The sequence below is a fragment of the Nyctibius grandis genome, chromosome 3, assembly GCF_013368605.1.
Source record: "Nyctibius grandis isolate bNycGra1 chromosome 3, bNycGra1.pri, whole genome shotgun sequence".
Lineage (NCBI taxonomy): Eukaryota > Metazoa > Chordata > Aves > Nyctibiiformes > Nyctibiidae > Nyctibius > Nyctibius grandis.
In genome coordinates, this window is record NC_090660.1 from 53,186,423 (window position 1) to 53,474,780 (window position 288,358).

The 288,358-nt window shown below is 39.5% G+C and overlaps 2 protein-coding genes and 1 long non-coding RNA gene across 5 annotated transcripts; 2 read left to right on the forward strand and 1 right to left on the reverse strand.

Moving 5' to 3' along the window:
* The first annotated feature begins 3,870 nt into the window (after positions 1 to 3,870).
* On the forward strand, positions 3,871 to 13,870 carry MPPE1 (metallophosphoesterase 1). The gene is made up of 9 exons (XM_068395778.1): positions 3,871 to 4,145; positions 5,084 to 5,192; positions 5,514 to 5,617; positions 6,211 to 6,291; positions 8,154 to 8,262; positions 9,140 to 9,211; positions 9,323 to 9,445; positions 10,246 to 10,386; positions 11,806 to 13,870. The coding sequence occupies exons 1-9, from the start codon at positions 3,871 to 3,873 to the stop codon at positions 11,986 to 11,988; spliced, it is 1,197 nt and encodes a 398-aa protein (XP_068251879.1). The 3' UTR covers positions 11,989 to 13,870.
* GNAL (G protein subunit alpha L) lies at positions 11,356 to 210,074 on the reverse strand. 3 transcript variants are annotated; one of them, XM_068395775.1, is made up of 12 exons: positions 209,536 to 210,074; positions 140,182 to 140,254; positions 139,275 to 139,329; positions 138,971 to 139,090; positions 74,653 to 74,750; positions 27,579 to 27,633; positions 24,790 to 24,863; positions 23,855 to 23,913; positions 23,498 to 23,618; positions 22,089 to 22,219; positions 19,935 to 20,002; positions 11,356 to 15,582 (listed from the first exon to the last, which is right to left on the reverse strand). In XM_068395775.1, the coding sequence occupies exons 1-12, from the start codon at positions 209,978 to 209,980 to the stop codon at positions 15,436 to 15,438; spliced, it is 1,446 nt and encodes a 481-aa protein (XP_068251876.1). In that variant the 5' UTR covers positions 209,981 to 210,074; the 3' UTR covers positions 11,356 to 15,435. The 3 variants fall into 3 exon arrangements, with proteins under 3 accessions (XP_068251876.1, XP_068251877.1, XP_068251878.1); XM_068395776.1 differs by lacking the exon at positions 209,536 to 210,074 and adding an exon at positions 140,578 to 141,257; XM_068395777.1 differs by lacking the exons at positions 74,653 to 74,750; positions 138,971 to 139,090; positions 139,275 to 139,329; positions 140,182 to 140,254; positions 209,536 to 210,074 and adding an exon at positions 47,165 to 47,240.
* Positions 141,152 to 144,847, forward strand: LOC137660777 (uncharacterized). The gene is made up of 4 exons (XR_011047777.1): positions 141,152 to 141,219; positions 142,509 to 142,604; positions 143,875 to 143,961; positions 144,794 to 144,847. It is a non-coding gene; the product is annotated as an uncharacterized lncRNA (long non-coding RNA).
* Positions 210,075 to 288,358: the final 78,284 nt, after the last annotated feature.

The window sequence follows — 288,358 nt, forward strand, 5'->3', positions numbered from 1 at the left end:
CATTGTGTCGGGTTTCCCTTGTTTCATTCTTGGCTCGCTTGTAAATTAAAGCTGGATGGTGGTCTGAGCAGAGACGGAAAAGGGAAAGAGAAGAGGAGTGATGCAAGTTTGTGTTACCAGTAAACTTGATGGATGAAAATAGGAAGAATATCATTTATGATGGAAGTATTTTAAGTGCAAAAATGTGTCTAATATTTGTTAATAAGCAAAATAAACATGAATGCTAGAGAAGGAAAGCATCAAACTTTTTTTTTTGAGCGCTAGTCACCTCAGTATTTTTTTTCCTCAGTTTTGTGGTATAAAGTTATACTTCTAGCATGTTTAAACTTTGGTGACATTATTAAATGAATCAGTAATTGTTCTCATCCACAGGCTGATTTTTAGGTGTTGTGCAGAATGGTTCTTAAAACATGTAGGTGAGGAAAAGTTCAAGGTTATTTCTCCCCTGTCTAAAGAATGTGTACGTTGACTGAATACAAAATTGTCGTGACTAGCAGAATTTTGCTATTTGCCAGCTATTGAAGATCAGTGTTTTCCATTATAGAGTATGTTCTCTGCCTGAACAATTGAAAATAATTAATGAGGTGAAACTCATTAATTGAACTCACCTTTATGATGAGCTTTTAAAACTTTTAAAAATCAGTTGTGCTTCGGGCCACTCCCGTATATTTGGAACAAGAAACAGTGAGAAATCTTTCAGTCTTTTCTTGTAACAGATCCTCAGGCTCTAGTAAGAAACCAGATTCTAGTCTAATCTTAATAATCAGCCACGCAAGGAGGAGTAGTAGCAACGTATTATATAGTGACATGCTGAACCACAGCTCCACCTTGCAGTGTGTGTGCAATCCGACGGCATTATTTTTGACCTTGCCATCACGTGTGAGAGGATGTGGGTCTCTGGTCCTTGGGTACCCGTATGTGAGGTTGGGATTACTACAGCATGTGCTTGCTTTCCGCTTCAACTGCTTTCACTTTAGCTTGCAGCGATGTGCAGCCGCGGTCCTGAGCGAACAGTTCAGCTGGGATGTGAGCAGCATGGGCTGGCAGGTGGCGGAGCGAGGTAGGCAAGGACTTCTGTCAGCCAGTAGTAGGAATTGTCTTTCAGCTCATTCTGCATCACTGACTTTCCGTGGTGGTTTGTTGTTTGTTTTTTTTTTTTTTTTTAATCTTTTCTTATTTTTTTTTCACTATCAGGAAAGCTGGAAGTGTAGGGTGCAGATGGGAGACCTCTGGCATCTTCCACATCTGCAGTGCATCTCCTGAAATAGTAACAGCTAGCAGCAGAAACGCCGGGACAGGGAATGTGTGTAGAAATGACCGGCTCTGTGGTTTCCATTGTGTCAGTTGCTGCTTGTGACTTTTGAAAATGGCAGTTTTGTCTTGAAGATATTTTTCTTTTCTACTAATTTGCAGGTTTGTTTTTTGTTTTTTTTTTTTTTTTTTTGATTTTCACTGATCTGTAACACTGGCTTTTTGCTGCAGCTGTTTGGACAACTTCCAAAGAAATTTGTTGTGTGAAAAATAATGTAACGAAAAGCTTCTAGAGAATGCATAGATATTGATAGCAAAATGACAGGTTTTATTTGTTTTAAGCTTTGTGTAGGTTGTGAATAGTAAGAGTCATAGGGTTTTTTGGTTTTATAGAGTGGGTTTTTTTTTGACGTGCCTAGGGCAAGTTAAACAACTTATTGGCATTTTCTGGTCAAATTAGTACTATTTTTGTTGGAAGCAGAAACTACCAAAGTCTACTTCCAAATTCTGAGGTAGGTGCAGTTTGTGCAGGATAAAGCCATGTGAATTTGTGTGCTTAGTTAAGAATTTACTTGTCTTTCGTCTTTGGTGCTCTGTCTGTTGAACAGACATTTCTGCTTTAATCTTGCGTTGTTGTGAGATGTACAAACAAGATCTTGTTGTTTTTTACTGCTGGTTAAAGTGCAGATGAGATTAATAATAACCAAGTTAATCAGCCTTTATGTGTAGTTCCTCCGTATTATGAAATTGTGACGTCTGGCCAGTGGCTTTCTCCTGCTAAACTAAGTTTAGATAGAACTGAATTGCATGCAATTAAATATTAGTCATGCTAACGTTAAATAATGCGTATTAGAAATGTTACATGATGCAGACTAATGGTTCTTTGTCTTGAATAACTCCTTTGTAGTGGTGATATGGGAAGCTCGTGTTTGAAAATAAGTGGCTTAGGAGCCACTCTTATCAAATAGAGGTTTTGATTGGAAAAATAAGATAATAATCCCATGTCAGTTTTTGATTTCCATGAGCCATCAATCAAATGGGCTACCGCATGGGGCAGTAAAGCAATTTAAGTTTTTTTCTGTGTTCTGCATGTAACCAAGACCAGGATTTTAGAAAAGATCCACTAATTCTGTGTGATTCTGTAATTTTGTCCTAGCATTCCTAATATTTAGGGTCTAAATATAAAAAAGTACTAGTATTCACAGTTCTAATCAGATTTAGTCAGTGCAAATGAATGTTGGCTGCTAATCACTGTCTGAGTAGTGTGTTCTGTAATTGCTGATGTCCTGGATCGTAGTCCTATGTTAAAATTTTTCTATTGTAGAAACCAAAATTGCAATCCTGTTCTTGGATGGGGGGACAAGAGTTTTCTTTGTGGATTCCTTTGGAAGTTTGTTCATGAACATGTGAAGTAACCTCTTTGTAGCTCTCCTGGAGTCCCTTTTACTGTGACCATGCTACACTGTTTACCTTTAAAAAGTAGGTCCTTAGTACTCTTCAGACTGAAACCCTGAAAGCTTGCATGTGGAACCTGAGTGATTTTACTTCAAAATAAGGCTAGTATCCCTGTCCTCTCAGGTGGGATACTTGTTTGTCGTGGGCACGTACACTGGAAAAGTGTTTCTGCCAAGGACTGTAGAAGTAACAGAACTGTGAAAGTGTAGGTAGTTCTGCCTTACACCAGGAATAATCAGTTTCTGTTAAATGCCTGTAAACAAATGAAACAATCAATGAGCCCTGTTACAATTGTGGCTTGTCAGAGTGAAGACATTTGTTTTGCATGAGCCTTTAAAATGGCATAAAATAAAATCGTAGTTTCAAAAGGAGGGAGTGTCATGTTTGGGTGACAAACTATCCAAGGTGGAAGAAATCAGTCAATACAGTAAGCGTACCAGCTTAAGTTTATTTTCCCACATTTCTCTGCAGCTGTAGCAGTTTCTGTTTCCGAGGCTTAGATGTTTCTCAGTTTCCCCTTGTTAGAAACGAAGCAGCATTAGCTAACTGGTCATGTATCTGTGCCTGTGTTCCTGGAAAGCTCTGGTAAACTTGTTTTGGGATAGTAAATTGCTTTTGGTTCTTGGAGATTATTACAATGAGCCATGTTAAAGGTGGTAATAGCACTGATTTGGTGTAGTCATGTTATGTGACTTGTGCCAGAAAGCGGTTGCATGTGGCATTGCAGCGGCCAGGATGATATGGATCCTGATGGAATTCTCTTCTATTCCTCTTATTTTTTTTTTTGCCGCTGTTCAAGCTGAGCTCCGTCTTTACGTATCTTTGAAAACACTGTTAGTAAGGGTCACTGATAGTTTTTAAAAAAAAAAAAAAAAAAGTAGCATGCAGCAAGATCCCGGCTGGCTTTAAACTAGTTGAAGGAAAAGACCTTTTTAGGTCAATTACATATTTCCATATCTTTCAGAGTGACAAGAAATTAACACTGTAGGCCTTACATGGTAGCTTTTCACAGGGAATGCTGGCTTAATGAATATTTTATTTTGTATTTTCTCTGCAGGGATTTTGTACTGATATGAAGCCCAACGTGGTCCTTTGACTAGCCCCCACCGCTTTCACCTGAGAGAGAACTGAGCCCTTGGGAAAGAGACTTATGCTGGTACTGCAATGCTGAGTTCTAGCTCAACCACTGTGAAGAGTCTTCTTTTGAAGAAGAGGCTCTGTTTCCTGCTGAAGCTTGTGTGCTTTGCCAGCTCAGTGTTAATATTTTGTGAATTTTTAATTTATTATGTAGTAATTTTTCAATGTCAATGGCCAGAAGTGAAAGGTGGAGCTCACATGGATAAAAAAGAGACTTCAACTTCAGTCCTAAAGGCCATAATTTTAGCTGATACTCACCTACTTGGTGAAATCAAAGGACATTGGCTGGATAAGCTAAGAAGGTAATAACTAATTTTTTGAATAATCTCTATCCTGGTTTTAGAGTTTTTAGTAGTAGCTAACGGGACAAATGTTTAAAACCAATGTTGTGGTACTTGTAAGAAGCGGTCATGCTGTCTCTGACTTGCCTATCTGGATGTGTGCTGGATAATAAACCAGTTTTGAAAGGTCAATGAATGGGACTTACAGAGGCAGTGCAGCCTTGACTGTTCGGGTAGTACGTGGGGGCAGATGCCCGAGCATTTTTGATGGGTCAGATAGTCTTCTCCAGTGCGTAACTATTTTATAGAATGCCTTAAAAATGAGCCAGGTAACTCGGACATCCCAATAGTTAATATCCTTAACTGCAGAGATAAGGAAGCTGGTAGAAGTTTGTCTCTGTAGCAGAAGAATTGGCAGCAAAATCACATTTAAAATCAAAGACAATCCAATCCTATGCCTACAAAGCCATGTTGTTTCTGTTAGTCCAAAAAAAAAAGCAGAATGCTGAAAGTACGTACTAATTCTAACGTGATACAAACATTATAAACTTTTGCTGCAGAAACAATAGCGTAGTAAAACGTGCAATAATTCACTGTTCTAATTAATTGCGGTTTAGTGGAATTGTCATGAATAAAAATAAGGAAACTGATATTACTTCTTGCATGAGTTGGTCATGATTGTATTGTGGTGGAATTATCTACCAGGTAAGATGCACCTACTGTACTTAAACCTGATTTTCTAAGTATTTAATTTGAATTTAATTTGAATTTGAATGGATTGAATTTAAAGTTGAATTGAATTTGAATTAAATTTAAATTTAATTTCAGTTTGCATTTCATATTAGCATATTTCAGTGTGTAGGAGCCATCTTCCTGTTCCTGCCAGACTGTGTTTGTGTATTCAGAGTTGAGGATCCAGAAGTTAGGCAGTGATGACTGGGTATGTATTGTCCTTTCAGGGAATGGCAAATGGAGAGATCTTTCCAAACTGCCTTATGGTTACTGCAGCCAGATATTGTTTTTATTCTGGGAGATGTCTTTGATGAAGGAAAATGGAGCTCACCTCAGGTATGACATCAACAGGTCTCTTACTTAAACAAAAATGAGGATTTCTTGAAGGAAATGGATGGCAGAAGCAAGCAGACTAGGTATGCAAGGCTTTATTTAGTATTACTATAGTTGTCCTACTGGTAGAATTTCTAGTGTTTTAGATATGAGTTGAAATGTGATTCTCCTTCATTTTTCATAGTATCTTGGCACTTTCCTCCTTCATCTAAAACTTATAAAATGTAAACATCTCACTGAGTGTGTGCTTCTGTATTACATACTAGTGGTCCCCTTCGATACTGTTGAACAGCATTAATTTCTCCATTTATTATTTTCATGCAGGCGTGGGCAGATGATGTCAGGAGATTTCGGAAAATGTTTAAATATCCAGTTTCTACCGAGCTAGTGGTTATCGTTGGAAATCATGACATTGGATTTCATTATGAGTAAGTCTTGCCAGTGAAAGGAACGTGCAAGTGCCAAGAATGAAATGTCAGCATGCCTACAGTAACTGGTTTGGTGTCTGAGTGACCTCTTGTGTGGTTATACAGAAAGTTTTTGATCATAACCAAATTAGAAGGGATTGTAATTTAGAGCAAGATTTTACAAGGTATCCAGCTGTGCACAGTGCACCCTAAGAATACATTTTAGAACAGTTTTCAGGCTACTTCTATGCTTCTCTGAGAACATGTGAAGTTGTTCAGAGCTGGCCTTTCTGCATTGGCAGAGAAGTCTTGAAGCTGCTTTTCCTTATGTTGAGCCTCTTGTCTGAGCATATTCCCTTTCCCATTCTCTCAGCTAGAGGAGCATAAGTGTCCTCACTCTGCTGTACCCCCGTAGGATGGCTATGCTTAACTGATGTGACTGGGACAGAGTACACTACAGGTGTCAGAGCCTCCCCGTGGGTTTGCTGAATGAATATGTGATCTAGATAACAGAGCAGCACTGCATGAATGGTTTAGAAGCTGTAAAGCAACTGTGTCAGATGATTTACAATGCCAGTTTCTTACCTCTGTTGCATTTTTGCTCTGTGACACAGAATGACTACTTACAAGGTAAATCGATTTGAAAAGGTTTTCAACTTTACTTCAGGAAAGCTAATAACTCGAAAAGGAATAAAGTGAGTATATTTAATCTTTTTCAATGTTTAGAGTAGCGATTACTGAGCTAGCAGATCAGAGTGATGAAAACTGAGAACTGAAGTGCAATTTCTAATGAAATAGCGCGGGAATGCATAACTTAGAGCTTTTTTTTTTTACTTTGTATCTAGCTTATGATATGTTAAACACAAAACACTTTGTACAAACCTGTAGTTTGATATGGAGTGGAAGCCATACTTGGAGCTAGGTAAATTGTAACGATTTCGTTTTACATGGAAAAGTACTGTGGCGTCAGAATCAAATTCTCTGGTTTGCCTTTTTACTTCCTTGCAGCTGGTAATGACCCATGGCTGTAAACATAACAGGAGACTAGGATTCAGTGAAGAAACACAAACCAACCCCCTCTGTGCTTACAAGTTAAGAGTTTAATTAATAACTCCTTTAGGATGCAGAATTTAACTCTTGTTTGAGGAATTTGGGAACGTAGCAGTTGCTTGTCTAGTTTTTCCACAGGGTGGAGTAGTAACGCACACGCTGGTTTTGGCTTAGGGTAGACCTTGTTACAGAGCTTGTTCTCCTAGTTGTGTGTCTGTACCTGCAGCTCTCCACCGTGTGCCCTTTTTGATACTTTTAGCTACCATGCAGGAACCCCATGAGGGAAAGCAATAGTGGGTCTGTGGAAGGGCATTTAAACCTTGGATACACGAAGGGAAGACCCGTTGCCGCTCTGCGTTTGGCATGTATGCCATCAGGTTATAATCACTCATACAAATGTAAAATTCAAAACCTACAGGTTTACACTGGTTCCCTTAATTAAGGAAACATTAAAAAGACTCTGAACAGATCTAGAAATGGTGTGTCTTTTTTAGGAAGATCTGTCAGCTTCACGACTGCTCAGTATAATGCTATTGTTTATCATGCAGATGTAGGGTCCTCTAGATATGTACTTCAGCTGTTTTAAAAAATAGTTATTAAGGAATATCTCCATGTCCCCTTTGATAAAACAGCACGGCAGAATTCTTGCATGCGGTTGCAGATTGTATGTCTAGTATCATATTCATTAACTGAAACGAGCTGCATTATTAATGAAACGTTCCCGGATAAACTATTTTATAACAAATCTATGGTATGAAAGCAGCTTAATTTGATAAAAGAGAATTAATTTTTTTGTTTGTTTTGACCATTATCATTTAAGTGGAGGGATTCAGCTCATTTATACCTGTAAAACATGCTGAATTGAACTGGGAATATATCTTGAGTCCTGAATTGGTGACCAAACAGGTATGAAACTTGTGGCAGAAGTTCAAAGTTGATTTGAAATCTACAAGGAAATCTTTTTCTATTACAAATAAAATCCTGTTTTCTGTGTGAGAGACCGCAAAGTATGAAACCAAGTTTGTTCAGGGCAGCCAGCCAAATGCAGTGCTGTTTTGCTTTTCAGTTCTGAAGAAATCTAATGTCTTAAAATTATGTCTCTCGGGTCTAAAATGTGTGCGGGGAGAGAAGCAAGTTCTACTTTCCCTCAGAATTCAGCTTAGTGGGCTTCTAACATTCCACTAGAATACCACTTAAATATCTGTTACAATACAAAAAAATCTTGAAGTATAAACATGAAGCATAGAGCATATTGTGCAAATGAATTAACAACTGATTGTAAAGCAGCCTACCAGGTAGAGAAATGGCTACAGTATGGCTACTCGGAAGAGGATTTATAGCACGTGATTTCAGAAGCTGTTATGTTTTGCTGTTTTTTTGAGCTGTGCCCAACTTTGGAACACTTGCATTTTATAAAATAAAGTTTCTCACACATGTGCATGAATAGCAAATGCTTTCCTGTCCTCCCCGCTCCCCTTCTCTTTGCCCGCTCCTTGCTATTTTCCAGCTTTGTCATAGTGAACAGCGTAGCCATGGAGGGTGATGGCTGTGCTGTCTGCCGTACCTCAGAGGCAAAGCTTGTGGTGCTTTCTCACAAACTGAATTGCTCCCAGCAGGTAAGAGTGTATTAAAGATCTGATGATAAGTCAGGATATAGCTAAGACTCTCCTAAAAAAAAAAAATCTGCTTCTAATTTGTATTGCAACTTGTTAGCAAATTGTTTTTCTTCTCATTTGCCTCTTACCATTTTTACTTATTAACTGTGTTGCTCTGTGTTAATGGTGTTAACTTCCTTGTCAGTGCTGCCAACAGAGGGTGTAATTTCCTTTGTTCCAAGGAATGGTGGGAGTTGTTCTGTAGCCCTCCCTTTGACTTACGATACATAATAATCCCTGCATTTCTATTTATGCATATTGTTCTGTTTGATACCCTTCAAGCTAGTCTGTTCTTTCACTTTTCTGATTCTACTAGAGTCCTCTCTTGATAGCCTAGTAATGTTTTAATTTTAATATTTTTTCATCAAATCCGATTGCTTCTTGTATTTAATTCCTCTTCCCTTTTTCATAGGCTGACTAGATGCACAGTAGACAGCGTGATTGACTGGGTTGGCAGTCAATCAGGAAACCAGCTCCCAGTGGAAAAATTGCTAGACTCTAACTGCTCTCTCTCTCAGGCTGCCCTAAATCTCTTCTGCCTTGTTTGTGCAGCAAGATTCTGCTGTTGCTTTCTGCATTCAGAAAGTGCAACCAGATGTACAGCATATAAGGAAAGGGGAATTAAAGCATTTCCCCTTCCATCCTCAGTAGAGGCTCTTAAAAGTTTATAGAGAGGACAGTATTTAAACACTGTACTCTGAGCTGATACTGCCTTCGCAAAAAACAAAACAACCCCAAACCCTCAACTCCTCAAAACGTAGCTATTGTTTAATTACCTTCCCCACCCCTCTGGCACACATAGGTGAAGACAGTATGTATGGATTGATTTTATTCACAGAAACCAAATCATTCCAACAAAAGGTGCAGTGATGTGGAAAAGCTTCCAGCTTCAGAACCCATCCTTTTACAGGTGTGTCAGAGGTGGGGTGAGGCAACATGTTGACATGTTTTTAGCATATTTGTTACTGTTCCAGAAGGGCTGGGTCGTTAACAGCTGGTCCTTGCTTTGAATGTCTCCCAGCATTACCCTCTCTATCGCAAAAGCGATGCTGACTGCAGTGGAGAAGATTCTGCTCCTCCAGAGGAGAAGAACATCCCGTTTAAAGAGAAGTATGATGTATTGTCTCAAGAAGCATCACAAAAGGTTTGATATATTAGGAACCTGAGTAGCAGTGGGTGGGTGGGTGGGGGAGAAGAGTGTAGAAAAAGAAAGATACATAGATTAAAGCATTTTGGAAAGGATGTTAGCTGAGACAGACAGACCACAGCTGCTCCCCCTTTAATGAGGCCTTTGAGGGGCTGCTTGTTAGAGCTGCTCCCCTGGGGATCGTCACGATCATGGCCTTGATTCCGCTGGGCTTCCCAGGTACAGGCCATTAAGTCCTGGTGTTTGTAAATCTGCTGCAGTGCTGTTACCTCCCGGTTAAGCATTTTGTACTTTATGTACAGTGTAGGTTATTGACAAACCTAGGAGAAAGCCACTATTTTCCAACACTTTGAAAGCACTGCCTTTGCTGAATTAGTAACTACAGGAAAATATTCCCAGAAAAATCTAACGGGCAGTATTTGTTTCCTTCTGCATAAATGTCTTCGCTCAAGATTGGCAGTACAAGGTTCTCCCATAGACAAGAAAACAGCATTGCTTTACTAAACCCAGGGTTTTCCTGTTTGTGATGTCAACAGTGTGCTATTGCCTTTGTTTTTTCTCATCTGTATGGCCAAAAAAAAAAAAAAATTCCAGTTTTTGGGATGAGAGCCAAATGGTTATGATTAATATTACAGTATCAACATGTCTTACTGGAAAACAGAAGTTTACACAAAACACTTTGAGAGAATATTAGAATTCCCATAATTTCCTTCTGTCAGAAGAAAAAAAAAGGGTCGTAAACTCAATTTCATTTTAGTTATGACTTAATTTTTGTGCTTTCCCATTTTGTATTCTAGCTGATATGGTGGTTTCATCCCCGTTTGATTCTCAGTGGGCACACACATAGTGCTTGTGAAGTGCTGCACATGGGGAAAATTCCAGAAATCAGCATCCCGTCGTTCAGCTGGAGGAATAGAAACAATCCTAGTTTCATCATGGTAAGTTTTAATTTTTTTTTATTTTTGTCAGATAACTTTCATAAATAAATCAACATGGCAGTCAGCTATATTTTAAAACTGATTCTACCTGTAAAAACAAAAAAAAAATAAAAAAATTGCCTACCCACCCAACCCACTCAGTACACTGCATCCACTTGATAAAGTACATCTGTGGGAGCCACATGTTCTGTGTGGTACAAAGCAATGCTCTTAAAGGTCTAATTAGTATCTGGGTACAAGCAGCTAATATATTTTCTTATAAAGGGGGTGCATTGTAAACTATTGACTTGTGAAAAGAATCAGTATTGTGCACTGAACAGCAGAAAGATTAATTTGGCTTGGTTGATTTACCAACTATGAAAACAAGACCGTATCCACCCCAAACTCTTCTGTGTGGTGAGCAGAGTTTTCAAACTTGTGCATTAACGGCTTCACACAGTGAAAACGTTTGTCATGTGCCAATAGTCTGCCACCTCCTCATTTCCACTTCACGTTTTATACAGCGTGTTGGTTATGATCTGGCAGGCAGTTCCAGTGCTCACTATATCCTTAGAGGTAAATCAGTTGGTTCCCCAGTTCAATAATAAAACAGAACTCCTAGAAACTTGGAGTAAGAAGCAAAAGCTACAATCTGTTTACGAGTAGTCTGTGACTCAGGGGACAAAGCTTTCATGTATTTTTACTGCTGTTGAGTTTAGGCTGCTTAATACACGGATAACCCCAAACTTTTAAATTCGTTTTATGCAACTGTTAATATTTCTTGTTGAAAGTAGTTCTGTTTATTCCATATTCCTGAGAGTAGCTGCCTTCAAACTACATATGCTTTCTGCACATGCCAGACAGTGCATCTTCCCTGCAAAACAAGAGGTTGGCTAATTAAAGTTGCATCACCTTCACGACTTTTAACTCAGCCTCGGTCTGTTGTAAACTTTAATTTGAACTGCAAGTCAAGCCAAACCCAATGAAGTCCTTTGTTGTTCAGAATTTGGATTAGCCAACGTCTTTTTTGCAGCATGTACTGGGTGGGAGGAGGGCTTGTGGGGAGGAGGAAGGGGCACGTTCACAAAACCTGACGTCAGCCTGGGAAGGCTCCTTCCAGGGGCATTTACAGCAGCTATAGTTAGGCTTCTCTTGAAGGCAGATCAGACGAGGAGCCCAGCTCTCTAGTTACACTACATGGACTATAGGGAAGATTGGCCTCTGGGCTAGTGTTGGCCCAGAGTATATTCCAGTTAGTGCCCAGCACCGCAAGGTACGGACTCTTCAGCCCCCTGGAGAAGGCACTGGTAGTGGGAAACTGGCCCCAACCCCTGCCACCTGACAAAGAATTTAGAAATTGGAGATCTGAGAGTCGTGGTGTTTACTCCTGATTCAGAACTCACTGTAACAGCAAAGTGACAGTCTGCACTTCTTTTCCAGGGCAGCATCACACCAACTGACTTCTCCCTCCGAAAATGCTTCCTTCCGTACGAGAGCAGAGTCTTTACTATATACTGTGCAGCAGGTGCTCTGCTTGTAATCCTGATACTAGCTCATTTTCAGCTTCTCACTCCACCATTTTATTTTGCTCAGCGTTTAATCAGTAAGCATAAAGCAGTATGAAGAGCCAGACATCTGCATTCAGTCACTGAAATACCAAAGCTGAGAACAGTCAAACATCAGACTATATTCATGCCAGCAAATGACCTAATTGGGTTGCTAGTCTGAAGGCAGGTTGCATTTACACATACCATAGAAGTCCTATACAGCTGATATGACTACTACAGGATAATTAACTGAAATGAACGTTTCATGCTGTACAAAAATACTGTATTCTACAATCAAATGAGTCCTTTTCCTGCTATAATTTTTGTATCAAATATGTATATTAAAAGTGTAACTGTACATTATGTAAATCCTATAGCCTCATCCCTTATCTGCACTAGTGGCTTACCCTGGTGGAGGCTCAGTCCTGCAAACTGGAAAGGTTTCTCTGTTTTATTGCTGCATGGCCCTTCTGATGTCATACTTCTGTTTGTGAGGGTCAGGCAGAAACTAGATACAACAGCACTGAGAGATGTGGATTTCCATAACCTTTTTAGGATGTCGTATGTAGGGGGCTGTGGTTTGGTTTGGGACAAGACATCTTCCAGTTCCTGACAGATTAAATCGTTAGCTGACTACAGTTTGTAGTTATCGTCTACCAGACAACAACAGGAAGAAGCTTGTGGATCCAGTTTGCTGATACACACTTGAAACCTGCTTTAAAAAAAAACAAACTAGGGTGACACCTCAAGCTGCTATTTTTAAAAAAATGTGCTATGATGAACTTAAAAAAAAAAAGAGGGCCCTATTGCATCCCAGAGATCTGTGTGGTGAGGGGCCCTCCAGTTGCCGATCTTCTGCAAGAAGGAAGGTCAAATACAGCTGCAGTAATGTTATCCTACACCTTGGCCCTCAGTCTATGGATGGACAGGGATAGGAATGGGCGTTATTTTGGATTCCTGCAGGGCTGCTGAGTTCTGTTAACTTGTTGCAGAGTCACATTTTGAACTGCACCAGCTCTTCCATGGGAAGGTGGAGCCCACCAGCTGCCTGGGTGGCAGCATGGACAATGTAAAATCTGAGCTCAGTGTCTTTGCATGCTGTGTATGAGGGAAGAGGTGACAAACCTACAGCTTCTTCCCACCCGCTCCAGAAAAACAAGAGGGACTATTTCACACCAGGACCACTTTTCCTGCTGACATTCCTGCAGAGGCTGGGAGCTCTAACCTGAACTCCTGGGCTGGGGGTTGTTTTAAACTAAAGACTATCTACCTTTTGTTATTCACACTATTACTTTCTTTGGCATGGGAAGCGAGAGAATCTTTGCATTTGGGACTTTTATTATGAGCTTATTCCACCCAGCCCTTCACTTTCTGGGAAATACCTGATGACTAAATTGACCATACAGGTATCAAAGCATATACGTTTCTGAGAAGGGGAAACGTTAATATTACAGTATCTAAAATGGGATTGTTTATCATCAAATAGAAATGAGTTCTGAATTCGGCTGTAGTCTGAATTTAAAAAGATGACTGATTGGGGTTGTATAACTAATAATGATGCTTATAGTAAAAAGTTAATCAAACCTCCTGATTTATATGCCAAGGTGGGGGATGTGTTAGCTCTTAATCTCTCCCTAAATTTAAAATGGAATTGGGGAATGGTCCGAAGTGTGGTAAAACACTCTATAAAGTCATGTAGTCTAACACTTCTCTAGGTTTCTGTTATTGCAGCTGTAATTTTAGACATTTGTACAGGTTATCTTGGACACAGGAAAAGTATATAGTCACAGACATAGAACACCTATGTATAAAATATAAAGCAGTGTTATAGTTACTAAAAAGGACATGCCTTATTGCTACAGCAATTCTTGCTTTTTATATATTGTACTGTACCACAACTTGTTTTGAGAATGTCATTTGCATAAATTATTCAAGTTTGAGAAATATTCACACATTTTGATTCTACAATATTTAAAATAAAACAATTTTCTAATGTGTCTCTTTATTAAAAGAGAAATAAAAATGTCATCTTGTAATTCTCTTAGGCCAGACACAAGGGTTTATACACCTTTTTTGTTTTTTCTTTTTTCTTCTTTCTCGCTATTTACTTGCACAATGAAAGCCGCTGTTGGTACAAAGATTGAAGAGCTCTATATAATGGTGCTTTACACATTCACAATCGGTCTGTGCAATTGTGAAGTTCTATGAATGACCAAAGAATTACCAAACATATTTTCTAAATATAAAGGAAAAAAAAAAATAATCCTTGGTTCCCATTTAAAACAACACCAGGTTGCAATTTGGACACTTCAATGAATTCCAATGTTTTAAAGCTGAGACTTCAAAAGAGAAAGGCGTGTTTGCTGCAACATCCGGTGACTGTAATACCTTACTTGGAAAGGTAAGTGGTTAATTTGCATAATTTATAATTTTTATACTAAAGAGCATTTTCATATAAACCAGAAAAAAAAACCCCTAAACTCTACAGATAAAGTTCTTACCTCCAGTCACTGCTGCAGGTAAGGTTGACATCAAGCTGTACAGCGCAATCAAAAACATACTTACATCTTAGCTCATTTTACAGGTACAGCCATAATCAAGGCACAAAGATCTTCTACAAGTATTTTTCTTCAATAAAGTTGTACAAAATAATATTACATTTTACAGTCTGTACAATATAATAAACCAGCAGTAAAACAAAAAAATATATATAGGGAGAGGATGGTTGTCCAAGAATGATCGGAACTCAAGGGATCATTTGTGGACAGCACAAATAACGTTAAGTGAGGGTGGTAAATTTTCTGCCTAGATGCAACAGGCTGAAAAGTAGCTGTAATTCAAATGCCTGAGGTGTGCAGAGACGCTGCGCTCCAAAACCCCAGAAAAATTGCTTTGTCTTCACTGTTCCTCTCATTCTCTACTCTACTTCCTGTGCCAGTAACGGCTTAAAAGAGGAGGTCACTTTATCAGTTGACCTGCAACTCAGAAATGCTAAAAATTGTGACAGTAATAAATATTGTGGTGCTGCTACATTGTGTGTCTACTTCCTCAACAGTATTTAATAACCTGATACAAAGTGCATTAATCTTTTTTTTTTTTTTTTCCACCCATCAAGTACTCTTCAATGTCATGTTAAAAAGGAAACCCACACAGAGGGATAGGTATGACTTTAGTGTCATCCAGCTGACATACCAGTTGGAACTGACGTTAACCTGCTGGAAAAAATTTAGCAGGTCACATTCAGTTAAAAAAACAAAACCTAAGGGAACAGAGGTAGCCGAAGGGCTTAGTGGAATGACGAAGAAGTGGCATGTCAAAATAAAGCACAAAAATAGTCCCGAAAAGCATGAAGGAAAACCAACCCAAACTTACTTCAAATCAGCTTTAAGGTTAAATAATTAAAGTAAACAAAGTGAAGAGACTGACATTTCTATAGTATATTCTTCCACCCTGTGTGGGGTAGTAGCAAGAGAAAGAGTAAGGAGCAAAGAATTTAAAACCACAGGTTCCACGGTGATCCCCCTCACAAGAGTTCATACTGGCGGAGATGCATCCTTTGAATGATGTCCCGACAGTCGTTGAACACTCTGCGGATATTTTCTGTGTCCACTGCACATGTAAAGTGTGGGTAGCAATAATGCCTGCCGTCTCCACTTGCCGTGCTTATCCTCTGTGGAAAAAAAGTGAGGGGGAAAAAAAAAAAAAGGGTCACGTGCTGTGCCACGAGAAGTTTCACATCTCGGCGGTCTATAGACTTAGGGAGCACCAAGAAACCTGTGGAGTTCTGTACATAGTGGTTAAAATAAATAACTAAAAAGAAGGAAGGTCTGTGGTCTGGTCCAATATGAATCACAAATTTGAAATGATTAAAATAAGTCACGGATACTATTACAGGGTCAGTATATTAGTACGTTGTACGAGTTGCTGACGCTACCGTCATTTGCACCAGCTATTATCATTTGCGCATCACTGTGCAGCTCATCTGTGCTGCTGACAGCACTGCAGTCTGCCACGCATCTGTCCCAGGAGTTTTTTTCTTTTTTGGTGCCATCATGTGGCAAATTTTTGAACTCTTTTTTTTTTAAAATCAGCAACACGAAACTGAAACCCTCCCAGCTGTGAAGGTAGCAGTGGCACAGAATAGCACCCTACTGCTTCTGCTTCTTAGAGCTGAAGGCCCCTGAAGTTACCTTTTCCTAGTGCACCTGTTAAGCCGGCTGAAGACTTGGTATCATTATTGAGACCAGAACATGGTGGGATTATCACCAGTGTGGACGGGTTCCCACAGAATAATAAAACATACACAAACCCAGTAAACATCAGACCATGCAGAATTAAATTTTCACAAGGCTACCGCACAACTTTTTACGTTGCTAACTTAAGCACAAGCGTCGCTTCACCCATGGTTATCTTGTTAAAATTCCCCAGGATCTTAAAAAAACATTTAAAAAACCCTTAATTTTATTCTGTATTACTATAGGACTGATAAATATAAATCCATTCCAGATCATTATCTTGAAGAATATATATGGAATGTCATGAAAGTCAGTTCTTGGGATAATTTTAGAAATCTTTTCCGAATTTGATGTCTATATGTGCCGCCTCCAGCTGCTATTGCCACCTTGCCCCCATCCCTTCCCATGCACTTCCTTCGAGCAGCACGGCCTCAGCACGCTGTTCGCAAGTGCATTAACATCTCTCTACAGTCTGCACACAGCAGTACGTACTGTAAAGGTGTGAGAGGGGGATCAGACTCCCACTCTGATGTGCTCTTTCTAGGACTAAATGTCATACGCTGGCAGTGAGAGACAACGTACAAACGCTGTCAGTGCCACCCAGATGCAGGCAGCAGGGAGCACACCACCCAACCGACCCAATGTTCAACCTTTTTCTTCTGTTTCGGTAAAATAAGCATTCTTTCACTAACTGTTCACTTGTGTTTATCGTGCACTGATTCCACTGATGCCTATGGTAGTAAGCTGGCCACAATGTTCTGGTGACCCCTGGTTTCATATAAAGCATGTCGAAGGATGTATTTTCAAAACGTTAGGGTTTTTTTTTTGGTCCCCTGACAGCTCTGTAGTTCTCTCATTTTAAGATAAATGCAATATTTTCACCCCTGCTCAAAACTCATTTTGAATAGCAGTGTGTTACTTAGCACCAGTTCAGAGGGGGAAAAAAATATCCCCTGGGACAGCAACGAAAGAACATTTACTTTCCTATAACACAAGTGTGAGTATTAGTACCCCGCGTCCCTATACTGCAAGGGGCAGGACGACAGTTTTCAGCGAGGAGCTGAACGCACGATTCAAGGGAGCCCGGTGTGTGTGTTTGAACAGCAGCTCTTCCTTCTTTAAAAACCAGCACGAACCAGAGAGGCCGTGCCGCTGTTTTAACAGGGGTTATCTATACACTGGGGATGTATTAAAACAAAACATCAGCAGCTGGAGAGCCCTGTGTACAAAACACCAAAATGGGGCTGGAGAGCAGCCTCAACAAGGAGCACATGAGCACGCTGCCTCTGTGAAGAGCTTGGGGGAACAAAGGATGTGCCTGAGCCGAAGGAAGGAGAATTTCCTACGAGACGCATGTTGCCAGCCCTCACCCACCACTCCCCCCATTAAAAACCAGTGGTGCCAAGGAGCCAGGCCCCCTGCCCAAGCCTCCAGAGGCCCCCGGCCCCTGCATCCATCCTCAAATCAGGACCCCATGTATTTTGCTTTCCTAATACTCATACAGTACCGTGTAGCAATAGTTGTTGGAAATGTGCCTATATTTAACCTCCTTCTAAAATTCTTTGAATTACATGCTTTAAATTTGCCAGTACCAGTGCCTGCAGCCAGGTAGAGTTTTAAGGGCTGCAGCGCCATGGTAGTGATTTTCACACATATCCATGCCTTATGCAAACCTGCTACCTGGATAAAAATCGCAATAAAGCTTATAAATGAATAAAAACAAATTTACCTGAATTGTGTCTGAAAACGTAACAGAGCGGGACAAGGAAAAGGTCATAAATGAAGAGACTTGGAAAGAAACGTGTAAAGTGGAGCCAAGAAGGCTGCAGGTAGAAAATACACACCTTTTCTTCCTTGTACCTGGCTAAGGACACCAGACCCCTCCCCAGTCTGTACGCTGAGCTTATCTCCCCTGTCCCCTTTGTCCCCCGACTCTCCGAAACCTCAGCCTTTGGCGCCTGACCCCATGAAACTGGAAGTTGCTGTTTCTGCTTGGCCTTCGCCCACCTCGCCCTCCCTGCTGGGCCCATGTGTGGCCTCCATTACTCGGGGCACACGCAGGCTGTTCAGACCAGTAATGGGAGCAGAAACACTTCACTTGCAAGGCTTTAATTTCAAATAGCCCAGGAGTTTAGAGCAACCGCTCAAATGACAATGTCCCTCTGTTTCTTTACGCTGAGAAACCAAGCACAAACCCAGGAGAGAGACAGACGAACATTGCTTATGGAGGAGATGCTCTCTGCCAGGCCTGCGGCAGCCTGCGGGGAAAGGGGGGGAAAGCTGTTCTGCCCCGTTTCGGTCCCACACCCGAGCCCGGGGACTGCCCAGTGGCTGGCAGGTGCTGGCCTTGGGCCCAAATGCTTCTCTTGCCCCAGTGCCCGTGGGCTGCAGAGGGATGCCGCAGCTGCATGGTGGTTTTATACGTGGTTGCAATGCCTACGCCCCCTCCCCTCCCTACCCACTTCGTAGGCGGCCTCTTTGCATACGCCAGTGAGTCACGGCAGGTAAGGACCTCGCCCTTGATGTGTTTTTTTTTAAATAAAGAAAATAGATAAAGGTGGGGAGTTTCACCCTAGTTTCCCTATAGTTTGGTTCTCTTGGACCTTCCTTCCAAACTGGATGCCATCACCTGCTTCGCACCCTTTCAGCATTATTGCAAGAGAGATTTGGCTTTAAGTGGGCTTTTTTTTTTTGGTAACACTTATGTTAATACAGTGCAACCTGCCGTTTTCCCTCACAAGCCGGAAGGTTAAGGTGGTGAAGGGAAATCCCCAAAGTGTGAACACAGTTAATTGCTTCTTTCTTTCTTGTTGCATCAACAGCTGTAAATCCTAACAATACTTGTAAATGCATAATTACTTTAAAATTCTTAATTCTAATGATTAAATTTGTTCTCTCAAACACCCCCATACAGTTTCTACCAGTAGGGCAAGATGCAGAAAGCGCTTAGCTTTGGTTCTGGTCTCCGTTACTGCTTTGCACTGTGGGAACAACTTGATATGAATGAAGCCATAAGTGATATTGGATTAACCCCCCTGTTTCTGATAGCAGCGCTGGGCTGTGATCGTGTGCCTGATAACTGCCTGTATCTGCGAAATGTAGACAACACCTCTTCAGCTCCAGCTTTGGATGAAACCTTGATTGCAAGAATAACTACGACCATAGAAGGAAACTTTCTTATCATTTCTCAGGAGGGCCATGACACCAGTCTTAGGGTGAGGCAAACCTCCTAACTGGCACAACAGAAATCTTATTTAAGGATAAAATCTGCTTTTTTGTTCATCCCCTCTTGCCAGCTAATCAGTGCCAAAGCCCTTGGAAGAATGCAAGGCTAAAAAAAAAAAAGCCTATTTCCTTAAACATGGACTGGACTGATACACAAACATTCAAGGCAACAGCCAGTAGCATCTTACAGGTAGACAACCACAGAAAACCTAGCTAATTGTCAATGGAAATAGTGCCTGGCATTGCCCCCCTGCACAGAGAGTGAGGGCTGCCGGCACCCACATTGAACCTGGAATCAAGCAGGCACACAACCATTTTCAACTCTAGCACTTACTTGCTGTGTGATACTCTGCAGGGCAGATGACATATATAAAATGGGCATAAAAGTGTACAAGCAGTGGGGCAGGTTCTGCAAGATGGGCGACCGAAGAGAATTAGAGAACTGCCAGATGTTCTCCTCTCCTTCTATCTTCTGCAAAAACCCATCAGTTTTCCCTAAATAAGCTATGCCATCTGCAGTATTTCCTATGATAGAATCACACATAAGATCAAAATTACTCACTAAAAACTCATCCCGGATGAAGAACTTGGCTCTTGTGACTTTGGGGTCTTCTCCTGCATCTGGTGTTGCTGTTCAATTAAAAATAAATGACATCAGAAACATGAAAAGCAAACAATCATCTACTTTTCACAATAAAAGATTTAACAAGGAGGAAGTAGTCCTTTGATACAGAAATTAAAATATTAAATATTCACAGGAGATTCCCGATAGGTAATTCTAAAATAGAAAGGTACTGCAAAATCTGAAATAAACTTCTATGCCTTTAACATCTTTTAAAGACCTGAAAATTGCTGAAATCATTGCAACAATGTCATTGGTCATATCATCAAGAGGCTTACTCACACACACAAGTTTGTTCACATAGATATAAAACAAGTGGGAGTTAGGGTTTAACTTTTATCAGAAAATATGACTAGAAAAAGCAGCTGAGCTGTTCAGTTTCTGCAGCAGAACAGCATCTCTTGAATAAAGGTTCTGCAGGCAGGAATTTGAGTTTAAAAATGGTTAGTCCAAGATTACACTCGAAAAAAATAGTCAAAAGGTCTTGTAATATATATATATATTTTATTTCCAGGCCCCAAGTCAGCAGAATACTTAAATATGCTGCCCATCAAGGGGCCTTAGATTAAATTCTTGTTGAGCGGGAGACTCATTGGTCAGTACTAACTGTTTGTTGGCAGATGAAGTCATCTCTATCCAGGCCATGTAACAACTATATTTACTGTAAGTGTAAAAAACAATATAGTGAAGAGAGAACCTATTCATTTCCCTTCAGTGTGATTTCTCCTCATCTAAAATACCAAATCAGATGCTTATAAACATAATATGGTAAAGGACAGAATTTATGAGAAAAGAGAAACACCGTTTTTACTCTTATTTATAGCTCTAGGGGTAAACACAAAGCAGCAGCCCAATCAGCAGCATCTTAAGAGTTCAGTGCTGCTGTCCTTAAATAACATCAGCTGAAATTAAAGAATAAATGAACAACTACAGGTTAAAAATAGAGAGCTGCTTCATGCGTGAATATTCTGGATCACTCTGGATATCTGCTGTGAAATCCCGCTGAGAAACACCAAAAGCTACTTTATTCTGATAACTGGCTTACTATGGAAAAATGTTGAAAATTTACCCACACTTTGTATATATGTGGTGTATCGTTGGGAGAGGGAAATTTGGGTGATGGGGCCAGAAGATTTTTTCTGAAAGCCCTTAGCGTTGTAACACTGGTGCCAGGTTAACTCAGTTTTTAGGACAGTTTATCTATCCTCTCCACTTGAAACTCAGCATCACACTCCTGAAATTCCAGGCCTGAATGAAAGCTGAAAATAGCTTACTACCATCTTCACTTTTATAAGCTGGCCTGTTGTTGATGTTAGTGGAGAACAAAAGCCTTTTCCGACAGGCAGCTGCAAGCACTACACCAAGGGCATCACTTGGGTAATGATCACATCACTAGTGGTCAGAAAGTGCAAGTTTTACCACTTTTGCTAGACACAGAGCTGAGATATTTGGAAGCCGCCTGCCTGGCACATAAAAGTGCCACAATACCAGAGTTTACTTATGCAATATGTCATTGAGGTGCAGGAATCATTGTACTTCTTGAAATTATAAGAAACCGAACCCATAGTAATCGCTCCATCGTCACAGCTCTCTCTGTATTTATTGATGTGGTTTTCCTCCATTAAAGTTCTCTTGCTGGTCTGCTGGGCTTCCCATCAGTATTTGCAAAGGCTGAAGTTTACAGAGTTGGAGGACGCAGAATGGCCGCAAAATAAGCCTAACGAATCCTTAACAAAGTTCAGCACCGCAGGAGGCCCGTACAGAAGCATCTGGCAGGGGAGAGAGATGCCCGGCAGCTTTGCTTTCCTGGGACTGTGGGTTGCTCCAAAGTAGGGAAGGCAGGTGCTCTGGAGCCAGTTTCTGCGCAGTCCCCCTGCACACCCCCAGCAGCCAGAGCCCCTTCAGACCCTGCCCACGCTGGGGGACCTCCGAGCTACGTGCTGCCGGCACACTCCTTACCTGACCAACAGCTCGCGTTAAGGAACAGTGTGTGCTTGTGAATTTGTGTGTGTGTGACAGAGACAGAGACAAAGAGAGGAACTATGGGCTGGGCTATGCCAGCAGGTCCCAGCCCTGCGTGGTGAAAAACCTTACCATCCTCAGGTACAGTATAATGCGCATATTCAGGAAAGTAATCTTCGATTTTTGATTTCCCTGCCAAGACTTTTTCAGCCAGCATGTCCTGTTTATTCAAGAACAAAATGATAGAAATGGTCCGTAACCACCTGTCAAAACCAAACCAAATGTTTGTGTTATCTCTGACACATTAATCAAGGAAAACATATCACTTCAACAGAAAATTTACTGGCTATCCCTGCAAGGACAGAGAGTGAAGTAGTGTGGAACACGCTTCAACAGAAAAAAAAGATGACCTAAATTATTGTTTCGATTGGGTTGCACCTGTGCTGGTGGGTATATTTATAGCATCTGTAAATGCATTTATAAAAGCTGCAGTAAGCATTGCTGAAGGGAGCAGTCTTCAAATATTGTTTTCTAAATTATCCTTTAATATTAAGTTGGGAAAATGACGACATTTCCTAAAAGCACCGCAGTCCAAAACCAGACATTACTCTCTACTTTGTTTGGTTTTGCTGAATCAAAAGAAAAAGGCTGGGAAGCTGCCTTCCCTCAGACTGCTCTGCCTTAACTATTGTTCACCCACACAGATACCCCATCTTTTAGGGTGGCCTGTATGACACCTGACAAATCAAAAGAAAATAATCCCTCTTCTTCCCCAATTAGTACCTAGCCATCACTGTGATGATGTGCCTTTGGGACTTGCACTTAGCATTTTTCCTCACTCTACTTTCAATCAGCTCTCAGTGCAAAGCATCCTAATAGGTATGTGCTGGAAACTTTTAATTACCTTGTTTTGTGTATTGTTTTTACTTATTCTCTATTAGGAACATACTCAGATTGCTATTTGGTTACATATCTACAATTTACATGCACTGTAGCAAAATGGCAATTTAATGGCAGTTACAATTAGATCAGATCTCTGGTATCATCCCACAAGGCAGAGAAACTGTGTGCTCTCAAAGACGGGTCTCACAAGAGCGGCTGCCCCCGTGGGTATCGAGCACAGCACCAGCCAGTGAATCGAATGCAACGCCAACAGCTAACTGCTCCTGCTGCTGCATTTGAGGAGGAGACAAAATGTCAGTTGGAGGATGCTCTCAGCCTCCACCAAGCAGCACAGTGATGCCAGGAAGGGGTCTCCCCTGCTTGCCTCGTGGCAGCTGGCACAGGGAGCTTGCCCTTTCCAAGCTGTCCCCACGCCCTGCGTTGTTTTGGCAGGAGCAGTGAAACACCGTGTGTCCTGTCCCTGTGCCATGGCCCCTGCTGGGGAGGGGTACGAACCGCAGGGGCACCCCGCGACCTGGCCCTGCCCGGACATTTTCTGAATAAGCAATCTGAGCATATAGTGAGGGGAGTCTTATTTTGTAAGAAGCTGAACTGCAGCTAAATTGGGGAGGCTGGGTGGGAAATGAGGTGTGTTTTACCTATTATTCCAGATACTTTTGAAAAGGTCCAGGGATTCCCGTAGTCTGTTTGTGTTGTTGTCTTCCCTTATTACCATGTTGTAGCTGCTGCAAGCCACAACAAAGATTATAGCCGTGACATCTGGGCAGAGGACACAAAAGAAAGAAAGGAGAGAGAAAAGTACATCTCCGTTATCCCAGCACACACTCCTTGGGGTAGCACTGCCATTACTCCCCAAAATGCCAAAAATACCCAAAGAAAACATCTGTAAAACTGGACTCCTGTCTTAGTGACACACTATGTGTGAATATGAATACTAAGCTGCTCATACCTCAGAGAATAAATTCAAAATAAAAATGTGGAATATTTTTACTTACCATTAAAGCACTGGATCCATTTTCTTCTCTCATCTCTCTGGCCACCTACATCAAACATGCTGTTAAAAAGCCATAGGATGTTATATCATTTATGTGCACTAGGAAAGTCCTATGAAGCATGCAGCACGAGGGTTCAGTTTAAAAATCTAACAGCCCCAAGGACAGCGGCGGTAAAATACTGCCCAAAGAGGAGAGAGATCTGCTGATGCTGTGCTGTTTGTCAGAGAGCTGCACAGCTCCACCTGCCCTGCTCTGCCAGGAGAAGGCTACTGAACCCATAAAATGAGAAATCTACTCTTTTCCAGGGCAAGCATTGGCTTTTCCAGCCCACAGAAGTGCATGTAGCATGTAAGGTTGGACCTACTGTACTATAAACAAGGACAGGTTTCAGCATATTTTGAAGGGTGGTGGGGAGAGTGTGTCTCTCTAAGGAGGAGGACACAGGGGCAGCTCTGCCCTGTCAGTGCTGCCACCTTTCTGGGCAAGAAACAGTGAGTGGAGGCTGCCTGACGGCTGGTGTTTTACCGAGACACATCGTAAAACTTTGACAAACACAGAGCTTGAAGCCCTCCAGAAGAAGGAAGACATTTAACTCTCCTCCTCCCACTGTACAAAGTCTGACTTGTGGCAGGATTCCCACTGAGTTCTGTGAGATCTTACCCCCAAAAGTATTTTATGAGTTTACAGTGCTATACCAATGAACCAGTTAGTAAAAACAAGGACAGACAACCCCACAATAGAGCATCACTAATACACATAACTAGTATCAGCTCTTTTTACAAAGTATGAGGCAATTTTACTAGGACCTAAGGAAAGAGAGCTAAAAAAACACTCCCACCCAAAACCTACTATACCAAGCATACATGAGCACAGACATCTGAACTAAGTTGTTAAAAATTAGTATGATATTCATAAATTATTACTAATAGACTTACTGGAAATTTACTTTATCTACTTGAAATCTTGTTTCAAAAATCCCTGATGTCAACACTCTGCATCTTAATAGGTCCTGGAAATGAGAACACAGAGGCTGATTAGCAAGGTTTTTTTTTCTAACCTCATTTTGGTTTTAAAAGCATGGAACATTATTTTCCATGAAGAGTCTTAAATGTTCCATTTAATTAAAGTTCAATCAGACTTGTTGGTAAACCTGTATTTGTCCATACTGACACAGTGGATATACACAAACATCATTTCTGCACGTGGCTTGTGCACACTTGGAAACTAGGAAACCTTACATATGTTCTCCTTCGTGCACACTGAAACCTGTTATTGATGGTCACACAATTTCGTATGTGATGTTGATAATGGATTCTGAAGTTACATAAAACTTAGAAAAATATGTATTCGTGTTGTAAAGTCAAGTATTCAAATGTTAGAAAACTCCAGATTTACAGTTGCCCGGCAACCTTAATTCTGCCCTCTTTTGTACTGATTGAGACAGGAATCTTATAGAAATAATAGCTTGTGACTGAGTAATTAAAGCTCTGTTACAGAGCACAGGGGAACAGAATTTAGGTTGTACGTAAATCTGGCATTTCTTTCTTAATTTTCGAACTAGCAATACTTCACAACTTAAATAACATTCTTTTAATAATTAAAAAATTAATAATTTCCTAGATTCTCAAAGGCAGTAGGCAGAAGCAATTTATGATGCATACCTCAGGCAACTAGCTCACTGTGTGCCCTCGTCATCACCAGCAGCGTTTTTAACCTTGACTATCCAGCACTGCTGCTTGGGCAGTGGGTGCAGAACAAAATCGGAGGCTGGAGAAAGCTGCTGGATGCCTGGTGGGATGAATCCCCCTGAGCAGCCACCTCTCAGCACGGCTGCCTGCCCGGGGAGTGCTCCCTTCTTGGGGCAAGGGATGGGCTGCTCGGTCTAGCTTGCCACACAGCGGCTGCGAAAGCAGGGAGGGAAGGAGGCAGTCGGCAGTGCAGAGTCCAAGCACAGCTTGCCTTTTTCCTCTACCATCTACCGCTTCAAGTACTCTGGTAGCTGACAAACCTCGGCTGCTTTGATAGCCACATGAACTCAGCTGAAGGCCACTTATTTCATTATTTTAGTTATTTTATATGTTACTGTCATTTGCTGTCACTTGCTGACAGTCATTATTTTGGGATGGTGCAAAAAAAAAAGTAAAGCAAGCAAGGGAGAAGAGGAAAGTAGTGATTTTTACCAGTTAATTCAGCAGGACAACTGACACAGCATAACAGGATGAATACCCAAAAGCAAAAGAGAATCCCTCCTTTAGAGCAAAAGTTTTCTGCCTGCCAAGTACCAAAGGCCTCTTCTGATCTTTGGAGGCACAGGGCATTTCTTCCCAAAGGAAATATCAGGAAAAACTTCTAGATGATGAATGACTGCTCCAGGCAGGGAAAGGCCTCCCAGGAACAAAAAGGTCAACACTAACATAAATAATGAAAGCAAAAATGAGGCTTTGCTTCATTGACTTCTCTCTCCAGCTGAGTAGTATCGATGCTAAAATCAGACCATGAGGTCTAGACGGAGTAAATCCCAGTGCTACTGCTTTGGTCTGAAAATACCTTTAGGGCTTTAATAATTGATCCTATATTGGGTCGACTATACAAGTTTCACCTTATAATACAATGCACAGTACTTTTTGCTGCCTTCTATTTCTGGATACGGTCAGAGTAACTGGACAGGCTTCTGGTTAACAGATCTGAACTAGGTCTGAAGGAACAGGCTCTGCTCCGCATACTTTCCTGTGTGATCTCTGGCAAGTCACTTCATTTCTCTGAATTTCAGTTCCTGATTGCACAAGGAGATTTGGCAATTGTATTTTTTTAAGGGCATCCACCCATTATGCACCTTGCATGGCTAGACTGAGTTATCTAGTGCAGGGATTCTCTTCTTCCACTTGTATTTGCAGGTTATGATGTGGCCCATGATCTTGGTTGAGACTACTAGATGACAGTGGGATACCAGCACTGAAAAATCAAAATCTCAGAATAAGTTTGCTGAAGAGACAACCTGCCCAAGGAAACCACAGAGCCTGAGCTGAGGGAAGGCAGCCAAAGCTGTGCACCATGGTGAAGCCCTTTCTTACTTCAAGGCTGCACCACTTCAGCCTTAACTTTCCTGATGTGTTGTTATTAGAGCACCCTATCAAGATGTATCATGACATCTGGGGAAAAAGTGTACCATCCTGCAAATAAGGCTTAAATAGAAACTATCCTGCCAACAGGCTGGAAAGAAGGTGTCTGCATGCCCACACAGAAGTCCATGAAGTCTGTTGCTGCCACTGGTGCTCTCTGACAAATTTGGACGTTAGATCCACTGCAGGCTTCTACCTCCAAAGGACCTGTCTGATGGACATGGGAAGCCTCCCTCCAGGTTTCCATCACCTCCACCATTGAAATAAAACACTGCTTCTATTTAGCGAAGGCTGGTGAGGGAAACTGTAGGCTTTTACGTTTATGTTTTCTGTCCCCTTCGCTTTGTTGGCGGGACACAGAATGGAAAGCAAGAAGAAATAACAGACATATTACAGGAATCACTGACCTACGTACAATAAAAGACAAGCTTGCACCACCAAAAAGCCTCTTCTTCTTTAATATCTATTACTTAAACTGCTAGACTGTATTTTGATATTAGGCGGTATGCCCTATTTCAGCTGCTGATGGGACTGAAATAAATTACATAAAGAATTCGTAAGAATGGGCATCTTGGTTCAGACCCTACCCCATTAGTTACACTAACCTGATCTGTGGGCGTGTAGTCATCCATGCTGACGCTGTCAATTCTTTCTAAAAAGCTAGAAGAAAAATAAACACGAATTAGATATGTGAAATACCATCTAGTATAACACTTCACTACCTCTTCTGGTTTAGACTCCCGCTGCAAAGTAAAACACAAGTCCAAGGGTAAAGGTACAAGCCTGATGATTTACTTACATTGATTGAGGTCACTCTCTCACTTTCACCCATTTCTTTGATTTTGTGTGAGCCCAGCTGGCTCATTTTCCCCAGACTGTCCGTATGACTTAGAAGCTTTCTTGAATGTCTGCATTGTTATTTGGTATTTGGCAGTGAATATTACACCGTCTGACTCATCCTGCTACAATATTATCAAGATTTCTCTATCAACCAGCAAGTTTTCCCCAATTTTACTTGGGTGTGCATGTGGAACCTACTTAATTGCAGTGGGAAAAAACAGTGAACTCTTGACTTGCAATGTGACTCACTGTTAACACAGGGGTCACACACACTGACCAGTTGAAAAAATACCCCCCAAAAAGCCTGTTTGTAATTCTCATAGCACTTTCCCACGGATACGAACTGAAAGGAAAAGAAAATACGCTATGTATATATTTACTTACACTATTTTTCCTTTTTGAACCTCCATTGTTATAACAGGGAAACAAAATGCATTATCTACAGTTAGAATATCCAGCTTTTCTTTCTGGATGATGAAGGCGTGATGGCTAAGTGTATTGTTGAAAAAAGCACAGTTTAGCCCAACACGATGGGTGCCTGGTAACAAAAATATCCTTAACAAACTCTAAAGAAAAAACACCTTTTTTACAAAGCCTCCTCCCCCGCCAAAAGCCACCATAAACTTACATAAAGATATAAAAACACATCGTTATAGTCAGCTACAGTCACCATGAGAAAGCAGCTGTATTCAGTCTAAACCTTTTAGTCAGATTGATTTTCATCACCTTGAGAATATTGATTAAGCAAAGTTTCACTTCAGTTACCCCCGCAGTTAACGCAGACACTGGAGCAGAGTGATGTATTTTTAACTGGCGCACCTATCATTAACACAACTCTCATCTCACGCTTGCGGCACACGAGATGAAAAAAGAAGGCAAAAAAAGCCCAAACCAAAAGTGCCTCCAAGCTGAGTCTCTTCCTAAACGAGGAGTAATATTCCTTAAGATGGCTGTTCAGGCAGCACTCCCGTATTTCCAAGTCTGTTTCAAAGTTTTCTGTCCAGGTTCTTTACAGTTTGATCCAACAGGACCTGTAACAGCCACTTTTCATCAGGGTAAATAAAAGGTTAGCAGAGGGGTAAATCCAGGTCTCTGAGCGCAGTAAGGTGGCAACACCAGCAGGTTAAATGAGCCTGAAGAAAATGGGCAGGAGCCTGAGGGAGAGCTGGCAAATGGCTGTGGGCAGCACAATCGCTTGCACAGCTCAGGACAGATAAATGCAACAGAAGTCAGGGGAGAAAACGTTCCCCAACTACAGCTGACACAGAAAAGGGCTCTGGTTAAGAGTGTGGACAGAAACAAGTGGTTGCGCACACATATGACTCCATCACAAACCTCACAAGTCAGTGTGAATCAGTGTTTTTCTTGTAGAAGTGTTCCTTCTGGGGTTGATATATAAATCAAAGACGATACACCTTTACTCCCCAAAACCAAGGGCACCTTGGCAGAATTTATCCGACATGATTAAACATGGTATTTAGTACCAATTCACATCTCTCTCACCTATACAACAAGCACTTCAGGAAGGTTATTGGTTGTTTGCATTTGCATTTTCCAAACAGGCAAATTATGGTAAGGAAGAGAGGTGTGAGTAACACAGAGTTACACTACAAATAACCCACGGGTTGGGAATGAGGTTAAGTCTCCTAATTAGATGTCCTGTGTATCAGTCCAAGTCATCTTCCATTTAGAAATCGTCAGCCTCCTGCCGGTAAAAGGATCCATTTCAAATACCCTTAGCTGCAACACCGCAGCTAAGAGAGAGTCAGCTCTGACAAATATCATGTGCTTAAAAAATATCACTTGACATAGCAGCCGTAATGTTTTATGCCTGTAAGGTTGCTGGCCACATGCGATCTGTATTAAAATAAATGCAATGATTTATAAGGTTTTACCTGCCACCCTACTGTATCAAGCTGCAATGATATCACTAGCATCCAATAAATCAATGCAACTACTATTAGGATTTGGCTAAACTTTGTAGCTGTATAGAAAATTAACCTTTTGAGTGTGTGATGGACAGGCTTCCTAAGATTTCTTTTGCAACTACCTTAAACGTGCACTGAGATTTCTAGACACTGAAACACAAAAAGCTATACTCTTACTTTTTGGAAAGAAAATCATTTCTTGAATATCCTTCATATAAGCTTCTTGCTAATTAGCACAGTATCAAAAAATAGCTCTGACGGGCAAATGTACATAGTAGGTACAAGTAATGGATTCTAGATGAGGTAAGGAGTCAGCACTGCCTCATTACTAAATACGCTAACTTCGTTCTCATAACTGTATTAAAATGGGAAAACTGGAATCACTTTTCTAAACTGCTTTCTAAAGAACATTAATTTCTACTAATCCTAAATGCCTCTAATAATTATGTTCTGGCATAATATGCATTCTTTTATACACATACATATATATACACACCAGCAAATTATAAATCTACATGACTAAAATTTCATTTTAAAGTGCTTGAAGTGTGAAGACACCTCCCAACTATGGCAACGCTCATGTCTCCACTCAAAGAATCAGTGTGAGGAAAACACAATAGCAGAAAAATGAACAAAAACGGACACCAATATCACTGGTTCTCTCTTTTTAGAGCCTGTTTTTTTCAGCTCAGGGATAAAATTATTTTCACAGAATTGTGCCTTTTTACAGTACTGACAGGTCTTCTATTTATGCAGCTTCTATAGAAACTCATACTCAGGATTTATGTTAATTCTGCAGTAACTGCTTTGCATGCATGTGCAATGAACTTTAAATTCATGCATTCAACTCAACTGTGAATAAAACTATAGCATATGATATAATATTTATATTTCCACTTCACAATTGTGGTTTTATTTATAAAAGATTCAGCCTGATAATTAGTACGACATTTAGGTTTTTAATTTTACAGCAGTGTTTTACATTTCCTTACATGGAACAGCACAAACTACTTTTTTTTTTTTTTTTTAATAAATTAGGCAAGATATTGGGAAGAAGATCTTCAGTGCTCTGTTTGGAAATGCAGTGGTTTGGTTTTCCAACAAATTAAAGCAAAGAAAAATGGACTGATAAAGTTAAAAAAACCAATCACGAGCTACTGACATTGTTATATCTATTATTAAGCTGATCTGTAGTTTTATAAATGTATCTTCAGTGAGTTTCCTAGGAAACTCAGCTGACACTTAGTTTGGCAGGCAATCTCTAAATTTTATATTATGCAAGCTGTGAACACAAAAGTACAGGTTTTAGATGTGCCTGCCTGTAGATGTGGGAACTATTGATAAGCATTATTCTCTTTAAAAACCATGGCAATCTGAGCAGTCGTAGCAGCTATATAAGAATTTCTGAAAAAAGGATTCATAAATGCACAAATAAAGAGGAGGTAATCCTACTGGAAAATCCTTTTCTCACTGGGTAAATCACTACGTGGCTCTGTATAGATATTCTGACTCCACAAACAAAATCATAATTAAAAGAAAAATCATGTCTTGCGAATATGATAGACACAAAACAAAACCTGTGCTACCTTTGTAAGTGTATTTTGACATCCAAAGAATTGGAAAGGTGAAGTGCTAAACTGAAGATTAATACAATGAACTACACGTTTTAATAAATCTTCATCTACTTCAACCATTTTTTTATGCTCTCACCCCAACATTTTGAAGGCCTTGTATAAAAAATTTGCTATGGAAAACAACAAATCAAACCCAAGTCAAAATGCTTGACTCTTTAAGTAACGTGGCAAATCGTTAAGGCTGTAGCTTTAAGTTCTCAGAGTGAAGAACCTCAAATTTATCCTCAAGTAAGTTGTTCGGGTCAGCAAATCTTTACGTTTCTGATAGACCATTAAGAGCTTTTCAAACTCCTCAGCCAGGCTCAAAAACCAGCAGAAGAACCATAATCTACTATATGAAACCATCCAGGACCAGGACTTTGAATTCCATCTTCTTTGGACTGCAATAAGTCACAGGTGAGGCAGACATTTCACAATGAGAACACCTACCCCAGGTCTCTAGGGAGCTGAAATGGAAAAAGTACCGTGGTTTTTTTTTTTTTTTTTGCCTGTTACAGTTATCAGGGACAACATCAAGATTTGAACTTTTTTTTTTCCTTCTTTCTTTCCATAAAATATCTTCTTTTTTTTTTTTTTTTTTTTTTTTTTAAATCAGCTAAGGGATTACAATCCTGTTAATTCTTCCTGCAATATGTGAAAGAGGAAACTATGGATTTCTGTTTTTTTAGAATACCTTAGGCTCCACGGTTGGGCTTCAAGCAACCTCACATTATCCTGATATATTTCCTGGTAACTGAGAAAGACATAATGAAAACAGCCGCCAATAATATTCTAAACTCTAAAGGATTAATTTTCTGAAGTCATTTGCTGAAAATATCAGCAGAAATCCCCCAGAAGACGTTGGTAAAATGTAATGGCTAGGGATTTTCCTGTCAAATTTAAATAGTCACTATATTTTAAATACAGCTTCCATGTTGTAGTGGAGTATTTCCCTTCTCTCCCTCCATACCACTCTGCAGTCACTCCCATGAGAAGTGCAATAAGAAGGCACGATGAGGCAGAGGGAAGAGAGGGACTGAAACCTTTTTTGTACCCACTGTGGCTCACCTACGCTGTTGACGCTGTTTTGAATAACCAATTGCTGCAGAAGCTGTTATGGAAGAAAATACCCAGTGCAAACATTGAAGATGCTACTGAAATTGTTATTTCTTTCAAGAGGGTTAGAAATCTGGTCTCCCCAGTTCAAAAAAGACAAGGAACTAAAGGAACTACTGGAGAGAGTCCAGCGGAGGGCTACAAAGATGATCAGAGGACTGGAGCATCTCTCTTATGAGGAGAGGCTGAGGGAGCTGGGTCTGTTTAGCCTGGAGAAGAGAAGACAGAGCGGGGATCTCATCAATACTTACAAATACCTTAGGGGCGGGTGTCAAGAGGATGGAGCCAGACTCTTCTCAGTGGGGCCCAGCAACAGGACAAGGGGCAACGGGCACAAACTGAAACATGTGAAGTTCCATCTAAATATGAGGAAACTTCTTTACTTTGAGGGTGGCAGAGCACTGGAACAGGCTGCCCAGGGAGGTTGTGGAGTCTCCTTCTCTGGAGATATTCAAAACCCACATGGACGCGACCCTGTGCAATGTGCTCTAGGGGAACCTGCTTTGGCAGGGGGGTTGGTCTAGATGATCTCCAGAGGTCCCTTCCAACCCCACCCATGCTGTGATCTTTATTGATATGGCTTGTCACACTTTTCTGGCACCTCCCAGGTTGCCCAGGACTCCCCTTTCGCTCCCAGCGGTTCAAAAGCATCTGTTTCAGGACCAACCGTCTCTCCGGCCGCTGGCGCGGGTGTGACACGCGTGGGAGCAGAGCGAGGTGACAGCAGGGAGGGGGAAGCTGCTGCTCCCCCCGCGGGGGCAGGGGGAGGCAAGCGAGGGCCGGCAGGGGGCAGCCGTCTGCCCGGCCAGCCTCCCGCTTCCCGCCCCGCCCGCTCCCGTCACGGCAACCGCGACGGGAACGCGCTCGGGGGCTGAACTCACCTGGATCTCGCAGAAGGTTTTGTTAAAATACAGGTGACACCTGAATTTAATAAAGATCTCCAGAATTCACCTTGCTCATCCTTTTTTTTCTCTTGTCAAAACCGTATTTGCCCCAGGCCCGCCTGCCCCCCCGCAGGCCTCACACCGCCTCGCCCGGGGCTGCCAAAGGGCTGCTCGGAGATTAATAAAAAAACCGGTGGGATTTGCGCAGAAAAACGCACCTTCACCCATCCGCAACTCACTGCTCGCCAGCAAGGGAACGGCTGTGTCAGGAGCTGAAAGGTTAAACGGGAGGCTAAGAGGGAGAGCAAAGTACAGTCATGCCTGAAACCCGGCGGCTTGTTAGCAGGCCAGCCAAGTTGGAGGATTTGTGCTTTAAAGCATTCGGCCAGCCCTCTGCTCGGGGTGATGCGGCAGAGGTGGGTCACCCACGAGCCCGCTGGGGACCACGGGCAACCGATACGCGGCCAGGATGGGGCATCCTGGGCTGTACGACTTTTAGCGAAACTGTGTGTTTCCCCATGGCAGCACTGGCTGCTCTGAGCTTGCTTCAGAGGGAGAGGAGCAACAAGACTGCGGAATGTCTCCGGCCACTGACTGTGATCTCTCCTAGACACGCAAGCGATGGCACTTCATTGTCCCAGTGTCCGTACTGCCTGCCAGTGGCACAGGCAGCTCGGTGGGGAAGCGTACAACCCATCCCGCTTTGTTGTCCCAGCCATGGCTGCTGCCAGCCGTGGCCCCAGCCACCACGAAGTCATCAAGAGCGAAGCCATCACGAGACGCTTTATTAGTACCAGCAAACTACCCTCCCCGGTAATCCCACGAAGCAGGAAAACTCTAGTTTAAACCCCATTCACAGACAACGACTTTGGCCGAGACATTAAAAGCAAAGATGGACGATGACGGTTGCAGCCGAGGGCTTGTCTACCATTCACCAGGTACCCTTCCAGTAAGGAGCCAGACAGCTGGCAGCAATCATGAGTGCATTTGGCAAGGATAAAGAAAGATGGCTAAAATCTGTAGAAGAGATTTCCTAGTTTATGGCTTGGTTAAGAGAGTTTCCTAGCAGACATCCATTTTAACATCACTTTCTCCACTGCTAGGTTGTTTTTTCTCAGTATGTATTGCAGAATATCTCTAAGCTTCACAGGCTTTGGCACGTGTCCAGCTATTAACCTAAATAAATGCACAAAAAGTTCAACTGCATTAAACATTTCAGATATATGATTAGTACCCCTCCTTCTGCTTAATAACAGCAATCTCTTTTTTTTAAATTGAAAATACATGAACTAAACTAAAAAATTAATAAACAGTATGACTTCCACAACTACTTGCCCCCATTGGTTCCCTACATTTGTTAAGAAGCAGTGTGAATTTTGGGAAACGCATTTCTTCCTTCTAAATTTAGCAAACTAACCACTTTTTGGCTTAGCAGATGTTTTTGCTTTCCAAGCAAGAGGCCTATGGGGATCATCATTAACCCTCTTCTTAACATAAACATTGACTAAAACTTAAATCTGGAAAACTGTCATTCACACAGAAAGATTAACAGGCTCCAGCAGAAACGACACTCCTCATCTGCAACTTCTGCTACATGGGATCTCAGAGGAGAGGGAAGAAGACAGGCAAAGAGAGAAAGAAGAGGAAAGGTTATTTACTTGTTTATTTTAAAAGGGACAATATTTTTCTATTGCTTGTGATCAGAGGTTTTATTCCCAGGGGTGCAAGTGTCTGAGCTGCTGCAAAACATGGACTAAGAATGAAGCACTGATAAAATCTGAGGCTTAGACCAGCACATGCAGACCCTGCTTCTGACCACATTCATGCCAGCCTGAATCCACTGACTTCAGTGAACTTTCTTCTTTCTCATGAGAAAACAGTCCTAGGCCGATAATCATTATATGCAGATCGATACACCCATGGAGCATTTATATAAGACACAGATTTGAGTTCTGCAATGTCAAGGCTACATTGAGCACATTCTGCAATTATAAATGCAATTTTGAACAGAGGACCAAAAGATAATAACCTGAAAACAGAAAGCTCATATGGCATTATCCAGAGAGATCTGGATCCTGACTGCTTTGTGAGCCGATGTATGGCACACTAGGATCTCTTTATCCACTGTCTGAATGAAACAACTGTTTAACATCTTCCAGCAACTACATAGACCAGCACTGGAAGGGAAGCAGAGAATACCCGAAACATCAGATGAGTTACATGGGCAGAACGCAACCGTCCCGTCAGGACCTGGAGAACGTGCCTTTAGACAGAATGATAGATCAAAACCTTGGTTTTATGTCCCACTAACTAAAGTGCATAGAAGATTTCACCTCTAACTCTTCCAAGTAAATTCTTCAGAAAGAACTTGGACTTGTATGTTCAGGAAAGCCAACCTACTGGCAAAAGCCTTGATAATATTTGGAGCTGTCAAATGTATCAGGTTTACAAGCACCAGCTACATACCCCAAGGTTGCCAGGGGATGTCAGAAGTCAACAAAACGTATTTTCACAGGGCATTGCAAACACAGCTTTCTCTGTTGCCTGAAAGTTTATTGTGCTGTGATATGGAAAAATTATTTCAGTGCAACTTACACATTCTGGTCGAGGGTTTTGTTTTCAAAAATTGTTGCACTGTGGATATCCTCTTAGTGTACACAAAACCACCAAATGCTGTGAGCCCTGAAGAACGCCAAATCAAAGTTAGAAACAGCACCAGTTGTTGGAAATTAAAGATAACCTACTCTGGTGGAAGAGGTTTGGAATAGTAAGTCTGCCATAGTGATTGCCAGAATGGAAAAACCAGTTTGACTGGAGTTTTCTATAGGAGGTTGATAAAAGAGAAAGCAGAAAATCCCCAAACAGGAGAAGCAAAGGTAACAAAACACAGACTTAAAAGGAAGTCACGAGAAGTTTGTGTTTACCTGTGGCACTAGTCCAAGCTCAGTGCAAGAGACCTTGCTGCCAAGAGATTTCACATCTAAAAGTCAAACCAGGTAATTCAAAAAAGAGGATGCTAGTAACCCCCAGAAAACCTAGATGAAGAAAAATGAACTGTTCAGGGTGGCCAGTGCACCTGGCCAGGAAACGTACACATGCATGCTTATTACTGTTTTCACAGAATCACACAGAATCACAGAATCAACCAGGTTGGAAGAGACCTCTGGGATCATCGAGCCAAACCATTGCCCTGACACCACCATGTCAACTAGACCATGGCACTAAGTACCATGTCCCGTCTTTTCTTAAACACATCCAGAGATGGTGACTCCACCACCTCCCTGGGCAGCCCATTCCAATGTCTAATAACCCTTTCTGAAAAGAAATTCTTCCTAATGTCCAACCTGAACCTCCCCTGGCGAAGCTTGAGGTGTGTCCTCTTGTCCTATTGCTAGTTGCCCGGGAGAAGAGGCCAACTCCCACTTCACTACAACCTCCCTTCAGGTAGTTGTAGACTGCAATAAGATCACCTCTGAGCCTCCTCTTCTCCAGGCCAAACAACCCCAGCTCCCTCAGCTGTTCCTCATAGGTCAGACCCTCCAGACCCATCACCAGCTTGGTCGCCCTCCTCTGGACTCGCTCCAGCACCTCAACATTTTTCTTGAAGTGCGGGGCCCAGAACTGGACACAGTATTCAAGGTGTGGCCTCACCAGTGCCGAGTACAGAGGGACGATCACTTCCCTAGACCGGCTGGCTACACTATTCCTAATAGAGGCCAGGATGCCATTGGCTTTCTTGGCCACCTGGGCACACATTTTTTCTGACATATAAATGAAAGGAACTGTGTTAAAATGCTGAGCAAAATGTGAGCCTATCTGTTTGCTTTCACCTACCACGTGTTTGTCAGGTGTTGATATGACCCAGAGAATTGACATGGCTGGAGTCCGGGTGAGTGTTGGGGATAAACAGGAGGACTGGCACTAGTTCCAAGGCTTAACATTTGGATCACAGGAACAGCTCTCATGAGGATGTCTTAGAGGCTTCAAGACATATCCAGGGTCTGGAGTTCCTATAGATATCCACCATTTGAGGAATATGAGTGCTCCTAACACACGTCCTACCAGAGAAGAAACTTTCTAGGGTTGCATGTAAGATGTGAAGTACATCATCAGTGCAAACCAAGGAAACTGAAAAATTTGCTCTATGGAAAAGTCAAGAAGGTGACCAGCTTCCTACACAGTGGGAAAAGAAAAAGTGTTAATGCAGACCTGGCAGAGCACCTGATAAAATTTCTTTTTCCTTATTGCAGTTTATGAGGTGTGATGGCAGATCATTTCTCTTCTGCACTCCTTAATCCTTGCCCCAGCTCTAATGTTGCACTCTCATACCTTTACCTTGGGTGCTGGACACAAACTGTATGAGAAGCCCTTTGATGTGCAGGGCTGCTGCGTGGTTCACCAGCATATTCTCAGCGTTACTGGAATAGGATACTACTTTCTCAATGTTCAAGGCAAGAAAACTTACACAACAGGGCAAAAATTAATGGCTCAGGAGTTAAAGGACAGAAGGATGATGAAGACTGACATCCTTCCAGTGGTTCCAGAGCATTTTACCCTAAAACACCCAACAGAATCACTTCACCCATCGTTCAGAGGTAGACTTGGTGCCTTTCCTTTAGCAGAATGAAGAGACATGGTAACCTTTCACCTTCGATGTGAAGGACACAAAGCCTGCTCTTCCCAGATTTGTTCATGACATGCACCAGAATTCATTAGGGCTTCCCTACTTGTGATCTAGAGCAAATGGGTTATCCTTATTCCCATGCACAACACACTTTGGAGCTGTACATGAAAAACAGTATCAGATAAGTATCTGTATCTGATCAGCTGCCTTAGAAATTACCAGGTGAAAATAAGAACATCATCAGAGGTCTAGCAGTGCAGATACAAATGCTAGACATAACCATTAGACTCATAAGAAAATTCTTATATCTTTACAATTGATGCTGCTGAAATGTTTTCATTACATCACCATTATCCTGCCCATTTTAGAACAGGATATATTTAACCACTGAATGTATTCAAGCAATTGGACGTAACACCTACAGCTCGTCTGAGTGATTACCTCGGGTAGCTGGAGGAAGGCATGGAGCTGAAGCAAGAAGATGAATTGTTACTATAAAAATGGAAGGAAAAAGGATACAGTGACCATGTCCAACTTACTAATAATTGGCCTAATTCCATGTAATAGTTACAAGCTATTTAAACAAAACAAGGGCTATAAAACTTAGTGTTCAATACTAGTCCTACAACCCTGCTACCTGTACATTTGACAGTAAGTCATGTTAAACTAATGTTTACTATTAATATGGCTTTTTGCATAAAGCATTCCTAACTCTGCACTCCCTGTACCTTCCTTTCCATTTCCATCAACTTTCCTCTATCTTTTCAGTGTACAGTGCATTTGTACTATTAAAACAACAATACAATGAGTTGGGTTTGAGGAATGAGGAAAATAATTATGCAACAACCTGATTATGTCCTGCTTCAAGTTACTTTAAAGATTACATTACGCTTCTGTTTATAATCTCTCTACCCTGTACCCAACAGGCAGTTGTCATTTTGGAGGTCTGGTTTACAAAAAGCTGGGTAGCCAAGGGGTCTTGGTTTGTGGATAACAGAGAATTTGGCACCATGGGCTCCGTGCTGAGATGCTCGCTTCCAGTGCCAGCACACCACCTACGGCCCGAGGCAGGAAAGCTAGGGAAGGAAGGGGCTGAGCAGCATCGGGCATGCTGCACTGGTGCTGCAATACAGCAGCAGCGCCTGACCCAGACTGAGGACCCGTGTGGAGCCACCTGGAAGCCTGGCAGTTGCAGCTCCTTGCAGGATCCTGGCCAACATCACCACCCCCTGGGGTATCACGGTGTTACTGTGAGAACAACTTTGGCCTTTACAGCTGAAAAGTCACCCTGCCACTTCACATAATCACAGAATCACAGAATGGTTAAGGGTTGGAAGGGACCTCTGGAGATCATCTAGTCCAACTCCCTGCCAAAGCAGGTTCCCCTAGAGCATGCTGCACAGGGTTATGTCCAGGTGGGTTTTGAATATCTCCAGAGAAGGAGACTCCACAACCTCCCTGGGCAGCCTGTTCCAGTGCTCTGTCACTCTCAGAGTAAAGAAATTTTTCCTCATATTCAGATGGAACTTCCCATGTTTCAGTTTGTGCCTGTTGCCCCTTGTCCTGTTGCTGGGCCCCACTGAGAAGAGTCTGGCTCCATCCTCTTGACACTCGCCCCTAAGGTATTTGTAAGTATTGATGAGATCCCCGCTCTGTCTTCTCTTCTCCAGGCTAAACAGACCCTTTGAACAGATGCTTTGTACCATGTACACATCTGCAAGGAAGCGCAGAAGCTTGATAAAAGCTTACTTTATCGAAAAAATCCACTGAGGCCAATTTTGAATCCTGGACAACTTCTAAAGCTCCTAAAAACAAGCACCGAGAAGGAAGTTGAACTTCCCAATCTGTCTTCTCCACCCCTACAGTTAGTGGAAAAAAAAAGTGGAAGATTTATGCAATAGCAGCTGGAGAAGGCTGAAAAGGTATATACAAATAAGGCATAAATATCAGAAACCCAAAGCCAGTTGTCGGTTCAGATTTCAGAATGTTGTCTTTTCTCTCTTTTTTTTTTTCTTTTAAAGAGAAGATTAAAACTACCGTTTCCAACTTGCATGTAATCTGTGGAAATGAAAAGCAGGAATCATTCGTTCTCTAAACAGGGAGCCATCACTCACATGTTTACGTAACGACGTACAGCGAGCAATATATTGGCACGTCATCCTGTGGTCAGGCTGTGAACGCGGGTACAAGTTTTGTATTTTCAGGGAGAAAAGTAGCCACATTTTTATCCTTTTGCTTCTTCTCTCCCACTTCAAACCTGAGGGCTTCGAGAACAACAAATTCCTTACCAGATTATTTTCCCCATCAACCTGTGTGTGTCTGTGACATTGCAGCTCAGATGCTGGGAAATGCTCTGAGATGGAGTGTGCCCAGCACCTGTCCTGAGGGCGAGAACCACTTTTGTGATGGCCTCTAAGGATCTGACCTTTTTTTTTTCCCAGGAAAGTCCATATTAAACCAAATTCTAATATAAAAGGTCTTCATACTATCGCTTGGGAGAGTGAATGCCCTCAGGAGGTACTGCCAGAAGGATCTAAAGTAGGGCGTGAAGAAGAATAAGGACCTTTCACTTTAGCCTGTGGGATATTGGCTCTGCAGTGGGATGAAACTCTCAATCACACAGAGCTGGACATTTTTCAAACAATACATCTGGGAAGCTTCACTAAGTGATACCAGACCTAAACTGCAAAGTTACAGGCAAAACCCCAGCTCTGTGCAAAGGAGTATCCTATAGAATTACTGTCTCTGCCCAGTACGTCAAAAAATGAATTTTTAAATTAACGGTATAGTATTTTAAAAAACTCCCCTACAAAAAAACCCCTTCCCCTACAAAAAAAAAACCCCTAAAAAAACCTTTGTCCAAAATGCCGTTCAATAATAAGGTGCACTGTAGTTTAGTGCAAATAGAGTGAAGATTAATTAGGGACTAGACATTTTATTAAAGTAATCATAAAACCAGAATCAAACCACAAAGTTCTGTTGTTTGGTTTTCTACTTCCAATTAAATGGGATTTCTGATCCCAAATATCAGAGCGCAGGTATGGCAGCCAAATCTGTGGGCATTTATTTTAACCAAATAAACACACAGATAATTGTTAATCTTATAATCGCTTCACATTGTTAGTAACCTTCTTAATTAGATTACAAATAATCCAGTCCTAACACCAGCACTATAACTACTGATCTCTTGCCCTTAACAAATGTCCGTCTTGCAACAGGGTATCACACATCAGATTTCAAAGCACCCGAAGTTCACATTTCCTTCAGAAAAATACTTATTTTGCTTTGTGGAGGGGCACGTTGACACAAATTTTAAGTAAATCAAAAAAGTACACCTTTACAACATAACTGCGATGACATTTTGAAAGCAAAAGCCATTCATTGATTAGGCAGGTGCTGATACTTCTCTCATTTTACAAGATGCTCTTTTGAGATTGTCTCAGTGCTACTCATATTCAAAAAGCAAAAAATAATACTCACACTTAAAGGAACCATTTCTGACTGTGGTTTTTAAATTTCAGTATTTTATCAAGTATTTCTAATACCTTCAGCACAAACCCTTGAAAGCCCTACAACAAACGGAAAACAAACCAAGAAGTGTAAGTAATAAACAACTGCACATCTTTAAGACATACATCTTCATTTACCGGTTATGTGTGGGACCTGGGGCTGCTCTGACCTAAATTCAGACCAAGCACTGCAACGCGCTTCTGAGCAGATTCGGTGTCAAAACATTACGTGGACAAAAGCCAAATCACGAAGTGAGGAAACGGGGATGTTTCCAACTGTTTTTATGCCTTTTGCTTGTGTATCTTCCCATCTCAGCACTGAGAAACTGTACGATGGGCTCCACCATGACACTTTGGGGTAGCCCCGGGCTACCTCTGCCCTTCCAGACAAGACACGGATGTTACGTAGACTGGCAGCCCACGCCAGTAGGAAAGAAATGATGTCCAGAATTAATCTGAAGCATACTAAAGGTGCATTGAAAAACTGCTGACCTATTCTTCAAAACTGACACCATTTTCAAGGTGAGTAATTTTCTCATAGAAGCTACAGGTAAGAAGGAATTTTAATAACTGCAGAACAAATGTAGATAAAATAAACACAAACAAACGGCAAGATATTCTGACTATGGGGCACCTTTATACTTTCCTGCACTATTTTTTTCTTTTGTCAGAATGATTAAATATTTCAGATATACAGAGGGACTAAGAAATTCAGTGCAAGAAAAGCTTTGATTCTACTGACACTCACCCACAAGCATAGTTTTAAGGATATAAGTAATCCTATTGAACACAACAAGACTTTGGAATTCAATGGGACTGCTTATTCGCTTAAAAGATCAGTAATGTGTGCAAAATTTTGGATGTCTGGAGCCTGAATGAAGGTTTTTTCCTTAAAGCAAATGAAGATCCCACTCTTTGCTTGTTGCAGCCCAACTTCAAACATCGTAGTCAGAGAATTATGGTCCAGCAACATGTGACATTGCACAGCATGTTGCAGGTACAGAGGTGGCTTTTTATTCTGGGGAATGATCACACCTGTATCATTCTCCACAGGTGTAATTATCTTGCTATTAAGAGTAACCTGTAAAGAGATTTTTCTAAAATCCAGCAGCTTTAGATACAGATCATTAGCACTCTCTGATATCTTCCAAGTAGCACGCTTGACAGAGGATATAATAAATGTAATAAATAACACTTTACATAACGGCGGTTTTGCCAGCACCTGGCCTATGGGGACTGTCAGCGTACAGTGTGACACCAGCACCGACAGCCTCCTCTGCAACCTCCGTCAAGCCACCAGGAATAAGCCAGGCTCCAGCTTTACCTCCTAGAGTGGCACGTTACATCTAAAATACTTCTCAGTACAATGTGGATGAATTTAAACAATCCTACAAGGACACTGGAACAAAGCCACAACCCAGCTCACTTTCTAGGAAGTGCCTGCTACCTCTCCAGTAACTGCCATGGGCAATATCATCTGCCACACCAACGCCAGGGGCTGGTCTGTAAGCTGAGGGGGCCCTGGGCCACACACTGCTTTATAAAGCAAGACCTGCACACCAATTTGTGCAAACAATTTGGAAAATGAGTACTATGCCATGGACATAATTTGCTCTCATTAATGCTAACTTATCCTCTGAGAAGAACAGCCACCCAAGTGCTACAACGTACCTTAAATTACGCATGCAGAATTTGTTTTCCAACGTAATTGATCTTCTTCAGCAGTTCACCTTAAAATATTTTCTGTTCTGGCAAGGAATACAACACCATGCAACACCCATGTGATGCTTAATTACAGCAGGAGAATAAAAAAAGGACCAGAAAAGTGAATTAAGCTATAGGAACTCACTCCTTTACACCCCTGCCCCACATGTATTCTTTTAAAAAGTGTTTTTAAGATAAAATCTGTTTGTATTGAGGATGTGAATGACTACAGGCTTTAAACATAACAGAAGAGAGAGGTACCTGGAAATAGAACACAGGAGAACAGCACTGGTGACCCAACTAGACTTCTCTGCATTTACCGCTTCAAACACACCTACACTATTTATCACCAGAAGTCTGGTAACAAGATGGCTAGAATTAAAATTTAGTATAGATACCATATAGACACCGAATGTCAAGGACATGCCTATGTCAGCATAACACTGCAAACAGAATTCAATACTACAAGGGATTGGAAATAAAGTTTTACAAAAGAGCCAGTGCATTGTGGCATCATAATTTCTATTAAAATGACCAATGTTATAAAACAAAACATGACCTACAATTGTTAAGGTAAGGAATGGAATGCAAGATATAATGAGAAACCAACGGATTAATATTAATAAAAATAATATGGTAAAACTATACCTAACGGAGAAAATTAATTATGACATGAACTGAAATACAGCTGGAACATTTTGGAGGACACAAAATGCATTTCACATAAACCTGCAACCAACCATTTTTAGGCTGTGCATACATTAATTGCTCTACTCTTTCTCTACAATTGTCAATAAAACCATTTACCTAGATTAGCACCAAACCATCTTTAAGATGGCAAGATGTATTTTTTTCTAATGTTCGTCAGAACATACAGTCAAGTGATCAGGACTGCCCCAGCTAGCCACACAGCATGTTTAGAGTTATATGTATACACACACATCTGGATCAGTGTTGAAGAGCTTCATTCCCTTATTTACATCATCCACTGAGCATCTGAAGGAACACCTCTGAACCCAGCAGTACAAGGAAAATTCTGGAAGGAGCAATTTAGATAGGAATATATCAAAATTGAAGCCATGAAAGAAGGAAAGGTTTGCTTATTTATAGTACAAAGAAATTCCATCTGGTAAGGCTGTGGGGTTTTTCTTGTAGAAATTAAACAGGAAATTATCTCTCCTCCTCCCCCCCCTTATAAAGCAAGTCATTTTCATTTATGATGCCAAAAGCTTGATATTTGTAGATTTGGCTGCCATCAGTCGTTAATCAGCCTCATAGCGTTTATAGGTAGAAGGATCTCTTCTGACAGATACAGAAAACAGATTCAGAACCAAAGCCAAAAATTATATAAAGACAGACATATAGATACACATTTTAGCACCCTGGAGTACATTTCCAAAAATGAACTAGTCAAATGGATATCTTCCTAAAAAAGCTGATTGCATAAGCATAATTACACTAAACACAAGTACCTGCACTATCTCCCTGCACATTATAAATAGCTCAAAGTTATATTACACAGTCTTATTCTAAAAAGCTATTGTTCTAAGTTCATGCCTTCTCTCACAATCCCTTCAAAAAAGGCCCCTAGCCCTCACCACTACCCCAAGTACTATTTTCCTGATGTTGTTAACTTCTTAGAACCTGAATACATTATTTCCCCCTTGCAACCCACATTGATTATCGAAAGAAAAGACTATTCCAGCAGTTAATAAAGTTGCTTAACCATATTATTCTCTCTAGATTACAATGATATAGTACCACTTTTTAAGCAATTCTGATATTTCTCTATTAATTGCCAGGATTCCTCTGCTTGCTTATACTTCTAATTTTGTACCTCAACAACTTTTTGTCATCTTGGAACACCAACTAAGAGAGGTGCATATTTCAGGATGCAATTTATTGTAAGTGCTGGGGCAAGATCTTCTTCAGAAACCTTAAAATGAGACTGTTGAGCAGGATATTGAGTTGACCCAAGGATCCAGAAGACCCTCCTGCCCAGTAGTAGCCAAGGGCAGCACTACCTGCAAGACACACACAGAGCCAAAATGCTGGGTTTTTTCCCCCTCCTGTCTTGCTTTTTGACGTAAAATCCCATTTACTGGATTTGTGCAAAAAGGGCTGAATTTCATTTTATCAACAAGTAGAAAGTGAGCATAAAAAGAATAAAAAGGAGATCAATTGGCAATGCCAAGCATTAACATATAACGCTGCTTATCAGTGCTAAGGCACCACTCAGGCAATCTAAACGCCATTGTAGATACCACAATATATACATATTTTTCATTAAGTTGTTATATCCATCAGAGTTATGCAGCTGCCTGACACAAATTCTAATTATTCTGTCATTAAAGGGTTAAAACCAGGAGGCAGACCTAACCCCAAGGAGGAAGCTCTTGTGTCAGCAAGAGCAGTTTTGCTGTATAATACAGGCATGACAATGCTGTGGGAGGGGACCCTTTGCACAACATTTTGCTGACAGCAAAGGCTTTGGTTAGAAATTGAGGGTATAGGTGAGCTACAGTTTGTACTGATGTTGATGACAATCCAGATAATATCACCTCCTTGGCTCCACTTCTGCATGTTGGTTATGACACTGTATGCACAGTATGCAATTCTTCCTGTACGTGGTATATAATGATAAATGTAATCTATTAAAAGTAAACCAGCTGATATTACTTAAAGCTACTGAAATAACAGACTACATACTTCTGAGAAAATGCAAACGAGAAACAAGCAAACAAAAGACAATCCATAACAGGAGAAAAACACTTGTATGCTTTACTTGATATACAGTACACAAAATAAGCATCTTTGTGCTTCCTGTTATGGCAAAGTTTATTACGTATTTAATCCCATAGGGAACGACTTAATTTTTGCTCCACCCATGTTTTAGATACTTGAATAATGAAGTAAATATGCAGCTATGAGCTGACTCTACTCACAGTGAAATTAATGCAGCAACCTCACCTCCTGCCCTAGAAGGCAAAGCACACTTTGCAATTTACCTTTAAAGTTCAGCAAGGTGTGCGGAAGCTGCATCACATTTGCAGAATAAGTAAGAGGGGCTTTCCCAATGCGCTAAGAAGTAGAAGATATTATTAAAATCTAGTATCATTATTTCAAATGATAACAGTTGAGAATAATGCTGCAAGATGTATCAGGCAGCTAGAAATGAAGAATGAGAATGAGATAAACATCAAATATCAAAGAAAGGATAGTTCGGATAAGGAAGAGGAAATGCTGAACTAGAACTTATGAAACCTACATTACAGAACAAAAAAAGACACCCACAGGATAGGCACGTAACTATGGATAAGAGAAAATTATAACTGAGACATTATCCTCATGGTGATCCACAGGCATACAGAGAATTGCCACAGACATCTACTGAAATTTAAATTAGCCAGCTCAATTATGGATAGCAGTATATCTGCTATGTCAAGGCTTCAGCGCCCAAGCCCAGTATTTTAGAAACCTGGCTGTATTTAAGCTTTTTCTGTCTGCACGGGTGCCCAGACTGGTTAGGTTAATGGCAAGCTGGCTGTGTCCAGACGGGCTGCCATCGCAGCTGTAGTCAGGGTCAAAAGACTCAAAGAGCCTGAAAAGGAGCTAGCAAAAAGAAAGAATCCAGAAAAAACTTCTGAAAGACATACATCAGAGAAAAGTTAAGACTCACGTATAGCAGCTTCTTTACAAGAGACTGTGGAACAAGAAAGTTACAGCTGTTACGAGCTGATTACAAATACTATGGCTTTGAAAAGGTTTTGCAACTATATATAAGAAGCAAGTTTTCATCTACTTGTATTTAATTCACTATGTAATTAAAACAGTCCTATAAGCCAAAGTTAATTTAAGCAGTCATACGTTAACCCAGCAAAATTTTCAAGAAATCTTCTTCCTTTTTCAATTATACTGCCATATGTTAATATGTTAGCTTTTTATAATTTTTTTATTTACATACATAACTGACCTGCTGAAAGATTAAATTTCATGATTTCCCCGTAAAGAAGCATCTGTTCCAAGTTTCTCTGTAGACAGCAGATTCCCAGCAACTATTATTCTTTTTAACCTGCGATTTTTTTGCATCACTAAGAGCTCAATGCAATTATTTCCTAAGCGTGCCATCTCTGCTCTACGCTTCATTCAGCAAAAGCTGTTTTATAGATGCCTCAGCGGTGAGCTGAGCTGTAGAAGCTGTAGTTTGCGAGCTGGATGTGACGTACTGCTTGGCTTCCTGATGCCTTGCAGGCACACCATTTTATTTATTTTGCATATTACTGATAACACTGAGGTGCGTGTTTGAAAGGCCCAGTGAGTGGGAGGTTCCCCAGCCTCCCTGCCTGCCTTGGTTTCCTCACAGGGCTGGGACAGGAAACAAGGTGGCTGCAACACACGCAACTCCCCAGCCCTTCGTAAGCCGCGTCGGCGCTGCAGAGGCTGCTCAGTTCGGTCACAAACATGTAGGTGATCACTAACTTCTGTTTAAGCACGGCAGATTTGCCGAGAATAAACAGCGAGTTATTTATTACAGAAAACAGACATTGTTTGCTAGCATCGGTGAAATCACAATTAGATCTTGCTCTCCAAATTCAGTTTTTCTGAGGCCTAAAAACACCACAAAATTTCTAGCTGAAGGCAAACTTCTTTCCTGTGATTTGTAGTTACTTCCAATCAAAATGTTTTCAGCTTATTTATTTTCTAAAGTTACAACAGATGCTGGTAGGAGCCGTTCTAGCAAAACCAGACATGAGAACGTGTTGCAGTTTGCATTTTAAAGTATTTTTTTCCCCACGGTATTTGAGATGGGAAAGATGACAGGTATTGGAACAAGGAGGTGGTCTATCTGTGCAAGGGAATGGTGTGACAAAGAGCAAGCAGCTGATACTTAGGTCTTTATTCAGAGTTATTTATGGCCATATCTTCTTGTCGTATCTTACGGTAAGGCAGCATAGGACACTTGAATTCTCAACTCAAGCAGCAACTGCAGATTCAGCTGGACATTCCCGTGATTTGGCTATAGGCATTTGAAAATATTTATTTATTACCAACAGAAGAGCTGTTGCATTTTTCCTTCTATATAAAGTGAAAATTTCTATAAATCATATCAAATATATTTGCTACCTTTTCATAAGAGAATGTTGAACACAGAAAGGGATTCTGGCACAAAAGATCAAAATACTTTCTTTAAAAAAAAGAAAGGCTAATGTCTGAATAGTTTACAAACACTCGGCTCAGAGTCCACGTCTTTAGCTTTATTGAATGAGTTAAGATATGCATGGAACAGGCTGCCCAGAGAGGTTGTGGAGTCTCCTTCTCTGGAGACATTCAAAACCCGCCTGGACGCGTTCCTGTGTGATATGGTCTAGGCAATCCTGCTCCGGCAGGGGGATTGGACTAGATGATCTTTCGAGGTCCCTTCCAATCCCTAACATTCTGTGATTCTGTGAACAATCTTTAACAATTTACTGCTTCTACTCTTTTTTCTTAGCTTTTCCCACACCCAACATTATATTCTATGTTTTTTTTTTTCCTGGCTGCAACTTGTCTGAAATACATCGGCTGAACAAAAGTGTATAGCCAGTAGGTTAACAGCTCCTTTTTGACATCAAAGTCTGTTAAACCTACAATTTCAGGAAGAGTCACAGTCCTTCCCTGCACCTATGCAGGACTTGTGCCATGTTTGACATGCTTGAGAGCTCACCCATATTGGTGTTCTTTCCAAACCCTGGTGCTGGCTTGAGCAACTTTTCCCCCAGCTCAGGGGAAAAACCCTGTCAGGAGCGGCGGGGAGGTAACAAGAGGGACTCACTGCTCTCAAGAGTCCGTTTGTGCCAGTGCTGACACAACTTACATTGATGTTTGCACTTGTCTTTAGGTGCCTGTTGTGTGTTAATCTCATCTAACCCTTTTTTGCATAGGCTGCTGTTGTAGGGAAATCATATTATTCAGCTTTCTCAGGCTGACATCCTTTTTCCCAAGTCACTTTTTCACAGCTATTTGCATTTACTGTAAGAGCAGCAAATACTCTCCCATTCCCCAGGCTCCCAAAAGAGAAACTCCAACAAATTCAAACCCTATAGTTCATTAAACTACATGCACTTGCAGGATCGACAGAGGATGCGTCACCTGGACAGATGGTTTTCAGGAACAAGGGAAGCAGCTTTTTTTTTTTTTTTTAAACTATCAATTGAAATGAAAATTTTCGACACCTTTTTTAACCTTCATAAAGGTTGTGTCTCAACTGCTTGAGTAATGATAAACTGACGCTGTTGACTGTGATTTTAAGTAATAGTCTTGAAATTACTGAGTTAGAATATATTTGTGCCTTCAAAAGCATGTGGACACATGGAAACCAAAGCAAACGTAAGTAAAAGTTAATCTTTGAAAGGTTCAGTGAGTATTTACTCAGGTTACTGTATAGTTTCTGGACAGATACAAAAAATGCAAAAAAATCCACAAAATAATAAAAATACTAATTATGAATGGAAACCTCATAGTCAAATATGTCAATCCAATTACTGTGTAAGAGTAAAGTATTCGCTCATATTGCTCTTCTGCTTGCTGAAAAGCAACATCTCACATGCTGTTAAAGCAGTGCTTTCACAGCAAGGACATCCCCGACGCAGTGGCTCTGAAGACAGCTGCACCTGCTTTTGCCATGCTCATGTATCTTCAGACAACAATTACACTTGATAAAAGACACAGACAAAAAAAATAAAGATTTCTAAATAAAATGCCTAATGGTAAGGACTGCATCAAGCGACACAACGGGACACCAGGAAACACTGAATTCTTATTACGCGCCCATGTTTGCAAAATAGGAAAATCTCCTAAGAAACGCAGTTGGTAAGTCGGTGCATTTTGTTTCTCACGCGAGGATTTGATTCGGGTTTTTTAGGTACCTGCAGCTTGTTTTTTGACAGCACCCTTGTTTTGTTTACAGCGCATTGCTGGGATACTCCCTTTGATTCAGCCTGACACACGTGACGCTCCGCCAGCTTCTGTTCTGCCGTGCTGCTGCTGCTGCTGCACTAAAAATAGCTTCCGCTTGCTTTGGCTCCACATCTAATTTATGGAAACTCACAGAAAAGAAGGCCCCTGTTAGTGGGTGAGCGACGTACGATTTTGCAGCTTGTGCTGTTAATCTCCCTCAGCCTCTTGAAATGCATCATTGAAAATTTAAAATTTAAGCCTGCAGTTAGGGGGAAAGAAGATAACGCTTAATAAGCTTCATTTATTTTTAAGGTGGTTTAATAGTAACTTAACTGAAAATGTAAAACAGTCAGACTAGGCTATGTAAAAATGCCTACAATTTAGAACAGAAATTTATAAAGGGCTATTAGTGCCCACACTTGTTTAGGGAAAGTGCCGTAAGGATCTTCTTAATTATTTTACAAATTACAGTAAAATTAATAACCTCCTGTTTGCTATAACAGCTTTCAGATGTTCTATATAAACCTCATTGTGCTGTAAAAGTAATCGTATAAATATGTCCTTCAAGAAATGCTGATTTTACACACTTTGCCACAAAATCTGCCTCTGTGTGAAACAGTATTTTGCATGCATACCTCAACACAAATCCGACAGATATATTTCTCTGAAAAAATCGAAGTCTATGTTAAAATTCAAATGCCAAAGCAAGTTCAAGTAAGTGATTATTTTTCTTTCTACAAAAGAAGGGGCTTTAATTTTCTAAAGTGGAATTTTTCAGATATTCATTTGTAGCACCACATCTAGGAGTGTCACTGGCTGCGCTGGAGCTAGTTTTAAGTGAAAACTGAATCCGAAACACGGATAGTGTAAGTCTGGCATCTGTATTAATGCAATATTTTTTTAATGGCATAAATCTGCGAAGGCAGGAATGCTGAAGTAATGAATACAATTTCCAAAACTGAAAACAAATGCCTGTTTTTCTTTAAAAGTTTTTAGGGGAAGTAATGGAAGACGATAAGGTAATTGGGATTCAGATTTTATTTCAGATGCAAACTTTTAAGTTAAGGAAAACTTCAGGTGGCAATCAGCAGCTTCAGTGGAGAGAGATTCCAAGGCTTTAATCTTGTAAAAAACAGCAAATAAACTGACTGGCTTTGTCCAGAAAGACTCCCTGCGTAAATTTAGCAGTCTGTTTGCAAGCAATCAATTTAAGGATTGGTATCTAGACTGTTATCCAAGTAGGGACATTACTTAGCAACTACCACGGCTAAAAAGGAATTTTCATAAGTCTCGAGAGAGGTTATGATTTATTGACCAAAAAACTCCAACAAAATCCCGAAACCAGTTTAGGCTGGCTACAGTTAGCTGTTAGCTGCTTATGAGTTACATGACTAAGTAACGGTCACAGTGAGCCTATATCAACCTATTTACGCAAAAAATACTGTGTTGTGTTACTGTTAAAAGGTCTTTAGCTGAACAATTATTAACTTCAATATGTCTTTTAGGCAAACCCTTATTTTACATCCCGCCATGGAGGAAAATAAAGGGCAAACAAAACCCTGTCGCACGCATACGCGTTCAGAAGAAGGGTATAGTCTAAGAGAAGAATGAAAAATAGCAGCTCCGCAGCAGAGGTTTTGTATGCAACTGTGTGTGATGGAGAGGGAGAGGAAGGGAGCGAGGAAACGGTATGATTTAATACTCGCAGGAGTGTCATTTTCCTTTCTACCGTAACTGTTCAATTTTTCTGTTTTCAAGGAGTTCAAATCAGAGCTTTAAAAGCCTGTTTTTGTATCTAGGGCATATAAACATGAAATTCTGTTTACATTCTTAATTATAAACATGTATTGAAAATCCCAGGTCTATCTCCAACCCCAAATCAGTTCGATAGCATTCAAATCAATGTTTATGGTCTGGCACTTGTTGCCTTCGCAGCCTTAGCTCTGCACCTCCATGCTGCTGATACAAGTGGGAAGCATGAAGTCCCTCAGCCTTGCACCGTAATTGCTAGAAAGCAAAAGAGAGATGGGGTGTAGATCTAAGGTTTTAAGCTTAGGAGAGGAGAGAGAGCAGAGGCAGCCATCCCTTTAAACATCTCACACCCTGCTCTGTTCATCTGTCCTATCAGCGCTAGGATAACAGCATGTGAACGCAAAGCTCGACCCTGCCTTAATATAATTTGGAATGTTGCATAAGTGCTTGATAAACAAAGCAGGCAGCTAGAAATGAGATAACCTAGCCATGTGTATATTCAGCTGACTGCTTATTTAGATACCCAGCTCATATGCTGTGACTGTGATAAAGGGAAAGAAAACGGCCGTAAATACCAGCCTCTAAAGGCATTCTTGGTTCTTTTAGGACATCTCAGTTTTTAACACCATGTGCAGGATAAACATGTTAACATTTTAAATATGGCCAGATTACACTTTTTATTTCCTTTTTCCTCCCCTGCTTCGGCAGAGTAAAATAGTTGGCAACACAGGAAGCGTTTCAAAACCATTTTCCTACCTATCCATAGCTACACAGGGTAGGTCACATCTTTAACATGCACCTTTAAAAACGTACTACAAACTAAATGCTACTTCTCAGCATTGCAAAGTTAATTCCAGACAATAATTAGGATGAAGTAGCCAGATGCATTATCTAAATGTCCCAAAATACATGTACAATGTCATGAAAGGTCCGAGAAAAAACCCTCAGACACAACCTCTAATGTATACCTTTCCTGGCCAGGTGAGAAACATTTAAAACAATGTTAATTGCATCTGTTGTCTTATTGCTGAATGAAAAGAAAAGCATGAGGCTGTGAAAATAAAGGCCATGAAAATAAAAGCATGAAAGCAAACTGAGCCAGCTTCACATTGGTAAACAATTATCAAACATAGTATGCTTCTAGTCAATTAAAAACATACTTCTAAAAAAGTTTACAAATAGCTTAAAACAAAGGCATGCTGCTCCAGAAGAGCAGCTAGAAAAGCCAGGGAAAGAAAAGAAAGAATGCATGGGAAGTGCTGATAAAAAACCCCAAACAAAATGAAACAAACCAAGAACCCCAAATGTGAGTTTAAACATAAGCTACACTTCTAGAAACATTATCTTAGCTGTACTAAAAATATACATCAAAATGCCCACTACTGCTATCTGAAGCTCCCTTCTGTTGGGCCCTCTTCCTTTAGAGCAAACAAAGTCATAGTAATAGCTAGCTTTCCTCCCACTTCCCCTGTGAACAAGATCCGCTGGTGGATACAAGCGGTCAACTGCTGCCACCAGTTCTACAAACTTCCACATTTCTCTAATCCTATTCATTGTCTTGCCTTATTATATTTCTAAGTGGTTTAACAGCACATGCCAGTATTTTTCATAACTCCTTAGAGGGGCGGCTGTTACTTCTCGCCCACCACCATCTCAGGTCAGACAGCAGGCATCGTCCAAAACTTACACATTTCTCACAAAGTCCAAAAGAAAAAGAGAATCCTGATCTTTTATATTCAATACGATTGGATTTGTACTTTCTCAAATATTACAACTCTTTTAGAACCACAAACAACTTTTGGCTGCCCTATATTAAAAAAGGGAAGCACATTCTCCCCAAAAATCTAGATTTTTATACATGTGTCCCTAACTGATGGAAGGAAATCGCTTGCCATGAGATTTATCTTGCAGCTACAAAACACACCCTGTGGCCATCTGGTCATCTGCTACAGAGTTTGGGTTGACAAAGCAAAGGGATACAGAGACATGTTCAACCACCTTCCTTCTGGGCCAGAGAAAGGCTTTATCAACCACAATTCTACACCTCAGTTTATCTCAGGCTCAAGTGTGGGGAGAAACAGAGACCAAATCTATCTATGCATGCAATTTTAAAAGCTTGCCATAGGTCATCTAATCACCTGCATCAGGATGGGTGAGGAAGGAGTTTTTGAAGTGATCTGAAGGTTCCTCAACAGAGAGAATGTTATTTTTTACTGTAACTTTGGGATTGTGTGGCAGAGTCCAGTTCTGTCAGAGGACCAGGCACCCCTCCTCAGAACTAAAAGGTCTGGTGGCAGCTATGAATATCACCTCGAAATGTGGTTGAGAGACTGGCTGCAACAGCAGATGCGCCAGGCACGCCTGAGGACTCCCATTTTTATGTGAGGTGCAGGGACACCTGAAGACCCCTCCCAAGTTCACATGTTGTAAGCAGCAAAATAAAAGCAAGTCAATGCAGCATGCACGGTGTAGCGTACCACGCAGTAAGATTAAAAATAAGATGCACCACATTTGTGAATTACAGTGATGTTGGCTGCTGCAACTCTGTGCAACGTGCCATCAGTATTTTCCGTAAAGAGCTACTGTGTAATTCAAATACAATACCATTTGTGCTATGTTTTTTGGCCCTCAGAATTTATTCTAGTAGAGCTACCTTTGAATTTCCAGAAACATGTCTTTTCAGAAGGACTGGCCGCCACACATGCACAGATCAGCCAGTACATGGGCAATGCCTCCTAATATCAGCTGGAAAATCCACAGTAAAAATAGCAAGTACGGTCAAAAATCTGGTGACAACTCTGGGAACTGCTCAAACACGAACCTTAAATACTGACATGATTTACGCTGGGACTACTCACTGCGTGACAAAGAAAACAGTATAAGCCTCACCAGTGGAAAACAAGTTTATGTTAAGAGCTGTTATCATTATTTATTGCTTTCCTTCCCAGTTCTATCACATCACAAATAAAATATGCATATCTTTTTCTCGCAGTTTTCAACTACCAACCGAAGCAACTGGAAGAAAATACTTATAAGATGATGAAATATTATACGTCAGTGAACCCCTACGTTGTTTGTGTTCTTACACCATAATGGATTCCCCTATAAAAATCAAAGAGATTTTTAAAAGGTCAGCTCAAGCAACGGACCTAATTAAAAAAAAATAAAGAAGACTGAGCCAGCTTAAAGAAAGGCTATTTCTGAACTACAAAACAAAGAAAATAATTTGTTCTTTAATGATAGGCTTTTCAATTCTTACGAAAAGTGCCTTTTCTTTCTGAAAGTCCTCTCCTCTAACTGCAAGGAGATTTTGCTGCATCTGTACTGGCTGCACGAAGAGATATTTCAAGGGGGCTGCTCCACTGCTAAGAATACAAGAAGTCCCCACCACAGCTTGTGGGTGGGCAAGATTACTGAATATGTTTCTCCAAGGCCTTGTCTGCACTAGAATGAGCCTTTCTGGAAAACCCTCTCAGGAAGAGCTCTTGTATCAGTGCAGCCGTATCGATTACGGGTGTGACTCTCCTCATGCTCCTCTTCCAATAAAACCTTAAAGAAAAAGCCAAGCCTTTCTGTAAGGCACAGTACATCCAGGTCAATTGCTCAGCATGCCTAAAATGGACAGATGGCAAATGAAATTGTAATATAATTTCACCAGCAGGAAACCAAATAGCATATATAAACTTAGCCATCAGTCCTACAGAAGGACACTCCGTTCAAACACTGCCTACCTGCACTGTATTTATTAAAAGATGCCTTCCTGTATCTATTCCAAATGCAATAACCATGGATTATATAGTGTTATCCATTTTAGGGACAGATTATTGTATCTAACAATTCAGAGCCCTGAATTTCTCCCTAGGCTGCTGGATCACTGGAAATCCACGGCAAATAGCCCCTGCACGAACTCCTTCTAGGAGATAAGGTGGTTATACTGGTCTGCTGCCTTCACCGATGCTTCTGAAATGCAGCCTGAACTAGCTACTGGGTAACCTTTTGAAGACAATATTCTTCAGCGAGTTAAACACACCTGTGTGCTTTCTTATCATCTAGCTTGGCTCCTCTCAAGCATTGTCCCTGGAAGATGCTCTTTCTATTAAGAGCAGCAAAGACTCCTAACTTTGGTTCTCTGTGTTATGTTTGTTTTACATAGTCTAAAGCAAACAACCCTCAAAGTCATTACTGGAAAATATCTACATAAATATCTACATTGTCCCTGACAGTGCTACAAGCATTAACATTAGTCATAGACTTACCACGTTTAAAAGCTCTTTGGTGTACGTATTTCACAATGAACAACTCAGATTTTGTCTACACTTGGCACACAGTAAAAACACATTGACTACCGAACACAGTTTTACTGTTAGTATAGATAGGGAAAATGGTACTTAATGACGTTTGAATTGGTCACAGTTTACACAGTGGTTCTTACGCACATTAAAGACAAAACTGTTCGCTAACCGTTTTTCAGCATGATGTATTTTCCCACTGTGGACTCAGAGTTGAGCTTGTTAGGGAAAAAAAATGTTCCTCAATAATTTTCTCATTTTTTCCTTCCTGTTTTAGGGGATCTTGCAACAACCTGTGCATCACAGATTAGGTCAGCTAGTTATGCTGCTTATGTTCTTTATTCTAATGTAAATATTTTTCTAAAAACTTGAAAACATCTGCAATATTAAACAAAATAAAAAAATTAAATTATCAAGTGGAACTAAAAGATTTTGGCCATACTAATTTTACTTTCACTAAATCTGATTATTAGGATTCATATCCCAGTTCTTACAAACTTATAATTTGGTCTCATCTAAAGTTGTAGTAAAACAGAGCAGAGTTCATTTGATGTGCTGTACGAAGAGAATCGAGAAGGACCAGACCTGTATCTGTACCACACCAAACACTTTCCAGGAAGTAATGAAGCTGTACTGATAGTTTCTAGACAGAATAATGATGTTTTTGGCAAAGAGCGGCTCTAACAATTATTTCAGAGCAATCAGAAAGACAAACCAATACCTATGACAGCCTTGTACTGAAAAAGCCTGTGACTCCTCCACAATAACCATTAATATCAAACACAGTAACAGCTTTTACAAGGTCTTAAGGAAGGCACTACCCTTTTCATTTCACAGATAAGTAAACTGAAATACATGGATAAAGTTCCCCAAGGCCAAACCAGGTAATGCATTCTCGAGTAAAGCTACATCTCGAGGCTCTACATCTCGAAGCTCTTTTTCCTGATCTAGTTTGCCCTTTTGCTTCCCCTGTGTAAATAAGGAAGACAAAAGTCATAAGAAACTGAAATAATGCATAACAGACACCAAAAATCAGCAAGATACATGATTACAGCCTGCTGCGAGCAGCTCACAAATTGAGGAGAATTCAAACAATAGCACATGTTCTGTGATTTGGACATTGAGAATTCCCTTGACTCCTATTCCTGTGAGCAAGCTATTGAGAAACACTGACATTTGGGCAATAAAAAAAACACACTAAAAGAACACTGATTTCCCAATACAACTGTCACTGTAAACTGATTCCCTCCCTCCATCTCCATTACTGATTTGTCACAGCTTCTTTAACCAGTACTGACAACAGGCCATTCACATCACTGTGCATTGTATTGCACGGTTTCAGATTGATCCTTAGAAAGGCATCTAACTGTATCTCAAACTACCAACAAGGAAAATACAAAGCAATATGCCATGATTTCTGAGAGAGAGCAAGGGCGGGGGGGAAAACGGAAAGAAGAGGAGGAATGCTTTCAATTTAGTTCTATTCTTCAAATATAACAGAGTATTACAAATAGAATAGCCAAAAGATCCCCAAACCTGTATAGCTTTACTAAACGGGCTTACCAACAAGCCCACTCTAAAAACGACAACCAAAGAAGATTAGTGAAAAAACAGCTTCCATACTGTTTTATCTTACCATAAGCAGACAACTTACACCACCAGAACAAAAATCAGCCTTGAGCTTTGTGAACAGAATAAAATGCAACATGAGCACAGCCATTCTAAGAAACTAAAGCCGATTTACCTCTAATTCAATCTTGCACAAGAACAGAGTCATGCAGTGACCTGGAAGGATTTTTGTTTTTGAAATGGAGAAACACTGCTGTTTGTGATATTCTGGGAATATGCACAAAACTGGATCATCATACTTTGTTTCAAAGTCTGCAGAACATCTCCAGCATTATCCAACTACAGTATGAAGCTGCAGATTTGGCTCTATACCACATCTCAGCATACTCCTCTGAAAGCCATCACCCCCAAATAATCTGTGAAATATTTCTGAGTTGGAGACTAAACAGTGCCTCAGGGAGGGAACGATATAGGGGAAGTGACATAGGGGACTGGAAGACAAGGTGAGGGACTAAGAGGCAGAGCCCCATATAGGGCAGCAGGTAAGCAGGAGGAAGGAAGGAAAGCAGCTTATTTTCAGAGCTCCCCTTACCCTCTCAAGTCGGTAGCAGATCTAGAAGTCATGACTCTAGGGAGAAATATTCTGTATTACCTGCACGTGTGTAACACACGCACTTTTGCTCACACAACTGTATATATGGAAAAATATGGAATTTTCAATGCAGAAAATTGCAACTGGTAAGTCACTTCTAGCTCAGAGCACCAGTCAAGGTATGCAGATGAGTGAGTCACAGATCTGCATGGGTACCTCCAACTGTATTACATTTAACCCAGAGGAGAGATGATTTGAGAAAGGTCTTAAGTTTGAACACGTGATCAGCTCCAGGGAAGGCATGCAACACCCAACCCGGGGCCACATCATGGAACAACAAAAGACAATGAAACAGCCGTGAACGAAGGGAAGCATCTCTTCTGCATGGCCAGTCGCCCCTGTCGTGCTTCACATAGTCTGCTGTCACATTCCCTGTCGCTCAAAATCCACTCTTGATGGAGCCTATTTGTTGCTGTTACTAAGTGTGTTGAAGGTTAATGCAATTCCGTATATTTTCTTTCCTTCACACTCCTTATTGACCTCCAGCACACAACAAACAGAAGATTAATTTCAATGCCCTCTTCTACTTTCACTCTGAGAAACAATTAGGATTTGATTATTTCATCTCTTAGCAAGAGAGAAATAAATAAGGAGTCCTCACATTCCTCAGAAATGAGCTCAAGTGCTTCATCCAGCTGGACACTTTAGGATTTAAGAATTTCAGCTGAGGCCATATAATCAGAGAAGAAATGCTCCTTTCAATTGAAAAGGTAGTTTCTTACAGACAAAGAGTGTTTCACAATTATATAAACATTTAAAAGGATTATGGTTCTAGGAATTTTGTTTCCTGAAACCAGGTTCTACTTGTTACTGTATTTCTGCAAGGTTGTCATCATTTGAGAAGGAGATAAGTTACCTACCTACTTTTAAACTATATAAAAGCAGATATGCATATAAAACTTAATATTTGATTTGTCAATAGATTGAATATTTATGCACACTGTGCAACATTTGGGAATTTCCAGCGTACTTCAGTGGGAGTTTCTGATGGATTCTTTTCACTTGAAACTCATGAAGCAAGAATGGATTTAGTGAAAAATGAAAACATCTATTCTGAAAGAAATGCCCATTTCTCCCATTTTCTCCTGTTGGTATGCTTTGTCTGATTACATCAAATAAGTGCATACCTTTACAAGTGAGGTGGAAGCATATATAAAGACCTTGGGGTCTTCTCTGCCACTATGTTATGAACAGTCTTTTGGAAACAATTTAAAGTGTAGGTCGAGAGTGCCAAATGCATTGTACTGAATCCTTGCAGGGATATGGTAAGGGTTTGCAAATGCCCACAACACTCACAAGGTTTTCCATCTGCCATTATTTCCCTATCAGATTTATGGCTGACTCTTAGATGAAAGCAGAACCATTTCAAAATGCATGGAGTACTGATTGTACTGCTGAAGTTGGTCTAAAATAAAAAGAAGTCCTTTCCCTTCCTTCCTCCCATTTTTTTCCCCTAAACTCAATTTTGTGGTTCCTCTGGAAACAGTGCCTTCTCTGTCATGCAAATCCAGATCTAGCACTCACCAAGCAAATCACTACATATGATGCTCTCTTCCTTCATCACAAGGTACAAAGAAGGAGCTGCATGCCCAGATAGAATGGAATTGTCACAATAAGAATTATGTGGAAAGCAGACTCCTTTCAAGATATTTTTTACAGGCAAATGAAAAGAGCCCCCAGCTGTGTTATGAACAATAGAAAAATATAATTGCATTACACAATACAAATATTAAGGTAATTTCAAACTTGGGTCAGATGGGTCTGGTAATGGTCTGTTCCCTAACAGGATGCAGTAACAAAATCATATATAAGAACTTCTTCAATGTATAAATGCAAAGCATTTTCATTGAAAAATGCTACAGTGCTCTCTAGTCTTTACAGATACATGGTAATTTCTGAATGAACAGCCTTGCATTCTGCCTATGCAGATTACATAAAGCAGAAAAGTATGAGATTATTTAAAGAAAAGTCAAAGGAGGCTTGGGAATTGTAGATAGAACAAGCCAACTTTGCATATCCAAGTAGATGGGTGAACCTTACTGCGACTGACCAAGCTGACACATTACCTATCTACCTCAAGAGCCCAGAGGCCCATATCATAGCAAATGGTTAATTTGTCAAGAATAAAGCAATGAACAAACAAAACAGGGTAAAACAAAGAAACGGATCTGCAAATACTATCAGTAAGTGGAGGGAAGAAAGGGAAATATGTCAGCCAACAAGAAGAGATACAGTCGTAATTTAGATCAAGACCACAAGTCAGTCATAGGTCTGCACACTGGAACAGAGGAAAAAGGACAATGCAAATAAAATCCAAACACGCTGTATTCTGCTCAGAAGACTTCCAGCCAGTGTTGCAACAACTGTTGCACATGTATAAGGTGAAAAAGCTCCAGAAAATAAGCAGCATTTATGTTGAAATCCCTCCAAAACAGTGTGATAGCAAGATATGCCTCCGTCTCCACTTTACGAGATAAAACTGGTAGAAGATCAGCAATTCTCAACTTGCCAAGAGTTGGAGAAAGCGAGTGAGTCCTCTGAAGAAGTCACGATCTCTTTGACAAGTTTTCAGGGACTTCTGTGGAGGTACAGGGAAATACTGAGTGTTGTGTCTACAGAGCACTGTTCTTCCTCATCTTTTCTGAGGTGGGCTTATCCACTGTTTTCAGGCAAAAAGGACAAACACACCTGTTAAAAGAGAAACTCTCCCCAGTGCTCTGAGTTCCACAGAAAAAGACAACTACAATCAATCTTATTAGAGGCAGAATGAAACTAGGACCTTTCACTTGAAAAGCCTCTTCTATTTTTCCTCCAGAAAAAGTGTATTGTGCTCCTAGCCTGCTTGTGCAGAAGATACCCAACTTCTGGAACAACAAAGCTAGATGAGATGAAGAAACTAGTCTTGCTTGTGGAGAAAGACACTTGTCTTAAGCTCATCACACAGGCTGAAGGGTTCAGAAGATTAAATATTTTGGAACTGTCCTTCAATTACTTCCTCCCTAAAGAAATTCACAGAATGTCTACAGAATATTATTTTTTGCTGAAATTTTTTTATTTGTTGTTAAAGGCATTTCTTTCTATATTTCAGTTTTTGTGGTCTTCTCCTTTAGATTAATGGTAACGTCACAATAACGATACTAAGCTAGTTTACTGGAACTGCCTTTTAACCAGGATTGCTAATTGCTCGGAATGTAGCCGTGTATTTACTCACGTTTCTGAACATTCACTTGCGCTGTGCTCTTCATACAGTGTGGAAATGGAAGATTTCCCTAGCAAAGTTTCTCTTTGATTTGTTTACAGAATATTATGCGGTGGTGCTTTTTTCCCCCCTATATCCATTCTGCTAATTTCCATCAGGACATAGGTTAAACCCTCAATATTGCACGCTCTTATACATTTAACATTATGCCTTCATTAAACAGACATAAGAGACTACTAGCAAGGTTATGTGTTGGTCCAGTGCCTCAAGACTCTGCATTCCTGCCTAAAAATACTTACTGCTTTATTATTTTTGCCTTATTTGTAAACCCTGTATTTATTATCTTCTCCCACCTACAATCTTCTCTTTTTTCTTCTTTTCATCCTCTACATATTGTATATTATGATGAGCTCCCTGCCAGAGGTACAGAATGGTGTATTTATAAATAAGTTAACCGATTTCAATGAACAAGCTTTAACAGAGGTCTCACCTTTGCCATTTTTACATAACGTAATTTGTTAATTATTACTTTTGAAGTACTATCAGGTCAAAAACCTCAACTTTTGCCTGTGTTGGTTGGCACTGACAGGAAGCGATGTGCACTCTGCACCACAATCCCCTCTGAAGAACATCTCACCTTGACGTGAGACCCTACAAACATGAGCTTCCTATGAACTACAGAGGAAAGAGGTGAGTAACCAGTGCACAACACAAGTTAAAGCAAAAAAAAACCCTAACAAAACAGAAAGACTTCCACCTAGTTCTTCATAGAAAATGAAACTGGAGGAAAACTAGTGACTACATTTGACCTCTCTTTTTTTTAAACAATAGTAACAATGCTGATATAATGAACTATAGAGTTGACTGTGATTACTTCACACCCAGGCTTGCCAGTTCTGTAGAATGTAGCAAAATGCTTGTTCACTGGCGCCTGCCTCTTTAGAGAAAAGCTTTTCAAAGCAGACTCCAGTACATTTGTGGAGAAAATCCAGTATATGGCAAACTTGCCCAAAAAGAAGTTTCTAAGACCCTGACAATGTCAGGTAATAGGCCATCAAACTCAACAAAGACAAAAGTCATTCTGGATAAAGAAGTTGCTTTACCAGCAGAGCTTACTTCTACATTCCCTAAACAGAATAAATCCTAGTGGCAACACTGCTCTTTAACACTTAACAAACTATTTTTAAACGATTGCTATAGTAGTGTTGGCAACTGCAGGTCTGACATAGTTGTGCGAGTAAGTAAGTTGAGGCCAAGAAATTACCCTCATGCTGATCATTAAACTTCCTCACAAAGTGACTGGAAAGAAACTTAACAATAATTATCCAAAATCTGTACCACTGGGCTTTCAGGATGCTAATGTCCAGAACGCAGATCTTCCCAACCCCAAACACATTCTTCTAAACCAGAAGAAAGGTATGGAAGCTTTCTTTTATAGAGACAAAAAAAGGGAAGGAGACAAAACCAGGGAGCCAAAAACTGTATCAGCAGGCTTAGGTAAGAAAAATGTACTTAAATGATATTTGGATATTCAATCCAATTCCTGTGCTGTGATAAAGTATCTGAAAAACAAAATACACCCCCTACCTCACCCGCAATGTTCATGAAAGGAAACTAAAACTGAAAACTATTCTCAGAAAAGCCATACAACTGATTACAAGATTCACCTTCTCCTGCATTAGTAGTTAAGTAGGACAGCCGCTTAAGACCCCCTCCCTTTTTTGATTACCAATAGAGAAATTGTCAGGGGAGTAGTACAATAAGGGAAAAACTGATTTTTGAACCAATTCTAGAACAAATGAACTTTGGGAAATTTTATTCTGGAAGACAATTATTTGGTGTCTCCGTTACACAGGAAGTCTACTGATACATTTTACACATATTTTCTTTTCCACTGCTTAATTTAGTCAAATTAAACTTTGTGTAAAAACTCACCATTATAACAAACACTTCTAATTAAATCAGAAAGAATACTTCTACAATAGACACAACTGCAACAGTTTCTCTAAAGTCAAATAAACTTTTAAAAACTCTGGCAGCATCATTGTTGTCTTGTATTAAAATGAACAAAATTAGCTTAACTTAATTACGAGAAGTAAAGAGACACCCTTAAACTGCTTAGTCTCCCAGTCTGATTTACCCTAAAATTGGGATTACAACCAAACTGACAAATACCATCACTCTATTTTGGTTTAGTCTGAGGTTTAAAATTTCTTTTTCAAGCACAGGAGCTTAGCCTTTACATTTTTCCAACACAGTAAAAACCATATTTTATTTTCTTATTTCTTAACTTCTACATTCCACCATCTTTCTTTTTTCAAATCTGTTGGTGCAGCATTAATTTAGAAAAACACCGCCACCCAAACCCTGGCTTCTTGTAGATCCTAACGTAAACAAGGCTGTGTACATCTATTAGCGCAGAGGAGCCCACGTATGCAGAGTCTGGCCAGTGAGTAGTTCCTTAAGGAAGAAATACTACTCTTGGCCTTTCATTATCCTGTGGTGTGAAAGTGTCTACTTGAAAAAAGAAAAGCTGACCATCTCTGAGTGAAAAAATGCATGTGGCATTTAAGGAAAGTAAAACCCCAAGTGTAAGTAATTTGACAGTCTCCCATATAACCTGCCATTACATTTCCAGTGCTCTTATTTCTTTTTTAAGCATGCAACTTACAGTTATTATACAGTTGTATTATATTAAATTTATTAGGTAAACAAGTGTTTCACAGTGGGTTAGGTTTAAGGCAACAGAATATGAAAAACACTTTTCTCTAGAGCACAGTAAAAAAAAATCCCACAAAAAAACATTAAAATGCATTTGTATTATGTAATGATAAGCTTATTAATAGGCTAATATATTCTTTAACCAACTAATCTCTTCCACCGAGAACACGCACACACTCAACAATGAATTGTAAATGAACAGACTGAATTAAATTCTGTATCAAATGACATGAGCTGGAGAAGTGAAGTAAATGTTAGCGACTCTTAACGTTCCCTGCCATATAATGAAGCTGGCTTTGGTCATAGTTTACTCTTTCTCCCACGCATACACTGGAAGAGTCCTAAAGCAAGAACAGCACATAAATAACACCAGAACTGACAGAATGACCTACAACTTCCTTCTGAAATCTACTCATAAATCCTGCATGCAGATTCTAGATAACTAACATCTGCAGTTTTATTTAATTTGAAGAAGTTTTGAGATGCTGACACGGAGCAACGATTTACAATCAGGACTTCTGGAGTTAAGCTGTATCAGCACGATTACCATAAGCGATGCTTAATTTTACTCTTTGACTTGATAGTAGGGAATACAGTTTTCAACGTTCTCTTTATTGGCAGTTACCTGTGCTCTAGATAGACATCAACTTTCACGGCAACTTTCAAGGCCTGCTTTTTAACTTTGCTATTTTACACTAATATATTCTAAAAAGACCTGATATTATTTGTAATACACAAAATTCAAACAAAATGTCCTTCAACGAAGTCGAAGCCCTATGGAGAAGCTTCCCTTCTCCCTACACAATATCCTGGATTCTGGCCATTTTCACCAGTCGCACTGGCCCACTGTGCCAGTTCACGGACTCAGCCCTGTACCAGCACCTATTCCCTTCTGTCCTCACTGCTGTGATAGAAAATAAACACAACCTTTCCTCTTTAATAATAAACACAACAGAATGCTCTTTCTTTGTCTTAAAGGATATTAATGCTTTAAGAGCGTCTATACTGAGGGTGATGCTGAGTGTCTCGATTCTTTAGCAGGCTTTTGCTCAGGCTCTAAAAGTGCTTGAAGTCTGTATTGCAAATATAACTGCAAAAGCCTCTGAAAGCCTGCAGTTTACCTCTGCAGAAGGGATATGGAAAAACATATCTCCAAATTAAATACAGGATACTAACACAGAAAACTAAATGCAGACACGCTCAGCTGATGGACCTATTTGCAATCCTCTAATTTGCTTAATGGATCATATTTCCAAATGGGGCTGAGTTGCTGTGTTAGACTAACATGTCCTGCACCTACTATTACATCGTGTATGCAAAAAACAGTGAGGAAAAAAAAATTAAGAAAACCATTCATCAGGTGTTCAGGAAAAATGAAAAAATACTGTTGACTAGGGAGGAAAGAACTCTTTCCTCAACAGCATTAAGTCAGCTTTGCTATATTTTTCAAAGGCAACTAGAAATGTTTAATAAAACATCTTAAAAAGAGTTGAAGTGTACTTCCATGCATTTATCATAACTTTGCTTGGTCTTTAGACTTTATTATTACCTTATATTGAGGTTAAGGAGTATTTTATGTTTTTCTGCGATACATTTTCAACTTTTTTGCTCGTTCTAAAACTGCAGAAAACAGACCTTAATGCATACAGAAGTGTGTGGGAAAATGTAAGGTTTAATTTTATGTTTGAGTAGCCCATCTAGGGCTGCTTAAAGGCTTCTCCAGTGGTAACTAGTTAATAGGAAAAAATATTTGTCATATTAATTTTTAAAACACAGAGAGGGTGCTGTGTTTATAAACTATTTTCTCTCTTATTTTTTAATTGAGAAATATTATTGTCTTCTCTACGTATGGAAAGCATTTGTGAACTGAAGTGGCTGTAACAGGCGGGTACATGCCCATACGCCATACGCCATACTGGGCTATTTTGCAAACGGTACTTTCATACCGGTACTTCCTCCAACACTGAAAATACAAAGGCGTTTGGGGCTTTCTACAGCTGCTGCTTTTTCATATTTTTGTACTTCTAACTACCAGTACTATAACACCACAGTCACATTTTGATTACCAACATTAAGATAGAATTGGTTAAGTCTCATTATTTTTTTCATAAGTAAGGGCAAAAAGGGGAACAACAACAAAAAAAATCACAGCAAGAGATGAAAAGGTTATTTCAGAGAATTCCCAGTGCATATTTTAAGAAACCACAATTCTGCCTCTCAAGAGTGTGGTCTACTAGTTAGTAAACAGTGAAAAAATTAAGCATTACACACTGCAGAATGACTTTTGTCCTATCTGGCAACCACCTCTGTTTAGAAGAGTCATCAGTAAGGCTAAAGTAATTACTCTGTAATTTTAACTGCTCTCTTTTTTCCTATCATTAAGTAACAATTTACTGGTTGGTTAAGGTTTATAGTTTAAATCAGGTAAGTGGAGAAAACCTGTTCATGAATTAACCAAACAAAATTTGCTTCTAACTTACGTAATGCATTTTTAACGTTTGAAAGTGATACTGCATGAGATATCTTAAAAAGAAAAATGAAGAAACTTCATCATCACAGTGAGTTGTTTATATATGAACCAGAACAGAATTTTATATGGAAGAAAGTAATATTATTATAGTTTTCCCATATCACCATCAAAAATTTAGTTACACAAGGAATGAAACATAATACTTTTCCTCATTGTTCTAAGTAAAAAGGTTGTCCTATATTTAATAAGCAGTTACCAAGTTTAAAAAGAATCACTGCTTTTAAAAATAATATTCTCTTCCTTATAATCAGTATGTTTACCTTAATTTATCATATATACACCCGTATTTACTTCACTATCCATTATGATGAAAGAAATTTTATTAAAGACAAAAAGCAAAGATGAAAAAGGGTTCTGAGTTGTTTCACACCTTCTGGCTCTAGTCTGTCAATAAAAAGCATGTTTCAAATATGAATCTGAAGCCACAGTCATACTACGTTACATACGAAAATAAATGTTACTGCCATGTGTAAAGGACTTCAAAAAGGTTTAGACCATGATTCTTTCATCAGTATGCAAGACAACTTCTCTCCTCCTCCCTACTCCTTGAGTTACTTCTTCCCACTCTCCCTCTGCTCCCTTCATTCCCACAACAAAACCAAGATTTCAGCAGCTGTATTTCATGGGCCTGCTTCTCTTTCAATGAGCCACCTCACTTTCACAGGCACGCGTAAAGAAATACCAAGGTGTCTTCAATGTACGCAGCGAACAGAGAAAGCACAAACAGGCCTTTGCAAACCTGAGGCTGGACATGTCATGCTCCAAGACGGATGTCTACATAAAGCCACTGGATTGTCTTCCCTCTCCACGCTTGATCGTCTTCCCTCTCTATTTCTGTTTTCTCTATGTGGGCATAACCGTCCCAACAAGAGCCAAGTCTGGCAGTGGGGTTGTTAGCACGCAGGCGGCATGTTTCGGAGCAACAGGACATCAAAGTCTTTCCAAACACAGAGATGGTGGAGTGTCACACACTGCAGGACTCCCAGGTGGTTTGACAAAGACAGCAGATTTAAAGGAAATAATTTTGGATTTTGTCACAACATGCAGATACCACATTGCTCGCTCCTCCAGGGGCAAAACGAAAGACTTAAAATTCCTTAAGATTTCTTCCCTAAGTGGTGCAGATACTCTGATATTGATCTTTGTTACTTGTCAGTTTAAACATAGATTGCAGCATTAATAATTTCACAGATAATACATCTGCATAAACTAGAAAACAGTCTCATATTCAACAGTAACTGCATTCATATTTCCTGTTGCAGTTTTGTCATGCTATATGCAAGCACACCAGGTCAGATTCTTTTGGTCTCTCGTTGGTTATCTTCCTGGAGAACATAAATGATGAAGGAACTGTTCTTGGTTCCTTCAGCGACAGAGAACAGGGGTGCTATGGGGCTCCTGCCATCCAACTTTGGAGGCTTTCTGTTTTTTCAGTGACTTTCAGTGATCTTTTCTATCTGAATTACTCCTACACAGCAGTTACTACAAAGAAACCTGGGACAGGGCCAAGAGCATCCAAATCCAACTGAAAGCGCCCCAATTTCATGCATCTCCCTTTGTCAAAGACATATGATACGGGATTATGTAAAAAATGTTTGATGGGCTGCAATAATCAGCCACTAATTGATACAGCCAATTATCAGTGACAGTTTTATGCAAAATACCAAGTAGCTTGTAGAAATTTTTCAGCACAATTTAAACTCAGATCTCAAGGGTGCCCAAGAGATTATTTTTCTTCATCTTCCAGTGTTCTTAGACAGAGCTGAACAGTGTATGGTGATGAAGGGCACAGCAATAAATACACAAAGCAGGGCATAATCCCTAGATTTAATCCTGTATATGGTGGAAATTATAAAACACAAAAATGCTGACATGATAGGAAGCACCTCCTTCCTACTCTCTAATAAGGATGGAAAATAAAAGCAATTCTGCTATTCTGCTACCAAAGTTGGGAAAGCTGAAGCCTCTCACATCAGAATAAAAAACCTGCTTGATAGCATTGAGACATCAGGAGTTATTACTGTATATGGCACTTTCAAAGGAGACAGAATTAGGAATGAAGAAGACCTTGGCATCGAAAAAGTTAATATTGAAAACAACAGCATCGCTGCTGGTGGCTTGGGTTCACTGACAACCGGTGTTGGGAGGGCACCGCAGAAAGGGCTTAGGCTGCCACTGAGTCGAGTAGCCTGTGTGTGACCTGTCTCTGTGAGAGCTTTAGCAGAATCCGATTTGGAGTATGATACAGCCAATCTTCTAGGAAAATCCCTAGAAGAAGCAGTATTAAGTAACAAATCATGAAGCCACACTAAGTGAAAATATATGAATTGCACTCATGCTCATACACATTTACAGTCATGCGCGTGGCCTGTGTACACTGGATTGAAGTGCCACACTAGACAAAAGAAGCAGATAATGCCAAGGTAGGTTTTCTGACCTCAGACTGTAAGAGGGAATTATGACTATGTCCATGCTAGTAATTAAACCATACCTCTAGAAGAGCACAAGGAAAGTCAGAAATATGCTTGGTTTCAAGAAGTGCTGCTGTTAAGAAAAAGAATCATTTGTTTTCTCACATCAGGAGTTGAATCTGTGGACAACACCACAAAGACCTTTTTTTTTTTAAGAATTATTCCACCTAATACCAGGACAGATGCCTCAGAAGTTGGCTGAAACGCTTCTCCAAGACAGAATAAAAGAACTCGAGGTGTGTCTTTTCCATGTGTATTAGCTCAAATATAAAATAAATTTTCTTTGGCCAAGCTCACATCCCTTGTGTTTGCTTTCCTGAGAACTTGCATAATCAAGTTTTATTAGCCCAAATATTTGCATAGAGACCAGTTTAGGCCTTCACACTTAAGTATATCAGAAGTGGCGTATTTTATCAGGGAAAGTAGATTGATAGACAAACTGGGATAAAATATTGGCTGAGGGCAGGGTTCCCTTAAACCCTTGGTTTACTTCCTACAGCAAGGAACTCAGTGAGCTGAAGTACAACTCTTCCAGCGAGGGCTGCCCATGCATGCACACGCTGTTATTTGATGGGAATGCAATGGGACAAAATTCAACTCTGGAATCTTCCAATAAACCTGAAAGTAGTTATTTTTTTCCTAACAATGATGCCTTGAGCAAACTGTGTGTGACCTAAAAAGAGAATTGGATGTTCTGGTTTTGTCTTTTTTCTTCCCTTTCAAAACTGCCTAGTTCTGCTTGTCTACTCCTCTGCTGTAAAACTACCACCTTTTCCCTGACAGTGTCTAAGCACTGTAAGTATCCCCTGTCAACTAATTTTACACAGTCAACTGAATAACTGACACGTGACTAACCAAAACTAAGACAACTCAGCTCTTACTTCATGAAAACAATGGACGGATGTCACCAGACTGGGAGTGCCTGATACCCCCCAATGACGACTGATGTTCTGCAAAGGTCTTCTACTTCACTACTGTCCGTGGGCACACGTGTTAGATGTCCAAGTAAAAAGTAACTTCACTGGCTTTTCTGGGATTTCTAGAGCAGCCACCAATTAGCACATGGTACGGTTTGAAGTGAAGAAGGGGGGCGTATAAAACAGAAACCATTTCACCAGCGTTAGGGTGAAGTCAACCCACTTACATACATAACACCAAACAGGTGGTTACAAACTACAACTCTACCTCGTGGTATGCTATTAGCTAAAAGGAAATTTTATACCTCTTCATCACCAAATAAATTCATTTACTTAAATTTATGAAGTTTATAAAGACACGTATCAACTCATCAACTCTTTTTCTGGGTCTTTTTTTAAATGAAGGCCATCACACCTGGACCTTTATTTGTTTTGATCTGTTCTACATTCACAGAAGTTTGCTTTGCAGTTCCCTTCAATGGGTACAATAAAATTTGGGTATTTGATAACTAGTATGAAGAAACTGAAATATTAAAAAATGGAGTTGCATTCATCTCATAGGAACTATTTAGCTTTCCAAAAACTGTCCAAGAATTACAAGAAATTTTTAATGAACATATTTTGGTCTATTATTTATATACTAGACAGTTCAATGCCAAGGCAGCACTAATTCACAATCTGAAAGTCCCTTATAGACCTAGAATTCGCTGAATATAAAGTATGTGAATATGGACATAATCACAGTAGTTCAAAATAAGCTAAAGTTAACCAAAGTAAGGTGTAAGATTTATCATCATAAACAAAATTAACCTGCTGAAATCTAGATAAGTCAAATGGGGACATAACTAAACCAAATTAACTTTTCAAATTAAATATAATTTCTTGAAATTAAACTTGAAATCTAACTTGAAAGAAATACTAAATCAGGAGACAGGGAAAACAATAACCTGTCAGTTTTATGACATTAATCTCAAAAAAATAGATGAAGGTCATCAAGGAAACAATATAGTTGATGGCCATACAATACTTCCCTCTCCAAGAGTTACATAAATATCTTTGTAGTTAGTGATAAAGAACAATTCAGATCTTTGCTTATGATACATTTACCACTGTCAGGCCACAAGGTCTCACCTCCGGCTTGGTCACAGATTCGTATTTGTTACAAATACCACATGATGTACCAACATGACACTTAAAAGAAGTGCAGATACATGCAGAGTCACGTAAGAATATTAAAATGGTCTGACAAGCAGGCCCTCATCCTCATTTCTGTGAAGGAACGGTACCCTGGTAATTTAAAAGGGCATTAAAGATCAAGGAAAAGCAACTTCCAGGCCTAATGTAAATAAAACATTTGCCTTTGTGTCTTTCTACCACCTCTGTTTCCAGAAAAATATTTCTCCCACAGTAATAAAGAAAATTAGGTTAAGTTTTAAAAATACAGAAGCTCTGTACTGTAGCCAAATTAAACTATTCCAAAATACAATGTATTTGTAACTCACTTAACAGTCAGCAACTTGGGCTGCTGACTTTATAATTTGCTAATAATGCTCTTCAGCATTTAACTCAGCCACTCAACTTGTAATCCAATGGTATTTTTAACACATGTTGGGATTCTTTTTGTTTTGCTTTGTTTTTTTGTTTTTTATTTTTTTTTAAGCAGAGAAATTAGTGGTGACCTAGTGATAATGTTCTTTCACTATCAAGTAAAAGATTAGGATTTAGCTGATGGCGTGGGATGCTTTCTCTGAAAGCCAGTGTAACGAAAACACTGCAGATGTTTCAAAATCCCACAGTAAGCATGTGTATCAGCATTACACTCCTTCCCTTTTTTCCTTTACCAATTAAAGCTGACCAGGGACAGGTGCTAAGAGAAATGCCACCCGCTTCTGCTGAGCCAGAAAGACAGCACCCTCATAGTCAGTGTTTTCTAAGTGCACATATGAAAACATACGTGCATATGAGAATTGTTATTTCTAACCTAGTCTCACACGCTCTGTCAGTTACAAGGCGGACACAGAATCATAGAATGGTTTGGGTTGGAAGGGACCTTAAAGATCACCTAGTTCCAACCACCCTACCACAGGCAGGGACACCTTCCACTAGATCAGGTTGCTCAAGGCCCCATCCAACCTGGCCTTGAACATGACTCCACCACCCTGAAAAAGATCCATCCAGTGCTAGCACAGAAATATTCTTCTGCATCAAGCAACTACTGTTGTTGTGTAGCATACAAATACATGCATGCAGCAAAGACAAAGCAGCTTTTACATCTCCTTTTCATTGACTCTACTGGTACCATTTTAACTTTCAAGGAATGATGGAGGGGCAAATAAAAGTTGGGTGTACTTTTAGTATCTTGTTTCTGTTAAGACTACACTTCACCATTTTAAATCATCAGTACCTGTGAGAAAAAGGCTGTTTGATCAGATCAATGACAGGGCTATGCACGAGTTTCAAGCCTCTGCTCTAAGACTTGAAGGCTTGTAAATGTGGATAAGTCACTTAGCTGTTACATTTTCAGGTAGATGATGAAATGGGAAAGCACAAATACACTCAGGGGATATTTAAGCATCAAATACTATTTCATAAAGTGTCTTGAAGGTGAAGAATTATGCGTTATATTTACCACTATCATAAAAAATCTCAGAATAAAGAAAAAGCAAGCCACTTAGAAGATATGGAGGGAAGATACATAGAAAAAACCCCAATAATCTTCCTTCAAGCTTTCAGGAAAAAAGGTAGTAGGATATAGTTTTATGTTTCAGGACACTGGACTTCATTCTAGATCCATTTTTTTCCCCATTTGTGTTTTGGTTTTGGACATAACATAAGACTTAACATTCTTCTTCTTTTTTTAAAGAAAAGCACAGTACCATTAATACTATAATTCAGTGTCTTCCTTTTTTGCCTGGTCCTTTCAGCACCGTTTTCCAAAGCAGGACTGGGAGACACATCGACCTTTACTGCTCAGTCAAGTTTTACATTAATTTATTTTAAATACATGTCATTATTCTGTTTTCTTGGTCTGATGTCTTATTTGAGTGTATTAACAGATATAATGAATAGTCAGTCTGGACTTTTCAGCAAGCATAGCTCAGATCTGTACCATGGCAGTGGTGGTGGGTGAGGGCAGAGTGAAAACCCACTGATCACAATTTAGGACAACTTTATAGTTTTTTTTGTGTACAACCACTGCTCTCATTTCTAGCCACTCTGGACTGTGAGCAAATGCCCAAGTTTTGGTAAATTCAGTCCACTGGGGTCAAATGAGTTCCTTACTACACATATGTAATTTTCTCTCGCTTCCATGTGCTGATGAATCATTACTGGATCCTTCTCTTTCCCAAAAATAGTCTGGAAAGAGGGAAAAGAAACTATGACCCGCAGCACTGAAATTCCCTATTGCGGCAGAAGAGTGACAAGTCCTTTAGCAACATGGCCCGTTTCCTCTGCTTCAGCCTCGGCACCAAGAGCAGAGAGGACAGAAAAACAAAACACTGAGTGCTACAACAGACTTGTGGCATTGTTGCTGACCATACTGCCAATTAGGCAAATCATAACACACTAGAGTGTGTTCTCTGGAAACCCTAAATCACATAGCAACTGTAAGAGTATACATTTTCGCAATAGCAGTTCACATGAAATGTATATTTTTGGTCAAAGTCTAATTCAGAGCTGGGTTATTACTGAGGACAGCTGAGTTTTGCAGCCCTGGCATGTTAATGGACTATTTCCTGATTAATCTGTTTTCATCAATGTACTATATATTTATGATTTGCACCTTCACAATCTACTACGCATCTCTTTTCAGAACATTTCCAATCAGATGAATCTGTTTAAGGATTATGACTGCTACGCACACGCATACCGCTTCACTTGATGTATACGAAGGAGAGAATACCAAATATACTACTATCTTTAATGAAATACTGCTTATCATTTCCCCCTCCCCAGAAAATATATTAGTAATGCAGGTATGCATCTGGTCAGATAAAAATCTCAGAAGCTTTAATGGAATGTGAAAACACAGAGCAATTTCAGCACTGTCTGGGTCTCAGAATTTAAACCAAAGCATTTTCCTTAGATTGGTTCTACATTTTTTAAACTTAAAGAGTTTCAATTGACATGATTTTATGTAAATCTATTTCAAATGGAATAAAGAAAGTTAAATTATTTAATTTTATTTTTTCATACTCATCTTTACTAGCTGTTAAATATCTGAGGCAGGATATTTAGTTGTATAATAATGGCAAACTATGGTAAAACAATCAATTACTTTTGTAATACATGCTCAGCCTATACAGAGAATTAAAATGTTAATCACTGCATTTCAAAACTCCCAGATCTTACATAAATATGTTTTCTAGCTTGTTATAAATGATTACATTCTTGGCTATTAATTCCATAAAAAGAAATACTTACTACTGTGCACAGTCAATCAGTTGATACTCATTCGACCTCTCAAAGCACGCCTTTACGCCTTCATCATCCCAGAGCTTTTTTGCATGTTCAAAGAATTCCTGAAAATTGGAAATGCAACAAATAAGAGAACATTTCTCAATCTTCTCAAACCCCAGTCTATATGAGTTGCTCCTTCCCCCCAACCTTCAGGCTTTATACTTTTGCAGAATGATAGATTACAACTTTAAAGAAAAGTAAAAAACATTTATTAGCAAAATTCCAGTAAAATATACTGAACATATGGCTGCTGACAGTTTCCAGTACATGATACACAATGAAGACTGTCTTCGAAATTCATGCCAGTCCATACATAAAATTTACTGTAAGTACAGATGTTACCTAGAAGCATGCTCACTTAACTTTTAACTAAATTTATACTTCTGTCACGGAAAAGGCAGAGAAGTGATGCAAAAAGCTACTCAGCTTATAAACAGTAGCTTCCCAGAGAAAGAACCAGTCTGTAACTTTAAAAAGATTGTGTAATTTTTCCTGAAAAACACAACTTTCCACTGCTTGGTATTTTCTCATGCAATATAGTAATTTGATTGCAAGACTTTCAGAGTCTTTGCTCAACACCGCTTCCTCCAAGCAGCCGCCTGGCACAACGAGCTCTCCCTAGTTGCTATCCCAGGCAACCCCATCCAGAAATATCTGCTGGCGAGCTTATTTCAGAATTATTTGAAAGAGGAATTAAAGCTGTGCTTGGTGACGGTGAAGCCATAGCTCCGTTGTATAGAAGGCACACACGCAGAGCGGTAGCTCCGACCCTGCCTGCCGGCTCCTCCAGCCCCTGCTGTAGAGCCTCACGCTCCAGATCTTTTTAAAGCTGGGAGTCCAGTTTATGTTACATCATTACTGGTAAGTCAAACCATAACTGAGTTTTTCCAGCTAAAGCTTTCTAAAATCAAACAAAGAATGATTAGACAAATTAGTATTTTCTTTATTATATGATTGAGTCTTTCCTCCCTCAAATCAAATTGTTAAAGTAGTACGTCAACTTAAACACAGATGTTGTTTGTAATCTCTTAACACCTCAGCACAGCTACTAAATCATCAGAGTCCTTTGGTCAGTCATAAATTTGCGAAACCTAACAAATGGCTTTTCCACAGTTCAATTTGGCTCTGTGTAAACTGGGTGTAATACCACTACTCACTTCATAATCCTGTCGCAATGTCGTGTAAGTATCTGAATTCTGAAACTTTCTGAAATTGTTTGCCAGTCCCTCCCCACACCTTTTCATGATTAAAAACTTCTCTCAAAAGAAAAGGTGTGTAGCAAAAGGTCCTGGCAGCACAGTGAGTTCACTTTTACTCTGTATGGGCTTCCCAACCTTGCACGCCACCCCTCTGAGGTGCCCCAAAAGGTGACACTCCACCCCTCAGAAGAGGGAAACAAAAGACAAGAGGGAAAACAAAAGACAAGATTTTCAGAACAAACTAGTAGTGAAAATTATTTAGTTAAGCTTTGAACATGGCTACAGAGGTCCCGAACAACCCCCAAAATGCTTTTTTCTTTCAACTATATTGTGCACAATGTAAAAAGAAAGAAAAAAACCCATTCTTTAAAAAGTTTTCAAAACTTTAGAGAAAAGGAGATGTTAAAGCAGATACGAACAACCTTTGCAGAAAGTCTTGGAAGAAGAGAGGAAGCAACACTAGAGATTGGCAGATGCTTATATTGCCCTTGGAATTTATTTCTTCACCGTTGTGAGGACATGTTTATTTTGTCTTTGTTATTTTAATGACTTATGTAATGATTGTTTAAAACACCGCAGATCCACCTTTTGAAGTTATGCTATGGCTATTATAAACTGTTCCTACAGCAGAAGGAAAGCAAAAATAAGCTGAAGAAAGGACAAGACATCAAACTAAATAAGTAGAAGGAGAAAGCAGACACACAACAGAGCATGACTACAAAAAAAAGAAAGAACTGGAAAAGTCAAAATGATAAATACCAGAAAACATGGAACATTCCTCAAACTTGAAGCTTATGCTTGATCGATATTTAGGGCATCAGGTTGAATGCATCTCACTTGCTGGTATCTTTGTCCAAAGAAAGGCATTGCCTTCTCAATGGAAAGAGCGAGCTCTGAATAAGCATCAGGGTCCCAAGGCAAAAGGACCCAGCTCTCCCACCCGCTTTAATAGGTGTGTGTACAGCTATGTACAACCTCAGCCCTCCCTCCTGCAGGCGCTCACTGCTACAGGTGCAGGGGCTGAGCACGGCATGCCCACCCTCCCCTCCTCATCATCAGCGGGTGGGAATTCCTACTCGCCCAGAAAGCCATCTCTGAGGGGAACCTACATCTGAAAAATGGCCCCATTCAGCCCCATGCAGCCTACAGGAAAGGGATGGGAAGAGGAGAAGGATGCCAGCATGAAAGCTTCCTTTCCCGTGGGATGGGAAGGATTGAGGGACGGCTACAGATGTAAATAAATAGGTAAATAAATAAATAAATAAAATTACATAGCTACAGCACTTTGTAACTTCACTTCTGTTTTTACATCCTCTGTAGGAGCTTTATTTACTCTTAAAAATCTCTTCTGGAAAAGAGGCAATCTTTTCAGCTCAGCTTCTGAGACCCTACAAATACGTTGTAAATACAGGGTTTCCATATTATATGCTTCAAATATTTCCATCTGACCATTATATCTCAAAGCAGTCTATTTAAAATGACTTCCAGACTTCTAGTCCAAAGCAAATCCTATAAAGCAGAGCAAATACACTTACCTCATTAAAATGTACCGATCTACTGCAGAGGAGTACACTTGCCTACAAATTGCTTCCCACACAGCTACCCAATCCTTCTTTCCCAGGTGACTAAAGCCTTCCAGAAAAATCCTGCTTCATTTCAAGACACCAAGTACCATGATCCAACTTTTCACACTTAAATTTTAACCCCTTTCTTGTCTGCTCTAAGTTCTTCAGCATTTTTTCTCCTCAGCTGCTGAAGGCTCCCATTGCATGCAGTCAAGCACACGGGGAGGATCCTGCCAAACATGTCTGGATCCCAACCTACTCTCCATCACAGGACAACATGCAGATAGCAGTCACCATGTTAGCCTCAACCTCTGTAACGAAGCCCCCTTTGCCCGACCACCCTTCCAGCAACCGTTCCCCGACTCCCAATCCCCATGACTCATTGCTATAGACCCCAATGCTTGGCAGCTCTTCCTCCCACCATGGCCACCTTATTGGCAAGCAGTCACCTGCGAGCTAACAAAGGTGCAGGCTTTGGGCTAAGCCTGCCCTGATGCATCTGCTCTTGGGGCTGCAGTATCCTTGGGGTGGCAGCCACATTTGGCAATGCCTGTTGCTGGGAAGAGCCAGGGTAATTTAAAGGACAAAGAATTCTGATTTGCTCCAGCTGATAAATGAAGATGAGCTAAAACTTCTCAGTCAATGTTTCTGGGGGGTGGGGAATTACATACAAAACATTACCTTAGGTCAGTACAACACAAGTAAGGTTTTAAGAGTAAGTTGTGACCTTAGCAGCTTACATTCTGAGATTACATTCTTAGAAAACTAAGATTTTCTTAAGGGTCTGACTTCTAGAAAGTGGCTATTCAGAAGTTCTTAAAAGTCATGAGCCAGGTTGTTTAAGAAACCTCAACTGAGACAGTAGAAAACAGGGACATGGAAAATCATTAGGGGCATCTGATGCACTTTGTTTGCAAGCACATGTAGCTGACCTCTATCAGATCAAAGTCACTGAAATCTACTAAAAATGTTTAGTTTACTGAATAGAACCAGGAATAACGAAATGCCTGAAAGCAGAAAAACACCTACACCATGACACGTCTATGAACACCAAACATAACCAAGCTGTTTCATCCAAACTCTTCCTTAGGGACAGAGGCATACAAATATTTGCACCTATTAATATACATATAAAATAAAAACATTAATATATTTTTTGATGTAGTATTTTAATTAGAGCATTAAAGAAGTAAATGATGATGACTCAGGTCTCATGAGTTACAGGTCTCATGAATTACAGGTACTTTTTACTTTACACACGTTTATTTACACGAGTTACCTAAAAATTTATAACGATCATTAGACTATACAATACCAAAATTTTGATGTGATGTGATCAAAATGAAGATGTGACACACAACATCTCAAATGGGGATGGGGAACAGCTGAATCAGAAGGGGAAAAGGGTTATGGCCCAGAAGTTGGCAGGGCTGATCAAGAGGTCTTTAAACTAGGTTCGATGGGGGATGGGGAAAAGACCAGGGCAGCCACAAATGAACCTAGGGGTGACAGGCCTGCAACGGAGGCAAGACCGTTAGCCCAGCTGAAGTGCGTTTACACCAATGCACGCAGTATGGGCAACAAACAGGAAGAGCTAAAAGCCACTGTACAGCAGGAAGGTTATGATGTCGTTGCCATCACAGAAACGTGGTGGGATGACTCTCATGACTGGAGTGTAACTATGGATGGCTATAAGCTCTTTAAGAGGGACAGGCGAAGCAGGAGAGGCGGTGGAGTAGCGCTGTATGCTAGGGAGTGCTTGGACTGTGTTGAAATTGAGGAAGTTGGTGAGGATGACAAGGTTGAATGTTTATGGGTGAAGATCAGGGGGAAGGTCGGCAGGGCGTACATTACGGTGGGAGTCTGTTATAGACCACCCAACCAGGATGAGCAGGCGGACGAGGCGTTTTACAAGCGGCTGTCAGAAGCCGCCCGGTCGCCGGCCCTTGTACTCGTGGGCGACTTCAACTTGCCGGATGTCTGCTGGAAATACAACGGAAGCAATCTAGGAGATTCCTCGAATGTGTGGAGGACAACTTCCTCATGCAAGTGGTAAATGAGCCCACTAGAGGAGGGGCCCTGCTTGACCTGTTGTTTGTGAACAGAGAAGGACTAGTGGGAGATGTGAGGGTCGGTGGCCATCTTGGGAGTAGCGACCATGAAATGTTAGAGTTTTCGATAGTGGGGGAAGTAAGGAGGGGCAAGAGTAGAACTTCTGCCTTAGATTTCCGGCGGGCTGACTTTAGCCTGTTTAAGAGGCTGGTGGACCGAGTCCCTTGGCTATCGGTCCTGAAGGGCAAAGGAGTCCAGGAAGGCTGGACATGCTTCAAAAGGGAATTGCTAAATATTCAGGAGCAGGCTGTCCCAGTCTGTAGGAAGACAAGCTGTTGGGGAAAAAGACCGGCCTGGTTAAACAGGGAACTTAAGACTAGAACTTAAGGAAAAAAAGAGAGCCTACTTGCTCTGGAAGAAGGGTCGGGTAACTTGGGAGGTCTATAGGGATGTGGCCAGGTCGTGTAGGGAGAAGATTAGAAGGGCCAAAGCTCAATTAGAGCTCGATTTGGCTGCTACAGTCAAAGACAACAAAAAAAGCTTTTACAAATACATCAACAGCAAAGGGAGGGTCAAGGAGAGCCTCCACCACTTGCTGAATGAGGAGGGTAGTGTAGTGTCAGGGGATGAGGAAAAGGCAGAGGTGCTCAATGCCTTCTTTGCCTCGGTCTTTAATGTCAAGACTGGTTGTCCTCAGGAGACTCGGCCCCCAGACCCTGAAGTTAGGGATGGGGGGCTGTGTGAACCTCCCACGATCCAGGAGGAGACGGTTAGTGACCTGCTGTGCCAGCTGGACACCCACAAGGCTATGGGCCCGGATGGGATTCACCCCAGAGTAATGAAAGAACTGGCAAATGAACTTGCCAAACCACTCTCGATTATCTACCGGCAGTCCTGGTTAACTGCAGAAGTTCCAGCTGACTGGAAATTAGCAAACGTAACGCCCATCTACAAGAAGGGTCGGAAGGACGATCTAGGGAACTAGGCCTGTAAGCCTGACCTCGGTGCCAGGCAAGGTGATGGAACAGATCATCCTGAGTGCCATTACACAGCACATGCAGGACAATCAGGCCATTGGGGCCAGCCAACATGGATTCATGAAAGGCAGGTCCTGCTCGACCAACCTGGTCTCCTTCTATGACAAAGTGACCTCCTTAGTAGATGAGGGCAGGGCTGTGGATGTAGTCTATCTAGACTTCAGTAAGGCATTCGACACTGTCTCCCACAGCATCCTCCTAGACAAACTGGCTGCCCGGGGCTTGGATGGGTGGACTCTTCGATGGGTTAAAAACTGGCTGGATGGCCGAGCCCAGAGAGTGGTGGTGAATGGGGCAAAGTCCAACTGGCGGCCGGTCACTAGTGGTGTTCCCCAGGGCTCAGTTCTGGGGCTGGTGCTGTTCAATATCTTTATAGATGATCTAGACATAGGGATTGAGTGCACCCTCAGCAAATTTGCAGATGACACCAAGCTGGGTGGGAGTGTGGATCTGCTGGAGGGTAGGAAGGCCCTACAGAGGGATTTGGACAGGTTAGATAGATGGGCCGAGATCAACGGCACGAGGTTCAACAAGAACAAGTGCTGGGTCTTACACTTCGGCCACAACAACCCCATGCAGCTCTACAGGCTGGGGGAAGAGTGGTTAGAAAGAGGCCCGGTGGAAAGAGACCTGGGGGTGCTGATCGACAGCCAGCTAAACATGAGCCAGCAGTGTGCCCAGGTGGCCAAGAAGGCCAATGGCATCCTGGCCTCTATTAGGAATAGTGTAGCCAGCCGGTCTAGGGAAGTGATCGTCCCTCTCTACTCGGCACTGGTGAGGCCGCATCTTGAGTACTGTGTTCAGTTCTGGGCCCCGCACTTCAAGAAAGATGTTGAGGTGTTGGAGCGAGTCCAGAGGAGGGCGACCAAGCTGGTGAAGGGTCTGGAGGGTCTGACCTACGAGGAACGGCTGAGGGAGCTGGGGTTGTTTAGCCTGGAGAAGAGGAGGCTCAGAGGTGACCTTATTGCAGTCTACAACTACCTGAAGGGAGGTTGTAGTGAAGTGGGAGTTGGCCTCTTCTCCCAGGCAACTAGTGATAGGACAAGAGGACACAGCCTCAAGCTTCGCCAGGGGAGGTTCAGGTTGGACATCAGGAAGAATTTCTTTTCAGAAAGGGTTATTAGACATTGGAATGGGCTGCCCAGGGAGGTGGTGGAGTCACCATCTCTGGATGTGTTTAAGAAAAGACTGGACGTGGCACTTAGTGCCATGGTCTAGTTGACAGGGTGGTGTAAGGGCAATGGTTGGACTCGATGATCCCTGAGGTCTCTTCCAACCTGATTGATTCTGTGACTCAGTGATTCTGCGAAATATTTAGTAATATAAAATAATCTGGAAATTTTCCAGTCTTCCTGAGACAATCCAAAAAACTCAGCCTCGCATTCCTGAGGTTCCTTTTCACTAGCAGATAATTTTTGCTATACATAAATACTCATACATCATCTAAAAATCATGAAGTGACATAAACAGGTTATGATTCCTTTTTTTTTTCAGAACAAAGTAAGTTAAGATGTACATAAATGTAGAAACACCCTGAGCTGATATCACCTATGTAAACAGTACTGTATTTTTGCTACATTTTAAAAAGGTCTTGTAGAAATATTTTTACTCACCTAGTCCGAGGTAACATTTTTAGCTTGGAAAAACAGAGGGAATATATTCCTATACAAAACATTCCAAGAAACCAATACAGATAACAAATGCAGATGCACTACAGCTAAGTCTCAAAGCACTGTTTTTCAACTGTGTCCTACCAGAAGTTACGGCATGTAACATGACATCTTGAAATTTAATTTTCCTTATTTTGGAAATAAACCTATTTATTGGTAGGTTACCTTAGAAACCTCCTCCCCCTTATAAGTCCTATAAAAAAATGTCAAGTAGCTAAAAAATAGACTTGTTTCATTTTTTAGCTGCCTAAATTGGGAATAAATATTAGGGATGATTAAACAATGACATATCTTCACAAACAAATCTTTATGTATTTTGGAAACAACTTTTCATCTAATTGCTTTACAAACCACAAAAGTTCATGCGAGGTCAGGAACACAATTTTTATTCTATTAAGATTCCCTTCTGTCTTCCTTCCAGATGGAGCATACATTTAATAGGTATCCTGATGTCACCTTTCAGACTCCCAGAAACTGGGATGTAGAAGACTCCACTGTATTTTCTATTCTGCATATTTCTTTAGTTAATACATTGTAAACCTGGAAACAGCTACTTAGATCAATGTGAAATAAGATCAGTCTCCCTCAAGTCAAAATTCATGCTATTACTCTCCAAAGCTTCAGGACTGTAAGACCATTTCTCATCTAAAACACAGATTAAACCTGTCTGATTAGCCTGACAACCATTTAAAAAAGCAGCAATCGTTACACATTGTCATAGTTCTGCCACTGTGGGTGTGAAATGAAGTCGTCACTTCTAGTCTGAATTTCAGTTACTACTTCTTTCACATACTTAGCCGAACAAAAAGTAAATCACACAATGCATAAAAAATTCCCACCCTAACACCTCCCAAACTCCCAACAGGGACTGTAGCGCAAGGTGATCCACAGAATTCATATGGGAAGGGATGTACTTGTACTTCCCAATGCACAGGGCCGGAGGTATATAGGCAGTCCCAGCCTCCCATCCACTCAACTATGGAAAAGTTTTGTGGAATAAAAGAGTGACAACTGATGAGTAACACCGTAATACCATAAGGATGACACCCAGCGGAGTCAAACTAAGGTTTCATAGGCAAACTACCTTCAGGGTTTTCTAAATGTGACATGTTTGACTCCACAATCCAGACAATATCCTTTCAAGCATCCTTTTTTGCGTACCACATCTGAGGTCAAAACTGAACTGGATCCATCAGCCTGCAGCCCAAGCCGCTGAGCGTGGCAGCAACAGCAAGTAGCAGGATGCTGTGCTGTTACGGGGGAGGATGGGCAGCAACATGGTCTGGGAGAGATGACTAGGAGGAAGGACTCTCACCTAGTGCTTTCTCCACTTTCCCAAGAGCTGTGAGGAAGCCCTTTTCCACACAGTGCCCAGGGGATGACCAGAGGGACAGCATCCCGGGGGCAAAGGGAAGCTCAGCCGAGCTCCCCGCTCATGCTTCAGAAAGCTTCGCAACCGCTGCAGGTGTCAGGGGGGGCTGCTGCTGCTCAGGCTGGAACAGATGCCACAAATGCAATTAGCGTATTGGTATTCTGTTGGGTTTTGTAGCATAAGCCATGTAAAGTAACAGAAGAATGGCAATTTTAGAAGGTTTATATTTCAGCCAAGTAAAACCTGGAATCTAACAGGATAAAGCAAAAGCTACTTTTGCGGCTCCAGGACTCTCTTGCAAGCCTCTGCAGTCTCTACTCACTGCAAACAGTTCTCAGATACTCAGATTAAGATTAGGGCAATTGAAATTTAAGAGTTCCAATCCTGTATCCGTTAGGTTCTGTTTTCTTCTTTATATTCATTTTCTCATTAATTCAAGACTTGTGCATTTGGAATCGGAGACAAACTTTCCCACCATTTCTGTTGTGACTGGATTCTGCTTTAAATTTAACTTTCTCTACGACATAACTGCTAAGAATGAAGGGGAAAAAAAACAACAGAGAAAAATCTATGTGTTTCTAAACATAATGACCAATATAATCATTAGAGAGCTACAAATCTGGTCAAAGGAAGAAAACTACTTTTCCCTGTGGAGGCTACTGACACATTGCAGTACACTGGGTATTTCTATAGTCTACCATCATGCTTACCCTATATAAGCATCTCTGAATCTCCAAATAGGATGGTACTGCTATACATAGTAGTTTCTTGATCTCTTGAAGCCTTTAAATCACGTATGATTATCTTTCTGTAAGATACACGTGGCAGCTCAACACAATATAATCCAACAGCTAAGATTTTTTAGTATGTAGCAAAGAATAAATCATCTGCTTTTTGTTTTAAGAATGTATAGTAATACTATAAATAACGTATAATAAAAGTGATAATGCAAACTGGCTGTGTGAATAAACTTGAGGGAATAACACCTAGGGCTCCAGGGTTAACAATAAGAATAAAAAAAGGTACTTTTATGCTATGCAACAAATCAGGTAGGCAGTAGGGAGATGAATTTAAGTCAAACAACCTTTTATTGCAATTTTTTGTATAGTATTTATTTTCCATTGCCTGAGCTTTTCTCTGCAATGCAAGACTTGGGGTCTTACAGGAAAAAAAATAAAATCTAAAAAGCTATCTGCGTAATCTTGTATATAGAGGCATTGCATAGGCAATATTGATTTCGAGAGCCTGACTTTAAAATTGATTCTTAACCCAGTATTTAACTGAGGCAGTTGTAAACTGATGTTACAAGAAACCCAGAACGGACAGTGAGTGATAATTTGCCCCAGTGCCTCCAATTATTACTGGTTTGCTTGTGTCAAGTGTAGCAACTAATTTTCTATTAAAAATACTCTTCACCCCCAAACATCTACAGAGTTCAACTGTAAGCTGTAGGAACAAAAGTTTTTAAATGGACTTAATGCAGAAATTATGGGGTAAAGTACCAGGTAAGACACCCAAGAGAGAAGGAAGCCTGTTCATTTACCTCTTCCACAAACAAGTACAGTCTCTTGATAATCAGCCTCTTGTTTATGACACAAAAGTGTCCCCTATGGCTCAGCCAACTCCACTTCTTAATCCTTTATGAAACATTCTGCCTAACAAGGGAGCTGTTTTGCTGTAGGTATACAAAATGCAGCTGCTCCAACTCCTAATGCCAGCAACAAAGACAGGCAAACAGAGTTACAATTTAAACACAAAAGCAGAATACATGACTTGAATTTTTCCACCAGCAGTGGCATCAAAACCTTCATTAGCACCCAAGCAATAGCACGAGAAACACTTAAACCATGTAGGAGCGGTCAACTGGCATGCGAGGACCAGGCTTAACAGTAGGGTTCAGATGTTTCTAAAGCACCAGCACTTATGGTAGATTAATTATACAGAAACTTTTAGGAAAAGTACAACCTCCACACCCTGCAAGGTATTTTCTGTTGTAATTTGTAGGTGTGCAATAATCAATGCAATTACTTTGCTAGTTAGTGACTCATTCTGATGGGCAAAGCTGCAGTTTGGCCTCTAACCCTCCTCCAAAACCTAACTTTAGATCTATCAAAGAGAGTTACAGAACAATACATCTAGATCTTCCTTCTCTCCCTGTTCATTGGACTTATTTTGCCTTTTTTAGTCTAGAGGCAACAGCCTTGAAGCACGATCAGTCTGCACTAAGCATAACCTCAGTTCATTAGAACCAAACATGGGAGGATGATAAATATCACCTTCACAGAACACACTTGTGTTGGGCATCTTATGTTCCAAGAAAACAAAATTAGGTTATTAACTCCTAGAAGAATCTTATCCAACTTGGAAGTTTAAGGAAAGAAGCTGGGGAAACAAACAGCATTTATAAAGGTATAAAAGCACCATTTTCACATAGCTACCACATGCCACTGCATCTAGACAAAACGTATGAATTGTGGAGCTCGTTGACAATGTTCAAAAATAAGGAGTGGAACCAGCACAGTACATTGTACGTCCCTTTCTTGAACTATTTTTGTGACTTGACTTTTAAGCTCTTACTCTAAACTACATTTCCAAGAAGTGTGTACAGTTAAGGTATCAGCCTGATTGCCTTAGCACTTCTATTTCTGCCTGCTAGAAACATGTTCCATCTGCCATCTTATTTTATAGAAATCAACAAGTTCACTATTGTAGACCACAGAACTTATCTACAAAGTTTGAGAAATATATTACTACATTTTTCCAACTCATACGTGTCAAACACTAGAAAAAAGTCTGAAAGTTTCTTAGCAAAAACAAAAATAAAAACTTGATTTTGTGCTTTTGCAGTAGATAAGCTAGGCTTGGAAGATAAAAGTGCATTATAAGTCAAAGAGCAGTTCCATGTTTTTTCTTCACTACTTATTAAATAGTTGTTTTTTTTTTCTGAGCTAGACAATGAAGCTTTCAACTTTCACTCTGCCATCATAAATCCTTGAATGCTGCTGCCTACCTGCTATTTTGAGAGGGCCATCAAGCTGTCTGCTAAGGAAAGTAGGAGAAATAATTTAAGCAAATGACTTAGTGTATATAGTGCCTAAAAAACGTGTTGTGCCAAGGATGCAAAGCTCATGCACATTCTTTTCCTTGAAGGTATTTTAGTTTTGTCTGTGTTAGAATCTCCCCCGAATGTACATAAAGCTCTTAATTTCAAAAAAAACCTCACCTCTCAAATTCTTTATGAACGTAATTACAGATGTGTTACAGAATCCTGCAACATTGCTGCCCTTTTCTGCAGTACTTGTGAAAAGAAAAAGGTAAGTATTGTTAGAATTCCCTCAAGGAGAAGTTTTTGTGGACAACAGATGATGACAAAGCATGAGATAAATCTGCAAGTGCTGAACATAGGTAACTTCATGGTACTGACCAAAGAGAAGAATCAGAAATATGTCATGACTTTACAAAATTTGGTGGCAGGTGTTTTTTACCTGTGATCCAGATACTGATGACACAGTTGTCTTTGTAGAGCACTGAGCTTTCAAACTGGAAAAGCTACTGAAAAACACATAAGCCAGGTGTCACCTGTACTGGGAGATGTTTCCTTGCTGTTTGTTTATTTATTAAAAGCAATGATGGCACTGCAAAAGCATACAGATTCTGTATGTCAGAATACGAATCTTTATCTAATTAGGGAAGATCAGAGCGGAGTCCATTCAGAGCAGAGGATGGCAAACCAACCCACAGCAGTTTTGTTACTGCTTCTGCTTCTGCAATCATTTAACTCCTGGGCCTCTGTGTAACAAACTGCACAAACATCATACTTCATTTTCTTAAGAGTCAACGTAAGGTCCAGTCACTGAGTATGTACCAACCACTCTGTGATCCCTGATGAATGGACTGTTATGGAAGTGAGAAGTACTGCTATAATACATGTATTACAAATTGGTAAACTTCAGCCATTTCATGGCAGGAAATATTATCAAGATTTTTTTTTTTCAAAACACAAGCCAGTAATAATATCTTACATGCTATAACATGGCAGAGTTGGATCTGAATCCCCCATGGTTTGAAATCTTGAGTTGTATTTGTATCTGATCATGTTTTTTATTAGCTGTATAGTAAGGCAGTCACCTTTTCCATGTCACAATGCACTTTGGCACAAATCAGTACCAAAAAATTGACATCCTCTGATGAACTATTATTTTACTGAGGAGTGAAAATCACGCAGTTCATTCTTGCCTGCTGCTTTGAAGATATAAAGCTAAATGTGCACTTCGTCACCTTTTGACGATGAGAACTTGACCCCTATGCAAGTTACTCCTGAGGTGCTCTCAGCCCTTTTTACAATTCTGCCTCGATTTTCATTACTCAGATGGCGGGGATGGAATACCCCCAATGAAGTCACATCAGTGGAGTACAAAGCTGAGGGATGTGTCTCTTCCCTGTCCCCATGCAGCTCTCCTGCCCCTGCCCACAGGGAAGCCCCGCTGCTTCTGTAAACACAGTTTCATAGCGAAGACAACTCTCAAGCGAGCTGAAAAAACACGAGCCTGCAGCCTGCAATTCTTACAGTACAAAAAGTTTCTACTACTCACAGCTTCAACTGTTTTCCTTAAACCAGTTTTGAAGGTCATACATCAAGGAACTATTTCATGCTCTAGTACGCACTTTATTATTTTTAAGTGATTTCCTACCAGACAAGTGGTTTGCAAGGACTGAGAACTCTCATTTCCTTTTATAGATTTGATTCGGAAATAAATGCTGGCAACATCATGTGACTAACAGGCAGCATCCACAACTTAAGCAACTCTCATAATTAAATTGGAAAGTAAAGGAAAAGTCAGCCCACTGCTGCCAGATCTATTTAGCCTCCTACTCCTCTGCACAAGTTTTATCTAAATTCTTCAACTTAATCGCTCTTCTTTGACCCTTTTTCCTGTCCTCATCCATGTGCAAAAGACTGACTAGCTTCAACGCAGTAACTTATTCACTCTGAAATATTTATAATAGCAGGAAAAGGAAATACAAGTCGTTATTATATCTCTGTGACTAAACTAAATTGAGTTTCAGCAAACCAATTTTTGTAAATTAACAACCACAAATGTAGATATAAGTATATGAGTAAGGATTCCAAAGGAAAGACACTTTGTCTTTTTTACCTGATGGTTGTTGCCTTTAAGAGCTATTCCAGGAAAAAACTGTGGATACAACTGCAGAACCCAGTAATTTTGACTATCTGAAAGCAATACACTTTAAAGGAACCCCATCGTTTGAAGGCATGTGCTCACAACTTTTATAGATGCATAACTCCTGTATCTTATTATTCAGTAAGACTATAAAGCTCTGAAAAGTAATACACATTCTTAAGTAAATCTTGGCCACATTTTATATAATTTTCAACATTCTCCTAGTGCCAGCCCCCATGAATCTAGCGCTAATGAAACAGAAATCAACCCCCAGAAATCAACCTTTTCAGACTAATCCGGAAGAAGTTTAGCTAGTGACTTCAGAAAGTAAGATTTTAATTCCTAGTGTTTAGTTCTTTATTTCCATTCTGCAAAGTAGATAATTTTGAAGAACGGAGATAATAACATCCTATTACATATAATATAGAAAGAATGTATATACAATTGTTGAGGCATCAGAACCAAAGGATTTTTTATTAGCCCATAAATATTCTTGCCACTCAGAAACCGCCTAGAAGTCAACAGAAATCTGTATCTGTAGGAATAGAAATCTCTATGAATAGAGATGACCAGAGACAATGAACAACTTGTGGATGGAAAATTCTGTTGGAATTTCAGAGCTGGAAGTTGTTGGGGGGGGTCCAGCTTATTGGGATGCAGGTATTTCCAGGGAACCTGAAAAAACTACTTCATATAACCTAAACCAGCTTCTTCCCTTTCTTCCCAGTTTTTTTATTTACTATTCGCTACAGGATTATTTCTCACTTCAAATGGAATCTAACATGAAAGCTGCTGATCAATACTGTAAACAGACGATTAGTGTCTTGTGACTGCCAAAGAACTGTTAATGAATCTCAATACATGATGTTGAAGCATGGACATGAGATAAAATAATCGAATTGAGTGAAATAATAAAAGCAGATAATTCCCTCAGTTTAAAAGGCAAATATTGCCAGAGCTCCTTAAACAGAAAGAAATGATTCACGCTTGTCTCAGAAACAGTAGGAAATACACTTCTTCGGATTAATTAAAATCAAACTGCCACCAACTGAAGTATCACCTACTGAAGTAAAACACACAACTCCTGAGTTTGAAGTCATTGATACTGGACCCTCCCCAATCTGCAGCAACTGAGGCGAGATCACCATGCAAGTCCCCAAGGCGCCTCCCTGCACCTTCTCCCCCAGCTTCCTTCAGATATCACTTGTGCCACAGAGCCTGTCAGGGCCACCACAGGGCCATCGGCAGCCTCCATGGAAGATGGGTGGTTGCACATGAACAGAAATGGGCTACTGGATGTTATACCTGGCAGAAGAAAAATATGAACTTAATTCAATTGGATCTGGAAAGAAAACCTTAGACAGATAAGAGCAAATTGTGAGCAAGGCCTTGAAACAATGCAGAGACATTCCTGATAAAGGACTTCTGTTGCCTTCTGTTACAAAAAGCAACCAACCAACTCTAAAATGAAACAGAGAAATAACTTCTTCCAGCAGCAATCACTCCAAATTTCTAGGGAAACTCCATTCCACAGACAGTTTTTTCAGATCTCCTGCTTCCTGTGAATGACTGAAAAGAGAAGATACGGCTGGGCTACGAATGCATACAGGCTATTCCTGACTCTTTAAGTATCTCCTCGAAGGATACTAGGAGCAGGTGCATTGTAGAGTATAGCCTTTAAGCAACCATCCCTTTTAAGAACTGAAGGTAGTAAAATCACTAGCAGTTACTTTTAAGTAAACAAACACATACACCCCAAACTTCTCTTCCTTTCTATGTGCCCACTGATCCATTGTTTATTGATCCATAGCTTTTTTCATTTTCCAAGTTGAAATGCATTTCACTAGTGAGGGAAAGGGTCGTCTTCATAATTTCCATGAAAGACTTTTTCTGCAGTTAAACCAGAAAATGTATGTAAATACCAGATGTTAAATTCTTTATCAGCGGTAGCAAGTCCAAACCATAATACTGTGAAATAGTTCAATATATCTGGAGAATATCTACATTTAAAGCAAACCAAATTTTTAAGTATAAAAATGAAAAGCTGTTTTATTTCCAAGAAAAAAAAAAAAGGTATTGATTTGGAGAACTCAAGACTCCAACCAGTTCTTCGATCAGTCATGCTGGGTGTAAGACACATTTGGTTAAACATAAATGCTTTCCTCATATACAGTTGTTTTTGTTTTCGAGTTGTGGTTTTCTTATCCACTTTTTACAGATCAAGTTTTATTTTTAATGCAATATAATTTAATGAAAAAACATTCAATATACATTTAAAAGTTATTTACATAGATAACCTCATGACAGATTCAGTTTGTAAGATGAGGAAATTAAAAACTTTGATTTCAGGATTTGCTTTCTACAAGATTACACTTTGAAACTGTATCTATGCTGCACTTAAAATGGGAACTAAATAATAAAGCCTTTTGTCTATTACCCTTCTGTTAGAGTGCTAATTTTTCACACAGGTTTCTTTAGAAGAAACTATAATAAAATGTGGATAAAGAGCAGTGTGATCTTCACATGAGAATAAGGATCCACATATTAAGAGTTTTGTGACTTTTCTATTCAAAACTAAAGGACACCCACATCCCCTATTTAAACTATGATTTCTGTCGCTCAGAAATCATTATAAGAATCTAAGTTAATTCTCTAACACATTCACTGACTTTTTAGAAACCGTCCTGAAATCTGATAGAGAACAGGCAACTATTTTAATTAACTGGATCTTCAACGCGCTGTATTTGTACAATTTCTAGTTTCTTAAAGTTTACCCATGCAACCTCGTATTTAGCTCTGTCCTTCAGAGGGGGACGGTCTCCCATACAAAATGGTTCTGCACTCAGCACATGTGGTCCGGAGACCAGCAGCAAGTCTCAGCAAGGTTAAAGGACATTTTGCCTTTGCAACCTCAGGCACTCCGTGTAACGGGACCTGAAGTTAACTTGAACCTTGTGATGCTTTTACTGTTTAAGTACATAAACTATAACTCTTATGCAAGGCTCCATTAGCCATCAGCAACTTCAGAGACCACAGATGAGGCAAGGCTTTTCAAGCACTGACTTAGTTCTGGGATAGGCTGGAGCCTAAATGCTAGTGCTGTGTGAAGGCTAACACAGCTACCAAAAGGAAGCTGGGGGAACTGCCCGATTCCTCCTCAATTTCTTCTCAAGGAAAGACAGTTATTGCCACTTATTTTCAGGACAGTTTTGCCCTGTGTTGAGCCCTAGGGACTAACATCTTGAAAACAGGCACTGGCCGGGTACCATCGTTAGCTCTTGGTGAGCGGGTTGGCAGAACTGTCCCCTCAACATAGACTGAGCAGACTGCTGGTCTCCTCTGAACAGTTATTAAAAACTTAGGAAAAATGTTGGTGTCTTAAAACAGCATTTTAATACAACGGCAGTCTTAAACTTCTGTTGAGGGTGACTGCTGTGGACATCTACCAATACCTTACTTCTACATTTCTAGTAGAAACAAGAGAGCAATCATACTGCCCAAGTTGATCACCAATAGCTACAGAATCCTGCACACATAAAGATAAAATGTAGGCGTGCAAGGAAACCTTAAAATACCATAAATAAACATAGTTGTCTATTGTCAATAATTGATCTGTGATCATATCTGTTTATTATACACTTTTAAATTACGAGTCAACGCTGATAGTCCCTTAATGCACTATTACTGTCTGGTTCATTACTAGATATACTTCTAATGGTACGAGCTGGTAAACTAAAAGATATGTATTATCAAGAGAATACTGAAAAGCAGTTTTCCCTTTAGAAGCAAGTGACAAGGTAAACAAGATAAACATATCTGCCACCAGGATTCAAGAGACGCTTCAGTTTTTCAGTAAAGCAACAGGCAGCCAGAATATATATTTTTGTGTTTGCTACGTTTCAATTATATAAATTATAAAGGCTCTTTCTAAAATAGATGTCAAAGATTAGACAGCTAACTGAACCGACTTAATATAGTTCATCAAAAATGTTAAGTGGCTCTTGTCAACTGGTTTCAGGTAGTAAGTTGAGCAAACTAAACACTTCCAAATGGAAAACTGCATTAAGTTCCTAAAAAAGACTGTAGACAACAGAACTGCAACAGAAAAATTTCATCCTTTTTATGGAGAAAGAGGACTACAAAGGTATGATGGAATATCGTTAAATCAACGAAATCGTTGAAATAAAATAGATATCTTTGTTAGGTAACAGCTACAAGAATAGAGTTTTTATGTATTAAAAAACCCAAGAATTTTTATAGCAAAGTTGTAAACTGTTTTTTTTTTTTTTTGCTTGAAGGCAGAGATGAATTGTGCATCACAAAGTCTTGCTAAAATAATTACACCTGACTGGTGTGTGAGAAATTCATACCTGCAAAATAGCAGCAGTATAAGAGGAAAACCCTAGTGTGAATGCAAATATTTGATAGGAGTCAGCTTCTGATAGCTTAATTGCATCATTCAAAAAGAAAGCATGATTATGACGGTGGAAAAACTCCTTTGGTCAGAATACATAGCTACGCTACCTTGATCCATCAACGCAGACACACTGGCAAGGATACATGAATTTAACTTCAGAGATATAAGTGGAGAGAAGCCCTGGGGAAATTCAATTGGTATCACATTTTCATACTTTATGCTCCCTGTGACTAGAACAAAATGGTTATTAAAGTTTTCAGTGAAACGGTGACATCTACCAAGCTCCCTCATCAGTTCTACATCTTGCAATTTTTATTTTATATTTATACCTAATTTTTATATATGCATATATAAAAACAATTGGTCCTTATTAAATTTTAGTCCTCAAAAATATATCTTTTTGCAAACATAATCCACAGTTACCAATTTTTAAATGTTATTGAACTTTATGTATTTGATCACTAATTTAAATCAAGAAATTCCAATGGCAACTTTAAGAACAATTAAAACATCTTTCTGTAAATATAAAATTACTCTCCTTTAGTGCCGTATAAATCCTAAAATGCAGAGTCAAACCTTTGACTTGGAAATTTTCTGTTTGCAGATTTATAGCCACATTAGCAACTCCCAAATGTAATTTACTGCTCTATCACACTGTATTCCCATGTAGCAACTGTAACGATATCCGCTCATAATGTTCTTAGCAAAATGAAAGATAAAATTTCCAGGAACTAAATTAGAAAACCTACAGATTATCTAACATACCTCACAGAAAACAGCTGCTGTATGACCGTATCATTAGATTACATGTCATAAAACACAGAAGTATTCACATCCATCTTCCAGCCCTCTTGTTAAAACATTAAGTAAACAGATAAAACAAAGTGTTGAAATCTGAAAACGTTTCCCTCATCTTTCTTATTTTGCTACTCATCAGACCTTAATAAAAATGTAACAGAAATAAAACGTATTTTTAAAATTAGCACACGTATGATTAACACACCTATTTGCATATCAACACCCAATCTGCTCTTCCGCAGCCAGAGTCTTCAGTGTTAGTACTAACATCTTAAAAGTCTTAGAGGAAAAGTATGCTCTTTATTTCTGGATGCACTGACTTTTCCCTAGTGGCTTGTAAAACAACCCGGGCACCTCTTGTCTAACCTGGGGCTCCCGCGCTGTCATGCCAAACGATTAGGATGCCCAAGCCAGAGGATGACAGAGAGGCCACTTCTGGCTTTCCCTGGAGGCACATGCCCATCTCATGGGGTCAGTGCCCATATGGAGTACTCCCTGAAAATGCTCACCCCCCCTTTCCAAGGGCCACTGCCTAGGAGAGGCAGCGATCTGCACAGATACCCTCACCACAGGCCTCAGTCTTGGGGTGGAAGCCCAGCTGGGGATGGCGTGCAAAGGAGGAGAGAGATGGGGACACCACAGGGATGGGATGTTCAGGCTTGGCCTGGGCACTCACAGTGCCCAAGGAAAACACAACATCACAACAGACTACGCTTTACTTGATTTAGAATGGAAACCTTTAACAGAGGTAAATGCAGAATTAAATAATGGGACAACTGATCCCATTCTCTTTGGCTTTACAAAACAACTTGGACTTCTTAGGATGTATGAAAAAAAATCTATTTTTAAAGTTATTTAAGTAATAAGTTCTACACTGATATCCCATGGTAAACAACTGTTTTCCATAGCTTTTACTAAGTATAAACAGTAAGAAAAACTCGTGTGCACTTCCAAAATGACTCTTAGGCACAGGTCATGAAGTACTTCAGTTGCAACTGAAGCGTGTCATAGCTCTATACTAAATCATTACACTGACTTTTTGGATTGTTAAATTTATCTGGGATTATATATCTTGCTTAAATCACTCAGAGAGCCAGGGCAAACACAAAATTGAGTCCCAACACATCTTTGCCAGCATATAACTTAATTCTTTACTGAAAGAGATATAGCAAGCTTTTGCCTTTTCTTCGAGAGCTTTATTTTCACTGGCTTTGAGGCTTTTGTTTATAAACGATTTTAAAAAATTAGCAGTCTTAGTGTTATCTGGATCACTGCAGAAATGATAAAAGGAGGGAAAACCAGTGTACTGCTATCCATTTTATTAACCATTCCATCAGTTAGCTGAAAACTATAAAATATTCTATCAGGGCAATCAGTTCCAGTGCTTCATCTTACTTTTTCATTTTCTGAACAGTTTGGACCATGCAACTCTATGAATCTGCCATACCATTGTTAGGATTTATTTTAAAATGTTTTTTGTAACACCGCACATATATTGGTGCTTCACATAAATAACAGACTGTAATAAGCAAATTATGTTGCCAAAAGTAGAGTACACTACTAGAAATAACTGCTCATAGAGGTGATTTGGACTGAACAACTCTTTGGACAGAAATTATACAAGCCCCTGTCAGTCTATTCAACATGAGTAGGTTAAGTATACAGCTAGATTTTATGTTATTTTTTTGCAACTCAAGAACAGCACAAATATGAACTAAGAATATTTCTGCCCTGTCCCTTGTCACTGACTAACCCCTGAACCCTGCTTGCAAAATGTGTATGTTTCTAAAATCAACCAACCAACCAAAACCAATACAAAAACCTTCCCCAAACCCAAAAAACAACCAACCAAAACACAAAAGCTTTGGCTTTTGGAGAGACTTTCACACTGACATGGTGTCCCACCACTGTCTCCAGATGAGTACAAGAGGATCCTCAAGCAGATGCAAGAGTATTTGGAAGGCAGAGATATATGTTAAGAAAACAGAAAAACTAGTAACATATTTAAGAGGCCAAGAGAAATAAGAAAAGTTAATTCTAAATCAAAAATATTAAAAATATCCTTAGAATATCACCAAACCATAGCTACTTCATTAAATTGGATTCCTAGGCCTCAACATCTGCATTTATCCCAAGATGATTAACAAATTTTAAAAAGCAATTATAGCCATATAAATTATGAAAAAATATAAAATACACAGTGAATGTGAGTTTGCCTGCAAATTTCCATGCAATAACCCTAACAAACTACCTAAGCAAGTTTCCAATGTAGCAATAATGAGTTTTGGAGATGACTTGGGAAAACAAGTTCTGCTTATGAAATTTTTTTTTATTAAACTTTATATATTTGAGCCAGATTCCCCAAACCACTGAAACTATGGGTAACGGGCTAATGAAACAGAATCATAACACTTCGGCTGCGGAGTACTAGGACAAAAATAAATAGCTATTGCCAAGGACAAATCAGTTTTTTGACCGAAACATCCCAGGGAGTGGAAGATTGCTTAACTGGGGATTTTGCTTGACAAAAGGGGCAGAAGCTGTAAGGAGAAGCTTCTCCCTGGCTACTTGAGGAAAAGGGTAGCATGCGTAACAAAGAGAAAAGAGAAACAGCAAATAAGGCAGGCGCTGTGGGGGAAAGATTCCTTTCTGGAGGTGAGGCCAACCAACATGGAGAGCAGAAGGAGAAGCAAGAACCTTACAGGCACATGACTTTGGTTCAGCAAATCGTCCAGAAGAGAGAAGAACCTGAGATGGGAACATGCTCGCTACAATGACTGTTTTTGTCCAGGTCTGTTTTTCTTTTTTCTTTTCCTTTTTTTTTTTAAGCTAAAGTACAGGTTTTGGGGAAAAATATTCTTCGATCTATATATGTGTCCTCTTTGAGAAATTGCCTGGAGAACATGACTGTATTACAATTTATATCAGTTGCAGCATTTCCCTCCCTTTAAAGAAGGAGAAATTTTTGAAACACTCTTCAGGAATGCATTTAGGTTTACGTCCCGCAATTAAGCAGCACTTAAGTTTTAAATCAGTGGCTTATTTCAATCTCCAGAACATTTTTTTTAGTATTGCTAAAGCTCCCATGATATGGATGAGATCTAGCCTATGAGTAGTTATTTAACTACTTTTGTAAAACTTACTTGTAAAGATCTTTTGTACGAGCTACGAAGCAGGTTCATACTATTAACTAGTATTAACTGCTGTAGCTCCACAGACCCATCTCAGGACTAGGGATGCCGATACAATCTGTTGGATGCCTGAAGGCAGATGGACCAGGGAGAGACAAGGAGCTGACCCACACGCTCTCCATGCAGAGAGCACCAGTAAATCCATAACGGACTAAACAACAGTGCTACCCCAGAGTGTGGAGAACCCGGTGGGCTCTGCCACTGCGCTGCAGTTCAAACAAGAAGTCCTGCAGTTCTGCATGGGAAGGTTGCGATACACAACGATAGTGATGATCCAGGTGAAGATGTAGGTATATTCCTGAGCAAAAGACTCAGACCTTCCAGTCAAGCTGTCGAAAATCACTGGAGGTCTTCTCAGGTGGGGGACTCCCTCTCCTTAACATGCTAGCTCTCAAGCAAGACATAGTTTTCAACATGGTTTTACCTGATGTACTGTTAAAAAGCAGCTTCCTCTAACATGAGGAATAGTTGGGAGGGTGTTTTTTTATTTTAAATTAGTTATCTATTCCACTATACAGCTGGGAGGAGAGGGAGAAAGGAGAGAGAGTTTAGAGAGAAATAAAGCATTCAAATAATCTTAATAGAAGAAAAAAATAAAATAAATATTCCTAACAGGAAATTAAGTATTCTTAAGAGGAACTTCTGAAACTTGAAGGAAAAAAGGTCAGCTTTAATAACTAATTTATTCACTTGATAAGAATTTACAGCCATCACAGCTGACCCTCTAGCAACTATAAAAATGCCCTGACTGATGCTGTCTTGTGACTTCTACAGTATTTTGCAACAAAGTATTACATAAAAGAGTGATTTTTAATTGTTTTTTTTCTGGCATTCAAAAATCTTTCCTGTCTTCATTCAATTTCTGACACCCTGAAGACCTCTCAATCAACAAAAAGCTTTAACGTGGAAAGTATTTCACTTGAGCCATATCAGTGTGTGCAACTCACACAAAATCTGTAGCAGATAGTTTAAAGAGCACTGTGACAAATAATCAAATAACAAAACCTGGTATAAAACGAGGCTTATCAATAGGCTGAAATGGCCGTAAGACAATGACAGCCCAATATCAAAGCCTAAGGCGATCCATTTTGATGTACAATTCACAAAGTGATAGACAATAAATAATTTAAGGAACACATTCTGATTACGTATTTAAATGGGGGGGACGGACACAAATGTACAAGTTTGGTTATGATGGTTTATCTTCAGATTTTAACAGCAAAGTGTCAAGGAGAAAACAAAAGCACAGCAAGAGACAAGTGGAAACTTCTCAGAATATGCTGGAGTGAACGCAGTCACTGAAAACTTGTTTTCCTCTTCCTTTGCAATTTTACAAACATCCAATTAACCCAGTAGAGTATGTCGCAACTCTTGTTTTCATGCTGATAAGGAAAGGAGCAAATTTGCAATAGCTAAAGTAGAGAGAATGAAACGAAAAAAATTAAGCATTCCATGATTTCCGACATTCATCATGGAACTGAATCTTTGCTCTGTGAATCAGCCTAAGCACCTACCCCAACCATCACCCTTATAGTAACTAAGGGAGAAGAGCTCAGAGGTGCCATGGTCCTGTGGAATTATCATGGCTGATAACATGAAAAAAGGTGTTGGATCTTAGAGATTTAGCATGAGAGTTACCTGTCTGTCATTTTTCTATGGACAAGGGGCAGAAAAAAGTGCTATTAATGAAAAGACTTGAGAGGGAGTGAAAGGTCTACGTGCATTTCTGCCTATGACTCTTATCAGTGCTCTCTGTAAAAAAAAAAAAAAAAAAGAAACCCAAACATTTTGTACCTGTAGTGTTCCGCTCTCCCTACATGATGGGTTTGTAGAGTAAGCCTTACTTCACCTTAGCTCACACATTATAATGTATCTCCATTTTATTGATTGGGCTTTAAGGTATGTTTAGACTTCGACTAAATGGACACTCCCTATTGTCATTTCCAATTTCACTGAAAAAATGTAAGGTAATCCTTCTTTCCTTATTTCTAATTAATCAATAAAGTAAGAAAAGAAAAATCTATTGACAACCTGTTCCAGAGATTTCTTACTGAAATCTAGCAATACACCTGAATGGCTATTATCAGGATTCAAGCATTTTTTCAGCTGAAGGTTAACATTTCTCTTCTTAACCAATGCACGCTGCATGCCTTCAAAAATAAGGGAAGACAAGAATGCATTGCAAATGAAAAAACCGAGCTGATAAGCAATATGTAACTTTTGGTGAGAGTCACTTGAAGTTTTCCTTCACTGGTTCTGGAATAGTCTTGTATTCGCTTTCCAACTTGTATCATAATTAGTCAAATTAAAAAATGATCCTTGATTTTGTAACACTAGAAACAACAGAGAATGACTTTATACAGTAGTCTGTGTTGCTAATCCTAAAAGCCAAAACATATCTGTTATGTTTTGTTGCTACTGCCAAATTAAATTTCACATTTAAAATACTAATTAAAAATATTCCATAATTATTTACCATTCAATTATTTTTCCCTTTTTGACCTGCCACTTCAAAATTTAGCACTATTTAATACAAAACAAATCAAAATTCAGCTGCAGCTAAAAACCACATTTTTCTCAAATTAGCAACACCACTACATGAGAAGAAGGTAAGCAGTATCTTCTATATAGATGCTTGCATAAAGACAAGGCAAACATTTTGTATCACAGACTACTCAGCCCAGAACTTATTTCTGCAATTCCCAATCACCCTAGAAGAACCACACACATAACTGGAAACATGCATTCAGTGGAATGTACACATGCTTACACAAGTAGATTATTATGAACGCTATCAGTAAGAATGATAATTTGCAAATGATTAAACTGTAGAGATAAACAGAAGGCTGATTTTTATAACTTGATTCTGGCTTTGCCCAAAAGGATTGATGAGGAGTTGGGATAAATGTCAAATAAAGACATGAATCCCCATTTTAGGAATCTATTTTATTTCACAAAATTCCTAAGAGATAGTCCGTTTATAAGAATTAATATTTTCTATGGTCAAGGAATTTTGAAACTATTCTTTATATGGAACATAACTTCTTTATTTTTATTCAGCCTCATACAAGGCTTACTTGAGACCTTATTTATGTGGTAGTTTTACTTAGGGCTGTGTTTCTCTTAAGATCCAGAAACAGGAATGTGCTCTTATATTTTTTTCATATTATCCTCTCTTAACGTACCCTAGATCCAACACTCATCTCCTCATCCTGAGAAATATATCATAATTATTCTACATCACTGCATTAATGTTCTTTTGCTATTTTAATTCCCTAACTTCTCAGTAAGAACCAAGTCCAGAACAGTCGTTTTTTTCCCCTGCCCTTTACGAGTTGTTACGATACTTAGTACAGTAATACTTGTGACTGTGGAATCATGTATGGAAGTATGCAGCACGTAAATGATTACAAATCAGCACAACACATCAACATCCAGCCACGCAGCATGGCAGCCAAGACCCCACCCTTTCCAACCCGAAGGCCCTGGCGTGTCGGCTCTGATTATGGGAGGAAACTAGCTGGGGGTGAAAGGGTTCTCTAGCAAGTGAAAGGGATGGAGAGCGTAATATCTGACCTTGTTATTTCCTGGTTATTGCTCTTTGTGCTGAGGGTATAGGCATTTTAGCAACATCAGCTCGAGCAAGCTGAGTTTGTCTGTTTTTAACGGATTTACATGATTTTTCCTTATAGAGCGACCTTAATTTTCTGTAAAATGACACACCACCACGAATTGCTGCAGTTTGTTCACTTTTCCAGCAGGAAAGTTCTTTTAAGATACATGTGCTTAAAAAAAACTATGTGTGTTTTATCTCAACATACATCAGAGTTAAGCCTATACTTACTACCCAAAACAGAGAAAGAGAATTCCTGCAAATCCAACGAGCTGGTGGTTCTGCCGGTCCTCTGGGAAAAGAGAGATCTTGCTTCGCCCTCTGACTGAGAACCAGGCAGAGCAGAAATCCGAATTTCCCAGATGAGTGCTCTGACTGTCAGCCTTGGAAGCTCTCCCTGGCTGTGCAGTTAGCCAGTTTTGTTAGGAAAAGCTTTTCCAAGTTTTCTGGGATTCTTAAGAACTTTTTGTTTCAATGAGTCAGCATTTCCAGATGAAAGGCTGCTCGCTGAAAAATTAATGAGCAGATGTTTGTAATAACTGCTGAGATTATATTTATCAAATTTGTAGTTCTGACTGAACCGTTAGCTGTCTTGACTGCTAGCACATGCTCTCCTCCTCTCCAAATGCATTTAGGATTTAAATCAGTAAGTTATTAAGAACTTTAAAATTTTATTGATTCAAATAAACTGCCATTTCAAGAATGCGTATGCTTATGATGTTAATGTATTTGTGCCATTATAGAAATGGGTAATTTCCTCTAACGGAAATGGCTGCAAAATATAACCTCACACAAGAAGATACCCCACTGCAGTAAACAATGATGGTACATTTAGAACGACCAAACTGTTCTCTGTCATGCTGTAACATTTAAATAAGGATAAACTGTACGGGACTTAAATTATTAGAATGCTTCATTAAAAACATATATATACTTCTTGCTGTTGCTGTTGTAAAGTAAGATCCACAAAAAGCACTTACTCATAGTTTTCTCCCTTTATAGTATAAAATGTTTGTTCTGGATACGGTCAGCAATATTTTTTGATCATTCTCAAAGGCCTGTGTAAATATTTGAGATTAAAACCTGGATGTAAATTTTTGTGGACTTCGGAATGCCATTCATCACCTGGCAGGAGACCCCTTGAGACTGTATTAAGGAATTCATCCTTCTGCTGCTTTGAACATCCAGACGAAAGCTCCCGTTTGCCTCAGCAAGAGGGGCAACACACTGCCACTGTAGCTGGCAGGCAAGAACGGACACCTCCAAACATGAAAAAAAAACCCTTCTCTATGCTCGCATCTCATGAAACCTACCACACATGCTAGGACTAATGCAAGCAGAAAATAATGTGGTCATTTCAAAACACCGCTTCAAAATTAGTGATGACTGGCACACAGTGCACTACAGTCCCATCTACATTGAACACATAGTAATTACCTGAAACTCAGTTGGTGCTTCAAGTGAACAACACGGTAAGTCACTACTGTATTACTTCTTTACTAGTATGCTATTGCTAAGGTGGACATGGATAAGCACAATCCCTGGTAACTCATAATTGAATATTATACATGCGTTCTAATGTTACCATAGGAAATCGATTCCTTCAGCAGCAGTAGTCCTTTTTAACTAAGTTAGAGTAGATAAGTTAAGTGTAGCTTGTATCTCCAAAATATTTGTCATCGCATATTTTTTAAGAACTATTTTTTAATTGTATATTGAATCGGAGTATTCAGAAACATGGAATACACTATTACAAAAATAAAATCTGTCCACCACACTCGCATGAAAAAAGCCCTCTAAATACAAATATTTCTTATTATAGCTCAGTTAATAGAAAAAAATTCTAATACTGTAACTTGGCACATGGAAAACATCGTCTTGCACTTCCCCATATGACTGCCTTCTCAAGACAGCACAATGTTTCTTCAGCAGTTGAATTTTTGAAAGCAAATGTACGTACACAGAGCTGCATTTTTTTACAAAGGTTTCCTTACTGCTAAAATAGCCCACTGCAGTAAAATCATGTTCAGGTTTCAAGTGTCCTTCTTCAACTGCAGCAGTACATACTGCTTTTTATGAAGTATTCTTGGAGCATGTGTTGTCTGCAAAGCACAAGTGTGACACCTAAGTCCAAGTGACATCTAAGTCTAAAAAAAATACTCAGTACCCACATAGAAGATACCAGCTTACATGTTGTATCAAGAAAATAATGAACTACCATGGAAAAGCCCAGTAGTTCTTTTGGATCTTAGCATCATGAAAGACTGTTTTACACACACACATACACCCCCCTCCCTACTTGAAAACAAAGGACTTGATTTATTTCAGAAAGACTCAGGAGTATTTTCTATAAACTGCTTCCCATCCAATTCCTCATCTGTTCTGATAGATGCAGTAAAAAGAAAACTACATGTACGGTATTGCTCCTACTGATGTAACTGCAGTCAACAGACTAAAGACAATAATTATTGTAATTACTAACACTACAATGTTTTCTTTAGATCCCTAATGCAGATTCCCTTGATCAAATGAATACGTCACCTAATTTTCAAATAACCTTACAGAACACTTCAGCCACAGCACATTATGGATTTCTGGGGAGAAGGGATATTCTAAGCAAGCAACATGATTTTCTTAAGCTTTCCACCTCCCAGGGAAGTTAAACTTGCCAAAGTTTATGCTCAAATATTAATCTTTTCTTTTGCAAACTGTCACGGCGTAATTCTCCTGACGCTTAGCTTCTGAAATAGTTTCATAGTTGATTGCACCATACCTGCGCTTAGGATCTGCCATTAATGTTGCAACAAACAGAATGAAAACAAAGAGAATGAAAAGAGTTTCCATTTTAATGAGAGAGAATACAAAGTTTTCCTCTACTTAATTAAATTGAAACAGCATTTTAAAAAAATCTGAAAAAGTGCAAGATTTAAATTGTTGCTGGAACATTAAATGATCAGTAAAAATTACTGTGCCCATGCAAACCACCAAAGTAAACTTTTCCACAATAAAAATGAATGCTGGAGACTTACTCTTATTTGACATCATAAAACAACTGAAATAATCTATTTCAGGTGTATGCAAACAACTGAGATCCTTAGGTGTTCATTTTCAAAGCCTAAGTGAAATGGTTCTGCCCAGGAGAAACGGAAACCAAAATGAAAAACTGTGTAACACTCTTGAAATTTAACTTGTAACGATTTCTAAAGAAGTCTACCTTTACCTGAAGGAAAAATCAACGAAGCAACCCTCCTAAATCAAGCACAATGTTGTGGTTTTGAAGTTACAGATGACAAAACTGGCTAGCCAACTTCTAGGCAAATTCTGAGTACAGAGACATGTTTGCTTCATGCTACGAATACCAGTGGTGAACTCTTGAAGCTGGAAGGAACAGAATCAGACCCATGTCCATGAGATGAGCCCCAGCAAAAGATCACAGACCTCCTAATGAGAAATGCACCAAAACATCTGCTCAACACAGTGAGGTGACCGCATGCTCCTAGTACGCACGACTCCAACACAGCCTTGCCCAATTCCTGGTTGAAGGCTTGACTAGAATATCTTTTGCCACAATTGTACCCCCTTTATCATGTATGTATCACAGACATGTGGGCCCACAGTCAGTGAATTTTTAATATGAAGGACCTATAGAAGATGGGGGAAAAGAATATAAATTCAACGAACTGATGCAGTTTTATACTTGCTGTGTTTTTCCATGTGATTGTGCCTTTCAAAATAAAGCTACAATTTCAAATGTTGTAACAGCTTGTCATAATTAATCTATTTAGATACTGTTTGTTTCATCTCATTTATAATCCTAGCTTTAAAAAAAGAGTGTACATCAATGAAAATAAAAAATATCCATAAGGAGGCAGATGTCCACTTTCAGAATGTTAGCATTAATACAGAACAATTAGAAACAGTCTTTCAAAACCATCAAAACTCTTCTTACAGATTTCTAATGAGTTCTTAATTAAAATGCACTAACTCCAGAAAATCTTTGTAAGAAAACCCAGCAAGCCCAGCTTCTCTTTCCTGTACAGGAACAGACTATAAGTATAGAAAATATCACTTTAAAGAGGGAAGTAAATAGTTCCTTTTGCTATGTAGGGAACAGCTACTAACTGGCTTTTAAGCAATGGCATGTAATGTTAAGTTTCAGATCTTGAAAAGGACTTCAAACGCCATTTTAGCGATCAAAAGAACTGTATATAAATAAATTCCAAAGAAATCTGAAAGTGCCCCAAAGACAAGACTAATAATCTTGAAAAGCACGCAAAACTTCATCTTCCAATGAAGTTGGTCAAAAAACCAACTTAAGACAGACTATTTTTTTCTGAAGAAAGCTTCGAGAAAAAAGCAACAGGTTTCTAAATGAACACCAGCAATGACACGAGCCAGCAATGTGCCCTTGCAGTAAAGGCCAATGGTATCCTGGGCTGCATTAGGAGGAGTGTTGCCCGCAGGCCGAGGGAGGTGATCCTTCCCCCTCTGCTCAGCACTGGTGAGGCCACAGCTGGAGTGCTGGGTCCAGTTCTGTGCTCCCCAGTACAAGAGACACGTGGACATACTGGAGAGTCCAGTGGAGGGCCACAAAGATGATGAGGGACTGGAACACCTCTCCTATGAGGAAAGGCTGAGAGAGCTGGGGCTGCTCAGCCTGGAGAAGAGAAGGCTCAGAGGGGATCTTATTAATGTGTACAGATACCTGAAGGGAGGGTGGAAAGAGGACAGGGCCAGGCTCTATTCAGTGGTGCCCAGTGACAGGACCAGAGCCAATGGACATAAACTGAAACACCGGAGGTTCCCTCTGAACATCAGGGAACACTTTTTTACTGTGAGGGTGACTGAGCACTGGCACAGATTGTCCACGGAGGCTGTGGAGTCTCCATCCTTGGAGATATCAGAAACTGCCTGGACATGGTCCCGGGAAACTGGCTCTGGGTGGCCCTGCTTGAGTGGAGGGGCTGGACTAGATGACCTCCAGAGGTCTCTTCCATCCTCAACCACTCTGTGAGTCTGTGACATGTCACAGGTGCACAATTTCTGCCAGAAAAATCAGGAAGGAAAAGGGCGCTAGAATGGCACAACTTAAAAAAAAAAAAACCCAACAGATTGTCCAGCAATTAAATTTGGTTAATTCCCTGGGATAACTGAAGTATGTCAGGAAATTTTTGTTTAGGTTATGTTTGTATAATTGTTATTTCTTTGAACTATTTTCTTTTCCTTGCTCTCTAATGGATAAAAAGAAAGGCAATAAAAGGCATATAAAAGACTTTGCCCCTGTTCTGTCAGGAATTCTGAAGAACCAGACCAAGTGTCTCCCCAGACTGAGTAAAAAACTGAGAGAACTCGCACCTTCTGTGTTTGTAAAGAGGTCTGGTTCAGACAACACAGCAACATCAATACTGTGTCTATTACTGATATGCATATCTTATGACCTACTGTTGCATCCCTGCGTGGCTGGTTCGCAAGACGTAGATTATGATTAGTTCTCTTGCTGAGCGTGCCGATTCCACCGCAGCACCATCTGCGTGCACAGCTGAATGGGGGACTCTCCTCCCTAACCACTTTCATGCACGTATCACTACACTGGGGCTAGCCCACAACAGTCCTGGACTTATGCAATGTTAGAGATGAGGTAAAAAGGTTTGACTTGGTAACAGCTTGCTCTCAAGTCTCACAAAGCCTGAAAGTGTTGTGCAGTAGGCATGAATGAAGTGACTCTTACCGATGCAACTGGGGACCAACTGTGTCATTCTGCATCAAAGAAGCGACCATCTGACTCCACAGCAATAGTGGGACAGATGCAAAGTGCCACTGAGTCCAAAAGACATAACTTTTTATTAACAGGAATTTGTAATCACAAGAAATCTTTAGAAACACCTCCCTTCTTGAAGAGAATCTCTGTCTCCTTGAGCACAGCAGGAGCAAGCCACAGGGAAAAAGAGCTTAGAGCAAAGAGCAACTGTGTCTCCTTGCAGGCTATCCTCGACCCTCATTCTGAGAAGGGAATACACAGTTGTCTTAGATGGTATTTAAGAAATCTGAGTCAGGAGCTTAAAACTATGACAACATGTAAAAGAATAATTATGTATCTAGCGAGAAAGGAATGTATGAGGGAGGGATACTCTGTCCAGATGCCAGCACCAGTGAGGAACAGCAAATGGTTCAAACTGGAAGGGCCTTTCCCTTAAAGAACCAGTTGGTCTCCTTTGTTTGGAGGATCCCTGAGCATTTTGCCGGTTTCAGTCTCTGCAAGTGTCTGCTCTGCACTTTCCATGGATGCCATCTGATCCATTCTGATCCACTGGTTCCTGCCTGACTTGCTCCATTCTGGAGCTTTGAGATTTAAATCTGGAAATGTCTCCTGTTCTTTTTTTTTATACTTAGTCATCATCTCACAGAAATAAGGGGAAACTTCACAGGATAGTCCTGTTCTTATTGTGCTATTATGTACAAATGTACCGCCATGTAGCTACAAATTTTTTTACCTCATGCATCTTTATATCATTATACATCTTCATTTTTCATAGTGTCTATAAGAGTTAAAAAATACATCTATATTTATCCCTCATAATAAATGGAAGTTTATCATAAGGATAAACATAATAAACTACTACAGTCAATACTTCTCTTTAAATGATCATCAACAGATTTTAACTTGCACCTATTTCCTATTGGAAGGGTATGATTTTTTAAAAATTAGAGGTGGAGTTTTTTTTCCCCAACAGTTCATACTGGTAGTCTGATTAATGTTTCTGGTCTTTAAACACTAAGGTCCTGTAAACATAAAATGAAGTACAACCATGCAAAAGTAAACAAACAAACATTCTAAGTTTTCTATAAGTATTGTCTCTGATCCTTATAAATTTCCTTATGATGTGGGCACACGCAAGAAATTGTTTCTTTTTCACACTTGCTAAAATAATAATGGTCTTAGATTTTTAAAATTTTCTCCATTATGTTCAGTTGCAGGTGATCATTAGTGCTTTTAAGGTTGTCTAAGCAAGAGTCTCATGAGACGCACATGTGACCTCGCAGCAATGGGAAATTTTTCTGAGAACTTTATTTTAGATTCTGCTGTCAGTTTTCCTGTGCCTTCAAAAAGCACCTGGCAACTGATTTTCCACCTTCATGGGCACCTATCCTTCCACTGGACAGCGTCTCTAGATGGTCCCATTGTCCAATACTTTTGATTTTAGAATAGGAATTTCAACTCCTAGAATAATAAAAAAATTGTTGTATTCCTTCCTCATCCAGTTCAGATTACTCCCTGTAGTAGGAGGCATCCTGAATAGATTGAGATAAACTCACAGTTTGCTTCCCAAACATTTAACTTCAGGCAGTTACCACACGTAACTTGTGCACCAGTGTTCACATCCGACTTGGGGCAGTTCTGCAGAGAGGACCCTCTTGATCACTGCTGCAGCCCTGTCTGGCGAAGTATTGCTGAACGACTCTTCCTTACGTATGATTGCTTTTCTTTAGATATTTTTGGTAACTTCTTATAGGTTTTTGCAAATAGCTTGATCTCTTGCAAAAACAGTAGCAGCTAGACTAAGTACTACTTAGGTTGTTTTTTCTGCCCTCTAAATAGTACAGCCTTGTTTGATCCTGCTCAACAACTTGACAATTTAAAAGAATGACTTCTTTAAATCTAAATCACAGTCATCTTAATCATAATATTTTTTTTTTCAGTTTGGGGTCTTTGATCCCCATTTTAATCTCTTTAAATAAACTGTTAATTACCAATACTGTTAATAAAAACATCTTTCTGTCCATGTCCCTGTCCATAGGCTTCTCTACGTAACGGTTTAAATCACAGTTGTTCATCTCTATCTCTGAGCAGTCACACATATCAACTAGAGCTGCACAGTTTGAGAGAACTGAAAACCAGTATACTAGTATATTTGGTGTCATTTATCTGTTTTCCTTGTTACTTTTTCTACATTTGCAGGAGTGAAAAAGATTGGTTTCCCTTGTTACCTGAGTTTCTCCAGAAATAAGAACATGATTTTGGCATTGGAACGAGAAGCTGGAATCACCTTGGCTGGTGAACCCTGGAGATCCACCATGACTCCAGCTGATTTTCTTTCCACTAACCCGTAAAGCTGGGGAGGTCCCTCAAAGGCATGAGGGAAGAGTGATTTCTCCTTTTTTAGGCTGTCTGATCCTTGAAGTTTGGATGACTTTTGGTAGCATGCCACTGCTGCCTTCCCACAGAGAAAGGAAAGTACTTCTAAGAGGGTTTTTAAAAATATTATTCTTTTAAATGAGATAGAAAGATGTGGGAATTAGTTTGTTTTTCAGTCTGATGAGAATCCAGTTTCTCATGATGAGTTAATGGTTTTGGATGGAGTGTTCTCGTTTGTTTGGTCAGTGGAATCCCTCAGATGTTTGTTTTCACATGCAGTGTGCAAGGATCCTTTCAGACAGATAGTCTTTTGGAGATCAATAATAAAGAAGATCCTATGTGCAGAACTTCGTATACCTCTATTACCTTCGGGGAAAGAAGCAAATGCCCATTTATGAACGTGACAGATCTATGTGAAGAAGCAGATTCAGGAGACCTTGCTGACAAAACCTCCTTCACAAACACCACTTTGAGCTTCGTGCCCTCTGCTCAAAAGTTCTGCGAACTCAGCTTTTTCAAAGAAGGGCTCCCCCTTCAAGCCAGCCTGTGTATTTTGCAGAGGTCTCAGCTGCCAAACAAGGCACAAAAAGGGGAATAGCTCTCAACCCCTTAAAATCAGGCATAGGATTTCAGTAGCTGAAGAAGATACCTGAAACTATGCTCCTAACTTTTCTCTAGAAATAAAACCTCACACTAACTTTAACTGGCGAATCGCTAAAACAAAAAATCTGTGCTTAAAGCAAAGGATACTTGAAGTTGAGGATTAAAATTTAGAATTCTTAATTTTTTTTTATCCATTAAACGTTGTAGGAAGGAACCAATGATGTTAGGGTCTTGTCTTCTTTCATGGACTCAGGTTCAAAATGTTTAGGAACGGTGAAAAGTAAGGCAAATAGGGCATACACGTGCATATATGTGTAAAAGCACGAAGATGGGAACTGCTTTCAAAAGGCTCTGCAACTAGGATCATGGAGAGGCCCTGCAATTAAAAAAAAAAAAAGAAAAAAAAAAGAAAGAAAAGAAAGAACTAGCTTAGATGCCAACTATCGGTTATCTGCACTGCTAACACAATAGGTCCAGTGTTTTCAGTGGACAGTTTTCAGTCTTAAATTAGAGCAAGCAGCTGTTTTAGTGTACAGCTGAGCGTGACATAAGCCTGTGTAAACACTTTCCTCTGCCACATTCTTCTAAGTGGATGAGGGTTGTATTTTTCCTCCCCTCATGTAGAATAATGCTCTTCTTCAAAAGTTCAGAATAACTCTTAAATCACACTTCAATTCTGCCACTAGAAAAGAACCGAAAGAGCGAGGGGACAATATAGTTTGTCAGGGGTGTGTGTGTATCATGCATCAAAATGTCTACTTTTAAGGCTAGCAACCTTGACAGCATTCCACAAACACATTATCCCTATTCCAGTGAGTCTACATTTTCCAATGTCAACACGCTTGGCAGATTCCAAAGTCAGTTTAGATAGTAGTGACAGGAAATCCCTACTTCTGGTTCCTACACGTTTAGTACATAAAATAATCATAAAACACAGTGATATGTGTCTGTACCTACAAAGACATATTATACTGCAAGAATCAATCGATTTGGTTTCATAAACTTCCCTGCTGTTGTCACATTTTAAGTGGACTCAATTACTGAGGATTTTTAAAAGTGAAACTTTAAAATTGCATAATCAACACTGGTAAAATCTGAAACTCCTAGTAGAGTTTATGATAAACATCCCTCTCCCTTCTTCTTTACCATTCAGCTTTCATATACTTTTTGGGGCACGTAGAGGTCAGGCAGAGAAACTTGAGAACATACTGCAACAAATGAGCAACAATTTTCACAGTACCAAAATTATTAAATTGAAACCATGACATTGATTTGCACGAAAAGGCAGCTGACCTCCATCTCATGACTTATTTTTAAACCAAATGAACTTTGAAGCTGACAGACAAAGGCAGATAAATTGCTCTATCTTCCAATTTTCAGTTAAAGCCTGTGGAAACGGAAGAACTCACAGCAGAGTTGCCGAGCTCCTTTCCTCTCCCATAGACAGACAAAACCAGTGGCTGTGGGCAACACTGACCAAGAGAGAAGACTGAGAATTTGCAGAAAAGCTGCAGAAGTGACAGGTCACAGAAAAGACCCCACCAATGAGGAAACTGTCCAAGCAGGCAGTTTAATGTTATATTGCCCAATTCTGACTCTCACCTCTACGTGCTACCTCTTTAAATGCACTGTCCCTTGAAGAGGGACCTGTAATTTCTGTGGCAAGTAATTTCTCTGTTGTTCTGGCCCTGTAAGGTTGTGCATCTTACTTCTTGGGGAGTTGTCTTCAGGTTATGAAGGATGGTGGCCAACAACTACACAATGGTGGGGAGGGTAGAGGAAACACGCTTGCAAAGGCAAATAGTTTCAACTAGGCTACCTGAAACAGAGGAGCAACTCTGACGCCAGTTAACACCTTGGCTTTCTGTTATCGTCTTATACCACCCTGGCCACTTCTTCACAGGTTTATTTGGCTCTTGGACAACCGAGATCCACACAACTGAGTTACAAAAGGCTGCTAACCTATATGCTTTTTGTTGATGATTCAATCTGTATAGCATGAATGTTGTTTCACAAGGTGCTCTTTCTCTGTTGCCAAGTTCAAGAAAATTTAGAAACCAAGAGTACAAACTCCATCTACAAGTTGTTCAAGCTGTAGAAAGCTGTAAGTTTAGGTGAGAACTAAAAATATATGCTGCTTATTGCTTTAGAATTCTTGGTTCTGTGATATGCATTATATATAGCTGTATTTTCCTTGCAAGAAAGATGTTGATCAATCTCACTGGTTACAGAGGCACCAAAGCCCATCACTCTGCAAGGAGACAAGTCTCTGGCATGCAAAGGTACAGGCACAGAATCACAGAGAACTTTATGTTGGAAGGGATCTCTGGATCATCCAGTCCAACCTCCTACTCAAAGCAGGGCTCATGTCAAATTTATAGCAGGATGCTCAGGGCCTTGTCCAGCTGAGTTTTGAAAGTCTCAAAGGATGGCGATGCCTTTCTGGGCACCCTGCTCATGTCTGGCCACTGAATTTTTTTTCCTCATGTCTAATCTGACCTTCCCTTGTTGCAGGTTGTGTCTGTTGTCTCTGGTCTCATCACTGTGCACCTCTGAGAGGGGTCTGGCTGTTTCTGTAACTCCCCTCCTCCTTTAGGTGGGGTCTGACTGTTATTAAATCCTGCCTTAGCCCACCCTTTTCCATGCTAAACGAGATAATTTTTCTCAGCTGCTCCTCACATGCCATGTGCTTCATACCCCTCATCTTGTTAGTGCTTCCTCCACTGGACTTGCTGCAGTTTTCTGACATTTCTGGATGGGTGCAGAACTGGACACATGCCCTAGACACGGCCTCGTGAGTGCTGTGTGTAGGGGAATAATCCCTTCTTGTAACCGTCTGACACTTTTCCTAACACAACTCAGTATGCACAAGACACCGCTGGCTCCTGTATAACATCTCCACCAGACCTCCAAGATCATTTTTGGTGGAGCTGCTACTTGCCCAGCTGGTCCCCTGTCCATACTGATGCTCAAGGTTGTTTTGTCCCAGGTGCTGGACACAGCACTTCTCTTTGTTGAACTCTTTGAGGTTTCTGGCAGCCCAGCGCTGCAGAGCATGCCAAGGTCCTTGTCAATGGCAGTCCTGCCTCCAGCTGACCAACTGCTTCCCCCAGTTTCGGAGAATACCAGTCAAGCGTCCATTCCAGTCAGTTGGTTTGTCCACCCTGCAGCTCTTGCAATGAATTCAGCTCCTATAGTTAACTATCTAGTTTGGAAGAAGCTGAGTTTTTGCAAAATACTGGCAGCACAATTACGGTAGCACCGTGAATTGAGGAAAGCTGCTGTTCTAGATTTATGCCCTTAAACTCCTCAACAGAATAATACCAGACACGTAAGGGTTAGTCTGGACACTTCTATATTAGGCACACATTACAGTATAGGCAAAATCCTTAAGAACTGAAGAGCCATAAAAACCCTCACCAGAATAGATAGAAGCAAAAGGTCTGTGAAACAGGAAGTGAAGAAGTGAATTAAGAAAGACTAAAAAAGAGTTTGTTTTGTAGTCATGAACCTTCTCTCCCATCTGGTATTTATGCTACACACACAGAGGCACAAATGCATGTATATATATATTCCTACCCTCTGAATATCAAGTCACACAGACAGTAACAATTAAGTCATCCATATTTTAAAAGCAGATAAAATATTTCTTTAGACACTTTTCAGACATCTGCAGGCAGTTATCAGAAGAGGGTTTTTTTTCTTTAAATCAGATTGTTTGCCTCAAGCATATACAGAAGAGTTTTACACTAAAAAAAAAGTTCCTTATGATGCAGAGAAGAACTGCTAAAAACAGTGGTAGAGAAGAGATTGTTCTGCCTGGTAAAACTAGTGAACCTGCAGAACAGAGGATTGCTCAATGGGGCCAGCTACAGCATTACCTGCCAAGTCAGCCACTCTCACAGACTGGGAACTAGCAAGCGTGAGACGCAGCCAGTTGGCTTTGGCGGAATATTTATGGAGGATGCAGAGGCTTATTTACTGAATAATCTGGAGACCATCTGGTGGTATCCAGTGACAGGAACACTGAGCTGAAAGTGGAAAAGCCTGAGCTCTATTTCTGGCTCCTCCAACTATTCTCTGTGACCTCTGGGGGCTCAGTCACCCCTTCTAAAAATTAGAAAAAACCCCTACTGTTGTCTCTAGGAAATTTTGAGATATTTCAATAAGAATCATCATTTATTACTATTTTAGGATATCAGTAATCACTTCAGAGTTAATTGTTGGAATATTATTTTCAATCTGAGTTTTCCATCTGTATTAACAAAAAGATTACACCAATCTCAACAGTGGTAGTACATAATTTGAGGTCAAGACAAAAAGTTTTCCTAAGAATTTCAAAACAAGCTAGACAATTTTCTTAACTGTGACATTTCTAAAGTACAGAGGTCCTTTTTTTTTCTTCAGAAAAAAACACATGTCAACCAGGAGAAGTGAAGATCTATACATCTTATAGGACCCTCCACACACCCAGCCTAATGCTCACTACCATAACTGAGCTGTCAAAAGGATAATCTAAAATATCGCCGAGTTCTGAACTTGTTACCCTCTTGCTGAACCTTTAAACTAATCATCTGTAGGGGACAGGGGCAATGGAGTTACTAGATCAATATCCACAAGACATTGATTCCCTTCACCACCAATCTACTCTGTTCTGAAGCTCACAGACTTTCTGACTGACAGCAGTCCTTGTAGGTGGGCTTCCTTAGATATATTGCTTAAAAAACCTGCTATCCCTATTGAAAGAGTTTTGTTGGATTCTCCCATAGGTGATAACATAGTGGAAGGAGAGAGTTTCTGCCTACCAGGAGGATTCCAGTGCAAACAGAGCCCAGATGCATCCCACTTTCTTCTCAGAGAACTGGTCACCCTTGTCTAATCTCCTTAAGTCATCTGGTGTCTCACTGGGGAAGTGCTATCTAGGACAAAGAAATCTGTAGGGATGCTGGCAAGAGTGGAAAGTGAATCTTGTGACCGAGCACACTGAGGCTGGGCTGCTCAGGAAAATGATAATAAAATGGAGAAGCTCTATTTTTAATGGGGGAGCAGGAAAGAGGAAGAAAGGTAGCAGGAGGACCAGACATCCCTTGGTGGGGAGGGAGAGGAAGAGAGAGAGGAAGGAAGAAATGCACTTCTCTTCACAGATACATGGGTCAATAACTAAACACATCACAATGAAGTTTAAATTTAAACACCAAGATATTTTTTCAACAATTCTCCTGTGTATGATAGTTCCAAACTATGGCCTTTCTTTGCTGATGCTGGAAGAGATCCAAGATATTTCAGGAAGAAGTTGGGTCTTCAGGTAAGTAGATTAACTTTTATGTAGTATGTAAGATTTTCCAGACAATGTGTGGATTGGAAAAAGGCTTCTGTCGACATCCACGTTTCTTAGGAAGTGGAATAAAAATAGTCAGAGGCTGTAGCAACTAAACTGAGTCCCGGAAAGTCAGAATTACACTTCCAAAATAAAAATAAGGAATACTGTTTGGACAGCATTTCAATGGGTGAATTATATGAATTTATAAAATGGAATCTATTTTCTTGTACTGCAATCATACTACTACCTGAGCCTGCATGATACTACATATTTTACAAAGTTTTGAATCCCTGCAATCTTAAGCATAGATTAATAAAGTATGGCAGGATATACTTACAAACTATTTAGGCAGCTTTACAGTTCAACTAACCCTGCTGACAGGGGAGCAGGAAGGGGGGAAAGTCCTTTATTATTCACTCAGTGGACTGAAAAAAAGACTGTATGAGCTAGAAGGAACATCATTAATAGGTTAGTAGAGACAGGCAAAATTTTTTTAAGCCACCTGCTTGCTTATATCCTTTTTCCGAAGGACTTCTAAATCTCATACTTTAAAGTCTGTTTATCCTAATGTATTTTGTATACATTACAGTAAGATCATATTAAGGAAGATGACAGTCTTTCAACCTATCTATTTTCAACTCTGTTAAACTGAGACTAGTGCAATGAATTTTTGTTGACTGGATGGATGTGTAAATCCATCTCCATGTTTTGTGAAATAATTCTGTATGACAAAAAAAAAAAGCTACAACTCATTATCACTTACTGTTGACACAGTATAAAGGCCCAGACATATAAAAAGCATACTTTTCCTTTTCCCATCTCTCAGTTCAGTTGAAATTTCAGTGTCCGCCTTGGAAAAAATAAACCACTACAAATATTCATGCGATTTTGGCTAAATTAGTAACAGTATTGAATAAACAAAGACTCTTCGCTGATATCTTCAGTTTTTCTCACATTTTTAATCAATCATTTCACTTTTGTAGCTACGCTGAACATCTCTAGAATAAGGATTGCTCATAAGAAACTTAAGACTATGTATGAAAACTGAAATTATACCTGCAGCTTTTAATGAAGAGCTGTCATGTTTGAAGAAAGCGTACCTTCAGACTATCTAGCTATGAACTGAATAATCTCATCTTGAAATTCATTAAGTGTTCAGTAATCTGAAAAGCACTACACTGCTCGTGTCTGATCTGCAGTAAGGAAAAGCAGAGCTCTGTTGTAATTCACCAAACCTCAGCGATATCACATTACACTTGTATTTGTAAAATGGCTATTTACTTTCACATACAAAAGAGCGATCTATTACTACAAAATGGAAAAAAAAGTTACTAATGCAGTCATTCAGGCACCAAAACAAGTTTTTAAAAGACTGCTCAATGTATAAAAATATCAAGCTGTCAGTTCCACGCAGGATGGAAGTTTTAAAGGTTCCTACCGTCAGGAACTGTCTTTGGGTAAATTCCCCTCCAACAACAATAACTCTCCCCTACTTTTAACAGCGTAGCATGAAAATGATGGTTACGCAGCCCTGTATTCTGTACCACCCATAATAATTTTGGCCAGCCCAGGACAACGATGAATTCATACTATATGAAACAGACCTATAACACTGGATCTTGGATTAAAATTAAAATTAAAATAATATTCTTGGATTAAAATGGAGCTCATGTATGTTCAAGCATATTGATTGGCTCTTGATGCCACTAAGGTCACCGGCTGTTTTGTCACTGGCCTCAGAAGAACCAGCCTTCCAACTAAAAGATGTGAATGGATGAACTGCACCTCAGCTGAATAATTTTTCAAATAATAACTTGAAGCACGTCTGTTTAGCCGTTAAGCTCTGTCTAATTTAGAACAGCACCGAAGGTTATTTTTGTTTTAACATGCCGTTAGATCTCATGTTTTCCATATTTTGTAGTAACAACTTTCCACAACAGCTATCCTCTTTCCCTGTTAGATTCATTTTACAAATCACAAGAAAAATGGACACTGAACATTTCTAACTAGCAGCACACACTTCAACTGAATGCTTTATGCGGATGTACATGTCAAGAACTATCTTATTGTGGACTTAATGATACGTAATTAAAATCATAAACCTCGTTGCTACATATTCTACATCCTTTCAGTTTTTAATATATGTTTAAAAGGGATACCCAATTAAAATGCAGTAATTCATAAATCTGTAAAACTAGTTACGAATGCTGCAGTTTTTCTATTTTAAAAGTTATTCTTTTCTTTAGTGACTGTATTCTAAAGGTGGTTTACTATTGATGAGACCTTAGAATAGCGACAGTCACTCTAAATCTCACTGGCACTGGTGATGCTACACACCAGCCCCAAACCATATGCTGTTCACAGAATCACAGAGTGTCAGGGATTGGAAGGGACCTCGAAAGATCATCTAGTCCAATCCCCCTGCCAGAGCAGTTCTCCAGCAAATCATACTCTTTATGTTGAAGATACTGCAGTTATAAGAGAGGATCTTTGGATAAGGTACAGGACATAAAATATCTTCTTTCACAGTATGCTCTGGGAAATTATCTTCCTGGGCTAAAAAATAGTTATGAACTATTTTTATAGTTATAAACTATCCCCCCTCAAATTAGCCATGTAAAATTTGAATTTGCTTATACTTCTGAAAATCAGTATTGCACACTGTGCACAATTAGAAGGACAGAAACCAAGCTGTGTTATACTTGACTGAAGCAGGCTGGCAGAAAAGTCCATACAAAATAATGAAAGGACTGAAATGAAAGCATAGCTAGTTGATACAAACATCTTACAAGTTGTTGAAAAGAGCAAAGAGATACATTAACAAAGATGACACAAGATCCACTTTTACGCAGAACACTATTCAGAAGACACTGTACATCTAGCCAAGACAGGCTCAGGTAGCAACACACTGCGGCAATGTTGCACTCGACATCCTGCACCTGGGTCCATCATCCCACTGACAGGTTTACAAGAACACATTTACTTAAACATTTTATTAGCAGCAGATCCTCCATTCTCCTTGAGAAGGAAAAACATTATGCAGCACTCCACGGTTCTTAAAACATATACTGTATCCAAGGAGAAAGGTTATCTGCAGCCATAAGCATAAAATGTGACCATAAGCATAACATGTAAATGTTACATCTAAATTTCAGTTGTAGCCTAACTTAGTGAACTGTTTAAGCCCTACTGCAATGCATGCTGTCTCCTTCACTTGGTTTCCTAAGGAAAGGAGACTTACACTGTCATATCATCTGTCTGACCATCAACTATGCCTTCTACCTTACTATGCAACATATTGGCCAGTTCCAAACAAATGCCACAAAAAGGCAGAGGACTCAAAGAAGGACTCAAAGTCTAATAAGAACATCTTTGGCTGGAGGAGGGAATTGGTTCAACACCTCCTTGCTGAAGGGAAGTTTTAGCGTGATCTCAACAAGTTATCTGTTTTTGCTGGATTAGTTGCTGACCGATATGCATGGTCTGACCAGCCAGTCAGCACCTATTCATCAAAAGGTGCCCCGACACGCACTGGCTCTTGCCCAGCTGGAAAGGGACTGGGACTGCTCTGAGGAAAATCAAGCAATAGGAGACCTAAAGGAAAAACGGGCTCTTTATCATCACCGGAGAAGTAGGTTGGGCATCTACATCCACAGGCAAACAGAATTTATTAGCTGCATTACTTATGGAACAAATTACAATTCACGGGACTGAGAACAACACTTGGAGCTCATGGTGAAGATCCAAAAGCACACTGTGCCGGACACATACCCCATTCTGCTTTAGCTAAGAAGAAAGGCAGGAGAAGGAATGGGGGAAACAAGATTAAGTTACTTGCTGGAATTGCACAAGAGATCAGTGCTGACTGCCAAAATATGCCTCTTTTTCCAGTTGAGGAGGGATTATCTACTGACTCAAACTATAGCTCAAATGCTAGTACTATGTACCAAGAATGGGAATATAAAATTATGTTAGCTCATTTGTATAATATTAATATACAGCTATATTGAGTGACTCTTTAATAGTATAACGGTAATGATATTATATAATATATACTATGTAAAACTTGCAGAACCTTTCCCTCAAATGTAAGAAACTTTTATGATGATGATCATCATCATAATCCCATATAACAAATTTAAGATACAAACCACAGCTTAGCAGCTTCAGCAAACTCATAACACAATAACTCTTTGGGCTGGCTATTTAACAGACACTTCTGTAATCAAAGATGTAAACAACATGGCAGTCCAAGATAAAGTCAAAATTAGATTTAAATTGGATTTCTAAACCAAAATACCCACCAGAGATATACTAGACTTACTGCTACACTGTAAAATGTTTTAAAACTGCTTCCACGGCAGCAAACATTTATTAACTTGAGGGAATGTTCCCATCCCACGAAAACAAGTCTTTGTTTTAGAGGGTGTTTGTTTCAAGAGTCCAGAATACAACACTCATTTCCAGCCTACCCTCAAAAGACAGTTCATAATCAGAAACAGTCAGAAGTTAAAATTTAGTTGAGTTCTAACAAACACGACCTGCTACCACCACTTGCTACCAGTCACTAAAACTTTCAAGATACATGGAGAATGAAGAAAAAAAGGGTCAAAATAGGGCAATGACAGAAAAAAAAGCCATCTAATATACAGAACAGAATAGCTAATAATTTTGAAGTCTACAACTGTGTTTACAGGAAAGTTAAAGCCAGAAGTTATTCAGTTTCATATTACATTTAAGGTCATCAGTTCATAGCAAACTTCTTTTTAGTGTTTTCTTTTTGACACACAAGGTGTAAAACAGCATTTCTAAAATTTATCTACTAGAAAAGCATAATTTCTTGACTAACTAAAAGCATGACTGGCTGTGTAAATTTGGGCATTATTTTTTTTCTAGTATCACTGCCTGCTGTTTGTCTGCTATTAAGCTCTTTATTTTTTTAATACATTTTGACACTTCTACATAGACACAGGTCATGCTTCCAGCTCCTAAATGACCTGCAGTGCAATTTACTGTAGTGTGTACTGTACAAAGTTCTTCGGTATCCACAGGAACAGTTACCAACCGATGTGAACTTCCTTCCCTAAAGAGCTTGTTTTGAATAACAAACTACTCCAGGGGGAAATACATTATCTTGTCTAATCAAATGTTCAAGTGAGGCTCATTTCATTCCAGGGTTTTACTATGTGTTGTGGAAATGTGTGTGACACTGACCTTTAATTAAATCTCAACCTTAAAGGAAGACACTAAAAGCTTAGCAGCCCAGACTACACATATGAGTTTAAAGCTACATTTAAATGGGTTAGAGAATTAATCAAAATCTCCTACTTTTAGTGAATGTGTTCTCTAAGATACTTGCTTTCACATAATCTCTATAAAAGGGTTTTTGTAAGCATCAGCAGTTATTTGTTCTTAGTTTGTACAGTCAGCTTCAACATACAGATGTTAAGCATACCACCTGACATATAGTTTGTATTATCAACACACTTTCTTTTATCCAAGTGTATTTATTCAGTGTTTTTTGATTAGCTAAAAACGTTCCACACTGAGAAATATGTCCTTCAGAGAGAAAACAATTCAACAGGACAGCATCACATACATGCAGGGCAAAAGTTCACTTTTCGCATCAGAGAGCTTGTGTCAGGTAAAAATATAACCCGGCCTCTCGTGATGTCTCCCCAGGTGGCATAAAGCAGGAATAGCCAAGCCATACCAGAGAGGCCTTCTGCTGAGAAGACACCTTTGGGGGAGTCTCCTGCCCACGTCCCACCAGGGAAGGAAAGGACAAGTCAAGGACATGGAGGAAAGAAGAGGAAACCAAGGGAGATATTGGGGTGCCTTCTTCAGTGTCCCCTTTCCTTCACCTTGACCATCCCACAGCAGATGTCCCTAGACAGGAGAAGAGAGGATCTAGCACACCCATGGAGAGCTGGGAAAGCAGAGAAGGAAAGTCTTGCTGACACTGTGAAAAGCACTAATAAAGAACGAAATATTCTGATGAATTATTCAATTATGCAGTGCTGATGTATCCGTGAACAAAAAATCCTCCATAATTCCTGTGGTTAAACAGATAACAACACTGAAATTTTTGCCACTTCTTTCAGACAATAAATGACCCTATAAATACAATAACCACTATAATAAACAACATCTCAAAAACTGGTTCAATACTCAGGTATTACTATACTTTTGCTGTACTGGTCAAATACTATTTTTATAGCCAAAACTTTAGACATGCACACAAGGTATAAAGGTCTTGGTAAATCAGAACAAATCCATTAAATCCCAGACAAATACTCTATTTTTTTGCAGTTGATGCAAAACAGTTGTGTTACATCCCTTGAACATTCTCTGCTTGTAAAGAGAAGAGTCATAAGTTTAAGGTAGGTAAGCTCTCCAATGCACCAAAGCTATATCTTTAAAAATGTTTACATTTTAAAAATATTTAAAATTGTTCCTAATGATTCAGTTCTCAGTTTTATTCTGTTTGTTCTTGACATATTTTTGCCATCTATTCATGTAAATGGGAACACAAAACTAGTTATTTCTCTTCCTCTCTTACTGTTAATTTTCAGTTCTAGTTGGCTGCAGAGGTTAATTATAAGTTGGCTGGCTTTAAATCACCTTTTCTATCTACCACTTTGCAAACCTTCTTGGAAACTTATTCTGATCTTAAAAAATAAAAATCATAACAAAACCTGCTTAAACTAAACCTTTACTTTTGAGTTAAATGTGAATTCTTTTTTTGGGTACTTATTTTGAAGAATAAAGCACCAATATTGGCTCCTATTGATATATCATTGCACCAGTTTTGAATATATTTTTGTATATTTATATTTTAGATAATTTGTGTTTAGACACAGATAGAGGGTAATTTTATTCTAGTCTAAAGATGCTTGAATTTTTTTTTTTAACAAACCTGGTGACAAACATGCTCATGCCAGTATTTTACGTCACATAACAAAAAAAAAGTGAACTTCCTTTCCCTGTGTCTCAGGAAACATCACTGGGACGTTTTCCTTGTGACAACAGAACATTCAGATTGCAGAGATGAACATGGAAACTAAAGTAAAGAATGGCAGTAATACAATTTAAAACAAATTATGAATACTGCTAGATATAGAGAAGTGTTCAGCTTGCCTCCACACAGTACTTGTTATTCAAGTATTCAGCTAAGATGGTGTCTGTATTTTTGTAAAGATGGATATTTTCTTATTCCATTTTTTCACGTTACATAAATCCAGGCTGAAATGCAAGAAGGAGGTTTTACTTCTTCCTCTCCTTTTTTCCTCCACGAGAAAAGATATGAAATCATTTAATGCTTGAGCTAATACGGGTGTAGATACGAGAGGTCATATTTTAACATTTTTAGCAGGAGTTGAAAAGTTCAACCGAAAGGCTTCACTGGACTTTATGAAGACAAAACATCAGAGCATATCATATTTGCTCTCGGTTTGTCTCCTAAACAACACAATTTAGCTTAGCTAAATTCTGAATTGACACTCAGGCTTTTTAAAGGTACACGTTAGTCACAAACGTGTCTCTCCGACAGCATCTCATAGCTAGTGAAACTTCAGGAGTTTCACTGCTGAGTAGGTGTAAAACGGCCTTACTCTCTTTGAAACTCTTATTGAGAGCAATTTCCCCTCTAGGCAGCCATACGCTCTCTCATATTATCAGGTAACAGCTTATACAAGGACCAGCTGATAGAAATGGGTTGACGATTCTCTTTTTGTAGAAGCATCTAGCTTACAGAAAGAAAACCATCATGCATTCCAGTAAGAAAGGCAATGTGCTCTCTCACACTTGTTATGGCGCAACTGGAAAAATTAAATAATGACTAATAGGGGAATCATACTGGCACATAAGGCAAAACTTTCACCTGAACAACATCTATGATTTATTTTTTCTTTTTAGTTAATCTATTTAAAAACGAACCAGCATAGTGCAGATTGGGATATGTCGGAAAGCAATCCCTTCTGGAAATGAGATCTTAAATCTTAACTTAAGAAGGCTTGTGCAGGGTGACACCAGAGGTCTGTCTAGCCCACTACCCTTTTTCCAACAGTGGATGCCCAACAAGAGATGGGCAAGGACAGGACAAGCATATGTAACACCACTCCTCCCCAGACAGTCTTCCAAGACTTCTTCTCAAGAACTTGAGCCAAACAGGGTTTCTACATACTCAGGAGCCCTCAGCTGACTTCCATTTTGTGAACTCATCCCATGCCCCCCGAAGGCCATGCAAACTTTATAAAATAGCTTCAATTCTACATACTGTTGCTGATGTGCCATGCACTGGAACAATGCTCCAGTCTTACTTTACATCCACAGGAACACTATTACACTGGCTCATCCAATACCCTGGGAACATGTAAACAGAATTTAAACATATATACCTATAGGTACCCTCCCCTGCCATGTCTTTTGTGGACAAATGACCACTCATGGGTTTTTTGCATGCCTACCTATCATGTTTTCAGTAAAGATAAGATAGTAATAGAGCGGAAGTGGCTTGCAGTTACGCAACAAAGCCAACAGAGAAGAGTTCTTGTTCCATGAGACTCAAACAGCGATGAAGTCTTGTGTACTGGAGTGCACGTGAGTTGATTGCTTTTGAAACTCATCAGACTCAGCCTTAAAGCTCCAGTCCACAAAGTTAAGTTTAGGAATAACTGCAGTGAACGTAGCTGTGTTTAGTCATCCAAAAGGGCAAGGATGAGCAAAACAGGCTTGTTCTTATACCACCTAACCTCTGCAAGAAATGTCAGACTTCACATCAGAAGAAGCAAAACCAACACACTGCACTGGGTTTCTTCTAACACACAGATTTCCAGTGGCTTTTGGTCTGACCATAATTTGTGACTGTAGATACAGAGGTGGAGGAAGTAAGCCTGCTTGTTTAGATAGCCATCACCTTCCCATTATGTCCTACTGCTTGTTCCCATCTCCGCTTTCTTCTTCCCCATTTTGTGTCACCCGCCCTCAGTTAAAACCACGGAAATGATCCACACTAAAAATAACCTCTCCCTCCATCTCATTTGGTCAGGCCAAACAAACAGCTTTACCAGGACACAGCTGAGGGCACAGTGCAGGCATAAAAATGGGGAAGCAGAGTGGATAGTGACAGGGGAGGGTTGGAGGAAGAGGAGGACGATGGCTTAGCCTGGCAGCGCTGCTGGAACACACCCACATGAAACTACACAGTAAGCACTCTGTAACATGCATTCTTAGAGCAGTAATGTGATTCAAAGACTGATGACTTGCTTAAAATATAAAACCTGGGGAGAAAAATAATTGATACAGGGAGAAGAAAGAAGTATGATATGCGCGTAAGCATCTCAAAAAAGTAAATGAACTAGAATGTCAGTCGGCCAGTAAAATACCCTCCAGTTTTGAAACCCACTCATGAGGACCCAACAAGAACCCCACCTTAACAACACTGGGAAAACCTGCCCAGAAATAGTATGCACTGACCCAACTCAGCCAGTCCACAAGTACAGCAAACAAAGAGAGCTCAGAGCAAACCAGCTCTCTTCCTAGAAGCAAATGCCTGGAATTTCCCCAGCAGTCAAGCTGACTGTCAGAGTCAGGATTTTCTCCTGATTACATCCTCAAATTCCATAGGCCAGCCCTTCATAAACTGATTAATACACATTTTGTTTTAAATTTCCCTCTTGGTGTCTGGAAGCACACAAAGCAATAAGTTCTTACAAAAAATAACCACCTAATTGTACTGTCTGTAAGGGTTTTTTTTGTTGTTGTTTGTATTTAGGAAATGGAAAAAGAAAATTAAAAGATAACTTTGATTTACTGCATTCTTTTAATCTCTATTTCCCCCAGGATTCAAAACTCTAAAATTTAGGTATACAGCATGTTTACATCTATCGTGTAAGCGTGGATCAGGAATTAGCATAGCCATCTGGCTGTACTTATAATAATATAATAAGCACACCGCTCCTAATGATTACAGAACCAAGAAAAGAGATACGCCTTTCAGTGTGATCATCCTTTAAATCAACAACACTGCAAGATGCATTTCAACATTTTTTCCCCTTAAATCCACTCCACTAGGAAAGTAGGGCCTATCCCTAACAGGACAAGGAAATGGGAGTTGCTTCTCCTTTCTACAGAATTTGCTATCATGAGCAAAAGAACTAATGAAACCTGATTTCCTATGATCTGTGTCCATAGTTCTTTAAACCTCTCACTAGCAAAACCACCAGCTTTGCCATAACTCTCCTCTCACCCTCTCTTATGAAGACAAAAGCACAACACGCATCTCTAAAAAGCCTGCAGACTGCCAAGTGATAGCACTTGCCACAGGACTCACACATGTACTTCCTTGCTGCGATAGCTGGGAGCTGTCACCAACACTTCAAAGCTACTCACCTGCTACGCTTCACCTGGAGAACTTTCCCTCTAATGCCACAAACTTGAGATAAACTTGTTTTATTCTTCAAATCACCTTTTCATTTCCACGTGCTTGAGGGCCTACAGCTACCAGCCTATGAACTGGATTTTTCACCCCACCGCTAGCCACCAAATGTCCTAGTTCTTCAATGGATTAGAACCCTGTACAGAAATAGGAAAAGTCTTATACTTAAATGCATATATGTACAACAGTGCACACATGTATGAAAACAAAAACTCCTGCTTGCTGCTTTTAATTGAAAGCACCTGAAGGCATGCTCTTCGCTCCTTTGAGCCTTTAGAGATAACACTCATGACAGCATTACTTCCTCCAGCCATTTCTGATTTTAGGAAAGAAAATGTTAGGACCTGTCTGATTAGGAGATGTGGATAATTCTCCACCAGAAGAACAGAATAATCCTCATCTTGCCAGGATTTAGCTTTAAAACAACCAATACGTGGAAGCACAAGATAGTTTTGCATACTCTATATTATAGTCTGCTACACTGTCTGAATAGCACCCTGGATGAACATTTGCACTATTGAAGAGAAATTATCATGTCTGTTTACACAATAAGGCCATGACAAGTCAGGCAGATAACTAATGAAGTCTCTAGATTAGTTCAAGACATGATTACAGAAGCTTTAGTTTTGGAAAAGAAGTCCCAGGGGCTTTCAACCAACATACCCATAGGACCTTTGCAAACAGAAAGAAGAGTGGCAAATGTGAAAGACCAACTGACAGGACCTTGTATCTTCCAAAGTCTTCCAGATTTTCAGAAGTTTTTAATGTGAGCATGAGATGATTCATGTCACTGAAAATAAAGCCTTAAAAGCCTGAAACTGGGCAGTTGTATCTCGGTGTATTTGCGAGATTGTGATCCTTAAACTCACTGTTGTAGAAAATCCCGAACATGTGGACTACCATACAACACAAAGGAGAGGAATTTTCTCCTCTCCTCAAGTTCATTTCCTCTCTCTGAAAAGACAGGTACAAGAATATGTAATTACAGCTTTTTAAATACTAAAAATTGTATTCGTCTCCCTTTCCCCTTCAACTGGGAGTGTTCTCTTTTCAAGAGTAAACAGACCCAGTTTTCTTAGTCTCCTCTTACTCTTGATGCTTTCCTCTGGATTCCATTTGTATACTTCTTTTTTAAGTTCAGTTCCCAAAACTAGACACAATACCCTAGCTGAGGACTCACCACTGCCAAAGAAAATGGCATAATCACTTCATGTCTTTTTGTACAACAGCCTTGTTAAGGCATCCCAGAATGAGTTAACTCATTGTTTGTGGTCCATTACAACAACGATTTTTTCCTGCACTACAAGCAGTTTTTTTGCATCCTGTATCCTCTTCCATTCCCTTCCCTAGAGACTTTCTGTTTATTCCTGAGAGGCTGCCAGAAAGGGATGACTGGTTGGCCTGTTGGAGACAACCATGTTTGACAGACTTAAATGTACAGATTTAGTATTGTCAAGATCCTATAGCAACTTTTTCTTAATTCTTCATAGTGTTTACAAAGCTGAAAAGTGAAACAGAACGGAACTATTCTCTTTGAAGTGTACTGGTCACAACTGACAGAGAAAATATGAGGAACAGAGGCAGAGGTTTAAAAATGAAGGAAAGCCAATCCAGAAAATACTTTAACAGTAAAAAGATGCCTTCACTAGTAGCCACTCCTTACTATTTTTGCTCCTTTAATCATGATCTACAACTCTTTTTCCCACAAACCACAAGTGCTGAATCACGTAAGACCTAAATTGACATAAAAATAACAAAATTCTGCTACTTGCAGCGTTTCCCCAAGGGAGATCAAAAAGTTCAAAACATTTTCTCTAAGTGACACACAGCACTAGGAACTGCAAGGAAAAAAAAAGTGGCATTTTGGTATTTTTAAACATTTTATTTCTCTAATGAGAAGGGTTCCAAACAATGGTCTTCTTTTCTGCTAAATCAGGCAAACCATAACGAACGATTAAGGAACGATGAGCAGATTTGAAAGCACAAATGTCCTTCGTGGTACTGTAAACATTGCCTCTCCAAAATCAGGCTGAAGACCAATTTCTTTTCCATTTTAAGAACAAAAATAAAGTGTGTTCTCCTGCTGCACAGAAGAAAATATTAGTCATGGTAGATAATCTAAAAAATGTTTTTTCGTAAGGGATACATGGCAGCAAATGAGAAGACATGTCGTTACACATGAAAGAATAAAAAATGGAATGCAACGCATTTTTTTAACAAACTAGTCAAAATGTATGACAGATCTGAAATTACCAGAGGAGAATAAGGATAATTGTCATTAATAGTACCCTTTGGGTTCTGCTAATGTTGGTACAGAGACCTTCACGCATATTCCTCTTACCTGCAACTGTGTTCCAAGTTCTCTTGGAATTATAAAATAATCTACTATAATTCTATAGATACCAACTCACTGTCCAAAAAAAAGCAAAGAATATTAGAAATCATTAGAAAAAGAGTAGAGAATGAAAAAGAAAACATAAAGCTACGGTATAAATCCGCAATGTACCTACACCTTGAATATTGTGAGCAGTTCTGGTCTCTCATTGCAAACAGGGGCTAGTAAAGCTAGAAGATACATGGAAGGGCAACAAGAGTGAGCAAAGATATGGAACAAGCCCTGTGAGAGAACCAGTTAAACAGACTCTAAGCAGAAAGATAAATATTTGAAGGGACAGGATACGCAATGAGAAGGGCAATGTGGAAAAGATGAAATATTTCTTAACAGACAAATCAGGGTAGTAGGCTTGGGGAAAAAAAAAAGAAAGATCAATCAAGTGGTACTTCCTCATACAACACATACTTAAACTGCAGAACTCACTGCCATAACTGAAAGTTCACACAGGTTGGAGGGGGAAGAAAAAAGAAAAGAACCCCTGGAAGAAAAATCCACTGAAGTTATTAAATACAGAAATACCTCTCCCAGTCAAAAAAAAAACCAAACCTCAGCCATAATTCTGTGGACACCAGGACAATCAATGTGGGAAAGATTACTAAGTGCTTGCCTCATTCTCAAACTCTTTTTCCAGTTTCACTATCAGCCATGGTCAGAGGTGAGATCTGGTGCTAAAAGAACCCGTGATCTGAGCTGGCACGGTTTTCTTATGGTTTTATTGAGCTGTGCAAATCAATTTAAGGTAAATTATCTAAGACTCTGCATGTGAAGCCTTTCCTTCTGCATAGAAAGTTATGCTGGTGCAGCCTACTGTTCAGCAAGCCTTTTAAAGATATTATTATTAAAAAAAACCCATAATATGAAAATGAATCAGAGTGATTATTGAAAAGACCTACTGTTCACAGCTTAATAGCATCCAGAGAACTGTCACTTATCTGAAAAAGATTTTGCTTATTTCAAGTTTTGTGCCAATCTCTAACCTACACAACTTTTCCCACCCCCAAGAAAATCCATAAAAGTGCTCAATGACCTCCCAAATATAAACTTATCAGGGAGAAATGATTCGCTTGTTTTGTTTTTCAATTGCAAGTCTTTGTGATTTTTATATTAATATCACTGCATAACCGGAAGCTCAGCTGCATGAATGCTGTGCTAGCAGTACATTAGCAGTGCATTTAGGTCCACATATATCCACACATTTAAGCCTTTGCAAGATTAGACTCTAGGGAATATAGTTGTTTAGGATGACTTCTGTATTTATGGAACATTATACTTCTTGCCAGGCTTTCATTCATCAGTGAGAAGAGTCAAAACCCGCTGTGTAGAACTGAAGGCCAAGGATCAAATTTAATCTCTTATTTCTTCAAAACACAATGAAAATCCTCTGCAAGTTGAATGGCTGGCTCTCAGAAACGTCAAGAGCCATCTTCCTCTACTGACGTGATTTTTAATCCATACAATTATTTTTTAATTAAGTTTTTTGACTTATGTATTCCCTGACTAATTATTCTTTTTGGTCCATAATATACCTTCATGCTGTTAGTCAGCATGTTTAGTTTGCTGTTGTTAAAATCTAGAAAGAAATTCAGGAGATAACAACAATGATCAGAAATGGTAATTCTAGGTGTGGAAAAATAAAACTCTACTGTTCAATTAAAAGTATGTTATCCTAAATAAGTAAGTCTGCTCTTCCCAAAAGGAACAGGCAACACTGACATCCTGAGATGGAAGAAGAAGCTAAAGCGAAGTTAGAGGACACCTGCCTGCAGAAAGAACATTCTCACTCAAAGGACTGAAGGCTACAGATCCTGCCATGGAAGCTCACTCTTCTGCGATACCTGCTGGGAATCTGATAATTAATGACATGGTTTCAGCAGCAAGTGGAGATACCTGACCTCTTCCTCTATCCAATGACAAAAACAGAAGTGACCTTATATTCATTGCGTAGTCTTTTTCATTTACATTTTTCCTCTGCCTTTTCTTTTTTGCCTGTGGTTGTGAACTCCCCCAAGGCACGCACCCTGCACCAAAAGGCACTCTGTAGCTGGCTGACAACCAGGTCCTGCTGCTATTCCATTGGTCCAGCTGCAGGTCTGCAGCGCAAGGGGTAGTTGTCTGTATAGAGGGAAGTGAGGATACACTTTCCCCTATTTTACTTAACCATTCTTCGCCTTTTCTTGTTTTCCTACCTGACAGTTCTTAAATTTGATATTATTTAGCTCCTATGAAAGAAAGTATGTGGGTGTATGTTAAGAAAAGAATGATCTGCACAGCTCTGTCACTTAACATCCTCTGGAAGTGAGGGTGGACGTGATCAAAAAGCATTCACCAAATTAACAGAGACAAGAGGGCTTGCATATCTTTAGCCTGTTTCATCTTGCTAAACAATTTCACAGTTCAAAACAGTGGGATAATTATTTGCATTAAAATATGTTTAAGTCCTACTGACAGCAACAAGAAACTCAAATGGAATGAATTGGCAGAAGTGGTCAGAAAACGTTTACTTTTTAAAAGATTTAAAAGGCAAAGTTCATCTCTAACGTCACACACAACAGACAAAAATTCCAATATTCTTCTTGCCTAAGGATAAATATCCTTTCAAACATCCAGCATAGGTTTTTAAAACAAATACTTATAGATTAATTACAAGAGTGCACTTTAAACCAACCAAAATTAATCTGATTTAAAGCAAGAAACCATAATCTGCATGCTTCAAGTGATAGCTGGCGTGCTTACAACCAGAGGTAGCTCTGTTCCAAGAAATTATTGCAAGAGTTTCCAAAGTAAAAGACAATATAAACTTAAAACCGTGTTGCACAAATTACATTCTCCTCCTGACTCCTTTTAAAGAAAAGGTCCTGGATCTTGACTACAACACTTGCATCGGACCTCTTTAACCACAGAAAAGCAAATCAATTAAATAGGTGGCAGAATAAAACCATAAACATTTTATGGAAACTTCTAGCAGTTAACTGCAAATGTGCCTTGTTCTTGCTTTCATTTGCTTTAGAGTCCTATTTACAGTTTTTGTAAAGAGCTGCTTAGATACTCGGGGAAAAAAATTGTTCGTAATACTTTTTGGTTTTCAACTTACTTCACTATATGCAAGGTATACATACAGTCTTCTGTTCACACCGTTTAGCTTTTTTTTTCTCTATTCCTCAGCTCAGGTTGCTACCTTCTGCAAACAAAATATCCCGTCTGTTAATGCAGACTTCATTGACATTAAAAAAGATAATCCACTGTTGACAGTAAGTACAAGCAATGGATGAAGCCATGGATGTGACCGAAAAAAAAAAGCAAAGGTCTAAGCTGGCAACGCTCAATACTGTTACAGAAACTGAACTTAAAATCTCATCACATGCTGAAGAAAGGGGATGCAGCTCGTGGCTGTTGCGCAGATGAACGCTCACTTCTTTGGGACTCTAAATAATGACACTATTATTATCTGAGCAGGTGATACCCTCTGTTCCACAGGTCTCCGCTGGCTTCAGTGACAATATACATACATATAATGATTATCCCCGATCTGTACATTTTTATCATGGCCACTGAAGTCAAAAAAAGATTCTCCCTGACTGGTAAACACATTACTTTTACAGAGCACTCAAAAATAGCAAAAGCAGTACATCAACCTGCTATATTTGGCTTAAGAGATTAAAATAATTAATTGATAATGAGGACAATTGTGAAACATACTGTGCTATGTTTACCTTTTCTCTGGCTGTGATGGAAAATCTGTTTTAATAGCTTATAAATAATGACAATTCATTAAATATTTCACTACCTTTCCTCTGAAAACTGCCACTTGTAAAAGTCTGAAATGTCATCATCCTCAGACTAATTGGACAGTGTGTCTTCATTAAGAGCGTGGTTACCCTTTGCATGTATTTACATTTACTTTTATTATAATTCAGTTTGATTTACACATGAGGGAACAAACAAGCAAAGTTCTTGCAAGCATTTTTAAGTGCATGTTAAGTCTTAATAAACTACATACTAATTTGTAATTAAATCTTCTAGAGATTTTAACGCAACTCAACCTAGGTGTTAAAAACTGCAAGAATTTCTTTCCAGTTTCTTCCTTGAAGGAAGACTGGGAATCAGAATCAGTTTATTATTCTGGCCAGACTACTACACCTCCGTCGGGCACCAGCCTAGTGACCAACACTATTCCTTCAGCTGTTTTCCTGAATCTTACTGCCTGGGATGGAGAAGGACTGCTGCCACCTGCACATCGCAGAATCGCTTTCAGAAGATACCTTAGCAGCAGCCATGAGTTGCAAAGGCATAGAAAACAGCAGCCCCGCAAAGCAACCAAAGTTTAAAATAAATCAATGTGCTTCACAGACCTGTGGCCAGTACAAAGATAATGACAGTACGGGCTTTAACCTATTGCTTCTGCCTTTCTTTAATTTAAAATCAGGGTGTCCACTGAAAAATACCTGACGAAAAAAATATTCTAGAGCTCATAAATGATCCTGTAATACATTTTTGGTTCCGTGAGGAAAATCAGTCACTCCTACTTAAAATGATAATTCAAGTTATTAGTCTTCCCATTGCCATCAAATCAAAATATCCAAATTTTAGATGTAAAAAATATTTTTATCCTTGTAAAGTGCAACAGAAGTACACGAAGTTTTCAGCTAAAATTGTAGCAAAAAAAAGACAGATAAAGTGTGAATACCACCCTACTATCTGGGAAATCAGATTCACAATATAAGATAGCAAACATTTACTTTGGTGTTACCATGATGATGTAATATTGAATGTAACACTCCACTCGATTCATAAGCAGCACTGTTCATAAGACTTTCCAAATAATTCTCTTTTCAAACTGAAATTCATTATTTTACATTGTATAATATATACAATGTAAAATATATTCTAAAAAAGGCAAATACATGTGGGAAAAGTGGACTTTTTCTGTATATTTCAAAGCTGAATCTGTTCTTAAAAATATTGAGATAGAAAGACCTAAACACAAACACGGAATTTAATACCTGTTTCTTTTCTTTTTTTTCTGAATACATCTTTTATTTCTTAACTGTGGATCATTTGTGATTAAGTACGGGATTTCCTATGGCTCCCAATCTCAGTATTTCTACTGTTAATTGTTGGGGGCCTAAGTAGGTCCCCAAGCTCCTTTCCTGGGACACAAATTTAATTATTTACTTATCATCGGTATAAACTGTTAACAGTTGTGGTTCAGTGAGTTTGGAACAAGGGAAGGAAGAAATAAGTTGTTACACTTTTATTAAACTGAGTAGTGTTTTACTAAACCAAAAACCTTACTTTATTTTCATGCTTGAACACAAGGAATTCCTTCATCCTAAAGCAAGCACTCCCCAAACACAAACTGTGTATTTTAAGTGAGAAATCCTGAGCCTCACAGAAGAGCTCTGCTTTACACAAACCACTCCAATTTTAAGCCCCAGTTGTGTTTTCAGTAGAATCAGAATATTTATTAAAGAATTAAAATAAAGGAATTAAAGAAAACCATGGTAGTATTTTATACTTTTACAGTTCCAGTATATATTATCAATTTGATAACTTTGGGGTTTTGGGGGTTTGTTGATTTGGTTTTTGGTTTTCTTCTTTTTCTTTTCTTTTTCCCCAGAATTGCCCTATACTTGTTTGTAGTACGATCCCAGTTCTAGTTTGACATTTTTGAACTACACAGTTAACACAACAACTGATTATATCTGAAAGCACTACTGGATCGACTGTTCCATCAACAGTAAACTTAATGCTTACAGAGAATAACAGTAAGAACAACATAACATTGAAGAATATTCTCGATCTCATATATGTTTTACTTTAACATTGACTAATCAGAATATTAGGGACTCAGCTTGTTGATTTAATGAAAACCAGACATGCTTACGCTACATCTATATGCAAACAGGTATTTCAAACGGAAGGAAGGGTATCGCTGGGCATCAGCAGAATCTGCTCTTAACATGAAAAGAGTTCAGCTTCAGTATCTGCTGTTAATTAATAGTGTACAGCATAAAAACAAGTGCTATCACAACAAAGAAACTTCATCTGTTACCTAATTGCTACTTCTCCCCAATATCCACTACTTTTCAATACCATTCTCTTGACAATTTAACCTTTGTGTGAAGACCTAAAGAGTTGCCAAACAACTACATTAGCATTCGCTAGCATTTTCAGCTGTCCTTCTCTGACAGCTGCCTTTATTAGTTTTTCAATTGTTATTAATTCAGGGTAGTAATAATGTTGTTGGACCTATACAATTTAATCATTATCTGGCCTTCCCAGATCCTTTCCGCATTTGTGAAATAAGAACAAATGAAGAACTACCAGTGTGCATCTTAGACCACAAAGAAGGCAAGTGATTTAATTTTTAAAAGTCTAATTGATTTTCAAAAGTTAATTTTGACTTGACACCTTAGTAACTTTTAATATCACGACCACAGGTAATTATAAAAGCTTGTGGCTGTTCATTCTACCCAAAATGGTAAACAAAGCCCTAAAGTAAAAATCTAGATAGAAAGAAAAATCAAGTGAAGCCATTGGAGTGGCAATATTCACCATATTCTCTCTTTTCTTTTAAGCTATTTTCATGTAAAACACAGTATATTTTCACACTTCTGAGAAACATGGAAATACTGCAAGTTATATGAAAATCAAAAAATGTAAGATGATGCTATTTTGTAACTCCTTTGGGCTACATCAAGTACGTATTACAGGGAAACTTAAACATGTTGTGGTCAAATAGGATATTAAAGTCACAGCATTAACTGCACAACCCAAGCAAGTTTAACCATGTATGAACCATATTTATCATGCTTTTAATCTTTTATTTAAGTATTTATTCAGGATAAAGATTTTTCTACAGCCCAGCAATACACTTCACTTGAGCAAGATTTCCTGTTGCTTCAAGCACACTATGAAAACCAGCCATCATCAGGCATCAACACGAGTTCAAATGTGAATACCAGGTATAATAAAAATTTGAAATGCCTAATGAAAGTCTACGTAACTTCAAATTCTGACCAAAAATATTTTTGCTTCTTTCTTGTGTCTTTACATTACGAATACAAAGTCCTGATTTTTAAGAAGAAAATGTGGAGGAAAATTAAAGTCATCAAATTGAACTCAAACTGCAATACCCGAAAATGTAGAGCAAACCACAGACCAGATTAATCTGAAGCAGTTTCCCTGTCAATGCCGACATTAACATTTCACTTTTAAAAGCTAAATTAAAGAGCTTGCCTGATTGATAAAATAGCTTTAAAAATTATTTTAAAAACTCACATTCTAAATCAGCACAAGGGACTACATTTGCACAATTCACTGTTTTATGAAGGTTCAGCAAAACACTCTAAAACATTCTTAGCAAAGGAAAACGAATCTTTTGAAAACTCTCCCCGCTCCCCAAAACCTGTGTGAAGTGTTTACATATTCTCTATTAAGCAAATTATTCATGTTCACTGGTAACTCGTTTGTATAGCCAAACACTCGACTACACAGTTTGGTGGTAGCTAATTGACTACCTGCTATGTACCTACACATAACGGATGAGCTTCATCCAAGACATACATTATGACAAGCAACTTAATTTGACTACATTTTTGAGGAAAACAAATGGTAAAGGAATTATGCACCGAGCAGCTTTGTAGTACCCGCAAAATTCAAACGCTTTAATAAAGACAACTGAACTTGAGTAAACACATGCTTACATAATACACCATGTTTTTCCACAGCTACCAGCATAATAGGCCTTTAATATGCTCTCTCTGATTCACAAAGGACAAAATAAATCCCCATCAATAAAGGATTAAAAATGGTGCAGGTCAATTCCTGTTACCTTTAGCAAATATCAATCAACACTTTGCCAAAAATAATAAAAAATCCTTTCTGATACACTGTGCGTGCTTCCATTTCAGTTTTAAAGCCCTTCTGCTGATTCCACCCTGGAATATGGAGCTAAGATAATGCCTAAACTAGTCATCAGATGAAAATTTGTCTTGATTCCTTTCACGACTTCAAGGAAGAAACTACAGTGGACACTTGCTTTATTCACATTTATTAAGTTTGTAAAAACTCTAGCCTTAAATCTTAGGATTTATAGAATTAGACTGCATCAGTCATCCAGGAATTTTTTTTTTTTAAATTTGTAGTGTCTTTCAATAGAAGTAATGAAAGGCAACACAAACATTACAAAAGAATTCAAGAAACCTTTGATTTTGTTTTATATCAACTAGATAAATCACCAAGGTACCACAACTAAACCAAATTAAAGAATAATTTTTTTAAAGTAAGTAAAACTATTGAGGGGCACTCCACAGACTCTTAAAGGAACGTTAAAAGGCTGCAAAGAGAAAATAATTTGATTTAAAAATTTGTATCACTACTGAGTAAGATGTTCTGCTTACATTTTGAAGAGATCTATGTAATTAAAAAACCAGACAAACAAAAAACCAAAATACATATCTGAGTCTAAATGGGTATCCCATCCTTACTCAAGTTCTTTGAATTTCAGTAATAAATTGCAATTAGGGTACAATTTCACCCACAGGAAATCAGTATTTTCAAATCCACTTATTTTAAAGGACCATTTTCACAATTACATGCATATTAGTTAATTTGTATGCAATTTAAGAATGCATGTCCAAGTATACCCAATATGCCACAAATATATATAAATTAAATCATGAGTGTTGGCCATATTGTGCCATCAGTGAAGTTTTTGCATTTCATCAGGGATCTGTCTTTAAAGACTCATGATACAGTGCAGTCATTTTCCCACATTTTGCATGCAATGTATTTGAAATGCATCTTCAACTAAAATACATCGATTTTTACAACAAAGATTACAGGGCTAACATCATCCAAAAAATAACACATCTGTAATTCATATTGCAACACTAAGGGCTATGTCTTTAACATCACTATCATCCTTACTGTAAAAAACCCTAAAATTGCCTCTTCCCTCATTCAAAGGAAGAAGGGTAACCTTTGTTGCATTTTAGAATGTGCCAAAATTTACCCCAGAGGCAACACCTAGGCACTGCCTAAGTCAGCATTTTTTTCTTTACAACTATTTTTAAGTATGGATGACAGAACCGCAAGTCCTGAACATCTACTACTAAATTCTGTATTGGTTTCTCTGGCTCAGAAGGCCTTATTCCATACATCAGCTATTAATTAGAGAATCAGTAATGCTTCGTAAAGGATGCGTAACTGATTACTATCAAAGTATTTATTTTTATATTTGTCCTTACCCAAAAATACTAAATGGGTCAAAAGTTATTTCAGCTGGAAACGTAATTTTACTTTAAGTTACCACTGACTTAAACTGAAGTAGAATCAAGCCCTGAAGCATAATAGCACATTTTTTTTCAATCTCTCTTCCTCACACATCATCCTCGAGAGAAACAACATACTAAACCAACAAAAATAAAATAAAATAAAATAAAAGTATCTAGCCAGATGATACATTTTACAAATATTAAACCTATGAATTGAGCACAGAAGAAAACAGGAGGGAATAGATGGAAGTGACACATAAAATATATTTACTGCTAAACCAGCAGTAGATTTTTCTTCTTTTTTTAAGCTTGTAACAATTTTTTTTTTAAATTAGGACTATTATTTGACACTGTTTCAAATAATGTGATAGTATTAGCAGAAATCCCACTTCATTAAAAAACAGTTATTATTTTTTATTTTAAACCAAAAAGGACTTTGAATCAACATTTCAAATGAATTATTACTTGTTTCACAGTCCACTAGGCCCTATTCTTTTTCCCCTCCAAGAAGAGTAAGTTTTTTCCCTCTATAAGATAGGAAACAGTGAGTCAAACTGGACCAGATATAGTCAGCTTCTGTGAAAAAGGAGAAATTTTGTAAACAATAATATAAATAAATAAATATCTCTAGCCCTATGGAAAGTCCACTTTAGTTTTCTTTTACCCCAGCAACTCAGGAAAACAGATGTACTATAGAGAATTGCAAAGGATATATGCCACAATTTATTTCACCCAAACAAGAATCAAAATTCAAGCAGAAAAAAAAAGAAGGCTAAAATGAGCAACAAATGTCTCAGAACTGTAATACCTGCCTAAGACAAATATTTCATGTCAAATTCGCATTCCATTTCTAAAAAGAGTTTCTCATTTTCACTAACTTACATCTAACAATTGAGGAATTATGCAATATGTGGGTGTACCTTGCAGTCGTTTTCTTAACATCTGCATTCTGTTTTAAATTTTAACTGTACAAGATGTCTGATTTTTTTTTTTATCTTGAACCTTGAAAGTGGTAGGTTTACCAGAGGCAAAACCACACACCAGAGAATATGAGTCATATAATAAAGAAACAACTCTTCCCCTTCTCCCCCTTCCACCCTGAAGCTATAATAACCTAAAGACACTCTATTGTAAATGGCTTCTTTGGTAATATTGATAGCATGAATAACTTGCAACCATTTAGCCAAAAATGAGGATTTTTTTAGTCCTTATTGTATCCATAACAAATTGCTCTTGATATAATTTTAAGGCAAATTAAAAATTGTGCTACTGCAAAAATAAAATTCCTTATAATATTCAGAATGTCTACGCGCTTGCTTTCATGTTCTGCATAAAACATTCCATGCATGTTCCTATAAATAATAACATAAAAAGATACAAATAATCAAACATAAGATGCCTATGCAAGTTAATCCGAAATAGATCTCTCATTGTCTACAAAAGAGTAGCCTCCATACAGAAATCCTTAATTTTCTAATGATTCCATATCAAAAGATGTCAACATTCACATACAAGTAAACCACTGCTCATACCAACTACAATAAATACATAAGGAAGCAAACCACCTTACTTGACCACCGTTTACATGAGTTTCCATTCTGAAGTGCAATAAGTATGGAAAACACCACTGGGGCCACTCTATCCTTTTTTCCGTTTCTGTAGGTAGACTGTAACTCCTCAGACTGACATCCTGCATCTAATTCTACGTAGGAAACCAGCTTTCAACAGTCTTATTTGAAGTGTCAATATGTGCAATTACTGCAGAAACTTTGAAGAAAAGAACTAAATCCAGAAAAAGGATTTAGAAACAGCAGCAAATAAATCAGTAACAACAAAACCTTGCACCACTAAAACAGGTGCAACCACTCCAGTCTTGTAAGAAAGTTAACCCAGTGGTTATGTTGGCATAAGCTCTTCCCATGACCACCTTCCAAAAAGTAAACAACATTTCAGTAAAGCAAAGTGAAGCAATGCGCTCCCCCTTGAAGCAGAATAAATCAGTGGTTTCTATTCTTACCTGTGTATAGTCAAAGTCAGAAAGAGGAGCTATACTCTTGATGTAGTCCATTCGAAATTGATTTTCTGGGTTTGCCAATGGAACTGGGGGTATTAAAGTGCTCATAGCTGAAACTATAGTCTAGAATTGGATAAAACAAAAACAAACACATTAATCTGGATAAGTCCGGGATAAAGGATCAATAGAAGATAATCCAATCTGCATCAGCAAAATGGGATTTCTCTCAGCACAATCTTGGAGAGCACAATCCTTATCTTTTCCAGTACACCCAAGCATTTAAGAACAGTATAAAGTGTGTTCTTACCACAATCGCATCTTTAACATTTTTCCGAATATCCAGTATTTTCTGTTTCTTTTCTCTGCATTAAAACAGAAATATTAAACACTTTGACTTTTTCTTCCAAAGCAGTTCAGTCAGCTGCATTTAATTTTTTTTTTCACTGATCGCTTGTTTATCTGCTCTTCAATCACTACCACATACTAACTGAAAAGAACAGAAAGACAAATACATTTTCCCCCCATCCCTTTTCTTGCATAGTAGGAACAGCAATGAACATTCATCCCTGACATTATTTTTTTTTTTAAAATCGCACAATCATAGCCACATCTGCAAAGCCTCCCCTGATGGAACTGGAAGGCATTCTTTCATTTCTACAGCATGCTGTAAACATGCTCTAAATTAACAACATGTAGTCGAAGGCCAACAGATATCTAAAATTAACACTATAGATTAATAATAATTTCTGGCAAAGAGTTCTTCAGAGGGAAAATGATGTAGCCTCAGAAAACAGAATGATTTCTAACAAATGTGCAAAATTAGTTTCAGTTTTACACTAACCCCAATACCGGAAAAACAGCAGCCACTGTCATCCTGAATATGACTTGACATGTATTTTTATATTACAGACAGATGCAATATTATTATTATTTGCTTCTATGTAAAAAGTAGTCGCCATGTTGTTGCTACACAGGGGCCTGTCAAGCGCTGCAGTAGCAACAGTGTAAAATACAGTAAAGGGGCCAGAAGGAGAAAATGCACATATACAATAGCAGTAATTTCCTTATTCTCGCTCCCCTTCCTCCCTTCCCTCCCCCAAAACGCAGTGTCAAGCCACCAAAACACAGGAGAGGAGGAAATGTCCTAGCCTGCTGTGTTAACCTGTTTCCAACATCTAACGAAAAATAAGTCACAAAGTGTCAGTAATTCTTACTCTGAATTAAATCCATTGACATGTAGGATTCGCATTTGTTTCACAATAGTGCTTTTTCCTGACTCACCAGCCCCTAAAAGAGAAAGAAGGGAGAACATTGTGATACGCGGCTCAGGCTGGGGGGGGTTTGGGGTGGGTTGGGTTTTTTTTTTTTTTTTCGGACGCGACAGCATCTCCCACCTCCGGCAGCATTTCTGTATGTATGCATCCATGTGGCTCAGGCGCTGAGCTCAGTCTGTGGACGCCTCGCATATTGCTCAATACAACAGCCTGCATTTTCCATGCCTAACGCGCACCCAACATCCATCTCCCCTCTCCGCTGCCTCCCCGGCGGGCCGGGGCAGACGCCCCCTCCTCTCCCCCGTCCCCCACCTCCTCTGCCCCCTTCCCCCTTACCCAGCAGGAGCAAGCGGTGTGTCGCTTTATAAGCCAGCCTCTCTTTCTGCAACTGCTTCTCTATTTTTTTGTTGGCTTCTCGCTGCGCTTTCTCATCGATACGCTGATCCTCCGTTTTGCTGTTGCCCAAACACCCCATAGCCGCCGCTTAGGATGGATGGCAAATCCTTGCCTTACAGATGTAGTATGTACAAGGGGAAGGGGAGGAGGGGGGAGGCACAAGACAAGTCTTTATATCCGTGTGTCCCTGCGACGGTTTCTCTTCTCTTCTCTTCTTCCCCCCCGGCTCGCTCACATAAAATGGTCTCTAGCCGCTTTCTGATCGAACCGGAGTTGGGTCTGTTCGCTCCCCAGAAGCGATGCGGAGCGCAGGCGGCAGAGGTAGCCGTGCCCCGGCAGGGAGGGGGTGGGGGGGAGAAATCTGTGCAGAAATGCCTAACATGCAACGAGAGGGAGAGGAGGGCTCCTCCTGGAAACCAGCCGGGTGCCGTTCTCCTTCCCTCCCTCCCCACCGCGCACACAATCCCTATATTTCTCTGTAAAGGTCTATTTTTGTCTCCCTAACTCAGCACTGCCTCTTTCTGCGAGACCAGGAAACAGCCCAGATACCGGCCCGACGCGCAGGGAAGCCGAAGGAGAAAGGTAAAAGCCGGACCGATCTACCTGGATCCTGCGGGGCCGCGGCCAGGCGGGCTCCGCGGGGCCTGCGCCTCCCGCCGCCCCCCGCCCCGGGCCGCCCCCCGCCGCCCCCGCCGGCCCGCACCGCGCCCCAGCGCCGCCGCGCACGGCAGCCTCGGTCCCCGCGCCCCGGCAGCGCTGCTGCCGCGAAAACCTGGATCTGGCTTCGCCTCCGCGGGACCTGCGGCCTCTGGGCCGAGCCGCCCGCCCCGCACACCTCCCCCCCCCGCGCTGCGGCCTTCCGGCGGGGGAAGGGGATTGCGGCACCCGGGGGTCGAGGGGCTTTGACCCCGATCCTTCCCCGCATTCCTCGGCGGTACTGGAAGAGCCTGGCTGCTCCCAGAGCAAGGTTCGGCACTCCTGGGTCTGAAATCCCAGGCTGCCACAGGTGATGGCTGCCATCCTGACTGACCTAAGGGAGAAGAGGCGGGAGCGTGCCAGTGTCACCGGGGCCGGGAGAGCAGCGAGGGTCTGCAGAGACCCACAGTCTAAGGGGCATACGTGTGTACACCTATAGAAAATGCACACATACGCCCAAACACCATGCGTTGACTTGCTAATAAACAACACGTCCCTTCCCATAAGTTGTCACAGCAGCACACAGGCAGTTTTTTCCTTTCAATATTCCAAACTGTATCAGCTGAACAAGAAAACGATCTGTCCCAATAGCCCGCCATACTGTTTAATCCGAACACGCTAACATACCTGCTAATACCACCACAAGAAACACAAGAAACCGTATGTCTGTCACTTGATTTACCTCCATTTTAGGTCCTGAAATGAAACATTAAGCCAGACAACATTACAGGTATTTGTACTTGCTTCAGATCTCTTCTCACCTCGCAAACTGGTACCTCAGCGCAAAAGCACCAGTACGGCATCTGGCTCTTCCTAAACTTCCACTGCGTAGGAACCACCCGCGCTACTCAAATGTGACCCCTGATTCACTGAGGCACACGAGCACTAAAAGAAGGATGAACACACCACCTCTGAAGTCCCAAAATATTTTCAGCCTTTATCTCCAAATATTATTATTCCCCCAGACTTTCAAAGATGGTTTAATGAAAAATTAGTATTTTGACAGCTATGTATGCAAAATCCTGGTCCTGACTAAAATAAAGGAGAAATTTGCCATCAACTTCTATCAAACAAAATATGACTGTATCTAAAAAGTCTTGAGATGCATGAGGCAGAAAGAAACTGGATTTTACAAACCGAAGGATTTAGTTTTTTTCAATTCCTCTCTCACTCAGGCGGGAAGTGCTGGATCGAGGAAGAAGAACTCGTACTGTCTACTTTGAGCGCACACTGTAGGACAGTGAAAAGGGCAGGATCCAGAAGAGAAACAGGTACTGCTTCACCTGTGGTTGGGCACGTGGAGTTTTCAGGAGACACAATTGAGTTCAATTGCCAGATATGTATTTTTATGGCACTGCTTCATCTAGAGTCTGGAAGCTGTTTTATTTTCCTCCTGACATGGGGGGAGTGGGGGAGGTAGACACACTACACGTAAAAAATCGACAGGACCTGCCAGGACAAAATATGCATTTTCAGGCATTACTGAACTGCATTTTTTAGGACAGACTGCTTTTTCCCTGTTTACATTTTCCTGTCTGGAGGGGCAAAAACCTCCTCAGACACAGGCAGGTTTGGAAGCACAGTTCAGGGTGACTGCTGTTTTTGGAGGCTGTCTGGCATGGGACACACGATGAACAGCTTTCACAAAGAGCAGTCATGTTTGCTCTCTACTGTAGCCCTATGAGGGCTCAAAACTGAACAGGCTTGGCTAGAAATTACTAACTGGCTCTGGATTTTCATAGTTCTTTGGTGTCAGAAGCTGTAATTTATGATGCACAAGATGTGCATAGCCATATTTATTTCCTATGTAAATACCTCAGTTTGGGACCTAGGTCTCAAATCTGGCTAGTCTCCGTCGGTCCTAGGAGCTGAATCTGCCTAGTTTCTTGCTCTCCTCTCCTCAGCAGTTTTCTTTCGGCATGTACTAATGTTGGGATTTTTGGTGCAGATTTGTTCCCAGCTTTGAAAAGGCTCAGTGCCAATAAATAGGATTTGACAGGATCCTGGTATATCCTGCTTTTACCTTTCTCCAAAAGAGGGAAAGTGCTTCTCATTTCCTCTCTCCCCCTCGAAAAAACCCCATGACCCTTTTGGGTCTCTTCCTCCTGAGAAAAGATCACACAGTTCAAGAATGACACGCGCAAGCAACCTGTGCCCAGAAAGAACTTTTGGCTGTAATTATATTCCCAATCCTCCCTTTACTTTTGCCAAATACATTCCCAATACGTGCTTTTCCCCAACACATTCTAAACAACAAAATCCTAGAAGCAATAATAAACACAAGAGAAGCTTTCAGCCCCTTTGGACACAACAGGTTTTTTTTTTTCCAGAGAGAAATCACAGCTATCACATGCATGTATGTCTCCTCTGCACACAGATAAACCCACACTGTGAGCATAACCCAAATACAATCCAACCTGCCTCTATAAAAGGTTTCAGCAATGCTGCTTTACCAAACCGACTACTAGTACAAATTATACACATGAACAAAAAATCCTGGGCAAGGGAAAGGATATTCTTTGTGCTCTTCTCTCTTCCCAGGCAACCAACATGGCATCCTCCTCAAGTTCCTGGTCCTCCTGAAAATGAAGTACTTCACATTGCTTCTGCCCCATCAGATCAGGCAACGTACGTATACATACATATATTTATCTATGCATATATATAAAAATATAAATACACACTGAGTGGGTATGTGTGTGCAAAAATAAGGTTCATCTTCTCTTGCTTTGTGCTCAAACTTGGTGTTGGCCCACGTCCCTCCTGGAGGGAAACCAAAGGGACCTTTATTTCCTACTTTCCTTCATGAGTTCCCAACTCAAGTTGGATTGTTTGTGAGCCTAAGGCTGAACATTGGGGACCCCAAATTGCTTGTGTGAGGCCATGTTTGCATTCTTGAATGGAAGAGAATTGATGACCCAGCTGAAGCTAAGTTCAGGGAAATAGCCATACTGGGTGGCCGCCCCTGCCATAAAGTCACAGTCTTGTTTCTCGTGCTCATTCTATTTGAGCTAAAGAGGGACAAAAACCCAGTGAGAATTAATGGGGAGCTCCTACAGATTCAGCTCAAGAGACCTGGTTGCTCCTTGCCCCTCTAATCCAGAGCAGGACTGATGCAGAGCTTTTTAGTGCAAACTTTAGGTAGAGGTGGAGAAAGTTTCTCTACAGAAACCCTGCAGACCCTTTGCCGATGATCTTCCCTTTACACAGCCTCTACTGTGGCTTTGGTTCTGTTTCTCAAAAAAAAGCAAATGGAAAGACGGGTGTAAACAAAAGCTTAGGGGGGAGCTAAGCAACTGAAAAAGAGATTCTTCCTGCTTGCCACTCTTCCTGCCTCAGCTTTCACAGGGGTCTGTGAACTGTCTGCTGTCACCATTCTCAAGCATGGGTACTGCACTATCTGGGTGACACTGTGGTGACCTGACCTGCTTCTCCTCACTGACCTCTCTTTTTCACGTAGCCCATCGCTGCACATCAGGATACGCAACTCACTAGTACCTGTGTTTTTTACTCCACCTCATCGTCAAACCACGGTCTGAAAAGAGAAAAATAAATCTGTATTTGTATAGGTATTAAAGAAAAAGAGTTCTTTCTCTCAGGTAATAAATTCTTGGTAAGTCTGTCTCCCTGCAGATGTCAAATATTAACACAAAAGTACACACTGCCTGGAATGCTACACTTGGATTTTTATAAAACACAGGAACCAGAAACCAAAAATTATGACTCTGACTGTACTAAAAATACTAAGGGTCTAGAACACACACAGCATGTGCTTTGCAGACAAGTAAGTGTCATGCTAAAAAATCGAACCTTTGTCCTTTTGTGTTTAAACCCATGACCTCAAAAAAGTCATTAAAAGAATTTCGAGAGGAGCTCTTCTGTTTTAAGAAGCGGGATGGGAGAGATGCCAGAGAAGGTGAGGCATGCATTTCCAGGGTAACTGCAGACCTGAGCCCGAATCAACTTCATGTCTGTCGATTAAGGACAAACTCACTGATTCAGGAGAGGATCAGGCAATGCTGAGGGGCATGGCAATGCTCTGAGTAGTTCCCTGGCTCCCTGACCCAGTTTGCTGTCCCCATTCCCATGCCGTACTCTTTTACTTGGCAGTTGTCACCACGTAACTCACCTGACAAACCAACTTACCCCTCGCCTGCTCCTCTCCCACAAACCACAACCCACCCCATCTCTGTGAGGCACAGGCAAAGCAGTGAAAGGGAGAAAGCAGGTGAAGTGATGTGGTGGAAGACTATGGAATAAAGGTAATAGGGTCTGAAGAGAAAGAAAGGTCTTCCAGAGAAAAAACTGCAGGCAGCAGCCCACAGAAATGAGGACGATAGCCTTTTGCCCCGAGAAAGCATTTGTGAAGGGGAAGATTAGCTTCAAGAAGGAGCCAGATGCTCCTGGGAAGCCTGAACGGAAAAGCATTAGGTGAAATGTAGATTTGCAGTATGATCATGTTAAAGAAAGATGACAATCCTCTTTCATTCAAGCTAGTTATTCCTTATCCAAGCTAGTTATTCCTCATCTGTGTCCCGCAAGGAAGCAGAGAGAAAGTGGAATTTCTTCTCTGGCCATCCCCATCGCTCAGGGTTTCCATTTAGATCCTTACTGGTAAGATAATTCACGTGTTTGTTACTTGTCTTTTCAGACTAGAAATCCCTTTCTATGAAGAGAGACTTGCATGGCAGCACTGCACGTATGTCCATCTGTTGGTACCAGAGGCAGAAGTTGCTGATTGAAACCAACATAAATCCAGCAAGGGCCTAATAATGTTTAAAAGACTAAGTAACCTCATGTGGTTTAAATATTCTTACGTATTACAATCAAATAACACTGTTAAACTAAGTGACACGGACGCTTTTGCAATAAGCAAAAGAACAACCTCTTGTTCGACGAACTTCTGAGCCTCTGTTATGGGATATGTTACACTGTTAGCAAAACAGGAGACACTTTCATGACAGTATCCCAATTTACGGGGAGTTTCACTTGGGTGGGCACTCCAAGGACACCTCCCCTCCCCAAACTTAATAAACAAAGTAATACATTCACATTTGAAAGCAATGGAAAATTAGTTCTAATCAGTTGCTTAGGAGAGTCCTCAAGAACAAATACATTTAAATAAAGCCAGGCAAAACATGCTAATATCACCCTAATATAGAATTGAATTCATCAATAAATAAAGCAGTGAGCTAGAATTATAGGTGGAGTTGCTACTTTAAAAAATAGGGGGAAAAATCTATACAGGAGACGTCCTGGATTCTCTGCAACATGCTGACCAACATCTTGCACAGCTGTAACAGCATAGCCAAATCATTTATCTGCAGTTTATAAAGGCGTTTGTATGTCATATAGAATTTTGCATTTAATAGTAAATGCTCAGGTCAACTATCACGCTCTCCCTATTTGGACAGGAATGAAAAACTGGGGGAAAAAAAATCTTGTGAGACGCTGAACATATGTGAGCCGTGCCTTCACCTCACCTTTAACTCGGAGGCACGCACCTCAGCAAAACGCTCACAGTCACAGCGTGCCTGCTTCCACCCTGATTTATTAGACAACATTCTGCTCAGCTGGATTGTCTCCACATTCACCACAAAGACGTCCGAGCTGTGATTTACTTGTGCTTGTATCACCCCCGTCTTGATATAAATGTAGAGATACTCTTCATTTTTTTCACTGTTGTTTAACTCCTCTGCTTGAGAAATTAAGTTTTAGCTATCCCAGCAAATGGCTGATTTTAAAAAAAAAGGAAGTCTCTACATAGTTAAGCTATTGGCATTCAAACTCAAAATTATGCTCTAATTCTTCTGAGTGCCTGCAGTAATGGTCAACACTGTCCTTCAACAGAAATTTTTTACAAATAAACAAAATCCATACAACTACCTTAACATGAATCAAGGAATTCTATAACCCCAGTCAGTCATTGCGTATTAATGCGATTCCAATATCCAGAAGCACTGGTAAGTTCATAGCAAGTAAGTCCATTTCCTAACCCTTTTTAAGGATCCCAACATGTTACTATGCACAAGAGTAATCAAGTAAAAACTGGCTTCAGGAAATAATGTTGCCAAGACGTGTGTAGCCTCACACACTCTCACACCCTGATTTATATCAATTATATTTATTGCAGAACTACAGCTTTTGCTTGACTGTGTAAGTCTGGACTAGCAAATCCAGATAAAACATCAAAACTTACCGAATAACCAACCAACACCATGTGTTTTTCTCCTCATCCATCTATCTTTGCTTAACCTATACATCTGCTTGTAACAACCACTTGTCAAGTCACGTTCAGCTTGGCCTTCTGTGGTGTAGATCTTAAGCTTCCTATAGGTATTTTTGTGGTATATGTGTGCAAAGCAGATGATCTTTTGGATTAAATAGCTATCACGTGTTTGCTCATAATTGAAGAGACATGACTCGTTGACCCCAATGGTCCTTTCCAAAACCAGGTTTATGTTGCAATTAAACTTCTGTGCTTTCATGACATGAATTTATTTATTTCTGTGAACAGATAAAACAGTAGATATGAAGACTAAGCAGACAGATTACTTATGTAAATGACTAGTCCGTCTACATACCTATGTGGGAGAGGGGAAAACCAATTGTAAACATAGTGTGACCATTTCCTGGGAAATAAGTCTACTTCCTCTATTCTCTTTTTCTTCTGTTCTCTTATTCACTTATTCTATTCCCTGCTCGTCTCAAAATTACAATGCTGTTCTGATGGAACCTTCATAGCATGAGTTAATGAAATTCAAACTCATATGATTTTACTGATCCTATTTTTACTAAAAAGCAGAAGTTTTCTTCCCGCACCCACTAGGCTGTTTGTATAACATGGGTTAGATTCTTTGGAGCAAATATTTGTTTAATTTATCTTAAGGATCAAGAGTATAGATGAAATCTCACAGGATCATTTCACTTGGGATGAAAGGTGACAAAAACATTGGTGTGTGCACGAAGGAGAAGGGGGAAAGGTTGAAAAGTCCAGAGAATTTGCAGACATTTTGGAACAAGTCACTTAAGAATAATAAGTTACTGGGGAATCTGTATTTTCTCACATACTTTGGGAAAGAAAAAGTTTGTTTTTAGAATAAAAATGCATGATGTGAGAAAACTTCCTAAAATATGGCAACATTTTCTCTGGGTTTAAAGTTTCAGTTAGATCAACAATGGTGTCACGTTTCGATACCAATCTGCATAATTAGAGGTACATTTGTTTTGTTTTTTGTTGTTTTTTTTTTGTTTGTTTGTTTTTTGTTTTTTGTTTTTTTTTTAAGGAGAACCATTCTCTCTTGCAGCCGCCTTGAAATTTTAAACCTTAGCTAGTGTCCAAATGATGTAGTGCAACGCTATGCAGAACTATCACAGCAGCGTCTGAGGTCAGCAACAGTACAAATGCAAAAGTGGTGTAATCCAGCAATCTCAGCTAACACAGCTGTTCAGGCACTGCACTATACATTTTAAAACACTGAGAGGGTTTTAAAAAGCTTATAGCTGCGTGGAGTATTTAGCAACTTAGAACAACACTCACCTAGCCAACCCATTTGCCTACCAATCCTGAAACATCTGAAGGCCTTTAAACCTACCCATATGCAAGCTCTTCCTGCTCAGAATCTAGCCACCCGCAATCTCCCACCCACATCACTAAACACAATGACAAGATTGTGCTTCCGTGTCTTTGCAGCCTATTCTTCATAATATGCAAATCTTCAGGAACTGCATTTCTGATCCTGATGCAACAGCACAAAAGCTATTGTCGTAAGAAATGGCTTAACCTGTCAGCAACACTGTCACCACAATTACTACTAATAACAAAGATATGATCATATCTGCCACTAAAGGAACATTAGATACATTATGACTATTGTATTCTTTTACATAGTTCTTTTGCATGGACACTAATTGAGAACATTTGATTTAAATAAAAATAACCACTATAAATTTTCATTGACAAATCTGTTCTTAACCTTTAGACAGCTTAGGATGCTGCCTGCTCATGTAGGGAAAACCAGCTATTAATAGGTTAGCCCTGCAAAACATTTACCAGAAATACAAACCAGTGTAACACTGTATACAAAGAAGAGAGCTTGGAAGAATACACACACAAGGATGCTCTGTCTGAACATGTAAATGACTTACATTAAGCTAGGTTAATGCTTCTCTGTACCATTCAAACGCTTGTGGTCCATACAACAATTTATAGTGTGTTTGGGAATGGACAGCTGTACGTTCAGAAAGATTCAAGAATTACATCTGTAAAAGGCACATAATACATGACAGAAGTTTATTCTATGTCATTCATTTTAACGTAATTTTATTGAGGCTGCAAAAGCAAATTATGGAAAAGAAAGCAAATTATGGAAAAGAAAGCAAATGACCAAATTTGAGTTGCTTGTGCATCTCATGCAGATCCTCTGCATGTGTATACCATCATAGAGTCCTCCCCTTTGAAAGCTTAATTTCTGGACATATTTCACCTCAGAATGACCATGAGCTGCCAGAGTGATCATGAAAACAAAACAAAGCTAAACAAAAGGAAAAACCCACAAACCCCCCAACAAATGGAGGCCCAGAACATATCAGATAAGGTATTCCTCATATACAGAAAAGTATTAACATTATACTCATAGGAATTAATGAAAAACATGATCAACATTGGTTACCTCCATTCAAGAAAAATGATCACAAGCTGGGAGAGGTACAGAGAAAAAGGATGAAGATGGTAAGAAAGGACAGCTGGTATCAGAGAAGGAGACTAGGAGGAGCGGGATTTATGAGACCAAGGATCCTTGTGGTTGCCTGTAATGACCAGGCGAAGCCTGTAGCACGCGGTGGCTTGCCTTGTCACCCTGGGCCACGAGGGCTGCAGGTTTCTACCACAGCAAGCAGGGTGCAAGGGCCATTGGGGGCAATGTTTTATCCAGAGCCACGGGGCAGGGCCACTGGTTTTGCCTGACAGAAATCAAAGGCATACTGTTGCTTTCCAGAGAAGCACAAGAGAGCTTTCCCATGACTAGAGAAAAGTATTTAATGTAATACATTCCAAACTGTTTCACCTAATTTAATAATTCTGTCTTGAGATGCAATGAGCCACACGTAAATGAGACAGGAAAAATCGGAGTTTCGAGCCGCCATAAATGCCTCCCTCTGTAAGAGCACAGCTGCAGAAAACAAAGCAATACCCAGACCGGTCTGGCTCAGACAGCAACACAACTGCTGGAGGTGAAAGAGGGGACCTGGGGATGAAGAGGTCCCTTTCCTCGCACTTCCACCTCATCATGGCGAGCTGCTGTTTCTGTCGTGGAAGTCCCGTCCGGCAGAGGGAAAAAATGCAGATGATGGCAGGCGTCCACACACCTTTCGGAGCCTGTTCCTTCTATTGTGTCAGCAAACAATAGCCTCCCGGCTAATCTGTGAACCTCCTCAGGCTCCCTTCATGCCTTTACCATACCGCTTCCCCAGCCCAAGTTACCTTCTCTGCTATTTACAGCTCTCTGAACGGTCAGATTATTTCTCTGTGTGCCCTGCAAGAAGGTAAGTAGAAAGGAGAGAAAGATGTCACTCAGTCAAGTGCCTAAATTTTCAAGTTTAACTTGGTTACTTTCCATATGTTGTCTCCAAAATTTTATGTGATTTATAGCATGAGCCAATGACTGTCTTCTGTAAACTGTGCAGAGCACACAGCCAAAGATTAACACAAAAAACTGATGCTGTGGCAAAATACTTCCAATACTGCCAAATTCTGTGTTTCCCTTCCTGTGGACTGTTAGTAATTTCAATTGCCTATGGAAATCTGAATTAGTGTTAGTATACAACTTACATTACATAATGTTTGAGTTTACATTTATGGCATGTTGTTGCCATGCACTTCTTGAATATGTAGTAATCCTTCTTTTCTGTGCCTTTTTGGAATATACTGAATGGATAGGCTGCACTTCAAAAATCCAAAAAATACGTAAAAATACAGATGCTACATACCTATTAAGTAAGAGACTTTCTTATTTTTATTGGTTTTGAATTATACTATCAGATTTTAAGAACTAAATCTTAGCAGATGACTCTTCTAATTATTTGCTATCGAAATAACGATGACAACTTAAAAAGTCATTCTTTACTCTGACCAATACTCTGGAAGTATTTGGATTACTTATAAGCTAAGCAAATCTATGCTATATTATCTATATATAATACCAAAATAGTGTAAATTATTTTTACAACTTGCTCTATTCCAACTTGCTCTATTCCAAAAACCACTATGGCGGTTTTTAAATTTATTTTTTTTTTTTTACTTGGCACATGAAAACCCTGACACCAGATTTAAATATTATTATTACATATTCCAAGCTTATGCCTGGAATCTGCTCACTTGAGCATTCTGGGGGTTGATACCATATCAATGGTAAGAAGAGAAACATCTGATAGGGGCCACACAGAAAATCTTCTATAATCATGCATAGTAAAGACATGATGTTATGTCCACTAAGGGTTAAAACTGTGTGCATTATGCAAAACTATCATCAATAACAATTTTAACCAACTGCAGTGAAAAGGGCCAAATCTTATAATGCAATTCATCTGGCTAAATGCTGATTCCTACAGCCGAGCTTCTTACCAGATGTCAAGCTAATATAATAAATCAAATGTGGGGTATCTCATTCTAACACAGATGTTTAAATCTGAGAATTACAAAAATTATTATATTATTATCTATTCAATTCCTCCCTTGAAATGCCTATTTCTCTTCACAGACTATAAATGGATTCAAGGCGAGTTCATCTAGAGATCTAATAATCAGTGATGAGAAATCACTGTGAAATGGAAATAAAGGTTACTAGCAGCAAATACAGCTGAGCAACTGCATTGCATGGCAGCAAGCCAAAATTGGTGTATTCTCAGTGATGTGTTAATAACTTGGAAAGTAAAGGTGCAGAGCTTTTGCACACAGTTTAGCACCTCTGCTCACGATCAATTTTTTTTAGTGATATTAATGAACACTTTTTTCATAAGAAAATAAGTTAGTGTTAATACATTTTAATGCTTTCCTCACTTAAAAAGAATCGTTTTTTCAATACGGTGCTGTTCAACTTGGTCAATAAGCCATCCAATGACCTCAGGCAATGAGAAATCCCATATGGGCAAGCAACTCACATCCTCAAATCTCATGAAACAAGCCCAAGTTCAGTGATGCTTCACAAAGATGTAGGGAGCCACTGGAAGAAAAATACTTCAACTGTAACCTACCTTGTATCTATTCACTACAGGGATTGTGACAACACATTATTTTTTTCAGAAGCTGGCATTTTGACCTTTTAGAGTGACAGAATTCCTCCCCCTCTAGATTCTACCACAACTACAGGTTAGTACAATTTGAATAAAATGCCTTATGTGCACTGATGCCAATACATATGAAAATCAGCATTTACCTATCAACACACTCAGGTAAGCCTGAATTTCCCTTAAAATAAAGATGAAAAGCAAGAAGCAGATAACAACTTCCCCCTTCTCCATGTAGAATTATGTAAGTAAAAATCTAAGGTAATAGGTATGTTGTTGGTTTGTTACTGACAACACACATACACACAAGAATTTTCTGTCTTTTGGTATGAATTTACCTCTTATGGCTCCGTTTCCTGTACTTTTAGGATTAGTCTTTCTTTCCGTCAACCCCTTCACCTCCTCTGTCTCTCCCAAAAGAAAACCCCACCAATAATAAACCTTTGCTCTGTCTGTGTGCCTGTCCCATGTGCGAATGAATGTTTCTCCACCACCTTGGTGGCGTATGTTACATGGAAGTTTAGCAGTAATCACCTCGTGAGTTTTCTATTAAGAAATTAAAAAATCAGACGAAAACTGAGCCTTTACAAGTTTTACTTAATCAGAAAACTAAACTAAACACACTTCTTTGGACTGACCTGGAATGGTAACTTGGAGACTAGCCCTGTTGATACTGCCCTGGGCACTGGTGGTGCAGCAGGACAACTCATCCAGCCCAAAGTCGCAGCACTGCTTTTTAGGAGGACAACTCAAGGATGGGGTGTAGATCAAAAAAAGTGTTTTGATGACAACAGCAGTCTGCTACTGGTTACCAGCTCTTCTGGGAGCCTAGCAATGTTCAAGAGAATTCACTTAAAGTAAGAGTGATAACCAGTCCATCAACTTTATCATGGACTCACCACCACTCAAATGCTGTTATTTACCTTCACTGGTTGAGTTTTCATGAAGTCTGATGAATGTACCAGAAATTGCTTTAGGATCCAAGGCCTATAAAGTTTGCTTGCTCATAGTTCAAACATTTTTTTCTCTGAATGACTGAATCTTTCATCAAAGTGCAAGACAGAGAATATTCAAAATCCGTACCTATTTCTATGAAGTGAACAAGATAATGCACATGCCCAAGCTAAATTATTTTAGATAAACATCAGCTTGAAACATCAAAAAGATCACTGTAGAGTACTGCAATTAAGTTACAATGGACATTATCGAAGTACCTGAAAGGTACTAACCTGAGTATCTGAAATGTTGGAAAATAAACAATTAAAATATTTGTAAAAGATTAGTTTATTTGCTCAGTAACTGCTGAGTATTTTCAGTCAGGTTTCACTTTAAAATAAGGATGGGGCCATTAAAAATATGGTAATTAGTTCATCAGAGCAAATCAGGAAAGAGCAGTCAATTGATGGGACGTTCACATATCTGTGGGTACTTCACATATCCAGCAGGACATTTTCAGACAAAGCTTTTTGTGGTATTCTTTCTAAAAATAGATTGGAGAAGTTTTAAAGAACCAAAACCTAAATTCTGTTCAGTTTTGAGCAACTTTTCATAGATGGCATCATGTTTGAAATCCGGAAGTCATACCCTAAAATTTTTCAACAAAATGTATTTGCTAACACCACAAGGCCTTCAGTTTTCACAGTGATACAGTACACGGGAAGCCAAATTTATCTCTGTGAGAATCCTGTGGAACCCCACAATCTTGTTTGGATACTCCACTGGCAATATTCGTCAATTAATTCATAGTCCACAATGTCTCTTCTTATCTCTGGCACCAACTCAAGCCAGAGACTTGTTCTACGTGTTTCTCTCTTACACTGCTTCCACAGAAATCCACATTCGTCTTGATGGAAACAAAATTTTAATTCCCAATGAGTAATCCCTCAATACAATAATCTCTTTTACTAGCACAGGTTTCTTAACTGACTGGTTGTGCGTGGCATACTTTCCACTGCCAGTTTTTGGGGATGTGTATTCTGCTTTCTCTATTAACCAAATACATTTTCTTATGCCAAGAGCCAAGCTACCATTCTGCAGCTCTACCCCCATTTTCTTTTGCATTTTTGTTAACTTTTATTTTCCCAGTTACTTTTTGAGATCTTCTTCGTTGTTAGTCCCAACTTCCATAACTTATTGTATTAAAAGAGTTGTCTGCATACCGACTCACTTACAGAGCAGACATACATGTCTGCAAGGAATAAGACAGATAAACCTTTAAAGAATAACCAGACCTATGATAACATGCAAGGAACCGCTTTCAAACACAAAATTAAGATGTTAAGTTCACAGAATCTGTTAATATGTTTAAGTTATTGGAATCCACTTGCAACTACCGTGGGTTTTGCCATGCAGTTTCAGTGTGCAAGACGGACCTTACTCTTCGATACTCCCTTTTGGGGGTAAAGAGTGTGCCACAAAAAGAAGGATCTGTATTTTCTACATAAAAATGCCAGAAAACCTAAGTTAAAGCTACTCAAAGTCAGCAGAAGTTTAGCAAGACTGGTTACGCTGTAAAATGACAGCCCAGTGATTCGATGACCTGCACAGAGAAGCTGTTCCCTCACTGGGCTGCTTGCTGGAACAGCAGCTGCACTCCAGTTTTAATCCTTAGCTCCTGATGGGCCGGACAGCCCAAATATGAATTATTCCAGTGTGAGCATCCACATGTTCTGAGAGGCGTGGCACAGCTGGGCACACAGAAAAATTTTGAGCTTGAAAAATCTGCAGCAAACAGGGTTCAGTACAATAGTCCACAAAACCTACAGACACTGATGGGCGTTCATATAACTTTCCACAGAAGCCCAGAGAAAGTGCTGATCACAACGTGGCTTGTTGCATTTCAGTCAACAGCTAGGCAAGGTCAAGCAGCTGGAGCAAACTGAATACATCCTGGTCTACAATTGCTCCGTAATACCACTGACATTTTTATTTAGATAGCTATCTTTAGAATAGGAAGTAAGCGCATTAAGCATTACCACCTCCCTTTTCTTCCTGCGCCCTGACCTCCTTTACTGGCTTTCCAAGTCTAATTGTCAGGACTAACCTATCATTTAATGAAACATGACATTCTCTAACTTATAGATGCCTTCTTTGATAAATTTCTCTCCTTTTTTTTCAAAAAACCTCTGCTCTTCCTACTTTCTTACTTGGGGCCTCTTCAATACCTGCCATCCACTGTGACAATCAATGCCAGCAGCATCAGTTTTGCACGAAATCATACAGATTATTTCACACAGTTGTATGAGAACTTATAACCATCATAAAAGAACAATATAAACCCTAAAACCCCCTCCCTCCCAGTTTTCATGCTCATGAGATAGGTAAGAGCTGTCAGCAGCAGTCTGGTTTCCTTTTTGACACAGATCATAGAATCATAGAATCATAGAATGTTAGGGGTTGGAAGGGACCTCTGGAGATCATCGAGTCCAACCCTCCTGCCAGAGCAGGACCAATCAGGGCAGGTTACACAGGAACACATCCAGATGGGTCTTGAAAGTCTCCAGAGAAGGAGACTCCACAACCTCTCTGGGGAGCTTGTTCCAGTGCTCTGTAACCCTTACAGTAAAGAAGTTCTTCCTCATGCTGAGGTTGAACTTCCTGTGCTCTAGCTTGCATCCACTGCCCCTTGTCCTATCGCAGGGCACAAGTGAAAAGAGGTTGCATCTTTCCTCTTGACACCCAGCCCTCATATATTTATACACATTAATCAGATCCCCTCTCAGTCTTCTCTTTTCCAGACTAAAAAGCCCCAGGTCTCTCAACCTTTCCTCATAAGGCAGGTGTTCCAGTCCCTTAATCAACCTCGTAGCCCTCCGCTGGACTCTCTCCAGTAGATCTCTGTCCCTCTTGAACTGGGGAGCCCAGAACTGAACGCAATACTACAGGTGAGGTCTCACCAGGGTAGAGTAGAGGGGGAGGAGGACCTCCCTCGATCAGCTGGACACACTCTTCTTAATGCACCCCAGGATACCATTGGCCTTCTTGGCCACAAGGGCACATTGCTGTCCCATGGATAACTTGTTGTCCACCAGGACTCCAAGGTCCTTCTCCATGGAGCTGCTCTCTAGCACTGGTGCATTTTATTACTCCTTCCCAGGTGTAGGACTCTGCACTTATTCTTGTTGAACCTCATTAGGTTCCTCTTTGCCCAGTTCTCCAGTCTGTCCAAATCACGCTGAATGGCCGCACAGCCTTCAGGTGTATCAGCCAAACCTACCAGCTTCGTATCATCAGCAAACTTGCTGAGAAGACACTCTGTCCCTTCATCAAGGTCATTGATGAAGATGTTGAACAGGACTGGACCCAGCACTGATCCTTGGGGGACTCCACTAGTTACAGGTCTCCAGCTGGTCTTGGTACCATTGATTACCACTCTTTGGGGTCTATTGTGTAGCCAGTTCTTAATCCATCTCACTGTTCTTCTACCTCACACTTCCTGAGTTTGCTCACGAAGATGTAATGGGAAACTGTGTCAAACGCCCTGCTAAGGTCAAGGTAGACTACATCCACTGCTCTCCCTGCATCTACCCATTCAGTCACGACATCATAGAATGCTATCAGGTTATTCAAGCATGATTTCCCCTTGGTAAATCCATGCTGACTACTCCTGATAACCTTCTTCTCTTCCATGTGCTTAGAGATGACCTCCAGAATGAGCCGCTCCATCATTTTTCCAGGGATGGAGGTGAGGCTGACTGGTCTGTAGTTTGCTGGATCTTCCTTCTTGCCTTTTTTGAAGACTGGAGTGACATTGGCTTTCCTCCAGTCCTCAGGCACCTCTCTGTTTGCCACAATCTTGCGAAAATAATGGAGAGCGGTAGAGCAACAACATCAGCCTGTTCTCTCAACACTCTTGGGCGCATCTCATCGGGGCCTATGGACCTGTGTGTATTCAATTTCCGTAACTGATCACTAACCCAGTCTTCACTGACTAGGGGAGAGTCTTCCCTCCTCCAGGCTTCCTCTCCTACATCCAGGGTCTAAAGATCACAAGGGCTGGTCTTAGGATTAAAGACTGAAGCAAAGAAGGTATTCAGCAACTCTGCCTTCTCTGCATCCTCGGTTATCAGGGCTGCCTCCTCATTCAGCAGAGGGCCCACACTTTCCCTGTTCTTCCTTTTGCTACTGATATATTTGAAGAAGCCCTTTTTGTTCTCTTTTACTTCCTTTGCCAGTTTTAGTTCTAAGAGGGCTTTGGCCTTTCTTGTTGCCTTCCTACACGTCCTGACAACTTCCCTATAGTTCTCCCAAGTGACAACACCCTTTTTCCATGAACTGTAAATTTCTTTCTTCCTCAAGATTTCCTTCAGAAGCTCCTTGCTCATCCATGCAGGTCTCATAGCACATCTACCCGATTTTTTACTCAAGGGAACGCACCTATCTTGGGCTTGGAGGAAGTGGTATTTAAAACCGACCAACTTCCTTGGGCTCCTTTGCCCTCCAGAGTCTTAGCCCAAGGGATTCCTGCAAGTAGATCTTTGAAGAGTACAAAGTTGACCCTGCAGAAGTCCAGAGTTGTAAGCCTACTTATTGCCCTACTTCTACCTTGTAAAATACTAAACTCCGCCATGTCGTGATCACTGTCGCCAAGGCTGTTCCCAGCTTTAATGATGTCCCCAACTAGTCCTTTGTTCGTTAATACAAGGTCCAGCAGTGCACCTCTTCTCGTTGGTTCCTCCACTACCTGCATTAAGAAGTTATCATCGATGCACTGCAAGAGCCTTTTTGACTGAACATGTCTAGCTGTGTGGGCTTCCCAACAAATATCAGGGTGATTAAAGTCACCCATGAGTACCAAGGAGTGTGTTCTAGAGGCTACCTCCAGTTGTCTGTAGAAGGCCTCATCAACATCTTCTTCTTGGTTTGGTGGTCTATAGTAGACCCCCACAACAGTTTCACTCCCCTTTGCATATCCCTTAATTCTTACCCACAAGCTTTCAACCTGTTCTACCTCCCTCCCTGGATAGAACTCAATACATTTCAGTTGCTCTCGCACATAAAGAGCAACACCACCGCCTCGCCTTGTTGGTCTGTCTTTCCTAAATAGTACATAGCCATCCATGACAACATTCCAGTCATGGGAGCTGTCCCACCATGTTTTAGTGATCGCAACTATATCATAGTCATGCAATCTAAGGCAGATCTCCAACTCCTCCTGTTTATTTCCCATGCTCTGTGCATTGGTATACAAGCACTTCAGAGAGGGAGTTAAGCCACCAGTTTTCACTCTTGCTATCTGACCATTCCTGGCCACTTCCTTGGTTACTAACTTATTAGTGAGCCCTGTGCTATTATTGACCCATGTACCACCATTATCCACCTCGAGTAGGACAGTAGTCTGAAGGCTGTCCTTAGGCTCATCTCCAGGGAGCCTGGTTTTATCCCCTTCCCCCTTCGAGCCTAGTTTAAAGCCCTTTCAACGAGACCCGCCAACTCCTGTGCGAGGATCCTTTTTCCCCTTTGAGACAGATGTACTCCATCTGTCGCCAGCAGACCAGGTGCCATATAAACTTCCCCATGATCAAAGAACCCAAAATTCCGACGGTGGCACCAGTCTCTGAGCCATGTGTTAATCAGGTGTGTTTTCCACCCTCTTTCAGTGTTTTTCCCTACCACTTGAGGTATTGATGAAAATACCACCTGTGCACCTGAACCTTCAACTAGTTGCCCCAGTGCCTTGAAGTCCTTTTTGATTGCCTTTAGACTTCTCTCTACAACCTCATCATTACCAACCTGGATAACTAACAAAGGGTACTAATCAGAGGGCTGCACTAGAGCAGTGAGCTTCCTTTTAACATTTCTAACCCGAGCCCCAGGGAGGCAGCAGACTTTCCTGTGGGACGGGTCAGGTCGACAAATGGGCCCCTCTGTTCCCCTCAGAAGAGAGTCGCCTACTACAATTACCCTCCTTTTATTCTTAGTTGAAGAAGTCATAAGATGTGGAGATGATACATGTTTCAGAAGATTGCACTGAATATGTAATTACCTAAAGATAGGAACTAGCCCTTTGAAACTCTACTTCCTTATTTATGGGGCATAAAAATCTCTCTCGGTCAAAAGAGGCAGTAAAGACAGACTTCTGTTTCCTGAAAAAATTAAGTTCATAGATCAGTATATAAAATCCTAAAGAGCAACTCCATTTCTCAGTGCACCTTTTAAGAGGCAAATTAGGTTTTGAATTATCTTGAATAAAACAGACACGTCCTACTCCCAAATACACTTTTCAAGAAAAACTTGATTAAAGCTGCTGTAGAAAAAGAACTTGGGACATTCTGAACAGAAACAAAAGTATACCGTGCAAGCCTGATGTTATTAGACAGAGCATGTTGTCAGATATCTACTGTTCCTGAAAAATCAGATGTGAAAACGTGAGAAGGAAAGCATGCTGATTTTTTTTTTTTTCCACAAACAGAAATACAAATCCATTAAAAAACCTTTCCCTATCATTCAGTACCTTATCTATATCGTACAAGTAGACATAATTGTCATAAGCGATGATAATCAGTGCATTTCCGTTGGGGTAAGAATGAGTAACCTTCAACCTAAGGCTGAAGGCCAGGCAACTAACCTTAGAGATATATTTACACTGTTACTTCGAAAATACACTTTATGCCATATATTTAATTAAAAATTTTTAGATTCCAAGTGTGTAACAGGGAAATAATAAACATAATAAACGTGACTTATGGAGATGACCTCAGAGCCAGAGCATAGGCGGGACTTGGCTTTGGAACAAACAACTCCTGGAGACGTTCCAGGACAACAAACTCCCTTTTTTTTCAATTAGATGATCTAACAGACCCCGTGATGATCCAGCATAACAAACAAATTGTCTGAGGACATGCCAATTAGTAAAAAATAAACAGTAAAACATGATTTTTGGCTCCTAGCACTAGGAATTTACCCTCATTAAAAGGGGGCTCTCCTGCGAATAAAATCCAGTACTGTAATACACAGTACTGGATTCCATCCTTATGATTATAAGAAGATCCTCTTGTCCTAAAAAACTGAAAAAGATTGCTGCAGGAGATTAAGAAGTTTAATACAGGGACTACCCTTCATCAACACGGTGAAATGGTTAGCACGCTTCCAAGTCAGTCACATTTCAGTGTTTAGGAAGAAGACAGTTTGAAAACAAAAACAAAACAAAAACAAACCCTAAACAGGATTGTCTAAGAACTCATCACTGTTTAAAAATAGCTGATGTGTTTGATCTTCAGTCATGACAACACATTACAGAAATCTGAAAAAAAAAAAACAGTGTACATATATACATACACACACACAAACACTTTTTGGACACATACACACATGTAGACTTTAAAACAACAAAAATATCCAGCCTGGATATAAACTAAATGGTGGAAGGAACCCACAAATATATGTAACTCATGAAAGAAACAGCAGCAGCTGAACAGTGAGAAAGCAGTGCTGCAGGGGACGTAGCTGGCTGCTCGTCTCCCGGTGTGCCCCAGCGCACAACTCACACGTTTGGAACGCGTTTTCCCCATGCTCGCTTTCTCAGCTGAAAAGCTAATGAAGTCTCAACAAACAGACTTAAGTTCAAACATCATTAATTCTGCTATTAAGGTATATCACTGAGAGGTTCTCCCACTTATATAGCTATCAAGTGCTTGGCAACAAGGACATTTATAATTCATTTCTCTAAAGAAGGAAAGAAAGACCTGAATTTTATTGCAGATCACTAGCTGTGTCATTCTTTACAGTTTCAAGCCCCAGAACAGCAGCAAGAAGACAACAAAACCCCCCAAATAAGTGCACAATAAGCTGCTGCCAAAATGGCATCAACAATTATGCTACAGGTCCATAAAACAGAACGTATCAATCAATCTTCCACGGCACTACTTTGCTAAAAATTAACAGGGGCCTTCAGACTAGGCCCCTGGTAACATCAGGCACCTCTAAAGCTGTCTTAAAAATCAAAGCTTCAGTAAAGCCACACTCATTAATACCAGTATGGATGTTGAATCATAGGTAAAGCACAGCAAAGGGGCGTCTTCCCTAAAAGTCAGGTTCAAGACATTGGAAGGCATCAGCCTTGAAGCCCTCCCCTCTCTTCCCCTACATGGGAGCAAGGAGTGGACCAGGGAGGAGGACCTGTTCCAGTCGCTCCCTCCGTGCAGTCCTCTCCCTTCTTCCTCCATGGTGACTCCACTGCACATGAATTACGGGTCCAAAAACACTCCCCCGCCATATGTTTGGCACACTTTGGTTACAGGACAGCAAGCTGTTATATATGTGTCCTTCACAGGACCAAAAGCATATCCAGTATGAGATGCAGGAGTCTGCATTTTGGCCACAGAAGACATGTGTCTGATTGTTTGATAGGGAGGGATTATAATGCATGAGACTCTTCCACAGGCACTTGAGGACATGTGGCCTTGTCCAGCTAGAAGATGGGCATCACCATTCACAGCAGTGTGGTTTCTGCAGAACACATGAAAGAAGCTTCAAGCTGTAGATCACGTTAAAAAAATTGGGATCTCAAGTTTCATGCAACATTTTTGTTTTCTTGTTTAATTTTCCCCCGTTTAAAAGCAACTTCTTCAGTTATAATAGTAAAGCTGAATACCATGCAAAGAAATGGAGAGCAGCAAATCATGGCTCTAAGGTGGCAATAAGCAATTAGTGCTGTCCATTGTGGGTTCTCAAACGCAGAAAAAAAGACTGGTTTCCACAACAGTTGCTCCCTAAGCTCTCTGCCCAAATGAAAGGGAAAAATAATAAACAATCAGTTAGTTTTGGGGATTTAGCCACCACGTTTAGTGCAAGGTGGATGCCAAATATGTTATAAGGTTGAAGAATGCAACACTGTACAGTATAAGGATTATAACTGATCATCTTGGAGCTATATTTACACATTCAAACTATTTTCAACTGAGAAGGCTTTCACAGTGCAGGCAGGAGATCACACTGTGAGGAAGAACTCAACAGTCTACTTCAGAAACTACAAGAATTTGGAGCACTTGATGCTGAACGTTTAGGTAGCTCTAGTTTAGTATGGTCATCTAGATAGAAGTGACAGCAGCTCAAGTTCTGGTGTGAATAAGCTGAGATATTTAACCTTAAGACAATGACTGCCATGAATACAGACCTCGCCCACTAAAATCTCAGTATGTTTGAACGTGGGAAAACAGTAGTTCACTACCTAGCCGTACATTCACTATAGCACCACAGAACTGGTAAGTGTCCCCATTATCCTTACTATGTCACCATTGCAGCCACATACATACACCTTAAGGAGGGTACTTCCAACCCCCCGCCCCCGTCCTGCTGCTCTTTCTCCATTTCCAGTTTCTTTTGCTTTCCACAGAAGTCCTCTGACTCCAACATCAACCCACCCACCTCTCACAGATCCATTTCCTGCCCAGTATATCTGTCTTCAAAACATTCCTACCAACATGCTGCACCCCTTTTGGTTCATCCTTTATCTCCAGTATCACCCGAGTCTCCAATGATGCCAGTGATTTGGCAAATTGGGCGATGAGAGGTAGGTACAGACTTCACTTTAAGAAGATAAATATGGTTGATTTATTTGTTTTGAATTTAGTCAGCTCCTCTTTCATTCTGCAAAGTGGTTCTTCTGTGATTAAAAAAGCCCAAATGCTCCAAATGAACAAACATAGTAATTTTCTCAAGCAATGTTCAGCTACAAAACGGGTTGGGATCCACTGCTCTAGGTGACTTCCTCCCAAACACCAGGGCATTAAAAGGCATGAGATTGCAGAAGGGGAAAGAACTGATGGGCCAGAGCTGACTTAAGGCAGCATATGAAGAAGCTCATGCAGACCTGAGGAAGACAAGTTAATATAAACATGGACTCATTAATATGCAGATATGAAGTGCATCTCTCTTTCCTCTCTAACACATAACTAGCCCACCTACAAACTTATTTTGAATCTATATTTGCAGTACTTAGTAAATGATGCAATTCTCACTAAGATCTGAATTAGAAGAGAGGCAAAGTAAATTAGGTCATAAGGAGACAACCAACATCACAATCAATCAAGCTTTCATAATTTTAAAAAAATTAAATAATTCATCAGCAACCAGATTTTTTCTTAATCTCTGAAGAACACCTGACAACCATTGAGGTTGAAGGTGGCAGAATTTTTCCTAGATTCCTCCTGATTTCATTAATATTTAATTTCAACATTCCTTTGATCCCCTCTCCCAAAACAGTCTCTACAAATACTATCTCTAGAATCTCTAGTACTGACATCAAAGGAAGGCTCCAAATTTTCTGTCTAAATCTATGGATGCATACATATTGAATTTTAAACCACTGACATTTTAAGAGGCATCTCTAATCTATTTACTGATTCTTTGTTTCAGCTCTAGCTTGCATGTTACTCAAGAGCACAGGTATAAATAAGAGCACAGGTTAATAAAATTATTCAAGTATTTAAAGCAAAATTTTAATTCCAAAAAAGCTTTGGTAGATAAGAGAAGTCGATAACAGAGATAACAGGGAGATGGAGGGAGGTTTAACTCAACACATCAAGAGAAAGAGAGAGTGAAGGAATATGCACCTGGCCAGACCTCAGAACTGCATTAATTGGGGGAAAAGTGCAACAAGTGAGCTGCTGAACAGGGACAAGCAGGAATGTGAAGACTATTGTGAGAGAGTAGCTGAAATGCTATTTGCCACACATATCAAAGTTAAAATTGTACAAATTAAGATCAGCATAGACAAACAAATCTGATATCTGCCCAAAGCAAACCTTACAAACAGCTGCAAAAAACAAATGGAGTTCTTGTGAGGAGAGCTTAAAATGTGACCATAGGTATTTGAACTGCTTTTGGAAATTTAAAAAAAAATACTTGGTACTTTTTTTTTAAAAATGCAAGTATACTACTACATGTCTCAAAAGCAAAAAAGAAATCCCTATTTTCTGTAACTGTGCCAAAATTATGTGATGACATAAATTCAGAAATCTTCCAGCTCATTCCCCTAGCTTGGTCCCTTTCCAAGTTCCTCAGTCTCTTCTTGATCTGAGTAGCCAAAGTATCTCCTTTGCCTACTGACAGATTTTTAAAGACATAAAGCTTTCTCATAAAGCCATTGTTAAAACAGAGAAACAGACAAAACATTAATACCACCAGAATACTCTGCCCCTCTCCCCATGACCGTTTCAGTTCTTTAGTTGACCTCCCCAATAAAACTTGCAAAAGGCCTTTTAAACAAGAAGTTGCCTGCTGATTGCCTTTGCTCCACTACTTTCCAAACACATTCAAATAATTCTACAAGATGAGGGAGACACTATTTCCCTTTGCAGAAAATGTGCTTACAAGATGAATCCTTACTCTTGCAGAGGAGCAGACTAGCTCACCCGAGAAAGCCATTCTGGGGTCTGTCTGTGTTTGTGACGGATTTTTATGAACTGTAAGTTTTATAGGTGAATTGCTTGACCAGAAAGAAGAAAATCATCACTAACTCTAACAAACAAGAGAAACTTTGGAGATTGTTCTTGGTTAGAACTAAGAACGTTTTTACACACTTAGCAGCTGCCAATCCCTCAAAATTAAAAACTGCCTCCTCAGTGTCTCCACAAAGTCAAATTTCTACTGTGATATGTAAACACCCTTCTATGTAAAAGGGTACTTTTCCAATAGATCAGAAAACAAAACAAAATATACAGGCTTTTTTGGATTGCCCCAAAGTTTGGCACATTTCTTGGCGACTGGGGTGTGGGGAGGGAGAGGAAGCTGGTAACATTAATATTCCTAACTTGAGCATCTGTAATTAAATGCATATGTAATTCTCAGATACAGCTAACTTTTTCTTTCCCCTCCCAAATCTAACTCTTCTAAATGTTGCTACTCTTTTCCTGCAATATGAAGGTGACAGATCAAACCATGGCTCAGACTGCGAAAACGTTCTCTGTCTCAACACTTTCACTTCTACCTAGAGTATGGCACTTGCTGCACAGTCAAAAATGTGAAAAGAAAACAAGATTTAGAGTCCAAATGTTAGCCCAGGCACACGCTTTACACTCATGAGACAGTGCATCTGCAAAAACTATATATCCAAATGAATTTCTGGCTTATCAGTTTTTGCTTGAGCAGAGCGGATGGAAGAGACAGGCTAAGCACTGAACTTGAACTGTTTGCATAACGTGACTGGCAGAAATTTGAAAAACTGTAAGAAAAATGCTACAATTGGCATTTGTAGACTTTTTATTTTGAAGAAATGTTAGCAGAGTAGAACAAAATTCTGAAGAATCAAACTACTTCTGAAAAGAAAACAAACTGCATACATGAATGCATGCTTGCAGGGCTGAGAAAATCAAAGAATGAAGAAAAGAGCTAATAAGAAAGGGGGACTGAAGCTATAGTGAAAAATGATGGGAATAAAAGGGCGATGCTCAGCAGCAGTAAAAATTAGCGCAGGTGGAGGGAAGAAAGGAGAAGAGAGAAGATCCTGATCCAGATGCAGATAATCCAGATGACAAGGAAAATAATATAGGTATTTGACAGAAGAGGGAAATTAGTGGGAGGAATGCTTGTCAACTTCACATTCCCCTCCCTTGAATGCAGGATTGGAGTAACCCTTTCCTTTAAGTTTCCTTTTAAGTTTCTTTAAGACAATCTCCCTGCTCCCCAAATATGAGTGTCATACTCCTCGTTATTGGTAAAATCAGGAAAGGGAGCAGGGCTGGTGGTTGTTGTGGGGAGAAGGAGGACAAGCGATTTGGCTATTCTTTAGAAAAGCCTTGATCCTTTACGTAGTTTTAACCTCTACCCTGACCAACGTGTGTTCTACCATCTAGGGCAAACCTAAAGAAAATCCCGGCGCTAGAGTCCTGGTACTCAGGGACTACAAATCTAAATGCTGTCAAAAATGTACTGTGTTCTTCCCTTTAGAATGAAATAGTTGCCAAATTTCACAGTTTCTTCACTCTTATGCCTCTAACAATACACTTTTTATTAACGTCTCATTAAGCCTACAAACAACGATCACCTCCCCTTCACTGCTGACAGAGATTTATGAAAACACATCTTTTTCATAACATACGCATGATCTTCTGCATCACATTACAATTCCAGCTCTGCCAACTTACTCCAGTTGTTCCCCTCACCATTCAGTAGAGCTGGAGGGCAGCTGCAGTGTTCCCACAAAGATGTCCAGACTGCTGCTAGCACTTGTTAGGGACAGATCAAAGATGGCGTGTACGTGTCTCACATGGTTCTTACTGAATTTTATAAAACTCACCACTCTGGAAGACCATGAACTATCATCACAAATCCTCTGAATGTATCACATCTGGACTGCAAACTCTGGGCTATGCCTCCTAACATACAGCACATCTTCTCGCTGCCAGATTTGAAAGAGGTGCCAAGTCTTGAGATTTGTCTACAATGCAAGATCTGATCTGATTGCGAGCATTGCATGTAGTAAATGCATGTATTCTTTCTGCCAAACTTGTTTGATACAGATTTAGAATTTTGCTGTTTGAGAAAAGGATGTGGTTATTTTCTTCCACATCAGGAGCCCCTGAACTTCTAATGCAGTGATTTGAATAGTTCCTGTCCCCACTATTTGCACGAATTACATAAATACAATGTATTGCACAAATTATATAAATTGTACATATATAAAGACAATGCATTATATACATCATTGAACTATCCAGCCAGAAGCATTAGTGAATCAGCAGAGATGATGCTTTAAGTCACTAGTGATTCAATGCTTCAGGAAACGGCTGTAAGAACTGCCCTGTTGAAAACCTTGGCATTTTGGAGTGGGGACGGTGGGAGAAGAGAAATAAGAATGAGGGAAAGAGAAGCAGATTAAGCTAAAGAATGAAAATAAATATAATAAATAATGCAAAGACTGCCTATAGAAAATACCATGCAAATTTTGGGAGGGAGAGAGTGTTCATCCCAGACAAAAATCTTCCTCTACCAATTATATTCTTAGTTTTCATCTCTCTGAGTGAGCACTTATTCTTCTACTTCTCCTATCAAAAATAAGCCAAACTAACCCTGTCACGTTTCAGCAGTAAGCCATACCAATATATTTCCCTCCAAAAAAGCTCTTGTGACTCTTACTTTTTGTGATCCCATATTATACTAATTAATATTGCTTTTAAACAGTATTTTAATATTTACGATAAAATCAGAACTTCTCTTAGAAAAGCATATGGAATAAGTTATACAATGTATTCTTAAGACTAGGCAATATTAATTCTTTGTTCAATATTGGAAAGCAAGGAAAATGTGAAGAATGTAATGGCAAGATGATGCGTTCAGTCAAGATCAGAGTCACTTACACCACTTAACTGGGATGAATCAAAGCTTGGAGATGAGCTTAAATTTCTGACAACATTTAGCTCAATCCAAGCCAGAAGAGCCTCAAGCAGCTCCACTGTTCTGAATTGTTTTAGCTTTTTTAAACAAATCAGAACAGCAAGTGCTATTGGAGGCATAAACAGATTTCCTATTTAAAATGCTCAACTTTAAGGCTATTGACCACATTCCCTCCCTTCCTGTCCCAATTTAAACTTGGCTTTCACAGCTCCTGCTGAAATCTGAGGTGAGCCAACTTTGAACCAAATTTAGTTTTGTCTGCTTTTAATTTGATTGGACCGGCTTTCAAAACAAACCAAGCAAACCCTCACAACATGGTGATTTCAAGTCGCTGAACTTGTTTTGCATCATCTCTCCCTTTTTATCCTAACATTACCCCTTATTCAGGGCTGAGAAAATATGAAAAATACATTTTCAAAAGGAGTTTTTCTTTAGAGGTTAGAAACTGCTTAGGAAAATGAAGGATAAGAATTGTAAATTAAATCAATATGCTCGTCAACACTTTAACACTCACTATGTATAGAGGATGTGCAGAAAACGGCCGAAAGCCAGAGTTATACAAAAAAAATACTCATTCATAGTGGAAATAACCTCAAATCAGGCAGCTTTTAAAAGCACCAGCATGAAAAAGGTCCCTCTCTTACCACAGGCCAACTAGAAGGCATGTTCTCACAAGCCGGCAATTTTGAGAGTGCATGCTCTCCCTTACCTCCAGCCCTGCTCTTGGATGCCCCACTGATTTATCCTCTACCTGCTCCTGGCAAAGTTTATTAAATCTTGTTAAAAATAGCCCAGTGTGATTATTAAGCAGAACTCAGGCAGCTAGAATACTCCTATTTCTGTGACAAGTTCAAACTGACTCCTCCTGAAAGAAATTGTCCTTACCCAGTACACACTGTTGTTACAACAGATGCCCTACCACGGTATGGACTGATCATCTGAACATCAGTTTCCTGCCTTCCTTGGCATGCAGTTTAAAACATAAAGGAATGAGCTACTACATGGTATTTTTACCGGTGAAAGAAATTCTTACATCATTGAAGACTGAATTCTTACTCTTATCTCTCATAACTCTCAGGAAGCTTTTTCTGACTCTTAACTCCTTCCTCATCGCAGGAAGAGTTTGGAAGAGCAAGGAGAGTAAGTATTCCTGTCAAGAAAAGTTAGAAAATGGACTCTCCAGTCAGTCTTTCCTTTAGCTTGCCTAGATTTACCTTATACTTCAATATGATCTATACCTGAAGCCAAAGAAAAGCTTCTACTGACCACAATGTGCCCAAGATTTTGCTCTTACTACTCATCTATTTGGAAAACAAGGAGAAAATAGTATGTTTTGAAAATTAAGTTTTAAATTATCAGTCTCTTGATGGAGTATCTAAGGTAATCTAAGTAAAGCAGCAGCTTGCATCTCAAGCTATTACTTAAAGTGATAGGCTAATTATATAGTTTAAAAGTGTTTTGTCCCAGCTGCAGGTAATAGAATATAGAATATATATACCTGGGATAGCAGTAAAGATATTACAAATATTTGCTTTGTTATATTATTCATAATGTACTTCATTGCTCTGGCAGCAGTGTGTTAAAATCAGGCAAATGGCAAACCAGTTAATGATTAACCCCTGCTATTTCAACTGTTGCCAGTGACTCGGCCATGGAATACCACCAGCGCTCGTGCAGAAGCAAGTTAGTCCAGCTAGTACGTGTCATGTTTCTACTTCCTCCAAGTGAGCTCTTTCCTAAAGTCCAGTCTTTTTAAGATTTTAGCTACTAGTCTTCTCCAAAGTTGCTTCTTGCCTCACTGTCAGGTTCTAGTTTCCCCAGGCAAAAGTATGGTCCTAAGGTTGTTCTGCGCTACCCTCTGTGAAATCATTCCTTTTCCTTCTCCAGGTTCAGCGTGCTTTTGTTATTGCTTTCCCACACGCTTCACAGAGGAACAGTTTCCAGCACCAAAATAGCTCTTCCACCACTGGGAAAAGAGAAAGTAGACCCATTTTCCTGTACACTTCTTGAAGTGGTCTTCTTGCCAAGCATTGTTTCTCATCTGTTGTGGAACATGACACCCTATTTAAATGTCAACAGGAGTTCAACTCAGGCAACCGGCGTATTTTTGAAGTGGCTCTACTCTGAGCTTCTTCCCTACTACCAGCAGGTTACTAAGAGACCGCGTTTACAGTCTCTGGATTAATAATAATCCTAATGTGCATGTTATTTTAACCTTTATACACACCAAAGTTAGAGGAAATGTCAAATTACGAATTTCTCATCTGTGCACAGCTGTTGGTACTATGCCATATACACATATCACTGCAATTCTAAAGCCACAATCACCAAATAACTCAGTGGTCTATGAGCTAAAACTGAGTCTCGTGGGCGTTTGTGCAGTGGCTAGCGTAGACTCACTTAAAAAGTGAGGGGATCTAACACAAGAGTCTGAATCTGCAGTGGCAAGGCTCCAAATGTGCATAACGAATGTTAAAGACTGAAAAAATTACGTTAAAAGCAATACACAAAGAAGTATTGTTTAGGTAGTCACTAAGGAACTACACATTTGCTAACTTCACAACAATAAAAGTGTGAAAACCCCTCACTTATTAGAAGTATAATAATATTTAAATATTACTAATTTATTCAGCGTAACATTTCTTTGAATGTTTGCTCAAGTGACCACAGTTGATTATTTTAATAAGGTGTACATTTTCATTTTTTAAAAAAGTTACACTACAGCAAACATTATTAAAAATGAATTGGAAAGGACTTTTTATAAATCCTTAAGTCCTCAAGCTCTTTGGTTAGTATCCAAGAGAAAGTCATAACATATCAACACTCATAAAAAACCCAAATAATGTGTGTAATTAGTACAGCATTTTAACATAGCTTCAAAAAAATATACCTATTTAAGATCCCAAAATACCTTGCCTTTACCTGTTCCGGTTTTCTGCTTTTGTAGCATAACTGACAAAAGTCAATATTTGAGAGGAAAACCGAAAATAGTTTTTCTTTTTGTTTGTTCATTTTTAGAGTTTCTCTGCCTAAGGAAGCACTGCTTTCAGCGAACACACTGATGTTCTTGAAGTGAAAGATCAACTGCACGGCAATTGATAGTTACAGCAAAATAGTTGTTAAGAAGATCAAAGAAGATTCGCCATACCAAGGGTTAGCTTCCACTGCCATCTCAGTCTATCGAGAATATTTCAGGTGTCTGTCTTCGAGAAGAGGATTTTCTGTTGCCCAAGCACACAGTCAAGAAGAGTCAGGATCTAGGCAAGAGTTTCTCAGGAGATCTCAAGGTTCACCACTCGGTCACAGAAAAGATATTGACACAGCATCAGCTGCAAGCAACCCTAACTCTTAGAAGCCAAAGTATTTCCTACATTGAAAACTCAGGATTTTGGCAACAGTGCATGTTGTCAGGTAGTTGTTTTTCATATACTGTTGATAATGCCTACTTTTGTTTCAAAGCTAACTTTTGGCAAACCTTTATTATGAAATCATGTCACTAAAACTCACTGGGGTATTCCTCATATGTGCTTCCAAGCTTGTTTCAAAATAGATGCTAGAAGACACAGAAGTATGTTCCAAAGAAGATACGTATATAAATCAAGAATAATCACAATAATAATAATAAAAAAATCTTAGTTAGAAGTATCCAGTATCTTAGGAGAAATACAAAGGTTTAATGTGAGGGCAATGTACTGAAATAATCCAATTTATTTGACAGTCAAAGGTGCTAGAATAGGAAGAAAATAGTCTAAACCAGCCAGTACACAGTGAAATGAGACACCAATATTTCCCACAATGTGCTTTCAGGTCTTAACAAAAGCTAAGCTTCTGAAAATCTCTACAATTCATGGCTGACAAAACCAGAGCAACATAACTGATAAACAACTGTACACCTAGAAAGTTTGATACAGTACAGTAACTCGCAATTTGTGTATACTCTTCCATCTTTCTCAGGATATGTTTATAATTTGTTGTCCCAAGACAAAACAGTCTTTGCTCATCATAGATGATTATTAAATTACAAGAACTATACTCAAATAGTAACTATGGACTTTGCTAAACAAAGCAGTGACAAATAAGGATCATAAAACCAAAAAAGATGCCAGAACAATCTTATTTCAGTCCTTTGTGTAGACAGGAAGATCTAAGACTGTAATTGAAGATTGGTGTATCAACTTTTCCGTAGGTCATCTAACTCCTTTCAGTGAGCAAGCCAACTGCTTTCAGCATGATTCAGGGCAAAGTTAAAAACTGTTTTCTCCAAGTCCTACTTCATCTTCACAGAAGCTGTGTGGAAATGTATCCATACAATACAATGACAGCAGCAAGGAAAGGGCTACAAAGCAAATTCCTGGTCAAATAATATGAGCAAACAGGTGGACAAGAGTAGGACTGTGGATGGACAAAACAGCTTCTCTTATTTCAAATATTTGAACATTGTTTTGGAGAACTGGAGTCTATCCTCATCTCTAGATCCCATTGTAAGTTTGCCATTTGATGGATGTCTGATTTGAGAAGCAGTGACGCTTAGATAGGAAGAGACTAGCTGAACAGCTGTTTGGTTGTTTTTGAATTTAGAAATAGTGTCTAAATGTTTGCTCTATTACTAAAATACTGCAAATTTGCTAACAAAATTAGCAATCATTAATTCTTGTACTATACAACCACCTCCTGGCTCTGTAACACTACATACTAGAAACCTCTTCCCTGGATATTAGCTCTAATTAAACCCTAAACCACTTCATTCATGAAAAAATGTACATGCATGTAAAACCTCAAGCACCTTACACACAGCGTGACTTATTTCTTTTGATCTCCACTTCTTTTGTGTCATATATCACCAGAACCACAGTGATCTGAAATTGTTTTACAAATTTCTGAAAAAAAACACAGCTGAACTTGACTCATGTCTCATAAGAACACTTAAATTACCAGGATTTGAAATGTTGTATGTCAACTCATTAACAAGAACTATGAACTTTGTCTTAAATTGTTACACATCCATTTCGCCCACATTCAAGGTCCAAATTATTTGTGTCTCTCTCTCTCTCAGTAGTTTTAGTTAAATTCTTTATAAAAACACCCTTCACTGGCCTCCATTTGTAGACCTAATATTGCAAAATGTCTTAACATAAATAAATGCACGGAGTCAGCAGAAACAGGTGCCTGATCTGCAGGAACAGCGAGCGCTCCCAGCTACAAGCCCAGCCAAGGGAAGGGGAGGAGGGAGGGCGGGAAAGCTGGCCGAGGGAGCAGGGAAGGAAGTTGTGCTCTGATGATATGGTGGAAATTTTGTAATTGTTTAAAATTTGGCAAACGACAAACATCTGGCAACGTCCACAGCAGCAGGTTCTGAGTCCTGCCTATGTTTCGGTCCCTTATGCAATGCAGCAGAAAGATGGTCATGCATTTGAAAGAGCCTGAAATCACATTTCGTTTTAGTAGTAACAGCTAATAATAACTCCTCCACTTCCCAGGCAAGGAGAAACCAAGCCTAAACATACAAGAACATCACTTTTGCTAGCTTATGTGCCAACATGGAAAATCCAGGCTCAAAGAGTCTCACAGAACTTGAGAGAGTAGACATATGGGTAAACTACGTCTCATTTCTGCATGTTTAATGAATATTTATTTTTATGGACAGAGATTTGAAGTGTATCTTTTCCTTCTTGGAATCCCATCTCCAAGGAATTTAGGTCTGCTTAAGCTTTGCTTTCCACATTTTTCTACTATATTTAGAAACTATATATATAGTTAATAAATATAACAAGCCACGTAAAGCACAAGGCATGCCAAACTACCTTCTCTTTTCAATATTTTTAGATTTGGCTTATTATATTAACATGGTTAGACCACGGTTAGGTAAGGGCAGCTCTCACTGCAATAAAAAGGGCAAGGTTTAACTTAAGCTGTAGGTAGTGTGGAGGTTCATATCTTCTATAAAAAGAAGTTAACCAATTTAGCATTTTTAAATTTAAATATGGAGTTTGAACTTTATTTTAGGGCTGTTTTCAGACTTGAAGGAGCGAATACTTGACCCGAGGCCCTTGGAGCTTTAGAATACTTTTGAGAATAATCTCCTTCAGTGAAAAAATGTATTTATCATTTAAGAAATTATATTAAAAATATCTCCAATATTACAGTCCTCACATAAAACTTTTCTCATGGATTTTTCACTCTGAGGACAGAGTAGTTTTTGAAAGATTTTAATCAAGGTGTCTTTATCCATCCAAAGATTATCTTCAGAAAATTTGCTCACTGTCTTGTCTTCATTTGAAGCTAATGGACCAGGAAATTTAAAGAGGCATGGATGTTACTGGGGAGATGGGGAAAGAAAATACTAGGCAGTGGTAGAAGAAAAGGCAAAAAATACTATTCATCACTCCTCGGATAAAGTGACAGACCGCAGAATGCACCGAGAATAATTTTACCATGTAAAAATATTATTCTACTATTTGCTTAATTTAATTTTATTCTATTGGCAGAAAGCATTTAAGAGCTCTTACCTTTTTGGCTTTCTTTGAAGATGAAGAAAGAAAGTTTGCTTCTTGTCATGGTTAGAACAGAAGAGGCAATCTCTGAACACAGCCCTCAACCAACCAACCTGATGAGGGCCTCCCCACTCACCAAAATTGACCTAATGCCAGGTAAACACCTGGCACCTGGCTTTCATGGTATATCTCAAATATCAGTTTTCAATGTTTTTTTTTCTAAAGTCAGTTCCCTTAAAGGTACATGGATCACTTCATGCTGAACTACACAGTAAGCAAGACATGGTGACACAGTGACGTCTCGTGATAAATATTTGCCAAATATTTGTTGTAAAAGACAAGGAAACAAAACCTGCAAGGATACAAAAAGGTAATGTAGCATATGCAGCAAATGCACTGTTCTTTCCCCACTTTCTACAAAGAAAAAGAGAAATAAACACAATTCTCCACAATTTAAACCATTTAGCAGGTGGAATAACGTTAGCTTAATGTAGTCCTTTTCCATCTAGTGCCCAAATACTCAAATTTACCATGATGTGATTTTAAGCTCTCACCAACTCAGTGACTGAGAGGGCTCTTCGGAGGTGCCCTGCATGGTACCACCCGTCCCGTGTCAGCAGTACGGGTACCAAGCTGGTGCTATGCCTCCCGGGCTCGGCCTTTTACAGGAGCAGCAAGATAAGGATTGTTATTTGGCCAACCAAAACTTCCTGCTCTGAGAAGCTGCCTGATGTCCGCAGGTGCCCACAGCCACCTGCCCAGGCTGAACCAGACCACCTGGGATCCGCATTTCTGACTTGGCAGATGGGAGGTAGCTGCCATGGGGTACAGGCAGTGCTACAGGGCATGGGACTGCACTGAGTGCCACAGGGCACGGGGCTGCGCCGTGGGTGAGTGCGGGAGTTGTGTTGGGGGCCCTGTTTGCATATCAGTAGGTAGGAGCAGTACAGAAGGAGAGCAGAGCAGGCAGGTGCTGGGCAGGTGAGCATTAGTTGGGAGAGGGAAAGAGGAGCGCAGGATTGTGTTTTGCTTCGGGAAGAGCAGGATCTGCAGTTGGAAGAGAGAGAGCATGAGGTTAGATAGGCACGTGCGACAGAGCACAGCCTGTGGTCCAAAGTTGGAGAAGTCAGAGGTGGAAAAGCACGGGGCTTAGGATGCTGAAATGGGCACTCTGGACCAGGGAGAGGAATGGGATCCTGAGGAGGATCAGTCTCTACTTTGGAAGAGAGAGGCTGCATGAGTATGCTGGGCTACCATCTTTGTCTGGGATTTCCTAGAAAGAAATAAATGCATGTGGCCTTTCCTCCTGTGCTCGTCCTACTGCAGCTGTACCACATAGCTGATTTACACCCATGCCCTGAAATGTCTGGGATTTTTCAGCTTATGGCAGCCTGATTGGAGGGACTGTACAATAGCTTGATCAAGCTTCCGAAAGTTTAGAAACCCTTAAGGGAAGCTTAGAGCCTACTTTACGCCTGAAAACGCTGTCAAAGCCAGGCATGGATACATAGTTGTTGCTGCTGACAGCAGCAGCTAAGCAAACTCGTTCTGGAAATTCCTCATCCATCATTTAGCCCAAAGGCATAATTTCTACATGGGGAAGAGTTAGAGAAAGACAACAGTACCAGGCATGTTAACATAATTACACAGCAAAGCCTTCAATCGCAGGGAAAGCAATTGCTGCCTGACCATCCTGTCCCAGAACACACGCAGAGGGCAGATGAAATGTCTGCTACAGCAAACAGGGCTTCACATTATCCCTGAAGTGATTTAGATCCCCTCAGAGGATCAGCAGCTGCCAAAATCTATTCTTAGCTATTTGAAAAAGTTACAGTATGTTTGAAGATGGGATACTTTTCTAGTTCATAAACATCATTTTTATTTTAGAGAAGAGTTACATGAAGTGCATTATTGTAAGCCGTATTTAGTAAATCTCTAAGGAAGAGGTGCAAATCCATTCCATACTCTACCAAAAGGTTTTAAATAAAATAAGTTTAGAAAACATAAAGGTAAAGTCTAAACTTAAAATCCTAACACTGCTTTTTTGCAGGCCAGCCATACAGAATTCAACCCTCCCCCTAAAATGAATAAAAAACCTCTCCCACCACACACCAAAAAAAAAGGTGGGGGGGAGGGGAAACATTAAAGGATTCTACTACAGCAGCCACATGCTTTGTGATATGGTTTTGCCTTTCTTTGAGATGTAACATAAAACCAGGTACAGTCATCAATTCTTTGTTATGCACACTCCTATGATGCAAATTACGACACAGTTCCAATCCTTATTTGAAGCTTCTAGGCACTAACGTAAACAACTGAGATTCATACAGATGCACCAAGTAAAATCAAGAAAAAAGAAGTGCATGCTAATGATAGTAATGCAGAAAATTATCTTGAGCCTCAGATGCAAACAAATCTTCCTCGAAAAAGGAAACATGATGCCTCATACAGGTAAAAGTAGCACCGTAAGCACTTTACAAAATATAAACACACAATTATTAGTTCACAGAATTTAGTGGAGGGTATTGCTGCACATTTCATAAAACTGAAGCCATCTGTTCAAAAGATCTTCGATGGGAAAACACAGATGAGGAGTTAAAAAAACAACATCAAAATATTTCATGCAAGGGTATTACTGAGAGAGGAATTTCTTTAGGAGCATTTTACTTTTGGAGCCAACAGTATTGACAGTGATTTTGCTTATGTTGTAACACAGAGAGAGCACTCCTTAAAAAGGTTAGGGAACACACTGTAAGAAAAATGACCACACATCTATTGATTACAGTAACAGGAAATTAAAATTATATACACAGTTTGGCCGAGGAAAGGTCCTAACTTCAGACCAGCTGGCAGGACTGTTCTGGCACCCACTGCATGTGGCGATTCTCCCCATGTTCCTTCTCTTGGTAGGAGAGAGTGAAGTTTCTCCTGGGGCAATGCAGAGGGGGAAAGAGGGACGCAGGAAAATTAAACTTATATTGCTGAAACATTTGCTGCTTTGAGGTATCTACTTCGGATGCTACCTAGAAGGTGTTGTTTTATGGTGGAGACAGTTATATTTGAAGAGCCTAAAACTGGGCATTGTGAATACATTTAATTTATGATTTTATCACTAACTATGTAGAACTAGTTCTGTTAATTTAATACATTTACAGTAGCTTTTCTTGAGACAGACATCTATGCAATGTTTTACTAATTCTTTTTTCTTGTCTTGCTGAAGTACTGGTTCAACCATCTGCCACAGGTGGTCTTCAGTAGAAATTTCACTGTATTTAATATTCAAGTTCTTCCTTTTTTAGACAGTTTACTATCACTTTTTAAATATCAAATACCTGCACAACTTGACAGGAGTACATTTTGAAGATTAAGCCTGTTTTGGATACGAAGAGAACTCCTCAAGTCCGTTAGACTGTGATGCTGTATCAAAATAGTTATGGAGACCACCCTGCCTCTTAATAATGCATCTTAAAAGAGTTTAAACTCATTTAAGCTCACAAATGCAAAGTATCTTAGAAATTAGAACTAAGATTTCTTACTCTAACACAGTCTTATTTTTTTATTCCTAGTTTTGATTAGTAATTTCTTAGACTTTAAATATCTGGCATTATGATAATGCTATATTTAAAAATGAAAACTGTGAAATACTCAAAACTGACTCTCTATTTTAATTCCCTCTCAGAATAATTTTGTTCCATTGAAAAGTGACTTTTTTGGACAGAAAAGCAGACAAACAGCTGTTTTCTAATAATCCAAACTTTATAGTTGCATATTTTGCCATACATGCCTTGATACTCTATGGATTTTCATTTTAAAGGATTGTACGAACAGGTAAGTCACATGATGCAGAAGAAGTCTATACTTACTAGGCTTGCCGAGGAACTCATTCTCTAGAGTTCTGGCATACATATTTCACTTCAGAGTTTGGTTCAAGCAAAATATATTTTTTACCAAGTTACTCACTGTGGTTTGGAAAAATAACTAGAAAGGACTTTTAGTGTTACACATTTTAAGGAGTTTAGCATGTTTCTGTATTAATTTCGTATGTCCCTGTAGAAATCTTTTCAGGCTCCCTCTTTACCATATGCTGAATACATTAAAAACCTATTATACATACTCAGTATTTTCTCATTGTGGTATTTTGGACATAATTATAGCTGCTTTTAAAAATAGACAAAAACATGTTTAGTGTTCTTCCCCAAATTAAAAGAAAACAAAAAAAATCTCTTCTAAAGCCACATGATCTTCCAAACAAATTATAGCTAGCAAGGACAGAAGTCTTTCAAAGTCTGCTAGCCCCTTCAAGACAGACATTAACACTGTAAACAGTCTGAACTGAAATAAATTTCTAAGGTTCTTCTAAAATTCTAAGAACAACCTATTCTGGATTTGACTTTAATTTTAATTGATTTCAGTCTAAAACTGGAGCGCTACAGTATCTTGTATAAATTCATACATTACATCTTACTAGAAAGTAGAGTTCATATTACATTCAGGAATCCAAATACTATTTTTTTTTTTTTAACTTAGACTCAGTATTCACTTTGAAAGTGTGTGACATCGCAGGAAAGTGAAAAAAACACAAAAATTTAAATAAGGTTATACTTCTGGGCAATGTATTAGTATTATGCAAGGTCAGCACTGATCCATTTGCAGTAAAACACCCATTTATTGTTTCACAGTGCGTAAGATCAGAGCACTATATATATGTGGACCTACACGTTTAATGACTTCTGGGGTTTTTTTTGGAAATTCAGTAAGACCTTTCACAGTAATTTAGAATAGATGCTTTCTATATGTGCGCTACATAAATACAGTCTACTAATCCATGGCTGAAGGAAAAGGTCAGAAGACAAGTATGCATAGTCTTCTGCATAAAGTGCCTAAAGCTACACCACATATACCCGACCATTTCTGATACTCAAAATCTCAAGATCAGGTCCTACTATAGATCTATAACATATACTATACTGGTCCTACTATAGATCTAAACATATACGTTTTTATGGTCTAAGTTGGTATCTAAAGCAGACTCTGGACTGCAATCCTCTGAATGACACTTCAGTGCTCTGCATCACTAGTTGGAGAAAAAAAGGTTTTCAAGGAATATGAAGAAGGGAACAATTCTGAGTTCCTAAGAAGTTTCAAGCAGCAGCTATGGATAGGCTCCTGAGTGCTGTTTTGTGAAACAAGTCCATCCATAAAGGATGTCACTGCTCAGTTAAAGAAGACAATTTACTTCTTGCTTGTGCTTAAATGTTGTGGACTACTTCCATTTCAGTTAGAACATTAAAACAACATTGAAAGTATCAGATTCTTACTAGGTGCGGGTTTTTTGTTTGGTTTTTTTTTTTTTCCTTTGCATTAGCATGAACTAGTGGCATATTAAAAATCTTCTGAATAAGTAAATTTTCAAGACATGGACACATAGTAGGTGTTTTTTCCCACCTAGTGAAAAAAAAGGCACAGCCCCAAAAGAAAACAAAAATCCAGATAAAACCACCTGCAGGATAACTCAAGATGGAAGGTCAGACAGAATCTGACACTGTCTGAAGGAGCAGAGGACTGCAAGACACGAACAAAATTACCAGCTCATGCAATCACAGACAATCATTCATTCAATAGGCAACTAATTCAGTGAAGTCCAGAGTATGTTAGTAGTGCTTGCTCTGCGCCACAGGCCATAAATGTGACACGCTGATCTATGTGAGCATGTCAGAAAAGAGCAAAAGTCGTAACTCTAAAGTGTTCCAGGAAGAACGGCAAGGTCAAGGGCATCGCCAGTGGCTGAGGTTCCTACAACAGCAGGAAATGTGTTAGTGAACTTGCAAGCAGCACACAGCAGCTGGGTACCTGGAGTAAGGCAATAAACCACAAACAGCAGCATATTAGACATTTATATTTTGTCTCTAACCTAATTGTCCGCATAATCATGAATACCTCCTTAAAAGACAAAATTACATGCCTGAACTCCAATTATGCACTAAGTGTAAATAAAAAAAAGGAAAGAGAAGTTCCTCATGATCCCCTCCACAGTCAGGAATACTGAAATTGAATTACTATCAGATAAATATAAAGAATATGAAGTAAACAAATGAACAGTCTTGCTGCCTTTCAAAACTCATTGGATATGTCAACACAGATAAGGATCCATATCACAGATATGGGGTTTCTTCTCTTCAAAATTTCCTAATCCATCATAAAGTGTTTTGTGCAAGCTTGACAATGTAAAGTAATTCAAGTTCACTGCGAACTAGAAGGCCATTCCAATCAACACTGTTCAGCTCGATAAGGAGCTTCCAGTTTCTATCTTGCATTATTTACCTGTGACCAGCCCACTTACAATTTCTCTAATATGTAAGAAAAAAATTAAGAGCCACAATGTCAAGAGGTCAAACCACTGTTTTCATAGCATTTGGATTGTCTAGGTAATACTGAAGTGGTTGTGTTATTCATTGGTCACTATCCCACCTGTTACTACAATGTTTTAATCCCGATTGTTGAATATAGATTTTCAACAGAAAGGAGAAAATTCAAACATTAGGTAGAGGCCAGATTCCTTTAATACACTTTACAGGAATGACAAACAAGAACTGACGGGATTTTCTCAAATCAATACTGGAGAACAGTGTCCAAAACTGTAGGACATATAAAAAACTTTATCTGTGAAGAAAGACTGAAAGAATTGTTTAACATAGAAGAGATTAACCGGAAAGAAATATGAAATACTTTTTAAGATGCAGGAGACTATTGCAAAGAAGATACTGATCAGTTCAGTCAGAGAGAACAGGAAACATTCACCTTAATTTGTAGCAAGAGAAAGTTCAGCTTGATACCAGGAAAAAGATTAATTACAAAATCAAGTAAGCACTGCAACAGGTTAATTCAGGAGATCACAAAATCTTTAACACTGGAGAATTTTCAAGAACAAGCTGGATACATGTCTGTCAGGTAGAGATTAAATATACCTCTTTATCAGGGAAACATCTATCTGAAAGGTCTTCTGTAAACCCGTATTTTTATCATTTTAAGGTACACCTTCTTTTACCCTACCAACCATGGCAATTCAAATGTCTTTGCATAGCATACTCTGAATTTCATAATTGTGTAAGGAGTATGTCAACAAAACGGAACTTTACAACAGTTAATCAAGAGAGCCCATCATGATAAACCTAACCTGCATTTCTCCAGCAACAAACCTGCTATTTCTTTTGCTTTGATGGATGTAAGCTCAGGTTCAAGTTTATTATGATAATGCTTATTTTAAATAATGACAAACACCTGAAATTTTCCAAGACCAAATTTCCCTGCAGACAGGAAGTTGTATACTTGGTTATCCCTTGACTTTCCTGGCTTAGAACAGCTCAGACTCTGGTTCCTAGACTAAGGAGGATATGCAGGCTGTCAGCATCATTGAGAAGTTACAGCTGACATCTCAACCCAAATACAGTCTCTGCTTTTTAATCCAGACTTCCTAACAGTACTGCATGAAACACATCCATCACCAAAACAGTTTGAAAATTTCAGTGGACTGCCTAATAGTAGACATTTAAAAGTAACTCCTAAACTTTTTACAGTTCTTAGTCTATCAACAAAACCTTACCAATGCTGAGAGTCTTTTAAAAAAATAAATAAATGGACAAATGCATTAAACATCCCATATTGCTGCATAAGCAACATAACTGTGTAATTCAATGACTACCGTCAATGATTAGTTACCTAAGTTTTACAGAAAAGTACTTATTGTTCCATTCATGTGTTTGTGTATGATTAAAAAACTTCAACAATTGTACTTGTGCCTTCATTAAAAATAAACAAATAAATCAACACTACGTACATCTCATGACTCTTAAATACAAGGTATTTAAGGTAATACAAGGTGTGATATAAACTAAAAGAAGAGAGGTATACTTGCCCAAAATCAAAGACAGTAAAGAGTGGTTTAAATAATTATCTTTTAATTGACTACAAAAATGTTAGTTCATAGGAGGAAGTGTATGTTTACAAAACTGAAGACTTCCACAACAAGAAAGTGGCTGGCAACATCTCCACAAGACTCTTCCTTTTTTAGTCAACTGTAAGACGACAGTGTGCACTCCAGAGGAGAGAGGGGATATTCCTTACTTGCGCTGCAGCTTTCTCTACCAGTGCATTCATTGATGCTGAATCTACAGTAAATCCAAACTCCTTTTTTTCAACTTGTTAATAGTGCAAACTTGGATTAATTTATTTGCAGCCTTGAATTCTGAGGCGTAGATAGACATTAGTTTCACATTTAGAGTCAAAGGTGCAGTAGTTATATTGTGATAGTGTCTTGCACCTTATACCTTTCTTCTTATACAGAATCCCTCTGTGTTGTGGAATCATATTGGTATAGAGTAAAATCCAGCCTTTAGTGTAGAAAACACCTGGCACCTCAAAGGACAAAGGTCTCTAGATACATCAGCGGCAGTGCTCGCAAGCTTGCCTATTAATAAGATTGTCCGACAACTTCCATTATAAGACCCTGCTTTCAACTGCTTGTGACTTCACCAAATGTCAGCTGCTGTGCAGAAATTTTCCATGCTGGGAGTCATGTCAAACTGAACTTTTTTTTTTAAAAATTTAGCCAAAACAAGTAATTTCTGTGAACAAAGAGGAAAATATATTACTTTGCCTGGTTTCTGAGGACATCTTCTTAAAAACAAACAAAAAGCTCACAAACATCACATAACCAAGTCTGAGCATCCATATGCTTTGAGTCAAGATTTGGAAGCCTGCAGGGCAATGTAAACTATAAGATAATGGGACCCATCTGCTATACAGGTGAAAATCTGCCAAAATAAGTCAATTTTCCAGGCCTTCTCTTTTTCAAGTGGAGTCAAAGAGTACAAGAATGTTGCACCTGCTTGGTACATGCGTGCTTTCCCTAGCTGGAATACTTCAACCCACAAGAAATTCTTTATTCTCAAAACTGCAATTGCCCTTGATTTGGGGCCAGAGAAGTTTAGAATAGAGATATGCTCCCAGTGTCTCCTGTGCAAGGTTCAAGCATCATGGAGTTAGAAGTGGCATTGTCAAAAAGCAGAACAGGAGCAGGGTCTGCTAAAAGAGAAGTTACTGGGACTTCAGACTAGTTGAAGAGCGCGGAGGGAACCCTAGAACTGGTAACTGTGGAGGACAGATTGGCTAGGTGTGATATCTGTCACCTGAGAACTTGGTCAAAGAAAAAGACAAACTATTTCTGGAAGGAGATAGACTAAGGAAAAAGTGAGCAGAAATGAATCTGGCACACTATGGACCGGAGACTGAGGAGTATCTTAATAAGCATTGAACATCATCTCAGAGAGGTCCTGTGAGAATGAATTAATTTGTATCCACAGACACTGTAATGCTGGAGGAGGTTAGAGGAGTGGAACAGAAGGCACTGCACTTCAGTCACACTGACACGACTGCGCTTGAGATCAGGACAGGAGAGAAATAAGACTGAAACATGGTTAAACTGGGAAAGGAGCCGAGGAAGACATGACAACGGAAGAATCATGTGACAGTGGCCATGTCCATTGCCATCTACCTTAGCAGACACTGATGCAACTTGGCACTCCTCTACACCTAATGCAAAGTATCTTCTCTGCAACCCCAAGTGCTGGTCTACAGGGAGGATAACATGCCACCTCTAACATCAGTTTAGACGTTCAAGTATGCATAGGACGCACAGTAGATCCAGAATCTTTCTGGATTCTGATGGCTCATGTCAAGCTGATGTAAGATAATCTAGTATGTCTCATAAGCTTATTCTAAAAACAAACATAGGAACACCATCCAAAGAAAACATCCAGCAAGCCACACACAAGAACTAGCAAGATGCAGAAGCTAAGCACGCTTCTAAACTAAGGATACCTGTGCGACTTTAATTCCCTCCATGCTATCATCCCTCATGAATCTGTTTTATGATGCAAGCTCCAATTAAATGACAATGCACTGTTGTTTTTTTTTCCCAGTGGGATTCCTTCCTCATGCTAAGCACAAAACTGACTTCCTCTGGGAACAAAGAAGTGTTATACTGTAAGGGATACTCGTTTCTAGGACTCTTGACGACTCTTCTCTTGCAAAGCTGTAGCGAATGAGTTCATGAACTGCAAAAGTAGTTACAGCAATTGAACATTTCTTAAAAACAAAACAGAACATTAAAAATATTCTCTCTTCTAATTTCACAGGACTTCACTGTGAATTTAGGCAAGTAGTTTAAACCAAGCATTCATCTCAACATGGTTTTTTTTTGTTTGCTTTCCAGATTCTGGACTTGGCACCCACGCCATTAATATACTGGTATCATGCGCTCAGTACATAAAGTGTAACGTAAAATTCAAAGTGCCTACCAGAACGCATGGAAACAAGTCTTAGGCGCCCTAAACAATAAATACGCCCCCCCAAAAAAAACCCCAAACCCCAGATAAACAACAAACAGTTGATAATTAGAACCTTTTTTTAAAAGCTCTGAGACTCAGTTTCCAGGTGCCTATGCTACTAAAATCCCATCTCACTTAGGTGTTCTGCACATCAGTTTATCGGTACTTGTGAAATCCACATACATGGTGGCAGTGAGTGCTGTAAGAAGCCTCAGAACTACACAGTTCAGCCTCCAAAGCATTGTTTGAATGGTTTGTGGCATGGCATCCCAGCCTTCCAGTCAGGAAGGTCATATAACACCTGTCCTCACCATGTAACTAGGATTACCACATCTATTCATCACCTTTCACCTGTGAAATCTGTGCAAACAGTGGTGTGTAGAGTCAGAGAAGAGCTCGTCCTAAGTCGGCCCTGGCTCGTGCCAATGATACCCCACAAAAGACGATGCCTGAGGAACTGACTGCCAGAATCAGAGCAATTTAGAGAGCTTGTAAGGAGCTTCCTATTCGAAGGGCATCCAAGAGTGGATTCACCAGGAGGCCTGCAGGCCACAGGTTGCTTATCCCAATAAATAAAACAGGCGCCCTTACAGAGATCAACCAGGAAAACATAAAAAACAGTTTTTACATATTTTAAGTGAGCACCTGCTCTGTGTTCTCAACATTGACAGTCATGAATGACCTAATACTTCCCTTCTGCTTTACGAAAAGTGAGAAAGTGTCATTAACTTCAATTTAGGAATGTGAAAATAAGTCAGGAAGAGCTTATCACTGCCCTGAGTATTCACAGCAGCATACTGGTATTCCTCCGGTAGAAATGTGCTGCCTCTCAGGGAGGTGTTTCTCATGCTTATGTTCATTTGACTTTTCAGATGATAACAATTTTACTTATTTCTGTTTCTGAAAGTTAAGTTCTTCATGCAAAAATGATTAAAGGAAGAATGCAAGGATGTTAAGTTGTTAACGGACATGTTAGTTATGACAGCCTATATAAACTTACTCGAAAGCAATCTCTGGGAGTTGTTAAAACACATTTCCAACAATTGACAAAAATAGCTTTCAGACCAGTGATATTTGCTAAAATACATGCAAATCTACTGCATTAATATTATGAAATAAAGAATCCAAACCCAAGAGTTCTTTGATATCCCAGACAGAAAAACTTGAGATTCCCAGTCCACAGAATAAATCCAATAGTCTCTCTTGCAAACCCTAACTGCAACCTAATCGATAGTGTGGGACTACCGACCAGTCACATCAGGTCAGATCCCAGGATCTGACAATGTCATTTCCCCTTCTCTCTTCACTTATTTTCCTACAGACATTTCCACAGCTCGGTAAAGCAAGTGCATGCGATGCTTCGTGAATTCTAAAACACTTAATGAAACATTACACAAGCATTCCGAATGACAAGTTAAGTAACCTTAACTTAAAGCAGACCTTGAGCTATGGCACACCAAAAATATATTTGGCTTTTATAACAGCTTGATTTATCATCTGAAAAACAAGATTTTAAAAATGAGTGCATTGCTAGGTCAGGAGCTAACTTTCAATTATACTAAAATATATTGCTGTAGCACTCATTTCCATTTGCCTTCTTCCATCCTCATGTGAGTTCACATTTTACTAAAGAAGCACTGAACTCTGAGACCTAGAAATGAATTCTCTAAAGTGGGGACTAATTTGCACATGCATGAACGTATCTGCTCTGCTTTTCCTACACTTCACCTCTTCACAGAAATAACAATAAACAAACATGGCACAGTATATGAAAACAACCCTGGTGTTCAAAAATGGTTAGCAGAAAGATATCTAGGAACATAAAACATGAGCCTGATTTTTCCACGTTTTTTGGTAAAAGAGAAGATACATTAGAAATAAAATAAAGGAAACACCTACTTTTTGTAGGAAATCTGTTAAAAATTGGTGGAGTGTTTGGATGGTTTGCTATAACTGCAGAAGATGGGTTAATGCAACCACTGGCTAACCCTTGCACTGAACCTTCAAGGTGCTCTAAGGAGAAGCAAGGTATAACAGGTGGCTTAAATATTTTATTAGGTAACACTCTAATATACTCAGCCATCAGCCCTCAGTGTAGTGCTGTCAAGGCTCATCATACACTGTAAAACAACAACCAATCCTCTCTAAGAACTTTTTTTTTGTTAGAAATTGACTACGTAAAAAAAAAAAAGCAGATTACAAATTAAAAGATCTAGTATTTTTTAATCCAGAGCTATTTTCTTTAAACACGTTTTAGGAGAAAAGAATGCTTGAGTTCATTCCAAGTCACATTAACAAAAACATTAAAGTAGAACAGATTTCCCGCACCCAGGATAAGTAATTGAGGATCACAAGTTCAGCAGTTCATGACTTAAATCCTCTTTTGGATGCAAAGACCAACATTTCATCATGTTTCCTTCTTAATTCCTTACTATTCCCTCATGGAATTCACAGTCTAAGCAAGAAAGAACTTTGGCTCCGATGAAAATAAATCTGTCTCATTAAAAAATACACATTAACCCCAGTTATTAACTTGGAGGACTATTAGCAACTTCACCCTTGCAAAATATGACCATAAAGTTTGAAATTATTCATTCTTTATATAATTTATTACTTTTTGAAGTGACACTCTGTAACCTAAGAAGTGGACTTGTCACAGTAGAAACATATACCAAAGATAACTTTATTTCCTATTGAAATGGCATACTAGCCACGACCAATACTATACATTTAAAAACTGATAAAAACACAGCACTTGCCATGTTACATATCTACACAGGGCCCTGCAAACACACGATATTTCCCAAACAGCAAAACCCTGCTTTCATAATATTAATTTTCATTCTATTTCTATGAGAGATTTTCAGCCACTTTTTAAAAATACGGTAAAAGATTAGCAAGCGACAAGCATCCCTCATAAACAGAAGATTTACCACCATGCTGCTATAGCTCGACATGGCTCCTAGGCTTGTTTTCAAAACTTGAATTCAGGAACGGTGCCAATAATGTCTTTCTCATGTAATTCATGGAAGGATACCACCCCAATTTCACATATTCTGCAAATGTACAGCCATTCATTAAAAGTTACAACACGAATTTGTGGCAGAACTGAAATATTCTTGAATGGCCAGAAAGCCTTTGTCTCGGTAAAACATTAAAGCTCAATTACAGATTAGTATTCCCAAACCGTGGTACATGTCATGTAGTGCAACATAATCTAGTTTTCTAGCTGGTACATGGCTTGGCACAGGCAACAGATGGTCTCCAGCCAGTGCCTTTCTTAGAGGCAGTTTTGATGCCCAGCCCTGCTGACAGTGAGGTGCCTCACAAAAAACATTTATGAAATCCTGATACAGATGACGTAGCGCCAGCTTTTTTGTTTTTTGTTGTTGCTTCGTTTTTTTGTTTGTTTGTTTTGTTGTTGTTGTTTTTTTCTCCCCCAGGCACTTACATACAGTCAAGAGTTATTAATTACCAAAGCATGGGAATAACTTTGCTGCTAACAGCCCATCTTGAACTCTCTCAGGGAACTTGGGGTAGAAGGTAGAGCAGTTAAGAAAGCCATCTAAGGCACTAGTTTCTTGGGGGGTTCTCAGCAGTCCTCATTCACTGCTGTTGGATGGGCTGCCCCAGCTCTCCCATGACCTTTTATAAATCCTCTTAATACTTACCCATACTATTCCTGCCAAGGCTGTTGCAATCCTTAAGCCTTCAGTTTTGCATCACTGGTGCTGGGCACTCCAGAACATAAAATGATTTCAGGGCTTTCTTGCAATATTTAAGCTATTCTTATAACAGACCTACTTCTTCAGCTGCAAGACTGCCTTTAAGCTCACTAAGAATCATCATGACAGTTCTCTTGCAGCAGTGAACGCCAGAAGATCCTAGAGATACAAATGAAACCTGGGTTCTGGAAATCCCTTTTTTATATACCTGAGATGGGCTGTATTTGTGGTGAAAGGGAGGTGTAAGATGGTATGGGAGTATATTTAAAAGAAGGAGGTGTACAGAAAAAAAGCACAACACCCTGCAGCTGTGATAAGACACCACTAAGATTTCAGGAAGGTGCACTTAAGAGTCATTAAGTCTGGAAGGGAAACTCATCTACAGTCAGAATTCCCACAGTGCTGGTTAAAATGCTACCCCTATTACTAAAAACACACCCTGCTCTGCTGCGTATGACAGGAGGAAGAAGTTGGGTAACACCATCTCCATTCACTGGCATGGATTTCAATGAAGAAAAGCATTATAAACTGCATCTTTTTGCGTGTTCACAAACAGGCTGCAGCACATACTATGTTCCCAAAGGTCCTAAGTAGGCAGGATTTCATCCGACTAGTTGATTAAAGAGATTAGTTCACTTAGTCATGTCATTAGAATGAGTGTCACATTTCTAGCAAGCACAAGAAAAGGCCCAGGCTGCAGCAGAAAAAGAGCTCACTTTACCAACAACACTGAAGATGCCTTCTATCAACTACAGTGAATTCACAGGTTGCCAACCAGAATTTTTAAAAAATAATTTTTAGGCAGAAGAGACTTTTCCGGATATGGTTCACCTCCTTCTCATTATGCGAAGAAATAGGAACAAAGCACATACTTAGCAAAACCCTGGGAAAAAGGCAAGACGGACTTTTTTCTGGTTTTAATATTACCTACGTTGCTCTCAGTTCACTGTCTCCTCTACCATAATTTTCTTTACTGAGTTCTTCAGGACGAAAAAAGAACCACCCCATCAACCAACCGAAGAAACGCTGCCATCTCCTACAACCCCAGGCGCTCCTTGGACATCTTCCTCTTCCCCACCTCCCCCAGTCCCAGCCATCCATGCCAAATCTGGTCTTGGGGATATTGTTCCTGCTACAGCCCCACAACGAGAAATCATTAAGTGGGAAATACTTCACCCCTGCTACCCTGATGAAGCTGAAGACAGCTAAAACAAATAGTTGTAAAGGGGATTTTATGTTTTAAATTGTATAATATCTACCTTATGAAGGCGTTTTTACTGAAGATTGACAAGTGTGGGAAGTGTGAATTGTGCAAGTGTTCACAAATTATAAGAATCCAAAAAAATAGCTGAAATGCATGTGTTATAATATTGGGGAGAGGGTAAGAGAGTGGAGGTGTCAAAAAAAAAAAGAAAAAAGGGAGGCATTTTGTGAAAAATCTACCTAGAAAAATTAAAAATGGTATCACTTCTTCACCGAGTTTCACATTTTACCAAACTCCACCTCAGTGCTTTTCATTTATTTATTTGAATGTACGTTCTACAGACACCAACTCTTTAAAGATACCTTTTTATAACAAGCACTAATAGCAACTTCATGATTACATAATAAAAATACATCACTCTCGTAACACATACAGTTTAACAAATTTATCTGAGGTTCATAGCCACATAATCGAATTAAAAATTAATTCACCTACCTCACGCTTTCTTTAGAAAGTGCAAAATCCTAGGAAATGCTAAACTAACAGCTATTTTTAACATATATGACTCAACATTAACGAGAAATACGAGACTGACTGCTGTAGTAGTTATAACTGAAAAACACCAAAACACAACATATTTAGGAACAGTGCATAAAATCCCCTAAAATGTAAAGCTTCTGTAAATTTAGACGATTACTGAACTCAACCTGTGTAGCTGATTCTACTGATCTAGCTTACAGCCTCTTATGCTCGAATGCTGTAGTCTGTTCACGAGACCACCAAAATGGCTTACTAAATAAAAATATTCAAAGACAGGTGAAGGAGTGCTAAGGGAGCCGCAGAGTTCAGTAAACCCCGGTTCTACCTCCAGCAAAGCGCAACGTGGATTTGTGAAAGGTACTGTTCTGAAAAAAATTAGAAAGCACAGACTGGAGTTGAGAAGCTCCTCTGCAGGAAAATCAAAATAAAATAAAAAAGAAAACAGGAAGATGCGTGTTGATCGTAAAAAAAAAAAACAACAGACTGACGCGGAAGAAGAGGGCTGTAAAGGGAAGCTGTTGTGACCTCTCCAGTCCAGAAAAGAGACAAGCAGACTTGTAGGTATGTTCACAGTTTTGAAAATACATTCCCCAAGATTTTTTTTTTCTTTTTAACAGACAATGCTGTGCCTTAGAAAGACTCTTCAGTCAGGTTTAGTAATCTCCTTTCTTCTACAAGGAACAAAGTCTCAAAAATCTAGACGCAAGACAGACATGTTAAAAGAGTTGCAGTTTATAGATCCAGCATTTAAGCTCAGGGACAACTGACCGATCCCTCCTGGAACCAAATGGATGACTGGAGCTCATGAGGGAATGATTAACAAAAAGGAAGGGGAAAGTACATGAGCTCAGTGAGTGTGACACAGATAACCTAAAACAGATTTCTTAATGTTACTCTGTATTTTTTTGTCCTTCATAAATGATGCAGATAGACGGCCTTTTAAGGATTTGGTTACATTTTAAAACAGAAATTCATTTACTATACTCAATATGCTTACACATATACATCTTTTATGCAAATAGAAACAGAATTTATCAGTATCATTGACCAAAAAAAAGACTCCAACTCCGGAGAGAAACCACTCCCAGCTAATAAAAATATTTTCATTTGTTGCACTTAGGTCCTGACTTATGCTTCAAAGAATCTTAAAGACACAAAAGACTGTGTGTTTATAAAAAGATTTCAAAATAGACCCAAAGCCTTTGTTTTACTTACTTATAAACTCATCTTCTCCAAAGAAATAGCCTAAGTGATACAAACAAATCTTTAGATAGACTATAAATGCTGTCAAATGGCTATATATAAGCATTTTCTACTCAGTGAAGGACCCACTGCACAAGGATGTAGTTTAGAAGAATCTTTATTCCACAAAACTCTGAATAGCTGAACAGCAGAAGGAAGTTCAACAGATTCCCTCCCAATGCAACACAGTATAGGAAAGAATAACATGTTCAAATAATTATTTTTGGACACAGCTAGATTCCGTAAAGTAAAAACTGTCCATATTACCTTTACTGTACAGTAATGAAATGAGGAATCACTGGATTTGCCCTTAACTCTTTGGTAACATACTCTGTGTAAGCGATGGAAGACATAATATCATATGGAAATTAATATGGATTTGCTTACTAAGTCTGGAAAGTAAGTCTTGCCAGCCTCAGTTGCCAACATTTTGTACACAAATTTTTTTGACTCCACCCATAAGCAATATTAGTCTTAGAATGTTGCCAATACCACTGAAACATTGTGGTTTGAAAACCACAAAGTTTTAAATGCAAAATATGGATCAGATGAACCAACCAGCCTGTTTCTCCAGCAGTTACTCTTTGCGTAGTATACACCTACTGAACTTGGAAATTATTTCTTATATGAACTGGGTTACAAACACTGTGAATTAGCATCATCTGTCAACTAGCGGTTACGTATGTTGCACAGTCTTAAACAGAAAAGTATCAAAGGGCAATAAGGTCACATTTTGATGTAAGCTAGTTAACAGAAGTATGTCATTTCATATAAAAGACTGGAGTGCTATTGCCCATCAGTTCTCTGCAGAAACCATAGTTTCCAAAGACCCCAGTACCTATATGTGACCGCAGCAATTACATCTTATTTTCTGCACCTTCAATTTTGCACGCAACACCAACCATGCATTAAAAGCCCCACTATCTGATAAATGTGTAGGGTGCTGACCTAGTTTTAATGAATTCACAATGCTCACAAGTGTACACCTTCCCCTTCCCTCCAATACAAAGCTGTAGCCTCCTCTTCACAAGTAACACATTACAGTGTATGTACCGAGGTGCTTCACAGAGAAGTCAATTCTCCCAAAATTCAAGAACTAATTACTTTTCTGAATTCCTATATCTTGTCCATTTTCCCTCTGAATTTTCTGTCTGGGACACTGCGTGTCAGACAGTCCTTGGACAGGGCATTTTCTATTACCAGATCTGTTTTTGAATGCAAATTTAGGTTGCCCTGCAGGTAGGGCGGCCCTACCTTTTCAAAACTCCCAGAAAAACAAACAACATGCACAAAGGAAAAAAAAATCCCAACTCATCAAACATTTCCCCCTTTTCTGATTATACAGAAAAAACCAGCCACGCTCTTGCATTCTTTGAAAGGTCGTTCAGCTTTTGCAATACATTGGGTTGTAGAAGGAAAGCGACGCTTTGACCATAAAATACACAAAACCTTATGTACACAATAGTTTGACCACTTCCAACTATACTGATTAGCCTAATACAAGTTCTCTTTCCACAAGCTTGCTTTACGCTGGGTAATTAGCAGGACGAACAAAGGAAAAGAATAACCATCTCAGTCACCAAGAAGGAAAGAGGACTTTATTTGTACTCTGTTCCATAACCACACCGCATCAAATAGTGCTTTTTCAGCAGTGAAGGTCAGTAGACTGTTCTATATTTATATTTACATGAAAGGGCAAGCCCATCATTAACACTTGGAATACAAGTAGTGATTTGGGGAATGCAAGTTCATAAATCTACCGCATTTAACAACATAAAACAAGGCTTATCGAGCTTTAAAACTGCCGTGGACGACGTGGTTGCAAGAAGGCAAAGTAAGTATTATGAAAAAGGAAAGGAGATCTGCCAGTTGTTGAATAACACTGTAGTTTTAAGATCTAACACTGTGATTTTCTGGAGAATTGCTAGTTTAGATCTTAAACTTGCATGACTGCAATGAAAAGCTGCACACATCAGCCTCTTCAGGATGCATCAGCTTGAGCTCATATACAAGTTATCTCATATTAGAAAGAATGTTCCTTGTTTTAGATGAGTTGGGCTTGATGCATGCTCCTTGTGAGACCATTATGAATATAAGAGAGCACATAGTTCTTTTTGCTAGTAGTATTTTAATGCTCTTTACAGAATGAAAATGAAAAATCCTCCTCTTGATTCTCATACAGTAACAATTTACCCTGGTCCTATAACTAGTTCTGCAGAGTTTTCTACCCTGAGCTATCAAATTTATTTGAAAAAAGACTTCAAACAACTACAATAAAGACTCAAAGGCAAATGAGCAGATGTCTAGAGGCACAATGGTTTATCCCTTCAATTTTTATTACTTTTTTAATGCATTTTATCCTAAGCAGCTCAGGAAGGCAAAGCCATTAAATTGGCCTTTTAGCCCACTTCTGAGATACCGGAAATAGCCTCATATAAATATTTCTTACTCATTTTCCATGTCTTGAGTCTTTTAACTGGAATACAGTGCAGAGACAGATAGTATTTTCATCTTTACCTGAGTGAGGGACACCTGAACTAGTTTTAAACAAATTAAGCTCAGATACCAGAAGTAGTCCTGCAAAAGCCGTGCACAGACTACATTTACCTGTTTTCCATATGAACTGCTGTTTGCTTTCCTATCTTATTTCCTTCTTCTTGGTATTTTATGAACTTCAACAGTATTGGCTTCAGTTTATATGATGAGATCTTCAGGGTATGCCAACGAAACACAGAAGACAGACATAACAAACAACTGACAACTTTGGGCAGGGGAAGATCACAAGAAACTGATGTGTGATTCTGAGGTCAGGGAGATGACATGAAGTGTACTCATCCCTGTGCTGGTTTACAAACCAGCACTACTACCCTAAAATAACTTAATTCACACATGAACAAATGAGACTAAGGTAAGAAATTTGATTGCCTATGATCAAGCCAAGTGACGCTACTTTGGAAAAGGCTGTTTCAGATACTTAAAAGTAGTTCTATCTCCCTTCTTTAATTAGCACAGTATTAGATCTGCAGCCAACTTTTTCAATGTATTAGTGACTTCTCTTTTCAGTTACTGGGTTATCAGTACCGTATTACTAACAATCAGTATTTACTTCTTAGCCTTGCAAGATAGGTTTCACTGGATTCAAGGCCCAACTCTATAAACTTGACAACAGTTATGCCACTATTGATCATTCAGGCTGATACCATCTCTCTGCTTCCAACTGGCATCCATCAGACAGACCCTGATTTTGTATGCAAATCATTGTCTTTACGAAAGACTATGGTAGTGCGGTCCTTAGAACAACAGAGTCTTGGTACCTGTGCTGTGGTTAACAAAAAAAACCCACAAATCAACAACTAAAATAGCTTTTGGACAACATTTTGGACAACTGAAACTCTAACCCTGACACGTAAGTTCTCTCAACAGTTGAGTATCTTCACCAATGCTACCTTTACCTGCTGGTGTTGGGGGTGGGGAGAAGAGGAAATCTTTTCCCAACTGAATGGCTTTCACCAGATCATATAAACTGAACTGAAGTCTCAGAAGAGGATGTTTTGCAGCTCAAGCTGACCTTCTGTTTTTGAGCTGCTCCACTGGAAACAAAAGCTAAAAATATAAATATAAGCATGTTCCTTTTAACTGTAATTAAAATACAGGTCGTCTGCACTAGGATTAGCTTCTTTTCTCTTAGTATTTGCTGCCACCACGAGGATTAAAGATACAATGCAATGAATATATGAATTCAACAAGAAAAACCCATGATGAAGAATAACACTCAATTGCAAACCTTTCTCTGGTCAGTCCTACTTCTGGGTTTGTTACCCCATTCGAGATTATGGCTCCTGGTCCCCTCTGAAAGCCTTGAAAGGATGAAAGTAGGGAGAAGTCAGAGATGAGTCAAGTAGGAAAACTTTTCAAGCCAGCTAAAATGTCCTAAGCTGAGAGTCTACAGCTGAGATTCTACACAGGTCTCATTCCTCCTGCCATATTTACACTCTATTTACGCATCCAAGCTTTACTGAAAAAGGCAGCCCCCTTCTAATCATCTTAGTGGTACACACAAGCCACACAACCATGCAGATTTTGGGTCTACTATCACTTGTTACAGTAGCACCACTTCATTAACACCACACCATTAAAATGCCATACTTGCTGTTTTGATGAACAAATCTACTTACAAACTTAGAAACAAAAAAATTCTCAATTAGTTAGTTTTCTCAAAATACAAAAGGACAATCATGTTTTACTTTTTTAAATCAGAAGAACAATGCACTGGTAATTTTACAGATTAACAGGATGAACAGACTTTTCTTGAGTTATTCAGCTATAGTTTTTCCCACCCTAGAGAAGAATAGCCTTAAATAGTTTTTAGTAGAAGACTAAGCCTGCATAAGAACATTATTCATAGCGTTGGTAAGTTGATATACACAAACTGTAGTATGCAAGGATATACTGTGCCCTTGGAAGCCAAAAATTTGCAATGATATTATTCATTTAGTCACAAAAATCCCAAGGCAGATTGCTCCCTTCCCAACATCTTTAGGGAAGCATCACCGCCCCCCCCCCCCAACTATTTGTATTTGAACCTTTCTAATCCAAGTATCAGGTATAATATGCTATCCCTTCTGCATCAGGGAATGGAAGGGTTTCTCAGCTTTACTTCTTCTTTTAAAAATTGACATCACTTGTTTAGTTTGATTTAGTTCTGTCTCAAAACACAAGCTAAAATGGGTTTAAAGAAATCTCTTTGGGAGATATGAAGTTAGGAACATCCTCACCTCAATGAAGACCTGTGAGTTTGTTAGAATCATAGAATCGTTTTGGTTGGGAAAGACCTTTAAGATCATCAAGTCCAACAGTTATTTACTCATTACTAATGAGTTTCAAATGACTGATGTCTGCAGTTAATACGCACACCAGTACTGTAAATATGCACATCATATTGCTCAAAAACGAAGAGCAAGAGCCTAGGGGAACACTTGTATTTGAGCCTTCCTCAAGCTCAGCACGTGGGTATGTACAGAAGAGTAAATCCCGTAACACTGCAAAGCAAATATGCAGAAAGGGAGAAACAATTACTAAGAGAGCTCACAAATAGAGGGGAAGGTGAACAGAAGGTTTAGAGGCAGAAGATGTCCAGCTGATCTACATATACTAAGTAACTTGTCTTTCTGCTAATTAGCTGCTGTTTCTGCTCTGCTCTTTCTGTGAGTGGTAAGAGATTTCGCGGATGGTAAGACGTTGGACAGGAGAAATAACTGTAAAATGAGCAATTCTACTGCTTCTGAAAAGGTACTTAACTCAGAAGATCAGCCCATCAGAAGATGAGACACAAAGCTCTGCTCAGTTCTTCCACTAAACATTCAAGGCCCTGGAGCAGGACAAACTGCTGAGTTGTCTGAAAACCGATCACAAAGGATAACCACTTCCTGGCAAAGGAGACTTGAGTTTGCACCTGCTCTCTTGTGGTTGTAACACATCATAGTTGAGATGTCCATCGTCACTTTGATGTACAGATATCCTACGGCAGGTCACAATGTTTTGTGTGGCCTTTGAATGGTTAAGGAAGCTGGTGTGAAGCTTCAGTTCTTCCCAAGATTATAACCTCTGCATAATGAAATTGCTTACATGAGCTACACACTCAAAAGAGGGTGTACCCATTGAACACTGACAGGATTGTTTCATAGCTTGATGAACAATTAAAGGGAGAAAATCCACTGAATGCACATACCAGTCACATCAGAAACCACCTGACCTCTGTCCTTCCTCCTTTTTTTTGCCAGGGCAGTGACAGGTGTGGAGCATAATGAATATGAGGTCACATGCCTTGAAAAGGATAGATGTGATTTTAGCATCACATCTACCAAATCTTGGCCAAGAGATTGCAAACTGAAGTTTAACAGATTGGAATCTCTCCATCTCTAAAGAATGGATAATTCCTTCAGTGAATTCCATGGCTTATGATGGTATAAGGTTCAGATCAAGATATCGGAAGTGAAGCTCAGGCTCTAGCCCGCAGAAGGGTCTGTTCCCTTGATCAACTAATTTTCTAGATGAGCAAAGGTGGTCTCACCTACACATCTGATGCATATAGCAACCCAAAACTTGGAAGAAGACTCAAGGGATGAAGGTGAACAGCTTGTGAAATAGGAATCAGGTGCATGTTGAATTAACACTGATCTTGCCTAAGAAAAAGTTGGTCAGACTTACTGCTTTACAAATAATAGGGTAAGGCAATTACAGACCTGAATAACTTTGGATACTATCACCATTTGAATGTGAACCATTTCCACCAGAAGGTGGAAAGGATTTACTAAGTCAAGGACACTCACCAATCTTTCTTCCTTCCCGTACAGCTTCAAGCACAGCAGCTGCAGAAAATGCAAGTGGTACATTGTTCTGGTTTGGACTAGGACAAACTTTTCAGTTAAGTTTCTTTTAAGCGACTACTTTCTGAAGTTGACCAGATGTGCTTGTTGCAGTGGAAACCAGGGTTCCTGCTGGGTCTCTTTGTTTCACAAAGGAAGGGACCAGTAAAAGTGTCGCACCTGTAGGGAGGAGCGGACAGGACAGGTGACCTGAACTGACCAACAGGGTATTCCATCCCACCCATGTCATACTCAGTTTAAAGCTGAGAGACCACGAGGGTCACGCTCTCTTCCCTTATGGCCGGCATCCAGGGAGGGCTCTGCCCGTGTGCCTGCCTTCCCTCCTGAACCTAGCTCCTGCCTGCTGCCGCATGTGCTTCAGGACTGCCCAGCACCTGCCCTGCAGCGTCCGCGGTGACATGGTCATCATCGGGGAGCTCAGCAGCAGTTTTCGTACACAGTTCATTATTTATTATACTCCTTTTCATTGTTATTGTTTATTAAAACTATTTTAACTTTTCAACCTCTAAGTCTCTCTCCCTTTTCTCTTTTCCTTTTCCCCTCTGGGGAAGGAGAAGTCTAATAGAGAGCATCTGTCACCCACTTAACCACCCGCCCAGCCTTAAACAGTGACATACATGAACTGGATTTAAAGCTCTTGCTGACTTTAATATCTATCTTTAACCAGAGTAGATTCTCCATAAGAGGGGTTGCTAAAAAACGGACAAGTTGGGAAACTGTGAGACAGGAAGGAAATAATTGAATTGCATGGCTGTTATCTACTACCCTAACATCTAATAGAATTTCACAATCAATACAGAAGTGTATGCATTTCATTCCAAACATGGTGTAAGCTGGAAGCGGGGGTGGGGAGGGAAACAGAAGAAAAAAGTCACAAGTTGTAATAAACCTTGACAAATATCTTCAGAGCTGCTGTTTCCATGCCTACTGTTGACCAGCTACCACTGGTGAACTATAGAGCCTGAACAGAACCTGTAGCTGTAGAATACATGTTCACTGAGACTATTCACAGTGGTCTTCACAATTACTGTTTTGGTGGCAACAGGTTTATCTGTGACTTGAGTTCTTGATGCAAGAGAGCAATCTTCCTTGTATAATGTCACAGAGCAGCTTGAGAAACATTTAAAGGAGTTAACAATCAATATGTAAGGACTGCACAGTGACAGACCATCAAATGTAAGGTCCCAGACTTATGCCCTTGCATCTCTGGATCTATGAATATTGCATCTGCCTTTCTCATGGAAAACTACAATGTTCTATCTGCTGCATCTACTGTAACATGGTGTGATGCACAAGTGCCTATCCAGTGCATCTCACTCCACTAAAGTGCTCTTTGAGACCACTTGGCCTTCCAAAAGGAACTACTCACTAACGTTCGTGGGGAGAATGTCTTGCAGAACAGTTTTAACTTACATCTCGCAGAAGGTGACTGAAAGTACATAGGCCTGAAAAATAAACAACCAGAAACAAAAGCTGACCTTGGGATCTCCTCATTCACAGGCAAAATGTGGAAACTGACAAAGAACATCCACTAAGCCACATGAAGGTTGCAACTCTTTATTAAGGAACCATTAGGAAGCTAAGAATTTACTTCAGCAGGAACTAAAAAGAATGGTTACCATTATGAAAATGCCAGAACAGTGTCTGCCTTGTACAGAAGTTTCACCAGAAGATGATCTTTCATAAGCTGATCTTGAAATTAAGCACCATGCCCTCCCTGTGTTCAAAAAGGTATTAAAAAATATCCAAGCTGCCTTTAAAATAAAATTAACACAAAATTTTCTTTTCAAGTTTACTTCCAATTCACAGAATTGCAAAGATAGCATAAACAGTTTTAATTATGCTGTGGGACAAGCCATGGCAGCTTAGCTAGAGAATCCTGCTTCACTCAGTGCAAAGCAAATGGTGAATAATGAACAAATCAAGGTGATACAGCAAACAGCAGTGGTACCTGTAAACTGGTGAAACTGGTGTAAAGAAAGATGCTTGGCACAGCAAACAGGCTGTTACAGTTTTTAAGGAAGAGGAACAGTAGCCTTTTCTTGCCACCAAGATGTTTGCTTCACTGCACATTTGATTGCATAGCAAGTCACACACAAGTACCCTCATATCCAGTGCCACTGTTCTTTTCACCTGAACTATCAGGGAACCAGGGACACAAGATAAAGCTCCGAGTGCTACCACAGAAGCAATGTGGCACCTTAGCTATGCTGCTGCAGGTCTTCCACTCTAGCTGTTGTCAAGTCACAGCTTGTTTTGACTACACATCTGCTCAGATGGTAATTCAAATTCTGCCTAAATTTATTCTGTATTTGTGGACAAGTCATTGAACTTTCTTCATAATTCCTCTGGCCTTTTTAGATTAACTGACAACACCCAGAAGTTCCAATAGTCAGAAACCAGCTCTGCAATGCAGTTATTTCTGAATTACTGACATGGTTTATCCAACACTAACCTCAACTTCGGTAAGATCCCACAGGATTTATTATTCAGGCACAGTACCACAGATAAAAGACAAGCCCTGAGCAACAGAATAGATATGTGATCTAAAATATTAAGATAAAATTGCATGATATTTTGAATGGGATTTGGATCCCAGTTTGTTCCAATTAAAGAATGCAGGATTTCCAGTCTCCATTGCTCTCAAGCGGACTGATAATGTGTTCAATAACTTAAACAGCTCACAAAGATTTGTGAAGTGTAATTTTTACAGTCATATGCATTTTCTAAGGAAAAAAATGGCAGACCTAATAAACATACAGAAGCTCTATACTAAAAACAGTTTGAACAGCTACTGTTCTGCACTAAGCCACGCTCACAAGTCAGTAGATACAACGAATAAAAGGATCTGAAAGTCATCTTAGTTATAGCTGATCATTAATGCAGTTTTCCTGCTTGTTTATACATGACTAGGTTGCACGGCATCACACATAACAGTAGTATACTTGTAGTATACTGCAAGGTTCTTAAGGACAGCTGAAGCAGAAAAACTTATCTTGTACACATCAAGGATTTTTTTCTTTATTCTGTTTTTAATATTATGATTGGGGGAAAACAGACGTGTTACGAGACATAAATACCTTCCACAGCATCTTGCCATTCAGAAAGGAAAGACTTTTTTTTTTTTTTAATTAAAAAACCCCACTCTCTACCATACCTTTGCAGATTATGAACTGGTTATTTCTATATGTCCTTTATACAATTTATTATATTCTTCTGCATCTTAGCTTTATAGTTAGTATAAGAACATAAAAAAGAAGTTTGTCTTTGCAAAGGCTGGTACACGTTAGAAGCGCTTAATATCTTGTTCACACCTCTCCTAGAAAGTGAATTAGACAAGTACAGCAAGCTCAGAACAGGCAGAAGATAATACCATAAGTCTATTTTGTAATTCAAATGTCCAATGAGTCAAAGGATGAAAAATCCCAATCTTGTTACAGAATTCACTAGACTTGCCCTGTTCTTACAAAGCTTTAAGCCTATGAGATAGGCCAGGATATAATCCAACCACATACTCTTGAAGGCTGGTTTAATTCACCTAGACTCCTCAAGGCGATCTACCGTGTTTTACAAGAACTTCAGTGGTCATGTGCGTGCACGCACAGATCTCTGTGTGTGTGCGTGTGTGTGTACCTCTATCTGAAAAAGTATCATCTGGAATAGAAAACTATTATTCCATCAACATGAAATGAATTCAAGCATGTGAAATACAAATGAGTGCTCTCACTCAAGACAAAAAGCAACTTGCTTCTGTTGGAGCTTAGTCCTCCACATGTGAGCTGTTCAAGAAAATAAAGATGATTATTAAGGCAGCACTGCCTAACACCATGCAGTGCATTCTGCATCTGCTTCAAGATCCAGAATGACTAATTTTCCACAATTAAGAGAATTGTAGCGTAACAGAGTTGGTAATGTCTCCAGCAACATTAATGACATTTTTCAATAAAAGATTAAGTTGCTTAATATAAATTACACTTGCACAGAAAAACAAGGATCCACGATCATCCACACTTTTCGCAGTTTAACCTAGCCTTCATCCTTCGTGATGGAAAAATAAAACTCTTTCTACTCATATTAATCCACATATGACAAATGAAATACAGAGTATATTACATGCATCACACAAAGTCTACATTTCCAAATAATTAAAAAAGAGGGATTGGGGGTGGGGAAATGATATGCACAGAGAGTGAAGACTCAACTTATTGTCGGGTTTTTATTACACATATTTTTCAGCCTGCTACTTATAACCATTGCATGCACTAACCCAAATCACAGAAGGCACGTTCTCCTTTTCTGAAGCTTCTGAAGACCAACTAGATGATTTGCCTGAATTGAGTGCTGAGAAGGGCTTCCTTTTTGCCCTTTATAGGAGTGAAGTCTTCTTAAAAGAAACTGTCAAAATTGTATTGCCTATCATAAACAAAGTGAAAGACACTTCAATTCTTTTTCTTGTTGTTTATTTTAAATACTTGGGGAGGGTGGGGGGGAAGCTTTCTACTTTTAAACAGCTTTATAATCTCCAAAATGCATGCTGTTCCCACATGATGTAAATTCTTGGCTAAAATGAAGTTAAAGATAACAGTACAGAATTAAAAATACAACCTGGATTTGACTTACTACAGTAATGGTATTTTGGGAAAGAATAATTTATTATTCTTGAAACCTAGCATTACTTTAAATAAGTGGAATTTATAATTCTTCAAGCTTAAGTTTAAAAACAAACAAATGTAAAATACCAGATTATGAGGAAGCAATTCAGGTTTGACTTCAAAGAGATCTTATCAGTTAAGATCTTTCACTACAGGTGACTGATGTTATGCCTTATGTTACAGACATTAGTTGGCAGGGTTTTTCTTGGATTTTTTGATCCTTTGTATGTGAACACAGAAGAAGAAATAATAAATATTTTCTTAAACACCTTTTATCTATTCTTGTCCCAAACAGCATGTCCTTCCTTCTTCATACAGCTTATCCAGCAAGGCTTTAAGTCCTTAAACTTTTATTCAATATTCATGTGCAGACAAATCATGAGAGACAGCAGTTTCACATACAGCTATACAGTGCTACAGGGATAATACGAAATACTGCTAGTCAGTATACTTAACATGCTCATCCACTTTTGGAAAAGGCATAAATATGATGTCCACAGATCAGGTAAGAGGCTTCACTTCTTCCAGACTGTGCACTCCTGGGTATTTAAAAAGCAAACAAACAAACCATCCAGCCCTTATTGATTTATGATATTATGAGTCAAAAGAAAACATCCAAAATATTAAAAAACCTAAAACTGTTGTGTCGGACAGTTGTAAGTAATGGCACCATAAGACAAAGCTTCTGCCCATAAAGTGAAAGATGTGTTGATGACTGCAGCACAACAAATACCTCATAGGGCTGAACAACCACACAAGGCTGTAAATCATAACCATAATCAGATGATTTTAACTACCTACAAAAGACTGTTTTTATTAGGAACATAGGAAGTAATAACTACTGATACATTTTCCATCTCTAAAAATAGATCTGCATCTTCAGTGAAAGACAGCTTTAGATTTCTTTTGGACCGTGGCACCAGTCAATTGGCTGAATAACATCTGTTCCGTTCTTCATTTTACTAATCTGTTCAACCCATCAAGCGTCTACTCTAAGAAGAGGCTCTTACTGGACATTACAAAAGATCCAAACCACACAGCATTTAAGAAAACACTGAAAGGTATGGTCAAGACTTCCCCAATGCAAAATGGTAACTCAGAAGTTTCCGTTATCTTACTTGCACCATTTTGTTTTTCTACTATTATTCAGAAGTCCGTGGAGAAGAACCATTTCCACATCATTCAGCTAAACCAAAATGTTTCTAGAACAGGCTATCAAATAAGTCCAACTTGGTAAGCAGAGAGAGGGCCAGGTTTCCTCCACAGCTCAGCCAGGCTGTTGGATTAAAAAGAAAAGAAGAAAGAATTTTTTAAAAATTAGTTCAGCTTTCTAAGCTCAAATCGTACCTGACTTGAAAAGTAAGTTGAAGGAAGCCATGACTAGGGGAAAAAAAAAAAAACAAACCCCACACAAACTGTAAATATTTCCCCAAATTTGTATAGTTTCATTGTGTCAAAGATGCTAAAATGGGAAAAAAAATAACGCCACAGTATAACTATTATTTATACCGTTACCTTGGAGATTGAAAAAAATATTGTAAGATTCAGTTAAGGGATGCCAAAGTGCTGGCAAAGTAAGAAATATGGGGTGGCAGTTGGGCAGTGGAAAGGGATGAACATGGGAACAAAGTTTCAAACTGTATTTCTTCTAAACTGGGGGAAAAAAAAGGTGCTGGGAAAGTAAAAACAAATGTGCAAATCCAGAAGTTTTACATACTCTTTAAAATTTCTGCAGTTGAGAAGTTCCAATGGTAACGGAAGCTTAAAATGACAAAGAAGATACTAGCATAGCTTTCTTAATTAAGACACTATGTTACCATAAGCATTTGTGGAATACACATTGATATACAAAACTTGCCTAATAACTGAAAGTTCATGTTGCCTAAGTAACAGCTGCAGAACTCATCCTTGCAGAGAAGTTAAGAGTCTCCCAGCACTGCTACACTTAACATGGAATAGACCAAAAAAGTGTATTTTTTTCTTAAATATGAAGTGATTAAAAAATAAGCAAAATTAATCAAAGAACGTAAATCAGTTAAAACAACTAAATATGGGCTAAATGCAATTAATCGGTAATCTACAGAATAAAGAAAAGCCAAGTGTTGTAAATCAAGGATCGCTTTCAGTACATCTAAAAAAATCCCGAAGTTAAGAACTAATTCCAACGCACCCTGATGACTTCTGCCCGCTGGTCTTGTCATCTGCAAGGAGTGCATATATCACTTCGTATGATGCCGTAAGTTACAACAAAAAGCAGAAGAGCATTTGGAAAGACATGCAAATGATGCAAAGGATTAGGGATTATAAACCCCATTTATTTTATTACAGTAGTCAGTATTTGCAGCCCGTTATTTCAAAGTCCTCAAAATATCTGTTCCTACCAATTATATATCCATTATTTACATGGTAGAACTACCTGGCTGTAGGGATCCTAAATCTATCAGCACAAACCAACAAGTTTTTTCGTAAAGACTAGATAGGCATGTATAGGATGCAACAAGAGGGTGCAACACCCTGGGACACAAGCAGTAGTGCCCAGCTCAGTTAAGGACCAGGGAGGGCATCATCTCTGGTGGCAACAGAAAAACACCCCAAGCACAGCCTTATGCAGGCACAGGAAAGTATCAGCACATCATGCTAAACTAAATTCAGGTATTTATCAATAAGCATGAGTTGGCACCACATAAAAGTTATTAAAAAATAAGATTTATTAAGTTTAATTTTAATACTTAAAACTGATTTTGGGATGATAAACTTAAGGGTTTGCTGATGCAGCATACATACATAACAGACTGCAATTTTAGTCTAAAAGTCACTGTCAGAGCAGAAATCCTTTTTGCAATACAGTTTAGTTCTGACAACAGTCAATAGGTGTGTAGTTAAGAAAATAAAACTGTAGTAAAGCATTAGTTCTGTTACACACCTCTGAACTTTCAGGGATCTACTGCTTAGGAACTCCCCAAGCTTGACAAGTCATCTTTGTGTTTGATTTCGATCAATTCAGGGGAGCTATGTTTCTTTGTATGCTTTATACACCTTTGTACATAAACATCATCAAACATGTCTAAATTTCACTATCAAGTCAATACTTAGGTATCATGTAAGCAGCTACAGTACCTTTTAAATGAAGAAAATGACTACCTCCATCTTCCCTCCCTCAATCCCTATATCATTACTTTCAGTTTCTGTTGAACTGAAAAGCTTTTACTCCCAGCACTTTCAGTTTCAGTTTAGCAGGCAAGTGCAAAAGAATGAGTTCTGCTTGAGAAAGTCATCCAACGTCAGGACAGCAACCAGGAGTCAGGGGGGAAAAAAAAAAAAAAACAACAACAAAAAAAACAGGAGCCAGAGGAAACTAGAAGACAACAGCTACCTAGGGAAAAAAAAAAAAAAATTCTATCTATGGCTTACTTCAACGTTACACCAGCCTTAACTATAACACAATGGTCAGCACTTTGTTTAAAGCCAATCCCCCTTCACCCCCCTTACTCCCAATATAGTTTAAAATACAGGAATGGAAAAGAGAATTTAAATTCCTTCTATAAAGTGATTTATAATGTTTGTACAGTTTCTAGGAAATCAGCAGCTAAAACTGTCTTGTAGAAGGGAGTGTTTGCAGTTCTCTGGAAAAAAAAAAGACCAAACACAAAACAAGACAGAAACCAAACCTACAAGACTCTGACCAAGCCCCATAAATCTTTGCAATAAATATGTATGCTTAAAAAAAATCCTCATCTCAGGGTTAGCAAAAGCATCCTAAGAATTCTGCACAGATTAACATTTTCACTTATAAAAATAAAAGGACATAAAAAAAGAAAACGCAAATCATACAGTGCACAATAATCAATTCAAGGTTTCCAGCCTTTTCTCCTCTTTTTAAAGTGGACATTAAACAAGAAACAGCCAACTGCGGTGGAAAGCCAGCTTCCATTTTATGTGGGTTTATCTTCTTGCAGAAGAGGAAAAAACAAACAAACCAACCCAAACCGTGTTAGCTGTTATTCCAGCGCACCAGTAAAGCCCCTGCATCACAGTTACAGCCACCTGATACTGATACACCCATTGATGTGGGAGGTACGCACAGACAGCTGATCTCAAGGACTGGCTGCACATCCCCCTTTTCACAATTATTGGTTATGACAAAACATATTGTTTCTGAACGTAGGTTAGAGGGGAGCATCAAAACACCATGTGCAGCACCAGACATTAGTTGGGTGGAAGCTGTCACAGGCAAGAACACGTTCTTAGAGAGCTATTTACCAACATACACTAAAAAAGCCTTCGAGACTTCGTAATATTTTGGTAACTTATATGCACAGCTCATCACAAAGCTGGTTGTTTTCATTTGACATAATAAAAGGAGATTTAGTGTGCTTTTAGGGAAAGGTTGTTTTCAAACGTTTATAGAAGCTTCTCTTCTAATATACTACTTATTTGGAGACTGCAGAGATTATTCGTGTTCTTATATTAGTGCATTTATTTGCATTCCCTTTTGATATCTAGTAGTAGCTCCTTAAAACATATCAAAATTTTACAGGAAAATGCAGTGTAATACCCTCCAAACTTGCCCCAGGTCGTGTACAAGACATACAAGGACAAACCAAAATGAAGCTATTATTTACAAACTTGTGTTTTAAAAAAAGAAACAAACAAAGCCCACACCAACGCTGTTGCTCAACTTTGTTTATTCTCTGACTGTGCTCTGCTGTCACTGCATTCACCATTTCCCTTCTGCTATGCATTTCCTCCATGTTGATCTACAAAAATATTCCTTCTCTTTCTAGCAAAGGTACGCTTTTTAGGTTCACTCTGCCAAGAAGACCTTAGGGACAGGGATCGAGTTATTTACCACCAGAAATGCTATAAAATATCAAGCTGATAATATTCTTTATTCTAAAAGACCTTTGTATACATACCAAGTATTTTCCTCTGTGCAAGACTGAAAACGATTACCTTGTGCAACGCAATTTTGCTTTACTTCTTCTCTGACAAATAAACCCTTCCACATTCTAAATATCTTCCTCTTATCTAGAGCAGCATTTCCACTTCTTTGCAAACAGCAACACAAAGCACCTGCAGCCCTCCCTACATCCAAATCAAACATTTATGTTAGGCCCTGATCTGCCAGGGCTGAAACAATAATCCAGCGATTCCTCTCTGCGATATGGAGATCATGAGAGTATTTTCTGACTATGACACAGTTTTAATACAAAATTCAACACAGAGTCTTGCCAAGGTGCCAAGGGTCAGAGATGGTTTATTTTTCAAATTGCATTGTTTCTGAACAGGTGTTTACTGCTCTGCTTTACTATGACAACCAACCATGTTATAGGCTACACGCAGTATTTGTTAGGATCCTTTTGTTCAAGCAATTACATTGCTCTCTAGAGCAAGGCCACCAACCAGTATCTTTGCCTTCTTGTAGCCATACCAGTCACAACACTCTTTCAGAGGTTACAGGAAGAAAAACCTTTTAAAAATACACTTTTTAAACAGAATATTTAAAATTCTGGAGTTAAATACCGTAACAGTTCAAGTATCAGAAGAAACATTTTACAAAAAATATTATTAATTCCATGAAGTAGGAATTACATCTTCTTCCTCCTTCCTTTTAGTGGCTGTGCGGGTATCCTACAGGCTGGTATTTTATGGGAAATAATAAAGCCCATGATTTGTTTTTCAGAATTGGAGCACTACAGTTCTGGCAAACATTGCTTAAACCTTTTGTGCACTGTATTTCATATTTTCTCCTCCCCTCACCCACCAACAGGAACGAAAGAATCCAATAACATGGAAACACAGCTTTATAAAGAAAGACGTAAGACTACCCAAAATCTGGAATGCACATAGATAACCACCAAAACTCCGTACCACGCAACGTCACGAAAACACACAAAGCAAGCTAACGCAGAAGCAAATCAGTATTTCCACACTAACAGAAAACTAAGATTTATGACCACAGCTAAGGGGCCAAATAAGCCCTCTGCTCAGACCCTAAAAAAAAAAGCCCTGCAGTATGACTGTTCTGTTTCCTGCAGGAAATGAGATGCTTGTATTAGATACCCCTGTGGTTTCCATACTGTAAATGTATCAGCTGGTACAAATCCTCTGGAGAGGGCTATTAACTAATGCTTAGAAAGAGCAGTGGCAATAGCAGACCGCACGTAGCGCCTCAGAGAAGCGGGGACAAAAGCTGACAAGTCATCCCTAAAAAATTTGAGAGCCAACAGCTAAAGAACGCATCTTGTAGTAGAGGCGATGCCTGTGAGGAATATACATACCTACACCCTCTTATTTCCCCTTACACCGCTCACTGCTGCTTTAAATAAGGAGCCTATTGCTCATCACCACTCCTCTCATTTAGCAGCCACAAGCCCCTACTACCGCTCCTCATTAAACCACCCCTGGCTACACACGGCAGAGGAGGATCATCCACAGGCTATACACAGCTCACGCAGGGCCATTTTTCCTCCTTTCTACTGTGCTTTTTTTTAATGTTTCCGAGTTTCTGGGGCGCCAAGACAACTTCCCGCCCAGGCAGCCCCCGCGGGGCTATGGCGGCCGCTCCCCGCTCGGGGCAGGGCTCCTCTCCCCCGGAAGACCCCGCTGCTCCCCCATCCGCCGGCCTGGGTGGAGCCGCCCGCCCTCGCAGGACCAGCGCCGATCGCGTTCTCCATTGCAAAACCACTGCCAGGGCCAGGAGCGGGGAGGAGAGCAGAGGGGGAGGAGGAAGGGAAAGGAAGGTGTAAACCTGTCTGGGGGAGAGCCCGGGGACCGAGACGGCCGGGAGGGCAGGGCCGGGGCGCGGGAGGGGGGGCAGCGGGGAGACAAAGGAGGGATGGAGGGCGCCCAAGGAAAACGGGGGAAGCCGGGGAGGGGGCGCTGCCGGGGAGACCCGCGGGGCACCTGCCCGCCCCGCACAGGCACGCACACATCCGTGTGCGCACACACACACACGTACCCAGCAGCAGCAGGCGGTGCGTCTGCTTGTACTCCCGCTTCTGCTCCTTGAGCGCTCGGTCGATGCTCTTGCTGACTTTCCTCGCCTCCTTCTCCGCCTCCCGCTCCTCCAGGCGCAGTTTCTCCCAGGGTCTCTGCAGCGCCGGCGGCTGGTGCAGCGCCTGCTGCCGCGCCGCCTTCCCCCCGCCACCGGGGCCGCCGGCATTGGGCGGCTGCGGCCGCTCAGGGGCCGCCCCGTTACCGCTACCGTTCTGCAGCAGCAGCGGCGGCCCGTCTGCCTCCCCGCCGGGCTTACCGCTGGGCCTGAGCGGAGCGCCGAGGGGCTGCGGCTGCGGGGCGGCGTGAGGCTCCGCCGGCGCTTCGGGCTCCGAGGCGGTGCTGGAGATGGAGCCGCCACCGCCGGCGTCACCGAAGAGCCGCGGGCGCAGGCTGTAGCAGAGCCCCATGGCTCGGTGCCCCCACCGGGGACGGGCTCTGGCGCGGCAGGGTTCGCCTCAGCGCCTCCCGCCGGCCCTACACACCGGGGAGGAGGGGTCGCCGCGAAACCCCTCACGGCGCCGCCGGGCCATCTTGCATTTTTCCTTCCCGGGCGGCGGCAAACGGCTTCTCAACGCCGATCACCTGACACCAAATTGCCACCGCCGGGTCCACCTTACCGTAAATACCCCAGCGCCAACCCACCGCGCAGCACCGGGCGCCGGCGGGGGAAGGGCGGGGGCACGCCGCCCGCGCCGCCACACAGGCGCACCAGACGCTCGCAGCACGCCAACCCCTGCCTCAACCGGCGCTGCCGTCCCCCCACGCCAGCCCGCCCCGTGGCCGCCTGTCCGCGCTGAGGGGACACCGTACACCACTGCTGCGTGCACCACTCGCCCTCCTTGTTTCCTCCCTCCTGGAAGGGCCACCGGGGCCGCCTGTGTGAGCCTTGGGGGCACGGCGGGCGGCCCAGGCCTGAGCCCCTGACAGACAGCCTCTCCCCCCGGCATCCTCGGGGAGAAACCAAGGCCGAGGCCTCTCACAGAGAAAGTGACAGCGGCGCCGGGGAGAAGCCGAGGCAGACCCCGCCATCCTCACAGCTACAACACGGTGTTCAGCCCCTGTACACACATGACGGCTTTCTCACCCACACGCTGACTAACGGTGCTGTGGGAGGAAGGCTTTGGGTGCAACGGGAGGAGAAAATAATAGGCGATGTGTGGGTTCGCTCGCGCTCTTCAGTCAGCATTGGCAATAGTAGTACTCCAGCAGCATGCTGTTGTGGGCTGTGGAGGGGAAGGCTGGTGCTTGAAAGGCAGTGGCAACCCTCCTCACGAGAAGTCCTGGACAAATTCAGGTTACTCCGAATGTGTCTCAAATGGCTTCTCCTTCTGCTTCGTGCATCTCCACCTTCTTCATAATCTCATCAGGTTTTCTACTATAATAAAATTGTAAGTTTTTTCAGGGGCATGTGGCTACTGGAAGAAACAGTGTGTCTCAATCTTAGAACAAAAATCGTATGTTCACTATTATGATTGATGCATACCTGATCATAATTTAGAGTCTCTTGACTTACTTCAGTAACATTACTACAAGAAAGACATTGAGGTGCTGGAGCGAGTCCAAAGAAAGGCAACAAAGCTGGTGAAGGGTCTAGAGCACAAGTCTTATGAGGAGCGGCTGAGGGAACTGGGGTTGTTTAGTCTGGAGAAAAGGAGGCTGAGGGGAGACCTTATCGCTCTCTACAACTACCTGAAAAGAGGTTGTAGCGAGGAGGGTGTCAGTCTCTTCTCCCAAGTAACAAGTGATAGGACGAGAGGAAATAGCCTCAAGTTGTTCCAAGAGAGGTTTAGACTGGATGTCAGGAAAAATTTCTTCACTGAAAGGTTTATGAAGCATTGGAACAGGCTGCCCAGGGAAGTGGTGGAGTCACCATCCCTGGAGGTATTTAAAAGACGAGTAGATGTGGTGCTTAGGGATATGGTTTGGTGGTGGACTTGGCAGTGTTAGGTTAATGGTTGGTCTCGATGATCTTGAAGGTCCTTTCCAACCAAAAGGATTCTATGATTCTATGACTGTCTGCGTTCATGAACCTCTTTATTCATGCAGCGTCTCTTTGGATTCTGTAATGACCCTGTTGTATCAGGTCATTGTTTTGCTTTCCTAATTTTTTCCACTGACCAATGTTATATTAATAGATGCTGCTATTTATATACTGCTGTATGAAGAAATGGAGGGAGGTACAATTCCTGTACTTCTTTACGATGAATGAATTAGAGCAAACTGGCCACAGTTTTTAGTTCCCGGACATGGGAAACAGAATTGTTTTTGTGACAGATCTATTCATGTCAAACAATTTAGCAAATGTCCTCTAAAATATGTATTTACCAAGCAGTGAGTTGTGCATTAACATTCACTGGAAAAAAACCCCAATACTGTACATTAAAATAAAATAAATAGATGCCTTTTAACCAAAAGCATCAGCTGTCTGTGATTGCACTACACAAAGGAAATTTTGCCAGTGAAAATATTAGCAGGATCCAGCACACTGTAGACGTTTTTCTCTTATATCCTTCAAAATGCTTACCGACTGTTTGGACAGATGCCTTAGCTCTGAGAAGAGAATCTAATAGCTGTTGTTTCTATTGTATGTTTTAATACATGATTATATAGTGTCCTGGTTGCAATTTTCTTGCAAAACATGTAAGCAGTTACATCACAGCGCAGGATGTTTCACCACTATTGCAGCACCGGTATGTCTTGACTGAAAGTTTCTATGGACCATGAGGATATACCATCTCTTAGGTTGTGAGTGAAATATTTCAGCTTTCGGCTGAAAACAGAGCAGGAATTTGGATAAGTAGAATCTAAACAATCTGGACTGAATAGATGGGTTCCTGGGATTAGTGGCTGTACATTTTGCACTGTAATTGGATCACATGGGAGAATTTGCTACTCATCCAACAGTACAATAAAAACATGAAAAAAATACCAAAGTAATGGTGAAAGTTAGGGAGTTAATATTTGGGGCCCAAATGTCAATGCATGTACTTAGTTTTGTGAAGGTGATTCTTGGAGCTCTGTGCATACAATAGCATTTGCAGAATCATGAGCTACTTTCCAAATAGTAAAAGAAATGCCGTAATCTGGCCAAATTAGTTCAGATTAGGTAAATTTTCCCCTAATAAAGTGCTCCTGGGCATGTACAGTGGATGCTCCGTGAGTAACAGGGAAGGTGAGTGATGTATTCAGTGTTACAGAAGAGACCTGGCAGAATATGCGCTGTAAAATGACATGCTTTATAAATAATTTTGAAACAGCAGCCAATGTAGTAACAACTATGGATAGGTAGCATCCTTGCAAAACAAGCCACTTGGCCAAAAACTGATATAGATACTCAACCTTATAAAATGTCAAACACAGTACGTTTGATCCACTGAAAGATCCTTCAGTGACCTACAAGAGCAAACTAGGTCTTGAGCGAGAAGTATTCTTACTTTTTTTCTTATGACTTCTAATAAAGAACAATAAGCAGCCTATCTTCTTTCTTTTCCCAGAGGGATAGTGATCATCACTACTTCTGGATTACTGTGGACTGAGATTTTCAAGAATTTGAAGTGAGAAAGTCAGTGTGATGCAGTTTTCTCATCTGAATACCCTTTGGAGAATCTTTCATGGAATAATGTTCAAGATTTTCTAAGGTTAGTCATCCAAATCAGGTCTTGATGACTGGCTTAGTTTTTCAGTAGTACTAATTACCTATGATTCTTAGTATGTTTACTGAAATTAGAATCCTAGAATCCTAGAACAGCCCAGGACTGTTCTATGGGGAAGGGATCCCGAAAGGGATCCCTCGAAAGATCATCTCATCCAACCTTTCATGGGAAAGGTAGCCTAGATGAGATTATCTAGCACCTTGTCTAATTGCATCTTAAAAACCTACAGTGATGGGCACTCTACCACATCCCTGGGGAGGTTGTTCCAGTGAAAGATTGTTCTCACTGTAAAAAATGCCTGTCTTATATCGAGATGAAACCTCTCCTGGTGCAACTTGTACTCGTGGCCTCTTGTCTTCTCCATGTGGCTCCTTGTGAGGAGAGAGCCCCCGTCCTCTTTGTAGCTGCCCTTTAAGTACAGGAATACTGTGATGAGGTCCCTCTTGAGCATCCTCCAGGGAGAATCATAGAATCATTTTGTTTGGAAAGGACCTTTAAGGTCATCGAATCCAACCGTTAACCTAACACTGCCAAGTCCACCACTAGACCATGTCCCTAAGTGCCACATCTACATGTCTTTTAAATACCTCCAGGGATGGTGACTGTCGTTGGGGAACTGGGATTGTCATAGGTGGAACTATACATTGAAAGCAAGAACAAAAAAACAGTTTAGTGTTTTACTTCAAGTTCAGATCTGACTACATATGTATACATATACTCATTAATTGTCACCACAATTCACAAAAAGACGTGGACAGATTGGAGAGGGTCCAAAGGAGGGCCACAAGGATGATCAAAGGGCTGGAAAATCTGCCCCATGAGGAGATCGAAGGAGTTAGGTCTCTTCTACCTAAGAAGTAAGTAATTAGGGGTGATTTCCAGTCATATGCAGGAGCTAGATATGTCCACAAGATGGCTCTACTTACTTCAAGGAGTAGTATGATTCTACTAAGTAAATCTATAAACACTATTCCTATGAATCATAGAATCAACCGTTTCTTAAAAAGAAGTGAAATTTATGCATTTCTTGAGCACTTCATATGAAAATAATTTGTATTCTTTTTCTGGTTTTGTAACAATTTTGATTTAATAATAGTTTCCTATACTATGTAGCTTTTTGAGATTTATACAGTGTTCCAAGTTTTAACCAAGAGATGAGTGTTTGTGATCAAACTCAAACAAATGTAGTAACCGCAGTGGCCTTGAAAATATAACTGTGTGGTAATTAAAGAGACCTCAGTTAAACGGATATCTGTAAGAAGTTTGATAAGGCAATAATCTTAAAGGCCCTTAAGGAGCAGCTTTCCTGGGGCTGGGCATTTGTTTGTCTTCTTGTTGCTCTGATTAGTCCAGGTATCAGTGAATGAGTTTATCCACATTCTGACTACAGTTATGCCATATTGGTTTTCTATATCTTGGTCAGAATAGTGCTATGAATTCAGAAATGAGAAATTCAGAGCCTGCACTGGGATATTATTTCTAAATGATTTTGGTATTTTTTCCTCAAGATTTTTCAGGACCTCAGTGATGATTAGTGAAAAATGTGGCAAAGTTTTTGGGTTTATTAAAGAGGAAAGCTGTGCAATAGAAGAAAAAAAATGCAGAGGAATGTGTGCTGTGTCAAACACGAGATATTTGCATTTGCTTCGACAAAAGTCCTGTTGAGGTTAATTTTCCTCATGGATAAAGAGTCCAGGATGTACCCAGCTTCCAACAGATGATGAACATCTCATCTTCTTTGATAGGCACTTGCCAAAAAAGTACTTGCTTCTTGTGGGATGAATACTATTATTTTTGTTCTCAAAGTTTATAACCAGCACTAAACTGTATACATAGTGTGCCTGTACTGCCCTACTGTATCATTGCTGGTATATGGGAAAAGGAAAATACTGTTCTTTGACATATGCTTTGCTCCCTAAAGGCTGGAATCTATGTTGCTGATAGAAAGCCTACCAGTAAGCACAGCTACACCAACAAATCTCTATGTGAAATGTACGGACATTAGATCAGTCTCCTGACCTCCTGCAAATCTCAGGAAGTCCAAAGACAGAAGACCAGAAGAAAACTGTCTCTTTTCCCTTGGTCTTCTCTTTGAGAGATACGCTAAACCTGCAGTGTAGTTTCCTTCCTTGTGACCTGAAAAGCTGTGCAGAAATATGAATATGGTAATTTTTGTATTGTGTGTAAATGCACTGGCTGCCTTTCCTCTCCAAGCTCTTTACAGGACACCCCAGGGTTTATAACTTCACCATCCTATAGTCCCTCCTTTCCAACATCATCTCCAGAGCTATGATCTCCAGGAGGAAAAATTAGCTTCACAATTTACCTTGATATTAGTATTTTACTTACTAGCAATTTTGGGAGCCAAATTTAACTGCTAAATCAATGCAGTCATCTAATGCACAGTAGACCCATTGAAATCTCAGCTACATGACTCCCATAAATTATTTTGAGCTTATTCTTTAAAGCATTTGTTTTATTTCACTGATAGATCAGTAAATAAAAAATAGATACACAAATTATTTTGGACTGCAGTGAACCCTTTTAGTTTCTGTAACACACACAGACACAATAAATATAATGCCTCTGTTTTCACAGAACAGCTCCAACCTTCACCACGAATTTTATATGCCACTTTTACTGATTGATTGAAGATCCTTAAAATGGGACCAAAAGAAGGCTTATAGTGGGAATTCAGTTACAAATGTAATAGTTGTAGAGCAACAGTTATCCAAATCTAATTTTATCAAATCATCTCTCGCTCATCGCCATGGTATATTTTTTGCGCCTTGTCGTGTCTGAGCATGGTAGCAGTAAAACAATTTACCACTTCTTTTGAAGAGCCTCTTTCATATAAATGCTGTAAACAATTTAGCAGCTCTTAAAGCAGGTTTTTAGTTTATTACCAATGATAAAAGAATAAAGGATTTAGATTTATCAAAAGTGGGGCCATTAGTGCCACCTGTATTAGTTACCTTGTACGTCCCATTATTAGACTCTATTTTTATTTGCTTAAAACTGTGCGAAATGGGATTTGGGCTAAATTTCACCTGCTGAAGTCTGTTTCGACCTGAATGTTTTTGTTTGTTTTAGCTTCCAAAATACCTCAGCCATTTTCACAAAGAGTTTAGTGAGAAACATACTGTTGCAATGTAAAAACATCTGAAGGACTAACAGTTTACCATTCTTGCATCAGTTGTGATAGATCTTTTTGCTTTAGGAGAAGTGATTACCAGTATATAGAAGACATTTTAAGCAATGTCAGAGTAGACAAGCTTAAGGGAATTTACTGCAAGTACCAAAAGAAGATAAAGTAGGTCAGCTTGCTTGAAAACTAGGTTCTGAGCAAATGAAGTAAGAAAACTGATAGATTTAAAATGCAAATTGTGGGATAAGGTAATTTTCTCTGGTTCTGTATAAACCAGAGAAGGATAGAAGCAAAGCAAAGCAAATCAAAGTTTTTGTATGCTTAGCAGTGTCATCAGATAACATAATGCACTATTGTCAGAGGCATAACTGTTGATTTCTGTGTAGCCTTTAGTTTGTTGCTACCTCTAAAGGAATTTGAGTAATAAACTTAAGAGACTCCCAGTGACCTTTTTAAAGTATCTTTGTAAAGTTTTCTTTAAAAAGTCTGTTGAGCCATGTTTGAATCAGGGGTTTGTAATATTTTTTGTGTTATAAGTTTTTTTCTCTGAGGAAGTCTAATTGAATCTGACCAAATTGTAACACTTTAAAAACTGTAACTTGTACAATCTGAAACACAGAGCAGAAAGCCATCACAGCTTTCTTCTATGATGAGAAACGGTCCTACTTGTTACAGACCTGATCTAGGCAGAGGTAAAGGACGTGGCTTCAGGAACACTTCTATTAAAAGACTCTGATCCTATTTTGTGTGTGAATAATGTATGTATCCATCGCGTACCACATTTCTTTTAAGTCAGGGAAGTGTGCTTTGTCTGTGCAACCTCAATTCATTCCCGTATAAATATTCATCATGATGCAGTCTTCAACTTCACACAAACAACTTCTCCAGACTAAGCTGTTTGTTTTGAGGACTCTGCTCTTGATGTGAACAGCCAACAGAGCTGTAAAAGAAGTTTCAGCTAGCTATAGGGACTTCTGGAACCTTCTGAATAATTGGAAGAAAATCTTCTATTTTAGAAGATATTTTGACATTAGTTGTTTAATACAAAAACTAAAGTAAAGCAAGAGAACAGAAAACTGAGATGAGCTGATGAATAAATGGAGATTATCATACAAATTTAACTTTCATTTTAATACTAAACAAATTAGTCTTTCCATTTCAACTGAGAATCAACCTAAACAGTATGTTGAATAATAGAATCAGAAAAGTCTTGTTTGGAGGGCAACTCTGGCTATCATTGTTCAAATATGCATTTTGGAAGCTAAGAAAAAGAGGGGACAACAATATAAACAGGAATAGACAATAAAATTTGGTTCATAAAATAATTCTTTTCTGCAGTGCATTTTTTTTTCAGTGAAAACTGACAGAATTGTTAAAATCAGAATATTCAATCCAAAAATTAAATTAGACTAAATCAGGATTGACAGTTCCTTCCAAGACTAACCACTTAACAGGACTGAAATAGCTTACACTAGGGAAACCAATGAAAATAGGAAATAATTAATCAATGCTTATTGTAGGAATCAAGGAGAAAGAGCAGGAAGGAATGTTAAATGAAAAGCAGCATTTATAAAAATATGTTGAAATTATGTTTGTCTTAGGAGAAAAATATAGAAGTAGTTTTAACAGAAGATGAGCTAAATGTTCGTGGATTTTTATGGCCAGCAAAATTAATTATTGTTTCTTTTTACTAAGAAATCCACTCAACAGTGGAAACCCCAGAGCAATTTTTATAACTGTTCTAATAATTTCTTAGATCTGTGTTTTCTAGATTCCCAGTACTAATTTAGTTTAATTGGTCTGTGCATTAACACGGAAGAAATTTTCCCATTCCTTTTTTTCCCCTGTCTTACTCTTTTTCATTTCTTGATTCATTATCAAGGAAATAAATTAGGAACCTGAATTCTCAGCAGCCTTCCCACACTTCTCAGTATTGGCACAGCAGAGAAGTTTGAATACCTCAAGAAGCGTGACCTCTTCTGCATTTCTCATCACCGGGGAGAGACTGTCCCTTTCAAGCAGCTTTGTGCCAAACCCAAAATCTAGACCAATACAGGCTTTCCTTTCCTCACAGAATGTGAACAGACAGGATCATCTGCTTTCCTCATCTTCTGCTTTTCACTCTTTTTCAGCCTTCTTTTGTTTCTTTGAATAGAAATACCAGGCAGCGTTAAAGAATACAAACATGTTTAAAGTCAAAGTACAAGTAAAAATAGTCTGTAATTAGTCATATTGTCTTGTTAATCCTCTGTGCATGCCTGGTTGTTCCTCAGGACAGCATACGTTCCCCCGCATTGCTTAGTTTCAGATGACATTAGCATTAGATTTCTACAATTTCTGATGAGGGAGAAGTTTTCAGCCTTAAAAATGTCCCACAAATGAAATCCTCTAAGTGACAGGATTTTGCTTTATAGCAAGCTAGAATGACGGCTTTAGTCTTTCAAGTGCTTATTTTAAAGAAGTTCTACCCAGATGGTACAATCTGGAAAGGTTTGGTAGTTTTTTATTAAAGATTTTTATGGAAACTTCATGCTTATTATGAAATACTTCTGCAACACAAATGTGCTGTAGAGTCACTGAATACCACAGTTTCTCTTGAATAGATGCCTGCTTATGGCTAAAGTTCATTAACACAAACTTATGTAGCTGTTAGATAATATTTTTTTATGTACTAGTAGTAGAGAGACTGTGATGTGAAAATATGCACAGAACTTTATTCTTAAGAATATACAAAGAGATTTATATTTTGAAAAGAGAAATAAAATGACAAAAACCTTTCACTTAAGATATACTAAAAAGCAGTGCAGTGACAGTTTCCTGACTGTATAGAAATGGACTCCTGCTTTCTGTATATTAGTTTCCCTCCAGTGGCTGTTATGAGCAACTTCAGGTTCAACTTCAGATAGTTTTAGCTGCGCATTAGTTAGGTTGGGTGTTACAGTAGTACATTGCAAAAAATTATACCTTTATTCATGCCTAAATGGCCTTAATGAAGGCTTTAGTGTTATTTAAATGCAAATGTAGAATTCAGTCATTCTTCTCTTAAATGGACATGTTTTGGTTCTTAGTAGGTTTTGGTGCCATTCTCTTGTCCTAGATGATGCAAGTCATCAGGCTAGCAAGACCCTGAAACCAGGGTATACAGAGACGAAAAGGTGGGTGGAAAATGTGCCTTGTATGGGCAGGATGCACCTTTTTATTTCTTGCATTGTGGTTCTCCCAGCCATACTGTGCTATCACAGACCTTTTCTCTTTTTTAGTAGTGGTGAGTGGCAAAGCCAACATTGGAAGTTGTCATAGACATTTTCAATTGTGAACACCATAGCCAAAAAGGCAAAAAAAGAAAAAAAAAAAAGAAGTACTAGAAAATCTGGGAGGTTCATTAGGCTACGATTAGTTTCCCCTGATAATGCTTAATAACTTCCTGTGATGTTAGTGAAGGAATTGCGTATATTGCTTCAAGTGGAATGTATTCCCTCTGTCTGTATGACTTTTTAATTTTCTTTATTATTAATTAATATCGGTTGAAAAAATTAAGTTTTGATTACTACTATCTTTGTTTTTTTCTTTAGGAAGAGTGCTAGCAAGGTAAAATCAGGCTGTTAAAAACACAATTAGGGAGCAAAGCGTCCACCATATGCTGCCTGGATTCTGTAGGCAGAGGTGGGTCCTAGGGCTTTTCTGCCACTGCTGCCTCTAGGAACTCTTTATGAAGGCACCCAACTGTTTGAATAGTTAGCATGCGTTGGCCAGGCTTCTTCGGCATTTCCTCATGGCTATGCTTGGGCATGAAGATGAGTTCTGAAGTTCAAACAAGTTTATAATCATTCATAGTGCCTGTAGTGCCACCATGCAGGAGCCAGAGGAGATCCCAGAACAGGGGCTCATATTTGTGATAGACTACTTTTTGTAGCTGGAGACATTGTGCTCTTGGTGATCCCTGTAGTTAACAATTTTGGTTAAAATTATGTCGATCTCTTTTGGAACTGGAAACTACAGGCATCAAGAGTTTTAGGAGTGCTGATGTGGCCAAAGTGCTTTAATTCACTGTCTCTCCTGCCTTCTGGGAAAAACATCTGGTCAATGGGACAGAGTCCAGTTGGAGGTCTGTGTCTAGCGGAGTCCCGCAAGGGTCGGTTCTGGGACCAGTTCTATTCAATATATTCATTAATGACTTGGATGAGGGAATAGAGTGCGCTGTCAGCAAGTTCGCTGATGACACAAAACTGGGAGGAGTGGCTGATGCGCCGGAAGGCTGCGCAGCCATTCAGAGAGAGACCTGGACAGGCTGGAGAGTTGGGCGGGGAGAAATTTAATGAAATATAATAAGAGCAAGTGTAGAGTCCTGCATCTGGGCAAGAACAACCCCATGTATGAGTACAAGTTGGGGACAGACCTGTTGGAGACCAGCGTAGGGGAAAGGGACCTGGGGGTCCTAGTGGACAACAGGATGACCATGAGCCAGCAGTGTGCCCTTGTGGCCAAGAAGGCCAATGGCATCCTGGGGTGTATTAGAAGGGGTGTGGTCAGCAGGTCGAGAGAGGTTCTCCTCCCCCTCTACTCTGCCCTGGTGAGGCCGCATCTGGAGTATTGTGTCCAGTTCTGGGCCCCTCAGTTCAAGAAGGACAGGGAACTGCTAGAGAGAGTCCAGCGCAGAGCCACGAAGATGATTAAGGGAGTGGAACATCTCCCTTATGAGGAGAGGCTGAGGGAGCTGGGTCTCTTTAGCTTGGAGAAGAGCACACTGAGGGGTGACCTCATTAATGTTTATAAATATGTAAAGGGCAAGTGTCATGAGGATGGAGCCAGGCTCTTCTCAGTGACATCCCTTGACAGGACAAGGGGCAATGGGTGCAAGCTGGAACACAGGAGGTTCCACTTAAATATGAGGAAAAACTTCTTTACGGTAAGGGTGACTGAACACTGGAACAGGCTGCCCGGAGAGGTTGTGGAGTCTCCTTCTCTGGAGACATTCAAAACCCGCCTGGATGCGTTCCTGTGTGATATGGTCTAGGCAATCCTGCCCCGGCAGGGGGATTGGACTAGATGATCTTTCGAGGTCCCTTCCAATCCCTAACATTCTGTGATTCTGTGATTCTGTGATATCCTCCAGAGGAGGTAGCCAGAGCTCTTTTGCCTTCTTTCCCCATTGTTCTGGGAGTCTGGTGATGCTTGTGGGAAGAGAGCAGCTGATACTATTTCTATAAGAGATAAAAGGTTCCAGATCTGTAAGAGACACTCAGTAGCATAGGAAAACTCTGCTTTTCTCTGCTCTTTTATGAAAGACAGGCCTCTTTTTCCACTTCTTATCCAATATAGTTCCTCCAGGCTTTGTTGAATTATCTCATTACTTTGTCCTCCAAAGAACTGTGCCTTTAAAGAAGCTGAGATATATGCAAGTTATCAGTACAGAGAAGCTAATTGTCAGATAGTGCTGCTCAATTGTATTTTAGATACTGAATGAGACTATCAGAGTCTTTGACTCCAGACGACTACTCCAAAACACAGGGCCAAAGGAAGAGGAGAGAAAATTGTACATGGAAAGCAAAATTTTCCTGGAAGGTTGTGTGGGTACGGTGGTTTGGGACGCTGCAATAGATGTGAAGGCTTTGAAAGTCATAAAACTAGTGTTGGCTGTGTAGGTCTCAAGACTTAAGTCACATCACTCACTGTAAACTTGCAATCCTATCACACATAGGTTGGATATGTTTGCATAGTGAGAATTAGGAGAGAGCTCAAAATCAGTAAGTAAAAAATCCTGGTTTTTTTTAAGCCCTTTGTGCTGCGATGTTGTAAAGCTCATTGGATGTTATTTGAATCCTGATTGTCAAAGCCAGAATCTTCCATCACACTGTTTCACGTGTGATTTAAAAAAAAAACAAAACACCTCTCTAAAATTACATCATCCTAATTGGCAGTAACCACTTTCTATATTGTTAGTAGTGGTTTCTTCTACTAAGTAACACCAACTTAGAGAGAAGCCTTTGTAAAATGAAGGAGGTAGGACTATACATGTGCATTTTTCTGCAGTGAGGTGGTCACTAAGTCCAGCGCAATGCCAGCCAGTGCAAGCTGTGACTGGCAAGGAAAGTAATTTCTTTAGGAGGGTGCTATGTTCCTAGTTGAAATCCCTAGACAGACCTTATTCTTAGCTGGAGATTATCCTCTGGCTGAGGCATTGAATCCCTTTTCTTCAAAACTACCATGCTACCCTTGTCTTTTTCTCTTATTTCTTTTGATGCATAAAAATTTGCATTACAGAGTGAAAGTGCCATCTGTGAGATATTTTCAAAAACATCTACAGAATGTCCCTTCATGTTCACACCTTTCTCTCATTTTGATCACATATTTTATGTAGCGTGCTGCACAACATAAATACGCAGCCTTTTCCAGAAATATGCGCATGTATACCATGTAAATATAATTCCATATTGCACTTTTAAATTGTGCTAGTTAGAATTTAGTCCATTTAGATGAATTAATGGGTTGCTTAATTTCTCAGCAATTCTTCTTGACAAGCGCATTTACAAGGTAACTCTTGTGATATGGGGAAATTCTGCAGAGCATGTTTCTGAGACACCATCGTGATGTAAGTAAAGGGTTAGGGTTTCTTTAGATCTCCCACAATATCCCTAAAATAAAGGGGAAGAGGTCAGTTCATCCAGATTCCACTGTCCTTCTGAAGTGACTGCTTATTGTCAGAAGTCCAATATATGTTAATCCTATTCATATGTCTGTGTAAAGTATCATTGTTGTACTGTAACCTTTCATGCATGTTTATATGAAATGCAACAAACAGCCTATGAAGGAGCTTCACAACAAAGTGTGAATATTTCTCAAGTTCATGACTAAAGACCCCATGCCACTTGAGAACTTAATGACTTGTACCAGGTTTAGCCAAGCATGGAAATAATTATTAACTCCCTGTTTGGCAACTCTTACTCTTAAACAGACCAGGTGAACTTTAGCATCTCCAGAGTAGGAGCTGAATTGATGGGTTGGGTTAAATGTAGTAATAAGGAGGGAGATGAACCTGAATAAAAGGTTGATCTGGACCATAAAATACAGAAGGGGCATTTGATGCTGATTTTCCTTTCATGAAGGCTAGTTAATGATGTAGAAAGTGCATGAGAAGCAGGGTCCATGGGCAGGCAGAACCAGCCAGTGTTAGCTGAACTTGCAGGAGAAAAGAGAGCTGATAGCAGTAGGTGGATGTGCAATTGTTACTGGCCATTTCTGTCAAGCTCACTTTTTGTAAACTTTTGTGAACTGCACCGTTTACTTTGCATTCAAAGGCTTCCGCGAGGAAAGAGATGTCTCTGCGTAAGCCCTGTGGGTCAGTTGGCATTGGTGACATAAAGGAACACTGGATGATACTTCTGGGGAAACCTCAGGTAGACAGCAGAATGAGGAGCACACCTACACATACCAAATACAGAGAAAGTTTGTGAGAGAACCTTGTTAAAAAAAAGAAACCATCATCCATATCTCCTTAGACACAATATGTAATTCGGGTGGATAGAGCCTCTGGTAAATGAAACTCCACCATCAATAGCTGCCAAGTTAGAGGACACAAGATAGTTTCTTCGTCTGTTCTCCTTGCGCTAAGATTTTTTATTGCGGGGAACAAGACTGCCATGTGGAGCTGTAACACCTATCTCCCTGTTCTTGTGTCAGCGAGGCAGCTTCTTGGCCTCTGATCACTGCTCAGGACTGAATCTTTTCTCTGGACATTCATTGTGTGACCGTGCCATGGGTGTGAGTGCACCAGGTCACAGGCAACAGCCTCTGGGCTGCCAATGGCTGCTGGAGTGATTAGAAACCTCTTCTTTGGAGTGGAGATGTAACACCAATGGGATTGCTTTTGGCCATTCCTGTACTTGAACAAGACATAGGAAACATGCTCTATGTTCTCTGGGCTGTCTTTGATCAGCTGCAGGGAAAATAATTATAGCTTGTAATTTATGCCAGGCATCTGGGGACGACTTCAACGAACAGTGGAAAACCTATTATGAGCAAATGTCATTTTGTATACAGCACATTTGTGGTAAAAATGTCTGTGTATGGCACCTGTGGACACTATGAAGGTTTTGGGCCCAATTATCAATTATTTCTGTCATATGTTTAGTGCATAGCAAAATAAAAAGATGAATAGTGGTCTCTTTTGCCTTTCTTTTGTGGTATGTAGCAAACAGCTTATCTATTTAGGCATTTTCAGGATACAGTACTGTAACATTTACAGTGACATTAAAGAATGAATAGTTTTAAAACATGTAACTTAAAAAAAGTTAAAATGTAAAAACCTTATTACTTTAATCAAGAAGTAATATTAATATTGATTTCATTAAACTTATCAATCATATCATTATACATTATAACATATAATATGATGCAATATAATTACTAATTATAGCTATAATTACTTCTGACATTTAATCTATTAATATTAATTAACTGAATTAATACCTGTTTAAATATTATAAAAAATAAAATATTTAAACCAAAGCTTGATGCAAGCTTTTATTTCTTGTTGTTGTTATGGTGTGCAAGAAACAACCATTAATCCAGGGTTTGATTTCCTCAGATTCAAAAGATATGCAAGGATAAGTCATGCTAACACACACTGCAAAAGGGAGCAGAGTGGGATAATTGCAGGTTTTCAAACCTTGTACATGCTGACACGTTGCTGAAAGCTGGTGCCAGCAAAAGTGTCTATTTTTATTTTGGAGAGGAAATTGAAAAAAATGACTCCCTGTTACGCTTTGGCGCTTTGCCTGTCTCAGCACTGATGGAGCAGCAGGCACCCTGCACTCTTCCTAGAGCAGCAGCAGGGCTTCACAGAGGGTGGCGCGATCCTAAGTGGAAAAGAGCTGCTGGAATTCTGCTGGGGCTTGTTTTAGTCTTGCTCCGTCCTCTCCCTATCCCACCCAGAATGGGAGTTTTGTGTCAGAGAGAAAAAAAATTGTTTTGGGAGGTGTTGTTTGGACACCCCAAATGGCTGGCTGTGAGGCCTGGGCTCTGTACTCTGCTCTGTCAGTCATACAGGTGATGCAGCACTGTTCAGGACATTTCTCTGTCCCAGCTTCCTTCCGGCATCGATTATCTCATCTTTTTTGAATTGTCAACTTACTGGTGCAGGTCTGTCCACCTCAACTGTTCAGGTTATATGGTGCACCACTTAGTGTTGTCAGAGGACAAAACCTAGGGATCATATCGTAACATAATATGCCATATAATAGCATCGTATCTTAATGATCACTGTGTTACTCCAATGGAAGAACAGGGTTAAGTGTGCACGTCATTGCCCCAGTTGCTTCTTAATTGACTGAATCAATTTGTCACATGGCATTTCTTCTTTAAAACTCATTGATGATATCACGTGCAGCATTTTGATCTGTTTTTGTTTTAAAATTATGTATTTTACTTGTTGCTTTGTAGCTTCAGCAATATGGTTATTTACAAGTGATGTAACTGGTACTTTGACCTATGCCCAACTCCAAGAATAGAGCTTGGAAAAACTTGTGCTTTGTTAACTCAGTGCTCTATGCTGGATTCAAGTAGTGTATGTTCATCTTCAGTATATTACCGTTCTGTCACTCTCTGATACGGTATGTTAAAAAATAGCAATTGTGCTGAAGCAAGAAAAGTGAGTGAGACCCAGCAAAGACATTTTCAGCCTGACTGACTACAGAATCTACTAGATAACATGTGCAAAATTTAGAATCCACACTGAACATTAGGTGATCAGCTGATTTTTTTGGGGTTGTGCATTAGCCAGTTGTTAGTTTGTGTTTCATTTCGTGCTCACATAAATCCAACGTGAGTTTCATGATGACGATCTTCTGCACGTGCTAGTAACAAGGCTGTAAGAGTTTCTGGGTAATGCCCATGTAATTTAGAAGTAGTCGTTGATCTCCAGTTCCCGTGTCTGCCTTTAGGGACTTCAACAACATGATGGAGGACATAAACAGCAAAAGAGTGGGAAACTAAGCAGGAGGAATATTGGAGGAGTGGACTGGAAGCTGTTATTATTAAAGAACAAGATGGGAGAAGTAATTACTTAGATGTATTGTGCCTAGTGGTATCACTCAGTCATCAGGATTAAACTGTACTCCCAAACAAAATAATCATGTACTTACTCACTAGATCAACTTTATCCATCCAAGTTTTCAATATTAATATGCTGTGAATGTTACATGACTTTGAGGGAAAGTCATATAGAGAAGGAGAAGGAAAGAAGATATCAGTACATTTGCAGTAAAAGCACATTCAACCCTTTTCCTTTGTGGATTTAGGAAAAATATTTGCTATTGGACTGTAGGTGACATACTGGATTCTTTAATTTTGAAAGTGACCACAAGTCAACTTTACATTACATTTTGAATGCATATGAGAATGCCCCAGTTTTTAGAGGTGCTATAAACATTCAGATTTCTCCCATGTATTATGAATATAAAATGGCATCTAATTCTGTATCTGGGTTTGGGCTGATACTCCAGGCGCAAAACATTTTCATCCTAGTTCTCCTACTTACACGGGTGAAAATATATGAGTAACTACACCTGCTGAAATTATTGGAGGTACAGAAGGTTTAAAACAATTGAGATCAGAACTGGAGAAACCTAGTGTTGCTAGCTAATTTAAAATCCACACAAGTAGGATGATCAAGTTTTATTAAAAATAACCCAACAACATTCAGTTGGTGACTACATCACCTTCCTCTTAGAAAGCCAATGACTTTCTTTGATTCATTGAATTTTATCTCTTGTAACTTGCCTCAGCAGTCTAGTTAATCTAGAGTAACCTTTGTTTTTTTCTTTTCTATTCCCAGTGTTAAAAGAGATAACATCCCTTTCTTAGGAAGTTTGTGGACAGGTTTTCTGGTAGCTATAGAAGAAAGTGCAAAAAAGTGGTCAGGAAGATGTACATTTAATAGCTATATAATAATAATAATTATTATAATTATAATAATAATTATTATTCAGATTCCAGCAAGCAAAATCTTTTTTTGATTATTTTAAAATATTTATAGACATTTTTTTTTTTGTGGATTAATGCTTGTTATTGGGGATTTTGAGCCCAGTGCTATTTTTTTATGTGGTACACCAAAAGAGGCAAAAAAATCAAGATTTCTCTTGTAAATGGTAGCATAGCTTTAGCTATCATTATCCAATATTAAAATGTTACTTCCAAAATAGCCAGCCCTTTCTGTTACTACTGTGAAATCTCGAAAAACTTCATGAGCATTTTTCTTCTCATATTCAAATAAGACCTTCATGGATACCTGTTGTTATTTCTCTAGTATCTTTACATAGGTCACTTGCTAGTGGACTTTAGAGATATATAGAAAAATGTAGGGAGAGAAACCATTTTCTGTGCAATTGGTCTCTGAAGACAGAGAATGTCTTCGATCTGGAAAGGGAATAAAGGAGAAGGAAAATTTGTTTTAAAATTTCTGAGTGGGAAAGTCAAAGAATGGGAAACAAGTACTAAAAAATAACTACTCCAAGTATTTGTTAGCAACACAGTAAGGTAAAAAGGCAGTTATTCACCTTATCGTGTTGATAACCCAAAAACCCAAGAACCTTCCGAATTGGAAAGTTACATGTCTTGGCGACTTTACAGCAGAAGGGGGCAATGTTGGCCTTAGAAAGAGAATTTTTCTCTTGCCTGTCAGTCTAACTAAATGACATCCCTAATGCTAGAAGCAACACTGAATTCATAGAGAGCAAAGAATTGCTGTTTCATAGAGCTTCTTCAAGGAAGAGTCACTTTTCATCAATTTACCTAACTAAAGTTGTGAGGCTATAAGATGGTATATAATGAATTTTTGATACTGATTCAAACCCAAGGAAAGTTCTTATTTTCTATACAAATGTCATAGCTTTTATAAACTTCACAATCATATTAGAAACATGAAGTGGTCTAGGAAGAGATTTTTGAGCTTTGTAGCAGCTATGGGGTCACACTTTTTATGTGTTATAATTTATACTTCCCATTTCAATCCAGGATTCAATGCAACACAACCCTTTCCTCCCTGCATTGCTAGCATTCCTGCCAAGAAACAAGCAAAAAAAAAAAAACCACTTCATTTTTTTCCCTTTTTTTCCACACTGTTATGCATGTATAACAGACATTTGGACCAACTCCTTACGATCATTTAACATGTTTCCATGATTTGGATGGACTCAAATCAACGTAATGCTACCAAGCTGACAGAAAATAGCTGAGAAAATAAAATATAACAATAAATAAAACATAATAATATGTAAATCAAAAAATAAAGACTAAAACTAAATAGCAGAGAAAAAAAAGTGTTAGTTATACTTGTTTCGCACTACAAAAATTACAAAAAAGAGGACGGGCTGGCCAAAACCTAATGAAATTAACAGACAAAGATATTTTTCTCTTTTTTTATTACTTAATGTATGTTAAACTAAGTATGCTATGCTGAAGAGGTGCACATCATTAAAACAGAGCTTGATTGGTGAGTAAAATAAGTTTTATGATGTAATTATAATTTAAAAAAATGGAAGTATACACTTGTACTTCAGCTATCAGAATTTGTAGTCTGACAATATTCTGAATAATATGTAAAAAATTCACTGCTGTGAAAATTATGACTACTGTAGGTGAGCAGCTAATGGGATTATTTTCTGCAATAAAAGTATGATATCCTCCACATGTAATGAGAAAGATTATTCAGTTATCTAATTTCTGATTAATTTGAACTTATTATATACTTTCTGAAAACAGAGAGATGGATAGTCATTGTTGTATCGTTGGGAATATTGAATAGTGTTTTAAAATCGAATTCTTTGTTTTCCTTAAAGTTTCATTGTTTGAAGAAGTCTCATTTATTAAATGATTTGAAACCTTGACAGTATCTCAGCCAGTTTTACAGCTGCCTGCTCCTGCCAGTGACTCACACAGAGTAAGAGGAGGGAGAAGTAGTCGTGCCTTCCTCTTGGCCCTAGCCCAACATAAAAGCTTCTAGAAAATGATTCTCTTCAAAGAAGAGATAGAAAAATCCAGTAAGACAGTGCATGAGCATGAGGAATCCAAAGGCAAAGAATTCCAAGAGAAACCCCCAGTGGTGTGTAGAGAGGGTGAAGGAGGTTGCCACTTCACCTGTGGAGGAAAGGAAGCCCCGGAAGAGGGAGCGTAGAGGGGTCAGCATTGGGAAGGGCTGGTAGGGAAGCAAGATAAAAGAAAGGAATTAGCAGAATCACGGAAAATGGAAAAATGAGCTTATTTAATTGATTTCTTTATTGTTAAACTGCGATGTTGACAGTAGGAGCTGGATGTTCTCTCAGTGTTGTATGCTATTGAGAACCACATGCGGTATAATATTACAAGGACAGGGAATGAACCATCTGTGATTTGTCATTTACTGTGAGCAGAATACCTGAACATTAGCCTGATATGTTTTGGAGCTTTTGTTTCATGATATTACTGTGAAAAGAACCAGGAATATACCAAGGTAAAGACAAATCACAATCAGGCATGGTGGTCCTCTTCCCTAGAAAACTATCATCTCCTTTTTTGTTTCAGTCCTTGAGGTTGCTCCCTGCTCCTTTCCCTTGAAAAGAAGGGGCTTCCATCTCAGTTCTTTGGAATTGCTGGGAGGGTGATTCATGCAACAGGCTGCGCTCTTCCCTTTGAGCCCACCACAGCTCTGCAGTGAGCAGCATGCTGCCGTGGGAGGTGCTGCGTGTTGGAAGATGTGTTAAAACCAAGGTCTTACAACTTCTGCTGAACAATTCCATGGCTCTTTTCATGGCACTGGGTGTTAACTCTGTAAACTGGCCAAATATGTATTTGAATAATTATACTCTACCTTCTGCAGAACATGTTCCAGGTGGTTAGAATTGGAAAATATTTTTTCTGTTTTGTTTCATTAAATTGTGGTTTCTAAAACAGCCTTGTAAAAAAATGACTGTAAAAAATCTGTTCTAGCTCAGTTCCAGTCGCATTTCAGTGATGGGTAAATGACCAGCCTCATCTCTCTTTTATACTATTATTGAAATGATTTTCATGAAATTGTGTTTAATTCTAGTTTTCCTTATGCTCCTCAAAGTGTCATATCAGAAATTCCTAAATTATAGTTTATGGGTGATATGGAATTGGTCAAAATCAAAACTAGAAAATGCAATTAAGATTAAAAATGCATTCAAATATATAATGTTCAAGAAAACAGAGAACAAGTCAACATGTATAGTACAAAATTACTGTACCACAACACATAAGGGAGTCCAGTGGAAATTTTGCTTGAGCAGAAGCTTCAGGACTCGGCCTCTTATTACTTTCAACAGCATTGTCAAGGTATCTTGCACTTTTCATACAAAAATTACGTCTTTGTCTCTTGGACCTAAAACATTTTTATTTTAACATGGCCACTATAATGTCTCAGGATATGCCTGAAATAAGTTATAGTAATTTCCGGAAACAAAATACTACCTACACCATAAGCCTCTCAGGGTTTTCTAGTTCTAAAACAATTTGCAAATTGTGTCCACATGTTCTTTGAATGGAGATAACATTTAAAAAAGATGTGTGTAATAGAGTAAGGTTAAGTCTGCAGTATCTTTTGATAGTGTATTTAAGACTGAGGACAAGGCTTATAAAAACACTAATCTGCAGACTATTTGTACTGCTTAGCTTTTGGGGTACCTCCTAGCAATCCATCTAGTTCACTTAGGGGAAAAGCCTCCAGTACATCTGCACTTTGCTCAGGCTAGATTATTTGCAGTCTGGATGGGCTCTGGCTTTCCATGCCTGGTGAGCTGTTTTCTTGCATGGCTTTGTGCTGGTGTCTGAGAGTGCTAGAAGACTGACGTCAAGTGGACAAGTGATCCAGCACCATTTTTTGAAGGGCCAAAGTGTTGCCTTCAGGAAGGGAAAATAGGCACCCTGTGAGCAGGCTTTTGGGAATGCTGCTTTTTAGGTCCCTCGTGGCAGCTACCAGAACAAGTACAGTATAGATGTAGACTGGGAAGTTATCATGCAGCTTTCACAAGAACTAGGATTTTTGCCCACTTTGAAGATTTTTCTCACCGTACCATAGAAGCCTCTTGGGAAGTAATGCTTTTAATCCTGTTTTCTATTTCCACTTGTCATTCTCTTAAACATTGAAAAATGTACAGCATTTGCTTGTTGTTGCAGTGGTGGTTTGACTTTCAAATAACTAAACAGTTACTGTGAGCTCAGAAGGCATTGTCTAGTCTAGCTTTTTACGTGTTACATCTTCTGGGAATTTAGTCACAGTTGTTTTTGTAATCTTCCCAAAAATATGACTAGACCACTTCCTCAGTCCCTTAAACTTGAACTTTTAGAAGCTGGGTGAGCCTCAGAAAGTCTAATAAAAAAATCACTTTATGTTGCCCTTTAAAAATGTAATTTTAGCCATTGTATGGTCTACACCTGTGCATATCTGCTAATGAACTCCTGAACTACTTTTTGGCAATATGTACATACTCTCTTCTAAAAGGATTGGCCTTCTCAACTGAAAGTAATTAGTAAAAGAGTAAAGCTGAAATTTTACTTTTTAAAAAATATTGTTGTTTAAAATATGCGTGGGACAAAACTGCATCATGCCTTTAATGCTTAACAAAGAACAAAAAGAAGGAAGATATTCAATTAAGAAGAATTTTAAGAAATTAGTTTAAATGTGAAGTCTAAATAACTGGCATGATTTTTCAGAAACATAGGACAGTAATAAAACTATTTTCTAAATTTAGGCCATTAATTTGTGTATTTAAATACAGGAATTCCCTTCAGCAGGAAGATTTCAAATTGATATTCAAGTCTTCTATGCCTACCTGTCAGGGGCTGTTCTTTTATTATGTGCCAGTGTACAGATGGCAGCTGATTTGAGGCTTCAGTTGATGGTTGTTACAGTCTCCCCAATCAGCAGTGCATAAAACTAGTCGTATAACTCCTGGTAGCTGTCATGTCGTGGCAAAAAGAAATAGGGATAGAGTTGTTAGGTGCTAGCATAGAGAGGAAAGTACACGAGCAGGTATCTGAGATGGCATATTTAGGTGGGTGATTGTGGATTGTGTTTACAATTGGGTTAGCCCAGGCATGTTTTGGACCACAGCAGCCCCGAATTTGGTGGCTGCAGTCCTCCCTGATGAATGGAGGAGGATGGGCTAGTCTCCTCTCTGCAGTCTCTGAGCAGCAGCCCAAGGCCTATCGGTCCCTGTGAGCTGCAGGCAGGAGTCACACAGGATGGGGTCGGTAACACCTGGCATCTCTGCTATCTCATTTGAAACTGGGTGGGATGTAACTGCTGTTTGCAACTTAATTCCTAAGCATAGGTATGCTTATGAACTTGTCTTCAAAATGTTGTAAGCCTTGCATTTTTCTCACTCCGTAACTTCACCTGTGTAACACACTCTGAGATTGTGAGTTTTTGTGAAAAACCTCCATTTGAGGAATGTTAATGAGTTCTTATCTCTTTTTTGCCCTCTGTCAATACATTATGCTATACTAAGGAGAAGGGGTATTAGCACCCAAAGCTTTCCCCCCTTTCCCAGCCTGTTGCAAAGAACATTTACCAAGCAAGATCTTGTGGGCAACAGTATCATAACCATGGGTTAAAGGATGAAGAAATAAGCTTTATATTATTTCTTTAGCTCATTGTACATGCACAGCACAGGTGGCCTGCAGATGTGTAGTAAATCTGATGCTCCAGCGACATGTTAGACTTAGTGTTCGTGCTCAGGCAGCGTGAGTACAGTAAGTCCAGTGCTTCCAAAAGTGTGAACGGTGTGCAGTTACGGTGTAACTCTGAGGTTTCCTGAACAAGTTTCATTTACGAAGTCTGTGCAATATAACCCCAGGCATGCCAGAATGTACGGTAACAGGTAGGAGCTACTGGGCTTACCTACTGATCCGATTAGGCTATGACATGTAAGGAAGTCCTTGACAAATGCAGAAAACGTTAAGAACCTCCCAGATAAAATTTACAAGGTTCCATCCAAGAAAATAATCCAAGAAAATCCCCTGCAGAGACTACACTGAGAATCATCACAGATCTCTTAGTACTTTCTGTTTCATGCTCAAAATATTTTGCAATTAGCAAAACCTAAGGTATCATACACTGATTAAAAGAAATCCACCTTAGTTATTTGTTTTGGAATAGGAAAAGAAAAAGAAATCCACCCTAGTTATTTGTTTTCGAATAAGAAAAGAAAAAGAACGTGAACTTCTGTGTCATGTCACGTGTTGCGCTTTTGGAAGGAGAGCTGCTATAACTTTCATAGGTGTAGCATGGGAGATGGAGTAGAACACAAGTCTACTTAGCAAATGGTTGAAACATTGCATTCATGTGTGTCTATGCATTAATGAGGTCGTAAAGTAACCTTGAAAATTGTAATATGAAACAGGAGAGGATATGCAGAAGACTTTCTTTTTTTTTTTCCTGATGGATTTGTACCTCCAGTCTTGCTTGCCTTTTTGGGAGCTCTGAATCTCTGCAAAGCCATCATGGTTTTCATGGACTTCATTCTGAACAAAGCTCCTTCCCAGCAGCTGAGAGAAGGAAGAAGGTCCTTTCCTTCAAATTCCATTTTCGGGTGTATTTCTTCCATCAGCAGTCTTTGTCTGTTTCTGCACTTCCTTCCTCAGCTGCAGCTGTCTTGAAATAAGATTTCAATTAACTCCCAATTTGAAAAGTACCACAGGAGGCCCTTTGTTTACTACCAAGGCATGTGTGAAGCTGTATGCTGATGGTCTTTCATGCAGAGACTCAAAAGTGTGTCCCGCAGGCAGATTTTAAACTTGACTCCCTCTTCCTTTGACACTAACTGATATGTCACATGTAAAATGTACAGATTGTGATGATTTATTTGGCATTTATATTGCAGTTGTACCAAGGGTCATTGACCAGATCAAGGCTCTCTAGTGTAGAACAAAGATGCAATGAAAGAGAGTTATGTCCCCAAAAAGCGTGTATGTGCACTAAAATAATCCCAAGTTGTTCCTGAGGAAGCATGGTAACCCTTTATTTTAGCAAATTGACTTAGCTGGATTCTTGGAGCACACGTGCGCATTCTGCATGCTTAAATGCATAACTTAATGCAGCTCTGTTGTGCGAGCATTTCTTCTCCTCTCTCTATACCCAGTGGGACACTGTTTTGCATCACTGTGTTGAAATAGTTTCAAACACATCATGGCCACTGGTCTTCTTTCCAGCCTTTTTGAGATTATTATCCTGAAATCCATTGCTGCCACCAGAGAAGTGGGACTTGGCAGTGCTGAAGCATGCACTGCCAATTGAAATTTGCCAGCACCATATAGGAGGATGACAAACTGGCTCAGCAAACAGGAGTGCTCTGCCTGCATGTCAAAAGCCAATATCCACTAGGCACAAAACCATTAAGTTGGTCAGGAAATATTGTCAAACTAAATAGTTTCTGGGTTTGCTTTAACCCTGATTGCTTTAACACTGGCTGTGGAATCTTTTGCAGTCTACTGAGGTTGTCTCAAACTAGTTGAAGAGGAAGTTTTAACCACATTGCTTTAATTTCTTTTAGTTTGACTTTTTAGACTAACATTTGCAAATGTGCTCTTGGAATCTTCACGCATACACTTGGGAGATCATGTTTCCTAGGAAAATCTTTAGGGTCAAATGAATTTTCCATATGGGGATTTTAGCCCCTAGAATCACCCCAAGAAATAAGAACTAGCAAGCTAAAGAGACTGTGTACATTTAAAATAATATTTTTTCTCACTTAAGCAGTGAACAAGTGCTGCTTCCTGACAGTACCTTGCATGTTGAACATATTATGCTGTGTTTGTTCTGAATTCTGTTAAATTAAATCAGTTGAGCAGTTTCTGGTGTGGAAATATTTGGTTTCAAGCTTCCTTAGAGTTAGTGATAAAATTTGTTATAAAAGTAATGATAAAGTTTTAGCTCTAGTGACAAAGACAGTATGTCTGCAAATGCAGCAAGAAAAAACATTTTCTGAGATTTCTGGAACCAGCCTTCAGTCACTTGTTCACAGCTTTCTCTTACACCCTGACAAAGAGGTGGTGCAATCTACTTCCAAGTTCAGTATTAGCTTAATGGGTTAAATGACAATAATAGGTGCTCTTTTCCAGCCGTAAAAGCAGATACACTGATAAAGAGGGAAATGGACTCAGTACAAGGAAGTACTTTTGTCTCTGTTTAGCTTTCCTGAATTATGGTGTGGTGTCTTGAGAATGGTGAGCCACATATAGACAGAAAGACAGGTAGAAAGTCCTCCTGTTTCAGTCCTTAGATTTTTGCAGTGCCAACTATGTATCAAACACATTTCTATGCTCTAGACCAACATCTGATCTACTTGCCTGGACTCTTTGCAGACAAGAGAAAGGAGTAATAGTTTTGAGGGGGGCAATAGTCTTAAACAAACACTCAAACTGACCAGATAAATCTTGTTCTAGGCTTTCGTATTTCTCTTCATTGTTCATGAAACTAGACAACTAGCTGAAAAGGAAACATTTACGCTACAGAGGTTTAAAGTTAGGTGCAATGAAATCTCATTCTAGGAATTGCAATAGGATTATAGGAATTAATATGCTAACCTTTCCTAGTAAATGCTTGACCTTTCCTAGTAAACATGTAAACATTATCAAGACAAGGAATGAAAAGCTGTAATTTAGACATAAGTTTTGGTGGTGACCATAACAGGATTTGGTTTTTGCTTTTCCTCATTTGTCCTGTCAGAAGATTTCTAAAAAAGTATTTTGATGAAAAGAACCTACTAGTCTTTATTTTAAATATTTTCATGGATGGTTTATTATTCACTTTCTCTTGGACAAAATTGTTCTTTATCATAATACCTTCTCTCCTCTTGTATTTAACATCCTTCCCACCACCTTTGTCTTTTTGTGTTTACTGTCAGCCTTCATTTTTCTGGACTAAATGGACTAGGCTCTTTTTGTAGTAGTTGTTCTGGTATACTGCAATCCCTAATTTCCCTAACTAGCCTTTCTGTATTCAAACAGCTATCCTGAGGCTGGATACTGAGTGGATCCTCCTTTACTGTGTTTTTTTCAAGCAATGAGATTTATTTCATAACACAAATGGTTGTTGTTATTTACTAAATTTTCTTGGATTTCTATAACTTAATTTCTCAAACCTGTATTTTTTCTCTCATTTTGCAGTCCTGCCCTATGTTTGCACTGAATCTTAACTTTCTTATGAGTGAATTTAACTAGCTACTTTGTATTTGTGGGCCAGAATGATTAGTGCAAATATGAAATAACCAGCTCAAGAAGGCCATTTGTGATGTCCTCCCATTTTAATAGTTTTTACTTTCAGCTTAGTTCATTACTCTTTTCCCTTTAATTAGTTTCAAATGTATCCCAAGTTCTATCAACTCTTACGTTTTCTATTGTTTGTTAGCTGTCCATGTAGAACCAAATTTTCTCTGCCTTATCAAGTACAGTTATCACACTAGTTTTACAGTTATAGTTCACTCTATTTTCCTTTTTTTCCATATTTTTATTGCATTTCTCTTCTGCATACATATTATGTACCACTAGCAGGCCTGCAGTTGAAATTATACCATCTTTCCTTTTTTTCTCAGTAGAGGCAGTACATTTACTTGAATATTTTAATTCTTTCTTGAGACCATCATGGTTCTTAGGAGGTTGATAGCTTGTAGCATTATCATAAAATTACTAAGCCGCAAAAATGGAAAATTAAGGGAGAGAAGCAAAAGATTACTTGTGAAGCTGCTTGTTGTACAGGGTCAATGAATCGCCTCCTTAAAAAAAATATTTATATGAAATGAAACTCTTTTGTTAGTGTGTTTGTATTCTAATTTCTTTCAATTATTTGTCAGAAAGCTCTCTGAGACAGGTTTGTACCATGAATGTATGGAGGGATTTCTTTTTTTTAAAATGGGTATGATTGTTCAGATTTACGATCTAGTTAAAGCTGTTCTTCATCCATTTTGGAGGCTGTGCCATTATCTAATATGTAAAAATGTCCTTTTTACTATCGATGAAAGCACCTGGTGTGGTGTAAAGTGGTGTGAGACTGTAAAATGCAGCTTTACAACATAGTGTCATATTTATGAACAAGCCAAATCATTCTCCACAGAATTTTACTGCAGAATAATTATATTTATACAGTGTAAAAATACGTATCACTGCAGCCTGGCTTTTGCTTCCAATTCTCAAAAATGGAATTGCATGAAATGTCGGAGAGAGCGAAACTTTTTTCATTCCGCCTTCAGTCACTTTCTCCAATGAATTGGATGAGTACTCTGTAACTGAATTCTTTTGGCTTCTTTTACTACTGAACTAAAGCCAGATCTATGAATTAATTCAGCTTTTGCCTCTTTTAAAATGGATGAAATCCCAATGAAAGTCCCTTAGCATAAAATTATTTCGTAAATAGCAGATTTAGAGGCAATATAAAGACAATTATTTGGATGATTACATCTCTTCTTGGTAAAGTAAAAGAAAATATTTTGAAGTGAATCACTAGCTGCCCTTTACTGTTTTCTGTGTAGAGACCATTGTTAATAGTCAATGGCACTTGGAAAGACAGCAGAGTTGGATAAAAATCATAGTAATAAAATATAAAAGCTATTTGAGTAGACTTGTCATTCATCAGTTAAAACCAGTTAGAAAAAGACAGAAATACCCACTAGTAATAATGCTTGACCTAATCATTACTGTGGCAGGCTTTGATTAATGCAGTAAGACCATTCATTAAAATCACATAGATACTCAAAATATAATGGAATAAAGTAGATTGGAAGGGAATAAATTTTCAAATTGCTTTCAAGGACTGGCGCCCTCACGATTAAAGCTGTTTGGAAGGCTATACTAAACCAAAAGGATATGGTGCATATAACTCCTCCATTAACTTGTGAGCATATGGAGATAGATACAAACAGATGACTGAAGTAGCTATGGCCTAAATAACTTTGTTACTTTATGTAATTTAGATGAAAATTTGCTTGTAGTGCCATAACTTATGCATTCTGCTCTGGACCACTGTATCACCTATGATCTGATCAATATTTTCTTTAATAGTGAGGGCAACTAACTATGAAACTAATGTAAAACAAGCTCACTGTATCTTGACTCACTAGTTGGGATGTAATTGATTGTATGCTGACTTGTTCTGTAGTCAACATTGGGGCCATTGCTGAGGCTGAGTATTGAGTTGTTATTTGAGTAGTCAATTCGCTGTTAGTGATTTCAAAAATAATGTATGTATTTTTTAGGAAGGATTCTTGGCTTCAAGCTAGCACTGAAGTTGTTTAAAAGCCCATTAGCCATCGCCATAATGGCTTAATTTAAAACTTCCAATAAGTATGTACCTGATAAAAATATAAATATAGAACCCTTTTTTCTCAATCTAATTAAACGATAAGTTAAACAAATGACGTTATGTTGCTGAAAGTGTTAGCTGCAGGGTACTGCGTAACCATTGATACACTTCTTAGCACAGTGTTCTCAAAAATCTTACTGAAGGAGCATAGTGTGAAAAGACCTTTCATAGTAATTTAAATTTCTGTCTAGACCAATGAGAACAGTGTGCATGGCCCAAACCAGAAGGGACAGTCTACCCACAGTCCTTGGTCTAGTAATGGGTGCTTCAGTATTGCACTCCTACACTATTAGGCAGGGAAGGTGTTAGATCTATCATCTCCTGAAGCTCTTCTCTTCCATGTGTGCCTTTTTCTGCTACCTTGGATATGGCTTTCCTATGCTGGGACTACTGAGACAGTAGTTGATGTCTCAGGCCTCTCCTGAGTAGTTACTGTTTCCCTGATACTGCAAGGTTGTTCTCTTCATTTCAATTGCTTTGTCCAGGACAAATTTAGAAGTTCAGGGGATAGGATGCCAGTGTCGCCTTCGGGAGGCTGTTTCATACCTTTAGACAGCTTCTTGTCAAGAGCATTGCTCCCGATCTTCCTCCATCCTGATTTCTAATTATTCTTACTTATACCTCACAGAATAAATGATTCTCCTTGAAGACAGTCATTTTTCTTTTTACACCTTAGTAATTTGCATTTAGATAACCTATCTTTTTTTCTTTTCCTTGTTCTTTTCTAGTCATGTTACATGAATTTTTCTACTTGATTTTTCATATGTTAAAAAATTTTATCCTTCTATCACCTTTCAAAATATCTCTAATTCTTCCAAATTTTCTGATGTTTTTCGAGTTAAGAGCCATTTAAGTCTGAAAATTATTTACCAGAGTCAGAGAGAGCGAGTGGGAGGGGAACAAAGAGTAAATGTGTAGATCCCAAGAAGCCTCTATACAGAGCAGACTGAGTGATTTTCTGTTACCTTATTTCATTACAAATTCATGTTTAATTTATTAAGTTTCTGACTCCTTTAGAATTGTTTTGTAGATTTTTTTCATTTTCTTTTTTTCATTTAATACCTTTACTTCAGGTAAGAGTATTTTCCCTGATAATGTTACATACATATATACATATACCTGTTTCCATGTTAAAAATTTTTCTTTGCTTGTACCACCCCACCCCTGCAAAATTTATATAGACCTCACATCTCTTATGCACTTCAAGGAAAGAAAGACCAGGAAGTTCTAACTGTAAGTCAATGGCAACTACTTAAAACACACACGAGAAGACAGAAAGACCTCTGGTTCTGTTTAAAATGAGGCGGAGATAATCTGGATCTCAAACAGGAACAGAGTCTCCCACCGGAGGGTCACCAAAATGAAAGTCTGCTTACTGGTCAACTTAAACACAAAGGAGGGTTTCATAAGACATAAGCAGAACAAACAATTTCTAGTTGGAAATAAAAAGGGAAATTTAAGGTGTTTTTCCATTGATTTGAATTTGAACAGGATTAAGTCCTCAAATTATTGTGTCTCATTTCATGTCCTTCCTTTTCAGTTTGCTTTTTTGTGAGTTGGGAACTCCTCAGATGGTGCTGCACTGGACTTGAAGGTTCATGTAGTCTTTCCCTCATTGGCCCCATCTTGTACTGTCCTAGATGAAATCAATCATGTTTTGCACAGAAACAGCAGTTTTTGTTGCCTCTTCAGAAAAGAGGGAATATTTCACAAAATAGTTGGTTCATACAGGGCAAAACCACTTTTTTTTTTAATAATGTCATTTTAAGCTTGACTTATCCCTGCAGCAATGAGAGGGTTCATTTTACATGCATATTGGCTTTGAGAAACTATGTAGTTTGGATCCCATTCATTCCGAATATATTTTTTAACTGATTGTAAAGCTTTGGGTTTGGGATTTAGAGTGAACTGAGCCTCAATTGGATGATATAACTTTAATAAAGAGGAATACAGCCAAGCTACATGAGAGCATCATTAACACATCCATCATGTTCCTGAGACTTGAAAAAGAACACCCAGGAGACTTCACAAGTTAGGAACATAGCTAACTTATTTAAAAGTTCCTTGCCTGTTTAACTATGCTTGTTTAACTATAGTATTGAGATGTGGACTGTGTGAAAATAATTTTTTATCCTTGTAAGTCTAAAAGTAACAGTAACTATGAGTAAAAAGTTTACTTTCTTTAAAACTTCTTTCTTTAGTTATCAATAAACCTGGCTAATTCCCTTTCCTCCATCTTCCAGGCTTGAGCAATGAAGAAAGTTATTATCTCCTGGGCTAGTGAGATTTACATGGAGTAAAGGGTGTGTTTATAGCGGTGAGATCAATTTCACCTCCAATATTTCTAAATATTTGAAATGTTTGGCTTAAAGCCTATTTAGGGGCATAAGTCCTGTTGTTTTATCAAGATGAAGTTCTTAGTGTACTGGTATGGGCTCTACATTGAAGACAAGCAAACCAAATAACAATGGTTAACAATGTTTGTTTTGTTATTTATAACAAGTGAGAATAAAGGAAAGATAAATATAGAGTGTGAGCAATAAATGGCTTGTATCAGAAATAGTGTGGCCAGCAGGACTAGGGAAGTGATCGTCCCCCTGTACTTGGCACTGGTGAGGCTGCATCTCAAATACTGTGTACATTTTTGGGCCCCTCACTACGAGAAAGACATTGAGGTGCTGGAGCAAGTCCAAAGAAAGGCAATGAAGGTGGTGAAGGGTCTAGAGAGCAAGTCTTACGAGGAGCAGCTGAGGTTATTTAGTCTGGAGAGGAGGCCTAACTACCTGAAAGGAGGTTGTAGCGAGGTGGGTCTCTTCTCCCAAGTAACAAGCAATAGAACAAGAGGAAATGGCCTCAAGTTGCTCCAAGGGAGGTTTAGATTGGATATTAGGAAAAAATTCTTCACCAAAAGGGTTGTCAAGTGCTGGAACAGGCTGTCCAGGGAAGTGGTTGAGTCACCATCCCTGGAGGTATTTAAAAGAGCTGTAGATATGGCGCTTAGGGACACGGTTTTGTAGTAGACATGGCAGTGTTACGTTAATGGTTGGACTTGATGATCTTAAAGGTCTTTTCCAACCTAAATAATTCTATGATTCTATGATTCTAAATAATGATACATCAGTAACATTTTTTTCCTATAACTCCTTGTGGAGATCTTGCAGTAGAAATTATACATGAAATAAACCCAAGCACTGTGTGGTCAATATAATTAAAAATATTTCACCAAAAGTTAACGCTGGATGACCCTCTCTTTGCGTAACTTAGGCATACAGGAATTGGGGCCACAGGAATACAGGGTAAGGGAACTTTGTTTTATGAAGATAAACCAAACAGTTTACAAAATGTTGGAAATGAAAGACTTAAAATATCTAAAATTTCTATTAGTTATTAAAACCTATTTAAGGAACAGCTTTTCAATAAGAAATGTATTGAATTTGAAGAATGCTAAACTGAGATTTGATTGTACTGTTTTGCATCTCTTACCTAAGAACATGTAGTCTAAACAAGCAAGTATTTAACAGGAAAACGTCAATATTCCATAAAAAAGATTTAAACCCTCCCTACATTGTATGATTTCTTTGATTAGAAATTATCTCCATTTAACAATGCATTTAAGACTCTGAGAGACTGAAGATGGCAGCTTCTTAGTGCAATACCGTAACTTTGCTTATCTCTTGTATTGTTGCTATTTTCTAGTTTTAGAAATAACATGGACAGACTGAGCTAAATACTGAGAGCATACAGTATCCAAAAGTGCTAGAGGTGCACAAGTATTCAGAGAAATGTACACATTTTTCTTGCCATCACTTAATCCAGGAGGATTACAATATGAGATGATCTTGATTTTCATTGATTCAATGTTGATAGCACGACTTGCTACTATAAATGCATCATCAGCTAAATATGAATCTTCAATTCATGACGAAAAGAGACTGTTTAAGGAACATTTTTCCAGTAAAGGATCTGAAAGTTTCCATGGTTTATTCTCTGAATCAGAGTCAGCAACACCATACTGTTTTAAAAAAATCAAAATTGTAACAGAAACAGAAGCCTTGTATAATAAATATATGAAATAATAATCTTTCTCCTCTGCTCTGTGGTGGCAAATTCAGCTCTAGAATAAATCCAGTTTTGGTTACTGCTTTTCAGAATAGATATGACCTTGCTGGAAAGAGAAAACCAACAGGAAAGATCAACAGTCCTGAAATAGTCTTAAATCTAAGAGGAAAGTTTAAAGGCTCTGGGTTCGTACAGTTTAGAAAAGACCGAGACAAGATGTGATAAAAGTCTTCCAGTACATAAAAAGTATCTGTAAAGTGGAAAGAAAGATATTGTTATTTCTATCTGGGTGGACTACAAATAATGGCTTTAGACTGCTTCAAGGGGAATTTAAATTAAACTCAGAGAATAGTTTTTATGGACAGTTGGGTGTTGGAATAGATTACAATGGCTGTGTGATCTTACCTTGGGCAGAGCAACTAGATAAGGGACAAATGGATAAGGGAAGAGCGACTGATGTCATCTACCTGGTCTGCAAAGCATTTGATACTTTCCCACACAACATCCTTGTCTCTAAAATGGAGAGGCATGAACATGAGGGGTGGACCACTTGGTGGATAAGGAATGGGCTGGATGGTTGCACTCAAAGAGTTGTGGTCAATGGCTCATTGTCCAGCTGGAGACTGGTGATGAGTGGTGTCCCTCAGAGGTCTGTATTGGGACTAGTATTATTTAACATCTTTGTTGGTGACATGGACAATGGGACTGAGTGCACCCTCAGTAAGTTTGTGGATGACACCAAGCTGAGTGCTGTGGTTGATACTCCAGAGGAAGGGATGCCATCCAGAGGGACCTTGACAGGCTTGAGTGGTGGGCCCGTGTGAACAGCATGAAGTTCAACAAGGCCAAGTGCAAGGTCCTGCATCTGGGTTGGGGCAATCCCAAACATGGATACAGGCAGGGCAATGAGTGGATTGAGAGCAGCACTGCACAGAAGGACTCGGGGGTATTGGTGGATTAAAAGCTGGATATGAGCCAGCAACGTGCACTTGCAGCCCGGAAAGCCAATCGTATCCTGGGCTGCATCAAAAGCGTGGCCAGCAGGTCAAGGGAGGTGATTCTTTCCCTCTGCTTGGCTCTCATGAGATTCCACCTAGAGTACTGTGTTCAACTCTGGGGCCTCCAGCGTAAGAAAAACATGGACCTGTTAGAGTGGTTCCAAAGGAGGGCCACAGAAATGGTCAGAGGGATGGAACAGCCCTCCTGTGAAGAAAAGCTGAGAGAGTTGGGATTGTTTAGCCTAGAGAAGAGAAGGCTCTGGGGAAACCTTATAGCGGCCTTTCAACACTTAAAGGGGGCCTACAAGAAAGCTGGAGAGGGACTTTTTACAAGGGCATGTAGTGATGGAACGAGGGGTAACGGCTTTAAATTGAAAGACAGTAGATGTATATTAAGATATTAGGAAGAAATTCGTTCCTGTGAGGGTGGTGAGACACTGGAACAGGTTGCCCAGAGAAGTTGTGGATGCCCCCTCCTTGGAAGTGTTTAAGGCCAGGTTGGATGGGGCTTTGAGCAACTTGATCTACTGGAAAGGTGTCCCTGCCCATGGCAGGGGGGGTGGAACTAGATAATCTTTAAGGACCCTTCCAACCCAAACCATTCTGTGATTCTATGATTCTGTGAACTCACTGGATAACCTCTCATGTTTCCTTTCAAGCTCAATTTTATGATTCTTCAATTTTATTATTATCTGAATGTTTTTATGCTTTTGCAGAATAGTATTTTATACAGATTTTCCATTGTCCTTTATTCAGCTTATTCTATAAAATCCCTCTCTAGTTCCATCAAAAATTTGCTTCCAGATGACTCCAGACATTCCTCTTTCCTATGACTAAATCCTTTGGTCTCAGAATGCATCTTTAAAAGTCTTTAAACTTGAATGGCTATAAAATAAATTATTACCTCATCTTTCTTGCTGTGGATATTAATCTCTTCCCAGAAGATGTCCTGTAAGTTAAACATTCATGGAGAAGCAGTTCCTCCAATAAATTTTAGATTGATTTAAATACTCTCACAGTGCAAAATTATTATGGAATAATTTTATATAGCCCCGCACTTTGTTATATGAACATCTTGAAGGAGGCTTCAGCCATTTTAGTAATTTGTAGCATAAAAGTTCTTAGGAAATGCTCAGTAGTGAAGCAGTTCTTGTTAAATCTTAGAAAACTGATTTAGAATCTTTATAAAGTAGATAGATAATTTTTAAAAAGGATGGCTTGAGAATAAATTATGGGGTATAAAATGAAAGATTTTCCCTTGAAAATGTGACAGAGATCACATGACTTGGTGAATGTCCTAGAATCTTAGTGACTGCTGGCATCCTAACAGCACTACAGTGTAAAATATAGTCTAATTAGTAGACAATATCTTTGCATTATTTTGCATAAATTGAACTCTTTCTAAAAAGTAAAACAAATATCTTACATTTTTTCCTTGTGAAAAAAAGTCCTTGTCTCTCACAAGCTGAAGTAGCTTTCCTCTTTGACATAATTTGTTGTTTTTTCCTCTTTTGACTAAATGGACTTGGTCACATATATGTGTAGCTTATCCCTTATTAGTCATTTAGTAGTGTAACAATCTGCAGCTACAGGCTTTTGTCAGATGTTCTGTGTGAAGCATGAAAAATAGTTACTAATGTTTTGCGTATATCTATATACTTTTTTCAAAGGCAGAATACAAAACAAAACAGAGTAGAATGCTAAGATGAAATAAAATCAACTTAAAAGTTTAATCACAGAATATGAATAAAATCTTTTAAAGCAGTGAAAATGTTTTATTGTTAAGTAGAGGACCTCCTCTTCCATAATGAAGCTCTCTAATGGACTTATCAAATCAGAGATTTCCTGGTAGTTTTTTTCAGTTGGATTAATTTTTCCTGTAATTTGATATAAAATACATAAATAAGAGAACAATAATATTATTTTTCTTTTTTCCCTCCAAATGATGAACACAAATTTAAGGCTTTAAAATATAAATTAGATGGCATTTTTATGTATGAAGACTGATCACCTTCCTGGGCCCATACTTAACTCTTCTGTAGAACCTGCATCTCAGGCAGCAGCAATCACTGATGGGGCTTCTTCAAACAAGGAGTTTAGTTTTCTCTTGTAAGCTATGGTTCACAAATGATTTCTAACTAGATGCAAATGCTGTAACAGACCAGGTTCTATGCAGTAATAGCTTACTTATGTCCATGGAGAAATAAAATGCTTCTATTTTATGCTACAGGCCTGATTCAGTGCTTTGGGAAGAACGTTGAATGATGACTTCAATCTTTCTCCTCTGGACAAAGGAGACTGAAAAAAATATGCTGTACTCCATAAAACTACATACTATTCATATATATTATGTATTAATATCATTTGGGTAGTATTTTACTACTGTACAGTTTCACAGACGTTATTTAGATAAACATGCACCTTAATGATCTCTGAGAAACTTCCAGGGGGATTAGCCAATTGCCTGGAGTCATGCTCTTCTTGCTGCTATTAAACGCAACTTCTGCTGTAAGCTTTGTTTCTCATGGGTCCTTTCAGAGCACCTTTGGGAAAACAATGGGGCAAGTGTGTTTGCCATCTTTCAGTGTTAAACTTATTTTTTTACTGAGCTCATGAGAAAAAAATCCATCTGTAAACTTTCTGAGACCTTGATTTGTTGGAGCCAGCAGCCAAAGATGGTAAAAATTGTTTGTTCTTGGTCAGTATTTCTTTACATTAAACTTCTAATGAACTGAACAGTCAGCAATCAGAAAGTATATTATTTATTAACTATACTCAACACGTTGGGAAACCAAAATAAAAAGGATCTTTTTGTACTTTATGGCATGGTGGAGCACATTATTCTACCATGCAGTTCAAATCTGAAGAAATACCTCATAGCTATTTGCACTTGTATTAAAAATGTGAAATCAGTCTTCCTACTGTCTTTGAAGAGCAATGGAGCAGAAGAAATCAATGTCTTTACCAATAATCTTAATGTATGGCCAAATGTAAAATAGGTTTGCAATTTGAATGTTTTCACCAACAGTGGCAGTGTTTCCTAAACAAAGCTGAATCAAATGCCTGCCGGGCAACCTGGAGAAAAATACTGCACTGTCTGTCATTCTGTACCTGTTCTAGCAGTAACATGGGAATTCACTTCCTAAATATATCATCTAATACCATATTAACTAGTCAGTAAATAAAGAGAAAGATTGAGACAAATCCAATCTGTAGGAGCTATGTTATGTTTTTAACTGTTTCCAGGATAATACAAGGGCAAGTAGTGACAGGACAAGGGGGAATGGTTTTAAACTGAAAGAGGGGAGATTTAGATTAGATATTAGGAAGAAATTCTTTACTGTGAGGGTGGTGAGACACTGGAACAGGTTGCCCAGAGAAGCTGTGGATACCCCCTCCCTGGCAGTGTTCAAGGCCAGGTTGGATGGAGCTTTGAGCAACCTGGTCTAGCGGAAGATGTCCCTGCCTGTGGCAGGGGGGTTGGAACTAGAGATCTTTAAGGTCCCTTCCAACCCAAACCATTCTATGATCCTATGATTCTATGAATTCAAGAAGAATAATAAAAACCATTGCTTATTTGATAACAGTTGTTTTATAACAGCTTCTCATCTAGTTATTGCTTGATTTGGATTATTGTTTTTCTGTGTTTTGAGGTCTCATAACTTCAAAAGAAGTCACGTTCATGTCTTTTTCTAAAACAATTCTTATATACGTACACCAGACTTCAGTGGGGAGATTATAGAGGACCCTCGATTGTATCACAGCTATGTAACAACTGGCTTCAGCATATATTTCTTGGCTAAAGATAGGAAGTTAAATATCTTCCATACTGTGGAATCTGGTGAAAAGACTAGTAGTTTTCCTAAACCCTCCAGAATAACATGTATGTGTTAAACCTAACTAAAGAGAACCTCCCTAACTGTAAATCTGCCTATTTTTCTGTTGATAGTATAGTTTTAGATACTTAAATATTAATGTCCTTTGGCAAGTGCATTAGGACTCAAGTGATAAATCTAAAACATATAGTTGCTTATCTCAAACATTAAAGTTAGGCTGATGGTCTCCTGAGTATTGGGGATTGACTATATATACATTATTCATCCAAGATGGTTACATGTCATTAAGCCCAGACTCATTTTCATTTTACTTCCTCATGTGCTGTAGGCAGCAAGACTAGGTATATATTGACATTTGCAAAGTATATTGCAGATCGATATGATACACTTTAAGGTAATTATCCATAGAGAAGGTAGTCACAAACTTGTGAGAAAAGCTACCTTTCATGAAGTAGGTTAGTTTTAGCATTTTACCTACATATATACTCTGAATTCTGCCCTTTCTGTTGTAAAATAAGCTACTCTCATTTCAAGGCTGTCTATTCTGAAAGAATGGATTAAACAATGTTTCTTTATTTCTCAAATGTTTACTTTGCTGTGCAGGGTAGCCCCTTTGGGCTTTGGGAAAATGCTTTGCTTACAGAAATCAGATTGTGCTTCTTTGGTACAACTCATCAGTTTGTCATTGCCTCAATCTGCATATCTATTGCATGCTCCACCAATGGCACCTGCTGGAGCAGAAGGAGATCAGGGTGTGCTTTGCATTAACTTTCTGGTTCTAGTCTTTAATGTAACATTCAGCAATATGTTTAGTATTGTGTCTTCTGTAAGAACAGCAAATGAACACAGCTGCTACAACTCTAATGTAATGCAACCCACACAAGAATGTAGATCTCATCTTTGGGTGTGACCGCATTGAACTGAAGGTTGCTGGGGTGCAGTAGGTGATGATCAGGGACATTGCCAGAGCCTCACCTGTCTTGACTGCCTGGCTACAATACTACTGAAGGAGACTACAATACTAAGAACTATAACTATTACAACACTAAGACCAGAATGGCTGTTCTTCCTGCACTGATGCTGTCTCCTACAGCCCTTATACTAAATGCAAAGTGGATGTCACATCACCTGCTTGACTCCTCCTTTGTTATTTTGGGGTGTAGGACAACAGAATCAGAAAGTACTACATGAACAAAATTTTCCAAGAATGCATCAGGTGTTCTGGGTTTTGCTGTGTCGTTGACCTGCCATAAAGGGAACCTGCCAGGCTAGAAAGTCTGGCACAGAATGGTTCATAAAGTTCCTTGGCTTCTCTAAACCCCTGCACGTTCATGTCCCTGTTTTCTTTAGAATATGACTGCACACTGAGTGTCTCAGAGCATGTAAACATACCTCACCAAAAAGAAATCTAAGAAAACAGAAAAGAAATCTAAGATTGTTTATGTGCTTGCATGTTTGAACTATGGCTAAGGACTGCAAAGTTACGGTTCTTTGCATTTCAGATATTTCTTAAAACTACCTATTTTTTTAAGCTGATACAAGAAAAATTGTCATCATAAAAGATATGAAAATACTGTTAGGCAATTCCTCCCTCCTTGGAACTAGGGGCCCCGTATGTGACTGTAATGATCATATGCAACATGTTGTGATGTTAGCATTTTGTCTATAAAAGAAATACAGGACCTAGATCTGCTCTCAGAAGTTAGTAGGTGATTGACTTGCTATCAACATGGGGAGGAGGAGGACTGGGTTGAAATTAGAATCATAGAATAGTTTTGGTTGGAAAAGACCTTTAAGCTCATCAAGTCCAAGCATTAACCTAACACTGCCAACTCCACCAATAAACCATGTCCCTAAAATTGACCTGAAATTCTAAAATAAATGTCCCTAAAATTCTTGCAACAGAAAATATATAAGATCTCCTTTGTATTTCTGACAGGTACTCAAGACATATATTTTTGGTGTGTTAAATAAAGAATGCTTTTGTTTATAGGACTAGCAATGCCAAGACAATTTCCCAGCAAAATGTTCTGATTTTATTATTTATGGTTTGTATTATAAGTTCTGCTGGAAGCCTCTATAAAGATCTGGAGCCATGAATGCATATTAACAGTCCCTGCTCCACAGAATTAAAAATCTAATGAGACAACACAGATGGTGGATGTGGAGAATCAGAGGAGTGAGAGATGAAGGTGTTTTTTTGCTGTAACATTCCAGCTGATTAATAATGGTGAGAGTGGAACCCAAAAGTCCAGTCCTGCCACCTCGGAGCAGCAGAACCCCACCAAATCCTGCCACTGGCCCCTCTCGGCATCTTGATTCATTCGGTTCAAATGCTTGAACTCTATAGGCACCATTTTTGTTTCTGTACTAAAAGCCCTTCAAGAGAAAGGCTATCTGTATTGATTATTTCTGGAGAACACATTCTGCCTCTCCCTACTGGGGAGTTCACCCATGCGGCAAAAGTTCTATCTGTAGCATATCTCGTAAGAATCATCCAAGTGCTAAAGTGCAGGGGATAATGAAGGAATTGTTTTAGAAATAGTTTAAAAAACTCAGACAAACCCTTTTATAATTTTCTTTCAGTTATAACTCATGCTATGTTACTAGAAAGCCACAGCTGAAAAATGTACAGCAATTACATTTATAGGAAAAGCTCCACAATTTTTGACTATTTTTATTTAGAACCATAGGAAAAACAGATTGCCTGGCTTTAACAGGGGACTTTTAGAATGGACACCTGAAGATATGTCCCTTCAAAGGGAAATGGTGAATAAGTATGATTTAATAATTATAACAAGATTGGGTGGGACACTCATGAACACTGATAAATGTGTAGGGGACAGAATTAGATGACTGAAAGATGACTGAATGTCCTGGTTTGGCCCAAACCAGGCCAATTAGTCTTGGAGAAACCAAGGTCACTGCTAAATTCCTCACTGCTTATGAGTGAAGAGCTGAAGGGGGGGTCGCACCTGCAGGGAGGAGCAGACAGAGCAGGTGACCCAAGATTGACCAACGAGGTATTCCATCCCGTACACGTCCTTCTCACTTTCCTATTTATCACTAACCCACTGCCTCCTGGAGGTGGGGCCCAGGAGGGAGGGGCCCTCCTGTCTCCCACTGATTGGTACCAGCTTTGCCAAATCTCCAGTCAAAAGCCTGCAGGTGTGATGGCAGGGGGAGCTACTGCATTTTCCCCTCTGCCTGTGCTGGGGGGAGCAACTCTGCCTGAGGAGGATTTCCAAGCTCTCGATCTTGGTTTTGTATATATTTGTATATATTTGATTATTTCTGTTATTCTTATTATACTCTTTTTCATTACTATAGTTTATTAAAACTGTTTTAACTTTCCAACCCATAAGTCTCTCTCCCTTTTCCCTTTCCCTTCGGGTGGGGGGGGGAGGGTTAACAGAGAGCGTCTGCCACAGGTTTAGTAGCTGGCCCAGCTTTAAACCGTGACACTGAACAACTAATGAGCATCTCAGATCTCTAAGTTGCTCTGGCGATATGATATTGGGCTTATGCACTAGTCTAAGGACCATTTTCCAGGGTAAAAGGTTCATTGGCTTTGAGGCCATAAACTATGACCACTTCTGAGTGTCTACAGTCCATTATGTCATAATGTGCATGGGACTCTTATAATGTGAATAATATTCTAGTTAAATATAATATAAATAATTTTTTTTAAAGTCCCTGAACACCAATTTACATGACATGTTGTAAAGGCTCCAAAAGAGACTCTTTCTGAATTGTTACAGTCAATTGGACTCTTAACTGGTGTAGTAAGGAATTGAGAATCTGAGAATTAAACTGCTCCCAATTAGGCTGTAAAAAGTATTTTATAAATGAGAAACACACTAGTGATTTGAAGCCAACTTAGAAACAAAGCACTACTGTTTCATGTACATGACTGAGATGGGAGGGTAAAAGGCAATCTCAAGAATAGCAACTTTATACTTCATATGCTTCTGTGTCCAAATGAGCCATTATGTTATTTAAAATCCACTACGATGGTTGTATTAGAATGGATTAAGAACATGACAACCCACTTGATCTGCAAATGGCCAAATAAACCTAGCACGTGGCTTCTTACTGAGAAACTATGTCCCAACTTTGCCTTTCTCAGGGCCACCCTCTTATTTCCAGTCTTGCTGCAACTCCTAACAACTCTTTGGACTCTGAATGCATGTGGAAGATGCCTCAATTACTTCAGTAATTCAACATTTGTGTGTCCCTGAGTATTTGTTGTTAGTGTTTTTTTCTCACCCATCAATAATCAAAGCCAAAGCCCTGATGCATTTTAACCAAAATTGGTCAGGAACATGTCCAGATATCCAGATTCAACGGTCTTTGAAACAGATAGAAGGTCTCTGAGCTCAGAGATGTGTCCTGCTTAAGAGAGACAATGCTGAGGGTCAGAAAAAGTCTCTAAAGATGCAGCTGACCCTCTGGCTCATAGCTGATGACTGGGCCCACGGTGGCAAAAAAATCATGGAAAAGATACAGTTTAACTAAAATAAGACTATGATGTCCTGTTGTCTGCCCTTCACTTAGCAGTGGGAGCACATTTTCTGTGCTCCTGAATGTGTCTTTCTGCTTAGTTTTAGCCTAAGAGAAACCATTTTGTGTGTTCCAGGATGGCTCTGTAATGTGATCCAAGGGTTTGTCTTCTTTTGAAAACTTCTTTCCCAATCATGCATTGTTGTCACTGATCATTTACTTTGATAGAGCCAACAAACTGTTGACCCAACATTTTGGTTTTTTATAGGGCTCCTACTTACTCAACACTACAGATAAATGGTCTTATTCAGAAAAATGAAAGCTACAGAAATGTTTATATCTCCATAAAAAAATTAAAAGAGCTGCAATTTCCTGCACTGCATATTAAACAGCATAGATATCTGAAAACATTCCTTTGACATTCTTTATTATCACTTAAATATTCATAACCTCATTCTAACAGCAGACAGGTGTGTTACCATCCTATTGATGCTCTTGTCCAGGCCGAATAATTTCTTCTGTCCCTGTGATGGATTTAATTTCTCTGTATTCAAGACCAAACTGAGGTCAAACATCTCTTGCAACAGCCACCGTGAAATGCATTAACTGGACCCATATTTCTGACTCCAGATGTTTTGCATCTTCTGTTTGTACTTCCTGAGCGCTTCAGGAGAATGAGGAGTCATTGGCTTTGATAGTCTCAGCCCTACTCTATGGCCATTATCCATGTGAACTCTCACAGGCAGTATAGCTTCATACAGTGGTCAGTGCTGCAGGTCTTGGGATGTTCTCAAACCGAGAGTTGGGAGGTCATGAAGGAAACAGGCACCCACTGGAACTAAAGGGCATATGAGGATGCTTCATTTGACTTGATAGTGCTTTTGGACAGTTTTATGACCCGGAGAATCACATTGAAAAGTACAGTTAACAAGATGGTCAATTAAGTGTGGCTACAGCAAAGGTGTGCTAGAAATTATAAGCATTAGCATAGTTCCCCTGCCCTCTGAATTCTGGAAATTGCTGACCTCCAGAACTGCGACAAAAGTTAAGACTAATTTTCCATGTTACAATGATGTGTTCCTTGAGTCTGTTCTTTAATGCTTGATGTGGTTTGATATCAACTATGACCAAGTACTTCTCAAATGTCTACAATTTAAAATGAAACAATCATTATTATCTGCTTTCGACATGTATCACTTCTTTTTCATTTATTAATGATAGTGCGCAAAGATCATAAAACCACACCACCAGAAAACACAGATGACTATGGATACCGACTTAAAAATATTTGCATTCTTAGCAGGAAAAAAATAAAATTTGAATATTGTCAGAGTTGCCTACTGGCATAATACAATTTAATGGTTGTCCTTTTCAATACTTTTTAAATATAGTGGCTGTTTTGGATTTTTAAATTATTACAGATTTACATACACAACATTCTTGATCAGCTGTCTGTGTCTGATTTCTTTTACTTTTGAAAACTGGGGCTGAGAAATATTTTTTCAAGCAGCAGTAGAGAAGGTTAATATTTATTAAAATATTCAAATATTGGATAAACATCCTCTTTTTTTTCACATTGAGCTTGGGAATACTGCTAAGTAGAATAGAAAGTAAAAATACAAAGCCTGAATTTTCTACAGAACTTTGAAAAACACAACAGGTTCCCAGATTTGGAGTAGTGGAAAATTTCCCAAAAGATTAATACCTTTCTGTTTTACAGTAAAGTAGATATTCTGATTCAGCTGTAATGATTTAAGTGATTTAGACTATAAAGAGAAATTATTTGATGCCACAGAGAGAGGTGCATTTACCTCTTTATAACTCTGTTGGTTCTGTAACAATCTCTGGACTATTGACATCTTGTTGGCAAGACTGGTGCTAATGCAATGTATTGCAAAAAACCAAACCTTTTTCTGACCCTTCTGCATCAAAGGCAAGCTGAAAGAGGCACCTGTTCACAGTAAAGGAAATATAAGGACATGTAATGACCTTGACATCATTTTTCAAGTCTTCTGGTGGAACTAACCACTTTATGCAGGTTTGCCTAGAAATTTCGTGCTTAGAACTGGCTCTGTGGCCCCACAGGAAAGTCCATGGTGGCATGTACACACCAGTGCAACTGTCTACCTTAACAGCAACATCTTGTTCCCTAAGACCAGGTTGAGGCGAATTAAGGGGACAAAAAAGACCATTCCACTGACACCCTCTTAGCTCTTTCTAGTCTGTAACCATTAGAGGACCACAGCCTCATATTAGTGCAGAGCCTTTCACTATCATAGCACAAAAGGCAATCAATTCTGAATATTTACATTAAATACTTCTAGATGTTGTTCTCTTGCAGAGAATGTAGAAATCAGTTTGGGGTATGACAGTCACACGTGAAAGGTTGTGGCTCTTTGGGGAGTTACACATGAAATGTTCAACTAGTAATATAACCAGTCAAAATAATATAAATATTTTTCAGCTGATAAAAATATTAAACTCTTACCTGCATACAGTTATTGTAATAAGAGATCACACTGAGTGTGAATCGATGTGCATTCTGCAGTGGAAGCATTTACCAAAATATGTTCTTATTCTTGCATTTGTTGACCAGAGAATTCCCTACACTGGAAATCTTATTTATGTGTTGGGAGAACTCTGTGATTCTCTGGCTGAAGTGATCACACAGTACAAACCTAAGGAGAAGAGACTAAACCGATGTTTTGCAACCATCCCACTATCTGATCTGGGGAATAGATGGCAGGTGAATTGCCTCCTGCCCACGAATTTAGTAACGAATGGTAAGCAAGAAGAATGGGCCCTGGGAGGCAACCTACCAGCCAAAAGTGTGAGATGGCATTGCTCTCTGACTGGCTTTTGTCTTCTTTTTGGGATGATGAACTTTGAAATTAAATTCAAACAAGCTTTTCTGTAACCCCCAAATACAGCTAAACTGAGGAGAGAAATCTTAATTTCTTCCCCCAAAATGGGAACAAGTTTTGGAGGACAAGAGCCTTCATTTCACTAAACTTTGAGGTTAACCTGAAGTGACCTTTCAGTTTCTCATCCAACTGAGTAAACTAATTATTCACACAACTTTCATTAAAAGATTACATATGTGGGCCCAGAACATTTTTGCTTTTTTCCATTTTCTGTTTTCCTCTTACTTCAAATTTCTGAAACTACAATCTATTTACATATAAATGCACTATACATATGTATATGGGTGTGTATATATGTGTAGATATATAGCAATGAGTATATATAAAACAATTGAGCTTTACTTCTGAATCTTTTCTTTTAAAAGAAAGCTACTTCTGAATCATGCAGTGATTTTTATGGTGTTAAACTTGGGATGTACTTGGATGTAAAATATTTATTCATGAATCCACTTAAAAGTGATTGGCAATCTATATGAGCTGCCATTAACAGAAAGATTCTACTCCTGCTGAATTTGTCTCTGGGTTACAGCAATGCACTAATACCCCAAGAAGGACTCAGAGACTTGTGTTAAACAAAAAGATGAGGCGAGTGCTTTTGACCCCACTGATTTTTTTTTTTTCCCCAGCTTGTCTAAGATTTATCTCAGAAATTGTGCAGGAAATTCTTGAGGGCATCTTTTTATATAGACCTTACTACTATAGGTTATGATCTATAGCAGAAATGCTTCACTCAGAGTAGGTAGAATTTTCTGGGACATTATCCCTGTGGCTTTCTCCTGTTTTTTCTGTGGCATTTTTTTTTGACGTTGAACCTCTAGTTATGACAACTGAATGATTAAAACTACCTTAACTGATAAAACAGAAACCCTAACCGATACAACATAATCGTATTGCTTAGCTTTTCATTATAAGTTAATTTGCATTTTATCTATGAATTGAAATGGCTGAGAGTGTACTAAGAAAACTGGAAGTAATAAAATTAACATAAAATCTTATTGTAGAATAGATTAATGGAAATATATTTTAAAAATTGTTATTTATTGAAACACAAATAACGATATTAGAAACTGCTATTGAAATAATCTTTTTCCATATCTTTGAAATCAGTTGTTATTATTTCCACATTAGAGGTTTGATATTTTGTTGCCTTTTGACTTTAAAATAAATGCACACTTTAAATCAAAGTAGTTTTAAATGGAGATGTATTAGAAAGGCATATATTAAATTTCATTTATTGATCCATTTCCTTAAAATTTGTTTGTCTGTCTAGCTAGTCAGTGTGTGACAGCTAAAGATAAGGATGAGGATCAGATAAATCTATTTAATAACAGCTGAGCTTTTCACTGAAATGCTGTTTATGATTATGAAAATGGATTTTTCACTCTAAAACATGAAGGAGTGAGAAAGATTATTGGATAAGATTAAATCTTTCAAAAAGATGTGTCTCCAGCATTTTATGGAAACACCTTGTCTCTTAGCAAACATAACCAGCAGCTATTTCAAAGTTGTTTGAGCTTGTCATCAGACACCTTCATTACTTTTCCCAGAGCCCCGATAGCTGGGCTGGGCTTCAAACACCCGTCTGGCAGAGGAGCTGGGCAGGGTGCTGCCTGGGGGAGCAGGGTGCCTGGGGAGTAGGGTGCCTGAGGAACAGGGTGCTGGGGGAGTGGGGTGCCTGGGGGAGCGGGGTGCCTGAGGGAACAGGGTGCCTGAGGGAGAAGTGTGCCTGAGGGAGAAGGGTGCCCTGGGAGTGGGATGCCTGGGGAGTGGGATGCCTGGGGAGTGGGGTGCATGGGGAGCGTTGTGCCTGGGGGAGCGGGATGCCTGGGGGAGCAGGGTGCCCTGGGAGTGGGGTGCCTGGGAAGCGGGGTGCCTACAGAGCGGGGTGCCCCGGGAGTGGGGTGCCTGGGGGAGCGGGGTGCCTGGGGGAGCAGGGTGCCCTGGGAACGGGGTGCTTGGGAGGTGGGGTGCCTAGGAAGTGGGGTGCCTGCGGAGCGGGGTGCCTGGGGAGAGGGGAGCGGGGGGAGAAGGGTGCCTGGGGAGTGGGGTGCCTGGGGAGTGGGGTGCCTGGGGAGCGGGGTGCATAGGGAGCGGGGTGCCCCGGGAGTGGGGTGCCTGGAGGGTGGGGCGCTGCCTGCGGGGCTCCTGCTGAGCACCACAAGAGGGTGCGAGTGCCCTGCGCAGCCACCCCACTGCAAGGAACATTTGTTTTTGTGAATGACGTGAGCAGAGAAAGGCTTTTCTGTAATATGGACGAGAGCAGAGTGACCGATGTCCAAGGAAACGAATCAGATTAGAGGGTCAAAGCCTCAGCTTGTTCCCCCGTTGTTGGTGAGGCGAGGTTGGTCAGCACCAGCCACGGGCTGTTCCTGCATGGGTGAATGGGTCCTCAAGGGAGAAGGTCTATTTCTGGATTTTGTAACCCAGCTCGTTACAAGGAGGCAGTGGGAAAACCCCTGAAGCTTAGAGAGTCACCAGGAATAGGAAAAATCGCTTGAACTGAATCCCTTTCTAGGACTGTCTCATACTGGAGGAAGTACCTAGCTGGTGTGTAAACATGTCTAGGAAGTAAATTTCAACCTGCAGTAGAAAAGGAGAGCTATCCTAGGGCCGAACAGCCAAAGGTAACACTCTGATGGGAAAAATATTTCCTACTCAAGAGTTCAATAGTATCTTAGTTATTCTTCAGTTTCTCAGTTTCTTAATTATTTCACAGCAGTAGTTAGAAGTGGCATCCAAGCTGAGAGGCATTATTTAAACATACTGTGTGCTCTTCCTCAGCTGCTTGCTCTTCAGGGCAGCTGCCTTTAGGGGCTACTGCAGTACATGCCACACAGTGGGTAATTTCTGATGTTACAGGAAACAATCACAGAGATATATTTTCTACACTCCTCATTTTTTAAGTACTAGGGGTTTTCTGTGTTTTTTTTTGTTTTGTTTTGTGGGTTTTTTTTAATATTGGGGATAATATTTCTACTTTATAAGCACTTTGCTTTCTCATACCACCTTTCAGCTCTCATTTTTTTAATGAGGTAAATGTCAAAGTTTGTTCCCACTGGTTTTACTGTTGATAAAGCCAGGAGTAAATCAAGCTGGAAGTCTCAGGGATAGGCAGGGATAAACCATGAGCTAGGGAACAATATCTAAGCTAGGCAATAGGTCTCATGTGCCACATTCTCAAACCCCCTTCTCCCCAAAAGCAGAGACAATATTCCTTCCTAGCTTTTAATGCATCATATTTATTTACACATATATACAGATTTCACAGAGAAGTTGCTTCATATCTGGTCTGTGGAAAGAGTTTTTCTCTATCTATTCTTAAACACCCCAGGACATTTTTTTGTGAAAGGTTCTGGAATTTAGTAATCTGATATTGGAATCTGAGTATATAAATTATTTTCTGTAAGAATTGAATTTGAAGCATAACTCATAAAATACGATGACGAATGAAGAGTAAAACCAAAATAGATGCAAAAGTCCTCTGAAGTATTGATAAATCACTAAGTAGGAAATGTAGCTCTAATGAAATATTATTAGTCTGTGAATCTAAAACCCATAGTAAGTGCAAGTACTTAACGTGGCATGCTTGAAAGGCACAAATTTTAATCCAGGCAGAAAACCAACTATTTAAGTGCTCTGATTTTAGTTCTAGTGGAGTGATTAAAACGTTTCTTAAGAAAACAAAAAGAGAAGTTAATAATTTCTAGAGGTTTGGGAAGTGTCTGAAGATGGCTACAGCTGTTCTACCCGCAGCTGATGAGAAATCCTGCTGCTTAGTTTTCTCAGTAAATACACGGAAGGAAGGATTTTTCTTGTCACTGCAAGGAAAAGTCAGAAAAATGAAGAAACTGTATAATGCAGGTTCAGAAACTGGTAGTATTTCCTTTTGACAAACTGAGCAGGTCATTTCAGTGTTGAAGTTTCTACATTAAATAAATATTGTATCCGGTGAAGACTTGATCATGGTCACTTGACTAGCCACAAAAATAGAAACATTACAACTAGATTGTGGCAAAATTCCATCCTGATCATCACAATGCTGTTACACACCTTCCATGGGCATTTTCACATGAATGTAATATTATCAATTTTCTTCTTTTTTTGGGCTAAGAAGATCCCACAAAACAAAATGTTGCCTAAAGCCAAGGCATATGTGTAAATGGATGAGTAATCATTTTTTCAGCATTTGGAGGTTTTATAAATAACTGTAAAAATAGCTTTAAAAATTTCAGGCATCTTTTGTCCTGAACATTGCATTTGCGTCCACTTTTAGTGCATATCTACCAGCACTCACTGTTAATTTTTGATATGATGCTTTGCTTGGATTACTTTGATTGAGAGTTCATTTTATTAATAGACCCTTTGTGATAATCTAGAATACCCTCAGGGCTTGCAAAGTGATGAGATTCTCCATATTGACAAATGTAGACCTCACTGTATGCTTTCCATTAAATTACTCATAATATTAGACATCTGGAAAATATTTACTGGTTGAAGAAGTGTGGGGTAGGACTACACGCATAACCACAAAAAATTCACCATCTTACATGTGGAAATAAAGACAATGATGATACAGTTCCTTTTCCAAACACGTTTTAGGTATATGGCATAATTTTACTGCCCATTAAGACAAAAAGAATATATGACATAATGACTGCTTATTCATAATTCTCTAAAGAAATAATTATATTCACCACAGAGGTTTTACTTCATTGAAGTCAGTCAGATCTCTCATACAGGCCGGTCTCCGGTGAGTGTGTGGCTGTGTATATGTACACAAAAGTATTGAACACGCACGCATTTTACTGCTTCATCTTGTCATTACACTATCGACAGAAGAATAAGGCTATTTTGGGATACATTTGGAAAAGTTAAGCACCTATGCAGACACACAGCAAACCTGTGCATAGACATGTAACATGTAGTTGGATGAATATTCAATCCTTTTTTGTATCCTGGCTATATGTGTACACTAGCACCAAACCACTCATCTCTGTGTAGGTTTTTTAACATCTATAGAAGTGTGGTAACTTCATGCACCTGGGTAGTTATATCCTTCATTTCCATTTATCTGAGAATGTAACTTCCTACCACATGTTCTTCCTCCTTGTAACATGCTCCTCCTCCTTGTAACTCAGCTTGTCTGTTACTTTGGGGTAGTTTCTCCAATTGCTTTAAGATATGCTTCTGTTCTTCTTTTTAACATTTTCTGCCTTTTTTACTTCCTTCCTTCAGGTGATTCAATGCTTTTGTCTTATTTTTGTTAGTGCTCTGCCACTCTCCATCCCTGTAATTTATAGCCTCAATTTCCATTAGTGCTTTTTTAAAGCCGTTGAAACAGTGGAAACTTAAAAGCAGCCATCACTTTGTGAAAAGAAAGATCTATTATAAATACGTTTATAAATCAGTTACTTCTCTGTTAACGCTTCAAAATGCACATGAATTGACACGTTCCTGTTTTACATACAAGGAATCCCGGTGGATTATTTTTTAATTCTGTGACATCCTCATCCTGATGGGATTTGTATACTGGGAGAAAATGCCCTAGCAACCAGGCATATGATTTCTGACTGATAAACTTGAAAAAAATAAAAGAAAGGCTGAGAGTGGAAGAGAAAGAGAAGTTGAATTTAGAGAAGTTGGACATCTCGAAACAAGGATTTCTGGCTTATGTACAGACAGAAATGGAAGAAAGACGGAAGTGGTGGTAAGAGAGGGATTGAAAAAATGGTGCTTGTGGTGAGTAATCAGCTTCTGGAGCACCGCAGTGGAGAAAGGATTAATGTAATCTTTAGAAGCATAGACAAGTGAACAATGTAGGAATTGGGAAACTTTTTGGCTTATATTTGGCTTTTACCTTAGCATAACTGGCATTCTATCTCTGGTTTTGATATCCACGTTCAAAGGCGGCCATAGGTAACTAAGGAAAACCATAAGAATTATTAAAGAATTGGAAAACATTCTTTATAATAGCAAGTTTAAGAGGAGTCTGCCTATCAAGCTGTTCTTTGTCACAGAAAGAGAAAAAATAAAGAAAGGATACATATAAAGGGAAGATTTTAGAAGGTATGTGGGAAATAACAAATAGAAATTTAACAACAGTCTCTTCAGTCTAGCAGGCCAAACTGCAACAAGATCCAGCAGCTGGAAGATGGAAGTAGACGAATTCAAAGTAGAAATAAATCTTATACATACAGAATAGTTAAAACCACCTGAAGTGGCCTGCACTTTGGTTGCTTGTACAAGACAACATTTTATAATCAATATACCACCAAAGTATGCAACAGTACTACAATTTTCTGCAGGGTCCCAGAGTTTTGAAGAGCACTGGGGCATGCTCAGAATACTCCTAGAAGCTCAGTCCACTGCCCCTTGAACTGGTGGTGGCTGCAGTTGCTTAAGGTCCTTTGGAGCAGCCACTGTTTGGCAATCTTCCCTTATTCCAACTTCATTTATATCAGTGAAGTTGACAACTTCTCAGAGGTGGCCACTCCGAGATGTCAGCTTGATAAAATTATTAAGAAAGATCTACCTCCTATTTTAAAATTAACATGTGCTCTATCTCTGCCTCATTGGACTTCATTTACTAGCTTTGTAATTTTACTACCTTTATACTCAGACTTTCTGAAAAGTAAAAATACTTTACGCAAAAAAAGATTAATTTGAAAAAGGAAATAAACTCAGAGACATTTTCCGTATAATTCAGAACATTTGCTAAAATTTAAAACCTGCTTTGAATGAAACAAGGACTTTATACTAGCTCCTCAACAGTTATTTGGCACAGAGATATGGCCCAGGAGACAGTTCATATATGTGTTATGATTGAGGGAATAAGCTTTTGGGAGTCTCAAAAGGCAGGAACAGGCTGATTAAACAAGTGGAAATAGAATTCTGAAATGAACAAATAGAAAATGAAGAAATGCATCATGAAAAAGTTTTACTTTCTGATTTCCTATGTAAAAAACCCCCTAAAATCTTTACCCTGCAGTCTGATCTGTATGGGCATGACTTCACCCAGTATTTAGACCAGGGCTATAGATGACAGCCCCCATTTTATGTAGGTTTGCACAATGAAATGACAAGCTCCACTAAAATTAAATTCTTCTCTGTCTAGTTATGATGTTGATGAAACTGTTGATGAAAGTAGTGGCAGCTTCATAGGACCAAGACAAATAATTTGGGTTGTGAAAAGCTTCAGGACTACTAATTTACGGATTGTTCTCAAAAGACTCCTGCCTCCACTGAGGCTTGTAAGAACTTAGAGCGCTCATCAATTTGTTGTAGGAGCTCAGCATTAGATGAATCGCTATAGTGCTTTATGCAGCAAGAAATACTGTTTCTTTTGTGAGTAGTGAAATAAAACACCACCTTCTGAAATCTTTCAAAATTTTAACAGGCAAGTGCAGTATGAGAGGCTGTGGTACAATACACTGCGAAATACTGTTGTCCAACCTTTAAGGAAGGATAGTAACAAAGCATGCAAAAGAGACCTACATTATACATACTTGGTGGTGTTCCTTGCATTTAGTACATTTGAACATTCACTGAGGATATTCAATATTTTGGCCATGAGGATGCTTCCTTAGGAAACATCTGGTGCTAACTACAACTGGAAACAGCTTTCTAGAACAGATGGACCACTGGTCTAATACAATGATGTCTTTGTTCTCAGTGAGTAAATTTAGGCAGATGAAGAGGAAGGAAACAGTACACACAAAGTGAGGTCAGAAAGCAGCATGTCTCAGAAAAGCATCCGCTTGTCGAACAGAAAATTGCTATTGCAAGATATGAATCAAAGATAAATGAAAACAAATAGAGGAGAAACAATCTCCAGTTTTGTACTAGCATATGTACGAACAAAATTATTCCCATGCTGGTTTTGTGGATCCCCATCATCCGCTTTGCAGGGGATGATGCAAAGTTCTGTCCTTAGATCTCTTCCCTATGAAAAATCTAGTCCCATCTGCGACCACAGATTCAATTACCATCTCTTTGCAGAAAACCTTTGGGTGTACCTCTGTGCTGCAGCCTTGTCTTCATCAGTCTTGATGGATTTCTACACCATTTCCATTGGTAGTTTGGCTGTCAGTCTGAGATCAGCATGACTAAAGTAGGGCTCTCAGTCCTACCCTAGACATATCTAATACACTTGTAAGGCCCTTGTCGTCTCAGTTACGGTCACAGTTTCATCCCATCAGGCCTTGGCTATGGAATTGTGCAGCACTCTTACTCATTTGTGGTCTTCCAGCCCTAGGCAGATCTTGAGCTTTACATTGACTTGGGCATGCTATCAGTGTGGGCCAGCTTACAGCTTACGGGGAGATACAGGGAGCTGTTTTAGCTTAGAGGCCTTAGTAGAAGGGAACATTTTAGCTTGTTACTACCCTTTCTCCTTAGCTACTGTTTTCCCTGGGAGCATAAAACACAATCTGCTGCAAACATGTTTAATTTGCTTTTTATAAAAATGTATGTAATTCTTGTCGAGTTTCAAAAGGTGTTGCAGGTTGAAAAATTGTTGATTGAGCTGTGCTCTGCTGTTAAAGGTGGCTCAAAAGACCAAGGAACAACTTCATAAGAAAAGATCACTTTTTTGGTGCAAATCTGCAATGATACAGATGTAGTTTATATGGAAAAACTTTAGCTGAAGTTATTTTTTCTTACAATGTATGTTCTGTTCAATCATTTCTTATAAAAAGGGATTTTAGGAAATTTTTTGATACTTCTGTTTTCATCACCAGTGACCATATAATGAAATAGTCTCATTTTAAGATTTACACTAAACATTTCAGAAAAAATAGTGCAGTGACAAATGAAGATCTTGATTTTTTAGCTGTTTAACTGTCCATTCAACAGCTTAGCACCAACCTGAGGCTGCATATTCAGCAATTGTATTCTCTCATAATTCTGTTGCTAGTTAGTGAGAATAATAATACAGAATCTGTTTGTAATTTTCCCAGCATATAGACATGGAATTTATGCCGTGGTTGGACCAAAGATCTGACATAGATAGATTACATTATAAATTCTGTTTGGCATTTTCTGGTTTTTTTTGAGAATATTTATTTGTACAATATCTTGCTCTGATCTTTGTTCTACCTGTGTAGGTTTCTGTCCTTCTTCAAAATACGCTCAGTGACATTTAAGGTGGGATTCAGTCTAGTTCTGAGACTGTCTTCTAGATTTCAGAGATGAAATGGAAGAAACTGTCTTAATTCATGTAACCATTTAAAATATCTACTTTAAGACAAGATAGTATGTCTAGAAATGCCTGTCTTTTGAGATGCCTACTTTTGAGCAGATTAATCTTACACTGAATGTCTGACATTTTCAGCAGCAGAAAAGATATTTTGTGAAACTGCTACATACCTTATATTTTGGGGGATTTTTTTCTTTACATTCAACTTGTGAGGAGGAACAATTTCTTTGCTATATGCTTTGAGTTTTACCTGGCTATGTTCAACTAGATATTTCTTCAAACTTGCTATTTTATAGAATCATAGGATAGAATGGTTTCGATTGGAAGGGACCTTAAAGATCACCTAGTTCCAACCCTCCTGCCATGGCCCGGAACACCTTCCGCTAGACCATGTTGCTCAAAGCCCCATCCAACCTGGCCTTGAACACTGCGGGGAAGGGGGCAGCCACAACTTCTCTGGGCAACCTGCTCCAGTGTCTCACCACCCTCACAGTAAAGAATTTCTTCCTAATATCTAATATACATCTACCCTCTTTCAGTTTAAAACCATTTCCCCTCTTCCTATCACTACATGCCCTTGTAAAAATCTTCAAGTGTCACATAGATCATGCATAAGTGAGCACCTTCTGGGTTATTTTTGTTCAAGCTAGTATTCCAGTCACTGGATGTAGCTGTCACTGTGTAGTGCCTGTGAATAATAAAACCTTCTCAGTGTTTGATCATCTCTGTGCAAAGTGCCATATAGTAATTTTCATTGCATAGAACACGTATCTTTTTTTCCCCCCCTTTTAAGTACAACCTGTTCTTTTCTGCAGGTTTTTGCAGAAAGATTTTGCACTGTTAAAGTAGAATATCTGTGTCCCATGTCAGGACACTGCTTATACTTTCATGAGTGTGAAATCCTCCAGTGCTGGTTCCTCCTAGGTTTTGTTTACAGAATACACTATAGAACTTTTGGTTTTATCGGCTCCTGGATTTTGCTGTGTATCTGTGCTTTTTTGTCCTAGGTGCATAAGAAATTGCTTTATTTTGCCTCAAAATATTTCAGACTGATCTAGTTATGTTCTAAAGTCTGGCAAGTTTTAGTCATGTTTCTTAAAAGAGAATTATCATCTTTTTAAGCTGTTATTTCTTCAGCAAAGGTTTTCTGATCTGCATTACAATCTTGTCTTGAATGACAGATTCTATAGTTGCTCCAAACCTGCATGTCACAGTCAGCAGTCTCAGATCTGTTATGACCATCTCAAAAGTATCTCCTTGCAGGATGCTCATACAAAATTGACATGGCTCAGAAGTTTCACTCTTTCTAACTGTGCAGCTGTGAGTCTTCGGCTAAGCTGTGTCTTCCCAACTAAGTATATTTCTTAGACTAAGAAAACTTACCATCGTAGTCAAAGACCTCTGGCTAGATCATGACTGAAAATCAGGTTTCTCCCTGGAGTAAATAGCATGCAATTTAGTTACCTTTAAGGATATCAGAACCACTACTTCTACCTTGACTGTATATTGTATGTTAAAGAACTGGAAAATACACAGCTACATCGCTTTAACACATTTTTGTGTTCCTATTGTGCAACTTAACTCTTGGAGTTTACATTTGCATATGTAGTTCTCAACTTCCAGCTTCATTAGAGGCCTAACAGTACCCAAACTCAAAGCTTCATAGTGATTAACAGCGTTAATTAATACAGTTCCTATGAAACCAGGGGTCTTTGTACAAGATGCAAGATTCTCATAATGAGCTTAGCTGTTCCAAGGGCACAGTCAGAAGGACATGATTTTTAGATTTCACATGCATCATATTCAAAGCTAAAGCAAAGGAAATTGTGTACTAAAAATAGGTCCATGGCTAATATTGCAGTGGTATTAGTTCTGTGCTGTCTGACCAAACCTGATCTACTATTTCAAGAAGTTCCCTATTACATGGCTTTTGTAGGCAGGAATAGGAAAGAAAGAAATATGTTCACTGAAGTGGGAATTAATATAGGGTATCTTTTCTTGTTAGTTTTATTAGATGTTATACGTATTATTGAAAAACTTCTAGGGGTCACCTGAAGTGGAATTTTAAGTTTCTTAATATCCTGCTGCAGGGTCCCTGGGCTCTGGCAGGAAAAGGCTTGTCACAGAAGGGACATCTTCATTAGAATTTAATATTTTATTGTCCTGAAGGAGCTGGAGACTTTTCCCTTTAAGCAAGATCCCTTCATCCCTTCATTGTTACAGGGACCAATACTATTTAATATCTTCATTAAAGGCATGGACAGTGGGATTGAGTGCACCCTCAGCAAGTTTATGGAAGACACCAAGCTGAGTGGTACAGTTGTTTTGCTGGAATCCAGAGGGACCTTGACAGGCTTGAGAAGTGGGCCCATGCAAACCTCATGACGTTCAACAAGGGAAAGCGCAAGGTGCTACACCTGGGTTGGGGCAATCCCAAACATGGATACAGGCTGGGCGATGAGTGCATTGAGAGCAGCCCTGAGGAGAAGGACTTGGGGATACTGGTGGAAGAAAAACTGAATATGAGCTGGCAATGTGTGCTTGCAGCCCAGAAAGCCAATTGCATCCTGGGCTGCATCAAAAGCAGCGTGGCCAGCAGGTCAAGGGAGGTGATTCTGCCCATCCACTCCGCTCTGGTGAGACCCCACCTGGAGTACTGTGTCCAGCTCTGGGATCCCCAGCACAGGAAAGACATGGACCTGCTAGAGCAAGTCCAGAGAAGGGCCACAAAAATGGTCAGAGGGCTGGAGCACCTCTCCTAGGAAGAAAGGCTGAGAGAGTTGGGGTTGTTCAGCCTGGAGAAGAGAAGGCTCCATGGACACCTTATAGCAGCCTTTCAATATGAAAAGAGGGCTTTTAAGAAAGATGGAGAAAGACTCATTACCAGATCCTGTAGTGACAGGACAAGGGGCAAGGATTTTAATCTGGAAGAGGGTAGATTTAAATTGGACGTAAGGAAGAAATTTTTTATGATGAGGTTGGTTGCCCAGAGAAGTTGTGGATACCCCATCCCTGGAACTGTTCAAACTCAGATTGGACTGGGCTCTGAGGAACCTGATCTAATGGAAGATGTTCCTGCCCATGGCAGGTGGGTTGGACTAGATGATCTTTAAAGGTCCTTTCCAACCCAAACCTTTCTGTGATTCTATGATCAAGGCAGGTGACCATCAGCTCCCACTTTAATTTTCTGTATAATCAAAATGAATGGGTTAGAGGAAGTCTAAGGACAAATCCCGCACGAACACAAGAACAGGTGAGAGACAAAGATGGGAATGTCCTTTTCTGTGAATGGCAATGCAAACCCCTGTTTGCTCTTATACTTCTTGTTTCCTTCACCTTTGCAGGACTGAGTGTTCCTGCCTGTGGGAGTGAGGCTGGCTATCCAAAGGAAAGCTTTTGGGCTTCAATGTAGATGGGCATGTTTGGAGAGTAGAAACTAGGAACAATGAAAGCTTCCCACCTTCCTTGTGTCCACAGTCAGGTTCTCTTCAGCTGTTTCCTTTCTGCATCCCCTTTGTGGAGTGTTGGCATGTTGTTCCTTCTGCACAAGAACTCTTAAAGGACTTGAAGAGCTCAACCTTCTTCACCTCTTTTTTCAGCTTACTTTATCTTCTTCTTGGGGATTCAAGAAAACCTCAGACCTTTCTGTTCCCAGCATCCTGATGCTCCTCTGCTAATGCCCCCTCTCATCCCACCAGCTAAGCCAACAGCAGCAAAGAAACAAGGAGCAGAGAATGTGAGAAATAAGCTGAAACTCATGGCACAAGAACAGGAACCTGTGCCACACAGAGAAAAGCATCTTCTGAAGCTGGACTGACAAGGGTTTGGGTAGGGAAGAACAACTGAATTGCATAGGTAATGAGGAAGGGCAAAATAATTACTTGGTATTTCTTTGTTGAATTTTAGGTACATGCACAAATATTTAGGCATAGCTAGCAAAGAGAATTGAGGAGGGAAGGAAATAGAAATGAAATGTAATAATTTTTTCCTTCTTCCTCCATTCCTTTAATGTATCTCACCTAAATCTTCTTGATATTTTCCAAAATTTTTATCCTTCACTCAGTTCTTCCCTGCCCTGATAATTCTCCTTTTTTTTTTTTGTGTTGCAGGTTATATGGCAGAGCAGTGTGTCTCAAATGTTTGAAAAGTTCTCCTCCTTGAGTCTTGCTGCCAGTCTCTTGAGTATGAGTCCCCTGAACTTAAATCCATACTGCACGTTTCTTTTTTAAAACTTCTCCGCAATTAAAAAAAATGTTGATTTACAATTAGTAACTTTACTGTTAGCATGAACCTTGAATTCCCATTCTCCACCTAAAAAAGTCAATTAAGCTGTCAGTTACCACTTCACAGACAAAATGGCAGCAGTTCAATTTCTTCAGGTCTGGGGAATATGCAATAGCTGTAATTACTGGCTACAAGTGTTTACATCAGCCAAAGAACTATTAGCCTCCTTTAATTGCTGGTAGCAACTCACTTTCCCCATTGCAGACAATTAATACAGTCTGTTCTCACCCCCCAGCAGTCTGTGACCCACTTTGAACCTTTTCATGGGCCCTTAGGGGCCACGTTTGTGAAACAGAGATTGAAAGAAGTCAAAGTGGTATTATGGAACAGAAAAGAAAATGTTCTACAGTGTGCTCATGCAAGGAAAGAGGTATCCCAAAGTGCTGCGACATGTGCCTCATTTTCACTAACTAGAATTATGACAGCCAAATAAGAGCTTCAAAATCTTCTCCCTAGGTGTGGGTAGAGGACCTAGGACCATGTGTGATGTGTCAGAACTTCTTTTTCCTCCGCTCTCACGCTAACACCACCAACGGTTGTATCTGTATGATATTCTGTGGCGAAGTACATTGCTGCTTCTTTCTTTTTTTTTTTTCTTTTCTTCTTTTTTTTTCTTTTCTTGACTATGTTGTCTGTACTGGGATGCTTTGCAAATTGTGGTTTAATTCAATAATGAACGGGTAGCCAGTGGTGACAGGATGATGCAGGTGAAAGTTCTGGTCTCATCAACATATATTTGACTTGTGCGAATATGCTGGTGATGGGAGGGTGAAATCAAACTGGCTTTAACGTTGTTTTCTTCAGTCAGTTAGCTGCTGTCTGTCCATATGCTGTCCTCTCTAACATCTCAGCATCAGCAACATACTAAGCTCCACCTGTTCTCTCCCAGACTATGAAGTACTTTTGTCCAGACTATATGGATATTTTTATCTGAATAAGGGCACAAAGTAGAATTTTTCTGTTATGATCCACTTGTTCTAAGAGCTGATATTGTACTGTGATTATTTCTTGCTCTTTGATGCCATTTTGGGGGGCAATGTAGGTAATGGGAATATACTGTGGGGCTTTTTAACGACAATTTGGTGAATAGCTTCTAATTCCCACTCCCTTTTTGAATTAGCTTTATCTTGCTGGCGCTTGTTCAAAAGTAGTGGATATAAATGTAAAACAACAACAGCCATGTTCTACTGTATCTTATCCTCTCAGAGGCAGAAATCAATCTCTGCTCCTTTGTTCAAACCTTTGATGGTAATGCAACATAGATCTCTTATTACTTTCCCATCTCTGTCTAGCTTTCCATCTGGAAAAATATTTAATAATCAATTTTCAAAACAGTTCACAGAATCACAGAATCACAGAATGTTAGGGATTGGAAGGGACCTCGAAAGATCATCTAGTCCAATCCCCCTGCCAGAGCAGGATTGCCTAGACCATATCACACAGGAACGCATCCAGGCAGGTTTTGAATGTCTCCAGAGAAGGAGACTCCACAACCTCTCTGGGCAGCCTGTTCCAGTGTTCGGTCACCCTCACTGTAAAGAAGTTTTTCCTCATATTTAAGTGGAACCTCCTGTGTTCCAGCTTGCACCCATTGCCCCTTGTCCTGTCAAGGGATGTCACTGAGAAGAGCCTGGCTCCATCCTCATGACACTTGCCCTTTACATATTTATAAACATTAATGAGGTCACCCCTCAGTCTCCTCTTCTCTAAGCTAAAGAGACCCAGCTCCCTCAGCCTCTTCTCATAGGGGAGATGTTCCACTCCCTTAATCATCTTCGTGGCTCTGCGCTGGACTCTCTCTAGCAGTTCCCTGTCCTTCTTGAACTGAGGGGCCCAGAACTGGACACAATACTCCAGATGCGGCCTCACCAGGGCAGAGTAGAGGGGGAGGAGAACCTCTCTCGACATGCTGACCACACCCCTTCTAATACACCCCAGGATGCCATTGGCCTTCTTGGCCACAAGGGCACATTGCTGGCTCGTGGTCATCCTGTTGTCCACTAGGACCCCCAGGTCCCTTTCCCCTACGCTGGTCTCCAACAGGTCTGTCCCCAACTTGTACTCATACATGGGGTTGTTCTTGCCCAGATGCAGGACTCTACTCTTGCTCTTGTTATATTTCATTAAATTTCTCCCCGCCCAACTCTCCAGCCTGTCTAGGTCTCTCTGAATGGCAGCGCAGCCTTCTGGTGTGTCAGCCTTTCCTCCCAGTTTAGTGTCATCAGTGAACTTGCTGACAGTGCACTCTATTCCCTCATCCAAGTCATTAATGAATATATTGAATAGTACTGGTCCCAGTACCGACGTTTGAGGGACTCCGCTAGATACAGGCCTCTAACTGGACTCTGTCCCATTGACCACCACTCTCTGGCTTCTTTCCTTCAGCCAGTTCACAATCCACCTCACTACCTGATCATCCAGACCACACTTCCTCAGTTTAGCAGCGAGGATGCTGTGGGAGACTGTGTCAAACGCTTTACTGAAATCGAGATAGACCATATCCACTGCTTTACCATCATCTATCCACCGGGTTATGTCCTCATAAAAGGCTATCAAGTTGGTTAAGCATGACTTCCCCTTGGTGAAGCCATGTTGAGTGCCCCTAATGATCCCCCTATCCTTGATGTGCCTAGAGACAGCACCAAGGACAAGTTGTTCCATCACCTTTCCGGGGATGGAGGTGAGGCTGACAGGTCTATAGTTAGCCGGGTCTTCCTTCTTGCCCTTTTTGAAGACTGGAGTGACATTCGCTTTCCTCCAGTCCTCAGGCACCTCTCCCGTTGCCCACGACTTAGCAAAGATGATGGAGAGTGGCCTAGCAATGACTTCCACCAGCTCTCTCAGCACCCACGGGTGCATCCCATCAGGGCCCATGGATTTAATTGCTTAATTGGTCCCTGACCCAGCCCTCATCTACCAAGACAGATTCCTCCTCTATCCTGTCTTCTTCTGGGGCCTCAGGGGTCCGGGGCTCCTCAGGACAGCCTCCAGCAGTATAGACAGAGGCAAAGAAGGCATTCAGTAACTCCGCCTTCTTTTTATCCTCTGTCTCCAGTGCCCCCACCTCATTCATCAGTGGGGAAAGTCTCCCTTGATTCCCTGCTACAGGTGAGAGAACTTAAAGATGACCCTGTCAGACTGACGTATCCTGGTGCTGCTCTCAAAAAAACTTATCTGATTCCTTTGGCTACACATAGGGAGAAGCTTTTGTTTTTCTTGTGAGTGTATAAGGGATTATTGGCCCAGGTTTGAGAACCTGGCAGGGAGAATTTCTATATTCTGGAAAAATGACAAAATACAAGCAAATCCCAATACAACATACTGTAGATTCCTGGTTACTGTTGCTGGCTGCTACTGATGCTCTTTTTATTTCACTATGACCTAGAAATGATTCCAGCAATAATCTAATACCTCCTTCGCTACTACACATATCCACTCTGGAACTCGAAGCAAACTATTTGCTTTCTACAACAGTACATAAAGACCATTTCCCATAGGCTTGAACTGTTATATACTCTTTTATGTAATGGTCTATGATACATGAATCAGATCCTGAGTGGGAGAAAACTCCAATGCAAATGAATTTCAAAATGGGCATTTATATTCGGTTCTGAAATTTCTGCTTAATGTTTATGTATTGCAGTTGCTGTATTGTGATTTAGTTGCAGGAATACACTCAAACTTCTGAGGAAAAACTTATGATATAGCTAGTGCTGTCATGGATGGATCTTTTATGAACTTTCCCATCCTTCTTGCTGAAGTAGAAGGAAGTAACCAGACTTTTCTCTTCCAGGGCAGGTCCTTCCTCATCCTGAAATTAAAACTTCCATAATTAAAGTTTTCTTAAAGCTTGTGAATTATAATGAATTATAAGATTCTCCTTTGCTGCTTTGAAATAAAAAAGATCTATCTATGTGGTGAACAAAAAAGCCTTTCTTTAATTCCGAAGTTTACATTCAATTTTATGGACCCTTGCTTTTTCCAGAAAAGCAACCAAGACTTATCAGAGCAATGAAAACTTTTCTAAGACACAAAGGATGGGCAACAGTGGGAAGGCAGAATTGGGGCAACAGCAACATACTGGTGGGGTTCCTGGGAACCAAGCAGCCTGCAGTTCAGGCACCAGGAGACTGTTCTCATCATGAATTTAAAAGTTATAAGATGTTGAGCACTGTGAAAGCCTTCAAGTAGCAACAGTGAGGTGGAAATGCGTATAATGCTTTATCGTGTGGAACTGCAAAGATCAGCCAAGTTTTTAGAAGTTTCTCTGTATAAAAGCCCACAAAGAAATTAAGCATGTCCTAGGATGCTAAAAGGCTAAAAGCATTTTCTCCAGCCCTAAACTGCCAGTAGGGAAAGCATAGCATGGTTCCAACATGAACCCTGAACCAAAACTGAAAAGCTCATGAGTAACATTGAACTAGGTTTGAAGAGACTACATGTGTTGATCAGTTGTCCAGTAAAAACAGTATCGTCGCTGCTAGTAACAGACTACAAGCTTAATACTAGTTGTGCAAAGCCCCTATCCTGGCCTATTGCATTCATTATCAACTTATATGGACTTGCTCCATGAGCCAGAGCTTGATACTGTCTCTCATTATGATCTGGTGTTTAAATGTGGGATAATAGTAAAGGTCTTGAAAATATGAACCGAGGTTGGACACAGGTCTCAAGAGTATAAGCAACTCAGTGGTAGTCAAGTACAGGACACTGAAGAGTATCCTTAAAAGCTATGAGAAACTGCTTTAGGGATAACAAAGAAAAGAAGCAGCAGTGAAGCATGAAAACACAGCTGAGCAATAGGACAAGGCACCTGATGCAGCCTGGGAAAACAATACCTTTAAACATCAGGCAGCATATAGATGAAGGGATGGAAGTGCCTAGAAGCTCAAACATCTTATGGAGGGACGAGACAGCAAATGTAAGTGGGAGACAGGGGAAATGGTTCTGCTTAGACTGTCTAGAGCTGCTTGGTGTGGTGGGCTGCCTACTCTCTCTGCCTGCTTCTAGTACCCTGGGTCTCCTCTGCCTGCTCACCCCAAGAATGCTGACTCTTCAAGGACCATTTTGACCTGCCAGCTAATCATTTGGGACTGCGTACAGCAGCATGATGGTGCATCTGTGTGTGTTGCTTCTCACAGATTCTGTTCTGTAATGCTCTAACCCCTCAACAGAGCATTACTGCATATAAACTTCATTTTACTAGTTACTATTAACTATGGTTTGGGACTGAACATTAAGTCTGTACAAGGGAAATCACAATGGTGGTAGTATGTGTATAGTACTGTTCAAAGCACTATATGTACTGTACTTTTTCTCCTTTTGTTTTAATAAACCCTGAGGGTGTGTTTTTGCCGCTATGAAAGTGGGAATCCTAAGAGGCTGGTCTAACTCATCCTGTCTATGCCATCAGCTCTGCAAGCTTTACCTTGAACACTGATTTGGTTAGGAGTCTGAAAAAGATCAGCATTGACAAGAAAGAAAATACTACTAAACATATTTACCCAAAGCTTGTCTAATTTTCAGTAGGGATCCTCGGGTTTTCTTCTCTTATCTTCACTCCTTTTTGACATTTTTTGTAGATAAATACAGAACCCACTAATATATTACATTAGACTATGTTAGATGTCTGCATATGAATATTTGGAACCCAAATTGAAAATAATTTGACCCATCTTTTTCTGGGCATACTACTCACATATTTTTGATTCATTTTTAATGCTGTGAAGGATCATTACTCATTTTTGCTTGATTTTTTTTGTGTGTTTTGTTTCACTTGTGCCGCTACCCACCAATATCTAATTAAAAGCAATGCTTACATAGGAAAAGTATTTCTGATTCCCTTAAAAGGAATTTGTGTTCTGAGACACCAGACAGTTTTGGAACCACAAGTTTTTATGCAAAATGAGACTTGAAAATAAGTCATTTGTACAAATGAGAGAAAACCTTCAACTCTGAGAAATCAGTTTCATAAGAAAGTATTTTAAAATAAATTGTTAAAAATAATACATTGTTCTAAAACTTTCATAGGAGTGGAAACAGGCTGGATGGCCGCAATGCAAATAATTAAGATTAATATCTGACTGCTTCTTCAGTGGCTGTGAACAGCGGGCATTTTTCCAGGTGGACAATATAGCAGATTTGGCATGTCTCTAACAAAAGGAAGTCATGAATAAATCCAAATAGCAGTTGTGGTAGAAGTCTAAAGAGCAGGAAGGATAAGTTTATTAATAGTTTCAGTTCACAGTTAAAAAACTTTGTAAATTGGGCAAAGGATTTTCTTTCCAATAATGTCCTATGTACTAACAGTGATCACCTCTGTTCATATTTTAAAAAAAGTGCCAAGAGGAACTTCAAAGTTCCTTCTTTTTGTCAGTAACAGGTTCTATTATTTTATTAGAAACAAAGACTTCTTTACCTCCCTTAGGCTCCTGTCTGGATAAGACAGATGAGGAATCCTGATATGTAGCAGTCTTGGTGTTGTGATTATAAAGGCATAACAAAGTGCTCCACCATTCAAGATTAGACAAAAAAAAGATTTATGTAGATCTTCTAATTCTATAATGTGTCAGTTCAAAAGGGAATCTGCTGTTCTGTTCCTGCTGGAAAACCTTTATGTAGCTGATAACACTACATAAAGAAACTGGGTTTAGCTTCCAGAGTTAGTTCCTTGGCTGCTAATGAAAGGCATATGTAAATAATGAAGATTATTTTTTGCTTTAAGAAGTTAACATGACATTTGTGTCATATATAATATGCTTTGTACCTAATTGTTTTGAATTTCATTCAACCATTCTCATGCTATGTGACTTGTTGGCAGAGAGCTTAAGCAATGTGGTAAAACAATCATGTTCAATACCTAGGTACCAAAATTGGAGAAGTGCAGTCCAAATTTCTTGTGTTCAAGGATGGAAAAAGTGTGTGGCATTATATACTAGAGTGTCTTCTAGCAAGGTTGTGGTTTGGTTTCTACTTTCTCTCTGTTGGTGGCTCAGTCTTCTGATTTTAAGATTTTATTTAAAAATAGTTTTTACTATATTTTAATTACGCTGTTTAAAGATGTTTTTACTTTGTGCTTGAACTTTTAGGTGGGCTTGTTTTATAATAATTTTACATTTTAGTTTCTCAGTATTTATTTTATCTTGCGTACTATTAAGAAACACCAGTTTCCAGCAGCCAGGCCAAGTTTCCAGAAGTGTTCAATAGTTTCATGTGACACAATTTTTGGGTGACCTATCTGAGATACTTTGTTCTCAGAAACATTTAGGACCCTTAGCTGCTATTGAAACCAAGTATTAAGGAAGTGTGTTAGACGCAATTGTGTCAGCTCACTCTGGATTTCAGAGGGTTCCTTTACTGTGTTGTTAAACACAAACCTACCCCAAATTCTGCTCCTGACTGTATGAAATTGATTCCAAAATCATGATAATATTTGACTACTTAAGCAGCTCCCAAGGGTTTGGTCATACGTCAATAGATCATCTCAGCAAATACAGAAGACTCAGTGGTTTGTTCCTCATACTTTTATTTTTTCTTTCATTTGTGCACATGCTCACACCTGCATGCGTATCTATTAGAGATCAGTAGACGCTGGGCTATTAACTGGTACTTAGATTATGGAACAGTCACTTGCTTTTAAAATTCATTGCCAGTAGAAGTAAGGAATGTGCCAACATTGGGGACTTTAAAATCTAAATTTAGAAGCTACTTATTTCATTCACCATTTTAAAAATATTTGTTTTGGGTCTAGCCTGTGGCTTGGCAGTTGTACGTGGCATGCTTCAGTGTGAGGAAATCAAATTTCAGAAAGACCAAAATTTACTGGATCCCCAGAATTCAGCTTGAGAACTGAACTTGGGTTCCAATTTAGGATCCCCAGCTTGCTTTTTCTTGGATTGTGTTAAGCCCATGCAAGCCTGGGGTCTAGGGACAGCCCTGGAGCGTGGGTTCTCTAGGGAGAACCTTTCTCCCCTGAAGTAAGCAACGCATTTCCAGAGTGTGCTAATCTTCACCTGAGGTCATTTTTCCTAATAGCACATGGAATATGTAGCTTGCTCTTAGGTAACTTGGATTGAATATGCAAAAGCAGAGGGAGAGAGGAGAAAGGTGGAAAACTACCCCTTAGCTAGTTCAGAAACAACTGAACCTTCGTACATCAACCAACCAACCTTCTTTATTTGAGCGGCTGCTATATTAGGAAAAGTGATGTGGAAAAGGAACACTGTGAAACTAAATATGAAGGCTATGTTAATAAGCTATTAGAGGACAAACAATAATGATCACAAAAAGGCAAGATATTTAATAGTTAAATGTTTTTTAATAACACTAAAACAGCAGTACTAAACCTCCTGCCTATTTCTGTATATATATTTATTGCTATAATTAGTAATATGTATGACGTTATAAATGTTTTTAACTTTAAATCCAGGTAACATGCAACATATCTGAATTATTATTGAATATTAAGTATTGAAATTTTAATACAATCCTAACTGGCATAAGCTCTGTTCTTCTTCCACTGACTTTCCTTTTAATCTCTTTCTCTCCTAGCCTTTTAGAAGTCAGTTCAATATACTGAGTTATATGCCCTGTCTGAGGCTTTCCTGAGCAGCTGCAATAAGCTGGTGTGATAGCTCTTTGAATGCTGTCATCAGTCCCTAGTATATGTAGCTGTCTAGTGAAGATAAGTTAGCAAACATGGGTGAGTAGCACAATGGTGTCCCTACGTCATGGCAGAAGCCAAAATAGACCGACAAATAGTAGCAATTTTCAGAGTTTCAGATTGGGCAGCTTTTGTAATGTTTAGCACATGTTCTGTGATCGGCTGCATCCGTGCCAGAGTGTACCGTTAGCTAGGAGGAAGCACATGCTTGTTTTCATTAGGCTTTGAAATGGTTTATTCCCAGCATGCTGTCAGGTTTTAATACAATGAAAAAGTAGTAGTCAGCTCTCCTGGGACACACTGATCTCTTAGGTGAAAACAGGACATCTGGAGGGAGAGTATCTGAGCAAAGGGCAGGTGCTATTTAGCTGATGCAGCAGGATTTTACTAGTCAATAGTAGTAGCCTTGACACACTTCCCTCCTGGGCTGTTGGGTTACAGCCTTGCTGCCAGATACCACCAGATAACGTCACTCTTAGCTCTAGCTGGAGACAAGAGTAAGAAGTCTGCCTGATAAAGTCTGGGAGGAACTGGGTGCATGAGGGGGAGGGGAAGATATGACCCATCAGGTTACATTAACAACAATCCTTTTAAAAAAAAAAAAAAGATCTTTATGGAGGAAAGCATGATTATAATTTTTTTAGATCCACAGTCTGTGAATCTGTAATATTCAAAGGCATGGAATTAATTGCTCGATATTTTTCACTGAGGACATGTTCATGTACTCCTGGAATTATTATTTTTCTTTAAAAAACCCCACTCTTTAATAGTTGTGGTTTTTTAAATAGAGTCATCTTGAAAATTGAATTGACAGGTCTTCATTCTCTTCCTGAAGTCATCATCCATATTGCAGAAGGAATTTCTACAGTTTGGCCAAACATTAGACATTAAATATTTAATGCAGCAGAGAAGCAATTCAGAAATACTTGGAAACAGCCTTGTACCTTATAGCAATTATGATCTCCCTGAGCTACCCTTAAACAAAGAGCTTTGTTCTTTTAAAGCAATTACCAGAAATTTTTAAAAAAACAAAACCAAGAGAAAAAACAATGCAACACACAGAGCAAACCTTCTAATGCCAGTAAACTTTAAAAGGGCGCACTTTTCTCCGGAAAGTGGTTTCTGTCATAGGCACTATATGAATAGCTGATTAACCTACATGTGATTCACATTACAAAAGGAATAGCCCTTACACAAGCAGTTTTCTTGAACTTATAAAAAAATATTTTTCTGTCACATTTGCAGTAGCACAGGAAAAATAAAACAATGCCTGAGCATCATTTGTTTGCTCTGAAATGGAAAACATTTCAGATGTTTTTGTTGTCCACTGGATGCATATCTTGTACCTTATTTAAATGCTGTGACTTGAAAGTGATTGTTATGTCCGCATACGGAAAAAGCTGAGACAGTTTTACAGGCAAGGACAGCTTAGGTGTTCTTTCTTCTTTTCTGTTCCTCCTATTCCATATGCTATGGACTAAATTTTTGAATCTGTAGCTTTTTAGGGCTTGACAACATTGACCTGAATAAATGTACTTTAGTCTCAAGACTTTCTTTAAATGTCACTAACTTTCAAGGATAGCCAAGCACTAAGGCATGTGATTAACTTCCTACGAGTTTCTTTACACTCCAGAGTTAACACAGAAGATTCTGTGCTGCGTTGGCTGCAGTTTAGTAGGGCATTGGTGATAAGACAGTTGCAGGCAGTATATCTAGTTAGTTGGTGTAATCATCCCATGAAGCTGAATGGTAGTGTAGGGTACTACATGGTACACCTGAGCAAGGGAAATTCATATAGTGTGTTTCCTCAAGCTAGGACAAGCATCAGGCACCCTATTGAAGTATGACCTGTTGGACCATATGGAATGTCAGGCTCATAGGTCTTGACTATAGATAAATTGGGTTATCACCTGTTGCTCTACAGATATTTAGTTTCTCCTCAGGTAATAACTTAACCAATGCTCTCTCAGGTGGACCATGATCTTAATTTCTGAATGACACAAACATTGCTGGATATTTTTTTAAAGCACTAATTTTCTTTGTACGTTAAAACTTTTAGCGCTTATATTCTGCCAGTGCATATTACCCTTTGGATCTGTATTTGTTTCCCAGAAACTTGTTTCTCATCTCTTGTTTTAGCACCTTCTGGGAGAAATCTAGGAGTATCAAGTATCCCCGGCGTCCAGTCATTAATACCATCTTGATTTCTCTCGACATCCATTTCTTCAAGAAGGAACATAAGTCCATTCCCAGCTTTCTTCATTTTGGTGCTGATTTCACCTGTCACTCAAAAACCCCACGTGCCTTCTAACCTGGTTACACAAGGAAATCAGCACACAAGTTTGCGAGGCCTTCAGAATATACAGGGCAAGCTTAGACTTATTCACACTATCAGTGAACCCAGGAGGCCAGGCCACATATAGGGCAGGAAGCTGTTCTTCATGTATGTACTGTGCCATATAGGACAAAAATAGAAGCCTGACCTGAAACTTTTATGAGCTTAGACTAACATAAGAGTCACCTGACATTTAGAGAAATGGAAAGGTGGAAAGAGGGAGCACACAGTAAGGCAGCCATGAGAAACTACTGATCACTCCAAACAGCAGTGGTAGCAACACACGTTGTCTGCCCCTTTACAAAGTTTTGACAGTATTTCGGGGAGATACAGCTTTTGGGAGGAACATATTTAGGGAGAGATCTGAAAGGCAATTAGTGAACGTTTATAGGGTGGTCCCCTAACATGAAGGCGAAAGCACTGAAAATCAGCTCCATCTACTGTTGGTACTGAATGAGAGATGAGGAAGGAACAGACTGTAAATCTACCTAGGGTGAAATCACTGACAGCTGAAGCAGCAGAAAAGGAGTGTGTCAGTGGAGGGAAGCAAAGGGAGAGCTGAAATAGTTAAAGCTAAGAAAGTGATCATTGCAGCTCTTGTCTGAATGGCCGTCACATGAGGTTTTTCATTTGGTCAGGAAAGACAGAGCTGAAGAAGGGGTCTGGGGTCAAGTACAGTTAAATCTCTGCTTGAATGTGTGGATGTAAATCTTTGCAAGATCAGGACCTTAATGGTTTCTATATGAAACAGATTGTTAATCTTGCTTAAATTACACATCTGATCACTGAAGTTCCATTAGAAAATTAAAATTATTCCGTTTGGCTTATGCCGTTAGACTTAAGGGTATATATTTTTTTATCCAAACCGTTATGTTTCTAAAGTTATATTCTAGCAACATTTCGTATTCATCCAAAGTGTGTTATTGCGAAGTAAAAAGATCAACTCTACTTTCTGTGGGGGTGAGTTATTATTCAGGTTTACTAAAAAGTCTTGTTCACTCTGTTTCCATGGTATAAAAGTTATTTATTTTCAAATGTTTTGGATCATGTTGGTCTGTGTAATCAAGCATAATTCATTATGTAGAAGCATTAACTTTTACAGTGTTGACAGTGCAATTCTGAATTCACACCTTACATGACAACATTATCTCCATATTATTATCAATCATTCTCACGTGTTTTCTAACCTGCTTAGCGCTCCCTCTCATTTATTTGAAGGTGAGGTAGCTATACTACCGTGAAAGTTAGACGTCAGGCATGCTGATAAGAGATATGCAGAATCATATAGAGAACAGAAGGAAAAAATAAAGACAGGAGTGAGGCAAAGCCAGTCTAAAATGAAGGACATTTTGTGGGACCATGCAATTGATTGTGGGAGAAACATATTTTCTCCTTCACCATTATGATCTCTTGGCCTGGATTTTGTAGAATGGCTCAATGGACTAAATCTAAACTGATTTTGCCTCTTTGAGAGCAAGGAAGAAAATTTTACTACAGTGGGACAGACTCGGCCCCTTCTGGGGATTTAGTAAAGGTAAATTGTAGTGATTATCACATTAACAGTCAGTACTCTCTGTAAGACTTTAACACGGACAGTTTACCTGTAAAAGTATGATCTCCACGAGGACAGCAGTATTATTATTATACTCCCTGCATCAGAACCAAGGGCTCACCTTATCATTGCAAGGTAAGCTGAAAACAGATAGACCATGAACCTCAAAAGTAACAGGTATTCCTGAGCAATATCGTTTTTAGATGAGCCCTATGAAATATACACTATTCATGTCGCAAAAAAGTAGGGTAATTTTATTGGAACGGTCCAGTTGCGGCGCAATTGCTCTTGCAATATTTAAATATGGGATTATGCAAGTTGTGTATGAACCCAAAAGGGAGACAGTCAATCCAAATTAAGAAAACAGCAACAAATCAAGAGTTTTCCAGCAAGCATTTCAGTGATATTCAGAGACCTTTTCCCAGAAATGCTGGCTTATAAATCACGCCTGTGAAGGAGCAATAGTAACTTCCAATAGCATGTTGCTGGCACAGCTTTAATATATTTTGATCTTGTAATGATATGTACAGTGCATTACACACTAATTTTGAAAACCCATTATGTCCACTGGGGGAGAGGGTCAGGACAAGTGAAGAATGAGATATTAGTAGTTTTCCCATTATACCTGTAGGTATGCTTTGAAACAAAGCACTTGAAAATTTTCATCACATTCTTATAATAAACATAAAAACATTTCTACTTTGAACTCGCCAGAAAAAATGTGGAGAGCAAGTGCTCTCATCAGTATCAAAACCTGAAGTGTCTACATTTGTGATATACCTCAGTGCTCGTGGCAAAAAATGTGGGACCAAGGCACTGACCTATAAAAGCAATAGTTAACTTTCTCAGGTAGAAGAGAATGGATTTCCTGAAGTGGGTGAGGTTAACAACTGGAAAGGTACTTGTTCTGGGTCTGACTGGGATGGAGTTCATTTTCTTCATAGCAGCACATATGGTGCTGTGTTTTGCATTTGTGACCAAAACAGTGTTGATAACACACCGATATTTTGACTATTGCTGAGCATTACGCAGCATCAAGGCTGTCTCTTTTCCCCACTCTGCTCCTCTAGGGATTAGGCTGGGGGTGGGAAAGAAGTTGGGAGGGGACACAGCTGGGACAGCTGACACCAACTGACTGAAGGGATATCCCATGCCACATAAAATCATAACTCAGCAATAAAAACTCAGGGGAGGAGACTTCAGGGGACATAGCCATTGCTTTGAGACTGGCTGAGCATTGGTCTGCTTGTGGGAAGTGGGTGAGGGTTTGCCTTTGCGTAATTTTTTTTCCCTTTTTCTTTCCTTCACTTATTAAACTGTCCTTATCTTGTCCCATAAGTTTCCTTGCTTTTGCTGTTGCTATTCTCTCGCCCGGCCTGCTGGGTGACTGAGCTATTGCCTAAAAGCAGCTGTGCTACATCTATGATCTTAAATGTCCTGAGTGCAGAAAGGAGCCTTCCAGGAGACAACACTAACCCTTGCAGCATTTTTGTCTTTATGCAAAAGATGAAATTTGTCAGGGGCATCATATATCCTGAACTGTCAGTTGCTGAACTGAGTAAAATCTTCCAGGTATGGGTAGGCTGTATGTCTTCCTTTCAGAAATGAGTTTTAATACATAGTTTCCCTACTGCCTTGCTAGCTTGCAAATTTAAACTTGTCCAACTGTATTCAAGACACATTCCATTTATGCAGGCTCTGGAGCCATCTTTGTAACTGGAATATCAGCACAGATTCCCAGGGTGGATTACTGCATACCCCTCGTGTGTTTTTAGTGGTCTCACTTTCCCACAGGCCAGAATTGGGTGCATCACAGTGCTTTGTTTTGCCACGTATAAAATGTCAGCATACTTCAAAGTACAGGCCATTCCCAGCTCTTACTTGCTTCACGTACACTCAGTGTATCATTCAGCTTGTCCAATTGCCTAAGACAATTAGCTGTATGAAAAGCATATCTCAAATAAAGCAGGGAAGGCAATGTTATATTAATTATTATAAAAATCATATGTAACCTGTTAAGATTCTGTTCTGCTGGATTACTTTCAAACTAAAGCCAATTAGATCCAATTTTTCTTTTAATGTGGAGTTACTGGACCTGTCATGACAACTTTAACCCTGAATTTGTTAAAATTTTATGGTTAAATTCTCAGCATTAGACTTGATTTCTTTACAACATTAACATCACATTGAATCACAGTTCTGTCATTTTTTGGACCACTGCACCTGGTGCTTCAGATTCTGTTCTATTGCAAACTATACAGGCAATTCTCATTACACCACTGTTAGTTCAAAAAAATAATTTTTAACAGAGTCATTAAAATGTGAACTACTTTTATGGAAAAAGCCATCAAACAGTTTATATATATATAAAAACCAGTTTATATATAACAGTTATAAAGAAACAGAAATGTTACATGGTGCCTGCACGTTTCATATGTACTAATGTGGCTCTTTAAAAAAAACACCACGAGCACCAAAGTTTTTTTATGTTTAAATGACTATGTCCTGTGAATACTAGAAATAATATGTTTTCTAATAACCTCTTCACTACCACACTTTGACCCAGCCATGGTGATCTTTAATATTTTCACTATATCTTAAAATCAGAAAATCAAACAAAAACCTTATTTAAATTGCATTTTGTCACCAGGTCCTGATTCTGGAAAGCATGTTAACTTACATTCTGTTCCATGCCTGTCATCAGAGTAATTATCCTTTATCTGTTAATTCAGTTCTAGTCACAAGCTTTTTGTAGATTATCTTATCAACACAAGACTTTTCCAGATACTGTGTAAACAGCTTTGTTTCTGGCATTAAAAACATAATCCTTGAAAAGAATTGCTTGGGTATGGAACTGAATGAATGGATTTTGTATGGAAGGAAAAACAAATGTGATAATAATAAACATAAACTAATAATTTGTTGTCCAATGTTTGAGGCATTCTGTGAACATAAACTATTTCATATTTGCAAAGTGCAAAAATAATTCAGCATGCCAGCAGAGTGCCCAGGATGTCTGAGTTCTTCGTTCACCCCTTGATATGGTATGTGACAGTAAGACAATTATGACCTCAAAAACAGAAGTGCACTTGGATTTGAGCTTCAAATTCTAATTTTCCATTTTTCAGTGTGATTTTGGATAGAAAGCTACATGCTGACTGACAGAACCTCATTCTCTGTGAGAAACAGGTGGCTGAGGTGCAGCTACGCGTCCTCCTGTCACACCCTGCTCCTTCCAGAGGAGCTGTCATGACTACCCTTGATCAATGCGTCTAATGCTCCCTGATGCAGCAAGCTAGAAACAAACTTTCACTGTAGTGCTTTCTCGTTGCACACCTTCCATATCAAAATGTCAGTCCTGACCTGAAAAAAATCTTTCCTTTTGGACATTCTTCAGTGAGATTTTCTTTTCCATTTATATCTGAAGGTTACCAGACAACGAAATGCCTTGCCTTCCTCTGAGGTATATCTAGGAACGATCAATTAGTGTTTGGCCAAGAACTGCTCCAACTAGTTCATGTTCCACCATAAACTCTGAAGCTTATGCTTTTGGTCTTCAAATTTAATGTTCTTCAATTTAACACAAAATAAAAAGTAGTATTTTATTAACATATTCTTTATGAGGTCTGCTTCTGAAATGGCTGCTGTCTGTGGGAAAAGCTGAGTTGCTCAACATGTTGCCCCAGTCCTTTAAGTAGCATGACTGAAATGGATTTTTTCTACTCATGTAGAGCCCCAGAAAGATGTGTTGCTCTCATAACATTCAGTAGCATCCAGTTTGCTCTTGTGCTCATGACTCTGTACCTTGCGACAAAGGCCTGTTTCTGTATTCTGAATAGTTTGAAAACTTTAAATAATACTCTTTGTTAGGAAGAAATAAAGGTCATGACAGTCAAAATAGTGCAACTAATATGTGAAGATAATTATAGTGAATGTCTGCATGTATAAAATACACAGCAATAACGTAAACACTTCCTGAATTCATACAAAAATTGTTACTTTTATTTTAACATTAGGATTTCAGTCCTCTCATTTTTAGCAAATTTAATGTCCATTTGTCCTTTGAAAGAACTTTCTTTAAAATCCTTTGAAACTGTCTATTATTTAACGTTTGAGTCCAAACTAACCTTTGTGAATGTGCTCGTTACTTTGCTAAGATATGGAACCCCAACAGGTAGAATTTCAAGAACTTGGCAATGATAAGGACAATGGTGGGTGTTAGAATGAAAAAGCTAGTTCTCCGTGAAGCTGATGGTATAACAGGAAACGCCAATCAAGATAACTGAGTTATGGGAAACAGAGTTTGGAAGGACCTCTGCTCTGGTCTTGCTGGAATAAAATAATAGAATCAATTTTCTGTTACATTTTGGTTTAGTTTGTGGCCTGCCATGGTATGCAGGTTTCCGTGGTGATCAAGGCCATTAGCAGTTTTGAGTTAGCCAGGTGCTAAAGCTAGGAGGAGCTAAAGCTAGGAGGAGCTAAAGCTAGGAGGAGTGAAAGCCAGGGCAGCTGACCCAGGCTGGCCTACAGGTGTATTATATACCATAAAAGTCACGTTCACTATAAATCAGAAAGTTTGCTGGCGATTGCTCTTCCTCTTTGCTCTCTTGCTATCCTCTGTTCTTGATGGTTGCTATTCCTAGAGGGCCTCGCCACCACTATATGGGCTAAGTATAACTTTGTATCTTTTGTATTAACATTAGTATTGATGTTGGTTTTCTTATTTTATTAAATCTGTTTAAATTTCAACCCATGAGTCTCCCTCCTTTTCCCAATTCTCTTCCTTGGATAGGGAGGGGTCATTGGGTGATAAAACAACTGGTTATTGTTTAGCACTGTGTGTGGGCTAAATGGAGACAACCTCTTTATCTGACTTTGAGACAGTTTATATGCTTGTTTACACACTGGCGAGAAGAATTTGCAAGTCTGTTCACCCTGTCATATTTTCTATCAGCTCATATTATGTTGGAACATCCCTTAATCTCAGTTTAGTGAAATGGTTTTCCTATAATAATTGTGCCTCATAATCATGCTATCCAGTCATGCTTAACGAGCTTTGAAGAATTTTAAGAATTCAGCAATGTCCTTCTATCAAAGGCTGGAAGCATTTTCTGAGACAGCATAAAATGTACAGAAATATTTCATATAAACCTTAATCTTTTTTCAAAACTGAAGAGGCCTCATCTCATTTTGTATGAAAGCTGCCCCATTCACATCATTTTTCACCAAACTTTCTCTCTATTTCTAGTATCTGTTATGTGCTTCCTTAGAGCAATTGTGACTGGTATTCAAGAAGTGGGTACACTTGTCTTCTTAGGGGCATAAAGAAGTTTTCTGTTTCCTTTTCTAATAGTTTCTTAAATGTTCTTGACCACTGCTGAGCAGGGAGATGCATTTTTCAGTTTAATCTGAAATTTCTATTCCTGAGTCATAGTACTAATTTGAAACCCATCATCTTTATCTATTTAGAAATACTTTTCTCATGTGCAATACTTCAGACTTATCAACGCTGAATTCCACTTGCCTTTTTATCTCCCAGCCACTCAGTACAATGAGATCCTCTGCAACTCTTCGCAGTCAGTTTTTGACTACCCTGAATAAGTTTGCATAACCAGGAAACTGTGTCACTTTTTTATTCATCTCCTTGTTCGGGGCATTCAGCAAAACTGAATCCTTAGTATAGGAAAATGCACTTGGCAATTGAACACCGAACTATTTTTGGTCAAGAGCATTTATTGTTGAATCCACAACTTATTGGAAGTCAGCCATTTTTGGAAAACAGAGATACAGTAAGTATCACAAAGTATACTCAGATCCTTTCCCTTCCTGGATCTTTTGGACTATGGGAGCAGAACTGGAACAGAGTATGTCTGCTGATCGGGAAATGCACTGAGTTTTCTCTTACAGACTTAGATTTTAATTTCATTTCTAATTTGGAGTGGCTCCCAGTGCTCTGCAAGGCCTGTCTAAATGACTAGAAGGTAAGTCTTTAAAATAATAAACCAAATTAGAGTTTTAATAGTCTCAGATGCTAACTTTGAAATGACAGCTGTGATTTCTCCTTAGGGGCATTGCATGGGATATTGTCTGCACCGCAGTGAGGAGGAAATTGCTGAAGTAACTCACTGTGTTCCTGGAAGATTTAATAAATATTTAGCCAATTATACCTTCAAACTCTGGGCCAAAAGCAGTCTTCGCAGCAGCAGCCCCTCTACCCAGATAATAATGACTTGTGGCTGTAGGTGGAATAGACTGAATATGTTTCATAGCTGAGGAAGGCCACAGAGGTGTCTGTTCTGAGGTCAGGATTTTTAGGTCCCGTAGCATCCTCATTCCAGGCAAGTGTGCTTTTTTTTTTTTTTTTTCTCTTGTAGACAAGTCTCTTCTTTCCCTAAAGGATAATTTGCATGCCAAGCAAGCCCAAGTCTGATGGTGTATTCAAGCAAATCTGCATAATCATGTATGCTGTAGGTAAACATGTCCTCCTGATCTGAATCCATCCCACTGATGGTGAGGATCAATGATAGCTCAGAGATCAGAAGTCTCAAGTTCCCAGCTCTTAGCCACATGCTTGTGTTATTCAACCAGTTGTCAAATTGCACAAGAAGTTCACGAACACTAGGTTTTGTGTATGACACAGCTATGAATTTGTGAGACAGAAAGGGGGTCTACATTAGGGCTTTTGCAGGATAAGTGTGATTTGAGGCGAACAGCAAGACTAGCCCCTTTACTATGTTATGGTTTGCACTGTGGAGTGATCTTAAAGCAACCAGCTGGATTGCTTTTGAATGAAGCTAAGCTAGGAGGTATGTTTCTGGAGTGAATACTAAGTGCTCCAGCTATTAATAATTGTTTAGTTGTTTAGAGCTAGTCTCATGTAAAATCACTGAAATATGTATAGAGTAGATGTTGGGTACTCAGCACCAGCTATTTCACTTTACAGATCTGCTTCTGTTACGCTGTGCTACTTGCTTATATAGTCATAGTCCTACTGCTGAAAAATTTAAAGGAGCTGTAATGAAACTAGTCTATTGTACAAGTCCCTTTCTGAGTTTTGGACTAGTTGTGAAAAGAACAGAGAAACTAGGTCTGACTTTAACACAGATGAATCAATCTGCATAGACTGCTTTCTCAACAAAAGGGACTACTTCTAGATACTTAATATAGACATGCACTGAAACCCCTCTTTAGATTAGATAAGCATACTGTAGCCACTATGCAAAATATCAATGAGTTAAGTTTGAAATATAATGCAAGGTCAGTGAAAATCATATCTATGGTCAGTAACAC

Coding starts and splice junctions, on each gene's coding strand:
- MPPE1 (XM_068395778.1), top strand. CDS start 3,871: ATGCTGAGTTCTAGCTCAACCACTGTGAAGAGTCTTCTTTTGAAGAAG. Junction 5,193..5,513: donor GAAAATGGAGCTCACCTCAG/GTATGACATCAA, acceptor ATTTTCATGCAG/GCGTGGGCAGATGATGTCAG. Junction 9,446..10,245: donor CTCAAGAAGCATCACAAAAG/GTTTGATATATT, acceptor TTTGTATTCTAG/CTGATATGGTGGTTTCATCC.
- GNAL (XM_068395775.1), bottom strand. CDS start 209,980: ATGGGGCTCTGCTACAGCCTGCGCCCGCGGCTCTTCGGTGACGCCGGC. Junction 139,330..140,181: donor GTCAATGGATTTAATTCAGA/GTAAGAATTACT, acceptor GTTTTAATGCAG/AGAAAAGAAACAGAAAATAC. Junction 74,751..138,970: donor CTGACTTTGACTATACACAG/GTAAGAATAGAA, acceptor TCCAATTTTCAG/GAATTCTTTGAACATGCAAA.